At 49.9% G+C, this 245874-nt stretch overlaps 13 protein-coding genes, 1 long non-coding RNA gene and 1 pseudogene across 31 annotated transcripts; 6 read left to right on the forward strand and 9 right to left on the reverse strand.

Moving 5' to 3' along the window:
* Positions 1–630: 630 nt before the first annotated feature.
* On the reverse strand, positions 631–6612 carry LOC128124559 (uncharacterized). Of its 3 annotated transcripts, none has more exons than XR_008222901.1 (3): positions 5256–6612; positions 2271–3908; positions 631–1156 (listed from the first exon to the last, which is right to left on the reverse strand). It is a non-coding gene; the product is annotated as an uncharacterized LOC128124559 (long non-coding RNA). The 3 variants fall into 3 exon arrangements; XR_008222900.1 differs by having other exon boundaries at positions 5185–6612; XR_008222899.1 differs by lacking the exon at positions 5256–6612 and having other exon boundaries at positions 2271–5178.
* Positions 6613–7098: 486 nt separating this feature from the next.
* Positions 7099–26257, forward strand: Stx1b (syntaxin 1B). 2 transcript variants are annotated; one of them, XM_052760984.1, is made up of 10 exons: positions 7099–7401; positions 16388–16462; positions 16654–16753; positions 16828–16902; positions 19954–20027; positions 20241–20349; positions 20521–20594; positions 22130–22267; positions 22378–22488; positions 22732–26257. In XM_052760984.1, exons 1-10 carry the CDS (start codon positions 7372–7374, stop codon positions 22810–22812), a joined length of 867 nt encoding a protein of 288 aa, XP_052616944.1. In that variant the 5' UTR covers positions 7099–7371; the 3' UTR covers positions 22813–26257. The 2 variants fall into 2 exon arrangements, with proteins under 2 accessions (XP_052616944.1, XP_052616943.1); XM_052760983.1 differs by lacking the exon at positions 7099–7401 and adding an exon at positions 7587–7740.
* Positions 26258–26355: 98 nt separating this feature from the next.
* On the reverse strand, positions 26356–30216 carry Hsd3b7 (hydroxy-delta-5-steroid dehydrogenase, 3 beta- and steroid delta-isomerase 7). Its single transcript, XM_052760979.1, has 7 exons — positions 29650–30216; positions 29121–29292; positions 28740–28895; positions 28415–28523; positions 28245–28344; positions 27960–28122; positions 26356–27540 (listed from the first exon to the last, which is right to left on the reverse strand). The coding sequence occupies exons 2-7, from the start codon at positions 29284–29286 to the stop codon at positions 27125–27127; spliced, it is 1110 nt and encodes a 369-aa protein (XP_052616939.1). The 5' UTR covers positions 29287–29292; positions 29650–30216; the 3' UTR covers positions 26356–27124.
* A 411-nt stretch (positions 30217–30627) lies between these two features.
* On the reverse strand, positions 30628–54078 carry Setd1a (SET domain containing 1A, histone lysine methyltransferase). Of its 4 annotated transcripts, none has more exons than XM_052760952.1 (19): positions 53389–54078; positions 52467–52631; positions 52121–52216; positions 49841–50111; positions 46240–46361; positions 45800–46002; positions 44241–45129; positions 43298–44095; positions 42672–42848; positions 42403–42490; positions 41596–41753; positions 41352–41439; positions 37350–37691; positions 33579–34640; positions 33041–33213; positions 32851–32961; positions 32574–32693; positions 31133–31270; positions 30628–31056 (listed from the first exon to the last, which is right to left on the reverse strand). In XM_052760952.1, the coding sequence occupies exons 2-19, from the start codon at positions 52614–52616 to the stop codon at positions 30883–30885; spliced, it is 5160 nt and encodes a 1719-aa protein (XP_052616912.1). In that variant the 5' UTR covers positions 52617–52631; positions 53389–54078; the 3' UTR covers positions 30628–30882. The 4 variants fall into 4 exon arrangements, with proteins under 4 accessions (XP_052616912.1, XP_052616914.1, XP_052616911.1 ...); XM_052760954.1 differs by lacking the exon at positions 53389–54078 and adding an exon at positions 53222–53330 and having other exon boundaries at positions 44241–45126; XM_052760951.1 differs by lacking the exon at positions 53389–54078 and adding an exon at positions 53222–53330.
* A 1576-nt stretch (positions 54079–55654) lies between these two features.
* Orai3 (ORAI calcium release-activated calcium modulator 3) lies at positions 55655–61325 on the reverse strand. Its single transcript, XM_052760985.1, has 2 exons — positions 60973–61325; positions 55655–56986 (listed from the first exon to the last, which is right to left on the reverse strand). Exons 1-2 carry the CDS (start codon positions 61198–61200, stop codon positions 56342–56344), a joined length of 873 nt encoding a protein of 290 aa, XP_052616945.1. The 5' UTR covers positions 61201–61325; the 3' UTR covers positions 55655–56341.
* Positions 61326–62254: 929 nt separating this feature from the next.
* On the reverse strand, positions 62255–84781 carry Fbxl19 (F-box and leucine rich repeat protein 19). Of its 2 annotated transcripts, none has more exons than XM_052760963.1 (11): positions 84458–84781; positions 83124–83324; positions 81025–81168; positions 80812–80898; positions 80515–80733; positions 79981–80013; positions 78354–78865; positions 68950–69113; positions 68697–68858; positions 63538–63756; positions 62255–63429 (listed from the first exon to the last, which is right to left on the reverse strand). In XM_052760963.1, the coding sequence occupies exons 2-11, from the start codon at positions 83298–83300 to the stop codon at positions 63251–63253; spliced, it is 1896 nt and encodes a 631-aa protein (XP_052616923.1). In that variant the 5' UTR covers positions 83301–83324; positions 84458–84781; the 3' UTR covers positions 62255–63250. The 2 variants fall into 2 exon arrangements, with proteins under 2 accessions (XP_052616923.1, XP_052616922.1); XM_052760962.1 differs by having other exon boundaries at positions 79852–80013.
* Positions 84670–115818, reverse strand: Ctf1 (cardiotrophin 1). Of its 3 annotated transcripts, XR_008222898.1 has the most exons (6): positions 115733–115818; positions 114401–114519; positions 111867–112342; positions 106128–106258; positions 86791–86929; positions 84670–86458 (listed from the first exon to the last, which is right to left on the reverse strand). XR_008222898.1 is itself a non-coding variant. In XM_052760988.1 (3 exons), the coding sequence occupies exons 1-3, from the start codon at positions 115755–115757 to the stop codon at positions 111869–111871; spliced, it is 618 nt and encodes a 205-aa protein (XP_052616948.1). In that variant the 5' UTR covers positions 115758–115818; the 3' UTR covers positions 111671–111868. The 3 variants fall into 3 exon arrangements, 2 of the variants coding, with proteins under 2 accessions (XP_052616948.1, XP_052616949.1); XM_052760988.1 differs by lacking the exons at positions 84670–86458; positions 86791–86929; positions 106128–106258 and having other exon boundaries at positions 111671–112342; XM_052760989.1 differs by lacking the exons at positions 84670–86458; positions 86791–86929; positions 106128–106258 and having other exon boundaries at positions 111671–112342; positions 114401–114516; positions 115733–115810.
* On the forward strand, positions 106696–111665 carry LOC128124558 (cardiotrophin-2). Its single transcript, XM_052760991.1, has 2 exons — positions 106696–108815; positions 109878–111665. Exons 1-2 carry the CDS (start codon positions 108654–108656, stop codon positions 110334–110336), a joined length of 621 nt encoding a protein of 206 aa, XP_052616951.1. The 5' UTR covers positions 106696–108653; the 3' UTR covers positions 110337–111665.
* Positions 115819–120107: 4289 nt separating the features above from the next.
* Positions 120108–151953, forward strand: Bcl7c (BAF chromatin remodeling complex subunit BCL7C). 3 transcript variants are annotated; one of them, XM_052760971.1, is made up of 6 exons: positions 120108–120460; positions 120918–120996; positions 121358–121466; positions 121549–121713; positions 123139–123224; positions 123793–123990. In XM_052760971.1, the coding sequence occupies exons 1-6, from the start codon at positions 120369–120371 to the stop codon at positions 123916–123918; spliced, it is 657 nt and encodes a 218-aa protein (XP_052616931.1). In that variant the 5' UTR covers positions 120108–120368; the 3' UTR covers positions 123919–123990. The 3 variants fall into 3 exon arrangements, with proteins under 3 accessions (XP_052616931.1, XP_052616930.1, XP_052616932.1); XM_052760970.1 differs by lacking the exon at positions 123793–123990 and adding an exon at positions 146562–151953 and having other exon boundaries at positions 120110–120460; positions 121552–121713; XM_052760972.1 differs by having other exon boundaries at positions 120114–120460; positions 121552–121713.
* On the reverse strand, positions 143778–144867 carry LOC128094563 (proteasome subunit alpha type-3-like; annotated as a pseudogene).
* LOC128123837 (basic proline-rich protein-like) lies at positions 147047–192965 on the forward strand. Its single transcript, XM_052760130.1, has 3 exons — positions 147047–147165; positions 175747–176763; positions 192254–192965. The coding sequence occupies exons 1-3, from the start codon at positions 147047–147049 to the stop codon at positions 192963–192965; spliced, it is 1848 nt and encodes a 615-aa protein (XP_052616090.1).
* On the forward strand, positions 191799–200522 carry Znf629 (zinc finger protein 629). Of its 4 annotated transcripts, none has more exons than XM_052760958.1 (3): positions 191799–191893; positions 194763–194869; positions 195021–200522. In XM_052760958.1, the coding sequence occupies exons 2-3, from the start codon at positions 194797–194799 to the stop codon at positions 197552–197554; spliced, it is 2607 nt and encodes an 868-aa protein (XP_052616918.1). In that variant the 5' UTR covers positions 191799–191893; positions 194763–194796; the 3' UTR covers positions 197555–200522. The 4 variants fall into 4 exon arrangements, with proteins under 4 accessions (XP_052616918.1, XP_052616917.1, XP_052616920.1 ...); XM_052760957.1 differs by lacking the exon at positions 191799–191893 and adding an exon at positions 191973–192389; XM_052760960.1 differs by lacking the exon at positions 191799–191893 and adding an exon at positions 192457–192476.
* A 3138-nt stretch (positions 200523–203660) lies between these two features.
* Positions 203661–219966, reverse strand: Rnf40 (ring finger protein 40). The gene is made up of 20 exons (XM_052760955.1): positions 219857–219966; positions 219546–219749; positions 218987–219154; positions 218770–218911; positions 217438–217644; positions 216842–216963; positions 216592–216738; positions 216434–216508; positions 215547–215666; positions 215282–215461; positions 213328–213463; positions 212220–212341; positions 211704–212131; positions 211505–211622; positions 211208–211357; positions 210821–211033; positions 210618–210743; positions 206977–207117; positions 206794–206895; positions 203661–204805 (listed from the first exon to the last, which is right to left on the reverse strand). The coding sequence occupies exons 2-20, from the start codon at positions 219675–219677 to the stop codon at positions 204629–204631; spliced, it is 3006 nt and encodes a 1001-aa protein (XP_052616915.1). The 5' UTR covers positions 219678–219749; positions 219857–219966; the 3' UTR covers positions 203661–204628.
* A 9-nt stretch (positions 219967–219975) lies between these two features.
* Positions 219976–225941, forward strand: Cfap119 (cilia and flagella associated protein 119). 3 transcript variants are annotated; one of them, XM_052760974.1, is made up of 9 exons: positions 220111–220997; positions 221269–221300; positions 221826–221891; positions 222260–222429; positions 223329–223399; positions 223558–223674; positions 223766–223826; positions 223906–223995; positions 225392–225941. In XM_052760974.1, exons 1-9 carry the CDS (start codon positions 220557–220559, stop codon positions 225568–225570), a joined length of 1227 nt encoding a protein of 408 aa, XP_052616934.1. In that variant the 5' UTR covers positions 220111–220556; the 3' UTR covers positions 225571–225941. The 3 variants fall into 3 exon arrangements, with proteins under 3 accessions (XP_052616936.1, XP_052616934.1, XP_052616935.1); XM_052760975.1 differs by lacking the exon at positions 223558–223674; XM_052760976.1 differs by lacking the exons at positions 223558–223674; positions 225392–225941 and having other exon boundaries at positions 219976–220997; positions 223329–223451; positions 223906–223999.
* Positions 225681–239600, reverse strand: Phkg2 (phosphorylase kinase catalytic subunit gamma 2). 2 transcript variants are annotated; one of them, XM_052760978.1, is made up of 10 exons: positions 239389–239600; positions 238913–239134; positions 231729–231904; positions 231410–231464; positions 229906–229971; positions 229656–229819; positions 226790–226880; positions 226550–226703; positions 226346–226471; positions 225681–226253 (listed from the first exon to the last, which is right to left on the reverse strand). In XM_052760978.1, the coding sequence occupies exons 2-10, from the start codon at positions 239005–239007 to the stop codon at positions 225960–225962; spliced, it is 1221 nt and encodes a 406-aa protein (XP_052616938.1). In that variant the 5' UTR covers positions 239008–239134; positions 239389–239600; the 3' UTR covers positions 225681–225959. The 2 variants fall into 2 exon arrangements, with proteins under 2 accessions (XP_052616938.1, XP_052616937.1); XM_052760977.1 differs by having other exon boundaries at positions 238913–239025; positions 239389–239599.
* Positions 239601–245874: the final 6274 nt, after the last annotated feature.

The raw sequence follows: 245874 nt of genomic DNA on the forward strand, positions 1-245874 counted from the left end.
AGGGCTCCTTTGGAGGCAGAGACCGGGTGACTAAGGGGATATTTGGCTTTATCTGGATGGAATGTCAGCTCCTGCTGGAGCAAGCTGCCTCAGCCCTTGTACTTTCATTTCCCAATCTATAAATGGAGATAATAGAAGTAACCTCAGACAGTCATTGGAAGAGTAAATATGCCTACAACATATTTAAAACAGAGCTTGGGGGCTGGAAAGATGGCTCAGTGGTTAGGAGCATTAGCTGCTCTTCCAGAGGACCCGGGTTCAATTCCCAGCAACCCATGGCAGCTCATAACTGTCTGTAATTCCAGTTCCAGGGAACCTGACAAAACACTAATGCACATAAAATAAAAATAAGTAAATTTTAAAAAACCTACAATTAAAAAAAAAAAACAGCCGGGCGGTGGTGGCGCACGCCTTTAATCCCAGCACTCGGGAGGCAGAGCCAGGCAGATCTCTGTGAGTTCGAGGCCTGCCTGGGCTACCAAGTGAGTTCCAGGAAAGGCACAAAGCAACACAGTGAAACCCTGTCTCGAAAAACCAAAAAAAAAAAATAAATAAAAAAAATAAAAAAACAAACAAACAAAGCTCAGTACCTGATGAGCACTATGTAAGAATGATATGTCACCAGCATCGTTACTATTTTAATTAGTAAATATTCTTTATTAATGTTTATGTTGGCATAGAAAGATCATCACTATTACTAATAATATTATAGTCACATTCAGGTTCATAACAGTTTGATGAGGCAATAAATGTGATGAGGAGAGGGACATAAAACCAAATTCCAAGGTCTGATGGGATAAACCTGGAAACAGGCTGAAATGATGGAGGAACAGGAAGGGGACACACCAGAGTCCCAGGCTCTTTCATGGCTGCTTGAACTGAGATCCCCTGTTGCAAGTGACTTTCATGATAATTTTCTCAGTGAGTCCTGTCTCTGTGCCCAAACCAGAAGGTGTCAGAGTTGTTTTAGAGCCTTAGACACTGGGGTTCAGAAAAGGCAGGCGCTCACTCCACAAGGCAGACCTGATGTCCACTTCACTCACCGCGGAAGCATGATGAGCACGGAGCAGAGCTTCCTTAGACACTAGCAGATGGATGCTCTGGCCCCACGGCTGTTCACATGTGCCCAGACAGGCAAGCTGAGGCAGGTGCTGTGCTGTGGATGGGACAGAGATTTAACTGAAAGTTCACAGGTCGATCAGCTGTGCATATGTGCTCCACCTGAACCACTGAAGCTTCTTTTTTTTTTTTTTTTTTTTTTTTTTGGTTTTTTTTTCGAGACAGGGTTTCTCTGTGTAGCTTTGCGCCTGTCCTGGAACTCACTTGGTAGCCCAGGCTGGCCTCGAACTCACAGAGATCCGCCTGGCTCTGCCTCCCGAGTGCTGGGATTAAAGGCGTGCGCCACCACCGCCCGGCGACCACTGAAGCTTCTTTAAGAACACAATCTCAGCCAGGTGGCGGTGGCGCACGCCTTTAATGCCAGCACTGGGGAGACAGAGGCCAGCGTGGTCCACAAAGAGAGTTCCAGGACAGCCAGGGCTACACAGAGAAACCCTGTCTCGAAACCCACCCCCACAGAAAAAGAGAAAAGAGAGAGAGAGAGAGAGAGAGAGAGAGAGAGAGAGAGAGAGAGAGAGAGAGAGAGAGAGGAGAATCTCTAGAAAGTAACCAAATCTCACAGTCTGTTTGTCTCCAAGGTGGATTTCCCTGTGTGGCCTTGACTGTCCTTGGAACTCTGGAGGCCAGGCTAGCTTCAAACTCAGAGTGCTGGAATTAAAGGCATGCTCCACCACACCCAACCTACATCTCTATAGTCTTAAATCACTCAAGGTTGGAGGGCTCTTTGTTTGTTTTGTTTTTGAAACATAACCTGGCTAACCTAATATCCAACAATTCTCAAACTCAATTGCAAAGAAGTCCTCAGAGGTAACTGCTAAGAACTCGGGTTCCTTAGTCCCAGGCCACATCTATGGAATCAGAATTTCTAGGAAAGAGGCTAGACAATCTAATAGGCTTTCCCTCGAACTCCATAGGAGTTAAGAAAAACTGGAGAAGCTAAGCTGTGAAGGCTATGATAGAGAAGGGACCTCCAGGAGGCAGGGGCTTGAGGAAAGGCGTGTGGGAATGAATGGCTTAAGACAGGAGTCAGGGTGTTTAAGAAATGGCAGCATGTGAGCGATGGGGGACAGGGACAGTTCTGAGCAGGGGCTGTCTGGTACGGTCACTCAGGTAGAGACTGAGAAAGAAATTGATGCACGATGCAGACTCACCTCATAGTTATTCGGTAGATTTCAAGATCCTGGAGGTGTTGAATGGAAGTCATAAAGATCTGGCGAGATGATACAGTGTTTGCCTCGCCTATTCAGGGGCATGGATCAATCCTGAGCACCACAAGCAAATAACACAAAAAGCAGCAGAAGGTCAACGAACAAGCCGAGCGTGGTGGCCGACACCTCTAAGGGATTCGTTGTCGGATGGATGAGTGTGCGTGTACCCTAGGGCGAGTGGAGGCCAGAGGACCACCTGCAATAGTGGACTCTGTCCCTCCACCATGGGTTCCAGGGGGATCTGAGATGGCAGCGACTGTCTCTCCCTGAGCCACCTTGCTGGCTCTGGCACACACCTTTAAATACAGCTACTTGGGAGGCTACAGGAGAAGGATAGAAAGTTCAGAGTCCACCTCAGCAAATGAGCAGTTCTCTAGCTCCAAATAAAAAATTAAAAGGAGAGGCTGGAGAGCTGGCTCAGCAGGTAAGAGCACTGGCTGCTCTTGCAGAGGACCCAGGTTCAGTTTCCAGTATCCATATGGTGGCTACAACCATCTGTATGTAACTCCAGTTCCAAGGGGTCTGATGCTGTCTGCTGACCTCCGTGGGCACCAGGCACACACATGGTGCACATTCATACATGTGACTGAAACATATGTAAAATAGGTATTATTTAAAAAATTTAAAAAGGGGGACTAGAGAGACAGGTTAGCAGTTAAGAGAGCATGCTACTCTTGCAGAGGCTCTGAGTTTGGTTCCCAGCACCCACGTCGGGCAGCTCACAACTGCCTGTAACTGCAGCTCTAGAGGATTCAATACCTCTGGTCTCCATAGGCAACTGCACTCACGTGCATGAACAGATAGATATACACACATATTAAAATAATAATTTCAAGAAAAAAAATTTAAAAAAAATAATAAATCTTGGCCAGGTATGATGGCATATGCTTTTGGGCAAGTGGATATTTGTAAGATTGAGGCTAGCCTGGTTTACATAACAAGTTCCAGGCCAGCCAAGGCTACATAATGAGAGCCCGACTCAAATAATAATAATAATAATAATAATAATCTTTAAAAGTAAGGACTTCAAATGTAGCCCAATGCTGAAGTACTCGTTCATCACACCCAAGGTTCCAGGTTAAATAAATAAATTCTTGTACAATGACAGAAGTGTCCTCATATCTCGTGTGTGCCAGTGTCCATTCACTCTATTCACTCATTCATCGCCTTAACAAACACTGTGTACTCACTATGTTCAAGGACCCACAAAACCACAGGGAAATTAGCAATGAGCACAATAGACAAAATCTACCAACTTCGTTGGGCTTATTTTCTTTGCCTTTCTGCCTGGCCAAGATGTGAGTCAGCATGCCTCTTATTCAGATTTCCGGTCAGCATCTACTTTGTACTTGACCTGTGTCAGTTCCTGGGAAATGTAGACAGCAGTTAGGCCTGTGCTGTGCTGGTGGCAGGCTGGAATCTGGCCTCACAGGATGTGGTGGTTTGAACAGGAATGGCCCCCAGAGCCGCATGTGTTGAATACTTGGTCCAAAGGGTGTGGCACTGTTTGGAGGTGTGGCCTCGTTAGAGTAGGTGTGACGTTGTTGGAGGAAGTGTGTCACTGGTGAGGCCGTCTGCTGCCTGTTGATCAAGATACAGGACTCTTAGCTCCTTCTCCAGCACCATGTCTGCCTGCATGCTGTCCATGCTTCCCACCATGATGCTAATGAACTAAACCTCTGAACTGTAAGCCAGCCCCAATTAAATATTTTCCTTTATAAGAATTGCTATGGTCACAGTGTCTCTTCACAGCAATACAACCCTAACTAAGACATAGGGTGAGCCGGGCGGTGGTAACACATGCCTTTAATCCCAGCACTCAGGAGGCAGAGGCAGGAGGATCTCTGTGAGTTTGAGGTTAGCCTGGTCTACAAAGTGAGTTCCAGGACAGGCTCCAAAGCTACACAGAGGGACCCTGTCCTGAAAAAAACAAACAAACAAAAAGACATAGGATGAAAGTGTGACTGTCAGAGAAAGGACTCAGTACTATGCCACACACAGCAAGAGGCTCAAAGATGTGTGGAGGCTCTGATTTCTTGGCAGGAAGGGAGGTGATGGGAAAAGGAGGTAATGTTAATGTAACCAAATGGTTTGTTTTAGAGACTTATTTTTATTTTTTATCTATGCATATTTTGTTTGCATGTATGTACATGTACCACATGTGTACTTGGTGCCTGAGGAGGCCAGAAGAGGGCATCAACCCTTCTGGGACTAGAGTCACAGATGGTTGTGAGTGCCACATGGGTACTGGGAACTGAACCTGGGTCCTCAGCAAGAGCAGCAACTGCTTTTAACTGTTGATCCATCTTTCCAGCTCTTAAAGATTTGTATTTAAGTGTGAGTGTTTTGTCTGTGTGTGTGTGTGTGTAAATGCACCACCTGGGCGCAGTACCCGTGGAGGCCAGAAGAGGGCATTGTATCCACTGGGACAGGCGATACAGGCAGTTGTCAGTGCCATGGGGTTGCTGAGATCCGAAGCTTGTCCTGTGTAGGAACACCCAGCGCTCTTAACTGCTGAACTGTCTCGACAGCCCATTTGTCTTTTTGAATCAAAGTCCCACTATATATCCAGGCTGGCTTTCAATCTGGCATCTTCCTGTCTCTGCCTCCTGAGTGCTAGTGTGGGAGGCGGGGGTACAATCATTAGCATACCCAGACAGCTTGGAGACAATCATCCCAGAACCCAGGGAGGAAGAGGGATATAAAGGAAAGGGCCTTCAAGAGGGAGGGTCGTTGAGGAAGCGTCCCTGGTGGTCCAGGTGGGAGGAAGTTGCTGAGAGCCCAGACTGAGCTGAGGTCGTGAGGATGGGAGGAAGTTCAGGATGTGGCCAACCAGGGCTGAGTGTAGAGCATTTACCCGGCATGTGACAAGCCAACTCCCATCTCCAGCATTAGGAGGGAGGGAGAAGCTGCCAGAGAGAGCTCCACCTGTAACACCGGACACACTGCTTAATCCTTTGGAGCGGGTTTGCTGATCTGTACACTTGGGATAGCAGGAGTGGTTAGGAGGTTGATGAGTTTCTGTGTAGCACGTGGGACATGACGGATACCCATGGCAGCAGCGCGGTGGTGGGGAGCCAGGGACGGAGTCTGCCTCCATGGAGTAGCTGGGTGGACAGAGATGTCAACTTTGATGGAGAACGGGAAGAAGCACTTCTAGCAGCCAAGGCTGACCCTGTGGGGTCCCCTCACCACAGTGCTGCCTTGCTCTTTACAGGTGAGCCCGACACCTCCGACTCGTGACTCTGTGCTCCTGGCCTCAGGCTACAGTAGGGCCTTCCTCTGAGAAGGATCTAGTTAGTTCACAGGGACAGGTGGATGCTACAGACACGAAGGTACTGAAAGGTGTGGTAGAGCAAGATGAGACCCTGGACTCGGCAGGTGATGTGTCCCTGAGTTCAGATGCCCAGCATCCACGTAAAAGCTGTGCAACAGCAGCACACATCTGTAACCCGGGGGCACAGAAGCACGGGGGCTCCAGGGGCTCTTGGTTAATCATTATAGCTAAAATGGTAAGCTGCGGGATCAGTGCATGATCTTATCTCAAAAGCTAAAAGTAAGGCGGAGAGTCAGGAGCCACCCACCACTGACCTCTGACCTGCATGTGTGCACACGTACACGTGAGCACACCTGCATACACATGCGTAGATGAAGTCAAAGGATTCCAAAGGAAGATGGGAACCTAGGCTAGCACCCAGGAACCTTGACTGAGGGTCACAGGACAGAGGAGGAGCCTGGAAGGAGGTGGGAGACAGACCCCGGAGGTTGAGGTGATGGGACAGGAGGCAGGCAAGGATACGAGGAGGGGAGAGTTCTCACAAGCAGGCCACTGGGTTTAGGAGCCGTTGAAGGTCAAGGATGTTTGGCCCTGCTAGGACACAGACAAATGGTGTCTCAGGGGAGTTAGCGGGTATTTGGCAAAAACAAGGTCAAAGCCCACCCCACTGGGAGTCCCAAGCCCACTGCCGAGGAAAGGAAGAATGAATGTGTTCTTAAGTGATGAGACGGAGCGAGGAAGAGAGGAGGGCTCCCTGGAGCTTCTGAGGCGCTAGATTCAAGATTTCAAGACTCAGCAGAGATCTTCCTTCCTTCTACACCCCCCACCCCCATCCCCGGTGTTGGGGGCTGGAACCCAGGGCCTTGCTGGCATGCTAGGCGAGCATATACCACGGAGAATCATCCGAGGCCAGGGTAAGTGCCATTTTTATCAGAACCATCTAAAATGCCAGACCGGAAGGTCCCCGCAGGTAGTGACCACCCTGTTCTTGTGGGTAGGCAAGCTGAAACCCACCAGTGCCAGGGCACTCCCAGGTAGGGTGACGAAGGATGTACAGAACAAGCCCCATGTCCTTCTCAGTAAGCAATAGCCACACACAGGGTCAGGCTTGTGGTTTCTAGTCCAAAGAGCCTCCTGCAGAGCCGAAGGGACAGGATAAAAGTGGTCCTGTGTAGGCTCACAGAGACACCCGTCCATACACTCTACCGGTATCTCCCAGGTTATTCCCTTAATTCACTGCCTTAGACCTTCATTCGGCTGGTCCATGCCAGCCGCCCGTTCACCCAGCATCCCTGTCCCTGCCTCTGCATCTCTCCCTGCTTCTTGGGCTCTGCCCCCGCCCCCCACACTTCTGGGCCTCCCCTGTGCCCCTCCCGTGGGTGCCCCTCCCTGGACTACAACCCCCAGGCGCCCCCAGCCCGGGGCGCTGCGCATGCCCCCTGCTCCCCGCCCCCTCCTGTTCCCCCTCCCTCCCTTCCTCCTCACCTCCCTCCGCCCCCCTCCCCCGCGCCTCGGCTCCCGCATCCCTCCATCCAACCCTGTGCCGCAGCCGCATCGCCACCGCAGCCCAGGCAGAGCCCAGTCGGCCCAGGCCCCTGCCTCTGCCTGGCCTCAGCTCCCCGCCCCCCCCGCCGCGCACCTTACCCTCACGTCCCTCGGAGGTCTAGTCCGGTGCCCCCAGACCCCGGCCTCCAGCACAGAGGCAGGAGGCAGACAGAAGCAGCGGAGGCGGGAGGACGAAGAAGGGGAGGAGGAGCCCGTCGCAGGATGAAGGATCGGACTCAGGAGCTGCGGAGTGTGAGCTAGGGGGTGGGAGAGGTGGGGAGGCGGGACCCTGTATTTGGGGAGCGCGTGGGGATGGAGTGGGGGAGATTCTGGGGCATGGGGGGCAAACGATAAGACTAGAGGTTGGAAGCCGGGAACCCTAACATCTCCGGGCACCTGATATCTCCAGTGAACCTGCAATTGGAGGACAGTGGCTGGATGGAGTTGAAGGCCATTAAGACACAAGGGGGCAGGAGAGGTCTCAGGGGCCTGGGCAGCCCGTATGCCCAGGGGGGCCCTGGGATCTAACCTGGGGATGGGAGAGAGTGAATGTCAAGAGAGGAATGGGGGACACCATCATCCCTGGAGCAGGTTTGTCAAATTGGACGGATGGAGGTGGTTACTGGTCAGGCCGGGCCCGGTAGGACCCAGATTTGGGATGCTATGGAGGGCACAGGTTGGGACTAGATGCTAGCACCTAGCAGTGAATGAAGTGTGTGTGTGTGTGTGTGTGTGTGTGTGTGTGTGTGTGTGTGTGTGTGCACGCAAGCGCACTGGTGTGTTGCTCCGTGGGGAGAGGGCACTGCTTACAGGGGGGAGTGTGGGGGAGAACTGAGTTCCCCTGGGCCAGAGCGTCAGCTGAGGTGACCCCAAAGGTGGGAGAGGAGAGGAAGATCCACCCACCAGGTCACCGAATTGGGTTGTGTGACATAGACCACACAGTGCTTGGGGGAACTGGGGCATGGGAGCAGCCAGGGGCAGGCTGCTGGCGGCCGGCCGGGGCCCAGGCTCCAGGAGGCTGGCCAGCAGGGCTGGGGGAGGACAGGTGAGGAGGTTGCAGGGGAGGCTGTTCTTTGGAGGGACCGCCATGGCCTCATGAGAATGGTTTCGGGGCAGGGAGGGCGCTGAAACCGTTTGGAGAATGACATGGGTCCAAGGAGGTTGAGGGAGCAGTCTGCTGTGTGGTGGCGGCCACTGGGCACTGTGTCCCGATCGAGTGGGCTATGCCAGAATTCCGAGAGACTGTTATTCCATCTGACAGATGAGGAGACTGAGGTGCAGGAATGGGAAGGGACTGCCCCAAGGTCATCAAGCCAGTGTCTGTGTTGGGCAGGTCAAATGGCTCAGGGGCCTCCGGGCTGCCCAGCTGACCTGGGGCTACACCTTCGGCCTTTGAAACACAGGTTGAGAGCGGAGACAAAGGGCTGTGCTGTTCGAAAGCCTCTAAAGGCTGGACTTGGAGTTGGGGACCCCAGGTCACAGGAGCTACCGGGGAGGGACACAGAAGCAAGGCACTGCCTGTGGAGGCAGGTGGAAGTGGGGAGGAAGGGGGAGCTGGCAGTTGAGGGGGGAGGTAGGAAGGATTATTTACTGCGTGAGGAGAACAGTAGTAGCAATGGCAAGTCAACTCTGCGTGCTTTATGGGAAATCACCTCTGATTACTGACAGTCCTGTGAGGCTGGTGTTAGCGTGATCTCATCTCACAGGAAAGGCCACAGAGGAACTTGGCCAAAGTTACATAGCTCGAAAAAGGCAGGATTCAAACCCAGACCAGCAGCCCCAGCATCCCAGCTCCCCTCCAGGTGCCGTTTGCAGAGCAGGTTGTCATGGCAATCCCATTAAATCCCAACCAACTTCCTGGTAAGGTAGACAGAGAGTCTGCCTCATCTAATATTTGGGAAAACGAAAGCCCAGAGGGTTTAAAGGGCTTCCCCAGGCCACACAGCTAAGCAAGGGAGAAAACAGGATTCGAACTCAGATCCCCAGCAGCCAAGAACATTCCATGATTCCCAAACCTAGAGAAATGTGATAAAGTGGGGGTGGAACTGTGGTAAAATTGCAGGGAGAGGGAGCCAAGAGTGGGGAGTACTCCTCTGAGTCAGGGCTCCCTGCCCAGAGGTGAGGAAACCTGTGGCCAGAGCTGTTGGGAGCTGGGGGAGGGGGGTGCGGGAGGGGGGGAGCCAGGTGGCCGAGGCAGGAGGCAAATGGAGGGCTGGGGCTGAGGGGGCTGGGTGAACACTGAAGGCCTTGCTGTTAGTCACAGCTTAGGGAGAGTGAAGGTTTGGGAGGGTGCAGGCAGGGTGGGGTAGGTAGGAGCTCCAGATGTCTGGAGTGTAAGAGTCTGTGCCAGAGTTGAAAGCCAAGCTATGGGAAAGCAGGAGAGACTCAGCAGGCCGGAGGACGTGGTGAAGGGGCCTCAGGAATGCTAGCTGCCGGGCCTGGTTGTCTTGCCAGGGCTCTGTAGTCTTCCCAAGGAGTTTTCAGATATGTTTATCCTACAGAGGTTGAGGGCTCAGACACAGGAGTCAGGTTGTCTGTCTGGGCTTATGTCCTAACTCAGTTACTTCATGGGTGACCTTGGGCAAATTACTTAACCTGGCGTGTGTGTGTGTGTGTGTGTGTGTGTGTGTGTGTGTGTGTGTGTGTGTGTATGCATCTGTGTGTGTGTGTGTATGCATCTCTGTGTGTGTGTGTGTATCTCTGTGTGTGTGTGCATCTGTGTCTATGTGTATGTGTCTGTGTGTGTATCTGTGTGTCTGTGTGCATCTGCGTCTGTGTGCATCTGCGTCTGTGTGTATGTGTCTGTGTATATCTGTGTGTATGTGTCTGTGTAAATGTGTGTGCATCTCTATCTGTATGAATGTATGTGTCTGTGTGTATCTGTGTGTATGACTCTGTGTGTGTATCTGTGTGTAGGTTTGTGTGTGTGTGTATCTGTGTGTGTGCATCTCTATCTGTATGTATGTCTGTGTGTGTCTCTGTGTGTGTGTGTATGTCTCTGTGTGTGGTGCTGGCATGAACTGAGGGTTTTGAACACACCAGGCAGGTACTGTTATTGAGCTACATTCCAGCCTCAGTTTCGTCATATGTAATTTGAGTGTAGTGGTACTACCTGGTTGCACAGGGTTATTGGAGAATTCAGAGTTGATTCATACAGGGTACCTCAGACATCAGTGCTGTGTGGTTACTAGTCCCCGGTGACTTTTGACTCTCTCTGGAGCATCACAGAAGCCCACTTGGATGACACCTAATTGATTTTGGAATTACTCAAGGGCTACAGGGAAAAAGACAGACTTGCCAGAGGTGTCAGAGGTGCCACAGCTGGCAGAGCTGGTGTTGAACCAGGGCTTTCTGTCTCAGGTTGCCCAGACTTTTGGTTGGGAGCTAGGTGCTATTAGGCTGGACCTGGAACCTTGCCGTGGGGACGCCTCAGTTGAGTAGGTGTCTCGGGTCCAAGAAGAAAGCCAACCAAGACACAGAGCCATCAGAGGGTTGAGTGAGGGAAAACAGGAGGACATATGCCAGCTTGGGGTGGGAGGTCAGGGAGGAAGGAGGGAGGGGGAGGGGAGGCCAGGAAGCCTGCAGGATGGCCTCCTGGCTGGCAGGAGCAGGCAGAGACTAGAGTGAGCGGATCGTCCCCTCCAGGGCACTGGGCTTGTCTCTGCCTTGAGTTCTGTGTTTCTTCTGCCCAAGAATACTGTTCCCCTTGCCTTACGTCCAACTTCTCCCACATTGCAGCATGATCGGACTCAACTCCAATGTCACCTCCTCAGAAAGACCCTCCCTGGCCACCTGAATAAAGTGCCAGCATGCATGTTCCCATCACACACACACACACACACACACACACACACACACACACACACACACACATACACACACACACACACACACACACACACACACCCCGTTTATCTCCCTCTGTGACTCTCAGGCTTAGGCACCCTCTTACCCATTTTTCACTGTTTACCCCCACTCCACCCACCCCACACACACCTTCAGCTCCTTGGAGGCAAGCCCTTCCTGCCCAGGCTTGTTCACCCCTAGTGCCAATCATACGTATTTGTTAGATGAATGAGTGACTTGGGGAGGCGGGAAGAAGATCAGGAAGGGAGCAGGTGGGCTGTGTAGGCTAACAGAGGGAAAGGAGTGAGGTGCCAGGCTGGACCATGGGAGATGGGGAGGGGAGGCCCAAGCTAAGGGGGCAGATGGGCAGAATCGTCGGGGGTCAGGAGCCTGGTGGGCAGAATATGGTAGTGTGTGTGAGCGTGTGTGTATCTGATACCCTCGGTTCAGTCTCCAACACCACATACATGCGAACACACACCAGAACCCTCTTGTTGCTGGTGTGGAAAACTTGACGTTAAGGAGTCAGATGGAAGCTAGGGGATTGAATTGAATGCCCCACACAGCCAAGGAAGCTTCGGAAGGTGACAGGAGCTCTTATTAACCCCCTGGATCCTCCCAGGTGGTCAGCAGTTGGTGGACAGTGACAAGAAGTGCCCTGCCACCCACCAACACCTCATTGGCTGACCACCCTCGGGCAAGTTAGGTAATCTTTCTGTGCCTCAGTTTCTTTATCTGTCAGATAGGAATAAGAACATCTACTTCGTAGAGTGGCTGAGATTAAATGTGAGGAACTGCATGCTGGACATGGGCTCACACCTGTGATCCCAACACTTGAGAGGGTGAGGCAGGAGGATCGCTGCAAGTTGAAGGCTACCCTGGGCCACATAGTGAGACCCTGGAAAGAAGTGGGTGAAGGGACAGAGAAATAGAGGGGAAAAGAGTGAGCACAATAGCTCTCTCTGTGGCCAGGTAGGACTAGAGGGACTGCCACCGGTCAGTAGGATGGATGGGGAAAGCCTTGAGACTTGACGGGTCCCCGTTTCAAGCTCCACCTCTGGCTTCGTCTGCTGCGAAGTCTCAGGCAAGAGAGCATCCTGTCTGAGCTGTCTCCTCATCTGCCACACGGGAGGCACAGAGGCTCCCAGTCCACCCTCACCAGACACTCCCCCTGCCTGTCCGTCTCACTGCTTCCTGCTGCCCCTGTGGGAGGAGAATGCCATTGGAAGGCCTGGAAGGCGGAAGCCCGCGCGCCACTTCAGCAGCACATTCATTGACCTCTCTCTGCCTAAAGTTTTCCCACTTATGAAAGGGGTGTGTGATAATATCTGTCTCAGGAGGCTCTTGTAAGAATTAAATGAATAAGTCTGGTGGCCATGTGGTTTATAATCCCAGCACTCAGGAAGTAGAGGCAGGAGGATTCCAAGTTACAGGCTACCCTGAGTATAGTAAGACTCTCTCAGAAAACCAAGAGCTGGCATGGTCACTCAGTAATAGAGTGTTGCCTAGCTTGCATGAGGTTCTGGGGTTCCATCCCCACTCAACCCTCCATACACACACACACACACACACACACACACACACACACACACACACACACACACACACGAGAGAGAGAGAGACAGAGAGAGACAGAGAGAGAGTGAGAGAGAGACAGAGAGAGACAGAGAGACAGAGAGACAGAGAGGGAGAGAGAGAGGGAGAGAGACAGAGAGAGAGGAAGGCACACAGACACACACAGAGAGATCTATAATGAATTAAATGGATGAGCATGTGCAGAACATACAGACAAGCACCCAGAACTTTGTAAAACTGTTTAAATGTTTGTCTCAGTGGTCATTACAGAGTTTGTTTATATGTTTGTATGTTTTAGACAGTCTTACAATGTAGTCCCGTCTGGCTTGGAACTGACTGTGTAGACCAGCCTGGTCTTGAACTCACAGATTCACCTCTCTCTGCCTCTACTGTAATTAGAAGTATGAGCATGCCAGGTATATGTCTGTTCTCTAGGATCTTATTCTGTAGCTCAGGCTGAGCTGGAACTCAGTTGCTTCAAACTCATGGCAGTCCTCCTGCCTCGGCTTTCCATGCTGGGATTATAAGTATTTACCGCCATACCTGGCTCCTCACAGAGTCAGTTATTTATTCACTATGTATGAGGGTTTTGTCTGCATCTTCACCACAGGCATGCCTGGTGCCCCCAGAGGCCAGAAGAGGATGTCTGGACACCCTGGGGTTGGTGCTCCAGAGGGTTGTGAGCTGCCGTGTGGGTACTGGGGTGGAGGCCAGATCCCGTGGAGGGGCAGCCCGTGCTCCTCACCACTGGGCCATCTCTCCAGACCCTGTTTTGTTTTTTTTTAAAGATTTATTTGTTTATTATGTATACAATGTTCTGTCTGCATATATTCCTACACCCCAGAAGACGGCACCCAGATCTCATTATAGATGGTTGTGAGCCACCATGTGGGTGCTGGGAATTGAACTCAGGACCTCTGGAAGAGCTGCCAGTGCTCTTAACCTCTGAGCCATCTCTCCAACCCCAGGACCTGTTTTTATTTTGTTTTTAAGATTTAAAAATAGATTTTATTTTATTTTTGTTTTGTTTTTGAGACAGGGTTTCTCTGTGTGGCTTTGAAGCCTGTCCTGGAACTCACTCTGTAGCCCAGGCTGGCCTTGAACTCACAGAGATCCACCTGCCTCTGCCTCCCAAGTACTAAGGTGTGCATCACCACACCTGGCTCTAAAAAAGATTTTTTTTTAACTCTGTGTGTGTGTGTGTGTGTGTGTGTGTGTGTGTGTGTGTGTGTGTACAGTGCAGGAGCCTGCAGAGACCAGAAGAGGGTATCAGCTCCCCTGGAGTGGAGTTACATACAGGTGGTTGTGAGCTTCCCAACATGGGTGCTGAGGACCAAACTTGTGTTCTGTGCAAGATCAATACACACTTTTAACAGCTGAGCCATGGCTCCAGCCTCTCCTTACAGAGTTTTGAAGAAGATCAGAAAAGATAAGGGGAATAATGTCAGATGCCTTCGGGAGGCACCGGCAGATGGCACTGTGGCTGGGCTGTCAGGTCGAAGGGCTTGAGCAGGAGGTGGCCTGGGAGGGAAAAGAACCCATGGCAAAGAGTGCTTGGGGCACCAATTGCAACCAGAGCCTTGTGGGAAGCAGACCTAGTCCCTGGTCCTACTCTGCTTTGGGCAGATCACTGTCCTTTGCCCACCCTGGCTCTGCGATCCTTCATCTGTGAAATGGGAACAGTATTTGTTCGGCTTTTCCCACTGGGCTGTGGTGGTGAGGATCAAATAGTTTATGAATGTGAACGTGTTTGTACACACTGAGGAATTTCAGCTCTCTTTGTAACTGTTAGCCAAACCAAATCCTACTTATGCCCTTCTATCTTTTTTCCCTTCTCAAGGGCAAACAAATAGGTAGCTTGGATACTCTAAGGAAAGAGGCTTTGAAAACAGCAGGAGAAAGTGAAATCAGACTTTAGGACTTCCTCAAGCTGGCATGGGAAGGGAAAGAGACAGAGAAGAGGAAAGTTCCTAGGTACCTAGACCAGCAAAGGTTCTCCTGACCTGCATGAAGCTGGTCCAGGGTGGGAGGGTGACGGACGGGAGAGTCTGCAGGAAGCTGTGGCCCTGGAGGCTGAGAAGCTGGAAAGCACCGTGAGAAACTAGTACATCCTAAAGATGAGCCCTTCTCCTCCGGCTTGCAGGGCCAACATCTGCCGGGGGCCAACATCTGCCGGGGGCAGTCCGGGGGCAAGTTGAGGCTGGGGAAGCCAGGAGTCCTAGCAGGGTTTTTGAGACTATCAAGTTTGGTTTGAGCAAGACCTGGGCAGAATCAGGTGACTTTCTGGCCTGCAGCAGGAAGTCTCCTCTGGGTTGTGCTGGTCCCAGAGCCGCCTGGGCTCTACGGACCCTGGGTGATCTCGGCGTCTTGGTTGTATCTTCGTCCCATCTGGCTTTGTGCAGGTTCAGCCTGAACAGATACTTCTGAGCCAAGTGCGGTTCCTTAGTCTGTCTGTCGTCTGTGCCCTGCTACAGACTGGGCAGCTCTCCGCCTCAGGTCCCAGTGGCTCCACTTCCAGGCAGCGGCTGTTTGGCTTCTGTCTGGATCTCATGCAGGCTGTCTTGGCTACGTTCTGTCTGAATTCTGGCTCAACCTGCCTGGGGTTCAGACTGACCCCTTTAACTTTCCACTGGGGCTGATTAGGGCTCCAGACTTAATGTCTGTCGATGGCTGTGTTCAACTTTGCCCTGAGAGTTCTGTCCCAAGCAGAGATGAGTGGGGATCCCAGGGGAGCCCTTTTGTGCCTTCCGCCCAAGTGAGTGAGAATGCAGCCCTGGGGCTGTTGAGGTTGCGTGAGTAGGCAGCACCCTCTTCCATGTCCTGGGGACGTGGCTGCAGGTCTGTGTGTCCATGTGTCAGCAATGCAGCTCTGCCTGCGTCTGTGTGCAGTGAATGTCAACATGGCAGTGTGGCTCCGTGTGGGTGGGTGTCGGGGGCCTATTTCTGTGTGCCTGGGTGTCAGCGCTTCTGTCTGTGTCACTGGTCTGCCTGGAGATGGCAGTGTGGGTGGGTGAATCCCTTTGTGTCTCTGAGCCCCGAGGGTGGAGGGCTGAGCAGCTGCGGGTTGCAACTGGGAAATCCGAGTCAGAGAGAGTTGGTGGGTGTAGGGTTGGAAGGGACTGGAAGAAAGTGAGTGAAAAGCGTGGGGGGTGGGGGGGTGGGGTGGGGGAAGAAGGGTCTCCAATAGCAGAGAGCAGTGGGAAGAGGAGGAAGGTGTGGGAGGAAGCAGGTCAGAGTGCCGCCGACATGGCCCTTACTGGGCCTGGCTGTGCTTGCTCAACTTGGCATCAGCCACGGGCAGCTTGGCAGTGACGTGACCTTCTGTGAGGGAATGAATGGTCAGGTCGGGGCAGGGAAAAGGGGGATCCGAGCAGGTACTGCCAGGGCATGGTAGGAAGGCTCACAGCCTGGGAAACCATTCTAGAATCCTCCTTGGAGACCAGAGACAACCATCACAAGGACGACATTTAGTTGGCTGTTGAAATACTGAAGTTTGTCCATATCCAACAGTCAATAGCAACAGCTTTCTTTCCAGGGAGACTCTGAATGCATGAGGCTGTTCCTACCTCAGAGAGTGCCTCTAGCTGACTCCCTTTAAGGTACCTGGGCATCTAAAGACATTGTTCTTTAAGATATCCAGCCCTGGCTCTGACTGTGTCCTTGCCGTCTCTTCTGACTAGGACCCTTCCCTAGTATCTGAGCCTAGAACTGCGACCATCCATGTATGTGTGGCAGGTAGAGGACCAGAGAGCAAGAGCATCAGCCTTGGGGACAGGATAGGGATTGTTCATGGACTCGGCCTTGTTTTTCTCTCCAGGCAAAAGACAGTGATGATGAAGAGGAGGTGGTCCATGTGGATCGAGACCACTTTATGGACGAGTTCTTTGAACAGGTAGAGCCTCCAATAGCCCTGGCCCAGAATGCCCCTTCCCAACAACTTCCTTTGCCTTGTGCACCCCCCTCTTTCCTGCACACTCCTTGGCCTTCTGGGTTTGGCCCATTTCATGGAGCACTGGCTAGTTGTCCTGATTCCCTCATCTGGCCCACCAACCGGGCTGAGGGGTCACTGATTTCCTGTCCCAGGTGGAAGAGATCCGAGGCTGCATCGAGAAACTGTCTGAGGACGTGGAACAAGTGAAGAAACAGCACAGTGCCATCCTGGCCGCCCCCAACCCGGATGAGAGTGAGTACCGCTTCGGGGGACTTGAGTTGGGGCCCCATCCAGCTTCTCACCTCCCTCTTTGCCCTCCCCCCCAGAGACTAAACAGGAGCTGGAGGACCTCACAGCAGACATCAAAAAGACGGCGAACAAGGTCCGGTCCAAGTTGAAAGGTGAGAAATGCAATTCTGCAACTTCCGGGAGAGATCTCTGCCCTGCACTGGACCGAGCAGGCCTCTGGAAGCAGTGCTCACAGGCTTCTGGGGCCCAGATTCCTCATCAGTGAGAAACACACAAGCCCACTTTTGCCCACATTCTTTGGAGACACGTGACAGGGAAGTGAGCTGGGTAGGGTTTCCGCCTGGACTGCACCTGAGAGCCATCAATCAGAGAAATACAGATTTCCAGTCAGTCATGGTGGTGACGACCTATAATCCCGCACTCAGGTCACCGTAACAGGAAAGGGGACAGTTCCTGGTAAATGTGGGCTAGATAGCAAGACCCTATTTCAAAAAAAATCCAGGAAGGAAGGGAGGAGGAAATGAAAGAAACATACTCCTCCAAGAGGTTTAAATCTTGTTCAGTCCTCATTTGTCCTGAACAGGCTCTGAACACGACACTGAGCACCCAGTAGGGTGGCTCAGCAAATGCTTCTGTATTAGTATCCTCGGCTCAGGACAGATTGGACTGTGTGGCTGACATCAGGGGCTGGCATGCGTGCAGGCGGGCCTTGCCAAATGCTCATGGATTCACTCTAATTTAAGGACTTGGGTGCTGGTAATAATCACCTTCCCTCACAGCACTGTGGGCTGGGAACCTCCTTGTCTGCTGGTGCCAGGGGAATAGCAGTATCAAGGAGCGGCTACTTGTGTGCCACGGTAATTTAGCAGCATAAGACAGTTACTGAGGGTCTGCAGCACGGAGGCCGTTGCTGGGCTTTAGACAGGCTTTACTGAGGGCCTGTCCCCCAAACCACTGACCTTACCTGGGGGGATGAGGAAACAAGCGCCGTGTCCTTTTGGACTTAAGAGGAAGCCATGCGTGAGCCTTTGATGCTGACCTGTAAGGACAAGGTCTTTGTTCTCAGGGAGTTTGCTCTGGGGTCATGTTCATGCAATCTTCATGAGGAGTCCAGCCTCCAATGTTGACTCACTGTGGACAGTTCCTGTGCTCGGTTTGCTCGTCACTATGGTGGGGGAAACTGAAGCAATTATAAAAAAAAATTTTTCTTCTATTTTTGACAGCAAAATATTTTTCTCCAGATGAAGTCTTACCAAGAATCTCAAATATAACATCAAAGTTGCCAGACATGGTGGCCCACACATTTTGGCTCAGCACTAGGGAGACAGAGGCAGGTAGATCTCTACGAGTTTGAGGCCAGCCTGGTCTACATAGCCAGAGTTATAAGGTGACATTTTCAAAACAAACACCATAAAAGTCGGGTTGCAGGAGGCATAATGGTGTGCCCCTATAATTTTAGCACTTGGTAGGCTGAGATGAGCCGGAGGGTCACAGGTCCAGGACTCAGTGGTTTCTTCAGACCCATTGTGTCCTGATCTAGAACACTTTCTAGAAGACCATGAGGAAAACCTTGTGGTCAGGGGTTCAGGAATAGGTCCAGACAGAAGACAGGAAAAGTGAAGGTAGTTAAGAAACTGACCAGGAAACAAACAAACAAACCAATCATCTTTCCCATCTTTTTCCAATTGGTGGCATCAGGGTGACCTTGACAAGTGGTCTCAGGAATTTGAACCCCAGTTTCTAGTGTGAAATATCAACCCATACCACTGAGTTCCCGGAATTGTAAAAGACCCCTCTGTCCAGCTCTGGCCCTAGCCCCAGGTCTCATAATGCGGCCCAGCAGGACCAGCAGGTCCCTGGATCCCTAATCGTGTATCTGGTGTTTTCTGTGAACTGGCGCAGCCAGGGATCGTGCTCAGACATTGTTCCTGCCTTTGCTTGCAGGAGAGCCTGGAGGGGTCGTCTAGCTGCCTTCCTTCCCGACTGCCAGTCAGAGAGGTGGTACTCTGAGGACTGGTACTCTGAGGACTGGTACTCTGAGGACTGGCCCAGAGGCCCCGAGTCTAAGCAGCCTTGGTGATTCATCCTTGCTGCATTTTCTGATCTCACTTGTAGAAACTGTCACTGCAAGTTCTTCTTAGAAATCTGAGTGACAGAGTCAGGAATACATGATCCAAAAGCAGTATAATACATCCTTTAGAAGTGGGAACTCAGCCAGGCATGGTGGCGCACGCCTTTAATCCCAGCACTCAGGAGGCAGAGCCAGGTGGATCTCTGTGAGTTTGAGGCCAGCCTGGTCTATAGGGCGAGTTCCAGGCAGCCAGAGCTACACAGAGAAACCTTGTCTCGAAAAACCAAAAAATAAAATTAAAAAGAAGTGGGAACTCCCAGGACAAGCAGGGCAGCTAAGTTTTCTCTGTTAGAACATCCATCTATGAGCTATAGAATTCTCATGGAAAGAATGGCCACCGAAAAGTCAGAAGGTAGCGGGGTCTTGCCTGCAGGAGCAGCAGCTATTCAGAAAGTTGAGGCAGAAGGGTCTTTGAGTCCACAAGTTCTAGGCAATGTAACAACAACCTGTCTTTAAAAGCAAAAAAAAAAAAAAGAAGAAAGAAAAAAGAAAAAGGTTGGTAGGTCTTACTTCTTTTTTTTTTTTTTTTTTTTTTGGTTTTTCAAGACAGGGTTTCTTTGTGTAGCTTTGTGCCTTTCCTGGAACTTGCTTTGGAGACCAGGCTGGCCTTGAACTCAGAGATCCGCGTGCCTCTGCCTCCCGAGTGCTGGGATTAAAGGAGTGCGCCACCACAGCCCGGCGGGTTTTGCTTCTTGTTCAGAGATGAGAGGAACTGGAGGCTGCTTTGGGGTGGGGGGTGTCCCCTCTAGTGGACTGGCTATATTCATTCCCTCCTGGGTTTGGGCTCTTCCCAAAGCAAAATCCTTCCATCAGAACAAACTTGTCTGGTGACCTTTTGACTCTGTCTCTCTCCCTACCTGCCTTAGGAAACCCCCTCAGATCCCTACCCGTGTACTTGGCAGCCTGCAAAACTATACCTCACCATAGTCCCTTTGGTGGAGCATGGTGTCCCTTCCCCAAGCCTGGAACCTACCTCTTCCCACACCCCAGATCCCGTCCCCCCACCCCACCCCCGTCACGTCCCGCCACGTCCCCTGGTCTCCAGCCTGTCACTGTGCCTTCTTTCCCGCAGCGATCGAGCAGAGCATTGAGCAGGAAGAGGGGCTGAATCGTTCCTCCGCAGACTTGCGCATCCGCAAGACCCAGGTAGGCTCAGGGTGCGGAGGACCAGGCCGGGCAGGAGTGGTCTCTGTCGGGGGCTTTGGGCGGGGTTGTGGCAGAGAGCAGAGCTGCGCGGTACCTATTGTTGCCTGCGGGCTAAGGATGGGGATGCGGTTTTGAATTCGTGGGAGGCTGGTGCTGCAGCCTTCTCAGCCTTGTGGCCCTGACACCCTGCTGTGTCTTTCCCCAATTCTCTAGCACTCCACACTCTCGCGGAAGTTCGTGGAGGTAATGACCGAGTATAATGCAACCCAGTCCAAGTACCGGGACCGCTGCAAGGACCGCATCCAGCGGCAGCTGGAGATCAGTGCGTGTGCCCCTCCCCTCCCCAAACTCCCAGCACTGGACAGGCCCCCTCCAGGTGGTTCCTCCCTGGAGCCAGCACCTGGCCTGAGCCCGGCGGAAGGGTGGGTCCTGGGTGCCTGCTCCCTTCATCCCACCACCCCAGGTCCGCTTCCTGAGTCCTTTCTCTCCACAGCTGGCAGGACTACCACCAATGAAGAGCTGGAAGACATGTTGGAAAGCGGGAAGCTGGCCATCTTCACTGACGATGTGAGCCCCGGGGTCGGGTCAGGTTCTGTCAGGGAAACATTTGCCTCTCCACCACGTCCACCCTGGAATCCCAGACAATGGACAGTTTGGACCAAGAGCTGGGAGATTCCATGGGGGCAGGGCAGGAAGGCACCTCCTTAAAAAAAACGCTCAATAGCGCTGTGCCAGGCATTTCTACACTTGCAGGACTTTCTGTTTGTGTTTTGAGACGGGATCATGCTATGTGGCCCAGGCTTGTTTCAAACTCCCAATCCTCCAGCCTCAGCTGGAATTACATGGGCGAACCACTCTGTCTGGCTTCATTTCATCTTCCCTATGATCTCAGAAGTAGCCCATTTCACAGATGAGGAAAATTGAGCCAGAAAGTGAAATAATTTGTGAAGAACTTGACTCCACAGTCTAATTTCTGAGTCAGAGCTCTTCAGTATGGTGACTGACAGCATACTCCTGTCCCCAGACCCGCAGGAATCGACAGCCTACTCCCCCTCCTGAAGCATGCATTCTCTGTGATTCATTTTTGAAGGCTTTTCTTTTGGTTTGACTTACGTTTTCCACACGACCCTGTTCTGTTTATATGTGAGTGGATGGGTTTTCCCCAAACCCAGGTTCTCTTTCTCCTGTGGACATGTGCTTTGGCCTGCCCAGTCCTGTCTCCATTTCTGCCTCTGTGGCCAGATGGCTTTGGGAAATGGGTGTAGACCAGGTATAAAGTATTCACCGTGACTGTGTAACAGTTTGCAGTGAAGTGGTGTTTGAACAGTTGGGTTTTGTTGCATTAATTAATGGGCAGATAGGTTGTGGGCCAGTTACACAGTCCTCCTCCCGATACAGCTCTCCTAGGGCTGTCTGTCTTTCTGTGTGAGACTGGAGAGGTGCCTGGTGGGTGACTCCAAGAGGTCTCACTTTAGAGGGCACGAGTTGACCTCTGGCCAGGCATAGTGGCACATGGGAGGCAGAAACAGGAGGATCTCTGTGAGTTCAAGGCCAGTCTGGTCTACAGAGCTTCCAAGACAGCCAGGGCTACATGGAGAGACCGGCCTCGAAAAAAGAAGAAAACGAAAAGTTGACCTCTGCCCCCTGGCATTCCACTGTGTCATGGAAACCACCTTTATAGAACTCACTCAGTTTACAACAGTCTTTTGAGATAGGCACAATTATGATTCATACCTCTCTTCCTTTCTTTTCTTCCTTTCTTCTTTTCTTCCTTATTTCTTTCTTTCCTTCCTTCCTTTCTTTTTTTTTCCAGACAGGGTTTCTCTGTGTAACATCCCTGGCTGTCCTGGAACTCACTCTGTAGACCAGGCTGGCCTCGAACTCACAGAGATTCGCCCGCCTCTGCCTCCCGAGTGCTGGGATCAAAGGCACGCGCCACCACACCCAGCTTATGATCCATATTTTCTAGGTGGTGCTAACAAGGTCCAGGAGAGGATAAATAATTTGCCCAGGGATTTGAACCCAGCCCCTGTAACTGTTAGGTTGAAACCGTGACCTGGGCAAAGGATGGTCACAGCCCTCTCTTCCTCCCGTCCCCCTAGATCAAGATGGACTCACAGATGACAAAGCAGGCACTAAATGAGATCGAGACAAGGCACAACGAGATCATCAAACTGGAGACCAGCATCCGAGAGCTGCACGACATGTTTGTGGACATGGCCATGCTCGTGGAGAGCCAGGTACAGGCTGCACCAGTCTGGGACCCCCCCACCCCCTGCCCCCGAGCCCTGAGGTTGCCTTTTCCAACCTGACCCTCCTTCTTCCCTCGTCACATTCCCTCTGTCTGCAGGGCGAGATGATTGACCGCATCGAATACAATGTGGAACATTCCGTGGACTATGTGGAACGAGCTGTGTCTGACACCAAGAAAGCTGTGAAATATCAGAGCAAGGCGAGGAGGGTAAGCCAGTGGAGGGGCCCAATGGTGGGGTAGATCAGTGGGTGGGGTGTGGCAGTTATGAAATGGGTGAGAGGCCTTATCTCTGGCTCTGACCTCTTCCTGTTTCTCTTTTCTCTCCCTTCTCTTTCCTCATGCCCCACATCCCAACTCTTCCTTCATTTGTCTGTCTGTCTGTCTGTCTGTCTCTCTCTCTCTTTTTCTCTCTCTCTCTCCCTCTTCCCACACTCATCTTTCCACCTGCAGAAGAAAATCATGATCATCATTTGCTGTGTGGTGCTGGGGGTGGTCTTGGCGTCATCCATTGGGGGGACACTGGGCTTGTAGGCCCCCCCACCCTTCTCTTCCCTTGGTCCCTCCCCACACATCGGGAGCAATACCCCCACCACCCTTTCACTCTCCCCTGCTCCAAGCTCACTCCCAAAACAGACCCAGGCAGTTCCAGCTCCTCTCACCCTCATGCCAACCCTGGAGTCCCTGGCTCTCACCTTGCCATGGATCCCACCTCCACCTTGCCGCACATAGATAGCAGCAGGCGTGATCACACATGCACACCAACATGCATGCCGCGGGCACATGCTCAAGACGTGTGGACACCCCAGCGTGTGTGTACTTGTGTAGATGTATGTAGATCCCTTGAACCCCTTCTTCCTGCCACCTCTCTCCTGTGTGTGGTCTGATCTTCCCTCTATCCAGTTGCTGTGCAGACTGCGCCTGAGTATAACACAGCAGCCCACCATGCCCTAAACTGTCTTCTGTGAATAGACATATGTGTAGTACAGGTGTGCGTGTGCGTGTGTGCGTGTGTGTGTGTGTGTGTGTGTGTGTGTGTGCATAGATCTGTGGCCATATAATGTGTGTACATGGAGTTTTGTAAGTGTGAAAACCCAATGCAAAAGCAATTCCTCTACTGACCTTCTCTCCTGTCTGCTACCTTTGGAGTGGGAGGTGTGTGTGTGGATAATTCACGTCCTCAAAGGATCCAGGGAGGCCCAGAGACCATGGCACACGTCTCATGTAATGTAGGACAAACTCACAGAATCTCCTGGCTCCATTACTGCCAGGGGTTGTATCATGTCCTGGGGACTCACCGCCCCCACGTGTGTGTGTGTGTGTGTGTGTGTGTGTGTGTGTGTGTGTGTGTGTGTGTGTGTGTTGAGCCTTGGAGTTCAGGGGAGGCAAGTGGAAGCCTGTGTGTAAATGATAAACAACCTGGCTTAGTTTGTATGAATGTGTATTTTCCCTAACAGATGATGTAAAGGGCTTGTGCACAAGACACTCTCTTTCTCTCTCTCTCTCTCTCTCTCTCTCTCTCTCTCTCTCTCTCTCTCTCTCTCTCTCTGTCTCTTTCTCTGTCTCTCTCTCTGTCTCTGTCTCTCTCTGTCTCTCTGTCTCTCTCTCTCTCTCTGTCTCTGTGTGTGTGTGTGTGTGTGTGTGTGTGTGTGTGTGTGTGTGTGTGTATAGTGTTGATAGTTTTCTGTTTAGACAGAACTATTTACGCTCTAAATCAGACACTAGTTTTGGGTGGGTCTAGATACCTGTTTCTAAGCTACCTGGAATACCTGTGTGTGTGTGCACGTGTGCATCCTTAGGGACTTTCTGCTTCTGCTTCTCACATGCACACACTGTCTTTAAGGACATGCTCCCCGGGTTCCGGGTTTGTTTCTTCACACTTAGTTGCCCACTCCCTCTCCTCAGAACAGCAGCCACACACACTGCTCCGTCAGGAGTGTGCAAGTGATACTTCTTCCCTCACCAGACTGTCTGACAGGGGAACACACCAAGTCTCACCTTTCTGTTTCTGCCTGGTAGCAGTACTGAGCCTTGGGCAGCTAGCACAGCCTAGTGTGTTCACAAATGCCGAGGCTGAGAAAGTTCCAGAAAGGTGGCCACACATAGGTGCTGGGGCCTCACACATGAACAGCATGGTGCCCATCCTGGGCCACACCCATTTGCACATAAACTGTCTCCTGGGAGGAGTGTGGCGGGCCTAAGGAGGTAAGATGTCAAGGGCTGCTCCCGGCAGGCAGGCGGGAAACCATGGCACTCCCCCTTCTTGCCTCTCAATTCACCTCAGAAGCTATTGTTTGTCCCCACTGCCATAGCTGATGCTCTGGACTCTTCCCCAAGAGACTTGGGCGGCTTGGGCAACTGGATCTCACACATACCTGAGTGGCTACTTAGGGCCATCCTTGAATCTGTCCCTCGGACATGTATACTGCTGAAACATCAGCTGTGGCCACTACCACAGCTGGCTGACAGGGGGGGCCAGACGAAGTGACTGTTCTCTGGTGGTGAGGAATGGAGGAACCCCTCCCATTGTGTGGACGTTCTGTGGGTTCTCTGGGAGCAGGCAGGCGGTAAATGGGATAAAGGATAGTGCTAGAAGTCCTGTGAACATGTAGGTGGCACACAGAGGTGCGTGTGCCCTGCCCTGGAGTAGGGTAGCCATGTGAAGTGTATGTGTACACAAGTGCATGCAGGACTGGGAGAGACGGGAAAGGAAGAGACCCTGCAAATATGCCTTCCCCGATGAAAATCTTCTCAACAAGTCCTGACAGCTGATCTCTTTCCTGCCTGGATGTTTGAGCTCTGCCCACCTGACGTGCGTGTGTGTGTGTGTGTGTGTGTGTGTGTGTGTGTGTGTGTGTGTGTGTGTCCACATGTATGTAACCCCCAGGTTAGCTGTGCTGAGGAGGGAGCCTGCCTCTCCATTTCCGGAATACTCTTCGGCAGGACAGGAGTCCGCCCAGAGCCTCCTGCCCCCATCCTTGGCTTCTCTGGAGACGTCAGAGGAGGCCCCAGCATCCATCCCTTCTTCCTTCAGACCAGCCAGAACTCCTTTTAACCCAGGTGTTTCTAGCGGCCTCCCTGACACCCCAGTCATGGTGTTCACAAGGACAGGACTGTGGCTGGCATGCTGCTTCTGCCTCTTTGAATGGCACTGGGCCCAGGGCTGCCCACCACTGGGCCTCACGTGGATCAGCAGTCCCTGAGAGTCTGCTGTAACCCAGCTTTCTACAAGACCCACACATCCCACGATGGACGTGCTTATTGACCGCTGTCCATGTGTGTCCTGGATGACTGTCTGGGGGCTGGTGTCTCTTGCATGTTCTCAGATAAGTGTGTGCCGCCTGCCCTCCACATACCTACAACCGACATGCCCAAATGTGCCCCTTGGTGGTCCTAGGCCCACGCCAGGACTCAGTGCTTCCACCGTCCCTTCTTCGCCTCTCACAAAGCACACCGTGTGTCCGTCTCATGTGCCCGTGGGTCATCACGCTCTTGTCATGCCTTGGGCGTGTACACATGATGTGTTCTATGCACTCACCCTGCCCTACCCACCTCACAGAGAAGGAGATGGTTGGCCCCTCGCTCCTCCCCCACCAGCCTCTCCCGGTGCCCTGCTGTGCAGCTGTGCGCGTTGGTGTGTTTCTGTGTCGCTGGCGTGTCGTGTGATGTAGCCATGTTTGCTGACATGAGCCCCTGCCCCCTTCTCTTTTTCTCCATTGGTTTCTAGAACTCTCTCCCTCCCCTCCCCTGAGGGGACAGGACTCCTGGGGCCTGCTGGGGGCCCAGAGCCTGGCCACCCTCCTGTTAGCCTTCAGTCTTATTTCTCTCGATTGGTGACCAAGTTGCAAATGGATAAAATACAGGAAACTCTGACCCCTGCCCCAGACCTGCATGTCCTGTCCTCAGAGTCCCCGAACCCCATCCTGGGCCAGGTTGGGCCTGCTGGGACGGGAGAAATAGCAACTAATCCAACAGCGGGCTTGCCGTGTACTCACTTCCTTCTGTCCCCGCACGGGACGGGCGCCGTGACGAGGGGACACACTGGGGTGGGGGTGGGGGCAACAGGTAGATACAGACTTGGAAAAGGCTTTTTAATCCAGGCTTGGCCAGACACAGCACGGTTGGCCTCCTTGGCAGAAAGCTCACAATATCACAGGAGCTGAATTTGGTTGGAGAGGCAAGACATGGAAAATCATTGATTTCTTCAGTTTTCTTTAAAGCAAATTACAAGAAAATGTCTAAAAGAAATACACTTAAGAAAATGATGGCGCCGGGCGGTGGTGGCGCACGCCTTTAATCCCAGCACTCGGGAGGCAGAGCCAGGCGGATCTCTGTGAGTTCGAGGCCAGCCTGGTCTCCAAAGCGAGTTCCAGGAAAGGCACAAAGCTACACAGAGAAACCCTGTCTCGAAAAACCAAAAAAAAAAAAAAAAAAGAAAATGATGGACCTATAACCTCTTAAAGAGAGCCAGACGTGGCAGAAGGCAGGTCTGAAGACACCCAGAGTAAGCAGACCAGCAGGTCTCTGGGATCTTTGCCCCTTCCAGCTTGAGAAACCGGAAATGGGAAGGGGTAGTGGGACCATTAGGAATCAGTTTTGCCAACCAGCTGGCAGGCCTCAGTTGGGACCAAAGATAGGCCTGTCCCCAAACCCTGTCCTAGAACTTGGAGGCTGGGATACCACCCAGGCTCAAGATCTGTATAGTTAAAATGTGGCAGGGTCCATATCATCCATCCAGTCAGGCACCACAGCCCCCAGCTTCAGAAGGCAGCCGCTTCTCTCCATCCAGTTCTGAAGGCTCAGGATCTTGAGTAGGTACCACAGTGGCCTCCAGGCCCTGGCCACATCACCTGGCCGAAGCCTCCAAGGCCTGCACCCAGTGAATGGTGCGGGCCTTGCTCTCTTCCCATGAGAAGAGGGGCTTGTAGCCGAAATGGCGCTGTGCCTTGTTGGTGCTGACAGTGAAGGTGGTGTTGGCCATGGCCAGAGTATAGGGGTTCAGCAGGGGTGTGTACAGCACCAGTGGGCGGAGGAGCCACTGCAGGAGGGTGTTGAGGGTAGCCAGAAGCACCAGCAGCCAGTAGGGCAGAAGTGGGTGGGTGCCTATCAGCCGAAGTCCACAGGGACCCAGAAACTCCATGTTGAAGTCCTCGTAGCTCTTATACGGTGACTTATCGTAGCAGAAGTAGACCTGGCCACCCATGAGCGCCGCCCGCTGCTCCAGTTCCCGGGCCACCAGCACGTGCATCCAAGCCACGTTGCCTGCCAGTCGGGAGGGAGGGAGATGGGCCACCGACGGCCCTTGGTCCAGTCCCCTATTGGGCCCATTAGATGCCGTCCAGACCTCACTACTGGCTGGTCAAGGTTGCCTCTCCCCCAGCCCCTGAAGCCACCAGCCCTCCAGGCCGTCCTGCAGCCACTTGGCTCCTGTAGAGATGCTGCCCTTTTCTTTCTCTGGAGAACTGTCACTCACACTGCTTCAGGGCTCAGCAACACCCAGGACAGTTTTCCATCAGCCCTCCCAACTGGCATGGATCCTTTCTCTTTTGCAACCCATTTGGGAAGTGCCCACATGATCACAGAGCTGGGGATGGGGGGGCACGACACTCGTGGCTCTGAGACCTTCAAAGTCAGTCCTCTTACCCTGCCCTCGGCCTCCCTTTGCCTTGCCCTGTCCTTACCAACATAGACCCGACCGTGCTCCACAGAAGCCGGGATGGCCCGAAACAGCCGACCCCCAAAGCGCAGGCCCTGGTTGTAGAAGTCTCTCATGACCTGATGACCTTCACCATAGATGCCCGTGGGTCGAAGGGCACATGTCACCAGGGGTAGCCCTCCATTGACCTGGTGGCAAAGGGAGAATGTTGGGGCACAGCCCTCTACCCTGGCCACCATGGGGTGGCGATGAAGCCTAGGGTTCAGGCTCTGCCTCTGCCTTCACCCCAAGCCCTGTCCTGGCAGCGTACCTTCCTTCCATTGGCCTCCAGGACCAGTTGCTCAGCGAGGGCTTTGCTACAAGGGTAGGGGTGCCTGTGGACTGCCTCATACGGGGTGTCTTCATCGCCCCTAGAGGGAGAGAAGAAAGACTCAGTGCTGGAGGGAAATGGACTGTGAAGTAAAGTGGGGCTGAGCTTACCTGTAGAAGGGGTGGCCCTTGACATTAGGCCCCACAACTTCCATGCTGCTTGTGTAGACCAGGAACTGAGTTCCAGTCCGTATACAGGCCTCAATCACATTCTGTGTGCCTGTGAAGGAAGGGACAGATGCAAGCTGTGTCTTCCTGTCCCCATCTCTTTCTGCTCTACCCAGTGTCCAAGGAGAACCACCATAGGTCAGGAAAGGGTGGGGCAGCAGTGATGGGGCCAGTTATCAGCAGGACAGCCTCGACCGGATGCTAAGGTCAGGCCACACACTAAGGAAGGACAGGTGTCCCACAGAAGAACAGGTAGGTAGCACCTCACCCAGCACATTCACTTGGTGGATGGTCTTTGGACTGGCCTTCCCAAACACATCCACCAGCCCAGCTGTGTGGATGACCACATGAGATCCAGCCACGGCAGCTGCCACCTCGTGGGCCTGAGTCACATCCCCCTGGATGGCGGTCACCTGCACAGGCCCTGGTGAAGAGGCCCGAGGCGGTGTCAGAGCTGGGGCCTCAGCCAGCTGCTGAGTTCAGCCTGCATGCCCCCAGGGGCCCACGTGTTCCCAGTGACTCACCCATCCCATCTGTGTGAGCTGGGGAACAGACACAGGAATCATCTTTTCCACAAGTGGCGGTATCCCAGTTTGGGGCGGGATGGGGCACCACACCCTCCCATGCTACCACCCACTGCGGCAGTCACCTGTTTTCAGCTCCTCCAGCCAGGAACTCAGGTGCAGGTCAAAGACACGCAGCTCCCGGAGCCTGGGCTCGCGCTCCAGCAGCATCCGAACAATGTGCTCCCCCAGGAAGCCACAGCCACCTGTGACCAGGTACACCAGTGTGGGCACCTGTGCAGATCCTGCCATGCCCAGCTGTGGGAAGAGAATTTAGCTCACTAGAATTGCCTGATACACCTGCTCCAACTATGTGTTAGTCCTAGAAGGGATCCAGCAGGTGGGGCAGCGACAGGGTGGAGGAGACCGAGTAGTAGCTGTAGGTTGCTGTTGTGTGCTTTTAGCAATCAGGCTGCCTGCCCTCTTGACCCTAACTGCTGAGTCACTAGGATTGGAAGTAGAAAAGGGTTAGGGATGGAGATGGATGGAAAAACTGACTGGGGGATACTAAAGGAGGGGGAAAAGGCAGAGTTGGATAGAAAGGGTATAGGGAGGTGGTAAGGGTTGGGACTGTAAGAGAAGGGCCACCTGGGGCTCAGTATCATCTCTGCCTACCTGTAGCTAGTTCCAGGGAGTCCAAACTGGCCACTGGGAGAGCTTGTGTCCTGGGCTGATGGGCCAGCTAGCTGCACACAGGCTTCCTTCCTTCCGCTTGCTCCTCCCTCCTGGCCCATTCCAGGAAGGAGACCAGCCTAGCCTCCACCCCTAGGGGCGGGCAAGGGGGTTTGGAGGGAATTCTCTTGCCAGAGTGCCCCCTGGTGGCCAGTCCACTCTCCGTGGCTGGCGGAGGACAGAACCTGCCCACTTGGTGATGACGTGTTTGGGGATAATAGGGTCATCACTGCTACGTGACCTTGGCTCTTCCCTCCTGCTGGGCTTCCCAGTAGGCTGGAGGCCCAGCACCAGCTGTGGTTCTGGGGAGAGAGGAGGGAAGCCTGGTCTTGGTACAGCTCTGGCTAGCATCCGTGGGGAGATTGGCACGGCTGTTGCAGTCCGTTAGGTGGTTGGTCCACGGCAGTACTGCTGTGTCTGCAGGCCTATTCCCCCCCAAACTATAGGCCACCCATTTTCCCCCTCTTGCTTCAGCCACTGTGTCAACTCACATCCCAGCCTGCTCTTCCCAAAGATATTGACCAAGCATTTTTGTACAATAAAGTTTAATCACAATTATAAAAATGTGGCGTTGGGTTTTCACTATTAACATTATGTACAATCCAGCCCAACAAGAAGGGCCTGCCCCCCACCATCCTGGCCCACAAGCCAGAGCCCTGGGACACCAGGGTGGGAGGGTGACCCACAGGGTCTGGCAGGAACAGATGAGGCAGGGTTCCAGGCACAGAGTTCCCAGGACTAGGGGCCAAAGGCCCCCCCAGGGGGAGAACATGGCCACTGCCCCAGAGACCCCTAAACTGGGGAGGGGTGCACATAGGGCAGAAGGGGAAGTCCCCACTAACATGAAGCAGAGGGCTATTCAGCCCCCAAGAATAGCATCTATACAGGCTGGTACCCCAGGTTTCCACAGGAAACAGCTGCTGGCAGCTACAAAACATTTACAGCTTCTTCTCCGCAAAGAAAAAAAAAAATTAAGAGGGTGGTTGGGCATGGGGCACAGGGGAGTCAGAAGTTACCTCAAAGGACTGAGGCTCCCTTGCTGGGCTCAGGGCCCCTATCCCACATATGGAGATGGGGGCATGTGGGCCGTGCTGAGCCCACTAAGGCTGGGGGTGCTGGGAGCGTAGGGCACCAGAGGGGAATAAATAGGGGTGAGGGCACCAGTCCTGCCCCACCTCAGTTGAGGGAGCCGCGGCAGCTTTCAGTGCCGCACAGACACGGGATCTTGTTGTCCTCCAGTGGGAACTTGTAGTCGTAGGTGATCTCCTCATCCACGCCAATGGGCTGCTTGGAGTAGATCACAATCTTCTTCTGAGACTCGATGGTGATCACCTTAGCGTAGCAGTTGGGCTGCAGGAGGGGCAGTGTAAGCCGCAGCCCCACCTCACCCCTGCCCAGCCCAGCCCTGGCCCAGCCCTGAGCGCACCGTGCAGCAGTGGTTGATGAACCTGGCGAGGTTGCCACACTTGGTAGCATCAATGATGGTATCGTGGTCCACCCGGAAAAGGTAGCTGCTGCCAATGCCCTCCTGCACGTAGCGCTTCTCCCGCATGTCGGCTACCATCTGGGAAGATGAGATGCACACACACCATGGACATCAGCCACTGTATGGGCTAGACCTACTGCCAGCAGCCCCCTGGCCAAGCCAACAGCTCCTGGCGCCATGCTGATTGGATATGCATCTGGATCTACCTGCTCCTACCCATTCTGACCCAAAGTCAGCCACAGGCCTGGGGAAACTGGCACCGAAACTAGTTCTTCTGAGAACCCGTGTGACCACAGTGGAGCCCACAGTATGCTGTGGGCCTGGGGCGGCTTCTGAAATGGCAGTGGCCATGCCTCCAATTGAGTCCTTTCCTAGGACTACCCTTCCCAAACAGACACCTACTGCGCAGCTGGTGAGAGCAGATGGCAGATGGTCTGTGCGAGGACAAGGGCCTTTCAGCAAGGGGCAGCTATTCCCAGGAAACAGGCAATGTGTTTGCCACTCTCACTGGGGGACCTCACCCCTTTGCAGAGTTCTAACCACCAACTCTGTAGTGAGGACTCCTCCCAGGCTTCAATCTCCAGCCAAGTCCACCTCAGTAGGACTTGGGACTGTGGGATGTCATTCCTACAACCCTAGGACCCTGAGCCTCACATCTATCTGCACTGGGACAAATTCTGATCACATTTCTGTTCCTTCTGCTGCTCCCAACCACTTTCCTAGAAGCTAATGAAGATGCCTTGAGAAAGACCTCAACACTTTATTTTTACCTTCTACAGCCAACTACCTGGTTCTGTCAACCATTCTGGACCCACAGACTAGACTCCCGTCACCCTGTTGCCAGTATCTCATCCATACCTTGGCTTTGATCTCCATTAAGCCCCACTGAGGCCAGCCCACACAAGCTCTTTTCTACACAGCCAGAGGGCTCTTACTAGCTTCTCAAGTCCTTGCCTACACAGCTTCCAGGATATTCCCCATCCATAGGCCACACTTGACTGACAGGGTTCCAGCTCTGAGGAGTGGGCTCCACTTGCATTCCCAGACTCACATCCCCGTCACTGGCCCTGAACAGATGCAGCGGCCTCGTCCTCCTCAGAGGATCAGCTTCTGGCCTGTGCACACACTGTCCCCAGAACTGGGGCATATATATGCAGCTGCCCAGGAGTTCATTACCTTTAGCTTTCAGGTCTCTAGAAGGTTCTGGGTCCTCACAACACCTTCAACCAGGTGGACCACTAACGTCTAATTTACTGGGTAAGTCTCAAAGCTGGGCAGTGGCAGTAATGAGTGAGGCTTTGTACAAGAGATCAGACGGTGGCGTGAAATCCCATGCTGTAGTCCAGGCAGCAACGGGGCTGGTGCTGGAGTGGAACCTTACCTGGCGGATGTTCTGGCCAACATACTCTATCACCATCTCATCAGCTGCAATGGGTTCCATGGCAAACAGACCCCACTCATGGATTCGGCTCCGGCCAAATCGGAGTTTCTTCTTCCGGAACTAGGGGACAGAAGGTAGCTTTAACTGTTAGATGCTCCCACAAACTTGTCCCTTCCCTTCCCTTCCGCCTCCCCGACCACAGGACCCTGCTGGGGCAATCTCTTTGCTGTCGTTTGTTTCACTGGGTCCCCTCCCTCCTCCAGTTCCCCCTCCTGACCTTGAGCTGGTTTAGCTTTAGCAGATCACTATCCATGATGGCTGGGGTGCCAATGGCGCTCAGTAACCGCCGCTGCTCTGACCGTCGCTCAGAAAGCACCCGATTAGTCCCCTGTGAGCAAGACCAGGAGGTGGTGAGTACTTGAAGGACAGGAAGGAGGCAGCAAGCTAGGGCTGGGGTAGGGCTCTACCTGAGTGTCCACGCCTTCCAGCTGTCGGGCTGAGACAGGGCACACATCCAGGTACTTGTCCTTCTCTTTCTTGCTAATGGGGTAGTAACCTTCGCTGCGTGCAGAGCCTGTCTGGTGCTCCCGAGGCCCATCTTGGGGCCTTCGCTTGCGCTTTGGAGTGCTTAGGTTGGTGAGTGCAGGGTGTTAAGGAAGAGAACAGGTTCCCTACTGGCCAGTCCCTTGGGGCCCATACCTCCTGTCCACCCCAGACCCAGCCTACAGGGTAGCAGGTCCGATGGTGAGAATACTCAGGAGACAGACTGGAGAAGGCAAGTCTAGACCTTCCCTGTTCTGCCAGAAGAGACACAAGGCAAAGGGAAAAGACAGCTGGCAGCTAGAGGACAAAGCTAATCGAGGCAGTGAGTTAGACAGACAGGAGACCAGTGCAGTCCTGGGAGTGCCCTGAGGATGACATTTCTGCCCACATAGCCCCAGGGAAAACTCATCCCCGCCCTCTGTCCTGCTCGAGGGTGCAAGCAGGCTCTGTGGCTCAGGATATTTGTGTGATGGACCCAGTGGGTGTCATTAAGCCAGTCAGCCCCACTGGTCTGCTGCAGCAGTCGCTCATACGTCAGCCGCAAGTAGCTCATGTCTTCCAAGTCCAGGCCTGAGTTCCAGATGTCATACAGGATGGTCATCTGCTCAAATTCACTCCTTGGCTCAAAGGAAGGAGGCGGTGGGGGTGGGGGTGGGAGTGGTGGCCGTCTTCGTCGAGTGTGGGAGCGGAGGCTACGTCTCCTGATAGCCCCTTCCTCATCACTGCTGCTGCTGCTGCTGCTGCTTTCTGAAGACTCGGACTCCTCTTCCTCCTCCTCTTCCTCCTCCTCCCCTTCCTGCTCTGGACGCTGCTGCTGCTGCAGCTGTTGCTTTGGCTCTTCTGCCTCAGCCACCACCACCTCAGGGGCCTCCAAGACTTCATCAGCTGGGGAGCTGAAGAGTGCAGCAGGGGCAGGAGCTGGCTCTAGGGGCCGAGGTGCTGGTGTGGCAGGCGGGGGCTTGATGGCCAGGGCATAGTTGTGTTCCAAGAGGATGTGGCTGAGTAGAGGGCTTGGACGCTCAGCCTCGTCTGAGGTCTCTGTGGCCTCTGAGTCGTCACCAGTGGGGAGGGTAGCCAACCCACGCCGGGCTGGGGTCAGGGCTAGGTCAGCCAGCACTGCCAGATCCACTTCTGTCCCTGACTCAGTGGCCTCTTCTTCTTCAGTAGAGCGGACACGACCTCCAGACCGATTCCGACCTCCTCGGGCCACCTCCTCAGGCCAACTCTTAACCAGAGACGCATGGTCCAGGGGCAGGTTACGAATGGTCCGCTCCACAACCCGAGGGACTTTTCGAGAGACTGGGCCAGGAGACTTGGCCTGCAGTGGGGCAGCTGGGGGAGGCTCTGGGGCTGGTGCCTCCTCTGTGGCAGAGAAGGAGACAGTTTTCCGGCGTTTCTTGGGTGGGGGTAAGAGAGGGATAGGAGAAGAGGGGCGCTCATCCAGGCGGGGGGCAGGGTCTGGAGGTCCAGCTGGTGGCTCTGGAGGAGGCTGTGGTATATTAGGAGGTGGTTCCTCAGCAGTACCTGGGGATGGAAGCCCATGGGCAAAGGCCAACCTCATCAGACAAAACTGTCAGGGCTGTAGACCTGGGCTCAGCTATACTGGAATGAAGCAGCCTTATTTCATTTCTACCCCACTCTGCCTCAGCTTCCACCTAGTACACTCCTGCTGACCTATACACATACCTGCTTACACAGCGGACTCTGTCTTTCTCCTGCCCATATCATTCTCAGAACTGTGTGCTCCCTGAGCAGGATAGGGCTCTGTACCTGTCCATTATTCCAGCTGACAAGCATATACTGAGTCTGGTCATGTCAAGTATGGAGAAAACTCAGAGCAGACAGATAAGAGCAGGAAGCCTCCATTCAAATGGAATAACCAACCAAACCAAATGTCTAGCCAAACTAGGGAACTGGGGAGGGAAAGACTCCCACGAAATACTGGGCTTCTAGACTAGAAGAGAACACATTCCATGACTCGATAGTTGTGGGCTCAGAGCTTTTACATCTGGCTCTACCATTTTCAGAACTAAGTGGAAGCCAGTACCACGTCTGGCTGGGCAGGCAGTGATCAGCTGCACACACTGCCTTAAACTGAGTGTTCCTTACATGGGAGCACTGAGTAAGGTCCTAAATGTGTTGTGTCCTAAGGTGTGGATATCATGTAGGTCTCAGACACTGACAAAGTACACAACTTAAGCATCCAACTCAGCTTCTTCACACAGATCTGTGTGTGCTCCCTCACGTCCCCAGGCCTTCATTTAGGATACAATTTTTGGGTTACCTGCTCAGTCAGTACAACTACTTTTTTTCTGGGAATTGCTCTCCTATGTCCTCAAATTCTTAAAAACAAGGCCCTAGAAGTCAGTTCCCCAGCTTTCTCCCTCAGAGCCATCACTAACTGATACCACAAAGACTGTCACCTGATCCAAGCTGGCCCAATCAGAAACTTTCCTAAGAAGTTCTAAGATAGGTTGGTTGGCCTGTTGCTAGCCTGGTGGTTTGGTGGGTATTAACACTGCACTGGAATGAAGAAACAGAGGAAATCTATTTCCTGGGGAAAGCAAAAATAAACCAAACTAGACGAGAGAGGCAAGACCAAGGTTTGAACTCCCACCTTTCTAAAGCTCTGCTCTGCCTGATGAACACAATTTACCACTCTTTGGCTTTGACCTCTGTCCACGCTTTCTCATCCCATGTTTTCCAGGGTGGACAACTGAGTTCACATCAATGTTCTCATTGCTCTGGGGCAGACTGTTCTTCCCAAGCCTCAGCTCTATAATCCAATTGCCAATGTTTTTAACTCAAAGTACAGAGGTCATAACTCAAATTCAAGTCACCAGTGTCTGTAATCCTAGGTCACTTTATTGAACATCTTTTCGTGGCATGTAGTATCACCAAGTTATTTATCCTGTCTTCACCCCTATTTCTACTTATTGTCTCTTGTCTCTGAGCCTCAAGTGTAGTTCCTCAACTGCCCACCCTGTTTTTTGAGATATGGTCCTTCACTAGGACAGTCCCAGGGATCTGTCTCTGCTTCTCCAAACCTGGGGTCATAAGTGCAAGCCACCACACCTTTATGGTGCTCAGATCAAACCCAAAGGTTCTCAGGCTTATGTGACAAGCACTTTACCTACTGGGCTCTACCCCCAGTCCCTGATTGTATTTTTCCTGTATCCCCTCTAATGCTACCCTTCTATCTCCTTTCCCTTTTCCCAAATCTCTTTCCTGTCAGAACGGTCTTTTTGAAATGCAGATGAGGGGCCCAGAAAATGGAAGGAGAACAAAGCCCTCTAAGTGGCCTTTTGCTGCCAAGAGATTCAGAAGAGGCTGTGAGTGTATGAGGTGTCAGAAGAGGTCATCATCCTATGGATGCTGAAACCTTTTAAAATTTCATTTTAGAGGGACCTAAGTCCCAGTTTCCCACCCTCCATCCTTCGCTATCTTTCTAGCCTCTAACAGTCTCCCTGTGACACTCTGGTTCCTCTCCAACTCCTCTTTGCAACGCATCCTTTCAAATACTATTACCTAGTGACATGCTTCCTATGGCAAAGATAAACTTCTTTACATAGGCTCTGCATTTTGCATGGGCTGGTCCTCACCCACTTCTATAGTTCTAGCCACCCTCCACCCTAAATTTTCAACCTATCATAGGTGACCTTTCTTCCAGGTCTTCCAACTTGCATCCTGTGCCTTACGCAGAGCCTGTGTATCTGCTAAGTCCTCCTCACTGTCTGTTTTACCCAGACTTTAGCCCAACTGTGCTTCAGCAGGAGGATGTCTGTAGACCCATAGATGCCTTCAGGAGTCCGAAGTCCTTGCATTTTTCCTTCATAGTACTTATTGGTTTGAAATCATAGTTATTTTTATGCATTTACTGCTTAACTGGCCTGTATCTTCCTGTAGACTGAAAGCTTTAAGAGGAAGAGAACAGTTCCTGTGAGCAGACACCCCATCATAGCTTCAGCTACTGGTGGTAGTAGTGCTCAACAAACCTCTACTGTTACGAAGGAACAGTCCCTACAGTAGGGCCATCATATGCACGTGCTATAGACTAACAAGGACCGTACACATACAAAGGAAGGCCAAGGCAGTTTGAACTCAGTTATGAGTTAATGTTGCTAGGTTCCCATTTACCTGTCTCCACACATACATAACACTTCACGTACCGGGTGTGGGTAGACACCATCCTCTAAGACACTGACAACCATACATCTTAGTCATGGCACCTACCTGGAGGCCGTGTGGGAGACATCTCCTTTTCAGGGAGAGGCATGGCAGGGGAGTCTACACCTCTGTCCGTCTCAGGTTTCTCATCAGGTGCTGGAAGGGGTTCTGGGACTTCTCTGGAGGCTGGTGACACTGGGGGAATGACTGCTGACTGCTCCTCTTCTTCAGAGGAGGACTCTGATGAGGAAGATGAAGAGGAGGAGGAGGAGGAAGAGGAAGAGGAGGAAGAAGAGGAGGAGGAGGAAGAGGAGCTGCTACTCTCAGAGTCCGACGTGCTCCCATTCTCTCCATCTGAGTCAGCATACAGAGAGCACTGGGAGGATGAGTCGCTGTCCTCCTCCTCACCTGGAAATCCAGAGAAGACAATCAGTGGTCAAGCTGAGGGATCATTCCCTGAGTACTCTGGATGTGAGGCTCTAGGCCAGGTACTACGCGTCCAAGAAGTCAAGAGGTTAAATAAGCAAATGCCTGCTCACAGTGACAGCCGTTAGCATACGGGACTGAAGAACACAGGAAAAAAAGCCCTGGGTTCTGCTTAAAAGAACACGTCTGGGAAGGCCTCCCTAAGGAGACGTTAAAATCAAGGAGGAGGAGGAGATATCCCACCACAATGAAATGGAGAGAGAGCAACAAAACAGAGAGAGACCTGGAGACTGGCAAGCAGTCAGCTTGGACCACCAAAGTGAGTTCGGACAAAAAGAATTCTGGAATAAACAGTACATGCTTTGAAAATAGAAAGAACACTGAGTGTGGTGAGAGGTCTGAAAGAAGGGGGGGCCACAAACATATGTGGCATAAAAGCCAAAGGAGGGACAATTCAGGGGAGAGGGTATCAGCAAGGAGTGGGGAAGGAATGACTAGTGTATAGTCATAGAAATGTCGAGAGCCACAATGAAAATCCTACACTGTATACTAAAGAAATTCATTAAAATAAAAAGCTAGTCAGCGGGGCAGTGGTGGTACATGTCTTTAATCCTAGCACTTGGGAGGCAGAGGCAGGTGGATCTCTGGGAGATTGAGGCCAACTGGTCTACAGAATGAGTTCCAGGACAGCCAGGGCTACACAGAGAAACTCTGTCTTGAAATTAAAAATTAAAAAGTAAATCAAGGCCGGGCGGTGGTGGCGCACGCCTTTAATCCCAGCACTCGGGAGGCAGAGCCAGGCGGATCTCTGTGAGTTCGAGGCCAGCCTGGGCTACCAAGTGAGTCCCAGGAAAGGCGCAAAGCTGCACAGAGAAACCCTGTCTCGAAAAACCAAAAAAAAAAAAGTAAATCAAAAGCCAAATAAGCAGGGCGGTGGTGGCGCACGCCTTTAGTCCCAGCACTCGGGAGGCAGAGCCAGGTGGATCTCTGTGAGTTCAAGGCCAGCCTGGTCTCCAAAGTGAGTTCCAGGAAAGGCGCAAAACTACCCAGAGAAACCCTGTCTCGGAAAACCAAAAAAAAAAAAAAAAAAAAAAAAAAAAAAAAAGCCAAATAAATTAATGGGGGGTGAGTTGGGGGGAGGGCTGGGGGTGGGAAGAGGGAGGACAGGGGAATCTGTGGTTGATTATGTAAAATGAACAGAAAATCTCTCAATTAAAAAAAAAAATGGGGCTGGAGAGATGGCTCAGGGGTTAGGAGCACTGGCTATTCTTCCAGAGGACCTAGGTTCAATTCCCAGCATCCACATGGTGACTCACAACTGTCTGTTACTCCAGTTCCAGGAGATCTGACACATTCACACCAACACACATAAAATAAAGTTAAGCCGGATGGTGGTGCACACCTTTAATCCCAGCACTTGGGAGGCAGAGGCAGGTGGATCTCTGAGCTTGAGGCCAGCCTGGTCTACAGAGTTCCAGGAAAGGCACCAAAACTACATGGAGAAACCCTGTCTCAAAACAAAGTAAAAACAAAAACAAAAAAGCAAAATAAAGTTAAATAAACCTAAAAAGTAAGTAAATAAACAAATACATAAATGAACCCGTCATTGGCAGTCGGTACATTAATCTAGAGGTAGAGGCAGGATGATCAAAGTTTAAGGTCATGTTCATCTACAGAGCAAATTAGAGGCCTGCCTGGGCTATGTGAACTCTTCCTCAACAAAACAAAGGGCAGCAAAATGGCTTCAGCAGGCACCTGTTGCCAAACTGATGACCTGAGTCTGAACACTGAGAGTGACATGATGGAAGGAGAGAGCTGATGCACATACACATGCATATCATGGCACAGCTCTTACATATACCACACTTATGGAAGATCAGTACTGGATGAGAGGGCACTAAAATCCTGAAGGGGTATGGTGGAAAATGCCTGTAATCCCAGCACTTGAAAGACTAAGTAAGGCAGTGAGGCCAGGAGAGAGGGAGAGAGAAAGAGGGAGCGAGAGAACAGAAGCACCTATGAATTCCACAATGGAGTCAATTAGAAGGTGGTAGTGGTAGTGGTGGTGGGGACCTGGAACATGAAGAGACAAAGCGGAGACGAGCACATGAGCAGGGGCTGGACTGACTATACAAATGGCCTATAGTGCCACTCTGGCCGAAAATAGGGAGCTAGGCAAAGACCGTGTAGAGAAGAGAGTACATTTCCTAAAACGATGGCATGTTTGTAATTCTAGCACTCCCCTTAGGTAGAGGCAGAACTAGAAAAGGATTACAAAAGAAGGCCAGCCTGGGCTAAAGACCCTGTCCCTAAGAACTTAAAGGAGAAAAGCAGAGAAGACAATTCAAGATGCAAGTTAGAGGGACAGCTGCCGGGAAGGCGCCGAAGGACCGACAGGAGGGAGCTGTCTTCCTCTCAGCAGGGAGCCCAGCCCTCTGCGGCTTTTCTCCAGTGAGACCTCAGATCACCATTGCTACCAACCCTGGACGCTGCTGACACAGGATTTCAGAGAATTCCTGATCGCCATGCAGACAACAGGCCTAGCACATTATCAGACATAATTACCCTATTTCATCATCCTTAAAAAGTGACCTGTCTGCAGTAACTGGACCTGTCACCTGTCAAGTCTGTTCCCCTCCAACAAGCTCTTTTTTTCCCCCTTTGGTTTTCAAGACAGGGTTTCTTTGTGTACTGCTCTGGCTGTCCTGAACTCACTCTGTAGACCAAGCTGGCCTCAAAGGTCCTCCTGCCTCTGTCTCCTGAGTGCTGAGACCAACAAGTTCTTAAAAGCAGGAACCACATCTGTCTGAAGTTTGTAAAACAATAAGTGCACACAGGAGGGTTTTTTTTTGTTTTTTCAAGACAGGGTTTCTCTGTGTAGCTTTGGAGCCTGTCCTGGAACTCACTCTGTAGCTCAGGCTGGCCTCGAACTCACAGAGATCCACCTGCCTCTGCCTCCCAAGTGCTGGGATCAAAGGTGTGCGCCATCACTGCCGGGCGGGGTTTTTTTTTTTTTTTTTAAATGCATGTTTCTTAAAAAACCAAAAAAAAAAGTCTGTGAAGTTGAGGAGACGAATGCATTGGATCTCCTGGAACTAATGTTACATAGGTGCTGAGAACCAAACCTGGGACCTCTGTAAGAGCACTAAGTGCTACCTTTGTAGTTAGTCCCTCAACACACTTCTAAGGAATGGAGATCACTAAACCATGTACAAGCCACGGAAGGTGTGCGGGTGGGTGGAAGAGTGTCTGGTAACGGCAGAGGCAGGAACAGAAAGGAAGCCTGATGGCTAGGCTTCACAGGAAGAGCAGTGCTCTAAGATAAGAAGGTCTAGATTGGTAACATCAAGGTGTAAGAGGATAATGCATACCCTTCACCTCTAGGACCTGAGAAAAGAAACAGACTTTGCTGGACTGTCCACATGGAACGTATTTCAGAAGAGGGAGTACTCTGAATTAATGGGGTTAATGTTCCAAAGGGTCCCAGGATTCCAAAAATTGTCGTTAAAACAACTGTCTTTGCAAAGGGCAAGACTGACCAGAAGTCCAGCAGGAAAGATCTATGAATTCAGGAAAAGACAAACCAGATAGTATAATCCCTTCTTCCTCAGACCTGAACTCTATTCAACTGTCTAAACTTACCATCTGATGCCTCTGTCTCCTTCTTGGTGGCATCCACAGCTTCCTCCCGCTCTTCATCTTCCTCATCTTCCTCATCATCATCCTCATCCTTAAAGAAAAGGACAAACTGAGACTAACAGGAAAAAGACAAGTTTTCACCCACGAAGCCCTGCTGGCTGGCTGGATTCCAGCTCAGTGAGAAGCTGGCTGTGCAAACCAGTGTTCAGGAAAGGCTTCTGGCAGACACTGGGTGCTAGTATCTTACCTTCTCTGAGGAAGACTCCTGGGATGCCTCTTCCCCTTCACTGTCCAGAGCAAAGGATTTCCGGTGCTTGCCTTGGGTCTTCCCTCGTTCTTCATCTCGCTTCGGAGGCTTGGTCCCTGGACGTCCTGGCTCCCCGGCTTCCTTCTCTCGCTCAGGATCTGCAAGAGGAGGTCAGAGCAGTTGTGACTGATCAGTAATTACTGTTCTCCTATCCCAGATGCAAGGAACTTGACACAGACTATTGCCCACTTTACTGACAGGCTGAACTTACAGACAGGAAAAGTTGAAACTCAGCACAGAGACCAACATCCTAACATGTTATACAACTTAAACTACATCCGCACGTTTTCTTTCATCATTTTGTAAGCTGGTTGAAAGAGGATGCCAACTTGTTTTATCAGGCCCAAGAAAATACTACAAGGCAGAGTTCTCCAGGGAAGCAAATCAGACTCAATAAGAAGCCTCCAGTCACACAGCTACCAACCAACAGCCCAAACTTCAAGAGACTAGGACGGCTCGACCACAAAAGCATTAGATGGTGAACTCCAGATGTGAAATTTCTTCTTTGTAAGTGGAAAAACCAAAACACAGAACCGTTTAAACCAGCACAGAAGAGATAAGAACCATAACTAAAACCATAACTCAGGGAGAAGCCTATCTGATGCCTTCTGGAATTCCTTTCATTCACCAAGGTCTCCATTTGGTGCCTCCCCCTCAGAGATACCCTGACCCCTTCGTCTCTCCTCTTGCTTGCTATCATACTCTTAAGTAGACCACCCCTCCTCCTCTGCCCGATCTCTTACTTACCATCTTCATCTTCCTCGGCTGGAGTAGAAGGCCTGGGTCTCTTTTCCTCACTGGCCTCTGAAATTTCTGATGGCTCTTTCCTCTTTACCTGGCAGATGCAGAAAAACAGGGCCCACTTAGAATTCCATCAGGGAGGAGAATGAGGAGGGAGGGAAAATTAAAAACAACCCCTCAACTGCCATCACCCACAGCCTCACCCAACTCCCAACCACCATGTCCCCAAGGAAGGGAAGCCCACCAGCTTTCCCCACCACCACAATCCTGGATACCTTAAATGAAGGCAACCGCAGGGCCCCTCGTAGCCCTGACCCAAAGGCAAAGGCCTCAATGCCTGTGATACCGCCACTCTTGGCCCAGTCTACGAGGGACAGCATGCCTGGCTCTTTGAGCTTCATCTTTTCTTTATCCTCCTCCTTGGCTTGCTGCTTGGCTGCATTCTGGAATGGCTGCAGATAGTAGGGAGACTGAGCTGCAGAACCCAGAGCACAGGTATTCCCTCCTGCCCAAGAACCAACAATGCGCCTCAGGAACACAGACATCCATCAACTGACACTATTTGTGGTCAATTAAAGCAGATTCTCAAGTCTGATAATTTATGGCATCCACCCTTAGGAAACAGTTACTAATTTTTACCATGTGACAAATGGTAGAACTGAAGACAAGCACAGAAACACTTAAGAGTTCTGTCCACTGCAGGCAGCAAAGGAGCCAGGACAAAGCTCTTCTGACCCAGCCTGTGCTTACCTTTTGCTGGGTCTGACCCCCTGCCCATAATGCCCACATCCACTTCATTTTCTCCTACCCCTACTCTGAACTGGGCAGGTGACCTGGGACACTTCAAGGTCTATCTCCTTCAGCAAACACCCCAGTGTCCACTGTCCCCAGACCTCCTCACCTTGGCCTTTTCTTCCTTGCTCTCCCACCACTGGTCAAAGGCTCCAAAGGCCACATTCTCCACCATCTTGCGGTTGAGGTCTCGCTGCATAATGCTCTTCATCTCTTGGACAAGGGTGGCCAGCACACGACCCACAGTGCCTGCTGACGGTAGGGCCTTGCTTTCTGCCATCTCTGCTTCTTCCCTGTGAGGGAGCCGGGCCTCTTCTCCCGAGACTGAAGAAGAAAGCAGGGGCTCGGCTGCCATGGGCAAGGGCAGATGGTAGGCTTCCCGGGAGTATGCCCCACGACCTTCTTGCCCTTGTGTGTACAGAGCATAGGGCAAGCCATAGGCCGCCTCTTGTGGGGGTGGAAAAGGGAGGAAGGCCTCGCCAAAGGCCCCACCAGGAGGACCAGCTGAGGCAGCAGTCAATCCCTTGCCCTGCCGCAGCTGGTGGAGCCGAGTTAACATCTGGGTCTGCATCTGGAAGGACATGGGCATCCCTCCCCACTGTGCCCCAAGTCGATCCATAAGTTCCAGGGAGTTCACAAAGTCATAGATGTGGGGTGGTGGTGGTGGAGGCGGCGGCGGAGGGTACTCAGGGGGGGGTGGTCCATCTGGGTGGGGTGGGAGGAGGTAGGCAGGTTGATGGGGAGGATAACCCAAGGGAAGGGAAGAAAGGTAGGGAGGGGGAGGGGGAGGTGGTGGCGGTGGTGGCGGCGGCGGCGGCTGCTGGGGGGGCGTTGGGGCTGGAGGAGGTGAACCACCCCTGTCATCATCAGAGATCTCCATATCTTCTCCGGAAGAACATGGAGAAGCCTGTAGGGCACGGAGGAGAGTCACAGACAGCTCCTGTTAGAGCTCCCTGCGCTTACCCTCAAATTTGTTTTCTCATGTGAGCACCTTCCCTCTCCCCTAAGACATACACTTCCTTCCCAGATGCTATGGCTGGCTCCAGGCTCACCTGACTCTGTCCATTGGCCTTTGGTGACTCCCGGGCAGCCCCTGGCTCTCCACTCCCTGTAGGTGCTACATCTTCAAAATTAGCTGGGGCAGGAGGGGGTGTGCAGGGTCCGTGACCTGCCCCAGACGGCACCTCACCCCCTGCATCTCTAGCCCCAGGGCCTGCACTGCTGTTCTCTTCTTCTTCCTCTGTATCAGAGGCCAGGAAAGAAAATTTGGAGCGCTGTTCCTTCAGCAGCATTTCAATGCGGGAATCCAAGCTGCTGTGCTGGGCAAAGGGGACACTCTCATTGGTGGTCTCTGGGGCTGGGGAGCCAGAACGGGCAGGTGAAGGTGGGCGTGGGGAAGTCCGGGCTTCTTCTCTCTCAGGGCTGGGCGCCCCACCACCACCACTACCACCACTACCACCACCACTACCACCACCTCCACCACCAGGTTCTGGAGGCTCTGGAGGTGGGGCCTCTGAGGCAGGGGGCCGGTAGTCTTGGTCAGTGGATCGGTTGGGTTCAGGGGCCAAATAGGAGGTATAGGAAGGTGGGAAGCGCTCAGCCGTATTTTCAGCAAATGGGGCCCCAGGAGGGTCCTCTCTAGTTGCCCGGCGAGGTGGGTAGGAACTGTGACGCTGGTAGCGATTCCAGCTTTCATAATATGCTGGGTAGCTAGAGTCAGAACCACGAAACTGAGAAGCTGAGGAAGAAGATGAGGAGGAGGAGGAGGATGACGACGAAGAGGATGAAGATGTGGAAGAGGCGGCTGCAGTGGCTGCAGCAGTTGCTGAGGTGGCAGCAGAAGTGGTTGCAGGGGCTGAAGATGCAGAGAAGTGGCGGCGAGAAAACGCATCTTGATAGCTGTTCTCTGACCGCCGGGGTTTGAAGGAGGTGGAAGTGCTGCTGAGGAAGAAGTCGGGAGTTAGCTAGGCTCCTCCCTCCATGACCAAACCTGACAGTTTCCAGTGTCATGTCAAAGCCCCTCCTGGATGCAGATTTGATCCCATCATCCACACGGTGGCTCAACCTGTTCCAGGTGATCCACTGCACGGGCACCAAGAACACTGTGTGCACAGACATACATACAGGCAAAACACTCAGACACACGAAAATCTTTAAAAATCTAAAGATGAGCTGGAGGGGTGCTCACAGGTTAAGAGCACAGACTGCTCTTGCAGAAGATCCAGGTTCAATTCTCAACACCCCCATGATGGTGGATAACCATCTATAACTTCAGTTCCAATATACCTGTCCCCTCTAGCCTGCTTGGGTATTATGTGCATGTGATAAACATACGTACATGCAGTCACTCTCACACACACACACACACACACACACACACACACACACACACACACACACATCTAAATATACACAAATCAAAATTCTTCAACATCTGCTTCTATGTTGCTGATCAGGGCCCACCTTAGTATCCCCGAACAGCAACTTGTCAGTTGAAATTAGAGAGTAAAACAAAGTTTCCAACTCCTTCTCACAGAGACTTGGGGCTCGCTCTTCACAGCTGCAGCCCCCAGAGTCAAATGGCTCAGGCCAAGACGGATGTTTCCCATACCTGCTGGAGTAGGCAGAGTCCTGAGAGTAGGGGGTGCTACCCCGAGGTGTGTAGGGGGTTCCTTGGGAGGACTGAGGGGTGAACTGGCCAAAAGAAGACGGGGTATCTTGGGAGCAGGGAGTGCCATTGCCAGGGGTGCCCCCCACAGCAGTGCCTGCTGGGTAGGCAGCTGTGTCAGAGGAAGATCGACGGCGGGCTTCAGTCTGGAGAAAAAGTGAGGCAAGGAGAAAGGAAAAAAAGATCAGGAATAATTTAAAACTGTGTCCTACCCCAATCCAAGAGCCCCTGTGTTCTTTTGTTTCTGAGAGCACCTAGGCATCATTCCTTAGCTCTTCCTATACTTAACAGTAAAGTTTAGGACCTTCCCAGATGGCTCCTGCTCCTGGTGACCAAGTAATGAGTCCATGTGCCTAACGCCACGGCAGCCACAAGCTTCTCACCGTCTCAGTGGCTGCTCCAGAGCTCTGGAACTTCTCACTCAGGGCCTTGCCTCCAGTGGGCACAGTCTGAGGTGTGTAGGAGCCATTGACAATCAATTCATAGTACTTCATTCGTTGTTGTCCTAGATGGAGAGAAATGGAAATTAATGGTCAGAAGGAAAAACAACCTCCCTAATCTGGTAGTCTTGTTTCTTCCTCAGGCTCAAGTTTCCTACAGTTCCTTGAGTTGTATGTTTTAGAACATCAGTCTCATACTTAACTCAATCCTTGGAAACATCAACCTCATTTCTACCCCCTTGTTGTTTTGACTAGATCTAGCCTTTCTTTTTATTTTTTATTTATTTATTTTTTGGTTTTTCGAGACAGGGTCTTTTTATTTTTTTGAGACAAGGTCTCATATAGCCAAGCTGGTCAAACTTGCTATATAGAAAACTATGACCTTCAATTCTTGACACTATTGTCTCTACTTTTCAGGTTCAGGGATTACTAGGTATGTAGCACCATGTACTGCTCTTTTGCAGATTTATAAAACAAAGGGTGGCTCATCTCCACCTCTTAACTACAAAAGAAACAAACAAACAAACAAAACCATTAATATGGGTAGGCAACAGTGCTTGGCTTTTCATGAGAGAGGCCCTGGGTTCAATCCAACCACCCTATATTGTATACTCAGTTTACACACATACCTCAACTAGAGTATTTTGTAAACTTTAAGTGCTCTGCACAAAATGGAGAATGTCTATCTGCTGCTAAGCCCCTCATCCTTATGTTATAAAATAAGATTGCAAAACTGCAGTTGCAAGAGTCAATCTAACCCACAGGGGCATTTTATTTGCCTTGCACAATGACGTCAAAGCTCTTAGAAGGGGTGAGGTGGAGAGAGGGTTTGGTGGGTAAAGTGCCTGCCACCCAGCGTGACAAACTAATTTGGATCCCTGGGACCCACATGGTGGAAGGAGAAAATAAATTCCCACTTGTTGCCCTCTGACCCCCACGAGGCCATACATGCACAATGGACATGTGAACACACAACTACTAAATATAAGGAAATTTCAGAAGGATCCTGGGTAGTGGTGCACACCTTTAATCCCAGCACTGGAAAGGCAGAGGCAGGTGGATCTCTGTGAGTTCGAGGCCAGCCTGGACTACACAAAGAAATCCTAAACCCTGTCTTGAAAACGGAAAAAAAAATTTTTTTCAGAAGGATGTAATCCTTAAAAACAAAGAGGTGCCAGTATAGTGGTACACACCTATAGTCTTCATACTTGGGAGACTTGAGGCAAGGCCAAGGATCCCTCCAGCTGAATATGAACTAGCTACACAGTGAATACAAGTTAACCAGAGACAGACAGCAAGACTGACTCAAAAACATTAAACAGGGAATTGGAGTGTAGCTAAGTTGAAAGGGTATCTTCCTAGTATGCACAAAACTCTGGATTTCATCCCCAGCACCACATAAACAAAGCATGGTGGCACAAGTCTATGATCCAAGATGAAGGAGGATTGGAAGCCAAAGTCATCCTGGGCTACAAATGAAGTTCAAATCCAGGCTTGGCAACATGAGACCTTGTCTCAAAACAGAAAAACAGGGGTCAGGAGAGGCTCAGTGGTTAAGAGCACTGCGTACTCTTGTAAAGGACCTGGGTTTGGTTCCTACTACCCACATGATGGCTCATAACTATCCTTGACTCCAATTCCAGAGGATCCAACATCCTCTTCTGGCATCTGTGGGTGAGCACACTCTCTCGAGCACACATCACACACACACACACACACACACACACACACACACACACACACACACACAAATAAATCTTTAGAAACAAAACAAAAAGCACACCAAAAATAAACCCATGAGGTAAAGTGTAGGATCCAAGGGCAGCTATAGAGTGAGACCTATAAAACCAACAAAAAAGTCAATTAAACTACTAAAGGCTCTTTAATCCCAGCACTCAGCCCCAGCAGAGGCAGGCAGATCTCTGTGAGTCTCAGGCCAGCCAAAGCTATACAATGAGAGTCTATTTCAAAAACAAAACGAAAAAACCAAACATCAAAACCCTGAGATCACATATAAAAGTGTACAGTCAAGTTTGAGAACGTGAGTCTTTACTCCCACTTGCAAACACCAATTGGCAGCTGCTTCCCTTAGATGGCACTGTAACCTAGTTTGCCAGGAGTCTCATTTCTCCCCTGTAATTCCTTGAAAGCAGTTGAAACCAGCTCCATCTTTATTTTTGTTTACCTGTGTGTGTGATGAACTTGTAGCTATCCAAGTGCATATACATGGAGGCCACAGAGGACACTGGATATCTCCCATTATTGCATTCTATCTCACTCCTTCAAAACAGGGTCTCACTAAAACTGAAGCTTGCCATTTCTTAGGCTGGCTGATCAGGGAGTTTCTGGGATCTGCTTGTCTCTACACACCAACACTGAAGTTACAGGCACACATAACTATACCAGGAATTTTATGAGTGATGGAGATTCAAATTCAAGTCTTTATACATACATAGTAAGTATTCTTACCCGCTGAGTTATCTCCTGGTTCTTTTGGTTTTTTGAGACAGGATCTCATTACGTAGCCCCAGTTGGCCTGGAATCATCTCTGTAGACAGGCTAGCCTCAAACAGTCCTCCCATCTCTGTCTCCCAAAACTAGGGTTATAGGCACATGCTACCATGAAGCTCTGCTTTATTTATCTTTATCCTCATAGATTTGGTTTTTTGGGAGGCCAGGAGCATGCTAGGCATGTTCTCTACTACTGACCTAAAACTCCAGTTCCTCAATTACCTAAAATTTCAATCTTAGTGTATGTGCTACTGAAGCGAGCATAAAACATCTATAATTTCACAACAAACCAAAAAAGAAAAACCCTCACTGAGCCAAAGAGATGACTCAGCAGTTAAGTGCACTCGCTGTTCTTCCAGGGGACTGGAGTTCAGTTCTCAGCACCCATGTGGTGGCTCACAACCATAAAACTCCAGTTCCAGGGGAATCTGATGCCTTCTTCTGACTTCCATGGGCAGCAGGCATACATACTGTACACAGATATACATGCAGGCAAAAAAGTCATATACATAAAAATAAATTAGGGCTGGAGAGATGGCTCAGAGGTTAAGAGCACCGACTGCTCTTCCAGAGGTCCTGAGTTCAATTCCCAGCACCCACATGGTGGCTCACAACCATCTGTAATGAGATCTGGCACCCTCTTCTGTATACATAATAAATAAATAAATCTTTAAAAAAAATAAATAAATTAAAATCTCAGTACTTTGGAGAACCCAGTATTAGATTTACTACAGTTCAAATCTTACCCTAAGTACAATTTCTTATAAGCAGAAAAATGTGATTGACAATGGGTACTCTCATTATCATGTAATCAATAACGTTTAAAACAAAACAAAACAAAACCTAGCATGTACCTTAATTTTTCTCTAAAACTTGAAAAATATTAAGTTGAGAAACACACCTGGCCTCAAGAATTTGGGTAAAGAATCATGACCCCAATTACTTGGCTGAGCCCGATAGGTATTTGCCGATTATTTGCAGGTATTATCCCTGCTACAGACCAACCCTAAGCAACAGGCAGGGGAACCCTCACCTTTGATATCAAGCTGAGCATGGATGATATTGCCCATGACAGAGGTAAGGTGAAGGTTTTTGACCGTTTCCTTGGCACCCCGAGTGCTGGTGAAGAGCACACGGGCCAGGCCCAGGTGCTTGCGAGTGCGTGGATGAAGAAGGATCTCCACTTCTTCCACCTCACCATATTTCCGGCACATATCCTTCAGGAAGGTTTCCCGCACATTGTCATTGAGCCTTGCAAAAGTTACTTCCTTTAGTGGGATCTGTCCAATATAGAATTCATCCAGCTGTGGAAAGACAAGAGTTAGTCTGGGGTTTCCATAATGAGCATAGTTCCCTCACCATCTGGGAAACTTCAGAGATCATGACATCAAGACAGGTCTGGAAGACTGATGTGATAGGCAAGTGAAGCGGGGATCACAAGCCCTACATTAGAACTGACCTCTCTCTCTTTGAATTCCTCTTACCTCAAAACAAAAAATTGGGGGGAAAAATACACAAAAATGTAAGAATCAACACATACAAGAGAAAGTAGAAGAAGGAAATAATCTATTAGTTCAAGTCTACTGACTACCGTAGATTAGACACTAGAAACACAAAGGTAGGAAAAAAATTCCCCATTCAGAAAAGAAACAAGACAGTGCTGAGTGTAGTGTGCACTCCTATAACACTAGCACTTGGGAGGCTGATGCACAAGAATCCTCCACTCTGTCAGTTCAAGGCCACCCTAGGTTACTTAGGAAGACAATGCCTCAAAAAGAAAAAAAAAAAGATGAGACATACATATAATCTAAACATGACACAGTGGTAGCAGAGGTGTAGACAAGGTGTCTGGGAGCCAAGAAAAGGATCCTTCATACAGAGAAAAACCGGGAAAAGAGTCACAAAGATGCTACCGTTCTTATTGGGCTTTGTATATAACTCAAAGTTTACCAAAACAACAGATTTCCAAGACATGGAATTCTCCATCTTGATGATAGCCACTGAAGAGGGCCTGGTCTAGATATAACAGGGATGTGGTGTCAAGGAGGTGGTAAGGCCTCAGGACAGACAGCACACCAGCGAGACGGCTCAATAGATACAAGCACTTGACACCAAGCCTGGCAACCTTGAATTTGATCCCTGGATCCCACGGCGAAAACCAATTCCCACAAACTGTGCTCTGATTTCTACATGTGCACAATGGCATGAAAGCTTGTGTGTGAACACACACATGAAAAACAAACAAACAGACTTGTCCTGCAGTGGTGGCGCACGCCTTTGACCCCAGCACTCAGGAGGCAGAGGCAGGCGGATCTCTTGAGTTGTAGGCCAGCCTGGTCTACAGTGGGAGTTCCAGGATAGCCAAAGCTACACAGAGAAACCTTGTCTTGAAAAACCAAAGAGCAAAAAAAATAGAAAAGAAAAAGAAAAAAAAAACACACTTGGAAAATAAAAGCAAAATAACAACAGAAGCAGAGACAAATGATAGCAAGACAGAGTCTAAACTTGAGGAGGGAGGGAGCCACAGAAACCAAGTGAAATGAACGTGAGCCTCTGCACGAAGAAAACGGCGATAGAAAGAGAAAGATTGGATGGAAAGAAAGAACTACCAGGAGACTGCTAGGTTTCTAGCCTGCGCACCTGAGTATCTGCTGTTGCTATTTAGCAGTAGAGAGAAAATGAAAAGGACTGTGAGAATAAAGACAGTGTGTTTAAGTCTCTAGTTCTGGGTAGATGCTAGCTAGCTGGAAATAGGTGAAGTAAACATTCAGGCAATAGAGCTTAAGTGAGACTGCTCAGGGAAAGGGAAAGAGGGGTGAAGGCACCCCATAGATTAAGAATCAGTGAAAACAAACAAACAAAAAAATTGGAAGGAAATGAAGAATCACCAATTTTGTAAGCTCAGTCCGAAGCCTGAATATCCCACTGAAGTGGGACGTGGAGGCACTCTTACAAACCAGTTGGAGGAGCACAGACCCAATGACAGTGGGGACCAGAGGACTCCAAGTGGGCCGTGGCCTCAGTACCCTTCACTGCTGAGTAACTAGGCCGGCCCACCACCATGCTGTTTCCCACACCACCCATACTCACCCCTCAGACCCCTACACCCTTGTCACCAGCGATACACTAGACACCTCAGCTCTACAAATACACCTCCTGTCCCAAGCACCTCAGCCTCACAGGTCAACAGCAATGAGATCTGGTTGTCAGTGTTCCACTGAACAGCCACTTTGGTGTGCTATGTAAAGACCAGGGTGCTAGGATCCTTGACACTCTCCAAGAACCCACATGCTGGGTGATCAGCGACACTTACTTTAAACTTAGGAACTGGGAGGGAAAAGTCTCTGTTTTTGGACCTGACGTGGCAGCGGGGGTCTTGGAGGTCTTCCACTGGGGTATACTTTGAGTCCTAGTAAAGACAACAGAAGGAGATGAAACCAGGATGAAAACCGACCAGGCTATTGGCTCCACGAAGCCAATGTAGACACACACACACACACACACACACACACACACACAGAAGAGACGGCATAACTTGCTTGTTCTCAAAAAAACCAAGCTACAAGTACAGGAGGTCTAGGTGTTGACTCCCGAACAGGGGGGCGGGGGGCAGAGAGACTGGAGGTCCAAGAAGTCAAGAAGAGACGTAGGGCACTCACGCTGACACTGAAGTGGACTCCATCATAGCGGTACACCTTTTGAGAAGGCCTGCGCAAGGCAGGGTCCAGAGCAGGATCCACTATGAGCTTGTAGTTGCGCCACTGGAAGCTTGGGGCTTTCTGCCCGTCTCCCCCACCTTCCTGGTCCATCCTTGCTCATTTACACTGTCAGGAACAGAGGGGTACGCCACGGGGGTCCAAGACTTAGGCCTGACTCCCCTGCTGTCCCCTCCCCGGCTAGCCCGGCTTCCAGGCTCCCCCACCAGCCCCGTCTCCGCACCTCGGCGTGGCCCGGGGCTCCCCGTACCACTCCATTCCTCTCCACCCCCCAAGGCCACCCTCAGGGCCCAGGCCCGCCTCGCGCCCCCTTACCTTCCCGCTCTCCCCAGCGCGCCCCGCTCGGCCTCCACGCCAGACCCCTCCCCCGTCCCCTGGCAGGCCCCGCCCCCTCCCGCCCCCTCACCGGCCAGCGGCCCGGGCCGAGCCCCGCTCCCGCTCCCGCTCCGCCGCTCGCGTCCCCGCGCCCCGGTCCCCTGGACCAGAGGTGGCACCTCTTCGGGGCGTTGGAAACACCGCGAGACCAAGCCTGAGACCCAGCTTCGGTCCCTGGATCCGGGCGGGCGGGCGGGCGGGGGGGGGGGGTCGGGTAACGCGCGCCCGCTGCCCTCTCCTCCCGCCCGGGCGCGTTCGGTGCCCCCCCCCCCCCGCCCGCCCCCGGCCCCGTCTCCGCGCACGCGCGCCAAGGCCCTACTCACCCGCTCGTGGCGGGCGGCGCACCCTCCCCCCCACCGCGCGCAGCACCTCAGCGGCGTGAGGCGGCGGCGGCGGCGGCGGCAGCGCGAGACCCGGCCCCGCAGCGGTGGCGGCGGCGGCGCCCCCCCACCACCACCTCCCCGGCGCGCGCACCAAACACCACCGCCACCTGCACGAGGCCCAGCGGGCGCAGCGTCTGCATTCGCACTTTCGCCACAAGCGCGGCGGCGAGGTCCTCGGGGCCGAGCGTAGCGGCTTGGCCTCGGCCGGCGCCCAGTCAGGCTCGGGAGTTGCAGCCCAGGGAGCCTGAAGATGGGCCGCATCCCCCGGAGAGTGGACTGCACCACCCTGGTCCAGCGGCCCCGGCTTTGGGGTTCGTGACGAATCGGCGGCGACGAAAGCTGCGACAAGCCCCTGAGGGAAGGGGGGCGGAGCGAGGGGGAGGAGGCCAGCCGGAGCTCGGGAGATTTGAGTGGTGCGTCGAACGACGCAGATTCGCGAGGCGGGCGGGGCAAATGAGTGGACAGGATGCGCGCTCCTTTGCTCCTCTTCCCTGCCCCTTCCTTGCGCAGCTCAAATGCCTACGAGGCTGCAGTGCAGATTCGCCACCGTTCTGGGCTTTGGCCGTCACCTCCTCTCACCTGCGGTGGAGTCGAGAAAATGACGCCCGGTTAGCCCAGCCCTGTTGGCAGTGTCGACCGCTATTCCTGGGTCTCTCCTTCTAGCACAACTCAAGTAGCAGCGCGCTCCCGACTTAGGGCGAAATGGTTACAGGGCAAAAGTCTTCTCAGAGTTTCCTGAGACATTTCAGGCAAGGGACGGTGCCCAAGTAATCTTTTAAGGAGTCTGGTAGCGAATCTGCGGATCCTTGTGGGCGGGGCTAACGCGCCGCGCAGAGAGGCGTGGCCAGGCGTGCGGAGCACGGCGTAGCGGGCTGCTTCCCGTAGAATCCACCAAAACCTGGGCGGGCTGGGAGGTGGAAAAATACAACCAGGAGCGGTGACTCAGGCACTTTGCCTGCCCGCGCACATAACGAAGTGATCGCTTTCTTGCCGCTATTCTACTCAGGCCCCTGTTGTTTTTCGGACAGAGTAACATCGAACTTGCTATGCACCGGAGGATGGCCTCGAACTCCTGATCTTTTTGCCTCTCTCTCCTGAGGGCTGGGATTACAGGTGTGCGCCACCATAACCGGTGTATAGGATGCTGGGGATCTAACCTAGGGCTTCTTGCATGCTAGGCCAGCACCCTAGTCACATCTCCTTTGGGCCTGTTTTAAAATGTCCATTTGACAAACCGGGAGACTGAGCTATATCGAACAGGCCCCGGGAGGTGTAACTAGATTTAAAGCTGTCTCGGGGTTCACCAGATAAGTTTAAGAGAGGCCTAAAGACCCTTAAGTGGGTACTATGAAAGGAAAGGTCTGATAGTAACCCCGTTATCCATAGGCATTTCCTAGGCTAGGGCTTCACTCGGGAGCCGGCAGCTGAGACTGCTCCAGGGTTGAACACCCTTTTCATCCGGTGAACACGGGTATTCCCACCAGGTCTACTCCCTGAGCTGAGGATGCCCTAAGTGGCCCCTCTACCAGTCCCTCATTATATTGACCTCCCTCTAAGAATGGATGGCTATTGGTCACAAAAGACTGCAACCCTCAAAACAGTGTAGAAAAAACTATTGGTAGCCGGGCGGTGGTGGCGCACGCCTTTAATCCCAGCACTCGGGAGGCAGAGCCAGGCGGATCTCTGTGAGTTCGAGGCCAGCCTGGTCCACAGAGTGAGATCCAGGAGAGGCGCAAAGCTACACAGAGAAACCCTGTCTCGAAAAACCAAAAAAAAAAAAAAAAAAAAAACTATTGGAGCTTGGTTTTACATTTTAATTGACCAGATAATAAAATGAAAAGACTGTCCAAGGTCTCCCACCACAAGATTGACAGGAATTGTGCTCTAAAATTATGAGGCTGAGAAAAAAAAAATCTACATGAAGACACAGGAGATGATGTTCCTTTGTTTTGTCCCACTTGAAGGGTACCAGGTCTTTTGTTTCTTTCAGAAATCCCTATATAAGGGTAATCAAGGCACACACTGTGTAACTGTGGGCAAGATCATCGGCCTTCCTGGACTCAGCTGCCTCTCCGAAATGGAAAGATAGGCTTGTTTATTGAGATGGCTGCGAGGACTAAGTGAGCGAACTTATGACTAGTCCCATAGCACAAAGTGATCACCCAAGAAAGAGATTTACATGAAACCCTGAGTCTAGGAACAAGAGTTCAGAAGCCTTGGTCTCTGAATAACTGACCACATCCAGAAGTTCAGCCCTTGTCGGCACCTGATGGATTCATACCCCACATCAGGTACATTACCTCCACCTGACCCTTAGGAACGAGTAACCTTACCCAAGGTTTCCCCCTCACCCCATTCACAGCCACGGGAACATATGTGAGACACAATTTATTAACAAAACAAGGTGCATCAAAAATTCAGTGTCTGGAGAGCTCTGCTGTCTAGGGGCTGAATTTTCTCCCTTAAAAACTCATCCAACCCTTGTTAAGGAGTCAAGCTAGCAGCAGAATCCCTCAGTTCTCAGATTCCTCCTCCCCAGCTCTAGTCAAAGATGAGCCAGACGAGCCGAGGTCAGTGGGACAGGCACAAGCCACCAAGTGTGGAGTGGTTCATCCTAGGAACAAACACGCAGATCCTCTACAACAACCAGGAATGGGGCACCCATCAAACCGTGACAGGTAAAATCTCTCCTAGGATGCCAACTGTAAAGTAGATTGTACATAAGGGCTGACTGCCTTGGAGGACAGTTGTGCAGGCATGTCGCCTCTGCAGGGAAGCAAGTAGCTGCTCAGCACCACTCAAGACCCCAGGCGGGCCTGCTTAGACTGAGACCCTCCTACTTTCTCTCTTGTTCCTCCAGCCAATCAGCGGAGCTTACAAAACCCACTGGGACATAACAGGGGAGAGCCCTGGGAGTGTGCGACTCTGAGCAGGAATTCGGCCTCTACCTGAGAGTTTACAGGAGGTGGCTCCAGTCAGGGGCAAGGACTGAGGTCTATAGATCCCTGGGGTCTCTTGCAGACACAGGGAGGCAATGTTTGCAAGGGCTGAAAGCCAGGCTCACACAGCCTGCAGCTCCCCCTGCAGGCGACTGAGTTCCTCCAGCTCCTGCTTGTGGCGGTCTGTCTTGTGGGCCACCAAGGATCGGTAGAAATGTAGGGCAAAGGCCATAAACACAAGTCCCACAGGTACCATGATTGCTGTGGAGGCCATAGCTGCCTGCCAACCTGGCCCATGGGCAGCACCACACACTTGCCGGGGTGGGCAGGCTTTGGAAGGCTGCTGTGATGTGCCTACAGAAGCAGAGGATGGTGTGAGGTTGGAAGCTGAACTAAGGGAGACAGTCACCGGGGGCACCTGGGACATAGGTACCACAGGAGCTGGTTTGTCCACGGGTGCCCCAATAGGCACAAACTTGACCCAGCCGACCAGAACAACTTCGGCTAGGAAGAGAAAGGTGCCCAGGGCAGTGGAGAAGCCCCAGGCCAGCTCCACGTAGCGATGGAGTCGTTGGTGTGGCGACTGGTGGACAGAGTTGAGATTGTGGATGTTGCTCACGGCTTCGATGTGGGGTAGCAGACATGTGGAGACCATGAGTGCAAAGAGATGCACAGCCACTAGCACTGTGGTGCAGGCGCTGAAGGCCACCAGCAGGCCCGGTGGGTATTCGTGATCACTCTCCAGCTGCACCTCCACCATGGCCACCTGTGGGCACAAGAGGGGGACACTGAGTCCCTACAGCATCTTTACAGGCTGTTTTACCTGTGAAGCACCATCATTGCTACATCCCTAAAACTTAGAACAGTGCCTAGAAGATGATGCTCAGCTCCCCCTGCCCACCCCACCCCCTTTGTTTGGGTAGGGTCTTAGTGGTTTGGGTTTTTTGTTTGTTGTTTTTCGAGACAGGGATTTCTCTGTGTAGCCTTGGCTGTTCTGGAACTCGCTCTGTAGACCACGCTGGCCTCAAACTCAGAGATCTGCCTGCGTTTGCCTTCCAAGTGCTGGGATTAAAGGCGTGTGCCACCACCACCCAGCTGTGTCTTACTCTTATAATTTAGGCTAGTCTGGGATTTGCTAGGCAGCCCAGGTTGGGCTGAAACTTGTGATCCTCCTGTCTCAGCTTTCCCAAGTGCTGGAATAAGCCACCATGCCTTTCGGTTACTGAGTCTTAAAAGGCTTTCCTGTGTCCTGGACCTTGATTTCTCCACTTCGCTATCAAAGGGACTTGCTAACATTTTTCTGAATTTTTACCTGGTTATAACACACAGGTTAAAAAAGCACAGCCTTGGGCTGGAGAGATGGCTTACTGGCTAAGAACACTGGTTGTTCCTCTAGAGGACCTGGGTTCAAATCCCAGCATTGACATGGCAGCTCACAACTGTCTGTAGCTCCAGTTCCCCGAGATTCATGACACCAGGCATACACATGGTGAATGTAGACAAAACCACCATACACATGAAATAAATAAATCTTTAAAACAAACAATCAAACCATAGACTCAAGGGCTGGGGACGTAGTTCAGTGGTAGAACCTTGCCTAGCATTCACAAGACTCTAGGTTCAATTCCCAACCCCCACCCCCACCCCCACAAAAGCAGACTCAGGCTGGTGTGGTGACACACGCTTATTATCATGTGGGGAGCTGAAACAGGAGGACCTCACCTTTGAAAGCAGCCTATGCTACATAAGGAAACCTCATCTCAAAAGAACCCAAAAGTGACTTTAATCCCAGAACTAGGGAGTACCAGGGTTACACAGAGAGCATATATATATATGTATATATATATATATATATATATATATATATATATATATATATAAAATCAGCCGGAAGTGGTGGCACAGGCCTTTAATCCCAGCACTCAGGAAGCACAGCCAGGAGGACTGTGAGTTTCCGGGACAGCCCAGACTACACTGAGAAACACTGTCTCAAAAGCAAACAACCCTCTGGGCTTCGTGGGTCCATTCTTAGCTCTACAATCTGTAATTTCCCCCCAACAGTCCATTAGTCCAGACTTGCCTCAACTCCACTATCCTCCTGCTTCAATGTCCTGAGTAGGATTACAGTTATGTGCTGCTACCTTGGCCAGCTGTATAATCTGAGCAAGTGCCTCCCTCAATTTCCTACCTGGAAAAAAAAATGGGGATAATAGGCTTGTTGAGAACGTTAAACACACATTAACTGCTATGAATAGAGCCAGGCAGACTAATCACTATTAGAGCTGATGCTAACCTCCAAGACACTTAAAAAAAAAAAAAAAAAAAAGCAAACAACAACAAAAAAGTAGTCGCCAATTCTTAAAATTCAAGAAGCTTCGTTTGTTTCCAAATCAGTCTAAAACCTTGGCAAATCCAGTCACACAAGGTCTACATTCAAATATGGCAACTAGCCAAACTGAATCATAGCTGTTCATTTTTGACAGGTCAGGGAGTCTCTTGACTGTATGACTCCACCCAGCCAGCCTGGACTCTGCAAACATTTGAGTTGATGTACAAATTTGGGCTCTAAAGGCTGCTGAACTTAAAATCCTGCCACTAGCTTGCTGTACCTCAATATCTCAGACCTTGTTGTCTCGTCTGAAAAACTGACCATCTAGTCACACCTACTCCATGAGCACTGACTGTACCTGTACAGAGTTGAATGTTTGTTGAAACAGGACTTCATGGAGCCCAGGCTAGCCTAGGAACTCTCTATAGCCAAGGACAACCTTGGATTTTTACTTCTTTCTACCTTAAGTCCTGGCAATATAGGTAAGCTCTACCGTTTCTGGTTTATGTTGGAGGTTGAATCTAGGGTTTCCTGAATGGTAGGCAAACACTCTACCAACTAGGGTTCTATCCACAGCCTTTGAATATAATTTGTATGTTATTCTATCTCAGGCCACCTGGGTTTTTTGGTTTTTTTTTGGGGGGGGGGGGTGGCGGTTCAAGACAGGGTTTCTCTATGAGACAGCTCTGGCCGTCCTGGAACTCACTCTGTAGACCAGGCTGGCCTCAAACCCACAGAGATCCGCCTACCTCTGCCTCCTGAGTGCTGGGATTAAAGGCATGCAAAACCACGGCCCGGGCAAGCCACCTGGATTTAAGAGGACTTCTCCTCACTTCTGTTTCTCAAGGACCCTGGAGATCGTACTGGGGCTAGAAGGGAAGGTGCAGGGTGGCAGTGGTGGTGAGAAAATAGAGTATTTTGGGAAATTGGGCCATGGCAGATAGCAGATAGGTGTTTTTACAAACAGGGATCTGGGCCAGCCTTAGTTCTGGTTTCTCCCAGGATCTGACCCAGCCTTCTCTTGTAGGACTTGGGTAAGTCCCTGCTCCCAGAACCTACACACCCAGCCTGGTAATCCTCAGAGAAGGCCCTCACTCTGCTGCTGTCATCCCCGTGATCAGCAAGTTCTGCAGCTTGAACTGTTCTTTAGAAGCAGGCTGGGCCACAGGGCTGGGCTCCCTCAAGGGGGGTTACTGTGCCCTTCTCTTTTTGGTGATGATGGGACACGGATTCCTGGTGTCAAATGTCATCCTCATCAGGAATAGTGGGGTGCCCTGGGGAATCTGGGCCCCTCATAATCACCAAGAACAACCAAGACCAAGACCAACCTTTAGGGTTAGATTTTTCATTCAGTTATTGAGGCTGCAGAACAGAGGGGGACAGTAAGCCAAGTAACTTATGACCTCACCTTAGTTCCCTCCAATGTCTACTTACTCAAGGGTACATTCTGAAGGATGCCCTCCCTCCAGGCCTGTTTTCTCTTCCCCCCCTCCAATCCTGTGGAGAAATCCTAACCTAGCAGAGGTTCACTCCACACCCTTCCCCTGCTGAGTTCTCTCTCCAAAACATCAGTTTCCACCCAGGTCACTTAGCACATGACTCTGAAGCTCCTTTGGTAAGTGGAGCTTGTCTCGACACACCTAGTTCTAGGGGGTCTCCATAACACTCCCAGTTGCCCTGAGCAAAAGCTTGGCAAACCACCAAGACAGCACCTTCTATGATCTTACAACTTCCTACTGACGGCCACCGGGTGGAGATCGGCTCGGGGTCGCACGGCTGGCCATAAGTAGGGAGGACCCAGGGCACATCTGAGGACTGCACTCTGGAATCTTCTTCGGTCCCACTTCCTGAGGCCTCTGCTGGGACCGTTAGCTGATAATTATCCTCCCACACAGGCGGTTTATCAGACTCACTTATCAGCTCTCTCCCTGATCAGCTTCCTTCCTCAGCAGCTTCCTCGCCGGCGTCTTACTTTTCGGGTCACTTCTAGCATTCTTTGTGCCTTCGGAGAGGTGGGGGCATCTTCCCGAGGACTGGTCTTTCAGCTGGGTGACTTCCATACCTAGCCCCCTTTCCCTGACCCGGTTGATAGCGGCTCTCATTCAGCTTGACTGGCCCTTCAACTCCCGAGGACTTGGTAACTAAGTTACCGCTTCGGTGAGAGCACTTTTCCTACCAGTGTGCCCCTCCGGGACCGATCCTCTTCAAGTCTGTTTATATTCTTAGGGCCGGGTCTAATACAACCCTGTCCCCGACACAGAGGGCTTCTCCAGTCGCTTGAGATCTCCTGCCGCCCGTTACCCCTGAAGAAACCCTTGTATTTCGCCCTGCACTTCCTTGGGCCCCATCTTCTCCCCTGGCCTGCTCGCCCCGGAGCCCAGCACGTGCTTCCCCCACCCGGTGTGCCCCTTCCCGCCCCTCACCATGGCGAAGCCCGACAGCAGGGCAGACGTGCGGCTGGAGGCTTTGAGCTTCGCCCGGCTGAGGTAGAGGCGGCGCCAGCTGAGCGCCCGCAGGGAGTGCTGGCTGGCCCCCATGAGGTCCAGGTAGCCGCGGTGCACGAACTCCCGGTACGTGGCGGAGCCCGCGGGGCTGTCCACCTCCGGGTTCAACGGGGCCTGCTCGCCCGGGTCCCCCTCGCCGCCCTTCATCCTGAGCGCGGCCGCAGCACCGGCGCCGACGGTCACCGAGCGGCCGAGGCGCCTGGGGACCCCGGGAGGGGCTGGCCCAAGCGCGGGCTGGACCCCATCCCCGGCGGGCGGCGGCCAACGGGGCGTCTATAAGGCCCAGGGGCCGAAACAGGAACTGGGGCAGGGGCGGAGCCCAGAGACCACATGATTGGGTGGAGCTGAGACCGAACCCCAGCAGTCTGGCCCGTGAGCAGAGATCCCCAGGGAACCCCACGACCCGGGCCACCAAAAATATCCCAGCGCCTTCGAGCCACCGAGGTGAACGCCCACAGCTTGTCTGGGAATTCGCCGGCTTCAGACTTCCCGAAGTACACCTCGACATTCCAGGTGTCGGGAATTGCACACCCCTTGAACGGTGATCTCGGGGAAGGCGACCCCATTCTCCCCAAAGCAGCCCTAGGAGCCCCTTCCGCAATCCTTAGCCACCACTCAGACACCGCAGACAGACACAGGAAGTCAGCGGCCCCGGCTAGAAGATTCTGAGTTTTATAGCAAACCGTATTGTACAGACTTGGGGGTTCAGGGGATCCAGCCCGGCTGGGTACCCCACTTGCCCCTTGCCGGGGTGCCTCCTCCCATCCCTCAAGCTGCCCCATCATCAAGCCGTTCTCCAACCCCAGCCCCCCTCCCTCCTGCCTTTGGTCCGCCCGGCCCCGCCCCCAACCCGCGCACCTTCCTGTTACCTGAGGTATGTGGATAGATCCCCCCCCCCACCCCCATGTGGTACAATCCAGTTCCCCCTGGCCTAAGTTGAGTGGGACCAGGACCCGACTCCTCCCTCAGGCTCTTGAGACCCCACCCCCCACACTGGAAGAAGGGGAGGGGTGGGGAGAGGGGAGGCGCCAAGAGTCCGTTACTAAGTTCCCACAGCAACTAAGAGGGACCGTTTCCAGTCTTCACTGTTTTCCAGAGGTGTCCATTGGCTGCTATTTCCACGGCAACCAGGAGTGGCAGTTCCCTGGGCAAATGGGACACAAGTTTCCATGACGATGAAAGAACGGGAAGAGCCAAAGTAGAGAAGTCCCATCTTGCCCATCTTTAAGCTGACATCCCCCACCCTGAAATCAGGTCGGAGGGGTGGAGCTGTTCAAGACAGTAAAGCAGGAGAGCTGGGGGTGGGACAGTCCAAACCGGGCACCCACCAGCCCAGTATTGGTCAGCCGGTCCCCTCACATCACACTCCCCCAGGTCCGAGGTTCCCCCGGTTCAAGTAACACTTCAGTACAGATGAATGTTCAAGTATTGTGTGGACAGAGAGCCAGGCAGGGGTCTGGCCTACCCCTCAGCACTCCCCTGGGCCACGAGCTGAACAGGTAGACCCGTGGCCACTACTCCTTGCAATAGCTGCCATTTTCAGTGACGTTCAAGGAGTTGGTGCGGGAAAGAACTGAAATCTGGACGGGTGGAAACACAGGAGAGGGCTGACCCCACAGCGAGGGTACTATCCCCACATCAGCTCCTCTCCCAGCCCCCAGTCCTGGCGTTCCCTGGCTTCTAGAGCCCCTATCTGATAGGATACCTGGATCCCCAATTGCTCCTCCTGTTTCCCTTTTTGGCCCCCCATCCCACCCAACTGGTCTTTGTTCCCTGAACCCTTGTTGGTCTGCTTTCTGCCCGCCCACACCCATCCTTCACCTCCCCAGCCCCTGGCTCCCAGTATCCTGTGCAAGACACCATCCCCTCATTCTTCCTGACTCCACCTTCCCCGCCCTCCCACCATCCCTTTGGCTCAGCACCTCCCCGGTACCTCTTGACCCACTCCCCCGAGGAGACGGACAATGAAGCAGGTGAAAGGGAGAGATGGGACGCAAAGACCCCCAGAGATATCAGTGCAGGTGGGAGGGAGGGGAAGGCTGGCTCAAGTGTCTGCGCAGGGATCCCAAGTCATGAAACTTAGAGGAGTGCCAAGTCACGAAGAAAAACAACCCGGCCTCCCGACAGGGCGTGAAATGAAGGCGAGCGGTCCAGGGGCTCTCGGTGAGTCCTGGGGGAAGGGAGCATAGGCACCCAACTAGCTGTCCTTGAGAAGTAGTTTCTCTTCTGGGCAGCGAAAGGGGCCAGGCGGCCCAGCAGCTGCCAACCGGGCACAAGCTTCAGGTGAGAGCTGGCGGCAGGAGCGCAGGTCCAGGCGGCGAAGACGTGGGCAGCGGCGGAACAGTGGAAGGCAGTGGTCCGTGAGGCGGTGGCATCCTGGGGATGAGGCGGTACCAGCTGAGACTAGATAGGTGAGTAGGCAGTAGGCAACCGACAGGGAACCCACGTCGCCAGGCAAGCAAGGCGGACGAGGATCACACTTACCAGCAAGATTGAGGTGCACCAGTGTCTCTCGGAGAGGGGAAGTGGGAGCCGTGAGGAGGTGCACACTTGGGTCCCCGACATGGGCGCAGTGACTCAAGTCCAGGGCACTGAGCTGGGGAGCATGGCGCAGTAGGAGCCTCAGAGAGGCATCAGTGAGCTCCAGGCCTGCCAGGCGGAGCTCGGCCACCCCCTGCAGACGACCGCGGCTCTCTGTTTGCCCTGGACAGACAAAGCAGATTCAGCACTCGAGGCCCCTCCTACCTGGACCCTACCCCAGAGCTCTGCCACCACCCTCATGGCCCTCATGCTCGTCATTATCTGCCCCACACCTGCTCCCAACATAGAGAGCCTCCCCTGCTGCTCCACATGACTTGCTCTTCCAAACACCCACAGCACCCTGAGTCATCTTATCTGACCGTTGCTCCTATCCCCTCAGGGAGCCTCCCAGGAGAGCGAGCTCCAGGTCTCCATTCCTCCCCTACCTCCCACCCCCAGTATCTGACACACTGCATACATTTTCCTCCCTACATAAAAATGTCAGTTCCGAGATAGCAGGAACTTTTGTTGACTGCTCTGTCCCTACCAGGATGCTCAGTATTTTCCCCCATAACCCCATAAACAGCACTCCTCCACTCTCCCCATGACTATGAGTCTCGCTTGAACCCCTCTCGCTCCTTCTCTACCAAGAACCAGGTCTGACCGCAGACACCCTCCCACACCCATGCTATGGAACTCTGGCTGGCCGTAAATCCCTATGGACCTAGTTGGCCTCAAATTAGCAGCAATTCTCCCGCCTCTACCTCCTGAATGCTACTGTGCCTGATCTACTTTCTGGTATCAAGGAACCATTCTCAAACCCCAAAGGGCTAGTATCTCTCCTCGACTTGAAATCCTCTGGAGGTATGTGCTGGTTGTTTTTCTCGTTTTCATTTTTGTCAACTTGATACAAGCTAGAATCTTCTTCCAAGAGAGACTGTAAGAATGGCCTCCATCAGATTGGCATGCAGGCAAGTCTGTGGGGGCGTGTTCTTATAAATGATTGACGGAGGAGGGCCCAGCTGACTGTGGGCAATACCAACGGGGCAAGTAGACCTGGGTGCTGTAACAAATTCAAGCTGAGCAAGCCATGGAGAACAAGCCAGTCAGCAGTGTACGTTGGTGGTCTCTGCTTCAGTTCCCACCCTGACTTCATAATGAACTACAAGCTGCAAGATGAAATTAATCCTTTCCTCCCCAAGTTCCTTTGGTCAGGATGTTTTAGCACAGCAACAGAAAACTAAGGGCAGGGTGACTTCCCGATGAAACACTGATTCCTATCTCTGTTTCAGCTTTGACCCTAACTCCATCCCCACACACTGGGGCTAAGTTCACAAATGGCTCTGTCCACAACCCTGATGAGGTAGATGACCTATGCTCACGAGCTGCTGGCCACTGCAGAAGGAGAGCCCAGAGACCTCCTTCCCCATCTCTCCAGGGGAAAGGGTTCAGTGTCCTCCCACTCCACACCACTGGCTTGTTCCCTGAATGGTGGACGGCTGGCCCCACCCCAGAACTGCAAGCCCAAGATCTCAGGTGTACTTTTCTTCCAAATTCTCTTGTGGTAACATTGCTGGGCCTGAAACTACACTCGAAGAAGTCAAGCCCTAGCCAGGCAATGGTGGCACACGCCTTTAATCCCAGGGCATGGAAGGCAGAGGCAGGCAGATCTCTGTGAATCTGGTTCCAGGAAGCCAGGGATAGCTACACAAAGAAACTCTGCCTCAAAAAGAAAAAAAGAAAAAAGAAAAAAAGAGAGAGAAGCCAAGCCTTGGGGCTACAGAAATGGCTCAGTGGTTAGGCACTCATACCATGCTTCCAGAGGACCTAGCACCCATATCAGCTCTGAAGGCATCTGCACATATCCACACACAGACATATACATATGATTTTAAACAATAAAAATGAAAAAAAATTGGGTTTGAGGATTTAGCTCAGTGGTAGAGCACTTGCCTAGCAAGCGCAAGGCCCTGGGTTCAGTCCTTAGCTCTGAAAAAAAAAAAAAAAAAATGAAAAAAATTTAAAGAGGGAAGCCAAGCCTCTACTTTGATCACCTCTGTTCACAGATGAGAACACTGAAGTCACCTGTCTAAGAGCACATGCTTATGAAGTCAGCACCCTTAGGCCTGGAGACTGAATCAGACTTAACACAATGCTATCACCCACCAGGCACTAGCCCGGCTCTGAGAAACACATCACCAGATGTCACAGACTAACAAGACAAGTTTCCAAACATGTTCTGTGGCATCTGCACAGTACTGAAGAATGTGTATGTGTGTGTGGTAGTGGTAGGGCGTCTAAGTGTTGAACCTAGGGCCTTGTGCATGCCAGGTGAACAGCCACTCAGCTGTGTCCTCATTTACTTTCTGAGACCGAGTCTCCCTAAGTTGCCTAGGCTTGCCCTGAATTCCCGATACTCCTGCCTCAAATTCCTGAGGAGCTCAAATCACAGGAATGGACTACTAGGCTTCAGTTAGACTTACTCCTTATTTAAAATTTATTTTTGAGACAGAATCTTAAGCTCAAGCTGGCCTCAAATGTATATGAAGCCCTGCTTCTGCCTCAGAAGTGCTGGGACTCCAAGGTGAACCACCACACCCAGCCTCGCTTAAAACTTGTGAGTGAATGAGTAACAATACAAAAAGGGAATCTTGTTGTTGTTGTTTCAGATTTTCAAGACAGGGTTTCTCTGTGTAGCCCTGGCTGTCCTGGAACTCACTCTGTAGACCAGGCTGGCCTGTCTCTGCTTCCCAGTTGCTGGGATTAAAGGTATGCACCACCACTGCTCAGCTAAATGTTTTAAATGTATGGATATTTTGCTTGCATGTAATGTTATATGTGTGCAGCGCCAGAGGAGGTCAGAAAAAGGTACTGGATCCCCTGGGACTTGAGTTACAGATGGTTGGAAGCGATCATGTGGGTACTAGGATTCAAAGGTCCTGGGGAAGAGCAGACACTGAGCCATCTCTCCAGCCCTTAAAATGACATTTCAATATAGAAATCTGTATCAGAGGTTTTTCTTGAACCAACACTTCTTTACTCTGACAATGAACGGTAGCAGCAGGGCTGCTGGTGTCACCCCTAAGGCTGGCACCCACACATCGCTTCTGTGACTACCTCTGTGGGCATTCAGCTCTCAAGCCCCAGATTCCACCCCTTCACACAGCTCACAGCCTAGGGAAGCAGCACATTTACAGAGTGGCCACAGCCCAAGCCTACCAGAGGAAAGGTCACTTAGAACTTGTGGGGAAAAGGGCAGGGGACATTAGTGTATGTCACAGAAGTGAGATAGCTGAGCACATTAGATAATCTAAGAGCGGACACAGCTCCTGAAATGGAAGAAAACGAACCATCAGAAAAAGGAGGAGGACAAAGACGAAAGAGCTGGGCTTCCACTGAGCCCAGCCTACCCTGCTCGAGCCAGACATACTTGGTGAGAGCCAAGAGAAAAGGACTTGTGCACAGAAACCTCTTCCCCAGGAATTAATGGCTCCAGAGACGTACAAGGGAAAAAATACAAGTGTGGTGTCTGTTCCTCCAATGAATTTAGAATATTGGGGTTTTTTTGTTTTTGTTTTTTTTTTTGGTTTTTCGAGACAGGGTTTCTCTGTGTAGCTTTGCGCCTTTCCTGGAACTCACTCTGTAGACCAGGCTGGCCTCAAACTCACAGAGATCCACCTGCCTCTGTCTCCCGAGTGCTGGGATTAAAGGCGTGCGCCACCACCGCCCGGCTCTCCAATGAATTTAGAAAGGACAGCTGTTAAATCAGATGAGGATGGTACAGCATAAGAGGTGAAGAAGATGGGAAGAGGCCCCAGAATTGGAGAGAACTTGGCAAGAAGGCTAAGGTAGCTAAAATACAGGAAGGCAGCAGGAGGCCAGCTGAGGCAGCCTTCAGCCACCACAGTGAAGAACGGTGGTTTAATTCAAGGAGAGCGGTCCACACCTATAAACTCAGTACTCAGGAGGCAGAGCATCACAGGTTCCAGGCCGGTCTAGGCTACAGAACAAAACCTGTCTCAAGCTGGGCGGTGGTGGTGCACACCTTTGATCCCAGGCGGATTTCTGTGAGTTTGAGGCCAGCCTAGTCTACAGAGTGCGTTCCAGGACAGGCTCCAAAGCCACACAGAGAAATCCTGTCTCGAAAAAACAAAAAACAAAACAAAACCTGTTTCAAAAACAAAAACTAAGAACTGGTCAAGTGTGGTGGCTCACACTAATTCCGGCACATGGGAGACAGAGGCAAGCTGACCTCTTGAGTTTGAGGCCAGCCTGGTCTATATAATGAGACCCTGTGTAAAACCACACCAACTGCTGTGGGAGGTCTTCCTGTACACTGTGAATATATATTGTTCCCATTGGTTAATACATAAGCTGCTTTGGCCTAATTTGCTAAGGCAGCTTAGAGGCGGGCGGGCAGGAAATCCAAGCAGAGATAGAGGAAAGAGACAGGAGGGAAGAAGAGACACCAACCTGCTGCCCAAGGAGCAACAAGATGCCAGCAGACCAGAAACGCCACGGCCATGTGGCAACACATAGATTAAAATGAAAGAGCTTGCTAGCAAGAAGCCTGAGCTATAGGCCATACAGTTAGTTTGTAATTAATATAAGCCTCTGCGTGTTTACTTGGGACGGAGCAGCTGTGGGGCACAGGAAAACTTCCCGCCACAAACAACAAAAACCAGCCCTATGAGCTCAGCGGTAGAGGGCTGGCCTAACATGTATGGGGGCTGAGTTCCCTAGGCATGGAAAACAAAAAAATTGGTCTTTCTTCATAGTACTAGAGACAATGAGAGTTAGGGCATGGGGTGAGACAAACAGATGTGCCCTTTCGGGTGGCTTTCCTGGCTCTGGTATGAAGAGACTTGGGGCCAGAGAGGATGTCTGAACACCATTACTCCTCCCCAGGCCTTCCCTTCCCTTCCTAGGAACACTATCCTTTCAAGACTTAGCTCTAAGCACACAGTAGAAAAGTGAGTGAATGAAAAATGGCCACAACAGGTCTTCCTGTTCCAGTTCCTAGTTCCTTCCATCCCTACTTCAACGCCTGGCGCTTCAGAAGGGCCTTCGGAGCCACCTCCACTTCACCCAACCGTCCTTCACAGGTGACCCCGGTGTCAGACCTGGTTTAGTGTCGGGGGGAGGCAGCAGCAGCTCACGAAGCTGGGAGTCTTTGACATCTTCAATCCAGCGGAGGTCCAAGAGCCGCAGTGCGGGCAGTGGGGCTGAGCCCAGGGCAGAGACGGAGAGCCAGGAGCACCCGGAAAGCACCAGCTCCTGCAGGCCTAAAAGCAAGGTCAGGAAGCAGATGCTGGAACTTCATCTGGCGCCCACCTCTGTGTCACCCTCTCCTGACTCACCACCAGCCAGCCCTACCTTGCAGTCGGTTCAGAAGCCACATGAGCTGTTTTTTGGAAACACCTGTCCAGCTGAGGTCCAGAGCACGAGGCTGGCGGCGAACAACCCCGCTAAGCATAGGTGGGGTCAGTGACTTCCTCCTGCTTAGGTCCATCCTAGGCCACAGACGCTTGTCGTAGCACCTGCCAGCCACAGGGGGGAGACAGAGTCCTCAGATCCAACTCTCAAGGAACCCACAATCTCAACACTCACCCCAGCTCTCTGCTGTCCCAAAGATGGCAAGAATCTTCTGTCCTCCAGCCGAAAGGACTGGAGTTAGGACCTCACCCCACTGCTAAAGGGAAGCAAGACCCTGGGCAAGTCCATTCCTCTCCCTGAGTCAGAAGACTTCAGTTATAAACTGAAGATAATGATTCAGGCCGCCTGCAGGCCACTGTCGGATCAAATGAAGTAATTACAGTTCACGGACCTTACAACTTATAAAGTGCTTTGCCAGGTAGCTACACAAACACCATACACACCATCTGATGTGATTAATGCCAAAGAGATCTATCTGAGCAGCCCCCAGACTCTACCTCTGGGCTTCTTGATCTCTCTCCCTAAGTTAGGACAGGGAGCACAGGCACTTTTCAGCGTTACTCTGACATGTGGCTAGTCAACTCTGGATTTACAGCCCCGACACTTCCTGTCTGATTATGGAGTTTCCTCCACTAGGATGTAAGATCCACAGGGACAAATCTGGCCTTCATCACCTGTGGATCTCCAGCACCCAACACACTAAAGGCGGGTGCAAAGTACAGGTTAGTTACTGCACACTTGTTGACTGAATAAATGAATCAAGCCAGGCTTCCACTACGCACACTCCCCCAACCGTCCATTCACCATTTCTCATTCATTCATAAGTGTTTATGGAAGGCCGGCCGGGTGGGTCCCAGGCTCCAGAGAACAAATGCGAACACACAGACTCTGAAGCCAAGTCTGACTCCAGCATTCCAAGCTGCAACTGGCCCGACGAGCAGTGAGTGGGGGCTCCCAGACAGTTGATCAATTAGCCTCCACCAGCTCTCCTGAAAAGAAACTGCTGACATCTTGGGGTACGCTGAAGGTTTTGTACTTCAGTAATTTTCAAAAGCAAGCCAGGAAATTCTCACTGAACTAGATGGGCAAACTGGGGATGCGACCTGGGAAGCCGTAGGATGAAGGAGGAATTACTGTCTTCTATCTGTCTTTCTATCTATCTATTTCTCTGTATAACATGGGTTTATCTCTTTTGGTTTGTTTGAGAAAGGACCTCACACTGTAGCCCAGGCTAGTTTGAAACTCACTTTGTAGTCCAAACTGGTTTGGAACTCACTATTTAGGCTACTCTAGAACTTGAGGTGGGCCAGGCATGACGGTGCATGCCTTTAATCCCAGCACTCAGGAGGCACAGGCAGGTGGATCTCTGTGAATTCAAGGCCAGCCTGGTCTACAGAGCAAGATCCAGGACAGCCAGGACTATACAGAAAAACCCAGTCTCAGGAAAAAAAAAAAAGGAAGCCCTTGAGGTATTGTCCCTACCTCAACGAGGATTGCAGGTGTGCGCCACCACATTTGGCCTGAGTTCACCTTTAAATCAGTGTCCAGCTGCACTTAAAGCCAGTGCTGTCTGGGAGTAGTAGCACACAGGCCTGCAATTCTAGCACGTGAGAGGTTCAAGGCTGGCCTCAGCCACATGAGAGCCTCTATCTTAAAGAAACAAAACACAAAAAAATGAGCAGCAGATAACAGAGGTTCCCAGAAATGTGTAACTTAAAACAAACAAGGGCTACAGATGCTTGGTCAGTAAAATGCTGGCCATACAAGCCTGACGACCCCTGCCTGAGCGCTATCCCCAGAACCCACGTGAAGGTGGAGAGAGCCCGGATCCAGGTATCTTCTTAAACCACACCTCCTCCCAAATAAGACAAAGTTTAAAGGCCAGTCCACACTGCACAGTGGGACACTGTGGCTGAAAGGCTCAGCGGGAACAGGTGCCAGCCCAGGCCTGGTGACAGTTTGATTCCCAGGATGACACCTCACCCCACCCCACCCTCAGCCCCTCGACAGACAGAGACAGAGACACACACACACACACACACACACACACACACACACACACACACACACAGAGGAACAGATAACTATAATGAAAAAGCCAGTTAAGAAATGAAATTTGGCCGGGCGGTGGTGGCGCACGCCTTTAGTCCCAGCACTCGGGAGGCAGAGGCAGGTGGCAGGTGGATCTCTGTGAGTTCGAGGCCAGCCTGGACTACGAAGTGAGTTCCAGGAAAGGCGCAAAGCTACACAGAGAAACCCTGTCTTGAAAAACCAAAAAAAAAAAAAAAAAAAAATTGAAATTTAAATAAATACAATGAAAACTATTACACTCCAGTCAGGAGTTGCCACGGCTGTAGTCTACCTAAAAACTACAGCCAGTTAAGCAGGTAATATGGATTAGAAAGAGGTTAAAGCCGGGCAGTGGTGGGACACACCTTTAATCCCAGCACTCGGAAGGCAGAGGCAGGCGGATCTCTGTGAGTTCGAGGCCAGCCTGGGCTACAGAGTGAGATCCAGGAAAGGCACCAAAACCACATAGAGAAACCCTGTCTCAAAAAACCAAAAAAAAAAAAAAAAAAAAAAAAAAAAAGAAAAGAAAGGAAAAAAGGGGTTAAAGATGCAGTGGCTCCCAACAGACTTCCTTGTGAAACCAACAGACTTGGTTTTGACTGACTGTCACCCACAGACTGACTGTCACCCACAGACTGACTGTCACTCACAGACTGACTGTCACTCACAGACTGACTGTCACTCACAGACTGACTGTCACTCACAGACTGACTGTCACCCACAGACTGACTGTCACCCACAGACTGACTGTCACTCACAGACTGACTGTCACTCACAGACTGACTGTCACTTACAGACTGACTGTCAAGTGACTGGGCACAAAGCACATGCTGGCAGCCTTAGTTCCTCAGGAGGCTGAGGCAGGAGCATCACTGGGCAAAGGAGTTTGAGGTCACATTGGGCAGTGGAGCCAGAGCTTGGCTCAAAACACCAACAAACTAGGTGTGGAAGTGTACCCCTGCAATCCCAGCACATGGGAGGCCAAGAAGAGGAATGTCACAAGTTTAAGACCCTGCTGAGAGAGACAGAGAGAGAGAGAGAGAGAGAGAGAGAGAGAGAGAGAGAGAGAGAAGAGAGAAACACCAACAAACAAAACCCAAACAACAAAAACAGAAACAGAAACCTTGCCACCACTCCACAGCTGGAATGCATTTCAGCCAAGGTTAGGCTACGCAAGTCAGCTTCAAGGGCAACCAAATCCTCTTCCCTTCTTTCTGCGGTTCCAGTCTCTCCTTCTCCACTCAACCCATAAACACCTCTCCAATTCTTTTTTTTTTTTTTTTTTTGGTTTTTTCGAGACAGGGTTTCTCTGTGTAGCTTTGCGCCTTTCCTGGAACTCCCTCTGTAGACCAGGCTGGCCTCGAACTCACAGAGATCTGCCTGCCTCTGCCTCCCAAGTGCTGGGATTAAAGACGTGCGCCACCATCGCCCGGCCCCACCTCTCCAGTTCTAAGAAGAAAAAACACAGAGCCAGATCCATCTGTCTGGCCAGCTTCTTCCCTTGCTACTCTGACCTCCTGCTACATCCAAAGCCTTCTCTGGCCACCCTTGAGTCCTAGCCCCTTTCCTTGAAGGCCTCCTGGATTGACCACACTTGGAAAGAAAATCCTAATTTGAAGGTACCCACAGGTTCCCAACTGTGGTTCTGTACCATATTCCACAAAAGCTGGGTCAGAATACCTATCTGCCTGCCTATATAGGCATGCAACGCTATCTAGTGCCAACATAATCTGGCACATTCTTTGTTGCCAGGAAGGCTAACTCCCCCAGGCCCTTCACGGCTCAACTCTACACGTTCACATTCAGGAAGTCTCTCTGATCATCTCTTGGCTGGAGCCCACTCATCCCACGGCAGTCAGTGTCAGGACAGCGGGGTTAAACCTCAGTGTGGTGGCCAGCAACTGTGGAGGGCCGACGGACAGGAGGACCCAGCTCCCTCTGGGCATGAGGAACAAAGAAACCACTGGGGAAGACCAAGATGCTGAGGACATGGCTCCTCAACCCCGAGCCCGGGAGAAGGGAACGTCCTGTAAAGATAACAGAAAGGGGGAGGTGGACAAGGGCAGAGTCTGTCTACACCCAGGAGCAGGACAACATGGCAGCTCTGGAAAACTCAGGTGGCAAGAATGAGGCCAAGTCACCTTAACAGAATGGTGTTGATGACCACAGGACAGATGGCGTGTGTTGAGTTACCGGGGACTGAGTTCTGCTCTTTGCACTAAGCACTTAAGTCCACACCATCCCTGGGAGATGCTTATCAGGTGCTTTGTTCAGCTAAGAAAAATAAAGCCCAGAGAGGTTAAAAAGTGTCTCAAGAGCCAGAGAGAGGGCTTAGCAGTAAAGAGCACTTACTGCTCTTGCAAGGGGACCCGGGTTTGGTTCTTGGAGGCCACATGGCAGCTCACAACTGCCTGAAGCTCTGGTTCCAGGGCCTCCAACACGCTTATGCATGCCTGTGGTGCACATAAACTCACACAAGCACACGCACATATATAAATTAGAATGAAAAACAAAAACAAAACCCTGTTCGAGGACCCATAGGTATTAAGTGGATGGAGCCTGAATCCTGAATCCTACGAGGTTCCCAAGGAAGCCAAGCCGTATACTGTCACAGGCACAGGACCAGAAGGGAAGTGCACAAGCTGGGGTGCTCTAACCCTAGTTCTTCCACCTCCACACTTGGGGAGACCTCTCTGGGCCTCTATTTCCCAAGCCATAAAATGGGGTGAGAGTTCTGACTTCAAAGACTTGTTACAGCAACAAAGGGACAGCCCAGGAGGGTTCACTGGGGTGCAGCAATGTCCACTGGGACTGCAGACTGGCTGAGGGACAGGGAGCCATTGATGTCTTTCAAGCTGAGGAGGTGCCACTAAGAAAAGTGGCACTTCAAAGACAAGGCACACAAGAGTTCTTTCCTTTTTCCGCCCCCACATCAAGACAGATTTCTCTGTGTAGTCCTGGCTGTCCTGGAACTCACTTTGTAGACCAGGCTGGCTTCGAACTCATAGAGCTCTGCCTGCCTCTGCCTCCCAAGAGCTGGGATTAAAGGCGTCTGCCACCACTGCCCGGCTGAGGATTCTTGAATAGGCTGCCTATTTGAGTCCAGCTTAGCCCATATCCTCCTGTCTCCCACTGCAGTTCCAAACCTCATCTTGCAGAAGCCCCTGGGGACAGAGCTGGGCCAGCACTAAGTGCTCTCTGCAAGCTCTGCACCACTATGGACACAGGCCACAGCTAGTTCTTCCTTCTAAGAGCCTTCTGGGATTCCTAAACCACCACTGTCCTCCAGTTTCCCACCAGCTAGCCTTGACCACATGCCAGTCCTTCCTTACTTCCTTCTCTGCCCACGTCCTTGAAAACTGCAATGTCTACCTAGTACATCAACACCTCCTCCACAACCCCCTGCCCGCCCTTTGCCTCCCAGTTCTAAATAATCAAAGCCACCAGACAGGAAAGCCTGCAACTGCCTGCTCTCCCACTTACAATGCTCTCCAGCTACACCCTCTTCTACTTCTTTCCACACCCCATTTCTTCATTCATGTTCATTCACTCTGTTGCCTTCATAGTTAGTGAATGCTGGATGCCTTCTCAGACACCAGGGGTACAGCAGATCACCAGCCCAAGCCCCTGAACTGGAGTAGATGTCTGACTCTAGCTTTGGCTCTCCCTCTAAGCACAGCCAAGAATGGCAAGGTTTTGTATGTGTGTATGGCTGGAGATGGAACCCAGATCTTCTGCATATTAGGCAAGCACTCCACCACTAGCCTTCTGATAGCAAAGCCAATTGTCACCTTTGGTCACTGCTCTCCTGTGACCTTCCATCAACACCCACCACTGCTCATCACTCCTTCCTTCCTCAGACCCTCTTTCTGTAGGACCCACCTTCATCTCCCAAATTCTTGGGTTGCTTTCTCCAGCTCATACTCATATTCCATCTCTGCTCTCTATCCCAACAGCTCTCAACCTGTGGGGCAAGACCCCTTTGGGGAGCAGAATGACCCCAAGACCATCAGAAAACACAGATATTTAGGGTCACAGCATCAGAAGGTTGAGAACCACTGCTTTATCAAATCTGCTACCTACAGGATGAAAACTTTCAAGTCAGCATCAGACCTTACTTTCTCAGGAGTGGTATCTGACTGGTTCACAAGCTTTTCAGACCAAAGAGATCAAATCTGAGTTCTCTCTGCACTGAAACTATCTGTTCCTTCTCTGTGACCCCAAGCTTCAAGAACATCACTATCTCCCGAGTCACATTTAGCTGACATTCACAAGACAATCTTCACAACCAGTGAGCCAGCAAGTCCACCACGCCGTTCCTCTGCAGTACAAAGGCTTGAACCTAGGACCATGATAAGCAACTGCTCTAGCATTAAGTCACATTTCCAACACCTGTCCTCTGCAAGAGCAGTGCACGCTCTTAACTGATGAACCATCTCTCTAACTGCTCCCCCTCCCCCCTTGTTTTTTGGAAACAGGGTCTCTAACCAGACCAGAGCTTGTCGATCAGGTTAGGCTGGCTGGCCAGCAAGCCCAGGAATTCTGTCTCCTGTTGGCCTTTTACATGGGTTCTGGAGATGGAACTTTGGTCTTCACAACAAATACTTTACTGACTGAACTATCTCCCCAGCCCCCACCCTTTCCTTTTTCTTTTTTTGTTAATGTAGGCTGTCCTGGAACTAGCTCTGTAAACCAGGCTCGCCTCAACTTACAGAGATCCACCTGCCTCTGCCTCCCAAGAACTGGGATTGAAGGTGTGCACCACCACACTCAGCTCTCCCAGTCTTTTTATCTTGAGAAGTGTCTAATAAAAATTACCAAGGCGAGCCTGGAAGTTGCAATCTTTCTGCCTCACTCTTCCACGCAGTGGCATTACAGAGCTGCACCCCGAAGCCCGGGTTCCATTCCCCTTCTCACTTAAGGTCTTGAGTCAGGCATGTTGGTGCAAGACTGAGGCAGGAGGGTTCTGAAAGGCAGCGAGCCTCGGTCTCCTCTCCTCTTTCCCAAAGTCTCTCTGTAGCCCTCCCTACTGCTCCTGCTTCCTGACATGTCCTCCACTGTGGTCCCCACAGGCCTCTGCTCAGTCCTGGCTGGTTCTTCTCACCTGAAGGCACCATTTCCTGAGGGCTCAGTACCCTCAGGCTCTTTGCTGAGTGCTCTGCAGGAACTGCCTCATTAAATCCCACAAGGTAAATAGGACTTGGCTTCTGTATCTGAGGTTCCGCATCTAAGGAGTCAACCACCCACGGGTGGGAAACATTCTTAACAAAAATTGCTTATGTACTGAAGGAGACATGTTTTGTTATTCCCTGAACAATACAGTATAGTAACTATTTCTATATTCTTCGCATTGTATTAGATATTAAAAGTCATGTAGAGATTGAGCAGATTATATACAAACACTGTGTTGTTTGAATTTTGGTATCCTGAAGTGCAAGGGCATCTTAGAGCTAATCCTTCTTAGGAGCTAAGCTCCAACTACATTAATATACATCTCAGAGTCCACGTGAGAAGAGAGGCCATCACCTCTGGCTAAAGCAGGGCCCAAGCTGGGAAACATTATTCACTCGCTGGCCTCTCTCCTTTTGTCCACTTCCAGCTACAGGTCTCTTCATGGATCCCATGTGTCAAGCATAGAGCTAGCCTAAAAGGCTTGGACAGACATCTCCCCAGTGACTACATCCCAGATGGTGTGGTTACCCTCAGCAATTTCTGTGACTGCATCTATGCTGCAGTCTATGAAATATTCCAAAGCGCTGTTGTTTTTTGTTGAGGGGGAGGAGGGAGACTGAGACAGGGTTTCTCTGTGTAACAGCCCTGGCTGTCCTGGAACTCACTCTGTAGACCAGGCTGGCCTCAAACTCAGAGAGATCTGCCTGCCTCTGCCTCCTGAATGCTGGGATCAAAGGCGTGTGCTACCGTCACCTAGCTATCCTGGTTTTCTATGAAGAAATGAAGAAAACGAGACCAGGCCTGGTGGTGCAGACCTGTAATTCTAGCTACTTAGAGTAAAAGGATCACAAGACTAGCCTATGCAGCTTCGAGAGCCTGTCTCAAAAACAAAAAGAGGACGGCCCAGGGTATACTTCAGTGGTGGAGAACTGTTCTATGCACCAGTCCCTGGGCTCAATCCCTGTACTGGGAAAGAAGGAGGGAGGGTAAAAAAAGAAAGAAAGTAAGTAAGGCAGGCAGGCATGAGGAAGTTACAAAACTAGCCGAAGGGCATGAACTCACTGGAGCAAGCAGTCTAGCAGAGCCATTGGCCTCCGGCTCCCGCATACCAGCCTCCCTGGCTCTACGGAAGCCCCAAGGCAAAGTACTAGCTCTCCAGATCCTGTCCCAAAGGAAGAGGGCGGGAGTTTCATGTAGCCCCTAACTTAAGCTTCAAGTGTGCCTCAACCCTCCTGGTGCTGCTGCTTTTACAAACATAACCACCCCTCCTTTTTTTTTTTTTAATTTTAAATTCAAAGTATCATTAATGTAGCCAAGACTGGCCTCCAACTCAGGCTCCTCCTGCCTCAGGCTCCTCCTGCCTCAGCCTCCTGAGGGCAGGAGATGCAACATTGTTGAAGCCCTGACAGCTCTGAGTCCTGGGAAAAAGCTTGTATTTACTCAGTAAAACATTTCTTGAACATCAATCTATTACAGCCTTTGTACTATGCTGGGGATATGAAGATAAAAATCGATACACACTATGTGTCCCCAACCCCAGAAACTGATGGGAACACGAAAATAAAAAGAATGAAAGCTTGTCCACATGCCAAAGGCCTCTTTGTGCTCCATTAGGGGAACAGCACGCTGTGGGAGCATGCGGGAGGAGGAAGCTTGTTGGGAGAGGATCAGAGGGAAGGACAGGCTTTGGAGGATGACCCTGGGGAGGGGGAGGGGGAGGGGGCCAAGGACGGCCGCTTTAGAGGGCAAGGGCTACCTTAGTAAAGCTGGGCTCAAATTAGATTGTTCTCAGAAGATGGCCCTCAAAACGTGAGAGCCGTGGACACCACTTGACACTCTGCTTGGCATATACTAACAACATACATACAAACCAAAAGGAAACAGTGGGAGCCACAGGGTTCAGATTCAAACTCCTGATTCTACTGTCTCTTCTTCAGAGCCACTGGGAGGGTTAAGTGAGCTTGGAGTAACCATGAAAGATCACATTACAACAGACACACCAAGGAAGGCCAAGATTCAGAGAGAAGCAGAGACCTATTATAGGTCACCCACCAAGCCAGAACCATGGCAGCAACAGAACTCAGGCCTGTCTGGCCACTCACCAGCGGCTCCAAGTCCGGCAGACTCGCATGCAGACACACAGCTCTCGGGGTCCGAGGTGCTGGAAGACACGAAGCCAGGCAGCCCGAGGCAGGGGGTGGTCGGATCCAGCAGCCAAAGGCAGAGTGTCAGGCTCGGGGCTTCGAGGAGGGGGCCGTACCACGTGCCGCTCCAACTGTGGAGGCCGTGGGGGGGGGGCAGGACCCAGAGGCCAGCTGAGCAGTGGTCCCCCACTGCCAGGGCGTATAGCCCGCCGCCCCCCACGGTTCTCCTTCTCGCCAGAGCTGCCGCGGGCTGGCCGCCGCCCATTGCGGGCCTCCCCAGGAGCTTCATCCTCGCTAAGCGAAGTGCCAGATGAGTCTGAGTCAGAGTCTGAGTCCGAGGAGGAAGAGGAGGTATCAGGCACCCGCTCCAGCAGCTGGCACATACGCTTAAAACGCTCCAATTTCTCCCTCTGTGGTGATGGGGATGGCACTGCTGGTCCCTCAGCAGAGGCCATAGGTGGCTTTGGTTTCTGCAGAGAGACAGGTGAGGCTGTACAAGGGCCTAGAAAAACTCTCCCAACCACTCACCCAGAAGGGGTCACCAGAGGATAAAGAGCCCAGCAGCCACAGTCCTGAGTTCCTAATTCCCCACAGTCCATCTCTGGACTTCAGTTTCCTTATCTACAGTGTGGATTCAAAGTCCAGACAGCCTGGTGGATCAGTCAATGGCTCATGAACCTCCCAGAGACCTTGTGTGGAGTGCTGCCTTGTCTTCAATTCTGGGACGTGCAAAGTCTTGCTCACCATCTACAACATGGAACAGCTAGACTAGACAAGTCCCCAATGTGGAAACAGCAATAATTTGTCTGTCTTGGTATAGAGTATCCTTGCTCTGACTCAGGTCCTCATAGTGACCTAATATAGAGACAACTTAGGTACTCCTTTTAGATACTGAGGGAGCCTCAAAAAGACTAAGGGACTTGTCCAAGGTTACAAACTGGTATTTGGTGGAGGATTTGGACAGTCAGGCAGGGCCGTGTTTAGATTGCCAATGCAGAGGCATATCAGAATTCTAGCTTTGCCATGGGATCTTGAGCCTATCTTTTAACTTCTCTGGGTCCTATTACTTATATTTGGATTTATCTAGTGCTGTGGGACGAAAGAAGAGGTAAGGTAAGTGGCTGTTTTCCTCTCACAATTTAGATAACCCACTTGTCAGCCCACAGCAGCTAACAAACTGCCAAGACCACATAAACAATCAGTGATCTGGCAGAAATTTCAATTCAGTTCTTTACACTTTGGCTTAGAAAAACGGCCAGACGACAGCCCAGTGGCCGCTGGAAATCAGGGGTTCCTACAACCAGGACCCAGTCTGTTATCCCACCCAACTCTTTCCAGGAGTCCTCAGGGGCCATGTGGGGTTAGGGTAAGACAAAGTGAGCAGGAAGGGGGCAGATCTTAGTCTCCACACAGAGGGTGGGGCAAGGAAGGATGGAGGGGGAGGTCCCCGGCACACCTCCCAGCTCTCGGGAGGGAGCCCAGGGTGGCAGGATGAGAAGGCCTGGCTCGGATTCAGAACCCTGGGGGGCAGAAGGCCGGGGCTGCCCGGGTCCGCTCCTCGGAGGAGGCAGGCGTCTCCACCCACCTTCTTCAGGTGCCTCTCTCGGCCTCCTTTCACCTACAGGGCAAGAAGGAGATACGGGGAAGGAGAGAGACCCCATTAGAGGCCCTTACTGACTACCAAACTAAGGTCCAAGTCCTCTTCTTGGACCACAAATCCCAGAAGCCCCCATCCCAGGAAGACTGTTCAGCCAGCTAACCTTGTAATCAGTGTGTTGGCTTACTGAGCATGCTCCTCAGCTCCTTTCTTCCCCCTCAGGCTCTTTTGAGCCCTTCCCTCCGCCTCTGTAGTAGTTTGAGCATGCTCTGTAGCTCCTCCCTAATTCTCCAGGTCTCTCAGATTCCTGGCCTGTACCAGTTACCTCACACTTGTATTTCTTCTTCAGTGAGCATGCTCCATCCACAGCCCGGATACAACTCCCAAACACCTCTCGGGGAACCCACATTACCTCCGCTCCCCAGGTCAAGCAGGACCTGGCTCCAGAACCAACGCACCCACCAGCTAAGACTACAGCTCCCAGAATCCCATGGGCTAGACCAGCCTCACCCTTCCGCTCACCTTTTTCCTTGGGGTGGGGGGCTCATTCCCCGCCTCCCTCTCCTTCCGTTTGGGGGGCCCAGGCACATCATCAGGGGGAGGGCCAGCAGGTAAGGGTCCCTTTCTTCTGGGCAGGGGTGGTGGCGGTGGCGGCTCCTCTGTCAGCTTCCATCCACCCCCTAGGTTAGCGCCTTCCTCACCATTGTCAGCCCTACGGCGCCCTGCACCCTCACCTGCATCCTGGAAAGTGTAAGCTGGGGATGAGGCCCCAGCTAGCTCGCGATCCCCAGCCCTGCCCCTATCCCGGCCCTGCCTTACCTTGCTTGTCCGCCCTTCCTGGGTACATCGGGGGCACTCCCAGCAGTTGGGAATCTCGGAATTGATAACACCCTCAGCCTTTCCCATCTATAGGCAAGAAACCAGAGAATGAACAGAAGAAGGTGCCAGTATATGCCCAGAATATACTGGCCTACTTTCTTGCTCCCTGATAGTCTAGCCCACCCGAGACTGCAGGGTCCCCAGAGTTATCACCTTCAGGCAGCCAGGGTGGACGATCTCGTTGCAAATTGTACACTCCATGAGGCTCAAACCAAATTTCTCTTCCTCTCCCTCCACTGTATCCTCCTTCCCTGCCTCCCCACACAAGAGGCATACAGCTGTGTGTGGGAGCACGGGCTGTTGGGAAAGAGGAGGCATCAGAGACCCCAAAACCAAGCTACAGAGTAGACTTTCTTCAGTGTGAGCTGTAGGATGAGGTAGGTTGAGATCCCACAGGCCAAATCCTTAATTTGGTCCTTTTGCCAGGATGCCCTTCAGCAACTGATTTTTTGCATCTTTAAAATGGGGTGAGGGGTCTTTCCTTTGCAGGACCATTGTCAAGAACAAGACAAAGCATGTGGGGGTTGGAGACACAGCTACGGTCATTAATGGATTGTCACACAAGGCTCGTGTGCTCCTGAAATTATGATTGGCTTCGAGTGTAAAGAGAGGACAGGCAAGTGGCAATGCTCAGAATGGGTAAGACCGAAGAGCAGCTGGGGTAATTCTAAGGTTGTTCAGTGGGCAGTCCAAAGAGTGAACCTGAAGCCCACAGTTAGGGAACTGAAGACCAGTTAGGGAAAGATCCTGGGAATATGTAAAGTCACAGCTGCTTAGTCTTAAGGGGAAAAGGCAGCAGTCTCCAGACAATGTGACTTTAGGGAGGACAATGGTAACACTGAATCGTATCTGGGATGCTGAAGGCCATGGATCTAGATCAAGGAGCAGGATCAGAAAGTAAGGCAAGGGGTTGGGGACAAAGGAAGAAAAGGCCATGAGGGTGAAGTGCAAGCAGGAATGAGTGGCTGGAGGACGAGGAGGAGGCAGTGATCTGTGTGCAGGATAAAGCCGCTTCCTTGTGGCTACTGGGGAATGGCCATTCTGGTGTCCAGGGCTGCTCAAAGGATGAGGGAGGCATGGAAGAAACCACGTTTCCCCGATAACTACTGTGTGCTGGGCCTTTCAAAGGGGCATTCATAGCATACTCCCGTCTAATCTCTGAAACTCAGCAAAGGAAACATTTCACAGAGAAGGTTCTTGAAGTTCAGTGATTTGCTCAAGGTTACAAGAAGGGGGTCCGGGCCTCAAGTTCAAGATACCCAAAGATGTGTGAAAGAGGCCAGACAAAGGCAAGAGCTATTCTCCATTGTAGAGATGGGTTCTTCTTACACACACACTCGGGCCGGGGCATACAGCTGGTGCTGAGCTCTCTACAAACCTGCGGGAGATTCTTCTGTGTGTGCGCCCCCCACCCCATTTTGTGACAAAGACAAAATCAGACATTTAAACAAATCAGTGAAGGAAGACAGGAAGTGAATGAACAAACAGCACCTCTAAGGGACATTCCGGGAAGCAGCCACTAGACACCCCGAGAGCGCTCAGGCCAGTACTACTAACATTAATGGTGTTGAGGATTCCAATGTACCCGCATGGGGGACAAGACACACCATGTGCACCGGACATTCCGGAAGGCAGCCATTAGACACCCAGAGAGTGCTCAGGCCAGTACTACTAACATTAATGGTGCTGAGGGTTCCAAGGTACCCGCATGGGGGACAAGACTCACCACGTGCACCGGACTTTCCGGGAAGCAGCCATTAGACACCCAGAGAGTGCTCAGGCCAGGACTACTAATGTAATGGTGCTCTGTGGAAGTACGCCTGGGGTTCCAAGGTACCCGCCATGGCGGGCAAGACTCACTGCGTGCACCAGACTTTCAGGAGGTAGCCATTAGACACCCAGAGAGTGCTCAGGCCAGGACTACTAATGTAATGGTGCTCTGTGGAAGTACGCCTAGGGTTCCAAGGTACCCGCCATGGCGGGGCAAGACTCACCGCCGAGCCGGACATTCCGGGAGGCAGCCATTACACACCCAGAGAGTGCTCAGGCCAGTACTTCTAAGGGTGCTCTGGGGAAATACACCTGGGGTTCCAAGGTACCCGCCATGGCGGGGCAAGACTCACCTCCGAGCCGGACATTCCGGGAGGCAGCCATTAGACACCCAGAGAGTGCTCAGGCCAGGACTACTAAGGGTGCTCTGGGGAAATATGCCTGGGGTTCCAAGGTACCCGCCATGGCGGGGCAAGACTCACCGCAGTGCACTGCCGGAGCAGGCACGACTGCTTCATGCGCCCGGGCCCCCCAAACTTCTTCATGTCTCGGCAGAAGTGGCAGTCCCCGCACTCAGTTCGCACACAGGCCCGGCAGCGGCGGCAGCGGGTTCGGCGTCGGCGCGCTCCGGCCCCCGGCCCCCGGCTGCTCGACGACATTGGGGGCGTCAGCAACGCCGAGGGCTGTGGGCAGATGGAGGTAAGGTCAGAGAGGCCTGCTGAAAGCTGGCCTCCGAGAATCCTGGCCGCAAGCTCTCGGACCTCTGGTGGGGCAGAGCTATTTCTACCCTCGAGACAAGAAGGTCAGCCCTCCAGTGTGTCCTGCGTAGAGGGCCACTCCCTCTCCAAGACCTCCCTCCTCTAACATTCCCTCCTGCTTATTATTCCCAACCCCTGGAAGGAGGGACACTGGAGCCCCTCCTCTAACATCCCAAGCCAAGGTTCCTGGAAAGGGCTTCAAGTCTGCAGCATTACCTCAGGGAGCTCCCAACTCATACCTGTTACCCCAACATCCCATGCTCACAGATTTGCCTCCGACTGCAGGGTCTTCCTCCCTCTCTCCTTTCTCTTTCTCATGGGTACTAGTCATTCAAACCTTTCAAATCTGGATACTCTAACGAGATCCACACTCCATTTCTAATGACCCACTGTGCTCTCAATTTCCCAGGGCTGACACCCCTGAGATGCTTAAGTGCCCCTTCTCAGCCCACACAGAAGTCGTCTGCTCCAAGAGATCCAACAGGATCCCTCAGGCAGCCTGGGTAATCTCCCGGGTTCCCTGGGATTCTTCTACAAGCCAGCCTAACATCTCAACAAAATTCAAGATGGGCTCGGTTTTAGATCTCCCCCCACTACCCCACATCTTACCAGGCTGCTTTTCATCCCTAATTGTCTGGAATCCCTGGGGCTCTCCTGCCCATGGAAACCAGATCCTCTCAAATCCCACATGGACTCTGCAAGCCTGGAGGGGTCTCTCCCCAGCCGGTCTTAGACCTGCCGCCCCCTGGCTTCTCCCTTTCCAAGGACTTCCAGACCATCCACAGGGTATGGGGCCCTCCAGCACTCCAGGGGAGGGGCCTAGAGGGCGGCGACTGGAGGCGGGGGATGGAGGGGGAGGTCTGCAAGGGGCAGCAGGGTCGGGGAAGGAAGGCCAGTTCCCTAGGGTTGGGAGGTTAGAGGAAAGAAGGTCGGAGAAGAGTTTGGAGCAGAGGGAGGGTGAGGCTGGGGGCGGGGAAGGCAGGGAGAGGCCAGGCTGAGGATGAATGGGAGTGGGAGCTGCCCAGGTCTGGGGGTGAGGAGGAGCCGCATGAACCCACCTCACACGTGTCCCGGGAGCCATCTCTCCCTTCTCGGCAGCTCCCGGCGGGTCGGCGGCCATCGGCGGCGGGGGGGCCGGGCGGCGCGGGGCGCGGAACGCTCAGAACGCCGGGGTCCACGGCCCCCCGAGGGCGCTCGGCCCCTCCCTCCGGCGGAGGCCGGGACAGCAGCGAGTGGAGATGGGGAGCGCCGGGGGCGAGGCCCTCCCACGGGCTGCGGCGCGGCCCTTCCAGGGGGAGGTCCTGCTCTGGGGGGCTCAGTCCCTCAGCCCCCCCAGGCCAACGGGGGCTCCTCGGGCGCAGGGTGCTCAGCTTCTGCCCGGGCCCCACTCAGTCCCGGGTACGAGTCTCAGCTCCCCACCCCCACCTCTCCCCAAAGCCCCCGACCCTTAACTGGCCCCTTCCCAGCTCCAACTGCCCAGGGGTCCAGGGACAGACCCGGGGGCCCCCCACCGTTTCCGGGGTTCAAACCCCGCCCACCGCCGGTTCCCGGGGAGGGGGGGGTCACTGCAACCTGCCCCCCTCCCCTGGGCCCGCCCCTGTACTGCGGCCCCCTGACCTACAGAGACAGGGCGCGCAGAGGGGGGTGAAGGAAGCTGCTCCGGCCCCGCCCCCCCCAGCTTGCGCGCGCGCCCCCGCCCTCCCCCCTTCAAACGCGCGACCCTCCAGATATGGGGATTTAAATAAAATTTGAATAAATCCTCTCCTAAAATGGGAGGGTGTAAGGAAAGGATGGGGCAGAGGCAGGAAGGGGGTGGGGGCAGTTGGGGTGTCTCAGCACCCCTAGACCCCTAGCCTCGCGCTGCTTCGGCCCCGGGCCCTGGTCGCCGCTCTCATCCCTCCTCAGCTCCTTCCTCCTTCCTCCTCTCCTCCCTCTCCCCTCCCTCCTTCCCACCTCCTCCTCCTTTTTACTCCCTCCTTCTCCCAGAGGAACCCCGCCCCCTTCTCCCTCCTTCTTCCACCACCTCTACTTTCCAGGACGAGCGCGTGCAAAGCACGACGGGAGATGTAGTCCTGCAAATTCTGGCGCTAGCGTGGGAAAAATGGGATGCTGGGGCCAGCCGGCACTACAAATAAGATGGCGAAAAGCATGCCACGCTGGGAGCCGAGCATGGCGGGAATTATAGTCCAGTTGACCCGAGATTCCCCGTAGCAGGACATAGAGAAGGAGCGGGAACGATGACTACAAACAAGATGGCCTTTTCCCCCGACCCGACCTCCTTTCCAGGCACTCACACGCCCTCTGGTCCACAACCCTCCGCGTGTGTGGTACCTGACGGGAGTCGCAGTCCATCTGCTGCCTTCCCGCTGCCATTTCTACTCGTCAGGAACAATGGAAAGGTGAAAAGGAACGAGGACTACAAGCAAGATGGCGAACGAGGGGCGTATACCTAATAAGTCGAGCTTATGAAGTGGGATGGGAATAGTAGTTTTCTAGCTTTCCTGTGTTCCTTAAGAATGCCAGAACCAGGAGCATAAAGAGACTACCATAAAGATGGCAGGCTACCTAACCTTGCCTGGTCGCTTCATTCTAGCACTTGGAGCGCCTCGCCCGCCTGAACTATCAAAATCCCGCACTCAGTGGTGCAGAGCCGGCCGGGAATTGTAGTCTTCCCCGCTCCCCTCTTTTATCTTCTGTGGAGACAATGGAAGTGAGAGGGGCGGGGACTACCGCCAAGATGGCGGGTGAAAGAGCAGACGATGCTATGGGATTTGTAGTCCAACGGCTAAGACTATTCTCTGAGGATAAGTAGGAAAGGACTGCTGTCGAGATGGCAACCTAGTCGCTTGCCCTCGGTGCCAGTACCTTCTGGGGTATGTAGTGTCTTCTTTAGCTGTACAGAGAAAGGATGCTAGTGTTGAAATATGTATCACCGCGAACACGCCAAATTGCAAGCGAACGGAAACGGAAAGTCTATTTCCTCCTGGCCTTCTTTTCTAAAGGGCTTGCAGGGAAATGTAGTCTCAGGCTTTCATTCTCCAGTGGAGAACGGATGTCACCTGTGGGAATCAGTGCGGGTGAGAGAGAAACATCGGGGTGATCAGGGAGTATAGGATGTCCGCTTTCTCGGATAGTGACGATTTCATGTTTTAAAAGAAAGCAACCATAACCAACATTGTCGCGACAAGGGAGGCGTGGTCACGCTCTTGTCCCTTAGAAAGCCTGGGCACATAATACACGATGCTCCTTCCCCAAACCTTAGCAAATCGATACCTTACACGTCAGGCAGACCAAAGGAAGAAGACTTTGAAATATACAAAATCTCCTTCCTGCCTTAGGAAGTCATCAAACCTCAGTTTCTTACCCGAAAAGGGGGGGTGATAATACTCACCTCCCAGCAGTTAGCGTTAAGTGTTCAAGAAAGTAACCAGTTCTGGTACGGGGCATGTGACGGCAGTTATTTTTTCGAGGTCCCCTCCAGCCCCATCGTTTTGGAAGCCCAGGAATCCATCATGCCGGACAGTGAGTTTCTGTGAGAAGAAAACTGACAAGTAGATTACCCCCATCTTAACTCCCACCCCTCTTCCAACCATCTCTACCCAGCACAGTTCCCAGGGGGCGCCATCTCTCCTTTTAACAGAGGCCGAGCACACTGACCAAATTTCCTCAACCCGAACTTGTAGCATGTGTGTGCTGTGAAGGCTCGTGCCTTGTCTTTTCAGCTTTGGAGGGTTCCTCTAAACTCTCAGCTGCCAATGGCCTGCTTTATGCCGTTTTGATCCTTCCTCCTGAGCCCTGGAAAACCCGCTGACTCCTACCCCAAGCAGTCCCACTGCTTCCTTGTCTTCTCTGAGTCTCCAGCCCTGCTGGAGACTTGGTGGGTGTGGCTTTTCTGCCTGGGAAGTTAACTCAGACCAAAAACTGTGTGAAGTCACAGTTTGCTAGGACTACTAGCCTTAAGGTAAATAGAGGCGCCTTGAAGCTCACACATCAGTCATGTTTCCCAGGGATGTGTCTGTCCATTTTAAATCCACTCTGCTTTTACGTCAGCCGGCAAGGACTGCTTTCTGGCCTTTTTCTAGCACTGTCCACACATGGACCAAAGTTGCACTTTTCACCCATCCCACATCTCCACCCAGCTTTACTACGAGCTACATCTCAGTCCTACCTCAAATACTACCAAATGCTTTCAGCTTCTCACTTGATCCTCCTAAGAATCCTGGAAGAGTTGAGTCTGGTGGCTCATGTCTTTAATCCCAGAACTTGGGAGGCAGAGGCAGGCAGATTTCTGAGTATGAGTCCAACCTAGCCTACAGAGTGAGTTCCAGGACAGCCAGGACTACACAGAGAAACCCTGTCTCGAAAAAAAAACGAGAAAAAAAAAAAACCCTATAAGAACTCTTATGAGCCGGGAGGTGGAATGCCTTTAATCCCAGCACTTGGGAGGCAGAGGCCTGTGGATCTCTGTGAGTTGGAGGCCAGCCTGGGCTACAGAGTGAGTTCCAGAAAAGGCACAAAGTTACACAGAGAAACCCTGTCTCAAAAAAAAAAAAAAAAAAAAACCAACTCTTATGGGTGTGGTAGTGGAAACCTGTTATCCCAGTATTTGGGAGACTGAAATAGGAGGATTCAAAGCCAACCCATGCTACATGGGAAGACATTTGTCTCAAAAACAAATGAACAATGTGGGGAGTGGGGCTTAAACCTGTAATTCCAGCACTTGGGAAATAGAAGGAGGAGGATCAGAAGTTCAAGGCCATCCTAAGCAGCATAAGACTCTGTCTTTTTTTTTTTTTAAAGATTTATTCATTTATTATGTATACAGCATGTATGACTGCAGGCCAGAAGAGGGCACCAGATCTCATTACAGATGGTTGTGAGCCACCATGTGGTTGCTGGGAATTGAACTCAGGACCTCTGGAAGAGCAGTCAGTGCTCTTAACCTCTGAGCCATCTCTCCAGCCCCAAGACTCTGTCTTAAAACAAACAAAACCAGCAAGGACTAAACAGAGAAAACCCTGTTTAAAAAAAAAAAAACTTGCCGGGCGGTGGTGGCGCACGCCTTTAATCCCAGCACTCGGGAGGCAGAGCCAGGCGGATCTCTGCGAGTTGGAGGCCAGCCTGGGCTACCAAGTGAGTTCCAGGACAGGTGCAAAGTTACACAGAGAAACCCTGTCTCGAAAAACCAAAAAAAAAAAAAAAAACTTAAGTTAGAATCCCTTCTTTTTTTTTTTTCCTTGGTTTTTCAAGACAGGGTTTCTCTGTAGCTTTGGAACTCGCTCTATAGACTAGGCTGGCCTCAAACTCACAGAGATCCATCTGCTTCTGCCTCCATAGAGCTGAGATTTAAGGCATGCGCTACCACCTGGCTTAGAATCCCATTTTATAGATGGAAGAAGCTGGGCTCCTCAATGTTAGAAATAAGCTCAGGATCACAAAGAAAGGCAAACCTTATTGTTGGTTGTTTTTACTCTTTACACTTTTGGGGGGGGCCACCATCCAGCTCTCAAATAAACCATATAGAGACTTATTATTACTTATAAATGCCTGGCCTTAGCTTGGCTTGTTTCTTGCCAGCTTTCCTTAAATTATCCCATCTACTTTTTGCTTCTGGGCGTTTTCCTTTTCTTAGGTCTGTAATCTTACTTTTACTGTTTTTGTTGTTGTTGTTGTTGTTGTTTTTGGTTTTTCGAGACAGGGTTTCTCTGTGTAGCTTTGTGCCTTTCCTGGGACTCACTTGGTAGCCCAGGCTGGCCTCGAACTCACAGAGATCCGCCTGCCTCTGCCTCCCGAGTGCTGGCATTAAAGGCGTGCGCCACCACCGCCGCCGCCGCCGCCACCACCACCGCCACCGCCACCACCACCCGGCCTTACTTTTACTCTTACCCCATGGCTAGCTGTGTGACTGACCCCTTTTTTCCTCACTTCTTGATCTCTCTTGCTTCCTCTATCCCTCTTTTTCTTCTCCTATTTATTTATTCTCTCTGCCTGGCAGCCCCGCCTATCCCTCTCTCCTGCCTAGCTATTGGCCTTTCAGCTCTTTATTAAACCAATCAAGTGTTTTAGACAAAGTAACACAGCTTCACAGAATTAAACAAATGCAACATGCTGGATGGCGGTGGTGCACACCTTTAATCCCAGCACTCGGGAGCCAGAGCCAGGCGGATCTCTGTGAGTTGGAGGCCAGCCTGGTCTACAGAGTGAGATCCAGGACAGGCACCAAAACTACACAGAGAAACCCTGTTTCAAAAAACAAACAAACAAACAAAAAAGAATGCAACACATTTTTGCAGCATTAAACAAATGCTCCACAGCATAAACAAATGCTCCACAGCATAAACAAATGTAGCACATCTTAAAATAATATTCTACAACAGCGCAGGCTTTTAATTCTAGCACTCAGGAGGCAAAGGCAGGTAGATCTCTGAGTTGAAGGCCAGCCTGGTCTACAGAACAATTTCCAGAACAGCTAGGGCTACACAGAGAAACCCTGTCTCTAAGAAGAAGAAAAAAAAGGACTTGAAAGAGCGAATCCACAAAGAAATGTTTTAGTTTTTGTTCTAGTGCATATGGTGACTATGTCTTTTCCCGTTGGCTGGGGTCTGACCTCACAGTCTTATTTAATCTTACTCAGTCTGAAAAGAATTGGTGCACAGGAAATGGAGGGGGGAGGGGAAGGCGTCACTGCTCCAAGCACTGGTCACTGCTCCAGGCCATCGAATTCCTAGACTAGAGGAGTGGACCTTTGTGTCAAAAAGGTTTACAGGGTAGGGAGGAAAAAAAAAACAAAAACCTTGCATAAAAGTCTTATGTGGAGCCGGTGGTGGTACATGCCTTTAATCCCAGCACTCGGACGGAAGGCAGAGCCAGGCAGATCTCTGTGAGTTTGAGGCCAGCCTGGTCCACAGAGCAAAATCCAGGACAAGAACCAAAACTACACAGAGAAACCCTATCTTGAAAAAAGTCTTACATGGATGGAGAAATTAAAAATATTTTAAGGCAGGCAGTGGCGGCACACAACTTTAATCCCAGCCTCGGGAAGCAGAGGCAGGCGGATCTCTGTGAGTTCGAGGCCAGCTTGGTCTTTCCAGCACCTACATGAGGCAGCTCATAACTGTCTGTAAATTCAACTCCAGTGGATCTGACATTTCTTCTGGCCTGAGGGCACCTATACGGGCGTGCACACAGCAACACAGAGATGCAGAAGGAAAGAGAGAGAGAGATCTCAAATACTAGAATTTAGGTTTCAAAAACAAAGAGCACTCTACCCCCCTCATTTACCACAGTCTTTACATGTAAGCACTGTAGGCCTCGTTCTATTAGCTCTGACAACTAGAACAAGATTGTGAGGAGAAGAGCCACTTCTCCCCCTCCCCTCTCTCTTCTTTTTCTTTTTGATGGAGTCTCAGTATGTAGCTTCAGGTGACCTAGAACTTGCCTGTAGACCAAGCTGGCCTCAGAGCCATAGAGATCCTTCTGCCTCTGCCTCCCGAGCGCCGGAACGTGAAGGTATACGCCATCACACCCCGCTACCACTCTTATATAGTCCCTCAGTGCTGAGCAGTGTTTCTGCACCCTAACCAACAGGCAGACAGGAGATTGCAAAGGAAAACCCAGGGAAAGTCGGGTGTGGCTCAGCCTTAGCCGTGCTGGACTACCCTGAGCTCCACCCCCACCACGGAAAAGGGAAAAGGGAAGGAAAGAAGGAAGAAAAAAAAAAAAACACTTACCTTTTCACTTCATAAGTGAAAATTTTACCACCAGTAGATACCACTTGTATAGTTAAAACCTGAGTTAAGAGCTAGAGAGATGGCTCAGAGGTTAAGAGCACTGGCTGCTCTTCCAGAGGTCCTGAGTTCAATCCCAGCAACCACGTGGTGGCTCACAACCATCTGTAGTGAGATCTGGTGCCCTCTTCTGGCCTGCAGGCATACATGCAGACAGAACACTGTATATATAATAAATAAATCTTTAAAAAAAATAAACAAAACAAAAACAAAAAAATCCATGAGTTAAGTCAAGGAGGCTGAGGTAGAAGCACTCCCTGAGCTCAAAAATTTAAAACCAGCCTGAGTAACACAGCAAAGACCCCATCTCAAAATAAACAAAATGAAGAAGAAGAAGAAAAAAAACGTGATTTAACAGCAATTTGCCTAGACTGATCTGGAATCTGTTCTAACTGGCCAGTGATTTAAAGATTTCAATGAGAATGGTCCCAGTTTTAGAATGTGTGGACATGTTGAAGACGGTGACTCACTGGGGAAGAGATGTGTCATTGGGAGCAAGCTTGAGGTTTCAAGACTCCCACCATCCCCAGTGTTTGCTCTTAGCCTCCTGCTTGTGGATCAAGATGTGAACTCTCCTGCTGCCCTGCCTCGGCTCAGCTACCATGGACTCTAGCCCTCTGAAACCATAAACTCTCTCTTTTGTAAGTTGCGTTGGTCACAGTGTTTTATCACAACAATAGCAAAGTAACTAAGACACCCAGGCTGACAAATGAATGTTCTCTCTGGGCAGCTGATGGGATTACAAGCACGTTTCCTGCTATCATGGCCTGTGATGCAGTAAATCTTCTCTCTTCCTCTTTTCTTTGAGACAGAGTTTCACAATGAAGCCCAGACTGGCTTCAAACTCATGATCCTCCTGCCTCAGCCTCCTGAATGCTGGCAATACAGGCATGCGGTACCAAGTTGTTGTTTTTTTTTCCAGTCCTGGGGATAAAACCCAGAGCTCCTTCACATGTGCCTTCAAGCTTTCTGCCAAGAAGCTATCTCCTGAGCCCTTTTAAAAGTCTGTTTGTCGGGCTGGAGAGATAGCTCAGAGGTTAAGAGCACTGGCTGCTCTTCCAGAGGTCCTGAGTTCAATTCCCAGCAACCACATGGTGGCTCACAACCATCGGTAATGAGATCTGGTGCCCTCTTCTGGCCTCCAGACATACATGCAGGCAGAACACTATATACATAATAAATAAATAAATTTTAAAAAAAAGTCTGTTTGTCATGCTGGAGATCAAACCCAGGGAGTTAAATAAGCATCCCATCATCAAACTCCATCCCAGCTCCTTTCTACTTCTCTGTAAGATATGTTGTAGCACGAATCTTAAAAGTTCTTATTAATAAAAACAAACCTGGAGCCAGGTATTGGAGTGAATACTGGAAGATCAGAGAAGCAGAACAAACCATAGCTTCCTCACCTCGCCAATTCCTCAGCTCATCCTGTTTCCTCAGACTGGAAACCTCTGAGTCCTCATCCAGAATGAATCTCAGCTGAACTGTTGCTCAGAAGCCTAAAAGCTTAACCAACCCTAGTTCCTGGTCCTCACGCCTTATATACCTTTCTGCTTTCTGCCATTACTTCCTGGGATTAAAGGCATGAGTTACCATGCCTGGCTGTTTCCAGTGTGGCTTTAAACTCACAGAGATCCAGATGGATCTCTGCCTCCCAAGTGATAGAATTAAGTGTGTGTGCCACCATTTTCTGGCCTCTGTATCTAGTGGTTGTTCTGTTCTCTGACCCAAGATAAGTTTATTAGGGTGTACAATATTTTGGGTAACACAGTATCACCGCAATATGTGACAATAATTATAGTTGGCAAACTAGTGTGGGATGATTTTGAGCAAAAAGGTTGAGTGAAAAAATAAAATAATGTAGCCAGGCAGTGGTGGCGCATGCCTTTAATCCCAGCACTCGGGAGGTAGAGGCAGGCGGATATCTGTGAGTTCAAAGCCAGCCTGGGCTACAGAGTGAGTTCCAGGAAAGGCTCCAAAGCTACACAGAGAAACCTTGTCTCAAAAAACCAAAATAGTAATAATAATAATAATAATAATAATAATGTACAGAACAATGTAGATGGTCTTCTATCATGTGTTTCAAAATGATAAAAAAAAAAACTATACCCAAGTAATCAAATATACAGAAAATCTCCCAGAAGTATCGGGAAACAAGCAAGCATTGAGGCCAGCTTGAGCTGCACAGTTAGACCTTGTCCTCAAAAAACAACAACAACAAAAAAAAAAACTAGAAAAGAGAGAGACCAGATATCAGACAAACACACACACACACACACACACACACACACACACACACACACACACACACACACACACACACACGGAAGTACAGGCTGGCAGTGTGGCTTTGTGACAGAATTTTTTTTTTTTTGAACAGTATTTCTCTGTGTAGCCCTGGCTGTCCTGGAACTCACTTTGTAGACCATGTTGGCCTTGAACTCACAGAGATTTGCCTGCCTCTGCCTCCTAAGTGGGAGTGCTGGGTTTAAAGGCATGTGCCACCATGCCTGGCTCTTATTCCTTTTCATGGAGATGGGGGTCTTCTGTTTTTTAGGCTTGCCTTGAATTCATTAAGTAGTTGAGGACGACTTTGATCTTCTGATCTTCTCCTGCTGGGATGACAGGTGAGTGCCACCATGCCAGATTTTATACAGTGCTGGGAATCAAATCCAGGATTGTGTGTGTGCTTGATAAGCATTTTATCAGCTGGGCTACTGCCCAAGCCCTGATTCTCTGAAGTGTGTAGTGTGTAGTGTGTGTGTGTGTGTGTGGTTACTGGGGATTGAATTTGAGGATTCATACCTGCTGGGCAAATGCTTTACTTCTGAGCTACCTACAGTCCTGTTTTAAGAACAGAATTTTAAATGTATGTGTATCTGTGTGTGTTGGTGTGAATTTATGTGCGTGCAGCTGCCCACAGACGGCAGAGAGCATCAGATCCCATGGAACTGGGATTATGCTGAGCCACCTGATGTGAGTCCTGGGAACTGAACCCTGGTCCATGTGTCTACAGCCTGTGCATGCACCCCTCCCTTCTCCAGTCATCTGTGTTGCTGGTAATATCTGACAGAGTGTAAATTTTACGTAAATAGTCGCTGCACAATGTCACCTATGAATGACAGGAAATGTCTATGCGTATTTGGTACAGCTGCAGTGTAATTTTGTTGTTTTTGCTTCTATTCCAGTATATGACGTTTTATTTAAATTTTTAAATTTTTTGAGACTTTCATATATAAGCACTACCGATACAGTGTTTTTATTCTGATTTTTTTTTTTTATCTAAAGTCATGGATGTAGAACCCACAAAGATGAAGGGCTAGTTGCACTTACCACTCACAAATAAAACTCAGCCTGGATATTTGGAATTGCCCCAATGGCTTGCTTACCTGGGTGCTAAACGTAGTCCCGTCACTGGTGATGCCCAGGGCCTATCACCCTTGCCAGTATATGTAAGATCTTTCTTTGTATGGTGCTCATGAGGCCACCAAGGTGACTAGGAAGCAACTGCACCTGAAAATCTAGTGGAGACAACCACTATGAGTTTCTATATACTCAAAAGAATAAAACTTTTAACTTTTTCTTCTTTTCTGTCCTTTTATATTTCTTTTTTCTTTTGGTTTTATAAGACAGGGTCTCCCTATTCTGTAACTCTGGCTGTCCTAGAATTCACTATGTTGCCAGGCTGTCCTCAAACTCACAGAAACCTGCCTCTGCCTCCCCAGTGCTGGGATTAAAGTGTCAGTTTTATCCCATCTCAAGTGTTTTTGTACCTGAGTCTGTTCCTGGCCTTTGTGTTCTTCCATTGACTTAGTTAATATTTATCAAACAGTCCTCTGCTTTGTGTGTGTTGTGTTTTTTGGAACCCAGGGCCCTGTAAGCATTCTCTCTCCCTGGACATCTAACTTGGTCCTCATGCTGGGGTCCTTTCACATACTTTGAGGGCAACGTCTGTTGGTCTGTTGCTTGTTAAATCTACCCATTTGATCGGATTCTGGTCGTATGTCACCGCCTTGGGATGTGCAGGTCACATAATGGCCATTCAGTTTGTGACTGACGACTGTGAGACGATGCTAACGTGTCTAACTCAACCATCTCCAAATTTTCAAACCAACATAGCCTTGTCTCCCGTTCATCTCCGTCCTCCTAACATAGGGCTTATCATGCCCAGGGCTGTTCACGAAGCAGAGGCAAAGCTTGGTCAGGTCCCAAAGTTTTCCACAGGCTGTGCTGGGGCTAGGTTAGGAAATGTGCTACCCACTGCCAGATCCGCGGCCCCCATTTCCTCACCATATTATTTGTCATGTGTCCCCAGCCTGGGGACAGATCCTGATGCAAATAACGGGACGGCAAAGATCTACATCTCAAAATAATGGGGTGTAGCGACATCCCTGGAGTCAGTTCTTCATTCAAGTTCTCTGAAACTCGTCCTCCAAGCGATTGAGGCAAATCATCGAATTCTCTGAACCTCGTCTCTAAGAGGGGGAAAATGCTTAGAGGTGTTCAACAGCACACTTACCTGGAATCCAACAGTGAAGAGCTTTGGTGAGGCTCAGCCCGGAAACTCTCGCCAAGCATGCACAGGGCCCCCGGTTCCATGCCTCGTACTACATTAAACATGTAGTGGCACCTTTAATGCCAGAAATTGGGAGGCAGAGGCAGGTGGATCTCTGTGAGTTTGAGGCCAGCCTGGTCTAGAGATCAAGTTCCAGGAGAGCCAAGGCTATACAGAGAAATCCTTTCTCAAAAAAAAAACAAAAATAAAAAAAAAGTGTACAGGCATCTGTACTTCCTGTAATTCTGGCATCCAGGATAGTAAAGTGAGGCAGAAGGATCACAAATTTGAGGCTAGCCTGAGCTGCATAGCAAGACTGTGTCTCAAACAAGAGTGGGAACATAGCTTTAAGGTAAAGGATTTGCCTAGCATGACCAAGGTCCTGGGTTCAAATCCCAGTTTAACGTTCCTCCCCACCAAAAGCAGTTAACAAGCAAAAATTGTTTGGGATTAAAGACACAAATCTCAGCTGGGCATGGTGGTGCAAACTTTTATCCCAGCACCCCGGAGGCAGAGTCAGGCAAATCTCTGAGTTCGAGACCCACTTTGTCTACATAGTGAGTTCCAGAACAGCCAGGGCTATGTAGAGAGACACTGTCTCAATAAAAATAAAATAAAAAGAGAAGACACAAATTTCCTCAGGATTGTCCCGCAGTTGAATGATTATAGCTGTATATAAAGCAACTGGCAATCACAAAGGCTAAAATACAGAAATTTCCTTCTGTGTCTTTTCTGAGAAGTAGGGGTGAAGGCTTGGTCTCGGATACCCTAAATCAGGGTTACCCAGGGCAACAAAGGCTGTGGAAAGGCCTAGAGACAGTGGTAATGGTACAGAGATTCAGCTCTAGAGCCTGGGTTCAAATCCTAACACGGTTCCCAGCTAGCTGTGTGACGCTGAACTAATTGCTTTACCTTGCTGTGCCTCGATTCCCTATCTGACCAAGAAACATACTTATTACCCTGCTCAAGTTTTTTTTTTTAAAGATTTTTGCCGGGCGGGGTTGGCACATGCCTTTAATCCCAGCACTTGGGAGGCAGAGCCAGATGGATCTCTGTGAGTTTGAGGCCAGCCTGGTCTTCAGAGTGAGATCCAGGACAGGCACCAAAACTACACAGAGAAACTCTGTCTCAAAAAAAAAAAGTTTTTTTTATTTTATAAGTATGAATGTTTTGCGTCCATGTATGTCTGTGTACCACGTATGTGCCCTGTGCCCTCAAAGAGCAGAAGAGGGCACGGAATAGGCTAGAACTGGTGTTACAGACAGTCATAAGCCACCATGTGGTGCTGGGACCTGAATCCTGGTTTTCTCCAGCCCTCAAGGGATTTTATAAAGAAAACAGAAGTCAATATACAGGAAGAACTTGGGACAATTCTGGGCCTTCTGTGCAAACTCAGGCAATGTTAGTGAATGACAAGATGGTGGGAAGAGGAGGAAAGCAACGTCGTGCACCCAGGAGAGCGCGGGGTCTTCTGGACTTACTCACCACCATTTCCCAACATCTCCAAAGGTGCTGTAAATGATCATGGAATTCATGAACGGAGTGATGGAGCAGGCTTTCTCTTGGGCCACCAACCAGCTCCCAAATCATGACACAGAGACTTACTATTAGTTGTGAATGCTTGGCCTTGTCTTATACTTGTCCCATTAGCTCTTACTGTAGGCAGACTTTTCTGTCCCACCAGCTGCTCCCCAAATAACCACACAGAGACTTAATATTAACTATAAATGCTCAGCCGATAGCTGAGGCTTGTTTTTAGCTAGCCCTTTTAACTTAAATTAACCCATTTCTATTAATCTATGTGCTGTCCTGAGGCTCATTTACGTCATCTATGGACTTCCCATGGCCCTTCTTCCTGGCCAAGCTCGAGGTTCCTTCTACTTCCTGACTCTGCCCCTCCTTCTTCCCAGCATTCCCTCTGCCTTGAAAATCCAGCTTAGCTATCGGCCAATCAACTTTTTATGAACAAGGAGAGCAACACATCTTCACAGTGTACAGCAGGATTATTCCACTGCACTTGTAACTTTTATTAACTTGCTTTTCCTCATCTACGTTTTGCCTCAGGGCCTTTTACCTTTCTTTCCTTCTGTATGTCCTATATTCCTGCTTCTTGTGTCTGGCTGGCTCCGGGTGTCTCCCTGTCTTTCTCACTCAATCTCTCCTTGTTCTCTCCTCTCCCGTTCTCTCCTCTCAAGCCTAGACTTCTCCTCTTGTTTATTCTCTCTGCCTGCCAGCCCCACTTGTCCCTCTGCTGCCTAGCTATTGACCATTCAGCTTTTTATTAGACCAATCAGGTGCCTTTGGCAGGAAAAGCAACGCATCTTTACATCATTAAACAAAATGCAGCATAAACAAATGTACAGCAGAGGATAAGGACTGAGAGACATGAAGATGAAGAAGGGTGATCAATAGACCAGGGGCCACAAGGACCCGAAAGTCCAAAATCTACAGAATCTAGCCAGGTTAAAGTTTGGAAAGCTCCTCAGAAGAGGCAGAACTCAAGAGGAGGTTCGGGTGTGAGAAAGGCTGAATCAGAAGGATGTGCTGGAGGGCAAGGGTGTGGTGTCCTCTGAAACCATGAAGGTGTGTGGCAGGGGGACAGGTGGGGAGATTGAAAGGCAAAGCTGGGGACTTAGAGACAGGAGGTCTTGAAAGCCAGGCTAAAGGATGGAGACATGTTCTGGGGACACTGGGGGTCATGGAAAGAAAGGTACAGGGTAGTAGGAGGAGACAAAAGACCCTCGGTGTCCCCTAAGCTGTAGTGTGTCAGCAGCCACCAATATCCTTGCTTTTTCTACGGCCTTGCTCATTTCTGAAACCTGTCATCAGGCTCCCATCTTAGCCAGGAACGAAGAGTTAGTTATAGTCAGGAACAGGATTGGAACTCACAATGCGGTTTCTGGATGATACTAGGATTGGGCTTGGGTGTCTTGGGGGATGAGTGGCCATCAGATCTCTGAGGAACACATCTGTGATTGGGACAGTGACTAGGTTCAGAAGTAAGGTATGGTGGGACATTAAGTCTTCATCACTAGGGGAACTGAGGAGATAGCTCATTTGGTAAAATGTTTTCCACACCAGCACAAGGACCTGAGTCTGATCTCCAACACCCACCTAAAAGTCTGGGTGGAGCTGGGTGGTGGCTGCACATGCTTTTTGCTGTGGAATAATCCTTCTGTACACTGTGTGACTATATGTTGCTATGATTGGTTTAATAAACAAGTTGACTGGCCAATAGCTGAACAGGATAAAGTTAGGCAGGAAAGGCAAACTGAGAATGATGGGATGAGGAAGGACGGAGTCAGAGGAGTCCAGCCAGATGGAGAACAAGTTGGAACACAAAATGGGATAGAGGTAAAAGCCACGAGCCTTGGGCAGCACATAAATTAATGGAAGTGGGCTAAGTTGTAAGAACTAGTTAGTAACAAGTCTGAGATACTGGCCGAGCATTCATAATTAATATAAGCCTCTGTGTGGTAATTTGGAAGCAGCTACAGGGACTTGAGAACTTCTGCCAACAGTCTTTAATCCCAGCACTCAGGAGGCAGAGGCAGGTGGATTTCTGTGAGTTCCAGGCCAGCCTGGTCTACAGTGTGAGTTCCAGGACAGACAGGGCTACCCTGTCTCAAAAAACAAACAAACAAAAATTCTAGATGTAGGGTTTGGGATTTAGTTTGGTTTCAGTTCAATGGTAGAACACTTGTCTAATAAGCCCTAGGTTCAAGTCAAGAACTGGTGAGAAAAAAATAAAAATCAAGTTACTAACATAGTTAACTTCAGGGGCTAGAGATGGCTCAATAGTTAAGTGTAACATGAGTTTTGAATGGTCTTATTAGTAAAAAAAAAACTCAGGGACAGATATCGGGGTGAATGCTGAAAGATCAGAGAAGCAGAACAAGCCACAGCTTCCTCACCTTACCAACTTCTCAGCCAATCCTGTTTCCTCAAACTGGGAGCCTCTGAGTCCTCATCCAAATGGATCTCAGCTGAACTGCTGCTAAAAGCTTTAAAAGCCTCTAGTTCCTGGTCCTCACACCTTATATACTTTTCTGCTTCCTGCCATCACTTCCTGGGATTAAAGGTGTGTGCCACCACTCCTGGCTCAGTTTCTAGCGTGGCCTTGAACTCACAGAGATCTGGATGGATCTCTGCCTCTGGAATGCTAGGATTAAAGGCATGTGCTACCACTGCCTAACCTCTATGTTTAATATAGTGGCTGTTCTGTTCTCTGATCCCCAGATAAGCTTATTGGGGTGCACAATATATTAACCACAGTTAAGAGCAATGGTTGGTCTTATGGAGGACCCAGGTTAGCTCCTAGCACCCATATGTTGACTTACAACTGTCTGTAATTCCAGTTCCAGGGAATTTGACACCGTGTGTGTGTGTGTGTGTGTGTGTGTGTGTGTGTGTGTGTGTGTGATGGAATTTTATTCAGCCATAAAGAAGGATGAAATTATGTTGTTTGAAAGAAGTGGATGCATTGGAGATTATCATTTAAAAACATTTAATTTGTTTAGTACAGCGGGTAGTGTTGAAGGTGAAGTAGGACATGCCCCCATTAGGGGGCTTTGGGTCCCTTTGACTGTAAGAGGAACCTGCCCCACCTGCTCCTGCTGGGGACTGTTGGGCTACAGCGTGTTCGCTGTGGGCATCAGGGCTTTGCTCTTTGGCTACTGGAGCATAATGAAGTGGAACTGTGAGCACAGATGCCTACAGATTGAGGATTTGGAGACCCAATCACCCTCATGTAGCAGGAATCTTAAATGGTCTTACTAATAAAATCAAACCTGAGCCAGGTATTAGGGTGAACACTGGAAGACCAGAGAGACAGAACAAGCCACAGCCACCTCACCTCGTCGGATCCTCAGCTGGTCTTGTTTCCTCAGACTGGAGGCCTCTGAGTCCTCATCCAGAATGGGTCTCAGCTGAACTACTGCCTGAAGCTTAACCAGCTAAAAGCTTAACCAGCCAAATGCTTAACCAGCCAAATGCTTATAGTTTCTGGTCCTCACGCCTTATATACCTTTCTGCTTTCTACCACCACTCCCTGGGATTAAAGGCTTGCTTTCTGGGATTAAAGGTGTGATGAGTCACCATGCCTGTCTGTTTCCTTGAACACATGGATCTCTGCCTCTGGAATGCTAGGATTAAAGGTGTGTGCTACCACTGCCTATTTTCATGTTTAATATTGTGGCTGCTCTGTCTCTGACCCCAGGTAAGTTTATTAGCATGCACAATATTTGGGGAAATACAATACCACACCCTCATGCCACTTTTCCAGGCCCAAAAGGACGGAAGGCTCCTGCAGATTCTTAGGAAGGATGTGGAGGAGAAGGCCATCCATCATCATGAAAGATGTGATGTGCCTGACTGGAAGATGAGTGAGTCTGTGCTCCGCACCTTGTGCTGAATGCTGCCTCGGTGAACTGAACGGGCTGCTCTCTCAGGAGGAGATGCACAATGCCAACTTTGGCTTCACCTAGTATATGTAGGGCCCAAGCCAATGTCCACATTAAAGAATAGCTGTGGTGGTGCACACCTTTAATTCCAGCACGCAGGCAGAGGCAGGCGGATCTCTGGAGTTCTAGGCCAACCTGATCTACAAAGCAAGTTCCAGGACAGCCACAGCTACACAGAGAAATGCTGTTTCGAAGGGGGAAAAAAGAAAAAGAAAAAGTCAAATAACCACCAGAATTAATTCTCTGTCTCTCTCTGTCTGTCTCTCTCTCTGTCTCTCTCTCTCTGTCTGTCTGTCTCTCTCTGTCTCTCTGTCTGTCTGTCTGTCTGTCTGTCTCTCTCTCTCTCTCTCTCTCTCTCTCTCTCTCTCTCTCTGTGGTCTATGCTTGAATGCACATGCAAGTGGAAGTCAGAGGACAACTTTCATGAGATGCTGGGGTGTTACACAATTTGTAGAGTGTCTGTCTAGTGTTCGAAAAGGTCTGGGTTCAATCTGTTGCACTGCATAAACCACACCTGTAACCCAGCCCTGTAGAGTCTATGGCAGAGAATTGTTGAGTTGGAGACTGAGACTAGTCTAAACTATAGAATGAGTCCCTGTCTTTAAAAACAAAACAAAACACAAAAAACTAAGTAAGGCTGGAGAGCCAGCTCACAACCACCTGCAACTTTAGCTACAGGAGGACTTACGCCATCTGCTGGCCTCCACAGGCACCTACACCAATGTGTGCACATACGTACTTGTACACAAACAATAAAAATAAGTCGTCTTTTTTTCAAAATTTATTTATTATGTATACAGTGTTCTGTCTGCATGTATGCCAGAAGAAGGCACCAGATCTCACTACAGATGGTTGTGAGCCACCATGTGGTTGCTGGGAATTGAACACAGGACCTCTGGAAGACCAGCCAGTGCTCTTAACCTCTGAGCCATCTCTCTAGCCCAGGTCTTTAAAAATAAAACAAACCAAGTGGAGTGCCAGGAATGTAACTCGTGAAGGAGCATTTGACTAGCACAGGAAAGGGCCTGGATTCAACTCTTTCCTCTCTCTCTTTTGGGCAGTGTCTTTCTGTGTTGCAAATAAAACTCACTATCAAGACCAGGCTGCGGGCGGTGGTGGCGCATGCCTTTAATCCCAGCACTCGGGAGGCAGAGGCAGGTGGATCTCTGTGAGTTTGAGGTCAGCCTGGTCTACACAGCGAGATCCAGGAAAGGCGCAAAGCTACACAGAGGAGAAAGCCTGTCTCGAAAAACAAAACAAAACAAAACAAACAAAAAAAAAAAGACCAGGCTGGCCTCTAACTCACAGAGATCCTCCTACCTCTACCTCCCTAGTGCTGGGATTAAAGGCGTGTGCCACCAAGCCTGGCGTGAGTTCTGTTCTTAATACCACAAACGAGGAAGAAAGGAAAGACCAAATCTCAGAGAGATTATCTCTCTCAAGCCAGTGATGAACACAGGCAGGACTTTTGAACATACTGACTTCTGAACTGCTAGGATCACCAAGGGACTGGCTTCTGGTGAGCCCAGAACTGCAGCAGAGACAGTGAGACCACGGGGCAGGGTGGGACAGGGTGGGACAGGGTGGCAGGGCTGCTGATCTTCCCCAACACCAAGACAGTCACTTCGGACAAAAAGAGCTGGCCCTGAGGTGGGAGTTACACCCTCCAGCTCTGAGGGGAAAATGAGCCCTTTGATGGGGCAGTGGTGAGGCTGGTGGGGGCCGGCCTTCCCTCCTGGGTGAGGCCCACGTACACCTTCACCTGTGAGTAGTGCAGATCGTGTATCTGTTTCCCTCCCGCTCCCGCTCTATTCCTCCGCTGGCCCTGGCCCACGCCTCAGTGCACCCACTCAATGGGCCTTCCTTAATCCCCTGACATCATCGCCTACCTATCACTGGCCCTACTTGCCAATTTGGCGGCCCCCATCCTTGGAGATACTGTTTAGAAACCCCCTACTCAGAACTGTCTGTGTCCTCAACCTCCTTCCTAGCTCAGTCTACAGTTCAGATCTGGGATACCTACTCCCACCCCAAGCTGGGGACAGGCTCTAGGATTTGCCTGGCTTTGCTGTGTGATTCCAGGTAAGCAACTACCCCTCTCTGGACCTTGGGCTCCTTAGTTGATTTTGCCCTACTCCCCACCCCAGCTAATCACTCTGAATCCTTTTGGCTTCTCGGCCACTTGTCACTTGAGGAAACCTTGGATTGTTTTATTTTACTCAATTTCATTTTGCGACAGTCCAGACTAGCCTCAAAATCAAGATTTTTTCCCCCCTTCCTTAGCTTCCTTAGTCCTGGGATTATAAATATGTGCTATCATACCTGTGTGAAACATCAGGTCCTGTCAGCTTGTTACTGCGGTAGCTCTCACAGTAGGTGCTGTACTGTATCCGCTGGGAATGAATTTGACTTCCTGTCCACATTGCTCTCTACCAGGGGAGGTGGGGTGAACTGTCCTCCCACCCTAAAGGGAGTGAGGACGAGCATCTGGCTGACACACTCTGACAGAGTGAAACGGCATCAGTCCATGGTGGACAAGCCCCTAAATCTCGGGGGAGGAGCCCTCCCCCACATCTCCAGGGAGGGGGAGGGTCTCAGGAGAATGCAGTGAGGTCACCTGTACATGTGTCTGTGTATACTGGGTAGAGGGACAGGCATTCCTAAGAGACTGAGGTGTGGCTGGATGGGGATCCCGGACAGCGGTACATGAGATGTGGGACATCTATCTGCACTATGTAGGTGCTCCAGCTGGGTGGGATTCCAGGTGTTGGGGATGTGTTTGTGTATCGATCGCTGTGCATCTGCGCAGATGAGTCCTTGTCTATCTAGGACTCTGGGTATGTGATATGTGCATATAGACATGCCTGTGAGGGATTTTGGCCTATCTGTCCCACGTTCTGTGCCAAGCACCTGGAATAGGGACGGCATTCGGTCCACGAGTACTTGAGCAAATGAACATGTGAAGTTGCCGGCCCAGGGCAAGCTGCTGTATTCGGGGGCACACCTGGGTGTGGGTCATGGGGTTCCCAAACCACTCCTCCTGCTCCTTTCCAAACTCCTTGAAAGCCAGGGCCCAATGCCTGGGTCCCCATGGGCGGAGCAGGGGGCGGCCTCCTCCTGGGAAATTGGATCCCAAGACGTGCAGAGCAGCAGGGAGCAGGGCTGCCCCTTTGTCCCCCATAATCCTCTCCCCGCCCTTGCCCCCTCCTTTCCAACCACCAGGGTTTAAGGTCAAGTTTGGGGGCTGTGGGGGTCTAGGTTGTCACCTTGGTGTCCCCTTCACTGACTATTCCTCGCCCTGGGGCTTCTGGTTGGCCTGGAATATATACCCTTACCTTGGTCTCTCTCAAAACTCTCTATTCTGTGCCCTGGCTGGGTCTGTCTCATTCTCTGCCAGGGCCCTGTCTGCTGCCTGCCCTCCTTGCCTAGGGGAGTAGCTCCCCTCCCTCCTGGGCGGCTCTAGGGCTCAGTCCCAGGTATAAAGCTACCCAAGGTACAGGAGGACAGGTGCCCTGGAAAGACCCAGAGACTGCAGAGGAAGCAGCCAAAGAGGGAACATGTACTGCCTGCTGGGTGAGTGAGGGTACAGGGCACCAGGGTCCAGAAAGCAGGTCGGAAGGAGGCTCCACCAGCTGCCTCCTGCTGCTCAGTCTCAGTGCCCCATGCATCTGCTGGGAACTTGCACATCCTTACACATAGAAGGATTTACTCGGGGTTGGGGATTTAGCTCAGTGGGGATTTTGCCTAGCAAGCACAAGGCTCTAGGTTCGGTCCTCAGCTCCGAATTAAAAAAAAAAAAAAGAAGGATTTACTCACCAGCCATTCGAGGAGTAGTTATTGAAGCCCCACTATGTGCTGGTACAGTTGTCTTTTGGTATCCACAGAGGATTGATTCCAGGACTTCCTCAGTGGAGACCAAACTCCAATGATGCTTCAGTCCCTTATATAAAATGTGATATTCTATCTATCTATCTATCTATCTATCTATCTATCTATCTATCTATCATCTATCCATCTATCTATTATCTATCTATCTATCTACCGCCTATGCACATCTTTCTGTATACTTTAGAGCCCCCTCTAGATTATTATAACAGTTGATGCAATGTCAATACTGTCTAAGTAGCTGGTATGTTGTATTGTTCAGGAAATAAGGCAAGGAAAACAATCTTTGTATGTCCAGGAATTTTCCACCTGCAGTTGCATGGATACATGGGTACAGATACAGAGGGCTAACTGTACTGTTTGGAGACTTGGGATAGACGGAAGGGAACTGACATCCACAGTGTGATGGTGACCACCTTGTCAGAGTTGTGCCACAAGCAACACAGAAATCAATCACCCTGGGGGGTTGGTACATGCCTGTAATCCCAGCACTTGGGAGGCTGAGGCCGGAGGATGGTGAGTTTGAGGCTAGCTTAGAGTACACAACAAATTCCATCCTAGGCTACATAACAAGATCCAGTCTACAAACAAACAAGTAAATTATAATGGTAGGTGAGAAGAAATGAACTCATTCACACTTGTTGAATTAATGACAAAAGCATCTCTACTCTCAGTCTTCTTCTTTTTTTTTTTTGGTTTTGGTTTTGGTTTTTCGAGACAAGGTTTCTCTGTAGCTTTGCGTCTTTCCTGGAACTTGCTTTGTAGACCAGGCTGGCCTCGAACTCACAGAGATCCGCCTGCCTCTGCCTCCAGAGTGCTGGGATTAAAGGCGTGCGCCAGAACCGCCCGGCTTTCTTCCTTTTTTAAATGAGACAGGTCTCACTCACTATGTATCCAGACTGATCTAGAACTCAGAGACCTGTCTGCTTCCCTAAGGCTGGGATTAAAGGCGTACACTGTGCCCTGCTTACTTTCAGTTCTCTCCTAATTGGTTCTGAATTTAGGGATGTGAATAACTAAGGGGACCATCTGTACTCACCTTCCTCCTGCCCAGGTGGGTGAGCCTCACTCTGCTGATGGGAGCGAGAGCTGCATCAGGGATTGGAGAGGATAATTTGTCAGCACATATTCAGATGGAAAACAATCAACACGATCCCATTACTCAGGAGGCTGAAGCAGGAGGACAGAAAGAAAATTTAGGTCCAGCCTGAGCATTTAGTGAGACCCTCTGTGAAAACAAAACATGAAAAGCTAGGGCCTGGGCTGCCGGGCTCAGTTGGGAGAATACTTGTATTGCATGGGGTTATCTCCAGCACCGCATAAACTAGGTCTGGTGCTGCGTGGCTGGACCCTATCTCAAAAAACAAGAAGGTGGTGGGTGGTGGCGCACGCCTTTAATACCCAGCAATCGAGAGGCATCCCAGCACTGGAGAGACAGAGGCAGGCGGATCTCTGTAAGTTTGAGACCAGCCTGGTCTACAAAGTGAGTTCCAGGACAGCCAGGGCTGTTACACAGAGAAACTCTGTCTTAAAAAAAAAAAAAAAAAAAAAAAAACACCAAAAAAAACAAACAAACAAAACAACAACAACAAAAACCCACCAAAAAACAAGCCAAACAAACAAAAACCAAGAAGGCTGGGGTACTGCAGAGGTCTGCACATTCATCTTGCAGGACTAATCACAACAGCCAGGAGATCTGGAACCAGCTTAGGTGTCCATCAACAGATGAATGACAAAAAAATATGTGATACTTACACACAATGAAATTTTATTCAGCTGTAGAAGAATGAAATCATAATATTTTCAGGCAAAATGAAGGGAACCGAGATCATGATGTTAAGCAAAATAATCCAGATTCAGACAAATATTGCATGTTTTCTCTCATATGAGGAAGCTGAGTTTAAATTTGTATGTCCAGGACGCGAACGTAGAAGAGGGGGGTTATGAGAGGAGGGAAGAGGGCTGCGGGGAGGGGACAAGAGAAGGTCGTGGGATGTGTGTGATAGGAAAACAGAGGGGGCTTTTCTGGGGGAAGAAACCTTGAAAAGGGGGGAAAGGAGAGGAGAGGGTGACTAAGAATAAAGTGTATGTGTGTGTGTGTGTGTGTGTGTGTGTGTGTGTGTGTGTTACAATGAAACCCTTTGGTCTGCTAGCCAAGATATTAAATAAATACTGATTATATAGCTCAATGGAGAGAGAGAGAGCCTGGAAATAAGATTGTTGCTACATTCACCCAACAAATACTTAATGTATGGGGGCAGCAATGAACCAGGTAAGGGTTCCCTTCCCTGGGGAGACAGTAGGGAGAGATAGCAACAAGTCAATAAATAAACAAATAAGCAATTGTAGGCAACAGGTCTCTAGAGACGATAAATCAGGAGAGGGACATTGGTTTCTAATATTGTACTTATTAGTGTTGTGTGAGCCGTGTGTGATGTGTGTGCAGATATGAAGAGGCCAGAGGAGGGCTCTCAGGACACTGTCCTCTCCTTCCACCATGGCTTCTGAGGATGGAATTCAGCTTGCCAGCCTTCTTTGGCAGGTGACTTTAGTCGCTAAGCCTGACTTTTGTTATGAGGGTCAGGCTTTGCTGAGCTGAGGCCTGAAGAGCAGGCATGAAACAGCCTTGGAAATGTTTTGGGGGTTCCTGTGGGGCAAAGCAAGGGTGAGGTCCTGAGGGAGGAATGTGGGCAGAACATAGAGAGAAGATGCTGAGGGAACAGAACATTTGAAGTCCACCTGGGGACTTCCATTTACACTGAACCAGGAGGGAGCCATGGGGATGTTTGAAGAGTAGAGGGACATGCTCGGATGGGAGGAACTATACAAGGGGGCTACCAGGTGGGAACAGAGACCAGGGGAGAGAGGAGGTGACATGGCTCAGCCTGAGGAGTTACAGGTGGTAAGGACAGAAGTGATTAGATTCTGGGAACATCTTTTGTTTTGTTTTGTTTTGTTTTTTTCAAAGTTTGTTGTTGTTGTTGTTTTTAATTTTATTGTTTTTGGAGTCTGAGGAAGCCAAAGAGCACATCAGATCTCCTGGAACTGGAGTGAAGGAAAGTTGGAAGCCCTCATGCGGGTGCTGGGAATTGAACCTGGGTCTTTTGGAAGAGCAGCCAGTGCTCTTAAGTGCTGAGCCATCTCTCCGGATGTTTCAAAATTTTTACTGAAAGTAACAAATGTACTGGAAGGTACACATTATACTTGTAGGTAGTCTGGTACAGCTGGATGGGTTTTCATAAAGGGAACATTTCTAATGACTATTCAGATAAAAAACACTCCCACAACTGCATAAGGTGGCATAGGCCTGCAATCCCAGCACTCAGGAAGCAGAGGCAGGTGGATTTCTGTGAGTTCGAGGTCAGCCTGGTCTACATCGTGAGCTCCAGGACAGCCAGGGCTATGCAGTGAGACCTTGTCTCAAAGGGGAGTTCTGGGCGTGAAACTATCCGCCAACCAGGTCATTTTGCTCTGACTTGAACAGACAAGACATCACAGGCCACAAACGTGGTCCTCTTTGAAGGCCTTGTTGGAATGAGTGAATGATGAGAGGGCCAGGGACTTAATGCTGACCCTCTTATGTCCTGTGCCAGCTCCCCTCGGCCTACTGACCCTGCTGCCACCCCTCAGGCCTGCGGCCCCCATCTCCCCATCAGAGCCCATCAGTCAAGCCTATAGCCTGGCTCTCTACATGCAGAAGAACACGTCGACGCTGCTGCAGACCTACGTGAGTGGGCAAGAGCAGGGCTCTGGGGGAGGGGGCCGGCCCGCATATGGCAAGCAGAGCCGTCCAAGAGACCCCCCCTTGTGAGCATGGGGGTGCGGTGGCTCTTAGCCAAGACACACTCACTTGTATTGTCACTAACTAGAACTTCAGGTAGTCATTCTTCTGGAACCACCCTTCAAACTTCTCCGAGAGGGTGGGACTAGAGTCCATTTTACAGTGAGAACATGGAGTTGTAGACAGGTAGGTAATTTGCCTTGGGGCACTTGCTAGTGAGTGCAATGCCAGTGTCTGGAAGCAGGTCTGTGAACTCCGTTCTAGAAGCTCCCACCCCCACCCACACTTACTCATTGTCTAGAGGTAAAACTGGCAGCTTGCTTTCTGAGTCTTGGATGTTTGTTTGCTTGACCTATGTGGGGCTGGTTTCCATTTCCAGTAGCAGGGACAGGGACCCCATTGGCCGAAACTTGACCTCCTCTTAGCCCTGTCCCTTCCTAAATCACATACCTGCCTGGTCCTGAGACCCTGGAGTTTACAACTCTTCCACTGCATAGTGGTCCTTTACGCCACTATGATTACAAAATCCAGGCTCTAGGTTGGGCGTGTTGGCTCACACCTTTAATGCTAGCAACAGGGGAAGAGAGGCAGACGGATCTCTGTGAGTTTGAGGCTAGGCTATATACAGATAGAGAGTGAGGGATACACAGAGAGACCCTGTTTAAAAAAATAAAGAGAAACATCAGCTGTTACATTTTAGTAATGTACTCGGACTGAACACAGTCATGTTGCTCATTGATATTCATACATGATAGATATTCTCACCTTATTGCATGTCAGATACTCTTCATTTTACAACACTGCCATGCAGAGCTGTGGGTTCTTGCGATTCATGGAGGCCCAGCTGGTGCAAAGGACAAAAGGGAGGCTGTAGTACACTTGCTTATTCCTGCAGCTCCCAAAGGGTGAATGGTGACTTCCTCTGGGAAAATGCCAGTCTCAGAGGGAAGATGTGCACCCAGAAACTCCTTCAGCCACTTTACTTCTATTTATCTGTCCTTCATGCAGCTCCAGTACCAGGGTAGCCCCTTCAGTGACCCTGGTTTCTCAGCTCCTGAACTCCAGCTCAGCAGCCTGCCTCCTGCTGCGGTCCCCTTCAAGACCTGGCATGCGATGGATGATGCAGAGAGGCTAAGCCGAGCCCAGGGAGGCTTCCTGGCCCTGACCCAGCACCTTCAGCTTGTGGGGGACGACCAGAGTGATCTGAATCCTGGCAGTTCCATTCTGCTGGCCCAGCTAGGAGCGGCGAGACTCAGGGCCCAAGGCTTACTGGGCAACATGGCTGCTATCATGACTGCTCTAGGGCTGCCCATCCCTCCAGAAGAGGATACTCTGGGGCTTGTCCCTTTTGGGGCCTCAGCCTTTGAAAGGAAATGTCGAGGCTACATAGTGACCCGGGAATATGGTCACTGGACAGACCGGGCCGTGAGAGACTTGGCTCTACTCAAGGCCAAGTACCCAGCATAAAAGGTCGTCCTTCCGTCAGAAGTCCCAGGGCTTTTCTTTAGAGGACTCATTCCCGCCTTACTTCTGAGATGGAGAATGCCTCACGCGTCACTAAGGAGTCAGGACTCCTGTGACAAGTGTTTGGGACTATTTCCTGGAAGCCAAGCCTCCACTCCTGATTGCCTGGGTCTTCCTGCCAGGTCCTAGAGACTAGACTCGCTTTCAGATCTAGGCAGGACTCCATGGACCCGTTTGATGGATCAACAAACCAGTGGTGTGTTGATATTTCTGCTTCCTGGTTGGAAAGAAGAGCCCTTATGAAGAGGCTTTACTTCCCACCCTAGGGAGAGGACAGCTGGTCTACCTCCTGAGCTTGTCCTGACTCTCCTCTTCCTGTATTTGAGAAAGACCAGGGGCTGGCTTCCTGTCTCTGTCTACCTCAATTCCTAGGTGAAGACGTGACCTTTCTGGACACAGGCCTCTTTTGGCTGAAGTTCTTACCCTCAGTCTACCTCTTCATCGACAGTTCCTATTGAACTCCCCAGTGGACAGAGGTTCAGTGTCCAGTCACAGCCACCAGGACTCATGTCTCCTCTGTTTCCTGCTGAGGAGATCCATTTTGTGTTCAGGACTGACAAATGGTAGCCCTGGCCTGGGCTCTTCATGAATTTATTTGTACTGTGCCTTTGTGGGTAAGGGGGAGGGACCTCCTGTACAGTAAAGATCCTATTCTCCTCAGATCCCTCTCCCCATGTGCAACAACTGTGTTTCATTAAACTGTGGTTTTATTGTTAAACATTTATTTACAAAAATTAATTTATTCTCAAATAAAACTAATCTCTTAAGATGTTTTTCTGCCTTTCCCTCTCCATAGACCAGGCTAGGGCTGGGGTCACTGGGAATAGGGTACGGAGGGAAGAAAGGGAAGGACAGGGCTCCAAAAGAACCTGTGGAAGGAGGGAGGACACCAGGGAGATGGTCCTGGAGATGGGTGGCCTTGCCACCACAGGACCAGCAGGCACTTTTCTAGTTAGGAAAGGACAAAGGAACTGAAGGGAGAGAAAGTGTCACCTCCATGAGATGAAACTCAGGGTTACACATAGTCATATGGACCATGGGGAGACAGATGTGAAAACTGGGCGTCAGAGGCAGGGGGAGCTCTGCGAGTTCAAGGCCAACCTGGTCTACATAGTGAGCTCCAGGCCACCCAGGGCTATAGAGTGAGACCTTGTCTCAAAAACAAACAAGCAAGCAAAGAAAGAAAGAGCAAGCGACAAGGAACGAGAGAGAGAGAGAGAGAGAGAGAGAGAGAGAGAGAGAGAGAGAGAGAGAGAGAGAGAGAGAGAGAGAGAGAGAGAGAAACCTCTCAGAGACAAAAGAATTCGAGACAGAGGAAAAGACGAGAAACTGGTAGGCACACGAAGCTCCCTGAGGAGACAAGATCCAAAGAGACAGACAGAGACCATACAACGCAGAAAGATGGGGACAGTCCAAGAACACACAGATGGAGCGACAGAATCGGAAGCCACAGAGGTGGGACAGAGTACCGACCCTCAGGAGACGCCCCCGGGCACCAGCTGGCTCAGGTCGCCCTCGGTGCGGCTCACCCACTCGCCATAGAGGCCGCACACGTGGAGCCCCAGCACCTTGGCCGAGAAGACGCCCGCAGCGCTGTTGGCCGGGGAGAGGGCGGCGGCGGCGGCGGCGGCGGGCTCCGACCCCGGCCCGCGGGCGGCTGCGCCCAGAGCGGCCAGCACCGTCTCCACCGCGGCTCCCAGAGCCCGAGCCTGGCGGGCCGCGTCCTCCAGGCTCCGCAGCAGGCGCGGGGCGCGCGGGTTCAGCTCCGCCTGGCGGCGGCGCACAGCATCCAACAGCGCGGGCAGCGCACCCAGGGCAGCCGCGTCCAGACGCAGCCGCTCGGACAGCGGTAGCCCCGCGTGGCTCGGGGCCGGGCCACTCAGGCCGGCCAGTGCCAGCCGCGGTGGTGAGAAGCCCGGCAGCCCGAAGGGGTCTCCCTGCTGCTGCACCTGTGGGGATACATGGTCACCAGTCAGCCGGGCTCCTGGGATCTTGATCGGGGCTCGTCCACTCTTAACAGCCCTCCCTCCTCCCTTCTCCTGGGGCCTTAGTTTCCTCATCTTGCAAATAACAGATCCTACTGTGTTTGAGATTAAACCAAAAATTGACATGGGCTTTGCACACAACTGTCTTGGTTTCTCTAACGGCTAATAAGAGTATCAATTTCATAAGGTAGTTAGGAGCATGCAGGGTCCGACGGACAAACTCTAGAACCCAGGAAAAGCTCAATAAATATTGGCTATTTTTTAATTACTTTTTTTGGGGTATTTTGTTGTTGTTGTTTTGTTTTGATTTTCGAGACAGGGTTTCTCCATGTAGTTTTGGTGCCTGGCCTGGAACTCACTCTGAAAACCAGGCTGGCCTCGAACTCACTGAGATCTGCCTGGCTCTGCCCCCCGAGTGCTGGGATTAAAGTCGTGTGCCACCATACCCAACCTTACTTGTTTACTTTGAGACAGGGTCTCACTAGCTTTTGCTGACCTGGAACTCACTCTGTAGACCAGGCTGGCCTCAAATTCACAGAGATCCGCCTGGCTCTGCCTTCCAAGGGCTGGTGTGTGCCCTACCATTTTCTTTTAAAAGCGTGTGTGTACGATGTGTCGGGGAGGAGTGTGCCACATTGCACACGTGACAGTCAAAGGTTGACTTATAGAGTCAGTTTTCTTCCACCTCTATGTTGGGTCTGGAAATCAAACTCTGGACACCAAATTGCCTGGCAAGCCCCTTTACCAGTTAAGGCACCTCTTCAGTCCCAGACCTAGGTTAACGCCTATTGGCACTTACTAGCTGTGACTTCTTGCAAGACCATTCCCTTCTTTTGGCTTGAGCCTACTTTCTCATCTGTGAAAGTAAGGGATGTCCCCGGTTCTGTCTTTCTACCAGAGGTCTCTTGAGGATCACAGAAACCGTGCAGGGACCCCACCAGATTCCCTGCCTCTTCCCCTACTTGACAGCCACCATATGAAGGAACAAGTAGAAGTCAAAGGTGACTTGTGATTCGTCAAATGCCCCGATATTAATGTTTATCCTCTGCAAATATCTTGCCTCTGGTGCAGGTCTTGTGGTTGCTGCTTTGAATGCAGTGTCTTCCTAAAAACGGGGACGACAATGGTGAGGTCGACTTTGTACAAAAGGAAGTCATGGCCCATTGAGAGGCTGCCAGCCTGCCAGCCTGAGTTTGATCCTGGGATCCACATGTTTAGAAGAGAGAACCAAGTCCCTCAATTGTCTCCTGACTTTCACACACCATGGTACTTGTGTGCCCACATAAAATAAATGAATATAATTTAAAAAAAGAAAAGAAATGGGCTGAATACAGTGATCGGCAGTAGGTCCCTCACCGGGGAAGCAGAGCTGGGATTTGGACCAAAGGTGGTAGGTCTACAAAGCTGGCTCTGTCACCTGCTGCCACTGTTGGCATCGTCAAAGTCTTTCTTGATGTCGCATCCCAAGGTCTTAAGTTAGCAGCCCTAGTCTGTCTGAACCAAAGCACCAGCCTTTCCCCATGACACCTTGGTAATCTGGAGGAGTTTTTTTTTTTTTTTTAATGTGGCCAGGACAGGACGGTTGGCAGGTTCCTTTACTCTGTAAAAGTCCCCTCATGAGTAGTAGAATTTTTACCCCTGATTGAAACCTCTTCTTGGCTTCTCTAAATGTCCAGGTAGAAGTGGTCATAGTTCATATTGTTCAGCTGTTTCATTTTACAGCCCTAAGAGTTGAGACCTCAAGATCACACTGAGCCCAAATCTAGGTTTCCTGACTCCCAGAATTCCCTTTGTTTCCTCAGACCAGCTCTGATTTCCAGCACCGAGGACAGAGCCTCCAAACTGAGGCACAGTATCACATGGCCACTGGTAGGGTCCTCTGCTTTACTGTGTGGCCAGAAGAAAGTTAACAGTCCCCTCAGAAACTCCGATTTCCACTGATGGGGATGAAGGGAAGAAAAGGTGAAGACATTTGTGATGTGTGCTTCCGCGTCCCACAGCCCAGCCCTCTCCCCTACTCACATACTCCTCTAGCAGCTGCTCTGCATATTTGGCCAGGAGGCGTGCAAGGTTGTGTGTCTGGCGGATCTTGGCCTCCAAATGCGGAAGGAATGAGATTGAGAAGTCAGCCTGGGGGTCTTCTGGTGGGAAAGAGGAGGGAGTGAGGGGTTATGAGGGCAACCCAAACCTAGTCCTTAACCATCTTTCCTAAGCTGGCTCTTTCTGAACCCCGAGGTTCTGCTCTGGATGGTAACATTCAAGCTAGGAAGAATCCCAGTGGAGGGAAAACCAGGTTCCAAGCAGTTTCTCTGCGTGAAATGTCTCTCCTGTCCCCAGATCACTGTTGAAATCCTATTAAGACCAAATTCATAAGCTGCCTCCATAGTGGCTGCCTCCAGCTTCTCACTCCCCTCAAATCAGCTTCTGCCTTCCGCTTTAGACAATTGTTCATACATACTTCCAAGGTAGCTTCTTTTATCCTTGTGAATCTGTTTTATCAGGAGACTTCTTCGAAGGCAGCTATGCTCACCCTATACCACCAACGCTAACCCGAGACCCTTTAAGGACAAAGTTCCCATATCTTTGGATTTCTCCAACTGTTGGTTGAATTCAGTCAGCATCGCTGAAGCACAGAACCTCATATTGGAACGCGCTTTCCCGGCCTGTTCTACAGATAGAGAAAGCGAAGGCCTATTCCCTTCCTGATGCTTCTAGGTGAGATGTTAGGCTCAACAGCATCAAAGTATCAATGACAGGCGGGCCTTCCCTGGTACAAACCAGAGGGTGGTGCCAAAGGAAGACTACATTTCCCAAGATGCACACCGTGGGCATCCCAATGCATGCTGGGGAATGTAGTCCCGACCCGACAACCCCTTTCGTCTGAGTTTCCCACCGCCAGCCAAGATCTCAGAAGCTGTACTTTGGCCTCTTGTCACTCGTAGCTCCTTCGTAGACCAAAGATTCCTTAACTCGGCCTCTCCTTCCAGTCCTTCAGCTTTGATTCTTTCCTAATACTTTGAGAGGCACTGTTATCCTGCCCCAGCCCGACCCCAGCCCTTCTTCAGGGTGTACTCACCCATATATTCGGTGCTCTAACCCCCGAACCCAAGCCCCTGAAGCCTCAACTCCAGGCCTCCTCTAAACCCTTGCGCCTGCCCTTTCTCCCAGTCAACCGCTGGTTACCTGACACCGGCGTCTCCTCCCTCCCCCGACACCCCCCCCCCCCCCCCCCGCCCAGGTCTTTCCCCTCCCAGACTCCGGGGTAGGGTGGTGTTGACAGAGATCCAAATCCCAGCTTTCGACCTCACTCCTATTCCCGTGAGGGACCCAGGATCCAGTCACTCAGTCCCTTACCCAGACTTCCCTCCCTTTGGTTCATGTTGGCCCCAGGCCGATCCCGGTCTCCCTCAACACACCCCTACCGGAGGGGAGGAGGGGAGGGGGAAAAAGGGGGAAAGGGTTAGGGGCGTGGCTCGGGCTCGGCCAATCATAGCTCAGACCCCAAACATTTCCTTCCCACCACTACTTTCAGGCAAGATTCCTTGGCCCTGAGCTCAGGAACTCGCTTGTGAGGCTTAGCCTGGGAAGGGGCCAGAGTGGGGAGGCAGGTGTTGGCGCAGTGAATGGACACTTGGGCCTTTAAGGCAGCTCTTGTGTCTTGCTGGGAGGAGGAGACTCAGGCTCCGACCTGAGGTAGAGCTTGACAATAAGGGCTGCTTTGAGAGGAAAGCTGGGAAACCCGAGAGGAACGCTTCAGGTCCTCCCTCTGGGTCAGGACAAAGAGAGAAGCCAGGGCAGGCCTTTCGAGATCAGGGTGCACCTAAGGCATGCACCCCCAGCCTCGCTTCTTGTCTTAGATGCCTTCTACTTTCTCTGTCACTCTGATCAGGAGTGAGACAGCCCTTCCCCTCACCTTACCGTTACAGACCCCCACCCCTCAACACACACACACACACACACACTCTCTCTCTCTCTCTCTCTCTCTCTCTCTCTCTCTCTCTCTCTCTCTCTCTCTCTCTCTCGCACGCATGTGTGTTTAGGCATCCGGACGCAGACTCTCACACAGGTGAGCACAGGCTTCAGCCAGGTCACACCCAAACAGCAGCTCATTAGCCCCAGGGAGACACTGGAAGCACTGTACACACTTGTCTCTACTATTGGTCCCAACCACCTACTCTGTCTTGGGCTCTGGCTTCAGATAATGGAGTTTGTGAGCACATGGACTGAAAGGCCTGTGTGAGGATGTTAACATGAGCAAACGATCAGAACAAAGGAATTCATTACCGGAGCACATTACAGGTGCATTTGAAGCCAGACTGTCAGCAGTGGCCACAACCACACACTAACCAGCAGTGTTCATTGAGCATTCACTGTGTGCCAGACACTATCCTAAATGCTATATATATATATATATAAACTTATTTCCATGTTATAGATGAGGCCATAAAGACAAATGACTTGCCCAAAGTCATGCAGGTGGGTGAGACAGAGCTGAGATTTTGGCACTTACAGTTTGGTTCCAGCAATGCTGTCCGACATGGCGGACATGAGCACACCAAAACTCTGCAGGCACCCCTCACACACACAGCACAGAAGACATGCCCTAGCTGTTGATGGGTTGACTTCAAATAAAATCAGCCAAGAGGCACTCATTGCTGTTTCATGTATGTGTGTGTGTCGGGGGATCATATGTGCATCTGAGTGCAGTTGCTGGAAGGCCAGAAGAGGGCATTGAATCCCCGGGAGCTAGATCTACAGGCAGTGCAACATGGGGTGCTGGGAACTAAAGTAGGATGTTGTAGAGTATTATTTTAAGATGTGCTACATTGTTCATGCTGTGGAACATTTGTTTCATGATGTAAAGAGGTGTTGTATTCTTTTATGTTGCATTTATTTAACTCTGTGAAGCTTTGTTACTTTCCTGTCTAAAACACCTGATGGTCAGCCAGGCGGTGGTGGTGCAGGCCTTTAATCCCAGCACTTGGAAGGCAGAAGAGGCAGGTGGATCTCAGTGAGTTCGAGGCCAGCCTGGTCTACAGAGCTAGGTCCAGGACATCCAGGACTATTACACAGAGAAACCTTGTCTCGGAAAACCAAACAAAAAGAAAAACACCTGATGGTCTAATCAAGAGCTGAATGGCCAATAGTGAGGCAGGAGAAAGGATAGGCGGGGCTGGCAGGCAGAGAGAATAAATAGGAGAAAAAGAAGGAACAAGAGGATCAGGGAGGGAGATCAGAAGGGACCAGCCACCCAGCTACACAGCCAGACACAGAGTAAGAAGGAAAGAACGGTATATAGAAACAGAGAAAGGGAAAAGCCCAGAGGCAAAGGATAGATGGGTAATGTGAGAAAAGCTGGCTGGAAACAAGCCAAGCTAAGGCCGGGCACTCCTAAGAAAGAATAAGACTTTATTTGGGAGGTGGGTGGTGGGCCCCCCAAAGAGTACAGAGTAGTCTATACTCGGGTCCTCTGGAAAACCAATAAGTGCTCTAACCACCGAGTCTTCTCTCCAGCCCCTATTTTCTTTCTTTTAGTTCTTTTGAGACAGGCTTTCACGGCTTTAACCCTGGCTGTCCTGGATGGACCTCACTCTGTAGAGGCCAGCCTTGAACTCACAGGGATCCGCCTGCCTCTGCCTCCTGTGTGCTAGGATTAAAGGTGTGCGCCACCACCCAGTCCTTTCTTTCTTTTTTTGAGACAGGGTCTTACTATGTATTCTTGGCTGGGCTGGAACTCAATATGTAGACCAGGCTGGCCTCTAACATGTAGAGATTTGTCCGTCTCTGCCTCCTGAGTGTTGGGATTAAAGGTGTGAGCCAGCACACTTGGTTGGTCTTACCTTTTTAAAGAAAAAAACAAGCCGGGCGGTGGTGGCGCACGCCTTTAATCCCAGCACTCGGGAGGCAGAGCCAGGCGGATCTCTGTGAGTTCGAGGCCAGCCTGGGCTACCAAGTGAGTCCCAGGAAAGGCGCAAAGCTACACAGAGAAACCCTGTCTCGAAAAACCAAAAAAAAAAAAAAAAAAGAAAGAAAAAAACAAAAAAAAGTCTACATTTATTTTGCATATGTACGATGTTTAAGGTGTCTGGAAATGAGAGATCTGTCAGGGTTCTCTTCTACCACGTGGGGTTTGAGTTATTGAACTCGGGTCATCAGGTTGGGGGTGGCAAGTGCCTTTCCCACTAAGCCATCTTGCCAGCCTTCATTTTTTTAAAAATTATTTTATTTATTTATTTATTATATATACAGTATTCTACCTGCATGTGTCCTTGCAGGCCAGAAGAGGGCACCAGATCTCATTACAGATAATTGTGAGCCACCATGTGGTTGCTGGGAATTGAACTCAGGACCTCTAAGAAGAGCAGTCGGTGCTCTTAACCACTGAGCCATCTCTCCAGCCCCCGCCAGCCTTCATTTTAAGTAAACTTTTAGCGAACTATAATATACAAAAGAAACATTACACTTGCAATGCATGTACATCTGGACAGACTAAAGAACGGAGTGTGACAAGCTCCCAGAAACCCCTTCTTCTCCCCGGCAGCCCCAAGGGTGCTCACAGTCCTGACCTCCCACACCCTCAGGATGTTTGTTTCCTGAACTGACATGGTAGAATTATCTAATGCATGCTGTCACAACTGCTTTCTTGTATTCAAGACGTATCCCCACTGTTGGGCATAGCAGGACTTTGGTCATTTTGGTTGATGTGTCTGTGTCCATGGCATAAACAGGTTGTAACTGGTTTTTCACTACATTCTGTTGTGGCGTTGCTCCCAGGTTGTGCTATCCTGAAAAAAAGCTACAAACTTTCCAGTACTCCAGTACACGTCTTGGTGTTCACACAGAAGCATTTTGTCCTGATGAGGTTTCTACTGCTGTGGTAAGCACCATGATCAAAAGCAAGGTAGGGAGGAGAGAGTTTATTTCGGTTCACAGTTACAGTCCATCATGAAGGGAAGTCAGGGCAGGAACTCAAGACAGGAACCTGGAGGAAGAGTACCCAGGACCCATCTGCTCAGGGGTGGCACTGCCCACAGTGGTCTGGGCTCTCCCACATCAATTATTAATCAAGAATATGCCCCACAAACGTACCTACAGGGCAACGTGATAGAGTCATTTTCTCAATCAAGGTTCCCTCATCCCAGACGACCCTAGCTTGTGTCGAGTAGACAAAAAAAACAGACAGCACACATTTCTTCGGTTGGGCGTTGACAGCTTGGGACTGGAATAGCTGGGAAACCGGGTTGGCATTACATTTAGCTTCACTGGAAAAGTGCCAGTTTTCCAAAGTATCTCCACCAGTTACACACTCCCTGATTCAAGCAATGCCAAGTTGTTCTGCTACTTCATCTACATGGTCTGTCTTTTTCACTTCCGCCGTCCTGGCTGAGGAGGCCCGCTCCCCACTCGAAAGTCTGGCACGCACTTGGCACTGTTAATGAGACTTGAATGGATGGATGGACAAGTTAAGTTGTGCAGCAGCGTAGAATCAAAACAGCCTGGAGAGGGCAGACGCGCGCACACACAGCATTTCAGGGACGCCCACCCGCCGCGGACGCACACCAGGACAGTCCCTCTCGCGCACCCCTGTGCCCACGTGGCCGGAACGCACCGCCTCGCTCGCTCGGGCCGCGCGCGTCCAGCCGCACAGCTGCCCCCCAGCTCTCCCTCTCCGCGGCGGGCAGAGGGCGCTGTGCGTCCGTGCGCCCCGAGGGGCGGGCCCGGGCCGGGGCGGGGCTGGCCGGGCTTCCAGGCCGGGGCTCTAGCCGCCCGCGCCGCCCGGGCCGCTCCGGGGACGGGCCGGGGCGGGGCGCGGTCGCAGGAAGCCAGGCGGGGACTCGCGGAGGCGTTGGGGAGCGAGGGAGGGCGCGGCCAACTCCCGGAGGGACGGCGGGCCGAAAGAGCGGCGCCGGGGCCTGGCGCGCAGCCTGAGATCGCCGGACCGCAGGCCGTCCCACCACGGGCTCTGTCCCGGCCCCAGCCCCCCGCCAGCATGGCCGGCCGGACCGTGCGGGCCGAGACCCGGAGCCGGGCCAAAGATGACATCAAGAAGGTGATGGCGACCATCGAGAAGGTCCGGAGATGGTGAGCGCTGCCCCTGGGCCAGGGACACAGCCAAGCCACCTCCTCCTAACGCGTCCGCCCTTTCCTGGCCCGCTGCCCCCGCCCACCAGCTGTGCTCTGAATCGACTGGGCTCCCCCTTTCCCTGGCAATTCCCAGAGGTCTACAAAGCGTGGTCCGGAGTGGTGCTTTCCCAGAGCGGGAGCTCATCTATGCCCCGCCCCCTGAAGCTTTGACACTCCTGCAAGCTCGGCCCCGGGTCTTCGTCGCCAGAGTCCCTGGCCAGGCCTTGGTGGCGCCCTGCTGTGTGCCCCAGGTGTCTGCAGAACCGCAGCTCCAAGTTAAATCCGTCCATGCCCTAGGCTTTGCAGGTCTCTTTCTGGTTCCATGCCCTGTTAGCGAAGCTTCCCTTACCCTCGCACATCTCCCCGACCCCCTGCTCTATGGGGCCTCTCTGACCAGTCTCCTGCCCTCCCACAGGGAGAAGCGCTGGGTGACTGTGGGTGACACTTCCCTTCGAATCTTCAAGTGGGTGCCTGTGGTGGATCCCCAGGAGGAGGTGAGCAAGCCCAACCCCCAGCAAGCCTTGCATCTGGGCAACCTCAGGCAGTTCCCTCCCTACCTTGGCTTCCACCTTCAGTCGGCTTGGAGACTCCAGTGTGGAGCTCAGGCAGATGGTAACGATTATTAGCCCTCGCACACATACACACACACACACACACACACACACACACACACACACACACACACACCCCTCACATGCCCCCCTCCCTTCTCTGAGTTCAAGACCTAAAACTCAGCCTCCACAACCTGAGACTACACCTCTTGCTTCTCTGAGCCCAGGTTTTCTTATTTGTATTGAGGGGATTTGTACGTGCTCACCAGACCCCTGGCTCTGACCTTACCCCTCTCGCTCTCAGGAGAGGCGGCGGGCAGGAGGCGGGGCAGAGAGATCCCGAGGCCGGGAGAGACGCGGCAGGGGCACCAGTCCCAGAGGGGGTGGCCCCCTCATCCTGCTGGATCTCAATGGTATGTACAGATCCTGGAATGGGGAGGGAGGGAAGGAAGCTGCTAGGGGCCCCCTGGCCGACCAGCTTGGCTCTTGCTTCAGCAGATGAGAGCAGCAACCAGAGTTTCCACTCAGAAGGTTCACTGCAAAAGGGCACTGAGCCCAGCCCTGGGGGGACTCCCCAGCCCAGCCGCCCTGGATCGCCTACTGGACCCCCAGAAGCGGTTTCGGAGGATACTCAGCCTCCACAGCTGGGCCAAGAGAGAGGTAGGCCCTGGTGGCTCTCAGGAGCCCTCTCTTCTCCAAAGTTGACCCCAGCTTGTCCTTGTACCTATGCCATGTCCTCTCTCCCCGTCCTGCCCTGGAGGAGAACCTTCCCTGACCCTGGCAGAAATTACATCCAGCTGCTGCCTCAGTCTTTGTAGGAAGCATATCACCGTCTGAAAAGTTTATGCGAATTTTCTTTTTGCTTGCTTATTGTCTCTTCCTGTTACCACCTCGTGTCAGCCGTCCCGATCTTGTTCATTCGCACTGTGGGATACATAATAGATGTTCAGTAAACACCTGTTCAGGGCATAAATAATTCTGATAATCAGCGTGGTTACTCGCGGCAGAGTACCGGCTAGCATGGTCCCTTCCCTGCTGAGGGTTCTGAGCACATCAACGTTTGCTGTTTGTTTTCTCATTCAATCTCCACTGTCACTTTATGGGAGCGATGATCCTATTTTGATTCCTCTTTATACACGAGGAGCCTGTCATCCAGAGAAAGATGGCCAGACTTACAGAGCCAGTGAGCCAACACCTTGGGCCTGATCCCCCTTCAGCTCCTCTGCCTTCATATAGTCGGTCCCCTGTCTGGTCAGTACGACTTCCCAAGTGTGGCTGATTTCTGTGCCTCTGGCCCTGCCTTCTCGGTTCTCACTTGTACCTGCTCTAGCCTCGCCTCCCGTCCCTAATGGCCTTCACACAGCTGCAGAACAGCCTTTCCTCAAGCGCAGATTCCAAGGCATTGTTTTCCTGTTTCATATCCTTCAGTGGCTCCGCACGGCCTTTGGCTCTTTCCTTTGGCACTGGGGCCGCTGAAATTGTCCCCCCCGCCAAGAACACCGAGACATGGGGGGCCTCAGGACCATGTCTAGATTGTTCCGGACACTTTTGTCAATGGTAGGACAGGGGGTGCAGCTCAGTGGTAGAATGCTTGTCTGACATGCCCGAGGCCCTGTGCCCCATTTCTAATACCACAAAAAGGAATGAATGAGTGAATGAAAATGCTAGCTAGCGCTCACTGAGCCCCTCCTGTGTGCTAAGGGCTTTCCCGGTATTGCTTCACTTGGTCCTCATGGCAGTCTCTTGTGGTATTACTGTCACTGTTCCCATTCTGCAGATGATTAAACCGAGACTCAGAGAAATAGCTTGCCTAAGGTCAGGATTTGGATTTAGTACAACACAGAATCTGTGGTCACTAAGCAGATATTTCCCTCTGCCTAAACTCTGCGCTACCTTAGTTTGTCTCGTGGCTCACTCCCTACTAACAAAATCCGACGTGAGTCTCCCTCCCTTGGCATCTTGGTGCCCTCCTCTGGTTCCCGCAGTGTTGGCTTGTGTGGTCGGTGCCTGCCCGTTTCTTTTGCCCCCGACCTGTTCTCCTGGCACAGAGTGGCTGCTCAGGTACCTGTTCATTTGGCCTTCCAGACCCAGGGGGCACACCCGCAGGCGGTACTGAGGACCCCCCGAAGCTGACCAAGGAGGAACCTGTTCCAGAATTGCTGGAAGCTGAGGTGAGAGAGCCCAGAGGCTGGACTCTGGCCTTGTGGGGAATGGGGCTTTGGGGGCACAGGGAGATTGCATTCTAGGGTCCAGGAGGGAGATGTGGACCTAGAACCCACCGAAAGGCTTAAGTGAGGTTGGACTCTTGGGTGAAGAGGATTGTTTTAGAGACACTATCCTGAGGGCTGGATCACGGCTGATTTAAGAGCATTGGAAGCCTGAAATGATCTTGGTGTTCCTCTAAGGATAAAAAACAAAAACCTAGGCTCAGAGTGCAGCTTGGTGCTGCTTCCCTTCCTCAGTGTGCTCAAGAGCCTGGGCCCTGCCTCACACAGACACACATCCTGAGCTGTCAAGTTAGCGTAAGACGTTGCCATGCCTCCCCCTGCAAGGACTACCTTGATTCACTTTCCCGAAAAATCCAATTCTTTCCCCCAAACAGCGTTGCCGTTGTTGTTGGTCACTTGGTCCTGGGCCAGACTCTGGGTCCCCAGGGGAATAGAGTGGAAAAGGCAGAGGCTAGGAGGCTATACTCCTGGGTTAGAGTGGAGCTCACACCTGTCCGCCCTTCCTCTTCAGGCCCCTGAAGCTTACCCTGTCTTTGAGCCAGTGCCACCTGTCCCTGAGGCAGCCCAGGGTGACACAGAGGACTCGGAGGGCGCCCCCCCACTCAAGCGCATCTGTCCAAATGCCCCTGACCCCTGAGAAGCTGCCTGCCTCCTGTCCTGTCGCTCCAAGGGCCCCCTTGGCTTTTTATAAATAAAGACCCTTTTGTAATTTTGTGTCATGTGATTTCCCTGTCAAGGCTGGGGAGGGTCTTTGGAGACAGTTTTGGCTCATGCTCTGGTCCTCAGACGGGGTCCCCAAGGCTCTGAGATGACCTGTATTCACACCATGATTAGGTGAGCGGTGAGGGCTTGAGCCAGGACCTCACCTCCCTTCCACTCCCACCTTGCCTTTCTTCACCAACTTTGACCCTCCCCGGGACCCAGCAGATATCGCAGCAGCTCCCATTTCACTCACAGGAACAGAGGCCCAGAGGGGTAGAGAGGCCTGGAAGGACCCAACTCCTTCCCTGCCCTCAGGACGCGGCAGCGCTGTGTCTCCGTCCCTTCCGTGTGGGGCTCTAGGCCCACACTTCTGTGCTGAGTCCTCTCGTCTCCTGCGCAACTGCCACCTCCTCCTAGATGCCTTCCCTGATTCTAGGCTCCATCAACATCATCTCCTTTGAGTTCCCACAGTCCTTTACACGTCCTTCCCTTTGTCTTAGCATTTGTCAGGCTGTTTTGGACCACGGGTCTGGATTTCTGTCTTTTAGGCTGTAGGCATCTCCAGGACTTAACACTGGGAACACACTAAGCCATGAATGAGTAAACAAGTAGGGCTGGGCATGGTGCTGAGGCAGGAGGATTGTGAGCTCCTCTGTCACTCTCTGTGTGGCTCTAGGCAGGCTGTTTGTGCTCTCTGACTTGTTTGTTCACTGGGGTGGTAACTAGGCCTCACCCCGCCTCACCCCTGCTCTACCCCATCCCACCCCCACTCCCGGCCAGTGCCCAGTGAGAAACTTCAACCATACAAGCACTTCTCAGGCCATACTTGTCAGAGAAGCAGGTCAGATGAGGTAGCCCTGTGTTAATTCTTATCAAAAGGAGAGTGAGGTTTAGGGAAGAACCATTTAAAATGTCAGCGTGTCCGCTGTAGTAGTAGTGGGGCCAGGGCTGGCTGGGAAGGCCACTGCAGGCATGTGGTCGGATGCGCTCCTGTTGTTGTGGAAACAAATGACCTCCACAGACTCATAATGCCATCATTCTGAAGGTTAGAAGTCCAGACTTGGTGTCACTGGGCCAGCGTCAGGGTGCCTGCAGGGCTGGTTCCTGCGGTAGGCTGTCAAGGAAAATCCCTTTCCTTGGCTTTTTCAGCTTCTAGAAGCTACGTGGACTCAGGAATGGATTCAACCTGTGACTTGTCCTCTCCTCAACCCCAGCTAACCTTTCTACCTCTCTGCTTGTACCATTGCATCTCTTTACCTAGACCTCCTGCTGCTCATGTGGGCTTCCTAGGTATACAGGGTCATCCTCCCCCCATCTCAGAATTCAGTCCATCTGAAAATCCCATTGACATGTAAAGTAGCATGCTCATATGCTGGGGCTTAGGATGTGGACATCTCTGGAGGGCCAATAACCAGTCTGACCACGTGTGGTAACCTCAGCAATTTTCTGGGTGTGTGTTGTTTCATTATTCCCCTCAGTGACACTGTGAAGTAATGTAAATGCTCTACAAACTGTAAAGTGCCTTGTATGGCTTCGCAGCATGATGTTAAGGCCAAGAGTTCAAGTTCTGGGTTTGAATTTCACCGTCTGCATTCAGTTTCTTATTTTCAATTTTATGTGTATGGGTGTTTTGCCTGGGAGTATACCTATCACCATGTGTGCAGTGCCTGAGGTGACCAGAAGAGGGTGACAGATCTCCTGAAACTGGAGTTACAGATTTTAGATGGTGTGTGGGTACTGGGAATGGAACTTGGGTCCTCTGGAAGAGCAACCAGTGTTCTTAACCACTAAGCCATCTTGCCAGCCCCGTTTTAAAAAATTATTATTTTTAATTATATGTAGATGTGTGTGTGTGTGTGTGTGTGTGTGTGTGTGTGTGTGCCTACATGTGGATATGTGCACATGAGTGCAGATGGCCTCGGAAGCCAGAGGTGTCAGATCCCCTGGAGCTGAAGTTACAGACACTTGTGAGCCACTGTGTGGGTACTGGGAGCCTGAGGCCTCTGCAAGAGCAGCAAGCTCTTGACTGCTGAGCTGTCTCTCCAGCTCCTGCTGTCATTCTCAGTGTGATGTACTTCTTTGTTCTCATCTGCTTTGTTTTGTGATCTGTAAAATGGGGACAATAATAATGTGAGCCAGGTGAAACCATTCTAAGAATTAAACGAGGAAATCCATGGGGAGAGAGCCCTTGACTCAGTGCACAGTAAGAGCTCAATAAATGTAAATGACGGCTTTTTTCCTCGGCTTCCCATATTACAGATAAGGATGTACCACGGTGTAGGGCAGGTACCAGGGACCAGCCCATCATTGAAGCTGGGCAGGTTCTGGCTCTGTAGCAGGTATCCATTTCTGAGTAGCCTTAAATGATTCAAGTTCAGTCTTCCCTGTTCCTGTCCTGGTCACAGGCCTTGGCTACTGTCCCAAGCCTATTGGATACTTTCTCTGTGGCCAGCACCCCCAGCCCTGTCTTGGTCTGTGGGCTGCTCCTTTTCTAGTCACATTCTGCTGCATACATGCTGTGCCTTCCCGTCCCTCCCCAAGTGCACTCTTTGTGGGGACTCTTACCCTGCAGGCTCCCCCTTCTTCCCCACTTACCCCTGGCCCATGTCACCTGGGTGCTCTTGGCCCTGTCCTAATTTTTTCTTTATGAACATTCTACCTTCCTGCCTCACACCTATTCTCAAGTTAATTTCCTTTCTCCAAATTGTGTTCTGAGCTTGCAGACTCAGTGGCCAAAAGGTGACAGAACCCCCGGGCTGTCCTGTGGGTCCCAGCTTCATTTCCTTATCTCTCCATCCTTCCCATTGCCCGTGCCCATCCGTGTCTCCATCCCCAGTCCCCATTCCTGAGCTGGCATGTCCTGAGTCTCCATCCTGTTATGTAGCTTTAGTCAGGGTTCTCTAAAGGAACAGAACTGGTAGAGTGAATATATGTAAAGGTAATGTAGACACTGTTCCATTGCTGTGAAGGGACACCGTGACCAAGGCAGCTCTTATAAAAGGAAGCATTTACTGTTTCAGAGGGTGAGTCCATTATCATCATGGCAGGGAGCATGATGCTGGAGAAGTAACTGAGAGCTACTTCATCCTTATCCACAGGCAGGTGGGGGAGCGCAAAGAGGGATAGAATATGACATGCTGGCCTGACTTAGGCTTTTGAAACCTCCAAGCCCTCCCCCAGTGACACATCTCCTCCAACAAGGCCACACCTCCTAATCCTTCTCAGACAGTTTACCAACCGGGGGCTACGCATTCAAATATATGAGCCCATGGAGGCCATCCTTATTTAAACTACCAAAACACCTTGTTTTGTTTTGTTTCTTGAGACAGTGTTTCTCTGTGTAGCCCTGGCTGTCCTGGAACTCACTCTGTAGGCTAGACTGGCCTCAAATTCAAGCGATCTGCCTGCCTCTGCCTCCTGAGTGCTGGGATTAAAGGTGTGTGCTATCAATGCCTGCTGTAACTGTGCAGGCTTCCATATTAAACCTAGAATCTCCACTCAGAAGTCCCACATCAATAAACTCAGCCTGATCCAGTTTTTTAAAAATTTATTTTATGTATATTGGTGTTTTGTTTTGCCTGTATATGTGTGTGTGTGTGTGTGTGTGTGTGTGTGTGTGTGTGTGTGTGTACCACATGTGTGAGTTACAGTTGTAAGCTGCCATGTGGATTCTGGGATCCTCTGGAAGAGCAGTCAGTGCTCTATACTCCTAAGCCATTTCTCCACCTACTCACCCCCAAAATCCAGTTTTATGTTCCTTCCACTAATATCCCACACCCTTATAATCCATTCCCACACATAGTCCCCAGATCTCTGCTTGACTGAATTAGCAGACTCATCAAGCTCTTTAGTAGCATAGCACACCTCCCCATGGACTACATTTCTATCTCCCATCTAGGAGCCTGCCTGCCTTAAGTCTGGTTATAGGTCTAGAGCAACTGTTGGTGGCCCCTGGGGGACGTTAGTATTCTCTTGTCTGGCATTTCTTTCAGGGAAAGTCATGGATGGTTTAGCTGACAGTGAAGAATTGATTTCCTCAGGCAAAGGCAGAAAAGGCAGTGTTTCCAGAAAGGAGTTGGGGTAGGGATGCATCTTTTGCTGAGGGTAGAGAAACTTCTTCCTCAGATGAGATAAACGTTGAGAATCTGAAGGTTCAGTGTTTTCAGACTCAGTAGGGTCCTGTCACACATCTCCATCCAAGTTATAGGGTTCCATTCTTTACCAACTAACGCCCTTACTTTGACCGCTGACACCTTCCGAGGCCTGGACTTGGATTTCCGTTGAAATTCACCTAATCTTACAATGAGGGCTTTGTTGTACTTTTCTGCAACTTGAGCTCTGTGGCCGTTGGAGAGAAGATTCCCTTCCAGGGCACACTTAGAAACCTTTAGACTGTTTGTGGGCATCTAGAGCAGGTCAGTTTATCACTGAGTTCACTGTTTTCCTTCAGCACAGTATCCTGAGAAGTTGGTCAGTTTTATCATGGGGCTCATTCTTTTCCTTTGTTAGTTTATCCAGAGATGCTAGGAACAACCAAACAGCATGAGTATTTTCCACCAAATTTTCAAAGTTTTGTTTGTTTGTTTGGGTTTTGTTTTGTTTTTGAGACAGGGTTTCTCTGTATAGTTTTGGTGCCTGTCCTGGATCTCACTCTGTAGATCAGGCTGGCCTCGAACTCACAGAGATCCGCCTGGCTCTGCCTCCCAGTGCTGGCATTAAAGGCGTGCACCACCACCGCCCGGCTCAAAGTTTTATATATAGAGTCATTAAATTCCTTCTTTTCACAATTAGGTGTGTCAGGATAATCAAATGCATCTGACGTTTGTCAGATAGTTCATAATTGGGTTTTTACCGCTCTCCATGCTTCTAGGAGAGTCTTCAGTAACTCAGCAAATTGGAAAGCTTGTTCCAGATACTTAAAGAATTCATCCTTGCCGGGCGGTGGTGGTGCACACCTTTAATCCCAGCACTCAGGAGGCAGAGGCAGGCGGATCTCTGTGAGTTCGAGGCTAGCCTGGGCTACAACGTGAGTTCCAGGACAGCTAGAGATACACAGAGAAACCCTGTCTCAAAAGAACAAAAACCAACCAACAAACAAAATTTATCCTTATACCTCCATTGCTCTAGAACCAACTGCTCCTGGTACCACAATCTGTATTAGTCGGGGTTCTCTGGAGGATTGAACTTACAGAAAGGACCAATCTATATAAAGGGATTTACTACAATGCCTTCCAGGGTGTGGTCTGGCTAGTCCAACAATGGCTGTCTCCTGACAGAAAAGTCCAAGAATCCAGTAGTTGGCCACCCATGAAGCTGGATGTCTCAACTGGTCTTCAGTATAATCCCAAAGATGTAGGCTCTAATACCAGCGAAGGCATGAACTTGCTAGGGACAGTGAGGGCGAGAAGCAAAAGTTGCCTTCTTCGGTGTCCTTCATTAGGCTGCCACCAGAAGGTGTGACCTGGATATGGGGTAGGTCTTCCCACTTCAATGAGCCAATGAAGAAGACTCTGTCATAAGTGTCCCTGCATGGGTATTGTTAATTCCAGTTGTAGTCAGTTTAGTAGAAGTAGCCATCACAGTGGTCTAGGATGTAGACCTCCAGTCTCCCGCCTCCATCTTCCCAGTGCTTGGGTTCCAGGCCTGCACCACCATGCATGGTTTCCTGCAGTGCTGAGGGTTGAACCCAGGGCTTTTTGCATGCTGAGAAAGTACTCTACTGCCGAGCCATGTCCTCAACCTTGCTCTCCTTTCTTCAAGTGCCAAGAAAAATGCTGCAACAGCTTCCTGGCGGTTTCTTACCTCCCTCTTACCCCTTTGGCCTGGGGTCTTCTGCTGTGCAGTGGGCAACCCTTCACAAGCCCACATCTGCCCATGGTGCCACCCCGCCAAGCCTTCTTGTCTGGCTCCTTCTGCAGGATGTGGCCTCTGCCGCTGCACCTTCAACTGCCTACCCTGCATCATGGTCCCACCTTCTGCTGTCTGCTGGGCTATGACCCCTTCCTCTCCTCTCCCCTGTCAGGTTCCTCTTGTCTTTCAGAATCTCGGAATTGAGAAAGAGCTATCAATCTGTCAATCCTGTCCGTGTCCGGGCCGGGTGAGGTTTCCCGTGTAGTGGTATCATCTTACCTCTTTGTCCTTCCATGGTGGGACCTTCCCTGGCTCTGAGGGCCTTGCAGTGGTATGGTCAGCCTGAGACTCAGCATCAGTCTGATGCCCCATGAGGGCAGATGGATTCTCTGAATTGGTGACACGGAGTTATGATGTACTTCCTGTTTGCTGGGTACCTTTCTGGGCTCTGGGGATGTAACACTAACAAAAAAAAAAAAAGAAAAGAACCCTGCATTCAGGAAGCCTGCCTTCAGGAAGTCAGAAAGACACTCAGAGTCCCGTGAGGAAGAGGAGATGTCTGGACCAATGCATGTGGGGGCATTTTCATTGCTGTGTGACATTGTAGAGTAAGTGAACACAAAGTGAGAAAACTATAATGTCCCCCAAGTGGTGCAGGCTTTTAAACGGTCATATGCTGCTTTGTTGCTGACTGGAGCGTTGTTGTGGGGCTTGTCATGCAGAAAAAGAGAGATGGGAGAAAGAACCAGTTGCAGATTTAAATAGAGAGGTCAGAAGAGGCACCACTGCAGCAATGTTTGAAGAAAACCTTGAAGCGATGAGTCTGTAAAGCACGTGAAGGTCTGTGTGAAGAGCATTGCAGGCAGAGGGAATGGCCAGTGTGACAGCCCCGAGCGAGGATGTGCCTGGCAACAAAGTCAGTGTTGCCGGAACTGAAGGGAGGAGAAGGGAACGCGGGAAGTGAGTTTGCGTGGGGACAGCCTCACGGGCAGGGCGGACATAGGCTCTAGCACTCAGACTGGGGGGGGACTTCAGCAAACTGTCATTACATTTAATGTTTGATCTTCTTTTGCATTTATTTCTTGTGCATGTAAGCTCACATGCACATGTGCTGCCTACCCCAGTGGAGGTCAGAGGACAGCTTGAAGGGGTTGGTTTTCTCCTGCCACCCCGTGGGATGCGGGACAGAACTCAGGCCATCAGGTTTGGTGGCCAGCACCATCACCTACATTTAATAGTGTGTGTGTATGTGTGTGTGTGTGTGTGTGTGTCTGTGTGTGTGTCTGTGTGTCCATGTGTGTATGCAGTGCAAGTGGAGGTCAGAGGACAGTTTTTGGGAGTGTCCTTCCACCAGAGGGGTCCTGGGGATAGAACTCAGGTCCTTAGGCTTAGAGCAGTGGTTCTCAACCTTCCTAATGCTGCCACCCCTTAACGCAGTTCCTCATGGTGTGATGACCCCCAACCATAACATTATTTTTGTTGTTACTTCATAATTGTAATTTTACTACTGTTATGAATCATAATATGAATATCTGGGTTTTCTGATGATTTTAGGTGACCTGTGAAAGGGTTGTTCAGCCCCCTAAAGGAGTCATGACCCATAGGTTGCAAAATGCTGGCTTAGAGGCGGGTGCCTGTATCTACTGAGCCATCTTGCCAGCCTAATCAATTTTTATTAAACCCCAAAGTGGTCTACCACTACCCTGCATAGAAACCTTCATGGCGCCCCTTGGACTCGAATTTTGAAAGCTCCCCAAGCAATACTAAAAGTGCTTCGACTTTTAGGCCTATGAACATCATTTGCTTGGTTTACATAATCTTGACAGGGTTGACAACATTTCAAAGTCTGGACTCCTGGCTGTCCTTGAAAGTAGAAATTCTGAAACATTGAGTGTGCCTCCCAGAGTGCTTATCACTGGGAGCTTAGGGATACTGGCTACTCCTTTGTGGGTGAAGTTTGGACTTAATTCTTCCTCTTCTAGTGTTGGCCCTTGTGTGGCTGCAGACTGCTGGCCCATCTGCCGTGCCCCTCACTTAGTTCTAATAACCTCTCACTGTCCTCCAGTCACCGAGACACAGGCTGCCACTGTCCTCCAGTCACCGAGACACAGGCTGCCACTGTCCTCCAGTCACCGAGACACAGGCTGCCACTGTCCTCCAGTCACCGAGACACAGGCTGCCACTGTCCTCCAGTCACTGAGACACAGGCTGCCACGGTCCTCCAGTCACCGAGACACAGGCTGCCACTGTCCTCCAGTCACCGAGACACAGGCTGCCACGGTCCTCCAGTCACTGAGACACAGGCTGCCACGGTCCTCCAGTCACTGAGACACAGGCTGCCACGGTCCTCCAGTCACTGAGACACAGGCTGCCATTTCACACTTGTCTTTACCTATAGAGCTCACCAACCAAATTCTTCAGCATGGCAGATAGGACCTGTCCACGTGGCTCCTGCCCACTTCTCTTGCCCCCTCCCTGGAATGTTATCTACGTTTTGTTTTGTTTTATTCGTGTTTTCGAGACAGAGTTTCTCTGTGTAACCCTGGCTCTCCTGGAACTAACTATGTAGACCAGGCTGGCCTCAAACTCACAGAGATCCACCTGCCTCTGGCTCCTGACTTTTAACACTGAAGCTGAGCTATAATCTTAATGGAAAGGTCAGGTGTTAAGGGTCATCCTCAGTTATACAGTGAGTTTGAGGCCAGCATGGGGTGCATGAAACACCATCTCAGGAAAAAAAAAAAAAAAAGATTAAAAAAAACCAAAACATTAAAGCTTCCTGGGCTTATGTCACTTAGCACCTGCTGTTCCTCTGGCTGGAAAGCTCTTCCAATCCCCTCTCATTCCAGCAAACACTTACCTCTCAGGCCTCGGGGGTCACCTTACCTCCTACCTGAAGGTTCCTTGACCTTCCAACTAAGTCAGATCCTGAGCATGCTGCTTCTTCCCGTGTTGCTGGGTCTCTTCCTTCCTCTGTCAGCAGAAGGCCACACCTGTCCTTCCAGGGCAAAGTGTGTGTGACAGTCATTTTCATCAAAGGAAAATGCAGATAATATACGTGTCAAGGATAAACAGACAGGACTGAGCACATCTTCTTCACTGGTGAAGTCCTGCTTGTTTTCAGGTTACATTTCCGATACGACGTCAGGCTTAGAGATGTAGCTCAGCTGATAGAGTGCTTGCCAAGCATGCGTGAAGTCCTGGGTTCAATCCCCAGCATCATGTAAACCAGGCGGGGGGTCATTCTTGGCTAATAGCAAGTTTTAGGCCTCAGATATGTGGCAGTCCCTCACCTGGAGTCCAGGCGAGTCCTCTCTACATATGCATGCTCAAGCTTTTACTGTTGTGTCTGCCTCTGCCCTCTGAGAGACTCTCTGTAGAGATCAGGTGATCTCGGAGTGTTAGGCGAGGACAGTCTCATCATGGCTTCAGTGGTTCTTCATCGTGTGCTTACTTGGCCAGGTCAGATGTGTTCTTTTTTTTTTTTTTAGATTTATTTATTTATTATATATACACAGTGTTGTTTGCATGTATCCCTGCAGGCCAGAAGGGGGAGCCAGATCTCATTACAGATGGTTGTGAGCCACCATGTGGGTGCTGGGAATTGAACTCAGGACCTCTGGAAGAACAGCCAGTGCTCTTAACCTCTGAGCCATCTCTCCAACCCCAGATGTGTTCTTAAAACATACACTCTTCAACTTGCAGAAGCTTGTCGTCAGTTAGCAGGGTGCCTGTCAGGCTGTGCAGTCAGGGGTGTTACCTGGCTGGTGACCCCTAAGACTCCACAGAACAGAGGGACAGGACAGCACAATAACCTTTCTGTCCCTTCAAACTTGGCTGTGGATTTTCAGGTTGTCGTGTGTGCCTGGCCTGTGTTCCTGTCAGTAGAACAGACCCAAGTGGTCTAGGATGGAGATGCAGGACAGGGATGAGGTCATTCCTAGATTCAAACTGACTTGTGCTTATTGTCTTTTTGGACAAGTCACATTGCCTGTCTAGATCTTAGTTACTCCAAGAAAATGTGGACACAATAAGCCAATGATCCTTTCCTCAAGTTTGGGGTCATCTGCATGAATTTTGTCAGGAATACTGTGAGCCAGGTTCCAGGCCTGAGGATCTGTGACTCGGTGGTTGTTGTGAGGCAGGCTCTTGCTGTGTAGCACAGGCTGCCCTGGACTCACCATCCTCTTGACCTAGCCTCCCACAGCTCTGGGATCCCAGTCCAGTTCCTCACTGTGTTCAGCATCATTACGTTCACCGCTGTATTTGAATTTCTTGCAATGTTTTTCCCACTCGAGGGTGGTTAGGAAATGCAGTGGCAAAGTCCGATGTGCTGTAAAATCTGTGATGAGCGTGGTTGAGGTTTTCATGTCTTCAAGAACCTGGAAAGAAGTGGGTACGGGTAGATTCATCAACCATCAACCGCCTTGCCTCGGAGGGGCTGAGCCGGTAGAGGGAGGGACTGGCTCCTGCCTCCTGCTCAGCCTTTGTGGAGCCAGAAAACACAGACAGATGAGGCCCGGCTGCTGGAGCAGAGGGTGAGGCAGCCACTCTTGAAGAGCACACTCTGGCCTCAGTTTCCCCACAGCACGGCTGGTGCAGATTAGGCCGCCCAGTAGCGGCTCCCTAAACCATCACCGTGACCCTGGGCAGCATCTGAGTCCCTTCTGGGTTCTAGTTTTCTGGGCTGTGATGGATGAGGACAGCTGGTGTTTTCAATTCACCAGCTTAATCTCCTAACACCCCTTCTGTAGTCAAGGAAGAGGGGCTGAGAAAGTTAGTTTGGAATGTGGAATGGTTTCTCACTCCTTGCCCAGTGGACTGAGGTAGAGGTTGGAAGCACAGCCCTGGTTTTGCTCTGGAGGCTAGGTCGGCTCCTTCCCTCCTCCACTTCCATTTCCCACTTCCTTCTCACAGGGTCTTTATGTGGTCCTTAACTTCTGATCTTCCTCCCTCCTTCCAAGTGATGGAATTGCAGGAGTGTCTCATGACACCTGGTTTCATGTGGTGCTGGAGATGGAACCCAGGGCCAGCTGAGCTACATCCCCTGCCCCAGCTGCTCTCCACCCTCAATGCTGAGGATGGAACCCAGGACCTCAAACATGCTACACGAACGAGCACTCTGCTTGTGAACGACACCCATAATAGTAGCTACTGTTATCCAGTCTCTCTCTCTCTCTCTCTCTCTCTCTCTCTCTCTCTCTCTCTCTCTCTCTCTCTCTCTCTCACACACACACACACACACACACACACACACACACACACACTTTAAAAATCTTTAAACCTCAGTGCCGGAGAGATAGCTTAGAGGCTAAGAGCACTGGCTGCTCTTCCAGAGGACCTGGGTTTGATTCCCAGCACCCACATGGTGGCTCACAACTGTCTGTAACTCCAGTTCCAGGAGATCTGACACCCTCACAACCAACACCCTCACAACCAATGCACATAAATCAATTATTAAAAAACTTTAAATCTCCAAAAAGCGCTAGAGGTGTACTTCAGCTGGTAGACTGCTTGCCCAGCATGCCCAGAGTCCTGGGTGTGATTCCTAGTACCACACAGAACTGGATGTGATTCCTAGTATCACACAGAACTGGGTGTGATTCCTAGTACCACACAGGACTGGGTGTGATGGTCTAGACCTGCAACCCTAGTGAAGATAGTCAGCCCTAGGCTTACACAGTGTGTGTGTGTGTGTGTGTGTGTGTGTGTGTGTGTGTGTGTGTGTGTGTGTGGTGTGAGAGAGAGAGAGAGGAGAGAGAGAGAGAGAGAGAGAGAGAGAGAGAGAGAGAGAGAGAGAACTAGCTACTGTCTGAGAATTGCATGTGCACACACCAGTAGGTGATATTTGAGCACTGTGCCCATTATGATCTCACAAATCATTCGAACTTGATCAGGTAAGTACTATTGTTTTCGTTTTGCAGATGGGGAAGCTGAGACAGAGAAGTTAATTCACTGTGCTTAGTGAATCATGGAGGCAGACTGGAGACTGCTTTTCTTTTTTTTTTTTTTTAAAGATTGATTTATTTATTATATATGCAGTGTTCTGTCTGCATGTATGCCTGCAGGTCAGAAGAGGGCACCGAATCTCATTATAGATGGTTGTGAGCCACCATGTGGTTGCTGGGAATTGAACTCAGGACCTCTGCAAGAGTAGACAGGGCTCTGAGCCATCTCTCCAGCTTGAGACTGTGCATTCTTTTACTCAAAGTTTGAAGAAGGGCAGGTCATTTTTCCCCCTGTCCTTGGCAGCAGTACTTTAGGGTTCCCTGTATGCTGGGGTCCTCTGAGGCAGTCTGTAGCTGCTTGAGAAGTGGAGTTAAAGATGACCCTTCTTCCCAGAGAGGAGTTAGAGCACCCCAAGACTTGACTTTGCTCCCCAGGACCTTTATCCTGCACAGTTCTGCCTCTCTCAGGATGAGTTAACTGCTGTCCTCATCTAGGACCAGCACCCAGGTGCTGCATGCCAATCTTATGCTGAGTCCATTACAATTTTTCTTTGCAGATATCCAGTGAGGACAGATTATCCCCCATTTTACAGACAAGTAAATCGAGTTTTAGAACAGTGGAGGGAATTACCTTGGCCATAGAGCTAGGGCTTCCACCAAGGAGCCTGGAGGCCACCCAAGAGTCCACTGTTCTGTGAGCTCCCTAGGGACCTTCTAGATTTGGAAGCTGCATATATGAAGTAGGTAGTGATGGGCACTGTTTCCTAGCAAGTCCCACACTCTCACTGGCTCCAGTTTTGAATCTGCAAACCATCTCCCAACATTCTACTAAAAGTAGGCTTTTCTTATTTTTCTCTTTCCTTCCTTTTTTTTTTTTTGGAGACAGAGTTTCTCTTGTGTAGCTTTGGAGCCTGTCCTGAAACTCACTCTGTAGCCCAGGCTGGCCTTGAACTCACAGAGATCCGCCTGCCTCTGCCTCCCAAGTGCTGGGATTAAAGGCATGCACCACCAACGCCTGGCTTCTTTCCTTCCTTTTTTCCTTCCTTCCTTTCTTTTTTTTTTTTTCTTGAGATAGGGTTTCATGTAGCCCAGGGTATCCTCACGTTCACTATGTAGCTGAATATGACACCGAACTTTCGATCTTCCTATTTCAATTTCCCAAGTGCCAGTATTTATGGTGCTGTTTCATGCAGTACTGAGGGTCAAACCCAAGGTTTCGTGCATGCTAGGCAAGAACTTGACCAATTGAGCTCTATCTCCAAACCTCAGGTTTTTTCCTTCAAATTCAAAATATGAACTCAAGGGTCTTTGTGAAGAGGGGACTCTTATGAATGTGGGTCATAAGGTAGGCTCAGAGGAACATTCTTCCTCTAGGTTCTAGAAGAGCACTATGTGTCATGGAATCTGGGGAAAGAACATGGCCACTTTTGAACTTGGGGATGTAAGTGTGACAGGAACAATGGTTCCTATTTAGTGTGCAGGGTCCTGGGCATTATCAGAGATTTTTTTTTTGTTGGTGTTTTGAGACAGGGTTTCTCTATGTGGTTTTCGAGCCTGTCCTGAATCTCGCTCTGTAGACCAGGCTGGCCTCGAACTCACAGAGATCCGCCTGGCTCTGCCTCCCAAGTGCTGGGATTAAAGGCGTGCGCCACCAACACCCGGCAATCAGAGTTATTTTTGCATGTGCATAAGCACACAGCACACACACAATGTCCAGCCATGCACCTACTGCCTCACTCCAGTTCTCTAGTCTGTGAGAAGGGAGTCTTCTTAGAGATCACGTCATTCTGACCTCTAATTTCTGTTTATTCCTCCTGTCGTCTGTGCAAGTCCATGCTTCACTCTTAAAAAGGATAACAGGCTGGGGTGGTGACACACGACTTTAATCCCATCACTCAGGAGACAGAGACAGATGGATCTCTGTGAGTTCGAGGCCAGGCTGGTCTACAGAGCTAGTTCCAGGACAGGCTCCCAAGTTACACAGAGAAACCCTGTCTCCAAAACCAAAACCAAACAAAGGGCAGCAAACACTGGGTGTTACCAGCAGGGATCTGTGGTTGACAGGAATGGCTGCTCCCTGCTCTGGCCCCTTTCTCTTGGTCTTGTTACCAAGGATGGCCTCAGAGTCCTGCACAGTGACCCTCCAGTGTCGGCCTCCCTAATGCTGTGACACAGGTGTGCACTGTGTCCACTAGAACACTACATTTAGACAGGGTGGGCTACATAAGACCCTGTCTTAAAACCAACTAAACAGACAAACCCCAGAACGGTAACGGGCTGGGGAGCCAGCGCCAGGTCACTGCAGAGGTTGGGTTCTCAGCTACAGCTCTGCCCCCGTCAGGCCCAGCTCATGTCCCTCCTACTTTTCCCTGTGATGGTCAACTGCCGCAGCCAGTGAAAAACTGTCATGATTACAAAGCAAGGTGTGGCGGGGGTCTGGAGAGATGGCTCAGTGTTTCAGGGCTCTTGCTCTTCTTGCTGAGGACCTGGGTTCGCTTCCCAGGCTCACATGGAGGCTCACAACCATCTGTAACTCAAGTCCCAGGGGATCTGGCCTCTAAGGGCATGGAGTACACATGTGGTGCTTATACATACATGTAGGGGAAACAGTCATACGTGTAAAATAATATCTAAGACATTTTTAAAAGTGAGACCTGGAAGCTGAGAAAAAAAGGAAAGTGAGATAGAGGCTATAAGAAAGAGAGCTGGGTGGTCATGCTGCCTTTATTTCCAGCACTTGAGGAAGAGGCAGGTGGATCTCTGAGTTCGAGGCCAACCTGGTCTACAAAGTGAGTTCCAGGGCTACACAAAGAAACCCTGTCTCAAAAACAAAGCAACCAAACATCTTTTCTGGTTATCTTATTTTTGTATTGATGTAATAAGCTGTCATACATTTAGTGACTTAAGACAACACCAATGGCTGCTGGTGCCCATTGCTTGTAATCAGTCACAACACTTACTCTGGACGGTGAGATTAGAGGATCACAAGTTCTCGTCTCAAACAAATAAAACCAGATTTATTATGTTACAGTTCTGTAAGTCAGATGTCCACCATTGGTCTCTGTTGGTGTGGTCCTGCCTGTGTGTTCCTCTCTGGAGGCCACAAGGGGAAATCTGTGTCGCTGCTCTTTCTGGCTTGTGTAGACTCCCTACACTCCTTGGCTCATGGCCTCGTCACCATTTGAATTTGCCTTTCCAAAGTCATATGTCCTCTGATCTCAACCAGAACTAATTCTCTGTTTTCAGAGACCCTTGGGTTTACACGGGGTCCACCTGGACAGTCTGGGATAATCTCGCTAACACAGTATCCTTCATCACAGGCAAAATTCCAAGCTCCAGCTGGGACTTGAAGGTCATGGAGGTCCCAGTTTGAACAGTTGTGATCCTTTGGCATATCAGCACTTCACTTTCTATTGGCAAAGAGTTCAGCAAGCCCAAGTGTGACCAAACCGATCCCCTAGCTCTTCTTTTCAGGTCTGTTTCTTGTGACCATTGCCAGTACCAGTTAGAATACTCAGGGTTCAATCAGTGTGGTAACTTGAGTATAATTGGCCCCCATAATCTCATACAGAGTGGCACTCTTAGGAGGTATGGCCTTGCTGGAGGAAGTGTGTCACTATGGGGGTGGGCTTTGAGGTTTCCTATGCTCAGGATACCACCCAGTGTCTCAGTTGACTTCCTGTTGCCTGCAAGATGTAAGACTCTCAGCTACTCCAGCACCACATCTGCCCACACGCTGCCATGCTCCCTGTCATGATGATAATGGACTGAACCTCTGAACTGTAAGTGAGCCCCACCAATGAAATGTTTTCCTTTATAAAAGTTGCCGTGGTCGTGGTGTCTCTTCACAGCAATAGAAACCCTAAGACAGTCAAGAAGCAGAACTACAACAGGAAAGTTTAGCACACAGAATTATTTTAGGGTGTCATGGCACACGCTTGTAATCTCAGTACTTGGAAGGCTGAGGCAGGAAGCTCACAAGTTCAAGGCCAATCTGGGCTGTAATTTTGAGACCTTGTCTCAAACAAACAAAAGAATTATTAATAAATGAATTGAATGTAGGGACTGGGCTGCAAAGAGCCAAAATAATTCTAAAGAATACATAAGTTGCAGATAACAGGATTGACCACTGTCCCCAAAGCTGAATGTTAAGGAAGAGTCCTTACCAGGGCTAAGAGTCGCTTGAAAGAACGTGACAGGTAAGTCACTCAACAGTGGAACGTCCTAAGAGCCTGTCATCTTTAGTGTCACTGCCTGGAACCAAGGACCGTGACAAGTGTGCTTGGCAGGGACCAGCACTGGAGAGCTTTGCTGGCACTCTAGCAGAGCTAGACTGACATTCCCCGGGTGATCTGCTTGGGGAATGCATGCATGTCTTTCCCAGCCCTGCTGGAAGGGATCAGACACTTTGGAAAGACATGTCAGGACAGGACTCAAGCACTGGCCACACATACTCAGTGAGAGTGTAGGCTGGAAGGAGCTGCCAGACACAGGTATTCCCGTGCTTCTAAGACAGTTGCTATAGAAACCAAGCTCTGGGGGAAGACTGCTGTGCCACCGTTCTGCATAGAGAAAGCAGCATCAAGATCAAGGTGTAGTGTGTGTGCAAAGATGTCCAAGTGTCAGAAATCTGTGCTTGCAAATGCAGTATATGGTCTGGATTTTGGATGTTGGGAGAGGAAGCATGGTAAGGGAGCTGCAGCCTCCCTGGGGCTCTTTGTTCCAGATGTCCGTGTAAGGCAGAGGACCGCCAGGATGTCCCCATCTACTGGCCCAGCAAAACTGCCACCAGAGACAAGAGAAATGAAAGTCAGCAGGACTAGAACCAAGCAGAACAGCTACTTCCTCTTGCAATGTTCTTCCAGCGCCCTCTGCTGACACACTTAATGTCATGCTCTGTGAACCATCTAGTTGTGCCCATGATCAGTCTTAAAGAAGGTACTAGAAGAACTTGGAAAAGTAATAAACTGAATCCCTACTGCGGCCCTGTGACCCACAGACTGAGAGTCAATATGGGGGCAGAATAAAAGGCTTGGAAGATTCTCTCTAGAAGACCCATGAAAGACCACATCCCTGAGGAAAACACAGAGATTAATGTAAGCGCAGTGACTTCTATATCTATCAGTCTGGCCTGGACAGAAATGATTCGGATTCTGGAGAATGGTCGAAGATGACTGTAGACCCTATCAGGTGATGACCCCGATTGCAGCTACCACATCAAGTACATCTGTCTCAGCAAATCAATATGGCTCTTGGCGTTTGGTATGAAGCCAGCATCCTGGCCTTTTCTCCACACAGAGTATATCCACAGAAGGGCCATCCTTGGCAACCAAGGAAGAACATGTGTCCCCCTAAATTCCAGGGCTCGTACCCCAGTGGAAAGTTTTGTGGATTAGGCAGTTTAAGATTTGTAAACATGAGCCGGGCGATGGTGGCGCACGCCTTTAATCCCAGCACTCGGGAGGCAGAGCCAGGCGGATCTCTGTGAGTTCGAGGCCAGCCTGGTCTACAAAGTGAGTTCCAGGAAAGGCGCAAAACTACAGAGAAACCCTGTCTTGAAAAAAACCAAAAAAAAAAAAAAAAAGATTTGTAAACATGTGTCCTCCAATGTAAGCGTCAAGCTGCACCTCACAGTTTACCCCCCAAAAAAGACCTGATGCTTGGAGGCCTATTTGTACATCAGAAGCAATATGCTGGAGATCAACAGTGGACTTACCCACAGGGACCAGAGCATGACAAGGCTCCCAAGCAAAACCAGGCTGCAGTCCATGCTGTTCTGTGCTTGGCACTTATGACCCGGCCAGTCGGGACTCAGTGTCTGTGCAGATGACAGTGCTTGCCTCTAGCCAGTGCCAATGGAAAGACTCATCTCAGATTCAAAGGATTTATTCATTTACTTCTTTATTTTTGAGACAGAGTCTCACTGTGTAGACCAGGCTGGACTTGAACTCATAGAGATCTTCCTGCCTCTGCCTCCCAGTGCTGGGATTGAAGGTGTGTCGCCAATGCAAGAGTTGTTAAAATCATAATTTAATTTTATGTATATGACTGTTGTGCCTGCATGTAGGTCCGTCCATGCACCACTTTCTTGCCTGGTGCCTGTGGAGATGAGAAGGTGCCAGGTTCCCCGGAGTCAGTGTTTCAGGTGATTGTGAGTGACCATGTGGGTGTTGGGAATGGAACTCAGTAGCAGCCAGTGGTTTTGTTTGTTTGTTTGTTTGTTTTTGTTTCTGTTTTTTGAGACAGGGTTTCTGTGTGTAACAGTCCTGGCTGTCCTGGAACTCGCTTTGTAGACCAGGCTGGCCTCGAACTCGCTGTGAGATCTGCCTGCCTCTGTCTCCCGAGTGCTGGGATTAAAGGCGTGCGCCACCACCAGGCTTAACCGCTGAGCCGTCTCTCCTGTGCGCTCTCTCTTTTTAAAAAAGTCATTTATTTTATTTTATGTATGTCTGTGAACTTTTTGTCTTCATGTGTGTGCCTAGTGCCTTTGGCGGCCAGAAGAGGGCCTTGGGTCCCTTGGAATGATATTTGCAGGCAGGTGTGAGCTGCTCTGTAGGTGCGGGGAACCAAACCCTGGTCCTCTGCAAGAGCAGTAAGCACTGTTAACTGCTGAGCCGTCTCTGCAGCGCCCACCCCAAGCCCTTTTTACGATGATCACCCTTTGTCATCCTGAGACTGACTTGGTCTCTTGCTGCTTTCCTGGTTGCTGAAACAGCGCCCGGCAGAAGCAGCTCCCGGGCCGTTGTTTCGGCTCGCAGCTTCAGTGGGGGGTGCAGCCAGGCTGATGGCAGCAAAGGCTTTTCGTGTCTCAGTGGATCAAGAAAGCAGAGCCAGACTGGAACTGGAGGCTGGATATCCTTGAAGACCTGTCTTTGGAGGCCTGTGTTAGCCAGGCAGACCTCATGTCCCAAAGGATCCACAGCCTCCCAAAACAGTGCCACTGGCTGGGGACCAGGTGCTTACACCATGTGCTGTGAGGGACATTCTACAACCCAACCACAGCGGCGCTCACTGTGCACCACAGCCTCTGTCCTTGACAGGTGAAGTGTCCAGGCTGTGTGGTCAAGCCTGGCCCAGGAGATGCTGTGCTGCTCGGGAGAGGCTTGGGAGGGGTCCAGCTGGAGGCCTGGGTCCCTGACTGTCAAACGCTGTCTTTTCTCATGAGATGAAGGAGCAGGTCTGTTCCTCCATGCACTTCTATGTCACTCTGCCTTAAGACAAGTCCAGAAACAATAATGACAGCTGAGAGCTGGCCGTGGGCTGGAACTTCTGAGACTGTGAGATAGAATAAGTGTTTCTTCTTCTTTTCCCCCTCCCCCCTCATCCCTCCTCCTCCTCCTCCTCCTCCTCCTCCTCCTCCTCATTTTTTGAGACAGCGTTTCTCTGTGTAGCACTGACTGTCCTGGAATTAGCTCTGTAGACCAGGCGGCCTCGAAATCAGAGCTCCGCCTGCCTCTGCCTCCTGAGTGCTGGGACTAAAGGCGTGCGCCACCACCGTCCAGCTAAACCTTTCTTCTTTTATTTTTCTCAGGAATTTTGTCACAGCAACAAAAACCCAACCACTACAGTCTGTTGATTTTTCTTTTTAAAATTACAACTTTTTGTGTGTGTTTACCGCCCTGTTGTATGAAGATCAGAGGACCAACTTATGGGAGGCGGTTCTCTCCATCCGCTGTGTGGCCCCCAGGGATTGAACTCAGGTCCTCAGGCTTGGAGGCAAGCACCTTTACCCACTGAGCCCTCTCTCTGGCCTTGACTTGTCTTTTTTCCTCATTTTTATTGCTTCTTAGTAGCCGGAAGAGGAGATGAGGTTCTTTCAACCCAGGCAAGTGGCTCAGGACAGTTTTGTCATCTCCAGTGGAGTCCCCTGTCTCTGCTAGGACCGTGAGGACAAAGCCCCTCAGTGGCTTATACGTCAGACAGTTATTTTTGTGGTTTATCAGACAAACGTTGAATGAAAGCTGGTCAGTGGGTATGTATAATCCATGGTGCGAAACAGTTATGTGGGACTGTCACAGAGTAGGAGATTTTGAAAATGTTCCATATTATCACCTCCTTCGTCTTCTTCAGTCAAAGATTCCTCAACACGTTTCTCTGCCTCCTTCCTTATATCTTTAGAAACAACTTATGTCTTCCTTTGTTGTCAGACTTTCTTTTGGGACCACCAGCTCCCGAATAATGACACAGAGAGTTTTTACTGATTATGAAAGCGTGGCCTTTAGTTTAGCCTTGTCCTCAACTAGCTCTTATAACTTCAATTAACTTGTTTCTATTAATCTACATTCTGCCACGTGGCTCTTTACCTCTCCATACTGTACATCCTACTTCCTTAGTGTCTCCTTGGTGTCTCTGCCTCTCTTCATCCCAGAGTTCCTATCACTGCCCAGAAGTCCCGCCTCTTCTTTCCTGCCTAGCTATTGGCTCTTCAGCTCTTTATTAAACCAATCAGGTACCTTAGGCAGGCAAGATGAAACAGCAACACATCTTTACACAGTGTGATACAATATCCCACAACATTCCTTTAGTTAATTTACCAGTCCAGCTGAGCGCTAGTTCAAGAGCTTGACCTTTAACCTTATCACATGATGTCAGTTATCCTTTAACTCCATCGTGGCAGGTTGTTTCTTTGGTCTGAAGCCATTCTACTCTGTCTTTGCCGATGGCACAGCCCCGATAACCATATGAAATACTGGATGGGTCAGCCATATAGTGCTGTGTACCATCATTCACGCTGAAAGGCCCCCAACATGGAATTTGTCCAAAGGTCTAAGAACACTGTAGTGTGTACACGCATGTATATGCTGGCTGTTCTGTCTGTGAGATGTTCTAGAGGATTCTTACAGCCAGAGTTAGATCTAAAGTTGGCAGTATCTTCACTTGTTATGTCTGCTAATGAATGAATATCTGCCAACAAACCTACATTATATATGAGTCCAGCATGTTGGTTAACAGTAAAAGTCATTTGTTGGAGCCTTTTCCATGAAGTTTAGAAAGGACTAGCTTTTCTACGTTTAAGTTTTTCTACGTTTCTAAGTTTAGAAAGGACTCTCTTTACATCTGCTCCTAATAGCTGTACTGTTTCCCATGGCCTTCACGGCATACTCAACTTGAAACGTCTTCCATCAGGAGAGTGTAGAGGCCAGCCGACTGCACCCGCTACCATTGGAGTTCACAGTGCTGACTCACAGGCCTCAGAGGGCTTCCAGGTCTCAAGTGCCCTTCACAGTTCTGCGGACTAGACATCTAAGAAAAAGTCTTAGCAGGTTGGTCTCTTCAGAGGCCTCTCTCCTTAGTCATTTTCTCCATGTCTTCACATGGTCTTCCTGGACTTGCTCTGTATCCAAATTTCCTCAGCAATCATATGGGATTAGAGCTGACTCTAATGACTTTTTAATTCAGTTATCAATTATTAAAGACCCTATATCCAAATGTAGCCATTTTCTGAAATACTAGAAGTTAGGACGTCAACATATGAGTCTGAGGGGAAGATTCCATTCAATCTCTGACAGCCAGGATTGAACAGATTTGCAGACATTATTCTATTACTGCAGGACCAAGAGCAGCCTCACCCACAGGGCTTTGGGGGCAAGGAGCACTTTCTGTAAGTCAGCAGCTCCCTTCCCGAACCCAGGGAAAGTGAGCAACTTAGATGGCTCCCCCAGGACTGCTTGTGTTAAGAGTGTTAGTGTTGGGTTGGGGATTTAACTCAGTGGTACCCTGGGTTTGATCCTCAGCTCAAAAAAAAAAAAAAAGTGTTAGTGTTGCTAGGCGGTGGTGGCGCACGCCTTTAATCCCAGCACTCGGGAAGCAGAGCCAGGTGGATCTCTGTGAGTTCAAGGCCACACTGGTCTACAGAGCGAGTTCCAGGACAGGCACTAAAACTACATAGAGAAACCCTGTCTCGAAAAACCAAAAGTGGCTTGTTTGGGGGGGGAGGGTAATAGGAGTCCATTAATCACCCTTTTCCTGAGCCCTCAACCCTGTTACAGAGTTAATCACTTAACTGTCTATTTCTCTGAGACCACATAGGTCCCGCTAGCAAAGCTTGGAACCTGGGAAATAGGTCAGAATGTAAGTAGGCTCCCCTTTAGGGGAAAAGCAGGAAAGGTAGATATGTAGATGCATCATTTCTCCTTCCTAGCCGCTATTGTTTCCTAAGTCAGTCAGGAAGAGGCCAGGGGTGTACTACACTTTTTATTTATTTTTATGTGCATGGGTGTTTTGCCTTCATGTATGTATGGGTGAGGATGTTGAGTCCCCTGGAATTGGAGTTACAGACAGCAGTGAGCTGCTATGTGGGTGCTAAGAATTGAACCCGGGTCCTCTGGAAGAGTAGTCAGTGCTTTTTTTTTAGATTACAGGTGTGCACCACCATGCCTAGCTTTTTTTTTTTTTTAAGCCAGACTGGTGGTGCAAATTTGTAATATCAGTGCTGATGAGGTGGAGACAAGTGGAACCGTAGGACTTACCCAACAACCAGCCGAGGCCAGTCTGAGCGCCAGGTTCAGCGAGAGAGCCTGTTTTAAAAAATAACATGTCATGTGATTGAGGAAGACACCCAAGGGTCCCCTTTGGCCTCCTCGTGTGCCTACACACACACACACACACACACACACACACACACACACACACACACACACGAACATGCACACACAAAGAAACACAGAATCTAGCCGTTTGTAATATTCTCTCCATGCTGTCTCTGTTAGGACTCCTGTCCTTCTGACTTTGTGTAGGTAAGGAGAAGAGCAACTCTCCATGTTTTCTTTTCTCCTTACAGGATTCTGGAGTGAGAATGACAAGGAGAGCCCTCCAAGAGAAAGGCTTGAAAACAGAGCCCCTCAGGAGGCTTCTTCCCAGGAGAGGCCTCCGGACAAATGCTCGCTCTACTTCCTCGGTGCCAGACACCAGAGCTCCGGGAGGTGGGAGCAAGGCCCAGAGGGCACCCAGGACGATACCACAGGGGAAGGGGAGGTGAGCGGGCCCATCCCACAAGGTGAGGCCCTTAGGTCTTCTTTAGCTGCCCCAAGATCCAGTCACCTACTCGCACCACGTAAGGGTGGAGAGAGCTTCGGAGCTGGACGCCTACTGCGTGTACTTGGAGGTAGGCGGCCAGCTCTCCACTTGTCCCTGACCCTAAATCATGGATCCATCTTGCTTGTTGTGGGTCCAAAACTGTGGTGCTTGGGGCAGGTCACAGACAAGGAGCGTCTGAGGACGCTGCTGGGTGATGCCTAGAAGCAACTTGAATATACGAAAGAACGGATGCCGGGCCGACTTGGCCACCTCTTCCTGCACCAGGGCAGCTACTCACCAAAGGCCAGGCATGGCCCCCAGGGAGGCACCTTCGACCTTCGGAACCACAGGATCTACCCTGGTGAGCAGTGAGCAGTGTCTGAAGCATCGGGCAACAGGTGCTAGGTGCTCCCTTGCGGAGTCTGTGATTGGTGTCATAATTCATGCTTGTGTAGGAGTATGCCCGTGTGTAGAGATACCACTCCAACAAACACCTGAGCTACCCTCCCTCCACAGGCCTCTGGACACTAGGCCTGCCAATTAACCTTTGGCTGGAGAAGACACATGCCAACCTTGCCTGTCAAGCGAGGGGCACACATGGTCTAATGACCTTTCAGATCAGGCTCTGCCTCCTGCTGTAGGACCCAAGTCCAGGAATGGATGGAGACTTGTGGTCCAGTCCCAAGCCTGGAAACTACCCATTTGAGTGGTTCCAAGGGCTTTCATCAACCTCTTGCCTCCTGACTTAACGGTGTGCTGGGCCTGCCATGCCGGGAAATGTCTCCCACTTTTGAGGGCTTACTAACTACATACTGCAATTTTGTGGGAGTTGTTTAATACACCATTCCTGTGTCATAGATCCTGTTACTTTTACATTTTACAGATATGGAAACTAAATAGCCAAGCGGTTGAAGAGCTTACCCTAAGTCATGCAGCCTGCCTGTGGCAGAACCAGCTACCTGCCTGACCCCACAGTTCCTGCTAGTATACCACTTCTTGTGCTGGGCATGCTGCTGGGGCTGAAGCTGTGACTTGTTAAAGCATTCATTTAAGGAACATCCATTTTTCTCAGTGGAAAACTATATAGGACTTTAAAATTTTTTAATATTTTTTATTTATTTATTTTTTGTCTCACTATGCAGCCTTTGCTGGCCTGGAACTCACTTGCCCAGGCTGGCCTCGAACTCACAGAGATCCGCCTGCCTCTGCCTCCCGAGTGCTGGGGTTAAAGGTGTGCCATCACCACCACCCAGCTCAGGACATTTTTTTCTAATATAATAAAATGAGCAGATGCTCTGTGGGAGGAAAGTGAACTTTGTGTCCATAACGGAGATGACGTTGAAGTTCTGTTGTAAGGCTAGTAATTCCAGCTCGGCCCCTGGATCCCTGAGTGACCTCTCTAGAATGCTACTGATGCAGGAAGAGTATTCCAGGCCCACATGCTATCCTCTTGAGTGACTGAAGAGCTTCAAGTGACAAAGGTTATTAATTAAGACTTCTGAATTTCCAGTGGGGCAGAAGTTTTCAAATTTCCAACAGATACTAATTTTCAGGATTTGAAAATGAAAAATAGGAGTTCTAGGGAGGTCTAGAAAATCATGCTTTATATTTTTCATAACTCTGTGTACTTTAAAAACTAAGAAACTCATTTAGTAGTAGTTTAAAAGAGCTTGTGGACGATAGCGGTGCTTGACTTTAATCCCGGCACTTGGGGCAGAGGCAGGAGGATCTCTGTGAGTTCTAGGACAGTCAAGGCTACACATAGAAACCCTGTCTCAAAAAACAAAAACAAACAGAAAGAACTCTAAGCCTTAAATACTCAAAAGGTAGAAACCGCCAGTGTGTGTCACTGGGTAGTATTTGAATAACAAAATGTTTACAGATACAATTCGATTTATAGTACTCCACAATCATGAGTTGAAATTGCTGATGTAAAAACTAGGTTACAAATATATAATTTCTCCAAACATCCTGGGATTTCTATAAAATATACTATGCATGAGGCACATTCATGTTTATCTTATTTGTAAGAATCACTCAACAGGAGAAGGAGCACCAATGCATTTTAATGTCGGGGACCACAGGAGAGCGAGTGGACTGGACCGTGACACTCCCTTCCAGTTACGGGCTCCCAAATCCCAAGGGTAGCTACCTTGACTTGCTGTTAGTTTTCCGGTCCCTGCTCTGTGAGCTGACACAGTGGCTCCTCCGAGCCAGGACTCTGCTCTTGAACCTCAGTTATTAGAGGGCCGTTAGTTAGGTATGTTCCCTCTTTTCCCAGTTTATTTCCTGATTGTTTTTGAGATTAAAACAAAACCCCTCAGGTTTCCCAGTGAGCGTCATCAAGGATTTTGAATAGAAACACCCCTGTGGGCTGAGCAGGAATGATGTATGCGAGTGCTTATGAAGCCCAGGCATCGGAACTGTGTGGAGTCGAACGCTCCAGCTCTGCCCATGCCTGCCTGTGAGGCCTTGGCTGAACCTCTTACCTCTTTGAGCTTCAATTTAGTGGGTAGAATCATATCTAGGAAGCAATATTGTTGCTTCATAAGGTAATATTGTAGAAAGGTTACCAGCACGGCTTTGGAGTCAGGCAGGCTGCGGTTCAGATCCTAGCTTCATGATTTCCTACCTCTTTGATTTGGGGCAAGTTCTAACCACTGGATTTTTCTCTTCTGTAAAATAGGGACCCGGGATCTATTTCACAGGGCTTTGGTAAGTTTAAGTGAGATCACATATGAACTGCTTTACTCAGAGCAGGGTACACTGTACATGCTTGATCCATGTGGGCCAGTATAGTCGTTATTACCCACTGTATCTACCTCACAGGGCCAGTTGTGAGGGTGAAGGGTGGAGGAGAAGGCTGCGGGTACTTACTAAGCTGTGAAGTGCTATTAACTTGCCAGTCTTTCCTCTGGAGACGGGAGATAGGAAGTTACCATCAGACATTAATAGAATGCCCAGGAAGAGGGACTGGTATGCTTCTGGCCATGCAGTGTGGCTAGGCTTAAGGGGTGGTGCCACTATGGGTAAGTGGAGAACTGGGTGCAGCATGCCCTCACGTGAGGGTTACTGCAGTCAAGTGGGGACATTCAATGCGTATGACTTTTACCCTTGGGAACAGGGAGAAAACAGGTTCGGTTTTAAGGATGCTAGCAGAGGGAAATAGAGTGTTTGCCTAGCGTGAGCAAGGGCCATGGGTTTCATATCTAGCACCTCAGGAAAACACAAACAAAATACCCTCTTCTTGGTTAAAGGTTTTGGATAAAGAACAGTGCTAAATGGATGTATCCACAGTGTTTTTAAGTAGGACTGGAATTGCAGGAAGGACCATGTGAGAAAGTGCTGAGAGGTGATTGGAGTGCACATTTAGGAAATGTTTCCACGGGCTGGAAGCCATGCACCCTCCTACCATGAGTGCACATGTCATTGGGCAGAGTGCCGTTCTGAGGGCCCTCCAAAGACGACATCACGCGATCCTGCCCTCCCAAGACGATGTCACATGATCCTGGCCATAGCCCCACAAAGTAAACCCTCAGATCAGAGCTGGGAGTCTGGGAAAGTTAAGTCCAATGCCCATGCTCGCACAGGTTCTGTCTGCACAGGATCCAAGCCTTTCTCCTGCACTGAGCTCCTCCACCCTCAGCATCAGACTGCTGATCCTGAACAAGGATGGAGTGCGGAAGAGTAAGGTCCCTCCCCTCGGTCCCTCCCCTCCTGGCTTCAGCAGCAACTCTTGCTCCTGATCTCACTCCTCCATCTCCAGACTTGGCTTCCCTATTCATTCCTTATTCAGGGTCTTCTGGGCACCATCCTTAGACTTCCTCTAACCCAGGGAAGGAGCTCTCATTCTAACCAGACTGCCTCTCCGAACTGAGCTCCTTGCCTGTTTGGTGTCTAGGTTCCCAGCTCATTCAGCAGCATTCCCTCAATGCGTCTCTGCTGAGTTCCCATTCCTAACCACGGCCCTTCAGTTTCAAACTGATGTGGCAAGTGGGCAGTCTAGGGCTCCTTTACAGTCAGTGCCTCTTGGGTAAACTCTTGGGACTAAAGGTTAACTGCAGGCTGTGTTTTCTGAGAGTTGCCAACCGGTTGGAGATGAACTTAGAGAGTGGGATTCACCTTCTCCCCAGCCAGCTGGTCACTGAGGGCCCAGTGCTTGCCAGATTCAGTAACCGGAGCAGGTGACACATTCATGAGCAGAACAGACCCAAGCCCTGGCTTCAGGAAGCCTCCGGGCAACTAGGGAAGATAGACTGGCATTCAGTTCTCCCTGAATACCAACTCTTAGCCTGGTGTGGTGGCACATACCTGTAATGCCAGCCCTTGGGAGGTGGAGTAGGAGGATCAGGAGTTCAAGGTTATGTTTGGCTACTTATCAAATTAGAGGCCAACCTGGGCTACATAAGACCCTGTCTCCAAAACAAACAAAATACACACTATGAAACTGTGACAAATACTGTGAAGAAAAAGTTGAGAGTTCTGTGAAAGAACATAGTGAATAAGTTAAGACAATGACAGTATGGGCCCACAGCATGGAGAAGAGAATTCTGTGGAAAGGCAATAACAGACCCTCAAAGGGAGAAAGCGCTTGCTGTGTTGGGGAGTGGCAATGCAGTCCGTGTCGCCGCCGGACCGACCCTGCCGGCTTCTGGGTGGGGATGGTGTCATAGACCTTGCAGACCATTTTGGTGTTTAGCTTTTGATTTGGAAACAGTTTTGAAGTTACAGAAAAGTTATGAGGATGACACAAAAGATGTCTGCATACTTTGACTGCACACTCCCCATTGTAAACGTCTCGTTCCGCCTGACCTATTGCCGGTGTCCACCTGTAATGTGTCCTCACATCTTGTAGTCTGAACTCTGAGAAGAAGTCGTGTACATCATGTCTGTCTACACTGAAAATACAGCGGCCGTGTCCTGCAGCAGTGCTGTCCTCGCTTCACTGAACGTCGTATCTCTGAGCAGACGCGGCGTCTCAAGGTCTCCCTGTCTGTCACTGGCTGTGTCTAATCACCTTCAGCAGCTCTTCCCCTTAGGACAGAATCAAGTCTACGAATGATGTGGCGCACACGTGGTGGTTTCTTGCTTGTATCTTTTATTGTGGCATAGACTTTCTTTCCTTTGTTCGAATAGACAGTTTCTCCTTTTGGGTCCGTCTGCTCTTTCTGTTATTGTGTGTGTGCTGTGTATTCAGGGTTGGAAGAATGTGTAAGTGATCCTCCTCAGTGTCACAATGAAGGCACACAGGATCTCTTCCTCTGAGGATATTAAAAAAAAAATGGTTTTTGAGACAGTGTCTCTCAATGTAGCCCTGGATGTCCTTGAGCTCCTTCTATAGACTCAAACTAAGCTGCCTCTGCGGCCTCCCAAGTGCTGGGATTAGAGGCGTGCAATCTACACTTTTTTTTTTTTTTTTTTTTTTTGAGACAGGGTCTCACTACATAGCTCTGGCTGACCTGGAACTCACTCTGCAGGCCAGGCTGGCCTCAAACTCACAAAGATCCACCTGCCTCTGCCTCCAGAGTGCTGGGATCAAAAGCATGCAGCACTACGCCCAGCTAGCAATATAAAGTTTTTTGTTTTTTTTTTGTTTTTCGAGACAGGGTTTCTGTGTAGCTTTGCGCCGTTCCTGGATCTGGCTCTGTAGACCAGGCTGGCCTTGAACTCACAAAGATCCGCCTGGCTCTGCCTCCCGAGTGCTGGGATTAAAGGCGTGCGCCACCACCGCCTGGCATAAAGTTTTTTAAAATTTGTTTTTAGGGCTGAAGAGTTGGCTCAATGGTTAGGAGCACTGGCTTCTCTTCCTGGGGTCCCAGGTCCATTTTCGGAATTTACATGGCATCTTGCAACCCCCTGTAACTCCAGTCCCGGGAGATCTGATGCCCTCTTCTGGCCTCGGAGGGAACAGCATCCACTGCTGCACAGACATACATGAAGGGAAAACACCTATACACATAAAACAAAACAAAAAACGAAAACCTGGAATTTCATTCCAACTTCATTGCAGTAATGAAGTGGCATGATTCAGTTTGTGTATCAGACCATCCTGAATGCTATGGGAAAATGATCTGGAGCCAAGGCAATAAGAATCCAAAGGGGGTGGACTGGGACTTTTGAGGCGTTCCCTCAGTGAGGTGTACGGAGGAGTGGGGCAGGAGATGGCAATAGGTCTGTGGAGACAGATCACAGGGGCCTTGACTACCAGGCCACTGAGGCATGATCAGCAGGCCACTGGGTGGCAGGGTGATCTGAGTTTTAGAGGGATTGTTCTGCCAACCCGGAAATATGATTTGGAAGGCCTCAGTGCTGTTTCAACCTTTCTAAAGCAGCTGTTTGTTACCACTGAGGATTCCGGTATGGTTCCCATGCCTGACCATCTCCTTGTGCATGAGTGTACAATGGTAATCCTAACACCTGTCTCACCTGTGCTTGACCAGGCAATATGTTAGCAAACACCTCTCTCCTGGCCTCATTTGGGCCAACACCATGCCACACAATCTCCCCTCACACTGTGGGAAATGAGTCCAAGTCTGCCTGGAACATCTTCTTAGAAGCTGGTGCATAGGGAAGTCACAGTCTTGCCTGTGGAGTGGTCACAGCCATGGCAGAAATTTTGAGAGACTAGAGAAAGCCAGACGCTGTGAAATCTGAGCAAGGCAAGGTTGCTTCAAGTGGGAAAAATCTGGGCAGGTCTACAGAGAAGGTGGCCAGCGACCTGAGCCTTGAGTGCAGAGAACACGATTATCTGTCTCACAAAAGAAGTATTTAATCATTCAGTAAATAAGAGGAAAAATTTTAAAAGCTAAGCCCAAATCTTCATATGTCATTGACATTTTCAAACATGACTGTTGGTGGTTTCATGATACTCCATATAATAATCCATACTTAACTCCCATTGTTGAAATAATTCATTCTGGGCAGCATGACCTTGTCTAGGCACCAAGGACAGAAACAACTTTGGGAACCAGATGCAATTTAAGAATCAGAGCTCAAGGGGCCGGAGAGATGGGTTAGCAGTTAAGAGTACTGACTGCGCTTCCCAAGGATTCAGCTTCAATTCCCGGTGCCCACACGGTGGGTCACAACTGTCTGTAACTCACGAATGTGGTACATGGGCATACATGCAGGCAAAACACCAATACACATAAAATAAATAAAAGTTAAAAAAAAAAAAGAACCAGAGCTTGTTTGAGCTTGAGTTCAAATTCTAGGGAGAACAGGATATGTACCAGGCCCTGGGGTGTGCTGGGTATTGGGGTGTAGTCCCTGTCCTGTGAGTCTAGTGGGACTCATAAATGGAAAGACAGAGTTATACAGCATCATGGAGAGGACCACCACGGAGGCCATCAGAGGACCAGCCCCATGTGCACATGGCTAAACGTATCTCTGTCCGAAGACAGAAAACACGCCCATCTACTTCTAGGTTGCTGGTTATTTGTTTTCTATTTCAGTATCCTTTTCTCCCATTTTGGGGGAACTATTGATATATTCCAAAATCTCAACACCATTCTTACTTAATTCCTTAAAAATTTACTTTTATGGTTGTGCTGTTGTTATTGTTGTTTTGTTTTTCAACAGGGTTTCTCTATGTAACTCCTGCTGTCCTGGAACTCTCTGTGTAGCCCAGGCTGGCCTCGAACTCAAGAGATCTGCCTGCCTCTGCCTCCTGAGTGCTGGGATCAAAGGTGTGTGCCGCCTGGCTAAGATTTATCCTTATAGGGCTGGAGAAATGACTCAGCAGTTAAAAGCACTTTCTGCTCTTCCAGAGGACTCATGTTGGGTTCCTAGCACCCACATCAGGCAATTTGCAAACACCTGTAACACCTCAAAGGGACTCAGCACCCTCTCTGGCCTCTGAAAGTCACCTGTGCAACACATATGGCATACACACACATACACACACACACATACACACACACACACACACACACACACACACACACACACACACAAAGAAAAGTAATAAATCTTTACAAAATAATTTTTTAAATAACTTGTTTCTTGACTTACTTATGTTCTAAGGATCTCTCTATATCTATATCTCTATATCTATCTATGTATCTATCTATCTATATCTATCTATCTATCTATCTATCATCTATCTATCTATCTATCTATATATATATATATATATATATATATATATATATATATACAGAGAGAGAGGTACATGCCTTAAACAAGGTGGAAGCTGAGTGATTCTGAGGTTGTTCTTTGCCCTCTCCATGCCCACAACAGCATAGGAATGCCCACACTTGCCCACACAGCCATTAATTAACTAGTTAAAAAAGCTAAACTCCTTCAAGCTAATTACATGTATGAATTGGTTACAACCTAAGGCTCTAAAGACAAAGAGCATGGAGATTTAAATCCAAGCTCCACTATTTATTAACTTAGATGCTTTTCCATGAAAAGGAAACATTGACATTTTAACTAATTTAATTTAATTTTATCTGCATTGCTGTTTTGCCTGTATGTATATCTGTGTAAGGGTGGTGGATCCTGGAGGTACAGACAGCTATGTGGGTCCTGGCAATTGAACCCAGGTCCTCTGGAAGAGCAGTTAGTGCTCTTAACCACTGAGCCATCGCTCCAGCCCTGACATTGACATTTTAATTGAATGATACAGTGGATGTAAATCCTTACAGTACTTCCTGGTGAGTGCTCAATTAGGCTAAAATTTGCCACTGTGGTCATTGTTATGTTGCCTGGTTGACCTGTATTGACACCGAGGCCTCTGGAACAGAAGAAGAAAATGTCTTTAGCCCACCTACCCCCTTTTTGAGACAGGGTCTCTCTGTGTAGCTCTGGTTGTTCTGGAACACTCTATGTAGACCAGGCTGACCTGAAACTCACTGAGATACACTTGTCTCTGCCTCATGAGTTCTGGGATTAAAAGGTGTGCACCACCACACCTGGCTCAAAGATTGTGGCTGGTCACTCAGAGCAGCCAAAAGGAGAAAACCATAACATGTCTATCAGCAGGTATGTTAACTGACATAATAAGGAATGTGCATATAATGGGATATTTTTTCAGTCTTAAAAGAGAACAAAATTCTGGTATAAGATGGATGAACTCTGAAAACATTATGTGACATGAAATAGGTCAGACAAAAGATTGCAGAGATGACTCAGTGCGAGCACTGGGTGCTCTTCCAGAGACGCGGGGGGTTTTGTTTGTTTGTTTTGTTTTGTTTTTTTCCAGACAGGGTTTCTCTGTGTAGCCCCCTGGCTGTCCTGGATCTCACTTTGTAGACCAGGCTGGCCTCAAACTCACTTAGATCCACCTCCTCTGTCTCCCAAGTGCTGGGATTAAAGGCATGCACCACCACCACCCCAGTAAGATAAACTAAAAAAGACAAATATAACTCCACTTATATTAGACACCTAGAATAAGCAAGTTCAGAGACATAAACTAGAACAAAGGTAACCAGAAAAGAGTAGGAAGCGTAACCGGGAGTTATGTTTTAATTACTGTGGATTGAGTTTATTTGTAAAGCTCCTGAATGGACAGTGAGGACAGTACAACATTGTAAGTATATGTAGCATATATCACATATACCTTACATTTAACGTGTGCCTGTGCCTGCTGTGGCGCACGTGTGGAGGTCAGAGGACAACTTTCAGGAGTCAGTTCTCACCTTCTACAATGTGGGTCTTGGGGATCAAACTCAGACCCTCAGACTTGGCAGCCAGTGCCTTTCCCCCCTGAGCCACTATGCCACCCGGTAAATATGTATGTTTATTTACAGTGTTTGTTTTGGGACCGGTTCTTCCTACGTAGCTCTAGCTGGGCTTGAATTTTGGCCCTCCCTCCTGGGATTACAAGTGTGAGCCCCTATATCTGACTTATAAATGCATTTAGTACCATGGAATTTTGCATTTAAAAGGATTTGGTAAATTTCTCTTTTAAAAAAAATTCCAAGCTGGGGGAGGCAGAGGCAGGTGGATCTCTGTGAGCTCCAGAACAGCCTGGTCTACACGGTGAGTTCCAGGACAGACTCCAAAGCTACATAGAGAAACCCTGTCTCGGAAAAAAAAAAAAAAATCAAGCTGGCTATAGTGGTGGATGGCATTAATTCCAGCCCTCCAGAGACAGAGGGAGGGGGAGGGGGATCTCTGTGAATTAAAGACTAGACTGGTCCACATAATGACTTCCAGACCAGCCAGGACTACATAGAGAAACCTTGTCTTGGAAAAGAAAATAATTAAGAAATGCATCACAGGCCTCTGACCTCTGTGGGTACCAGACAAGTAGGTGATACACACATGTGCAGGCAAAACACTCATACACATAGAATAAATACATCTAAGAAAAGACTCAACCTTTTCCCAGTAATAGGACTGCATCATAAATTAAACACAAGATTTGTATGAACAAGAGGTCCTATAAAGGATGGGTTCAACAGGTAAAGACACTCGATACCCAGGCTGACAAACAGCTCAGTCTCTGTAACCCACGTGATAGAAGGAGAGACCCGACTCCCAGAAGTCCCCTGACCTCCACATTCATGCCATGGAGTGCATGTGTGCACATGTGCGTGCACACACACACACACACACACACACACACACACACACACACACACACAAATAAATGCAATAATAATAATAATAATAAAGATGATATCCAGGCTGGGTATGGTGGCATGAGTCTATAATCTAATCCCAGCACTGAGAAGGCTGAGGTACAAGGACAGAGAATTTGGAACCAGCCTGCGCTACAGTATGAACTATGAAGTTTAAAGAAAAAGAAAGAAAGAAAGGAGGAAAAAAGTAAGAGAAATAGCCTCAATAACCAGAGAGGTAGAGGTAATAATGCCCGAGCTGGGGATATGGTCCATTCGGTGAAGCATTTGCTACAGGCGGGTAAGGACAATCAGCCTCCAGCCCATTCGGTCTGAGATTCATAGAGACAGGATGCCCATTCAGTCTGAGGATTCGCAGAGACAGGACCTCCCCCCCGCCCCCCGGGCCTTTGGTCTGAGATTTCTTAGAGGTAAGAAGTTTCTAGTACCCACTGTGCTCTGCTTCTCTGATCTTTCAGCTTTCACCCTCGATATCTGACTCCGGGTTTTTATTTAATAAGACGAATTAGAATCACAATTCATATAAGCCTAGCTTTTATGAGATGGGAAGAAACATTAAGAATTCAAGGCCAGTGGTGGCACACATTTTTAATCCCAGCATTAGGGAAGCAGAGGCAGGGGGATCTCTAAATTCAAGGCCAGCCTGGTCTACAGAGCGAGTTCTAGGACAGCCAAGGCTGCACAGAGAAACCCTGTCTAAAAACAACAGCAGCAGCCACAGCAAAAAGACAGGGTCTCTCTGTTATTTAGCCCTGGTACTACTCCCTGTGTAGACCAGGCCAACCTGAAACTCATAGAGATCCCCTGCCTCACCCTGCCAAGTGCTGGGATTAAAGATGTGTGCTCCCTGCATTAGGTCTTGAAAACTCTGAGGTCCTCCCTGGCTTCTGCTGGTTAAGTGAAGGCAGCCAGTCCCACACGCTTCTGGTTGATGACGTCACTGGTCCTCTGCAGGCCCTCTCTGCTGGCGGAGTGCGCTGTCAGCCCCCTTCAGTTTTTGTTTTGTAGTTTTGTTGTAGCTGCCTCTGCCTTTGTTTTCCTCGTCCTTCGTTTGTTTGGAGACTGGGCGTTCTGCAGTCCAGGCCACCCTTGAATTTGCTAAGTAGTCCAAGCAGGTTTTGAACTCACAATCCTGTCTCCACCCTGGGGGATTACAGGACCTCCCTGTCGTTTCTGTATGGACCTTGACTTCTCGAAGTAGCGAATCACAAGAGATGGGTTAGAGCCAAGTTGCCTGGGAAGGCAGGTTAAATCATGCACAGCTGGAGCCTGCCAGAGATCAGAGAGGAGGGGCGAGAAGGCGCCGATCCGCCCCACCTAACGCCGGGTGGCCTGTGCTTGGCTAGCTGCTTTAAAACCACACCCCCAAATCGGACAGGGGCAGGTTTCCCAGGACTGGGCACAGAGGAGGACCGCGAGAGGGCTAACTAAGGTCCCTGACTTGGGAGGCGACCTCCACAATCCGAACATCTGAATCTCATCTCCAGCGACGCCACCACAAGTCTGGCTAGCCCAGGCTAACGTGGAAGAGCAAGGTCGAGAACCAGAGCCCGCAAATTACAAGGAACCACCATCTTCCGGATCCTGGTAGTAGAGGAATTGGACCCCCTGGGTGATGTGGAAGGAGCCTGCCCTCCAACAGACCTTATTCTTGGTGGAAGTCTCTAAGCCCCAGTGCTTAGGTTCATGGAAGTATAACAAATAAGCAGGCGTAGGGAAGCGCTCCACCCTCGTTTGCTCTGTGGCCACGAGCAAGCCGCATCGTCTGATTTCTTGCTGTGGTGGGTTTGTCTAGATGTCCTCTATGGCCCTTTTAAGTTCTTCCTTGTCACGAGGCAGCCTTGATGGGATGTGTGAAGGTTCTTTGTAAATGTCTGGCAAATACAACGCCCTCAGCAATCAATGCACACACATCTCTAGCTCAGCTCAGTCTTCAAGTACCTAGAACTTGCCGGGAAGGCGGAGAAAGTCTAGGTTGGTAACTAAAATTAAATCGGGGGTGTCAGCGCACACCTGAAAGACCTGCAGCCCAGGAGATGAGCCAGTGATGTCAGTGGAGTGGCTGCCCTGCTTCACTTCTCCACAGGAGAGAGCACTTGACGTCCGCCAAATCAGGAGGAAAAGGAGTTTGGCAGTCAGTTCCTTTTCCCAGCCTGTGCAGAGAGAGGGCAGAGTGTGCGGAAACGGAAAGAAAGCCGGTCCACAGCAGCTGGAAGCAACTACTCCGCAGTACCACATTTACTTGGGGTTCCCACCCTGCCCACATGTAGGGAGCCTTACAAAACACAAGTAAAATGCAAAACAGAGCCAGGCATGGTGGTACAGGCTCCCCTGTCCCCCCGCCTCTTTTTTTGTTTTTTTGAGACAGGGTTTCTCAGTGTAGTTTTGGTGCCTGTCCTGGATCTCGCTCTGTAGCCCAGGCTGGCCTCGAACTCACAGAGATCTGCCTGGCTCTGCCTCCCAAGTGCTGGGATTAAAGGCGTGCGCCACCGCTGCCTGGCTAGGCCCCCCCCCACCTTTTTTTTTTCCCCAGAGCTGAGGACCGAACCCGAACCCAGGGCCTTGTGTTTGCTAGTCAAGTGCTCTCCCACGGAGCTCAATCCCCAACCCCTCCCTTTTTTTTTATTATGCTTCAAACTGAACTTGCAGACCCTTTCCTTGGTCCCCCGCCTACCTTCCAAAAACGCCCCGGTGACTTCAGGCAGGTTGACGATCGCAGACTTTGTCCTTCATCCCATCATTGCAGCAGCCTGGAGTGCGGGTTCACAACTCTCTTGACCAGGTAGTCCTATGTCAGCGGGGACACCTAAAGTGGTGAACTAGATAATGAATCCGTTGGCCCAGGGTTTGAAGATCAGGACTTGGGGGCAGCACGACCCTCCTGTGAGTCCTGGTACAGGCTTTGAAACTCAGTCTCCAGAAGCAGGTTCTGAGCATTAAAATGACCAGGTGGGTTTTAGCATACATCCATGGATGAGCTATTAAAGCTATCTACAGGACCAGAAATGTGGTGGTTTGTAGGGTGTAGGACAACTGTTGGCAGAGTGATGCTTAGAGGCAGGAATCAATTTCCTGGTCTACCAACCAAGTCCTGGGAGGCAGCCTCAGCCCACAGAGTGCCATGACAGAAAGTATGTGGTGCTGTAGGAGCCTTGGAGAACCCATGAATAAAATAGTATTAATTGCTTTGAGATGTAAATACAAAACAATAACGATTGAAAGGCAGCACCCAGAAGGCTGGAGAGAGGGCTCGGTGCTTAAGAGAGCTCACTGCTCTCGTACAGGACCCAGATTCAGCTCTCAGAAGCCACATGGCAGCTCACAACTGTGTGTAATACCAGTTCCATGGGCTCCCAACACTCTGGCCTCCAAGGGCACCAGGCATGCACAGGGTGCACAGATATACATGGAGGCAAACATATACATTAACTAAAAATAAAACAAAGCATTTGGAAGAGCGGCCAGATTGGAAGCTTTGTAGCAACAATGAAGCAGGGGATTGTCTGTAGTTCAACTGCTATGGACTGCAGGAATATATCATAAGAACTCAGCTGGTTATGGCAAAGTCACTACCTGAAGGGATCAAGGAATTCCTTCAGAAGAAGCCAAATTCCTAGGAGCTTTTGGTGTTATTTGGCTTGTTATATATCAGCTGTCTTCTGTTATGAAAATCATGTGTGCCTTCATAGTTTTCCCAATTGATTTTTCCCTAAGAATTGCTAACAGTGTGGACTGATCACTCTGGACATACACATCCCAGGTGTTTGGAGAACAGCTTCAGGAAAGGCGTCCTTACCCCCAGCCCATCCATTTCTCCGCTTTCAGCACTGGAATCAGATCTCTCCCTTAGCCACTTTCAAGGACTAACAGAAATAACAGTACAGACCACCACATGCTAGTCTCCTGACTTAAGGTAAATTCCACAAGGAGACACCGCCTAGGTCGGGTGGATGTTAAGCAATAGCTTTACACAGTTTAGCTTGGACTCTCCTTTCTTACAGCCTTACTAACTTTATAGACCTCTAACTCCTTTCCTAACCACTTCTAGGAATATTTAGATAACCTTATGCACTGACAGCTATGCTCAGCCCGAACCCCAGTTCAAGCCTCCCCGTAATTATCATCATTGGCAGCATCTGGCCAGGTCCATCCCCAGACAGAGGAAAGTACCTTATCAGAGATACATCTGTACTCTCTAAGAACAGACTTAAGAGTCCAGACTACCCGTTTGAGAAGGCCTGGCGGATGTGCCAATTAAGCTTTACTTCCTCCTCTCCCAAATCTTAACTCTAGTTCCAGATCTCCCTTTAACTATTACCAGAGGCATCAAGCAGTACACAGGTTGCCTAGCGACTGAGCACACCTTCCCCCACCCTGCAGAAAAACAGCAAATAGCTTGTTTGAACAGATAGGAGCCACAGGAAAAAAGAAGACAGTTTTATTTTCTCCTATTGACCTAGCAACTTATAGATTCTTAACATTTTCTACCAATCGTGTTTAAGACTATGGTGGAGCACAGAAGATCCTTCTTAGATATTACCCGAATTTAGCCTTTAGTTAATTCATTTCCCCATTAGTCACTTCCCTTTTGGGTTGCAAATGATAATTAACAGTTACTGCCCCTCTATGTGATTCTTATCACTTCTCCGTTTGACCCTGGAAGCCTGGCTTTGCACTGCCAAGCGATTACTGCTTGTAAGTGTATATATACCAGGACTCCCAGGGCATAGGAGGATGAAGAAGATTTGGAAGAATAAATGACTGGACTAAGAGCTCGGTGTGCTGAGATTCTATTTCCCGAAAATAGTCCTCGCCGTTCATAGTTCTCTCCCCTGAGCCCCTGGGATGTAGAATGTTAAGGCTGGTCCCTCTAATATTATACAAGACTCAACTATCCCCTCCCTCTTGGAGTGGTTTTAACTGGTGGCATTTAATCAAGGGCTATGTTCGTCCCCTTTTTTTGGACATGCGACATACTAAGGAAAGTAATCACCAGTTATAAACATTTGAAGGGTAAATTAAAATTGTAAGATATAAAATAAAAACATACTGTGAGTGCTTTTTTAAAGAGTAAAGAGGTGCTGGAGAGGCGGCTTAGTGGTTAAGAGCACTTGCTGCTCTTCCAAAAGACCCAAGTTCAGTTCCCAGTGCCCACATCAGGAGGCTCCCAATGGCATATAACTAACTGCAGCTAGCACACACACACACACACACACACACACACACACACACACACACACACACACACACACACAGAGAGAGAATTCAAAATAATTTTTTTTTTTAGTAGGGAAAAGTACAAAAAGCCTCAGCAAAAGCTGTCACTTATGTGAAGTGGCCGGAATAAGCAGGGGCGCAGAGGGGCTACCAGTGCTGTCACGGAGGAAGAATGATGGCGAGCAAGACAGCTAACAGACGCACAAGTTCACTTCAGGTTGATGACAACATTCTGAAGTGGATCACGGTGCATCACCCATCTAACATGTATGATTTGAGCCGATGACATGTATGAGACAGGACAGAGGGAGAAATGTAGGAGACATAAAAAGAGAGAGGAGCCCCTCACCCGGGAATCTAGCTGAAGCCTCTCACCCTCGGGAGAAGGAGAATTTCACACAACCAACAACTGGGAGGTCTTTCTCCCCTCAGAATCGCTGCTTACAGGAAAGGGACATGTGCCCAACAACCTGGGCAGCCACGTGTGCAGCCCTCCTGGCTCCTGGTTCACGTTATCAGATTAAAATGCCATCCATGGCTTCTCCAGAGCCACCTCTAACCTCATTAAAAGAAAATAGCAGCTTCCTGAGCCACCAAAACTGGATACGAGGCTAGGGCAGGAAGCAACTGCAGCTTTCCCTGGAGGAGTCGGACTGAGCTGGGACTTGCCACGTTCCTCCCACCCTCAGACGAGAAACATCCAAACCCTTGCTTTCTTTACGGCTACGCATCTCTTTTCTCCTTAGGCATAGTGATTAACCCATACTAACATATCTTCAGTAAAATGTCCAGGCGTGTCCAGACCAGCTGGGCCTTGCAGAGGCTGGTTCCCATTGCTGTTTTCACTGTTGGTTTCAATGGGTGTAAAATAATTTTCTTCACCTGCTAAAAAACAGCAGAGCCTCCATTCCTCTTACTCTTCAGCCCCAGACCTGTTTCTGGAATCTTGATGCTTGTGCTTGTATTTCTTAGGTGAAATCAGACTCATGTTCCTATTGTGTAGACTGTTTTTTCAACCAACAGACCACACAAACCTTCTGAAAAACGGATTTACTGAGGCTTCCTGACACTGGCCAATCAGAATGACTTCCAAAACTTTGACAGCGTGTTTGTGCTAAATGCTAACAGCAGAAAGTTCTGCTTTTGCTTAAGTTTTGCTTGCTTGCAAAGGTCATGAAAGACCTCCATAAGGTTCTCTCTGCTGCAGCAGAAGGCCGTTTTCATTCCCTGCTCCCGAGGAGGGGACTGTAATTAGGCCTAGCTGTGAATAAATCTTTTTTGTTTTTGTTTTTGTTTTTGAATTTTCCAGAGCTGAGGACCAAACCCAGGGCCTTGTGCTTGCTAGGCAAGCACTCTACCACTGAGCTAAATCCCCAACCCCATCTGTGAATAAATCTTACCCTGCAATATATTAGTGTTTAGCTCCTGGTGTTTTGACACCATAACAGCCTGAAATTCTTTCCCAAGTCAAAGCTGTGAATCTGGATTTTTTTCTGATTCAAAGTCTGGAAAAGGCAGAGAGGTGGTGGCCCATGTCTTTAATCCCAGCACTTGGGAGGCAGAGGCAGGTGGATCTCTGAGTTCGAGGCCAGCCTGGTCTACAGAACTAGTTCCAGGACAGCTAGGGCTACAGTGAGAAACCCTTTCTTGAAAAACCAAAAAAAGAAAAGAAAGTTGGAAAAGACTTCCTCGAGCTGCTGAGAGTGACCCTGTGGAGCTCTCCCTGCCCTGTCCCACGCTGGCTTTGCCTGGCTCTCAGTGGCCTTGGGCCAGATACCAGGCGTGAGAACTCCAGGCTTCTCCTCTGCAGTGTTGGCCGGCCGCATGGTGGAGACCTCACTGACGCCCTGGCAAGTGCTTGGAGCAGAGCAGTGTCTGTCAACTCCTGCCATTCTAGAGTTTGGAATTCAGAATCGGTGTCAGGCTGGGATTTTGCTCACTAGGTCTGGATACGGCTGGATCCGGGCAGAACCTCCTGGGTGCTGAAGTGCTCCGACTTCCAAGAGTGGGTAAGGCTAGATCTCCGTTTTTCTGGGGCTGCTTCTTAAGCACTCTGAACTGCTAAGGCTTCATGGAGGTGCCTCCAGCCATGGCCTGGCCAGAAACTCAGTGTCTGTGACTTGTTTGGGGCACCTCTTCACGGCACATGCTACCTCAGCCCATACCTCACGTCTGCCAGGCACTGTACTAGTTAGTGGCTAGGGAGGCTAGACACAGACCCTCCAGTGTAACTACTGTTTAACATGCACAGGATTATGTCATTTACCTGGATAATTGTTTTTATTATTATTAATATTAAATTATTATATCCAGGCTATTACATTTTATATTAATTGGGCTTCAAATATATTTGTTTGTTTTTTGAGCAGGGCCTCTCTACATAGCCTTGGCTGTCCTGGAGTTCACTGTGTAGAACCAGGCTGGCCTTGAACTTGCAGAGATATTTTCTTAGGTTTTTTTTTTTGTTTTTTTGTTTTTTTTTTTTTTTTGGTTTTTCGAGACAGGGTTTCTCTGTGTAGCTTTGCGCCTTTCCTGGAACTCACTTGGTAGCCCAGGCTGGCCTCGAACTCACAGAGATCCGCCTGGCTCTGCCTCCTGAGTGCTGGGATTAAAGGCGTGCGCCACCACTGCCCGGCTGTATTTTCTTAGTTTTAAATGATGTATATGCATGGTGGTGGGTAGAGGAGGTCAGAAGAGGGCATTGATTTCCTGGAGCTGAAGCTCCAGGCAGTTAGTTGTAAGCGTTACAATTTCCAGCTCCTATATGGGGCTTCTGAGACACAGCCACACTATGCAGCCCAGGCTAGCCTTGAACTCATGATTCACTTGCATCTGTCCCCAGGAGTGCACATTAGAGAAGTGAGCCCCTATGCCTTGTCTGTGTTTATTTGCAAGACTCCGACTTAGGCTCGAACATAGAAAGCTGGAGTAAACAAAGGTGCTGGCGTCTTGGCCACACTGGCTTAGCCAGCACCTCCACACTGATGGTGGTAGTTTGGCTGGCAGGAAAGTCTTCAGAGTAGAAGTAGCCTTGGACTTGCTGAACAGGATCTGCCATTTGGGGAAGACAGTGCCATGGTCCGGTCATGCGGTTCCCAGGTTCAGTGAGTGTTGTGAGGCACCTGATCTAGATGTGTGTGGTGGTGCCCTAGGCTCTGAGTGGCCAAGGAAAATGGTGCTGGGTCCCAAGAATGAAGTGAAGTAGAGACCAGGGCGCATCCTCCCGATTGTCTTTTGCATACAGAGTCCTCCTAGTCTGCCTTCCAGGTGTGCACCTTTGGTAAAGACAACAGCCCCAGAGAGACATCTCCTATATGAAATCCGAGGGCTGGACGTGGAGTCATGCCTGTAATCCACAGAACCGCAAGTTCAAAACCAGATGAAACTGCTATACATAGAGGGTTTAGGGCCCACCTGCACTATGTATGGAGACTCTGTCTCAAAAAAAAAAAAATGAAAGCACACCCGTCACTCAAGTGGTGGACACTGACAAGCAGCTGAAGCTGTGTCTAAAGTGGGCAGCCTCGGTCAGTGCTGAGCGCACCAACATGAAACCACTGTGCTTGTAGCTCTGATGCCTCAAAGGAACTGGGAAACGGGAGTACTTTGGTTTTGTAATGAAATTTCCCATTTTAACACAAGTCCAAGTATAGCAAGAATTCTGGGGCCAGCAAGCTGTCTCAGCAGGTAAAGGTGCTGGCTGCCAAGCCTGACAATTTGAGATCCGTCCATGGAACCCATATGGCAGAAGAAGAGAACTGACTCACACGCAACAAAGGAAACTGTGTGTGGTGGCATACATATTTAATTCCAGTATTAGGGAGGCAGGCAGATCTCTGTGAGTTCGAGGCCAGCCTGGTCTACGTAGTGAGTTCCAGGCCAGCCAGGGCTACACAGTGAGACCCTATTTAAATAAATAAATAAATAAATAAATAAATAAATAAATAAATAAATAAATAAATAAATAAATGAATGAATGAATGAATGAATGAATGAATGAATGAATGAATAAATAAACAAACAAATAAATAAATAAATGTAATAAGTAACAAAACTGGAGACCAGGGGGTGGCTTGGGAGTGGACAGCACTGGCTGCACAAGTGTGAGGACTTGAGCTTAGATCCTGGCAGTCAGCGTCCACATAAAGAGAGGGTGTGGTATCAACCTCCGCCCCCCCAATCCCGATATTGGAGTAGATGGGCAGACCCCAGCCATTCTAGTTTCAGGTTCTGTGAAAGATCCTGCCTCAAAAGTGAAAGGTAGGGGCTTGGCTTAGTTAGGGATACTATTGCTGTGATGAAAAACTATGACCAAAAGCAACTTGGGAAAGGGAAGGGTTTATTTGGCTTATGCACCCACATCACTGCTCATCATTGAAGGAAGTCAGGACAGGAACTCAAGCAGGGCAGGAGCTGATGCAGAGGCCATGGAGGGGCGCTGCTTACTGGCTTGCTCCTCATGACTTGCTTAGCCTGCTTTCTTATAGAACCCAGGACCACCAGAACAGGGTGGGCTGGGCCCCTCCCCCATCGATTGCTAATTAAGAAAATGCCCTACAGATTTACCTACTGCCAGATCTTATGGAGGTATTTTCTCAATTGAGGCTCCCTCCTCTCAGATGACTCTAGATTGTGTCAAGTTGGCATAAACTAGCCAGCACAGGGCTGGAGAGATGGTGGCTCAGTGACTAAGAGCATTTGCTGCTCTTCTTGAAGACCTGAGTTCATTTTACAGTACCAGTGAGAGGCGGCTCACAGCCACCTGCGACGCCTCTGGCCCCCACAGGCATCCATACACTTGTGACAGACACATATACATAAAATAACAGTAACTGAAAACATAAGGTGGAGAGGCAACTGTGGAAGACACATGATCTCCACCTCTGGCCTGCATGTGTGCCAGAATGGACAAACATCAGCACACATGCATGCAGACACATGTACAATATACACATTCATACACATCACAGAAATAAAAAGGAAGTTCTGCTGGCCAGTTGAAACCCAGTTTGTCTGTTTGATTGGTTGGTTTTTTGTTTTGGTTTTTTGAGACAGGTTTCTCTATGTAGCCCTGGCTATCCTGGACCTTACTCTGTAGACCAAGCTGGTCTCAAAATCAGGTCAGCCTGCATCTGCCTCCTGAGTGCTGGGATTAAAGTTGTACACCACTATACCTGGCTCACTATAGTTCCAATTCATGTTTCTCTGATGGATAAATGTTTCCTTATGTTTAGAGAACACTTGCATGTAAATGGACATTTCCTGTCCTGACCACCTCATCCCAAATAACCAACTCAGAGGCTGAATATGAATTATAAATGCTCAGCCAATAGCTCAGGCTTGTTACTAGCTAACTCTTACATTTAAATTAACCCATTTCTATTAATCTATGTATTGCCTTGTGGCTTGTGACCTCATTTCTACATGTCCTGCTTTCTTGGCAACTGACTGGCACCTCCTCTGACTCTGCCCTCCCTCTTCCCATCATTCTCAGTTTGGCTTTCCTGCCTAAATTCCTGCCCAGCTACTGGCCTGTCAGCTTTTTATTAACCAACGAGAGTAATACATATTCATAGTGTAGAAAAGGATTGTTCCACAGCACTTGCATTTCCCCTTTTGAAAAATGTGTTCATTTTGTTAGTCCAATTATTGACTGGGGTTGCTTTCTTTTTGAAAAAAAAAATTTTTATTTTATGTGTATGGGTGTTTTGTCTGAGTATATGTGCAGCTACTGTGTGCTCTCTGGGGATGTGCAGGAGCCAGAGAAGGGCACCAAATCCCTGGAACTTGAGTTACTGATAGTTGTGAGCCACCATGTGAATGTTGAGAACCAAACCCAGATCTTGTGCTGAGCCATCCTTTGATTTCATGTTGTTCAGTAGTTGTTTTTTGTTTTGTTGTTTTTGAAATTGTTGTATATCCTAAAATTGAATCCTGTATCAAATGCATAGCTAACAAAATTATTTCCCGTTTTACAGTCTGTCTCCTTAATTAACTGCTTCCTTGTAATTAACTGCTTCCTTTGCTATATAAAAGCTTGTTAATTTCATGAGTCTGTGCTATTTTAAAGATTTTATTTATATATTTTTTTCAAATTTTCTTTGTTTTGTTTTTTGGGTTTGTTTGTTTTTGTTTTTGTTTTGATACAGGGTTTCTCTGTGTAGCCCTGTCTGTCCTGGGACTCACCCTGTAGACCAGGCTGGCCTCGAATTCATAGAGTTCTGCCTGCCTGTGCCTCCCGAGTGTTAGGACTAAAGGCATACCCCACCACTGCCTGGTTTATTTTTTATTTTAATTATTTTATTTGATTCTTTATGTGCATTGATGTTTTGCCTGCATGTATATCTGTGTGAGGATGTCAGATCCTGGAACTAGAGTTACATACAGTTGTGGTTGTCATGTGAGTGCTGGGAATAGCACCCAGGTCCTCTGGAAGAGAAGTCCTTGCCCTTAACCACCAGCTTGCCATTTCTCCAGCCCCAGTTTTTATTGTCAACTTGATACAAGAGAGAGTAACCTGGGAAGAGGAGCCCTGACTGAGGGACTGCTCAGATCAGACGGCCTGAGGGCATATTTGTGGGGTATTGTCTTGACTTGGTTTGTGAGGGCCCACTGAACTGTGGGTGGTCCTGGGCTAGATAAGAAAACTGAAGAGGAGCAGCCAGGAGATCAGGGTGGTAAGCAGCCTCCTCCATGGTTTCTGCTTCAGAGCTCCATGGCAGACTGCGACCTGAAAGTAAGCATTTAAAGAAACCCTTCCCGGAGCTGGAGAGATGGCTCAGTGGTTAAGAGCACTGGCTGCTCTTCCTAAAGGACCCGGGTTCAATTCCCAGCACCCACATGGCAGCTCTAACTGTGGGTAACTCCAGTTCCAGGAAATCTGACACCTTCACACAGACATGCATGCAGGCAAAACATGAATGCACATGAAATAAAAATAAATTAAAAAAAAAGAAAAAAGAAATCCTTCCCCCTCCCCACTAGTTGCTTTTGGTCAGCACGTTTATCAGAGCAACAGAAAGCAGAGTGGATCTAACTTGTCGGTTGCTTGCCTTTCCTCCTGGGCACTGGGGTCGTCTTCAGCGTCTTCTCTGTGTCCAGATCTTGACATGTCTTCCCCACTCTAACAGTTTCAGAGGCTCCTGTCTTTTGTTAAGGTCTTTGATCTGTTTGGGGCTAATTTTTGTCCTGGGGTGAGAGATGAGATCTAGTCTCACTCTTCTCCGCGTATATGCCCAATCATTTCTCCAACGTTTATGTTGGTATCATTGTCAAACCTTAGGTGATTGTGGTTGAGTGACTTTATCTGGATCTTGTGTTCTGTCCCATCGTTCTGCGCATCTGTGTTTGAGCTGGCACCACACTCCTTTTTATTACCATGATTCTCTATTCTTCCAACTCATGAGCATCTGGAGTGGTGTTTCTAGAGGCTAGTGTTTTCTAAATTTGTAGGTCCTCAAAAAGCAGTAAGTCTCCTTTAACTGCTAAGACATCTCCCCTGCTTCGTCCCTGATCTCCTCCTCAGCATGTTTGTTATTGGTATACAGAAAGGATACTGATTTTTGTGTTAATTTTGTATCCTGCCACTTTGCTGAAAGTGCTTATCAATTCTAAGAGTTTTCTGATGGAGTCTGTAGGGTCTAATGTGTAGAATCATATTAATTGCCAATAGGGATGCTTCTTTCTTTCCCACTTATTTCTCTTTTATTTGTTTTTTCTTGTCTTACTGATTTAGTTAAAACTTACAGCGGTATAATGAGTGGAGAGGAGAAAGAGCCAGCAGCAATGCTCTCCGTGTTAACCTGTTTAGTATAATGTTGGCTACACATTTGTTTTCAGAGTCTCACTATGTTGCCCTGGTTGGCCTGGAACTCACAGGGATCCACCTGCCTCCAACTCTGAGCTCTGGGAAAAAAGGTGTGTGCCACCCCTCCTGGCCCTCAAGTTATTATGTTGAGATATGTACTTTCTAGTCCTAGTTCTTCGGGCCTTTCATCAAGGAGGGACACTGGATGTTGTCAAAGGCCTTTTCTAAATCTGTTCAGATAATCGTGTGATTTCTGTCCTTGAGTCCAGTTATATATTACATTTATAGACGTATATATGTTGAAACATCCTGCTATTTTGAAAGAAAGAAAGCTTTATAGTATCAAATGATTTTTTTAAAGATTTTTATTTTATTTACATGTATGTGTATGTCTGTGTGAATGTATGCCAGATGTGTGCACAGGTGTCCACAGAGGCCATGAGGAGTTGGATCTCTTGAAATTGAAGTTACAGGTGGTGGTATGCTTCCCAAAAACGGGTTCTAGGAACCAAATACTGGAAGAGCAGCAAGCACTCTTAACTGCTAAGCCATCCCTCCAGCCCCAAGAATGGTTTTTTTAAAAATACGTTCTTAAACTTGGTTTGCAAGTATTTTATTAACAATTTTTGTATCAGTGTTCATCAGGAAGATTGGTCTATAATTTCTGTTGTGTTTTTGTCTGGTTTGGGCATGGGGTAATATTGGCTTTATAAAGAATTTGTTAGCTGGGCCGGAGAGATGGCTTATCAGTTAAGAGCACTGGCTGCTGGTCCAGAGAACCTGGTTTCAATTCCCAGCACCCACATGGTGGCTCACAACTGTCTGTAACTCCAGTTCCAGGGGAATGGATGCCCTCTCCTGGCCACCACACAGACATTGCACGTGTGTGATGCACAGACACACAGGCAGGCAAACACACATTTCTTTTTTTCTTTCTTAAGTTTGGTAAGTAGTTGTCCTTTCTTTCCTATTGATGTTCATTTTTTTTTTTTTTTTTTCGAGACAGGGTTTCTCTGTGTAGCTTTGCGCCTTTCCTGGGACTTACATGGTAGCCCAGGCTGGCCTCGAACTCACAGAGATCCGCCTGGCTCTGCCTCCCGAGTGCTGGGATTAAAGGCGTGTGCCACCACCGCCCGGCTGATGTTCATATTTTTAAAGGTCTTGGGAATTCAGTAATAAATTCACTTGGGCCTGTGCCCTCAGCAGCTCAGACACTGGAGAGGAGAGGTGGAGTCATCGGCTCCCACACAACAGGCTTTTTTCTCTGAGGGACCAAAACTTAATTCTTTGGAGCCTGCAAGTGGGGCAAAACTTAATTCTCTAGGGCTGGCAAAGAAAGGGGAAAACACACACACACACACACACACACACACACACACACACACACACACACACACACACCTTCAACATGTCAGGGTCTCTCTTGCTTTATTTTTTCCCCTACAGCTTATATACCCCATCCCAATCTTTCAAGCAATATAAAAATTATAATGCCTGGTTACATTCTATTTTTAAGTGAATGATTACAATGAATACAAGTAAAAAATAGCATGTTTCTCATTTCCCTTACATGATTAAACATTTTACGAATTACAGGTTGTAGTGCAAATTCTAATTGGTCTTAATAATAAAAACCAGGAGTCAGATATTGGGATAAGTGCTAAAAGACAGAGAGACAAAGGAACAAGGCACTGCCACATTTCACCTCACCAGTTCCACAAATCCTCTGTTTGAATGTCTCTGAGTTCTCAGCCGAAAGGGATCCTCTCAGCCAAAAGGTTTCAGCTGAACGAGCCTAGCCAAAAGGCCTCTAGCCAAAGGTCTTCCTCAGTCAAAAGGTCTTTAATTCCTGTCTCCTCACGCCTTATATACCTTTCTCTGCTCAGCCATTAAAGGCGTGTGTGCTTCCCAGTACTGGGATTAAAGGCATATGACTCCTAAGTACTGGGATTAAAGGTGTGTGCCACCACTACCTGGCTCTCTTTCTCTTCTAGACTGAATCTCAAGTAGTCCAGGATAGCTTTGAACTCAGAGATCCAGATGGATCTCTGCCTCCTAAGTGCTAAGATTAAAGGTGTGTGCCACCACTGCCTGGCCTCTATGTTTAATCTAGTGGCTTGTTCTGTTCTCTGATCTTCAGGCAAATTTTATTAGGGTACACAATATATCACTACAACAGGTGAAAATTTATCTCCAAGGCTAACATACATTCATGTCTAGGGAATTTGTTATAACAAAGTATAAGCAAGCAAGGTATTTTTCTCAGCCAGTTCCTTTACTGGCAGGCTGCATTTTGCATTTACAAAGAAAAGATCAATCATTTTATTATTTATTTCAAAAGGTGATTTTATAAAAGATCTTAAATAATCACAAATCTAAATTTTTATATATAAAAAAACAACCAGTCATTTCTACTTTAAGTCCCAGAGTGCACACCTACTCATCAACAACTTTTTATTAAATCATATCAGGAAGCTGAGGACAAAAGTGGGTAGAAGGAATTAATCATCGCCTTTGATCACCAACCCATCCTAGCAAGAAAGGCACATAAGCCAGTAATAGCCAGGCCGCCATTGTTCCTGTTCCCTGACCTCAGTGAGTCCCTCGCTCAACTAACAAAGGTGTGCCTTTCTAGACTTTAAATTGCTGCCCAAGAGTTTCTACTTCAAAGCCACTAACAACAACATCTTAACCTGTTTACTAACAATCTACATCTCTGAATTCTTTCTAAGGGTGGTGGTTGAATCATTAATCTGCTCCAGCAGCAATGATTAGAAAAAGTCAATCACTGTTATTGTAAGTACCAGTAACACTGGCCAGTGAGGACTAGAAACCCCTTTAGAATTTTCAGCCGGGCGGTGGTGGCGCACGCCTTTAATCCCAGCACTCGGGAGGCAGAGCCAGGCGGATCTCTGTGAGTTCGAGGCCAGCCTGGGCTACCAAGTGAGTCCCAGGAAAGGCGCAAAGCTACACAGAGAAACCCTGTCTCGAAAAACCAAAAAAAAAAAAAAAAAAAAGAATTTTCATAGGACTTAAAGATTATGAGGGACGTGGTGACCTTGAGAGCAATAAACAGAGCTGTGCTCAATAACAGCATGGGGTCCTCAGGAAATGTAGTCCTCCAGGCTCTGCCTCTCCAAGGCCCACCCATTGTGATTGTGCTAACTGAGCTGTTTTCCATGAGTTCCAAAGCTGCTTGCTGTTACTCTTGCTTGGCCTGGACTTTTTTGTTTTTTGTTTTTCGAGACAGGGTTTCTCTGTGTAGCCCTGACTGTCCTGGAACTCGACCTGTAGACCAGGCTGGCCTTGAACTCACAGAGATCTGCCTGCCTCTGCCTCCCGAGTGCTGGGATTAAAGGCATGTGCCGCCACCACCTGGCTGGCCTGGACTTTTTTATTTGCGAGTTTTTTAATTATTGCTTTAGTTTCATTACTTGTTATAGATGTATTTAAATTGTTTGTCTTTGGGGCGGGAGAGATGGCTCAGCAGTTGAGAGCATCTGCTGCACATCATGATGCCTAGAATTCAGGTCCCTGGACCTGTGTACAAATCTGGCATCCAGCACACATCTGTAACCCTAGTTTTTAGAACAGAGACAGGAGGGTCTGTGGGGCTGCCTAACTTCCTGTTTATCTGAGAAAAATGCAAGCCCTGCATTGAGGGAACAACCCCACCTCAAAACAATGGGTGGAGGGTGACAAAGGTAGACGCCCCACACCCTCTTTTGGCCTCTACAAATACACTTAGACATATGTGTATATACACTCACACATACACATATATAGACACATATCTAAATAAATAAATCAACATTCTTCATTTTAATATTATATTTGTGTGTGTGTGAGCGGATGCATGCATGTCGGAGCTTGCATGTGGAGTTCTGGTGACAATTTGTGAAAATTGGTTCTTTTTTTTTTTTTTTTTTAATTTTTCAAGATAAGGTCTCTCTGTGTAGCCCTGGCTGTTCTGGAACTTGCTCTGGAGATCAGGCTGGCCTTAACTCAGAGATACACCTGCCTCTGCTTCCCTAGTGTCAGAATTAAAGGTCTGTGCCACAACTGCCCAGCCACCATGCTTATTTTTTTTCTAAGAAGAAACTCTTTCATTCTTTATATTTTTTTTCATTCATCATATTATTCAAACATCATTAATTTCTCCCCTGATCTTAATTATTTCTTTCTACCTACTGAGCCTCAGTTTGGCTTGTTTCCAAAGCCCTACGGTATGTATCATTATTTATTTGAGTTATCCGTTAATTCCTTAAACAACTACTACCACAGATGCCCCTCTTCCCGCCACTTTCACTGTGACTCACGGGATCTACTGTGTTTTCATTTTCATTCATTTCTAGAATCCCTTCCTGACTTTTTGAAGAAGCCATGCTCACTCGGTATTGCGCTGTTTAACCTCATGAGGCTTATATTGTAGGGTCTTTAGTTGGTTTGATGTCTATGATGATCAGGTAGAATGCAAGCAATTATTTCAATTTTCCCATCCTTGTAAGGCTTACTTGTGTCCTAACAGTAATTTATTTTAGAGGAAGTTCTAAGGGCAGCTGAGAAGAACACATATTCTGCAGAATTTGGAACCAGCCAAATGGAGAATGCAGATGTCTGTCAGGTCACTCTCAGTTGTCTGTTCTTGGTTGCGATGGCGACAAATGTTGAGGCCACTTCCCTCTATAACTGTCCTGGGGTGAAACCCATTTCTGAATTGCACTGAGCAACCTGTGGCTGGAGCCACATCTCAAACTGCAGTTGAATGCCAAGCTGAAGGGCTTGGGTCTGAATTCAGACAGTGACCACACAGTGGTCCCAAAGTTCTGTGGACAGGCCGAAGAGTCCGTCTGGAGTCTCTATGAGGTAACGGTAGAAACAGCCAAGACCGCAAGTGGCACTGGTTTGTCAAGAGCTGATGAAGGGGAGGCCTGGGAAGTTGGATGAAGGCGATGATTGTATAGTGGAAACCCAGAAGTGGCTGACTGGCAGGCGGGTAAGACAGCTTAAATTTGGATATGAATGAACAGGAATCTCTAAGTCCAGCACGTGGGAATCTGTGGTAGAAGCCTTGGCTACATAGCAAGTAGTGCCTGTCTTACAAACAAAAACAAACAAACAAAGCTATCTCTTCTGAGAAGAAGGGCCACCAGCCTCCTTAGAAAAAGTGACCACACTAACTCCCCACGATGCGGAGAGATAATGAGACCCTGAGCTAAATGTCCGGACCCGGGCTTGGCTCCTCCACTTTCTGGATGAGTGACCTCAGCCATGCCAAGAATCAAACCTTACAGCCACCAGGCCGGGACCACCTCCGTCTCTGGCTGACCCAGGAAAGGCCCCAGGGAGCGGCTCCCAAAGCTCAGAGATGGCAGCAAGGGTGAGCAGAGGACTGGAGCGCCCGGCCCTCCCTCCGGAACCGGCCCGAGGCCTCCCGTCTGGAGCCCCGCGGTCCCTCGCTGTGGCGGTCGGAACCCAAGATCCCGCCCCGGGAAGCCGCGCTCCTCCCGCCCGCCCGGCTGGTCCCGGGAAGCCGCGCTCCTCCCGCCCGCCCGCCCGGCTGGCCCCGGGAAGCCGCGCTCCTCCCGCCCGCCCGGCTGGCCCCGGGAAGCCGCGCTCCTCCCGCCCGCCCGGCCCCGGGAAGCCGCGCTCCTCCCGCCCGCCCGGCTGGCCCCGGGAAGCCGCGCTCCTCCCGCCCGGCTGGCCCGGGAAGCCGCGCTCCTCCCGCCCGCCCGGCTGGCCCGGGGAAGCCGCGCTCCTCCCGCCCGCCCGGCCCCGGGAAGCCGCGCTCCTCCCGCCCGCCCGGCTGGCCCCGGGAAGCCGCGCTCCTCCCGCCCGCCCGCCCGCCCGGCTGGCCCGGGGAAGCCGCGCTCCTCCCGCCCGCCCGGTCCCGGGAAGCCGCGCTCCTCCCGCCCGCCCGGCTGGCCCGGGGAAGCCGCGCTCCTCCCGCCCGCCCGGCTGGCCCCGGGAAGCCGCGCTCCTCCCGCCCGGCCGCCCGGCAGGCCCCGGGAAGCCGCGCTCCTCCCGCCCGGCCGCCCGGCAGGCCCCGGGAAGCCGCGCTCCTCCCGCCCGGCCGGCCCGGGGAGGCCGCGCTCCTCCCGCCCGCCCGCCCGGCCCCGGGAAGCCGCGCTCCTCCCGCCCGCCCGGCCCCGGGAAGCCGCGCTCCTCCCGCCCGCCCGGCCCCGGGAAGCCGCGCTCCTCCCGCCCGCCCGGCCGGCCCCGGGAAGCCGCGCTCCTCCCGCCCGCCCGCCCGGCCCCGGGAAGCCGCGCTCCTCCCGCCCGCCCGGCCCCGGGAAGCCGCGCTCCTCCCGCCCGGCTGGCCGCTCTAGGAGCCGAGCGCCCGCGTCTCAGTGGGAATAACCCCTTCTGCTCCGCAGCCTGGCGCTCTCACTTTCTTCCAAGGAAGAAACAAGGTATTCTCTCGATGATGCTGGGGCTACCTGTCTGCCTTATATCCCTGAATAGTCTCTGTTGAATTCTTCGGGCAAATTAATGAATCACAGGGCTGGAGAGATGGCTCAGAGGTTAAGAGCACCGACTGCTCTTCCAGAGGTCCTGAGTTCAATTCCCAGCACCCACATGGTGGCTCACAACCCTCTGTAATGAGATCTGGTGCCCTCTTCCATATACATAATAAATAAATAAATCTCTAAAAAAAAATTAATGAATCACCTCGCTTTTGAGACAGGTACCGCAGGCCAGTCCGGAACTGAACTTCGGATCTTTCTTTCTCCATCTCCTGCGGTTTATGCGGTTGCTGGAGGATGGAATCCCCGGGCTTCATGCATCCTAGGCAAGCACCCTACCCACTGAGCTACAGCCCGGGGTCCGACCCTCCCTGCTTTCTTCACTGTAAAAGAATCACAGCTGCCTTGAGGACTGATTTTAAGATTAGGCTAATTAGACCACTTGCTACAAGAGCATAAGGCGTGCTGTGGGTGCTTTACAAATACCAGAGCATGGTGGAGGACACCCTTGAGCTCAGCGCAGCTGATCTCAAGTTCACAGCCGCCCTGATACTTTCACCATTTTTACGACTTCAAAAGGACCGTTATGAAGAGTCAGCTTTGTGACATGATGAGAGTTTCTTGCTGACAGCTTCCTGTGTGCCAAGGTCCTTATATATGTGACCCCTGTGATCTCCTGGGGCTCTGTGAAGTGTTGTTATTACTCGTACCTCATAGAAGAAGAATCTAGGGTCAACAACCCACTGTCAGTCTGATTCCAACACAGCTTCTTCTTTCTGAACTGCATGCCTGATGTTGTACACGGAAGCATCCACCCTATGAGGTGGTCAGCATGGCCGTCTGTCTAGCCAGAGAAAAGGAAACTGGAGTCACCTTATTCCTACAGCAGGATAAAAAGTCTATGGGGGTGGGGGGACTGGAGAGGTGACCCAGAGCTCAGCACAGGCTTCTCTTCCAAAAGACCAGAGTTCATTTCCCAGCATCCACATGATGGCTTACAGAACTCCCTTCTGACTTTTGAGGCACCAGGCATGCACATGGTGCACACACATACCTACAAGCAAAGCACTCATATACATAAAATAAATCTTAAAGAAACAACATTTGGAAAACTGAGTGTGGTGTTCCATACTGTAATCCCGGCCCTGGAGAGCTTAAGGCAGGATAGTCACAAGTTCCAGGGCAGCCCAGACTGCATAGCAAGACCCAGTCTCAAAAAACAAAAATAATGAAATACATAAATAAACTAAAAGGTCAGCAAGATGGCTCAGTGGCCCTGCTGCTAAGCGAATGAATAAGTTCAATCCCTGGAACCCACATAGTAGACGATGAAACCCCCCCTCCATGTTCTCTGACATATACAAGCTTGTGTGTGCACATGCATGCATGTGTGTGTAACTAACAGAATTTTGTTAAAAACTTAGGGGCTGCCCAGGTGTGGTGGTGCACACCTTAAATCCCAGTACTCGGGAGGCAGAGGCAGGCGGAGCTCTGTGAGTTCGAGGCCAGCCTGGTCTACAAAGGGAGTCCAGGATAGCCAGGGCTCTGTTACACAGAGAAACCCTGTCTCAAAAAACCAAACCAAAGCAAACAAAACACTCAGGAGCTAAGCTGGGCATGGTGGCACATGCCTTTAGTTACAGCACTCAGGAGGTGAGTCTCTGAGTTCAAGGCCAGCCCAGTCTACAAATAGAGTTCTATAACAACCAGGGCTACGCAGAGACACCCTGTTTCGGAAAAAAAAAAACCCAACCAACCAATCAATCAAGAAAGAGCTGGAGAGATGGCTCAGAGCTTAAGAGCGCTGTCTGCTCTTTCAGAGGACCCCAGTTCAATTTCCAGAACCCACATGGCAACTCACAAGAGTCTGTAACTCCAGTTCCTGGGAATTTGACACCCTCACACAGACATACATACATGCAGGCAAAACAGCAATGCATATAAATAAATAAATCATTTTAAAAATAAAATAAAATAAACTCCAGGGCTAACTGGTTAAAAACACTTCCTCCACAATCATGAAGACTAGAATTGGGATCCCAGCACCCATGTGACAAGTCAGATGTCCCCAAATGCCTGCAACTCCAGCACTGATAAAGGACCACTGGGCTTGCTGACTCCCAAGCTCTAGATCAGTTAGAGCCCTGCCTTGAAGAGCTAGGCAGGCTAGAGGCCGACACCCAATGCCCTGCCACACAGAGGCACATACATGCACACACACACACACAGACACACAGACACACACACACACACACACACACACACACACACACACACACACACAACTTGGGGAGGGGTGAGACAGGGTTTCACTGTCTAACAATCATAGCTGTCCTGGAACTCACTCTGTAGACCAGACTGGCCTCGAACTCACAGAGATCCACCTGCCTCTGTCTCCCGAGTGATGGAATTAAAGGCATGTGTGCCACCATGCCCAGCAATAAATAAGTATTTTTGAAATAAATGGCGCCTGCTCCAGTATGTCACTACCCCACACAGAGGAAATTCTGTGACCCTGAAAGGTGTTTTCAGAACGCAGTGAAGCGGGGCTTCTGTTCTGGTTATTGTTTTGTTTGAGAAAAGCCATGTCGTCATGACCAGTCTGGAAGTTGTAGACCAAACTGGCTTCAAACTTGAGGTGATCCTCCTTCCTCTGCTGCCAAGCAGCTTCATAGCATCGTGGTCACATGTTCATCACAGTGTGTTCGGCCATGCCTGGAGCTACGCTTAAACTCTTTGATCTGTTTAGAGACTGGTCAGTGTTGCCACAGTTTCCTCAAAGAGGTGATGCTGAGGCACTCAACTAATGTTTGAGGGTTTGTTTTATATGCTAATATACTAGTACTGTTCAGGATTGGACATTTCGTGGTTATTTTTAATTCTTTTAATTTTTAATCGAATGAGTATGAGTATTTTGCCGACATGTACAGATGTGCACCAGGTGCACCTCCTCCTGCCAAAATACAAGCTATAGCACAGTTTGCCTGCTCATCCCTTGGTGGGCATCTGACTTCTTTCCACGGTGGGGCTGTAAGCAGAGTAGTCCTGAGCCTTCACAAGCATGTAATTGTGTGGGCATGTTTTCATTTCTCTTGGGTGGATAGCTAGAAGCAGAAATGCTGAGTCCTCTTCCTCCTCCTCTTCCTGTTTGTACCTTTTCAATTCATTTTTTATTTTCTGTGCACTTGTGCTTTGCTTGCAAGTATATCTGTGGACCATTTGTGAGTTTAGTGCCTGAGGAAGCCAAAGAGGGTATGGGATGCCCTGGAACTGGAGTAACAGACATGTGTAAGCTACCATGTCCCCGCTGGGAACCGAACAGAACCTAGTTCCTCTGCAATAATAGTAAGGGATTTGTTTGTTTGTTTGTTTCTCGTGTAGCTTTGGTGCCTTTCCTGGAGCTCACTCTGTAGACCAGGCTGGCCTTGAACTCACAGAGATCCACCTGGCTCTGCCTCCCGAGTGCTGGGATTAAAGGCGTGTGCTACCAGCGCCAGGCTGGGCCACCACCGCCCGGCGGGATCTTAACCGCTAACAGCAAGTGCTCTTAACCACTGAACCATCTCTCCAGCTGTGCCCCACTTCTTTTGAGGGAGTCTCAACTTAAAAGTTCCTAAGACACTGGGCATGATGATGCACCCCTTTAATCCCAGCACTGGGGAGTCAGAGGCAGGCCGATCTCTGAGTTTGAGGTCAGCCTGGTCTATATAGAGATCCTGTCTCAAAAAAACAAAACAAAAAATAAAAAAACAAAAAACAACTTCCTAAGAAGGTTACAGAATCACTATAGGACTCAGCATTTCCTCTTCTAGCTATCTGCCCAAGAGAAATGAAATGAAAACATGCCTCCACACACAATTACAGGATTGTCAAGGCTCAGGACAGCTCTATTCTCAGCCCAAAGGTGGAAATAAGTCAGATGCCCACCAAGGAATGAGCAGGTGAGCAGGCAAATTGTGTTATAGCTTGTATTTGGGTGGTGGTGGGGTGTCTTTTTTCTTTCTTTCTTAAAAAGATTTATTCATTTATTTAGTGCACTGGTGTTTTGCCTGCATATATTCTGTGAGACGGTGTTGGATCACCTAGAATTAGTGTTACAGACAGTTGTGAGCTGCCATGTGGGTGCTGGGAATTGAACCTGGGTCCTCTGGAAGGGCAGTCAGTGCTCTTAACTGCTGAGCCATCTCTCCAACCCCTCCCTCCCCCTCTCTTTCTTTTTCTTTCTTTCTTTCTTTCTTTCTTTCTTTCTTTCTTTCTTTCTTTCTTTCTTTCTTTCTTTCTTCCCTCCTCCTCCTCCTGTTTGTACCCCTTGCTGGCCTTAAATTCACTATAGCCAAGGATGTTTCAAGTTTTGCGGGGTTTTTTGTTGTTGTTTTGTTTTTAGACAGGGTCTCACTATGTAGCCCTGGCTAATCTGGAACCTGCTATGTAGACCAGGCTATCCTGGAACTCATTTCTAGAAGTCTGCATGCCTCTGCCTCTCAGGTGCTGGGAATAAAGATGTGCATCACCACATCCAGCCTTATAGTCAAAGATGACTTTGAACTTCTGATCCTCCTGCCTCCACCTTCTGAGTACCTGGATTACAGGTGTGTAACACACACCCATTTTACAAAATGCTGAGATTCAAACCCAGTGTCTCCTGCATGCTAGGCAAATACCCTACCAACTCAGCTCCAACTCCAGCCAGTGGTCAGGATCAGGCATTTGCAGGTTCTTGACCTCTTAGCCCTAAAACTGAAAATAAGGATCATAGATGTGCAAAGTAGCAGGGTAGCTTTATTGAGAGCAAAGTGACGGGACAGCTCAGAGAGGGATTTGGCAAGGCTGGTAGCAGACAAGGGGACACCCATGGCTCCTTGTTACTGTTCAGGGTTTCCTCTTATGGGGTTCAAGAGAAGGAGGAGTTTGCTCCCTAGGGGCATAGTTATGGTGGCTCTCTGTTTTGGTTGATAGATTAGGTTATAGATAGTTGGTTTTGTTTTTTTTTTTTTTTTTTTTTTTATAGCAGCCTGAGAGACCAGCTCCCAGGACTGCACCCAGGGAAATAAGAAGAATGCCTTCAGAGTAGCCGGACTTAGGAATAGTTCTTATTTATCTGAGGGAATAAGACTCACACACGCACTGACCAGACCAGTTGCTTTATTTTCTTTCAAGTTCTTCTTTTCCTTTCTTTGTTCTGTCTCCCCTTATAGCCATCCCATCCAAAGAAAAAAAGTTACATCTGAGGGAGTGAGTAACCATGACAACAAGTTGCTGAGGAATTTTTGTAGGGAGTAGGTCTTTAACAGCCAGACTTAGCAAGCAGGGAATTGGCACCAAAGTTGCTTTGTGTCTGACCTTGGTTCCACAGTTGGACATCTGGGAATTTGTCCTTGTGTATTATCTGTGAAGGTTTAACTTGTGAGGCATTTAGTCTAGTTTGAATTTGTTTTGAGGCCTAAAATCAGCTAATTGTATATATCTTGTCTAGACCTGAGAAGAAATTGCTGTTTTCTTTATGTCAGTCTGAGCTAGTGATAAAAAACAGGGCCTAACTGTCTTACAGTCCTTGTGGAATAATAGATCTAATTAGACGCATATCCTAGTATATTTTTATTCATCAAAATTATACAGCTTAAGAAGAAATCATCTTTCCGACCATCCACAGATACATGTACCCAAAAAGTACAAACCACACCACAAATGGGCTGTGGAAAGAACCCCACAGCTGTTTGTAGGGAATAAATGTAGTGGCACAAGAGAAAAACTGGTTACAGACAGAAGCAACCAATTTTCAGAGACTGTGGTGCCATAAGCCTTGTTTAACGAGATTCCTTCATCAGAGAGTTACTCATCTGGTGGGTAGCTATCTGAACTATCAATTGTCATCTACTGTGTATTCTTGTGGTCTCTGGTAAAGCTGTTGCTACCAGCAGCTTTCAGCATTTTCTACTGCACAAAGTCCCATCCCATAACACATCTGATTTAATCATATGAATGCCCAATTATGCATGGGCCTAAGAGGGTAAGTTGGGGATTCCCTGTAGAAATTTACCTAAGGATACAGTTTGCCTTACTGGGTATGCTCCCAAAACCAGCTCAGGCCAATGGGCCCTTGAATTCTTCATGCTCGGATATGTTGGGAATATACTGTCTAAAATTTGATTGTTAATATGGTCGGAGAAACTTATACTATTGTTCAGAGAGGGGTGTATAGGTAACCTGATTCAGGTGGGATCCAGGGAGTACGGCAGTTTCTAGGGATGCTGTATGGAGAGGGATCTGTGTGTAGTTCCTGTAGGTGAAGGCTGTAGGCTGCCAAGCGCATTATTGGAAGAAGAGGGAGGATGTGTAAGTACACACCAAATGAAGTCCCAAGATGCTAAATTATTCCTATGCTTGACCACCTTGCCGACATTTGACTGATGGTAGTTTATAGAAATTTTCTATTTATCGCACTAACATTGAGTTTTCTTCTCAGATTTGTAAACCTCCCCTTCTCCTCCTCCTCCTCTTCTTCTTTTTTCAAAGGCAGGGTTTTTCTGTGTAGCCCTGACTGTCCTTAGAACTCACTTTGTACACCAGGCTGGCCTTAAGATTCACCTGCCTCCGCCTCTGGAGTGCTGGGATTAAAGGTGTGCTCCACCATCGCCAGGCTCTTTTAATTTTTAAATGGGGTCTTAATGCACGTGGTCCTGAGTGTCAGGATTAGAGGCATGCATCACTATGTCCAGCTTCAGAAACATCTCCTTCAAGAAAATTAGTTGCTGGGTGGAGATGGTGCATGTCTTTAGTCCCAGCACTTGAGAGGCAGAGGCAGGCAAATCTCTGTGAGTTCAAGGCCAGCCTGGTCTACAAATCGAGTTCCAGGACAGCCAGGGCTGTTCCATAGAGAAACCTGTCTCAGAAAACTGCAAAAAGAAAGAAAAGGAAAATCAGTGAAATAAAGAAAAATGTGATTAATAGTGCAGCTGTGTAACCAGATGTGGCACTATGCAGAAACCCAGTAGTCCGACGAGGCCAAAGGAGGCAAGGTTCAACTGTTCTATAAAGGTGGGAGCTGGGTGTGATGGTGCACACCTGTGTAATCCTAGCCCGGGAGGTAGGAGCAACAGGACCAGGGGTCCAGCTCACTCTTGGCTATAGAGTGAGTTTCAGACCAGCTGGGATGCCCCAGACCCTGTCTCAAAAGACAAGACAAACAAACAAAATGTGGAAGCCCTGGGTTTGGAGTTAACAACCAGAACATCCGAGACCTGAAGAGGCTAAGGTCTTACAGGGGTCTATCTACAGAGCCGAGCGAGCTCTTACCTCCGTCTGGAGAGGTGGCTCAGTGGTTAAGAGCACTGGCTGCTCTTCTAGAGGATTCAGGTTCAATTCCCAGCACCGGCATAGCAGCTCACAACTGTCTATGACTTCGATTCTAGGAGATCCAATGCTCTCACACAGACATGCATGTGGACGAAACACCAAGGCAAATAAAATAAGTTTTAAAAAAATTTCTGCTTTGCAATACTTTCTCAGAAACAACTATTATTCACAAGCACCTAGGTGCCCCTTCAGGAATCAGGTCCTACAAATTGTTCCAAGTCAAGGCTCTTAGTCATTTTGCAGATGACTAAGTCTCAAAATGGTGACATGAATTGTTTCAGATCGTACTTTAATGCAAACATTTGATTGAAAAATAATATATACAAGTTTTATTTTGCTTATATTTGTTTTTATTTAATACTATACTCACATTTATTTTATTTGGTCAATATGGTTTTTCTACAGCTCAAAATTATTTTGACTTTTAAAATTTGTGCTGTGTAGAGTCTCTCACACCTGTATCCTGGCCCTGGCAAGGCTGGGGCAATGTCATCCGTTAAAGGTCACCATGGCCAGCCTGAGCATTGTGACCCTGCTTCAAACAAATAAAACAAAAGAAGTAGCTGGAGGTGGTGGTACACGCCTTTAATCCCAGCACTCGGGAGGCAGATGCATGCGGATCTCTGAGTTTGAGGCTAGCCTGGGCTCTGTAGATAGACCTTGTCTCAAAAAATTAAAATAAATAAATGTTCTATAGCCACCTCCACCCCCGCTGACTGCTGAAAGGCCAGCTTTCAGCAGCTCAGGAATTGAAGAGGTCTGGCAGTCAGTGGTTATCATACAATAGACCTTTTTCTCTGAGGGAGCAAAACTTAATTTTCTGGGGCCGGGGAACACACACACACACACACACACACACACACACACACACACACACACACACGCGCGCGCGGCGCGCGCGCTTGTGCATGCGTCGGGATCTTTATTCTCCCTTACCTCCTTCCTGATGTCCCTTTGACATCTTTCCTTCTACAGTTTTCCTGGTGTTTTCCTCCTACCCTTCTTTTTCTTTTACAGTTTATGCACCCCAGCAAAACACTTCAAGCAAAATAAAAATTACAAGGTGGTTACATTCTATTTTTTTAGGTGAATGATTACAATGAATACAAGTAAATAACAGCATTTTCTCATTTCCCATTCATGATTAAACATTTTACATATCCCAGGTGAAAAACAAATTATTCCCAAGGACCCACATACATTCATGTCTAAGCTACTTGTTACAGATTTTCGAAGTGCAAGGAACTTTTCTCAGCCAGTTCTTCTATTAGCAGGCTGTATTTTGTGATTACAAAGAAAGGAACAATCATTTTATTTATCTCAAAAGGTAATCTTACAAAAATTCTTAAGAGATCTAAACTTTTAAACAAATTTTTTAATTTAAACAAATTAAACTTTTATACATATAAAACAATCAGTCATTTTTTTTTCACCATGAGTCATTTCTACCTTAAGACCTCAGAGTGCATATTCACTCAATAATTTTTTATTAAATCATATCAGGAAGCTGAGGACAAAAGTGGGTAGAAGGAATTAATCATCGCCTTTGATCACCAACCCATCATTGCAAGAAAGGCACATCAGCAAGTAATAGCCAGGCCGCCATTGTTCCTGTTCCCTGACCTCAGTGAGTCCCTCGCTCAACTAACAAAGGTGTGCCTTTCTAGACTTTAAATTGTTCCCCAAGAGTTTCTACTTCAAAGCCACTAACAACAACATCTTAACCTGTTTACTAACAATCTACATCTCTGAATTCTTTCTAAGGGTGGTGGTTGAATCATTAATCTGCTCCAGCAGCAATGATTAGAAAAAGTCAATCACTGTTATTGTAAGTACCAGTAACACTGGCCAGTGAGGACTAGAAACCCCCTTAGAATTTTCATAGGACTTAAAGATTATGAGGGACGTGGTGACCTCGAGGGCAATAAACAGAGCTTATTGGGGTCCTCAGGAAACTGCCTCTCCAAGGCCCGTGCACCGTGTTTGTGCTGACTGCTAGCTAGCTCTGCCATATTCCATGAGTTCCAAAGCTGCTCGATGTTAATTTTGCATGGCTCCCAACACTCCCCCACCCGAATTTTCCTCTGTTGATAATTATGGAGCACGGGGGTGTCCAGAGGGAGCTTCAGTGGCCTGGGGCAAGGGCGGGAAGAGGGGTGCAGGTGGAGGCACCCGGGCCTGGGGCAGCAGAAGGACTGGCTTTAGTGTGGGAGATAGAGCCGAGGATTCTGAAATGTGTTGCCAGTGGAGAAGAGGGCAAGTCTGGGGGATGGCAGGGGTTGTGTAGCTGGTGTTGATTTTGGAATGGACCACATGGAACAGGAGGTTTCTGAGGCAGAGTACACAAGGAAAAGCCTTGGCGATGTAGAGAGGAGTATAGAGGCCAGGAGCCACTACAGGCTTCTTTTTTTGTCTTGTTTTGTTTGTTTGTTGTCGAGACAGAGTTTCTCCATGTAGTTTTGGTGCCTGTCCTGGAGCTCACTCTGTAGATCAGGCTGGCCTTGAACTCACAGAGATCCGACAGGCTCCTGTTTTGAGACAGTCTTTCTGTGCAGCCCTGGCTGACCTGGAGCTCACTATATAGACCAGGCTAAACTCAGACTTCCCAGGATCATTCTGTCTCTGCCTCCAAGGTTGGGATCGAAGCCTGAGCCACTATACCCAGCTCCACTGTAGGTTCCTATTTTTGTTGTTGTTTGTTTTTCGAGACAGGGTTTCTCTGTGTAGTTTTGGTGACTGTCCTGGAACTCACTCTGTAAACCAGGCTGGTCTCGAACTCACAGAGATCCACCTGGCTCTGCCTCCCGAGTACTGGGATTAAAAGCGTGTGCCACCATGCCCGGGCAGGTTCCTGATTTTTTTTTTTTTTTTTTTTTGTTTTTTTTGTGTAGCTTTGCACCTTTCCCTGGAACTCACTTGGTAGCCCAGGCTGGCCTCGAACTCACAGAGATCCGCCTGGCTCTGCCTCCCGAGTGCTGGGATTAAAGGTGTGCGCCACCACCGCCCGGCTAGGGTTCCTGATTTTTAAAAGTGCTTGGTTCTGGAAGACCTTCCTTGGGCATAGAAGCTCCTTTATTTGAGCCTCATACACTGAAAAGAAGCCCCTTGCGCACCTCATTGAGCACGCACATCTCCAGGAAGGGAGGCTCCACCCTTCCCTGGTGAGGACCCCAGGAAACCACTCACTTGCAATGAGGCAGCAATCTTGGGGCTAATGGCATGAGTCTCCTTCAGCTTGAACTCTTGGCCTTTCCATCCTGCCCTCTATGGTGCTGCTTCTGTGGAGCAGAGGGCTTGAGCATATGATTGTAGGCCCCCAAGTCCTCCAGACATGGTTTTGAGGCTCCCTGCTCTCCTGCCCACGGGCCAAGGGTTGTGACCTCTAACTGCATAATGTTAACTGATGCCCTCTTCTGGGAAAGGAAACTAATTCTTGCCACATGCTCAGAGGAGCACTATCTCATTGGGCTGCATACCCCCTGACTACTAAGGCTCATCCTCCCATGGGAGAACAGGCAGCAGTATCTGTGGCCTGGGGGCACAGGACATGGACCAGGTTCAGTCCAGTACCTCTGTGCCCTCACAGCAACCTTGCTCTTGGGGTGTGAGGTCAGTGTTTACCATCCCCTGTGGGAGGATGGTAAATCATTTCTGAAATACGGCCAGTGGTTTGTCCGTAAAAGGCCTAGGGAAGGGTCCCCTTTATCCTTCCCAAAGTTCCCCAGCCACTCATTCACATGAATACCATTCCAGCTGCCCACTGGCAAGAAGACAACCCCAGTTTTGCATATGACCAGAGCATCCCCTGCTTCCCTAGGGGTAGGACCACCCATTCCTCACTATCCTTGGAGAAAGGTTTGACCTGATGGAGTTTTCCTGCCCTCTCTAGTGCCTTGCTCTGACTTCTAGAGTAGGAGAGAACGGAGGGGCCATTAGGCCTCTGTGTTCAGATACACTTGAATTTATCCAAGAATAATGGTTAAGAGCCACGGTGGCACCTGGGTTTCAGTCTAACTGCACTGTGTGTCAGTGACTTTCTCGTCAGTATGATGATAAGGTTGGCATCATATGTTGGGGAGGTCCAAGAAGCCACTGTGCAAACACTGGAAAGAATGTCAACACACACTGAGTACTCAGCAAATGTAAATGGGACCAGGCAGTGGCGAGCGCCTTTAATCCCAGCACTTGGCAGGCAGAGGCAGGTGGGTCTCCGTGATTTTGAGGCCAGCCTGGTCTACACAGTGAAATCCTATTTCAGAAGCCTAAATAAATAAAACATGATGTGTCAGAAGATGCCAATTCACACCCCTTGTATTTCTTACTCTGAACGTAGGGAACATAGACAAAGGGATGAAAGAAGCCACCTCTATAGTTAAGTCAATAGGGAGGGCGTTTATGACTGAAACTGTCTCTCAGCTTGAGAGCCGAGGACACAGGAGTGGCGCTGGGACACCTGAGGAAGGAAGCTTCTGCCTGACTACAGCCAGTTTGTGACAAGTGAGCATATTGAATATATTCTTATTGTCAGGCCCCAAAGAAACCCAGGACAAAAGGCTGAGGTGCCTGGCAGCATACCAAAGAGCACACTGGCTGCCAGGCTCACTCAGCCCCTGTGGCCCTGGCTGCTCTTCTCACCCACCTCCTACCCTCCACCTTCCCGGGCAAGGAAGGGCCTCCCTTCCCCTGGCTTCTCTTTCCTCTACAACCCTGCATTTCGGCCACATGCTCTCTCTGCCCTCTTGAATCTCTGTGATCTTGTCTCTCTCTCTCTCTCTCTCTCTCTCTCTCTCTCTCTCTCTCTCTCTCTCCACCCCGCTCTTATCCATCATGACCTGGTTCAGTCTACTGGCCATATTTAGTCTACTTCTTTCTTTCTCTGCTCTGGACTCTCTGTGCTGCCTCTGGCTGTACCCTCCCTCGTATCTACAATAAAATCCTTCTCCTCAACCATAACTTGGAGTGGGCATGTCCTCGCTTTCACTCCGTTACGTCTTTGGATTTTCCAGAGAAGCAGGGAATTCAGATGTGAACCTTGTGAGATTGTCTAACTGTGTTGTCCAAACTGGTCTCAAACTTCTAGACTCAAGTGGTCGTCCTGCCTCAGTTTCCCAATTTGGCTGAGACTACAGGTGCAAACACTACATGTGGCTTTTATGTACTGATTATTAAATGTAGCAATTAACCTAGCTAAAACAGAAAGCAAACAAACAAAGCTTCTGCTGGACTAATTAACCTCTTCCCTGCACCTCCAGCCAGCAGCTCTCGGGTTTCTCCCCGCCCCAGGGCTGGGCCCAGCTTTTGCAGTCTGTTCAACAAATTGAGCACACGCTACAAAAGTTGTGGGCCCTGGGGACACAGCAGTAAACACAAAGGCAAAGCCCTGCCCAAGTAAAGCTGACAATAGCATGTATGTAGAGTGACAGGTAAAAAGAATGTTTGAGTTCCCTGTCACAGGATATGAGGGACAGGGGAGGTCGGGAACCAAGGTGAGCAAAGGTCTGATTGTGTGGGAGGAGTTAAGGAGACTAGAACCAGAGACAAGCTAGAGAAGTGCCCGGTGGAAAAGTGAGTTAAGGGAGCTGGCGCTGGGAAGCCTGAAGCCACATCTAAACCCTAGATACCAAGAGAACTGCATCCCTTTGCCATTTCTGACACTTGGGTTGTTAGATACTCAGCTCTCCTATTACCACCCTGGTCTGATGCTTCTTTCCACATTCTCTTATGATTTCTTTATGCATTGCGCACATGTGTGTACACCATACACACACACACACACACACACACGTCTGTTATGGGTCTGGGGTCTTTCAGAGATTCACCAGTCTGACTATTAGTGTTTTGTTGTTGTGGGTTTTTTGTTGTTTTTGTTTTTTAAGACAGAGTTTCTCGTGTAACAGCCCTAGCTGTCCTGGAACTCGATTTGTACATCAGGGTAGCCTTGAACTCACAGAGATCCACCTGCTTCTGCCTCCCGAGTGCTGGGATTAAAGGTGTTCACCCTCATACTCGGCTGTTTTTTTTTTTTTTTAATAAATAAGAGGCTTTATTAAAAATTACTGGCCAGGACCACAGCAGAGACTTGGAATTTTCTGCCTATGGTCTGAATCCGATGTTAGTACAGTTTATAAAGGAAACACACACACACACAGTTACAGTGTTTTTTCTCGGGCAGGGGAGTCAGGGTTAGGGCATAAGCTCACATCCTGCCTTTGTGTAAGCAGTGCCTAATTTTATAACGGACATCCCGAAGGTGTCTTGGTTCTCCAGCAAGCAAAGCAGTTTTTAACACCAAAGCTAGCAGTTAGCTACCAGGACCCATTGTCTTGCAAGAACAATAGAGGCAGTTTCTCAATATTAGCTCAACTAGTCTGGGAAGTCATCTATCTTGGGCAAGATTGCTGACAGGGGGTACATTTCCCAAACTAGCAGCTTATAAACTGAAGCAATTTTCTCATGGATTCTTTAAGTAGAGCAGTCTTTAAATTTTGAACATGTTAGTCAGGCAGTGGTGGCACTCACCTTTAATCCCAGCACTTGGGAGGCAGAGGCAGGTGGATCTCTGTGAGTTCGAGGCCAGCCTGGTCTACAGAGTGAGATCCAGGACAGCCAGGGCTACACAGAGAAACCCTGTCTCGAAAAACAAAGGAAAAAAAACTTGAACATGTTATTCACTATCATAAGTCAGTATTTATTTATTGGTATTCCAACATAGGGCTCTCACTATGTAGCCTAGGTTGGCCTTAAATTTACGGTGATCCTCCTGTCTCAGCCTCAGAATGCTAGCATCACAGCTATGCACTCCCACACAGGGCCTGGAACTTTTTTATTTAGTTTATGGTCCTGTTGTGTAGCCCAGGCTGACCTTGAACCCCAGCTCTTGATTCTCCTGCTTCAGCCTGCTAATGGTTGAGGATTACAGGTATGTGTCACCAAGCCTGACTACTGTTAAACTTTTTGAGGGTAGAAAGCTCAACTCCTGTTCCACTCGGGTCTCCTCGCTCCTGAGTTCACTTAAAAATGTGGACTTACACATTCTCCCTCACACCTCATGTCTTGATCGCCTTCTCTGTAAAACGGATGATTCAGAGTTCTCTCTCAGGATTGTGGTGAGGAGAAAATGAGACACAAGGTGGAAAATTTTGGGAATCCAGTTACCTGGGTCCTGGGAGGTCGTTGTGTTGTTTTGAAACAGGGTTTCACTATGTAGCCCTGACTGGCCTGGAACTATGTGTACCAGGCGGACTTTGAATTTGCTGATCCTCCTGCTTCTGCCTCCAGAGCAATAGAATTACAGGCATTCATCACAACTTCTGGCTTCCTAGGTTTTTGGAAGGATTGTCCTGCTGTGAATTGGATACCTTACCCTGGGATGCAGGGAATAATGCTTGCCCACCGTTGCCAGGGACCCTACACTGGCTTTTCTGCTGCCACCCAGGGTCTCAGTTTCCTCCTCTAAGGAGACAGGACGGGAGGAGGTGGGGGGGGGGATGGCAGGACTAGGGGGGTAGTTGGACAAAGGGGGTGGGGGGCGGGGCCACGTAGCCCAGGCTAGTCTTGCCTGGCCTTTCAGCTTCTGCTCTTATGCTGGACCGGGTCTGGACCACCTAACCTTTGCTCCCACTCCTAGTCACTAGCTCAGGCATACCAGCCCCCTCCCAGGGTGAGTCCAAACAAAGGCCGGTCTCAGGGGACCCACCGCGGCCGAATCTGCGATCAGCTTAACTGGGCGGCTGGCCGAGCCGTTAGAGAGAGAGCACGGCCAGAAATCCAGAGACCCTCGCCGGCCTCTGAGCTCCCCCAAAAGCTGATCTTGCGCGACCCCGCTAGACCCCGGGAGAGGGGCGTCATCAGCCGCCTCGTTGCTCCCGCACTCCCCTCCCCATTCTTTTCCCATGCTGCGGGAGGCAAAGGGTTAAATCCCATAGAGCTGATGTTCTGACTCCAGGCTAGAGGGGCCCGGGAAGCTGGGGTCACTTCCTGCTCCGTCCCAGTCACCCTGAACTGGTCCCCGGGTCCTCAGCCTGGAATCACCCCTGGAGAAGGACCCTGGCGTTCTCGGCATCCAGCCCGTCCCCCGAGGCAGGGCACTTCAGGGGTTAAGTCCCCTGGGGCTGGCCTCTGTCTTCCGGCTTTTCCCAGACCCCCCCCCCCCAGCCGTGAGTCGGGGCCGCCTGGGTTCCCGGGGTGGCCTGGAGGCCCGGGACAGCCGCCGGGGAACAATAGGGCCAAGGCGGCGGCGACGGGTGCGGGGCGCAGGCCGGGCCCGGGGCGGCGGGGGCGGCGGCCGGGGGATTGTGGGAACCGCGCGAGGGCCGCCGTGGGGGAGGGGAGGCGCGCGCGCCGGGAGAGCGGGTCCGGCCGGGGGCGGCGAGGCGGCCGCCGCTCGCCGGGGCCCGGGGAGCCTGGGCGTCCGCGGCGGGGAGGGGACGCTGGCGGCTCGGCCGGCCTTTCGGAGCCGGGAACGGGGTCGGCGCTGCGGGCCGGGAGCGCTGGAGCCCGGGTCCGCCTGGGTGCGGGGGGCGGCGTCGAGGGCGGTCCCGCCGCCTCCTTGTCAGGGTCACCCTGGGCCGCGCGCACCTCCGCGGGAAGGCAGCCGCCCCGGGCCGTCCTTCCCGCCTCGGCCCTCCGGGGGCCCGCCGCGGCCGGAGGCTGGCGCTGCCCGGCCTGGGCTGCTTCCCAGTACTTCTCGCCTCCCTGTCTTCGCTACTTCTTGCCTGTGGCCTTGTCATTAACCCTTTCCCATCTAAGGTAGGCCCCGGAGTTGAAGTTTCTCACTCAGTCCAAGTACCCGAGCTCCTACCTGTCCTCGGTCTGCTCAGCAGAGTGCCTTTCCCCCATCCGGGGAGGCGCCTCCAGTGGTCTCCGTCTCCCCTAAAGACGCAGGTCGGGGGAGACTGTGGAGATGAAATTCATTTTCTTCCATCAACTTCTGTTTCTGCTGCTGCTCCTTTGCACTGGTCAGCTAGCTGTCTGTTGCTTCAATGGCTTCACCTACCAGCTGCCTCCTGGAGAGCTTTTGTGCACAAAGTACCTATCCACACTGTCACCCCAAGTCTAGGCCAGGGATCTGTTACATGTGTAAATGTGAGCGCCCTCCTGCAGTTTGCTCCTGTGGCCCTGTTCTCTCTCCTGGGAAGCATCCCTGATTTTGAGCCCCAGGGGGCTCACTCTGAACTTGCTTTCCTTTTCGGACGTCCCTTTGCAAACCGAGATCATCAAAGACATTGAACCAAATAGGTTTTCCGGGAGCAAGGGGTGTCTATGTCTAGTTCATTCAGTCATCCAGCGAAGTTTTTACTGGTCACCTGTCCTAGGCATGTGATAAAAAGCATCGACCAATAGAACGGGGCAGAAGGTTGGGTCCCCGGGCGGGTCTGGTAATGGATGACTTTGAGGACAGCATTACCTAGAGCTCAAGAGACCCATTTTCTCCCACCTCATCACTGGATCCAGCTCCTCCCCGGAATTTCTCCAGCCCATTCTCACAGTCAGGGCTCATTCTGAGCCTTACTCCTCATTCTCCTGCCAGTAGCCCACAAGTTTGAGTTTCATGTGACTGTCAAGGTCACTCGGTGCTTTCGGGCATAGGGGCAAGCCAGACACAGAGCACTGCATTTGTGGTCTTAGCTCTGTTATTTTCCAGGTTGGGGCCGTGGAGTTATCTCCCCCAGTGTTGCTGTATTAATCTCTAAAATGGACAAATGATTGCTGAGTCTCCCAAGGCAAGGCAGTGAGAGAAAGAGCGACCCCTGATAGTCACCGTGCCCTCCCGGTGGATACTTGCTCACCAGCCCGCCACCTTTCCTCCTTCCTTCCCCTTCTCCTTCATTTTTGTTTGAGACAAGATCTCATGTAGCTGAGACTGACCTTGAACTTCTGATCTTCCTGTTTCCCCCAAGCATGCCACCAAGCCAGGCATCCCTTTTCCTCTCCCTTTCCCTTTCCCAAGTCTTCTGTAGGAGCCCCCGACTTCAGACCTCACCTTCCCACCCCGAGGCTGACCCCCTTTCTGTGCTTAGATGGTGACAAAGTGCTCCGGTCCTGTGAGTCTCGGTCCCTTCAGGGAAACTTTTTTTTTAACCCTTTAAAAACTCTCAGTCTCAGTTCTCTCTGGGGCTCATAAAGGAAAAGTTTATTGGTCTCAATTAGCAGTCCCATAAAGGAAGAAAATTGGAGTCTTAATGAGCTTTGTCTGATTTGCAAAATAACACATTTCCAGGCCTCTGGGCATGGGATGTGTGGGGTGAAAGTCTGCCTCCCCTGTGAATGTTGGATAGCGCTCCAGCCTTCAATCTAGGTACAAAGGGTTATGACTGACGAGTTTTTAATTGACGACTCTTTCCATTTACTGGGTTGCTTCATTGCGATCTTAAGATCTACAGTGTTTGGAACCAGGCCTCTGGGGCCACGGGGCTCAGGGAGAGATGGTGCCAGAAAAAAGAGCAGCAGGCCACTGAGAGTCACATCAGTGGACGCACAAAGAGAAGCACAAAACCAAGTGGAATTGTGTGCCCATCTCTCCCCACCAGAGTCCCTGGAACCTTCGCAGTCGGGAGCTCTGGGATGGAGCCGGAGACAGTGCTGTGGGGCCCAGATCTGCAGGGTCCTGAAGAGATCCGGAACAATGCTCACCGAGGTGAGGGGCACAAGGGACTGTGGCTCTGATGAGACAGTGGCCCTGGCTCAGGGAGGGGCCCAAACTCTGGGCAATCACAGGGGAGGGAAGAGAGACCAGATCCCATGTTCTGAAAGAAGATGAGGGCTGGAGACCCCCTTTCTGTCTGTAGGTGCTGAAAGTGGGAATGAAGAGGAGAGCCCTCATCAGGAAAGTTCTGGGGAGGAGATCATCTTGGGAGATCCAGCTCAGAGTCCAGAATCCAAGGACCCACCAGAGATGCCCCTGGAGAGCCCCTCCCAGGATGCCTCAGCCCCTCAGGATTCCCCAGCCCCACTGGGTTCTTCCAACCCCTTAGACCACCAGACCCCTATGGACCCATCAGCCTCTGAGGTAGTCCCTTCCCCATCTGAGTGGACCAAGGCCTGTGAGACCAATTGGCAGTGGGGAACCCTGACCACCTGGAACAGCACCCCAGTAGTCACTGCCAGTGAACCCAGCCTGCGGGAGCTGGTGCAGGGCCGCCCTTCTGGGGCTGAGAAGCCATACATCTGTAATGAGTGTGGCAAGAGCTTTAGCCAGTGGTCCAAACTGCTCCGGCACCAGCGCATCCACACCGGGGAGCGGCCCAACACATGCTCCGAGTGTGGCAAGAGCTTCACGCAGAGCTCGCACCTAGTGCAGCACCAGCGCACACACACGGGGGAGAAGCCCTACAAGTGCCCCGACTGCGGCAAGTGCTTCAGCTGGAGCTCCAATCTGGTCCAGCACCAGCGCACACACACGGGGGAGAAACCCTACAAGTGCACGGAGTGCGAGAAAGCCTTCACACAAAGCACCAACCTCATCAAACACCAGCGGTCGCACACTGGCGAGAAGCCCTACAAGTGTGGTGAGTGCCGGCGTGCTTTCTACCGCAGCTCGGACCTCATCCAGCACCAGGCCACACACACAGGCGAAAAGCCCTACAAGTGCCCCGAGTGTGGCAAGCGCTTTGGTCAGAACCACAACCTGCTCAAGCACCAGAAGATCCATGCAGGGGAGAAGCCATATCGCTGCACCGAGTGCGGCAAGAGCTTCATCCAGAGCTCAGAGCTGACGCAGCACCAGCGCACTCACACTGGGGAGAAGCCCTATGAGTGCCTGGAGTGTGGCAAGAGCTTTGGCCACAGCTCCACGCTCATCAAGCACCAGCGGACGCACCTCCGGGAGGACCCCTTCAAGTGCCCCGTCTGTGGCAAGACCTTCACGCTGAGTGCCACGCTGCTGCGCCATCAGCGCACACACACAGGTGAGCGGCCCTACAAGTGCCCCGAGTGCGGCAAGAGCTTCAGCGTCAGCTCCAACCTCATCAACCACCAGCGCATCCACCGTGGGGAGCGGCCGTACATCTGCGCCGACTGCGGCAAAAGCTTCATCATGAGCTCCACGCTCATCCGCCATCAGCGGATCCACACCGGCGAGAAGCCCTATAAGTGCTCTGACTGTGGCAAGAGCTTCATTCGCAGCTCACACCTCATCCAACACCGCCGCACGCACACGGGCGAGAAGCCCTACAAGTGTCCCGAGTGCGGCAAGAGCTTCAGCCAGAGCTCGAACCTCATCACGCACGTCCGCACACACATGGACGAGAACCTCTTCGTGTGCTCCGACTGCGGCAAGGCCTTCCTGGAGGCTCAGGAGCTGGAGCAGCACCGCGTGATCCATGAGAGAGGCAAGACGCCTGCCCGGAGAGCTCAGAGTGACAGCTTGCTAGGGCTTGGGGATCCTGCCCTGCTGACCCCGCCACCAGGAGCCAAACCCCACAAGTGTCTGGTCTGTGGGAAGGGCTTCAATGATGAGGGCATCTTCATGCAGCACCAGCGGGTTCATATTGGAGAAAACCCCTACAAAAATGCAGACGGTCTCATAGCACACCCGGCCCCCAAGCCTCTGCAGTTCCGCCCCCCCAGGTTCCCCTTTGGAGGCAATTCACACCCAGGTGCTTCGGAGGGCAGAGCTGACCCCTCAGGACAGTCCTTGAAAGTGCCAGAGGGTCAGGAGGGCTTCAGCCAAAGGCTGGGTCCACTGTCCTCCAAGTGCTATGTCTGTTCCCACTGTGGAGAAAGCTTCCTAGACAGGGCCGTGCTCCTGCAACATCAGCTCACCCACGGCAATGAAAAGCCCTTTCTCTTTCCCGAGTGTAGGACTGGCCTTGGGGAAGGGGCAGAGCCCAGTCCCTTCCTAAGTGGAAAGCCCTTTAAATGCCCAGAATGCAAAAAAAGCTTTGGCCTGAGCTCTGAGCTGCTGCAGCACCAGAAAGTCCATGCGGGTGGCAAGTCCCAGAAGAGCTCGGAGCTGGGGAAGAGCTCCTCAGTGCTGCTGGAGCACCTCAGGAGCCCCTTGGGGGCCAGACCCTACAGCTGTTCTGATTGTGGGGCCTCCTTCCTCGATCGACTAGCTCTTACCCGCCACCAGGAAACCCACACTCAAGAAAGGGCCCCCACTCCTGAGGACCCCCCTTCAGAGCCAGCTACCTTGTCCACAAACCAGGAAGATGAGGGAGAGGCCTCTACCCCCCCAAAGAGCAGCAGCCACAGGCAAGAGGAAAGTCGTAAAACTCTCTCAGAGGAAAAGCCTTATCTGTGCCCTGAGTGTGGAGACGGCTTCACAGAAGTTGCAGCTCTCCTCCTGCATAGGAGCTGTCACCCAGGTGTCTCCCTGTGAAGTAGGTTTGGAGACCAGGGTCCTCTCTCTCTTCTGAGAAATTGTGGGGAAAGGGGGCCGACCTCATCAGATCATAGAAAAGTGGAGGGTCAAGAACCCTGGGAAGAAATAGTGCATTTGCATCAGCAAAGAGAAGCCTATGAGATTGTGGGTGGGAACCACTTATAAGCCGTAGAGAAAAACTGCTGGATTAGAAGCCCTATAAATATGTAGGAAACAAAGCCCTTTAAGTCTGTAGCAGAGAAATCCTATAAACCATAGTGGGTAAAAGCCCTATTAATTGTAGGAAGAGGTTCTAACACGTCTCTAGACAAACCCATAAAACTGTATCAAAATCCTTATCAGAATCCTCGGGTGGGAGAGGTATAGGGAATACAGTCGGCACTGACTTGTGAGGTACCCTGGATGATGGAGGAAACACCTGAACTCTTCCTGGTATTTATTCTCTCCTGGCAACCTTGGACAGAGGAAAGTGCTCAGCAGGGAAGTTGTGGGGAAACTCAGTTGAGCTAGAAGAGAAATGGGGAGGAAATGACTAGGTGCTTCCAGACACACAGGTGGGACAAGACTTCCATTGCACTGGGGGATTTTGGTAAATCGTATGTACTAAGGGAAGGAAGACTGAGGGGGTTCCTTATAAGTAAGAGCCCCCCTAAAATGACAAGCCATTTTAAGGGCTGGAGTTTGGGGTGCATAACACACCTTAAGTGTAAGAATATTGAGAAAATGTTGAGAAACCACCTCAGCTATTAGGGGAAAGTTATGTTTGTTTGAAGGGAAGCAAAGCATGGTGGAGAAACTGCAGATGGAATCTGGCCAGTTCCTCCTCCTCCCGGGAGCTTGTTAAACTTCAGTTGCAAGCAGATCCCAGTTCAGGTCGTCAGGGTTCTCCTCAGACAGGCAGGACCAGCCTCTCCCCAGCCCAGCTGGAGATGTCTACTCTGAGAGGCCTCTGGGCTTTCAAGGGGCCTCTGCCACATTCTCAGGTCTCACAGGTTTTACCTGAAATCTAACTGCCACAAGTCTTACTGCAGTGGCGTCCCGTTTCCTCGAACCCTGTCCTCAGGGGAGAGCCACATGCTGCTAGTCAACCTCCAAAGAACAAATTCCTTCAGAGACTCCAGGCTTGTATGTACCTGTCCTCCCTGGACTTCTCCAAGTGCATGAAAGCCACTTGTGGGTTCTCTGTGGTGACCAGGGATGGCAAGACGACACAGTAGACAGCTTTGGTTCACCAGCAACATGATTCAAACCTCAGCCTTTTGTGTGAACTCCATGTAAGGCTGCCTGCAGGACGAGCCAGGCTGCCCAGGCTGGATGTCCTCACACGGCACAGACTGGACCAGAGTCCCTGAAGAGACAATGGAAACTTGACCACCTTCCTCATCCTCAGTACTTGGATGCCCTTGAGATGGGGTGATCAGATTTGATCCTGGCACTGGGAAGGGACAGACTCCACCTGATTCTTTTGGCGTTTCTCTCCTTAGCCAGAATCCAGTGGAGGACATGAAAGGATGAGAACTGCTCCCCTACCACACCCATCTCCTCCTCAGACACCACGGGCAAGACACTTCATTAATCCAGCCAAACCTGCTCACATGAGCTCTGTGACGGAGCAGAGACAGTTGTCCTATAAAGTGGTTGAAGAAAAACTTTGGCAAGAAACATCTGTAACAAAGACCCTTAAAGATGGGAAGGACTCTCCCCCATATTTGGGTTGCAAGGGAGTGTCCTTAGCCCACTGCTGGCGTTAGTGACATACTGTCCAGTGTAGGAGGACTAAGACACCAAGTGATAGGATCTTTAGGAGTCCTGTGCCCAGAAGAGTGACCTGGATCCCCACAAAGCTGTGGAAAAGACCTCTAATTCCATTACCTAAAAGTTTAAAAGGTAGAGACCCATCATCCTTCATCTCTCCTGTCCCCAAGTGGATGACCCTCAAAATTTAAAGGACCAAAATTGAGAATACTGGGAGAAAAATGCTGGTTCTCCTGGGGAGAGGGAAGAGGCAGGCCTTATCCAGTTACAGAGAGAGCCTTGCTAGAGACCCCAGTACCAGCGAGGGGGAGCATCATGGAGCCAGGGAGGAGCCTGCTGTATATTGACAGAAATGCTGGTAAAGGGAGTATCCCTATAAAATGGAGTAGATACTCTGCTAAGTATAAGCTGATTCGTCTCCTTCTAAGGTGGTAGCAGAAACTAGAGAGAGAGGTATCCTTTGTAAAACTAGGAGCAGATTCCCTCAGGTCTGAAAGTCTGTCATCAGAAGACTGCTGGGGGGGAGGCAGTCAGTGTAACATGGCTGACTGTAATCTATTGAGGACGAAGATGCAGCATATGGAGCAGGATGCTCACATGTCCTGGAGACGAGTGAGGGCTATGGTCTTGACTTCAGTTCTAATGGACCATGTGGATAGGTGGTGGACTGGGTTTCCTAGTAGGGAAAGGGCACAGCAGAGACCTCGTGGTGAGGCCTGTTCTCTTGACCACCTCCCTCTCAGACCTAGCTACACCATAGAAGGAATCTGTTGCAGGACCCAGAGTCCTTGTAACTGGCTCAGGAAAAGGTCCACCAGAGTTAAGTCTGGAAGGCATAGTGGAGCCAACTCCACACTGGGCCGGGGCCCTTGGAAGTGCCCCAGCAACATGGGCAAAGGGGTACAAGCATCAGAGAGGGTGGGGCTGCTCTACCCCAAGGGGAAACGTAGAGCTCTTGTTGAGTATGGAGGTCAGATGGAGCTCATAAAGGAACCATGAATCGGGGAGAGGACTTGAAACCATTATGACCCCCCCAGTCCGGGGGAGTGGCTCCCAGAATCCTTTTCCCTCACAGAGGAAGCCCCGCTCACTTGACTTCTCCCTGTGGAGCGAAGGGAAGTCCTGTTTTTGAGTGTCGTGTGTCAGTAACAGTGGTGTGTCCCCAGTGTCATGTTGAATAGTTGAAGAGAATAAAGGGAGTCAGATTTCCCGAGTGTCTTCTTCCTACTTGTTCAGCCAACAGTGAGCTCAGAAGATGTGTCCTCTCCCAGAACTAGGGCCCATGCGGACCCTGAAACTCAGTATTGTCCCAAGCTTGCCCCTTTCGCAGGGCCCTATGCTCCCTGGCCAGTGTTTGCTCGTGGAAGGTTGACAGGTTTATGGAATTTTAAAAAAATCCATGGCCTCGTGAGAGATAGAGAAACCTTCGGTAAGCTGTATGGCTGCCTAGTGGCTCTGGTACTGGTTATTTTGGACCCAGCACTGCAGCCTCCCCAGTACCTCAGGGAAAAGCTCCCAGGACCTAGCTCTCAGAGCTGCCAGCTGCCTCTCTAGGGTCCCTTGGGCCCTGGGCCTAGCTCAGCCCTCCTGTGGCCTGCCCTCTTTGAGAGGTCAGTGGTGCCCTGGCTTCTGTCCCATCCCCAGGATAGCCTAGAGATTCTCCCCACGGAAGGGGCTGAGGCTCTAGAAGTGCAGCCACTTACCCCGGGCCCACAGTAAGTCGTGTGGGAAGTCAGAGTGGCCTGGAGGCCACCTCCACACCAGCCATTGTTTTCTCCTTGTGGTTGGGCCTGTTGAGAACTAGGTTTCGTCTAAGGCAGGTGGGATGACTCCAAGGAAGTCCTCATGCCAGGCTGGCGTCTACTGTCTGTCCTACTAAGTCTGGTCACTGGCCCCGAAGGGCTGCCTGTGACCAACACTCGCCATAGCCCGTCTCTGTCCGTCTGTTACGGACTCTTGCTGAAGACACAAAGGCCTATCCCTGACCTTTCTCTTTTTAATTTAAAAACATTTTTGATGTGTATGGGGTTTTTATTTGCATGTGTCTGAGCATCCATGTACATGCAGTGCCTGCCAGTGGAGTTACAGATGGCTGTGAGCCGCCATGTGGGTGCTGGGAATTGAACCCAAGTCCTCTGGAAGAACAGCCAGGGCTCTTCACCCCTGAGACATTTCTCTAGCCTTGTCTTGAACATTATTGTACCTCTAGCCCACATCCCAGAATAAGCTCTCTTCCTTTCTGTTCCTGAAATGGGTAGGTGGGCTGGCGGGGAGGGGGGGAGACTTGCCTTTTCATGTCCCTGGAAGAAATAGACTAGTCTCTGTCCTGGAAGAGTTCAGATGGGCAAGGGACTCCAAAGGGAAGGGGACCAGAGCAGTAACTGATTTAAAGATCATGCCTGCCACAGTCGAGTGGATGGCATTTGGAGTAAGTAACTCCAGGGGCTAGGGGGTCTTAGGAACAGGGGATTCTTTGTATAGACGTTAGGAGTGGGGTGGGATAGAGGAGGCAAACAGTTGGGCATTGACTTAGAGCAGCAGGTCTCAACATGTGGGTCATGACTATTTTGGGGGTGGAAAAACCTAAGACCATTGAAAAATAGATATTTACATCATGACTCATAACAGCAAAATTACAGTTATGAAATAGCAGTGAACATAATTTTATGTTTGGTGTCACTACAACATGAGGAACTGTGTTAAAGGGTCAGCATAGAGGGTTGAGAAGCACTGCTCCAGAGTATAAGGGAGCGATGGAGGTGCAGCCAGGGTGGGGAGGGGCCTTCAAAGTCTAAGTGTTGTGGGAGACTGAGTCACTCCCTAAACATCGATTTTCAGGGCTGGACCTTGGGGAAGAACTGCAGGAGTTGGGTTTCAGTAGCTGTAGACTGGGCCCTGGATAAACTCCTCAGAGAAAGAAAGGCTAAGTGCAAAGGGAAGTCTGGCTATGGGTGAAAGAAGAGATCAGAAGGCAGTGACCATGAGGCAAGCCGGCGAATGTAGCAGCCAAAGCGTGAGGTGAGTTCTGGGAGTCGTCTCCATCAAATGCTGAGGCAGCTTTAACTCCAGCTTGCCCGGAGTTGGCCAAGGGAGAGTTCTGACTAGCAGAGAAAGCTTATTGGCCATTTAAGACAGATCCTGCACCCATGTGACAGACCGATGGTTTATTGTTTTCACTGCCCTAAGGTGGCAATACTTCTCCAGGCACTGGGATCCTGAGTCTGATATAAGGAAGTGGTATGCTCTACTTTATACAGTTAGGTGTTACCACCTCACATGGAGGTTTGAGTACCCCCAACCCATGAGGACTTGCCTCTAAGGGAATGGTGTGCACTGACTTGAGGAGCCATGTGGCCATGACTTGGGAGATCATGCTGGAAGAGAGCTGGTGACCAGCTGGCGCACAAGCCTCTCGGACGCTCCTACTAGCTGTGTCTCTATGATGCAATACTTTGCGTTTCTCCCACCTTAACCACTCCAGTCGGGGTGGCTTTCTTGGTGGCCCAATGTCATCTCCTGGGGCGACCCGTGCTTCCGCGAGCGTCCCCATCACTGTCAGCTCCACGCCCGAGGTCACAGTAGCCCACATTTCTGTGTCCAGCCCACCTTGGTTCAGCCACTGCGACCCCACTGAAACCAGGCGGGGTCAGAAAGCAGAAAGGGCTGGGAGTCTTCACGAAGGTAAGATGGCAGAAAAGGCCGAAGAGCCCCAAGAAGGCACTGCTGTTACCAAGCCTGAGACCACTACCATGGTTACGACCGCCGCTTCCACACCCACCCCAACCCCGCTCAGCACCGGCCATGGCTCTAGTCCCAGGGTGACTTCCACGAAAGCGCCAGCGCCACCGGAATAGCAGACAGCACTCTGAATCCAGAAACAACACTCCACGTTTGGGCAAACGGTTTCCAAGGGCCCAGAAAGTGGCCAGAGCAGATTACAATGAAAAATCACCATGCTGAGGTGTCGTGGTTTGTGCGTTCGCAGAGTAGGGGTGGGTAAAATTAAAGATTTGCCCGCCTTTGGCCAGCACAACAGGGAAACCTCGCCCTGCGAGGTAATGGACTACATCTCCCAGGATGCAACCCAAAAGCTGTTATCTGAATGGCCAATGACCGCCAAGGGCGTGGCCAACCCTTAACCAAAGGCTTCTCCAGTGTGAGCTGGGTTGGGTCGCTCCTTGAAACAGGTCTCTGCAGATATGCTCGCCATTGTTCACCGGGGCCCACAGTTGTTGGGTGGACTGAAGCGGGTTCTCAAATGTGCCCAGTTCCCAACCCCAGATCCACACCAACCCAGGTATAGCACCTAGACTTGTGTTTAGACCAAGTGGACTGGGTACTCTGCAGCCTAGGGTTGGGTATTTATTCATAACAATTAGCAGCCCATACACAACACCTCTAGAGTAGAGGCTGTGAGTCCAAAAGATCCTGTAGCTGTCTGCAGGGCCATCTCCCAGCTCCACTGGGTCCTGTCTTCACTGTTGAGTCTGTTCAGGCAGGTACTGCAGGGAGTATCTGAGCACAGGCTAGCCGCAGGACAGCAGGCAAAGCTCTCTACCTGGAATGACTGCAAGTGCTAGACTGTCCCTTCCCTCCTGGCAGGCAAGCTGCACCGCCACAATTGAGACCACCAAGTGAAAGCAGGGCTAGGACCAGGTGCTCAAGGGAGCAGCAGGAGGTGCGAAGAAGGAGGGCCAAGAGGGCTCGGGAAGAGCGTCTGGCTAAAAGCAATCGATGACCCTGAATCAGCACTATGAGGAGGCAGTGTCCATACCTGCAGAGCTTCCCTGAACAGGGCAGACACCCAAGGCTGCACCTTCTTCAGCACAAAAGCTACACCAGGGTACAGGAAACTCCACAGGAGGGCTAAAGCCCTGCCCAGGCCTGGAGCCAAGTAGGTGAAGAAAGGCTCCCTGGGCCCAGGACCCAGTGCCAAGCAAAGGGCCCCTGGTCATCACTGAGGTCATGTAGGCAGGTGGTAAGCCCTTTCCTGGTGGAGGAATTCCCCTTTAGGGGTAAGGATGGATCTGTCTCCCCAGTAGAAACAGAGTTAGGCCAGCTCCTAAGGCTCCAGTTGGATGTTGTGAACCTGGGGAGTGCCCTAGGCTGCAGACCTGACATTCAGGAAAAGATGGTACTCAGCTTGGTTAATTCCACCTCTCCTGCATGCACCAGTAGCCCCAAACCATCTAGGTACATAGGGGCTGGGTTCGTGGAGTCTGGAAAGGAGGCTGGGGCCATTGCCCCTGGGGGATGGGGCGCTGGGGGCATTGCCCCAGGGTCTATGGGTGTTTCAGAGTCCCCCGAGTTTCAGGTTCAGCTGATGTACACGCGGTGGAAGTCATGGGCACCAAAGGCCGCGTTGCACTTGGGGCACTTCCTCTGGCGGGCCTCGTAGCGGCCGCGCACACACTCAAAGCAGAAAACGTGGAAGCACTTGGTGAGCACGGCGTCTTTCTTGCGAGTGTTACAGCAGGGGCAGGTCAGCCGCGCCTGGACCAGACAGACAGACAGACAGACACCATGTTTAGAGCAACCCTGACAGTGCCCACACTCCAAGCTAACCCCAGGAGTTCCAGGCTAGGCCCACCCAATGGCAGATGCTTCTAACTCTGACCAAACTTCTGAAAGCGGGAACCCACCCAGCATGAATGAGGAGACAGGCTCAGAGACCAAGTTGTCAGTCGGAAGGAGCCAAGAACGGTGGCTCACAACTGTGGTCCCCAGGACTTGGGAGACGGAGGCTGGAGCAGTGCTATAGTTTCAAGGTCAGCCTGGGCCACACAGTAAGACCCTGCTTCAAAAACAAGACAAAACCAACCAACCAAACACAAAAAAGCAAACCCAAACAAAATAAACAAAACGACAAAGCAGCAAGCAGCTGGGTCTCCTAAGGACAGGGATCCAGCCTGAACTCTTCATCTCTTGCCTTGTTCGCTTTTTTGGCCAAAAGCCCCAACTGGTCCCCCCTCTTCTCTTTGTACCTGCTAAGTCACTGCTGAACATGGTAGTCATGAGAAACATGCTGCCTCTACACTCAATTAGACCCACCCGGGTGTGACCCCCAAGATCCTGCTGTGGACCTCCTCTTAGCCTAACGCCTACCTCCCAACTGCCATTAGGAGGCCCTTCCTTCAGCTCCAGTCAGCCACTACCTGTGTCAGCCCTGCATGGCATGTGCCTGACCTATCTGGAGGCCCAGCCAGCTAGCCCAGCTTCCTCAGATCAGTGTCTCTCACTCTCTCAGGACTCTGCCATGAGCACTGGAAAGCCTTTTCAAGCTGTCCATGTCTGCCTCTTCCTCCTGAAGGCCCAACTGCCACAAAGGGATACCCCACATTACTGACCGTCACCTCCTCACTACAGTGGCCCAGGTGATCTGACCACCCTTGTTCCACCTCAGTTCACCAAGTCCTAGGAGCCCTGCACAGGGCTCAGGTCACTCTCCTTCCTCATCTACTTCCCATCACCACTCTGTCCCAACCCTTGGGTGTCACTGCTGCCTGCCACTGATGTTGAGATTCCTAAGGGGAGACGACTAGCCCTGCTCTTCTTGAAACTGCTGCTCTCAAGCCCAGCCTTCGGCGCTGAGTGCTTTCCCAGCCTCGCACGTGGGCTCGGAGGCAGGGTGTTCTCATCACCCTGGAAACCATCCCACAACCTGTTCCTAATCCACTCGTGAGGGTCGTCTACCTAGTCTTGCCATCCGGAACCCGAGCCTCCCTGGTGTCCCTCTTCCTTCATTCTGGCCAGGTGACCTATCCCCGAGTCCGGCAGTCCCACCTCCTAAGCACCGCCTTAGCCGATCTTCTGTGTCGGTGCCTTCACTTAGCTAAGTGTTCATTTCTGACTCAGTGAACGCACTGCTCTAACGACTCCCCTGGCAGCCCCCCCCCCTCCCCACTGCAGCTGCTGTTAGCCCCACATCTGACCTTTGACGGAGCTGAGGGTACAGCTTAGTGGAGAAGCATGCGCTCAGCTTGGAGAAGGTCCTAGGGGTAATCCCCAGCGTCACACGCCCTCTACCTCCCCAAACCTGACAAATAAAAACCTCTTCTCCGCTTACAGGCTACAAAGCCTGCCCCACACCTTTCAGGTTCTGCTGAGGCTCACCCATCTCTCCTCCAACCCCAGGGCTCTTCTTGGGGCCTTTCCCTTCTCATGAGCTCTCTCATCCCTATTCTTCAAGCTTTGGGTGACAACTCCTTCTAGGAAGCCTATTGCATTCCAGGGCTACTCTGGAGACTGCCCTTGGGTTCTTACCTGTCTCTGACGTCTGCCATCACATTACTTATCACTGAGATGGCAGCATTACTATAAATTAACTGCTGGGGACAGGGTGCAATCCCTCCCCTGCCACATGGCATATATACAACCAATGCTTGGCCAGTCTGACTCCACAATCAGGGTCTTCTGCTATCCTATCTGATTTTTGAGCCCCAGAGACTAGCCAACTCTCACCAGCAGTCACCACATCCCACCTTGTACTCCTTGATCTCCTCCTGCAGGATCTCATCAGCATCTGCATAAACCTCCACCTTCCTCTGTTTCTCTAGTTTGCGCCGCAGCCGGGAAATGTCCTCCTGCAGCAGAAGCCAGGCTAAGAAACTGCATGCCTGCATGCCTCCCACACTGTAACCCATGGGCCCTCCCCAGGCACATACCTGAGCCCTCTTGAGATTGAAGCTCTCTTTCTCCCGGGCAGCCCGGCTCTCTGCCAGGCATGGCTGGATCTCTCGAAGTCGAGTCTGCACATGCTCCAACTGCACCTTCAGGTCCTCAGCCAACTGGGCTGCTTCTACAGCCTGAGGTGGGTGGGAACAGGAAGGAGAGGTCTGTATGCCCAAGCTTGGGGACCACAGTCCACAGATGACCCTGCCCTGTGGTCCTCAGCCTCACTTCTTCCTACTCTTTTCAACACAGCATCTTACTATGGGAGAGTGCTCCCTCTGGTCTTTGAGCCTCCTCCAGGCTCTTGGCTCTGTTACTATCAACAACTCTGACAGCCTCACTGTCCCTTGGGACTCAGCTCTGAAATCATGTCCCCAAGGAGCACTATTATTCTTTCACACAGTCTTAGTTTCCTTCCTCAAACTGTCTGAACCAAGTGTAGTGGCATGTAGTTGTTACTCCAGCAGTTTGGAGGTTGAGGCAGGAGGATCACTGAGAGCTCAAGGCCAGCCTGGAATACATTAAGACCTTGTTTTAAAAAGAAAATGAGGGGCTGGAGAGATGGCTCAGAGGTTAAGAGCACTGACTGCTCTTCCAGAGGTCCTGAGTTCAATTCCCAGCAACCACATGGTGGCTCACAGTCATCTGTAATGAGATCTGGCGCCCTCTTCTGGCCTGCAGTCATATATGCTGTATACATAATAAAGAAATAAATCTTTAAAAAAAATAAAATAAAAAAAGAAAAAGAAAACGAGCCTGGTGTGGTGGTGCACGCCTTTAATGCCAGCACTTGGGAGGCAGAGGCAGGTTCTCTGAATTCAAGGCCAGCCTGGTCTCCAGAGTGAGCTCCACAAGAGCCAGGACTAACTACATAGAGAGATTATGTCTCAAAATCAAATGAACAAACAAACAAAAACAAAGAAAGACAAAGGAAAATGTGAGGGATGGGCAGCATTACTTCTTTGTGGGATTACTGGTGGGGAGGCAGGGCTCACCCAGTGTTGGTCAGCACAAAGCCTGACATGTAACAGGGACATGAAAATCCTGTTTTACACAAATGAATTCACCAGAAGACAATACCCCACTAGTTATGAAATCAGTATTAATCTTGTCTTTTTTTAAATTCTCTTTTTAGTAATTTATTTCTATTTTATGTGCATTGGTGTTTTGCCTGCATTCATATCTGTGTAAGGGTGGTGGACTCCCTCACAAACAGGTGTGAGATGCCATATGGGTGCTGACAATTGAACCCAGAGCCTCTGGAAGAGCAGCCATCTTAACTCTGAGCCATCTCTCCAGTTAAACCTCTATCTCAATCCACCTTTCAAACAAGGTCTCTAAATATCACAGCCCAAGCTGGCCTCAGACTTGCTGTGTAGCTGAGGATGACCTTGACTTCTTGATCCTCCCGCTGACCTTTCCAGTGCTGAGTTTATAGGCCAGTTTATACAGTACTAGAAACTGAACCCAGAATCTGATGTCTGCTAGGAAAGCAGTCTACTCACTGAGCTGCACCATCAGCCCATTTTTCTTATGTTTAATGTAAACCCTGTACTCTCAGCACCTGGGAGCCTGAGGCAAAAGAATCAAGAGTTCAAGCTGGGCTGGAGATGGCTCAGTGGCTAAGAACACTTGCAGTTCCAGCAGAGGATCTGGTTTCAGTTCCCAGCACCCACATGGTACTTACAGCCACCTATAACTCCAGTTCAAGGGTATCTGGTGCCGTCTTCTGGCCTCTTAAGGGCACCAGGCAAGCTTGTGGTACAAAGACATACAAGCAGGCAAAAACACCCATGTGCATAAATTAAAACCAGTAAATCTAAAAAGTGGTTGTGGTGGTGCATGTCTTTGACCTCAGTACTCGGGAGGCTGATCTCTGAGTCTGAGGCCAAAGGCCACAGGCCAGCTTGATCTACATAATACTTCCAGGACAACAGAGCTAAATAGAGAGACCGTGTCACTAGACAAATAAACACACACACAAAGAGTTCAAATCTATCATGATCCACACAGTGAGAAAACAAAAGCAAGCAAACTCTTAAGAAAACACTATAGGGCTGAAGGGACGCCTTAGCTGGTGAAGTACTCGTAAGTACGAGGACCCCGAGTTTGAGTCCCAGAACCCACATTAAAAAAAGAAAGAAAAGGACCACATAGTAGCAACCACCATATCTATTTGAAGTTACCCAATGACTTTTAATTATTATTTATTTATTTGATTTTTCGAGATGAGTTTTTCTGTGTAACAGCCCTGGCTGTCTTGGAACTCACTTTTGTAGACCAGGCTGGCCTCAACCTCAAAAAAAAATTTTTTAAATGACTTTATTGGGTGTATGTGTGTGGGTATACATGGCATGCCACACCCATGGAAGTCACAGGGCAACTACTGAGAGTTAGTTCTCTCCTTCTTCCAAATAGATCCCAGGGATCGAACTTGGGTCATCAGGGTTAGAGGCAAGTGCCTCTACTCAACTGAGCCATTTTGCATGCCCAAATGAGTGGTTCTAGCCCAGTATTCAGGAACTTGACATGGATCTCAATCCCAGCTTTATTTGTTCCTGAACAAGTCAACTGACATTCCCTAAGCTTCAGATCCCTCAGTTATGAAACAGGGTGGGCCAAAGAGACTCACTGCTTAAGAGCACTTGCTGCTCTTACAGAGGACCCGAGTTTGGTTCCCAGCACCCAACATGGCAGCTTACACTTGTCTATAACCAGCTCTAGCAGATCCAACACCATCTTCTGGTCTCCTGAACACACATGCACACAGACATACACATAAATTAAAAACAAAAAATTCGCCGGGCGGTGGTGGCGCACGCCTTTAATCCCAGCACTCGGGAGGCAGAGCCAGGCGGATCTCTGTGAGTTTGAGGCCAGCCTGGTCTCCAAAGCGAGTTCCAGGAAAGGCGCAAAGCTATACAGAGAGACCCTGTCTCGAAAAACCAAAAAAAAAAAAAAAAAAAAAAAAAAATTCCCACAAACAAAAACACTCTGGTAGGATTACTGTTGAGTTTAAAACAGTGCCAAAAGAAGCTGGGAGTTGGCTTAGCGGGTGAAGGGCAGGTAATGTGAACATGAGGACCTGTTCTTGATCCCACATGACCCATGTAAAAACCGAGGATTAGCAGTGCATGTCTGTAACCCAGTGGAGACGGGCAAAGCCCAGGGATTTACTCACTAGCCAGCTTGCCTAGCTAGAATGGAAAGTTCAACGAGAGACCCTGTTTCAAAACTAAGGCAGAGAACCAACTAAGAATGACATCCTGATTACAATCCCTGTTCTTCTTCAATCCTACCCTCATGGGAGAGCGAAAGAGAGGGGGAGGGGGGGACGGAGGGAGAGAGGGAGAGAGAGAGAGGTGGGGGGGAGCGCGCGAGCGTGCATACACACGCGCACGCACGCGCGCACACACACGCACACACACACACACACACACACACACACACACACACAAATAAAATGGGATTAATCGTGCCAAGTACTGAGTACAAGGCCTGATAAATAGTAAACATATACTTGTGAGCTATCCAGGAAGCAGAGCCAAGCTTCACTTCAGGACTGCCAAGCAGAGCTAGCGGGAAATACATGAACCAATCATACAAGTTGCCATGCCCAAAGGCCCAGCCTTACCTTCCTCTTATTAAGCTCCAGGGCCTGGCTTCGCAGTGTCAACTCCTTCTCTACACCCCCAAGGCTGCCCTGCAGAGCACGCTCCTTTTCCTCAAGCTTCTGCACTGTCAACAGCTGGGCATCCACCTGAGGATGGGAGGCCTCAGTACTGGGGTGCAACCTCTGCAGCTTCATCCACAAGCATCACACCACAGCTGCCATACCTGAGACTTGAGGCCAAGAACCTGCTCGCCCAGTTCATCCTTCTCCTCTCGGAGCAGCTTGTGAATCTGGTTGGCTTTGATCCGCTCCGACATGAGCTTAAAGTTGGCATCGTCCTTTTCCCGCAACTGCTGCAGCAGCCGCCCATTTTGCTCCTGCATGTCTTCAAAAGCCTGACCTGTCACATCCATCTCTGACAGCAGGGCCTCCTCCTCCTGCAGGTGGGAAGGAAAGATGGGAAGCGGTAGGTTAACAAGATCGTTACGGTTGGGGAACTCCAAGAAAACAGTATGTACCCACACCATCAAAATGTCCCGTGCTAAAGGCACGGAACAGAGGGCGAAGGGAACCCCAGCATTCAGAAGCAAGGAGACCACAGGGCATCCCACCTGCTTGGTGGCACCCAGTTTGCGCTGCAGGTGTTCAATCTGCTCCTCTGCCTGCCGGATTCGTCGCAGGGCATCTTCATCAGCAATCTTCTTGCTTTCTCTCCGATCTCTTTCCTCCAGCTCTCGGATGCGGCTCCGAAGCTCATCCACCTGCATCCACGGGAGGGAAGCCCTCAAACACTGGTCCACACAGCAACACCACTACTAGCTTGCTTCGCATAGTGAGAGAATAAGAAGAGAAGCTGACCCACGGCTCGGAAGCCCTGGGCGAGCCTCTGCATGCCCACCTCCCCTCACCTCAGCCTTGGCCTTCCGTTCAGCTGCCATGAGCTGCACCTTATCCCGCTGCTCCTTGGGTGCTGACTTGTACATGTCCAGCAGCAGCTTCATCTCCTTCTGGCTCTCCTGGGCCTTCCTAGAGAAGGGTACAGGAGGGGCTCTTAGTGAGAAGAGCTGAACGCTACTTGACGGGGAGGGGACAGCAACGGGGCCTCACTTGAGCTCTGCTCGGAGACCCTTGAGCAGCTCTGACTCCTTCCTCTTGGCTTCCTCCACCTTGGCCTTTTCTCGATCAGTCCTTGAGAGAGCTGAGGCTGCGGGTGGAGGCCCCAGGCTAGGCCCTTCCCGTTCCCGAAGTTCTCGCTTGGGTCTGGCCTCAGGTTCTCGGCCCCGAGGGGGCAAGCCCTGGGTCCCAGGGGTTAGGGCCTGGGCATCATCTTCAGAGGAGACCAGCTCCTCCTTCTTTACTGAAGACGCAGCAGAGATGGTTCCAGGCACTGAAGCCATCTCCTTTTTGCTGTCGGGGGTACCTCCAGGGCCTGGCCCACCATCTTCTTTCCCTGGGGCTAGGGCATTGAGGCCAGAGTCGTCTGGGTGGTTCAGGCTGGGAATGCAGTGGGAAGAGCCACTGGCTTGGGCCCGGAGCTGTAAAGATGGAGGAAAACAGGAATGAGGTGAGCCATTGCTCACTAAGATCTATCGAAGGCTTTTCCCAGGCAGCCCCTCTCCTCACTTTGCCAATCTCAGCCTGTACTTCTCGAAGTTTCCGTTTATATCGCTGGGCATCCCCTTTTAGCTGGTGATTATGATTCTGGAGACTGCTAATCAGGTGGCGCATCTCACGGTTGATAGGCCCTGGGGAAAGGCAGAAAGTGGGTACATAGGACTGTCTCTTTCCAACTCTCCTACTCCCCAGAGGGGAGAGAAGCTGAACAGAGCCAGCACTCCCATTATACAGAAGGGGAAATAAAGCCTCAGAGAGGTTGGACGGCCCAGGGGTTAAGAGCATTAGTTGCTCTTGCAGAGGACTTAGGATCAATTCCCAGCACCCACATGGTAGCTCACAACTGTCTGTAACTCCAGTTCCAGGGGATCCAGTGCCTTCTGGCCTCTGTGAGCACCAGGCACACATGCATGAGGTGCACAGACATATAGGCATACAAGCAAAATATTTCTACGCATAAACATCAGTCTTTGTAATTGGTAAAGTTTATGTGTGTTTTACTTACATGTATGTCTGTGTAGTATAGTGTCCCCACAGGCCAGAAAAGGGTCTTGGATCACTGAGAATTGTGGGTACTGGAATCAAATCTGAGTCCTCTGGAAGAGCAGTGGGTGTTCTCCCCCCCCCCCCCCCCCAGGGTTTCTCTGTGTAGCCCTGGCTGTCCTGGAACTTGCTCTGTAGACTGGGCTCAAACTCAGAGATCTGCCTGCCTCTGCCTCCCGAGTGCTGGGATTGAAGGCGTGGGCGTCATGCTCGGTTCCTGCTTCACTTATTTATTTTTCCTTCATTGTCTACCACCCTCTACTAGACTCACTCCACAGTAGCAGAGATTCTTTGTTTATTGGCAAAACCCTAAAACCTAGAACTGAGTGTGGCTCATGGGGAGTACTCAATAAAACTTTGTGAGACAAATCTCGGAGAGAGAGGTCAGAAGAGCTCACAGTCAGGCGTCACCGGCTCAGCGACCCATCCCGGCTGCTAACAGCACTGTGAGTGGTACAGGTAGTGTACTGCCCTTTTTCTGTGGGGACTGAGGCTCTGAGAAACGCTCAAGTTATTGGCTCTAGACAGGCAGCCGAAAGGTTCAGGCTTCCCTCCACCCAAGCCCACCACGTACCAGCCTGCTCGTTGGCCGCAAGGTTCTGTTCAAACTCAATGCGCAGCATCTCATACTCCTTGCGTACCTGGGCCAGGGTATCCTCCAACTGGATAACTTCTGTGCGCAATTTCTTCTGCAGCCCCAATTCATCACTCTGTGGGTTGAGGCATTAAAAACATGCAGCCTATGAAAATCCTACCCTCATACTAATGAAAAGACCTAGTTTTTGCTTATAAAGAAATAAAGCTGTCAGATGGTGGTGGCACATGCCTTCAATCCCAGCACTTGGGAGGCAGAGACAGGCAGATCTCTGAGTTCAAGGCCAGCCTGGTGTACAGAGTTCCAGGACAGTCAGGGATACACAGAGAAATTCTGTCTCAAAAAGAAAAAAGAAATAAAGCCAGCACTGGTGACTTAATCTCATGTCTCTCAGAAAAAAAAGGACTCCAGTGAATGAATGTAAGATAGATAAATACACCAAACATTATGGTGTATGCCTTTCATCCCAGCACTCAGGAAGTAACGGCTTGTTGATGTCTTGCGTGGGAAGCCAGCCTGATCTATATAGTGAGTCCCAGTCACCCAAGGCTACATATTGACACCTTGATAAAGAGATGGCTCAGCAGTTAAGAGCGCTGGTTGCTCTTCCAAAAGACCTGTGTTTGGTTTCCAATCCACACTTGACAGCTCACAACCCTCTATAACTCTAGTCCCAGGGGATGCAATACCCTCTTCTGGTCTCTGCAGGCACTAGGCAAACTGTGCTGCACATACATATATGCAAGCAAAACACTTATACCTAAAAATAAAACTGTAAAAAAGGAGGAGGCATTGGAGAGATTGCTCAGTTGTTAAGAGCACTAGCTGCTCTTACAGAGGACCCAGGATCAATTCCTGGGATCTACATGGTGGTTTACAACCATCTGTTAACTCCAGTTCCAGGGGATCTGATGCCCTTTTCTGGCTTCAGAGGGCACCAGGCACCCATGTGGTGCACAGATCAACATGCAGGCAAACATCCATATATGTAAAAACTTTAAATGATACATACACACATACATATGTAATGTGGTTGGTTCGTTTTGTTTTTTAAATAAGAACTAAGACATGTATGCAATCCTTATTTCACATCCTGAAATATTCGGCACTAATATTTCTTTTTGGATATCCAGCTCTATTTCTTCTAATGTTAACATGATTAAAAACTAATAGGAATAAACTGAAATTCATTCCCATTGCCATGCAGAGTTGCTGTTTTGCTCCCCAGAAAATGTGGGTAGAAACTGGACTCTGGAGGCTTTCCTTGTATTTTCACTGCTTCACTTAGAGAAAATGTAAAATTTGGCTGGAGACAAGTAATTGTAAATGCCATTACCAGAAAACATTCGAGTCATTAACATTGTGACTTCTGGGAGAGGAGCTCTATGTGTGGTCTTGGACCCAATTAATATGCACAAGCAGAAAACTAAGTTTCCAGGGTACACACTGCCCTAGTGCAAACTACTTTCTACCAGAACCAGATGCATGAGAAACAGAAAACAAAGCCAGCTCCTTCCTGCAGCCATTAGGGCAGTTTGTGTTTAAATGGGCTTGTATTTTACTGTGTTACTTTACATCTGATTATTGCGGTGGTAGTGGTGGTGGTTCATGCTTTTCATCGTACATAATTGTACACTCAGGAGGCAGAGGCAGGCGGATCTCTTGTGAGTTTGTTCTCTGAGCCCAGGTCTTACAGAACATTTATGGTTATTATAATAGTACTTTTAAAAAAATATTTTGTAAAATAACGGAGTTAATGACTAAAATTGGAAGAAAAACAAAGATATACATCCCCGAGTCTCACCTCTGGCCAAGGAAGATTCTAGGCCCAAAGGACTCTTAGCACATTCATAAGGACCCATGGGAGCTCAGGAATGTCCCAACCCTACAGGTCTAGTGCTCACCCCAGACCCAACTCATTCCAAGACCATACCTCCATATGCTCAATGTGTCTCAAGTGGGAGTTCTTGGAGGCCAGCAGCAGCCCCCGGGCCTCATCCAGCTGGGTCTTCACTTGCAAAGACTCATTGTAGAGCAGGGAAAACTGAGCCTGTAGCATGCGGTACTCCCCTGTCTCACGAACCACCTCCTCAGGAAGGCTCCGCAGGGCCACCTGGGGAGGAAGGCGTCCAGAAGGGTCCGATTAGTGCCAGGATTTGCGGATCAGTCCAGGCCTCTCAGTCTCAGCCACAGCCTACCTTGAGACGTTCGTTGGTCCGGACAGCCCCCTGAAGCTCGGCCTGAAGCTTCTCTAGTTCCGCCATGCGGCTATTGGCCAGTTCCTGATTTTCTTCCAGCTCTGCATTCAACATCTCAAACTAAGGAGTGGAAGGGGCTGTGGTAGGCAAGACCAGGACGGGCAGTATGTCCCCCAACAATCCTCCATGCATTCCTCCCAGGCTCCCCTGTGCTGAGCACTGACAAAGGCAAACCAAGGGTTTGCCTAAGGCTCTAGGGAAATGGGAGAAAATCAGCCCTGCACGGGAACATCTTTCTTGTACTTTTTCTTTATGCTCCTCATTACCAACTTATGTACTATTTATTACTGGTACGTTCCCCCAATAGAATCTAACTTCCATGGGAGCTTTATTGTTCTCTCATTCGAAACAGTTGGAGTTCATTAAGAAACTGATTTGAAGTATGGTAGTTCAAAGCCTATAATCTCAGCACTTGGGAGACAAAAGCAAAAGGATCAGTCACCCTCAGCTACACACAGCAAGTTCCAGGCCAGCCTGGCCTATATCATGAGACCCTGCCTCAAAACCAAAGAAGCAAAACATAAAGTCTGTGCAAACACAGACTGAAGTCCGGCGTCAAGGCGGAGGGAGGTGCTCAAGAGGACCGAGCATGCTCAAATATGCGCATCGGCTTCTCAAGACAAAGTCAAGTAAAGCTCCAGCTGTCACCGGTACTCTCCAGTCGCCTAGATCCTAGCACTTAACTTCTGAAATTGTTTAATAACTAAGTATACAAGTGAATGAAAGAAAAAGGTGCGGCAGGAAACAGTCTCGGATACAGATGTTTGCCCTCCGAGAATGTCAAAGGCTGGGCTGGGGTAAAGGACTGGAGGGGTGCTGCTGCTCACCTTCTGCATGCTAAGTGTGATCTGGCCTCCCTGAAAGCCCGAGGAACTCCCAGACACATAGTAGCCAGAGTTGAGCTGCAGAGAAAACAGACACAAAGGATGTGAGGGGCAGAAGCTAGAGTCCCAGGTACTCAATTTGGCTCCATCCGCTCCCGCACCTGCTCCAAGGCCTCTGCCAAGTGCTTATTGAGCTTCTGTTCTCGCTTGCGCAACTTCTCAATGTCCCACTGGAGGTCCTCCACTGTCGTCTCCATCTCCAGGACCTTGGTCTCTGTTGATGTCACTTTATCTTGGAGCTCAGAGTACTGCAGGCAATGGAAAGTGGCTTGGTTTCCTAAGAAAGACCCTTAGGTGGCAAACCAAACCCTGCCCTGGTTCTAACTGCATCCAGAAGCCCCTGATCCCCACCTCCAGTGAGATGCGGTGATGCTTCTCCTGCAGCTGGGTGGCCAAGTCCTGGAGTCGACGGTTCTCTCTGCCCAGCTCCCGGGTGCGCACCCGAGCCACCTCCCCAGGGGCTTCACTGTCCCCTAGGAATGCAGAGCCCAGGTTGAGAGTCAAGCCCTGGATAATCCCGGAGTTTCCGTGCTGAGTGTGATGCACCAGCTGTCTCAGCGAAGCTAGCTCAGGAATAACCGTTTGGCTGACACTAGGTAGGGGACTGACGATAGAAGAAAGAAGCCTGCTGTCACAAAAAGCTGGGGTACCTGCCTCTCGGGACAGTGGGATAACAGGCACCTTAGGGGTTTGTACAGTGTTCCAGAGAGCCCTCTCACTGGAGGGTCTGACCCTACCAGAGACAACAGTTCCTCCAGTCATCTCTCTGGGGTCCCACTTCAGGAATCAAAGGCGAAATCCCCATCTGGAACTCAGTGGTTCCAACAAGAACAAGGCTAACTGTTCATTGGGAACTCTGTCCTCAAGGAATTACTGAGATTAGGGAGGAGACGCCTAAGGATGCAGGTGGGGACGGACTTCTCTAGGACAGTGTCTAAAGAACTAACCCCGGCTATAGACTCGCTGACAGAGTTCTTCCACCTGCCGCTGGAGGCGGTCCGAGGCCTCTACCACCCGAGACACAGCAGCCTTGGAGAACTCCATCCGTCCCTGCAGCTGCAGCTCCACCTCCTCGCTGCTGCTGGCACCCAGCGCCACCACAAAAGCCAAGGCTGGCTCACTGAGAGGGGTTCGAAACTGCATTGGCATGGGTTCTGGAAGGGACAGATAACCCCCATAATAAAGGGAATAAAAGCAGCAGTGACCATCAAACTATACCATGTTCCAAAATGAGCTCTTCAATCTCAAGAGCTAATTAATACAGCCTGCAGTGTACTCTTGCCCTATCTAAACAGGGAGATACCTAAAATTTAAATAACTAATCTCCTTTTCTTTTGTGAGACAGAACGGGATATTATTTGGCCTCACTCAAACACACAGAAATCCACCTGCTTTTGAGCCCCCAGGGCTGGGATTAAAGGCATGTACCACCATGTCTAACAATGGTTAATTTTCTTAAGGAGCGGCAGCATCACATCCTCAGAGAAGGCTCCTCTGCCTTCCCAATCTGAAGTAGAACCCAGCCTCCCACCGCATTTATTCCTTTCAGCGGTCCCAATTCTTTTCACTTACTATGGTTATATAGTTTCCTTTATGGCAAGAATATATTTCTTTCTGTTTACCTTTGATCCCTCTATGTCTAGAATAAACCCATAATTACTATTGAGTATTCCTTTTCTTTCTTTTTTTCTTTTTAATTTTCACACCTGTGATCTGTTTAAGATTGCCAAAGACTCAAGGCCAGTTCAGTTTTGTTTTGTTTTTTAACAACAGAGGCTGGGCAGTGGTGGTGCACGCCTTTAATTCTAGCACTCAGGAGGCAGGAGCATCTCTGAGTTTGAGGCCAGCCTGGTCTATAGATGGAATGCCAGGACAGCCAGGGTGACATAGGCCTTGCTTCAAAAGACCATAACTGAATAAATAATAAATTAGAAAAAAAAATAGGGATCCACTTGCTTCTACTTCTCGAGTGCTGGGATTATGAAGATCCAATCAGATTCTAAAACTTTGTTATAACTCACCATTTAATTTTTTAAATTGTTTTTGAGACACAGTCTCTCCATGTAGCTAAGTAGCCATGGCTGGCCTAGAACTCTAGAAGAGAACCACCAGCTTCTGCCAACCGAGTGCTGGGATTAAAGGTGTGCTCCACCACAGCTGGCATGAAATCAACTTTAAACAGCTGTGGGTGGGGTGGGCATTTCAGCAGATCAACATCAAAGCCACCTCCTTCTCCAGACTTTTCTCAGAATTTAAGGTCCCCAGGGCTCTGGTCCTACCCCTCAGATCTGATGTCCCTGGGTCTGTTCGAGGGATAACATCACGGGTTAGCCCCTCCTGGAACCCAGGTGCCTCTGTTCCCGAAGACAGCTCTCTCTGGCGCTCGTGGCATCGGAGAAGGGCTTCTACGGTTTCATCCAGCTGAAAGAAGAAAGAACCAAAGAGGTTATGAATGCCTCAGTGCCTTTTCCAGCAGGGCAGTCTTCGGGCATCCACCTGGGCCCAGTAGCGGTTGACAATGAGGAGCGTGGCGTCATCAGTGGCCTGCCTCTTTTCCAGTTTCTCAATCCTCTCCCGGAGCTCATCCTCACAAGCTTGCCGCTGCTCCAGTCGCTCCGCCAGCTTCTTGTTCTTGAACTGCAGTACCTTGGAATCCATCTCCTCCTACCAGGGGGAAGAGACGGCAGAGGAGTGTCAGGCAGGGTCTTGAGCCATCACAGAGACAAGGGAGGGCGACTAGATTAAAGGGGAGCAGTATACTAAGGCTAGCTACCAGTGAAATCTAAAGACTCAGACATATACAGAGAGCTTCACATTCTGTTTCTACCACTATCTTTTTCTAACAAGTTTTTAACAAATCGCACGACTTACGGGAACATATTTATGTGTGAGTAGGAGAGAACGACTCTACAAAGTTCTTCTCTGATCACACGCGTGCCATGCCCCCCTCCGCCCCCGTTGTGTGTATATATACACACACACACACACGTGCACACACAAGATTCTGAACGCTTTGGGCTGAGGCCAAACATGACTTTAGCAAAAGCCCACCAACCGTGGAAGAGATGCCCCCAAGACGGATGGGCTCGATTAGAGTGGTCGTGGTCTTCTCCTCGCGGTTCAGCTTCTTCTCTGGGGGTCCTGAGCCCCCGTCGCCGGCGGCGCGCTTATTGCTGAGGCCAGACATAGCGGCGGCGGCGGCGGGGCAGCTCAGGGCTCTCCGGGGCCGTCAGGCGGGCGGAGGCGGCACTTCCGTCACCTGCCGAGAACAGAGGGCAGAGCTACGGACGCGTCCGGGGCTCCGGAGCCCCGAGCGTCCCGGGGGCACCCCAGCCGGACCCCGCCCCCGCTGGCCAGGGTCCGCACCCACGGCAGGGTCAGCCGAGCGCCACCATCTTGGACTTCACCGGACGTCACCGGCCGCCAGACGCACAGCGCAGGCGTCAGAGCAGCTCCGGATGTGGCGAAACTTATTTCCTGTTTCTATTGGTGGCTTTAGGTTCCGCCTCTTGAGTCTTTTAGTTTTTTTTCGCGATCGACTGTATGTCTCTCCATGATTGGCCAGCAGGCTGTTCCCATAGTTACTGACACCTCAGTTGCACTTTGCAGCCCAGGAGATGAAGAGGTGGACCTGCAGTTGGAGACTTTACTGCTATTGAGAGACCCGGTTCACGACCACCTGTACCTCCGATCCAGGTGATCGAGGTGATCCAGGTGATGCGTCGCCGTCTTCTGGCCTCCGTGGACACCCGCGAACGCACACGCACGCACACACACACACACACACACACACACACACACACACACACACACACACACACACACAGAGTTTTCTTTCCTTTTTTTCGAGACAGGGTTTCTCTGTGTAGCTTTGCGCCTTTCCTGGAACTCGCTCTGTAGACCAGACTGGCCTCGAACTCACAGAGATCCACCTGCCTCTGCCTCCCGAGTGCTGGGATTAAAGGCGTGAGCCACCACCGCCCGGCCACAATTTCTTTTTAATTAAATCTTTAAAAAGAGTGACCCCTACAAGCAACTTTGAAGAGGCACGTGCAACTTGTTACGCATGCGCTCTATCTTCTCAATGATTGGCGTGCGCTTGTATTTTCTACTTTCCTTAACAACGGTCACCGGGGAGACTAGATCGGGAAGACGCCCCCTGTGGATTGGCTGCCACTCGCTTCACCGCCTGTGGAGAACCACTAGAAGGGGCAGGTCCGGGCATTGCAGTGGGAGAGCCGGCTGTCCCAGATCCCAGGCAGGAGAGCGCCTGGCTGCGGCTCAGAAGGACGCAGAGATGATCGACCCCACATCCAGCCAGATCATGGGTGTTAAGGTGCAGTCGGAATTTGAACAGCTCCCCAAACTGCAGCAGGATCTGGAGAGGTGTCCCAGCTCGGTGGGTGGATTGGCTATGAGGACTGGAACAGACGTGCCGACCGAGTCCGCCGCATCGGCCACTACCTCTATGGACATGGCTGAAGATCCTGGAGCCAACTTATTCCCGGTGAGGGCCGGACCGAGTTGTCCACTAGTGAATATTTATAACAGGCTTCCCGGTAAGGCGCCGCCGGCCACTACATTTACTAACTTTTGAGACATTTCTGGAGTTAATAGGCTGCTAAATAGTATTAAGCCCACCAAAACCAAGCCTCGCCCCCTTTACTACACATGAAATCATAGCATTCTCAGACCCGCTAGACGTTCACGACGGGCCATGGACTAGGGGCCGCGTACTGTAATAGCTCTTCTTTCTATAATCTGTTTTCTCTCCACAGCCACCGCTACCCCAGCCCCGGATCTGTATGTGGTGAGTGTGGAGAGCCCGGGGGGAAAAATCACACTTCTCATTTTTATTATTCCTTTAAGGTCTCCCCAACAGTCTTATCCAGCAGCCAGGGTACCCCAATTTTACAGATGAAGAGACTGAGCTGAGAGATGCTCAAGGTGACCAAGTCACCAGTGTTCCAGGCTCCTCAGTCCAAGGTGGCAGTGTGAGAAGACAGACAAGTACCAAGCATGTAAACATGATGGAGCACTGTGCAGATTGATACCAAGACCCTGGGGGACTTCACCATGGTCACATATAGCAAGACAAGAACTCAGATTTTCTAATCATTGGATTTATAGATAAAAGGTCTCCTAAGGGTTCATCTAGAGTCTAGATCCTAGACCATAATGTTCTTCACTTACAGTGGAGGTGAGGTCCACAAAAATGACTTAGCAAGTTAGCCAAGCCTCAACTCCTGATCCCCAGTCCAGTGCTCCAGAAGTCATGGCCCCGTTGGGGAAGTTATATCAGCCATCAATCATTTGTCTCATCTTTTCCTGACAGGAAATACCTGGACATCCATTCTATGCACAGACTGGAGAAGGCAGCCACTGTGGAAGAGATGAGAGAGTATGGGTTTGAGTTGGGAGAGACAGAGCTGGTGGGGGCACTAGGAATGGAGGGCTAAAGCATAGAGTGTCAGGTGATGGGGATGAGGAGAGGCTTGTGTCTAGGGCTGCAGAAGCAGCTCAGCGGTTAAGAGCACTGGCCGTTCTTCCAGAGGACCCAGCTTTGGTTCCCAGCACCCACATGGTCTGTAATTCCAGTTCCCAAGGATCCAACACCCTCTTCTGGCCTCCCTGGGTACCAGACAAACACATGGTACACATACACACATGCAGGCAGAATACCCATACCCACATAATAAAACTAAATCCTGAGGTGAGGGCGGGTGGGGGAACCTGTCTAGTCACTCATTCCTTCCTCTCCCTCCCAAGGGTTCTGGCTGAGCTCTTGGAGCTTGGCTGTCCTGAACAGAGCCTACGGGATGCCATTATCTTGGACCTCTTTTCCCATGTGCTCATCTTCTGCCGCCAGCAGGGCTTTTCACTAGAGCAGACATCAGCAGCTTGTGCCTTGCTCCAAGATCTTCACAAGGCCTGTGTTGGTGAGAGGGAGGCAGCCACCAAAAGCGTTGAGCCCCAGGAGAGGAGGCTGGGCTAGCACAGTGACTGTGGGAAGCAGAAGTAGGGAGACTGCCATCTGGGGCTTTTGTTCCACTATAACTAGTATTATTGCACCACATTTTTTATCACCTTTGAGGTCTGTTTCCTTATTGATAAATGAAACATATGGTAATAGTGTTATGGGTCTGTTCTGAGAAATATATAAATTGGGGGCTGGGGATGTAGCCCAGTTAGTAGAGTGCTTGCCTAGCATCTGCAAAACCCTGGGTTCAATTTCAGCACTGTGTAAATCAGGTGGGGTGGCACACACCTGTGAGAATCAGAAGTTCAAGGTCATCCTCAATTATGAAGTGAGTTCAAGGCTATCCTAGGCAACAGGCGACCCTCTCTCAAAAACAAAGTACCACCGAGGCAGTGGGGGCGCACGCCTTTAATCCCAGCACTTGGGAGGCAGAGGCTGGCTGATATCTGTGAGTTTGAGGCCAGCCTGGTCTACTGAGTGAGTTCCAGGACAGCCAAGGCTGCATAGAGAAACCCTGTCTTAAAAAACCAAAAAAAAAAAAAAAAAAAAAAGAACAAAGTAGCTTCCTGATGCCAGGTCTGGTGGGCTCAAGCCTGAAACCCCTGTGCTTAGGAGGCTGAGGCAGGAGCAATGCCATCAGTTTGAGGTCAACTTGAGTTACACAGTGAACTCCACACTAGCCCGAAGTACAGAATGAAGCGCTGCCTCTGAAACCCCCTAGGAAAGTCTATAGTGAGAACTTGGTATTTGTTGAGTGAATGAATGAAACCTGTCCACTTCCGAATCCCCTGCTCTGCAGCAGTGGGGTGTAAGGGCGCAGGGTAGGAGGGCTGACCGATTCACCTGGCTTTCTTCCAGCTACCCCTTTGGGCAATGTGGAGGAGTGCTACCGTTACTTTACGAGCAGTCTCTTCTGCCATGGAGTCAGGGTAAGATCTAGCCCAAATTCCCGTTTGCTCCCACCACCCTCTTCCTCTGAAGGTGCCCTGGGGTCCTCCCCTGCTCTTAGACAGCTGTGCTTTCGGAGGACGAGCCAGGTGGGCTTCTGCAGGCTGTCATGGCACTTAACTCCTAATTGCCATCGCAGCGGCCCCCTTTTAGCATCGACCTCTTTAAAGAGGAACAGCTGCTGGCGTTGGCAGACTATGTGGTCAACACCTACTTCCGCCACTTCAAGCTCTACAAATATGTCTTCACACCCCAGGTACTGTGTACAGGCAGCGAGTGGTCCCGTCTCCCCTTCCGCTTCCGGCAGGTGCTGTCCTCTCAGCCTCCCTCTTCCCTTGTTTCACCAGGTTCGGCTGGACCTGTCTTTGACTTACATGGGGCTACAGCTACCCAAGTCCTGGCCGGAGGGTAAGATGGGTACAGGTGGACCAGGCTGGGACTGTGCCAAGGCTGGGGACTAAGACCTCTTCCTGCTTCTGTCGTGCAGAAAAAGAAGATGGCGAGGCCACAGCAGAACAAGGAGCTTCTCCACAGGAGGAAGAACCAGAAACTGTGACCCAGCCAGAGCAACAGCCAAGTGAGCACTTTAGGGGGTTAAGGTGCCACGGGACTCTGTGTCAAGGTCAAATGAAGGGTTTGGGTCAATTTGAGTTCATTGTCCCTACAGACACCATTTTGTTTTCTGATACGGGGGAATGAAGCTAGAGCCGTTTGCATAAGCATTTTACCACCAAACTGCACATCCTCAGCCTACCCCCACCCTCTTTTTTGGGACAGGGTCTATTTAGTCCTGCCTGTTCTGGAACTATGTAGATCATGCTGGCCTCAAACTCCTAGAGACCCTCCTGCCTCTCCTTCTTAACTGCTGAGCCATCTTTCCAGTCCCTTGTTTTTTTTTTTTTTTTGGTTTTTCGAGACAGGGTTTCTCTGTGTAGTTTTGCGCCTTTCCTGGAACTCACTTTGTAGACCAGGCTGGCCTCGAACTCACAGAGATCCTCCTGCCTCTGCCTCCCGAGTGCTGGGATTAAAGGCGTGCGCCATCACCGCCCGGCTCAGTCCCTTGTTTTATTAGAGACAGAATGAGAATGTGTGGAGACCAGAGGGCTTTGGGGGTCAGCCCTCCTTCCACCTCTGTGGGTTCTGAGGATTGAACTCAGGTTTCAGGCTTGTACAGCAAGCTCTTTACCCACTGAACCATCCCGCTAGCTCTTGTTTTATCTTTTTGAAACAAGGTCTTGCTGTGTAGCCCAGGCAGCTTTGAACTCAAGATCCCCTTGTTCAAGCTCCTGGGTGATGGGGTGGTTGAAGTGCTCCACTATACCCAGCTAGGAACATAGTTTTAGTTCTGGTGTCCCCTAAAATTTCTTGAGATTTGTGTCTTTTGATTTTATGTGTCTGGCAGTTTTGCTTACATGTACATCTGTGTACCACATGTGTGCAGAACCCACAGAAGAGAGAAAGGGTCTGAATGCCCTTGGAACTGGAGTTGCTGATGGTTGTGAGTGCCATGTGGGTGCTGAGAACTGAACCTAGATCCTCTGGAAGAGCAGTCAGTCCCTTTAATCACTGAGCCATTTCTCCAGCCCCATGTCCCCTCTAGAAATAATTCCTTGTGCCAAAGTCCAGATAATAGTGTAACTCCTCGGGTGTTGCTATGCGTAGAAAAGGTGACCCCAGAGAGAGAATGACAGGAGAGTGCCTGACAATAGCAAGTACAGACCTGTAATGCTAGGTTCCCGAGTGCCCGCTTCTAAACATGCCGTGCATATTAACTCAATCCTGTGGTCAAAGAATTGTTACCATCCATGTTTTTCATGAAGAGGCTGCCTGACGTCAGACTCACGTACAGTCAGAATCTGAATCCAGAGAGTGTAGTTTGGCCACTCTGCCCAGCGGACAGTTCCTGAACTGAAGCAGCACTCCGCATGGCTCATCCCCAGGTTAACACCCCCTTCCTGCTCCTCTCCCTGTAGGTGAGGTGTGCATCCTCCAAACCTATATCAAGACCCAGCTGAGCAAGGAGCTGAGGCAGCTGCAGCAGCTGGTGGAGGGACGGCTCAAGGAGAGCGAGGAAAGGATGAGCAGCAAACTGGCTGCCCTGGAGCGGCCCTATCAGCCCCCGCCCAGCAAAGGCAAGGCCAAGACCAAGTGATCCCCAGCATCCTCTCCAATAAAGACCTGACCAGAGCAGCCCATCCCCCACCTTCATGAGCACCCTCGTGCTTCCCTGTGCAGCCGGACAGCAGGCATGGGCGCTGGCTGTCCCAGGCTCGTAGCAGTTTTATTTCAGATGCATCACAGACAGCGATGACAAGGCCAGGCACGACATGGGAAGAGGTTCCCCTCCACCTCAGCCCTGACCTCCAAGTCCAGGATGGGTGGAGGTAGAGGGCTGGTTTCTGCGATGAGTACCATTATCAGTGGTAGACTTGGCAAGGCAGGGCTAAGGTCAGAGACCCAACAGGCTGGAATGATAAAAAAAAAAAAAAAAAAAATCTCCTCCTGGAGAGTCCTGCTTTTTGGCTTGTCAGAGATGAGGTCCTAGCCCAGCACCAGTGCAGCCTCATCCTCTGTGATGGCGTTGGAGTCCCCTTCTTCTTCAGTGGCCACAACAAAGAAAGGCCTAGGAGGCTGGTGCTGGAAGAGGGCGGCCCGGTTCTGCTGCTCGCCCTTCTTCACCCAGTGCCCGTAGAGCCGGAAGGCACAGTTGTCGATGAGGCGCCGGACTGGCCGCAGTGCATAGGGGTCTCTCAACAGTGCATTCTTGGTTAGCGGTCGTAAACGGTGAGTGCTTAACGCCACTCGTCCAGCAGCCAGTATTGTCCACACTGCCACCTGGGAAAAGGGACAGTATTTGCCCCACTAAAGCACCCAGCACAGGGAACAGGGCAAGGCCCAGGTGTAGACCCTGCCACTCTCAGGCTTACCCGGAACTTCTGTCGTGGTGTGAGGTTCCAGGATTGGCTGCCTTCACAGCGCTCAAAGAAGGGGTGCTGCAGGGCCTGCTCGGCAGTCAAGCGCTCCTCAGGATCCACCTGCAGCAGCCTTGAGATCTAGAGAAACCTTAGAGCATGAGAGTCGGATCTTGGGTCTTCCCTAGTGTCCTCTCATGGCCCCTCCCCGCTACTCACCAGATCTTTGACGGTGTTTGAACGATCATCCCACTCGGGTGAACTAAACTGGTATTGACCTTCCATGATCATGCGCAGCATTAGGATTTGGCGCCGGTGCCAGAATGGTGGCGAGCCAGCCAGAAGTGTGAACAGGATCACCCCACAGGCCCAGCTGAGAAGGAGACCATGGTTAGGCTGGCCTGGGTAACAAGCAAGGACATGACACACAGAAGGGGAAGGAAGGACGGCACAACTCACAGGTCGACTTCCTTGCCGTAGCCTGGGTGGGTTTCATCCATGGAGCATCTAAGGATCTCTGGTGCTAGATACCCTGGAGTCCCACACAACTCTGGGGAGAGAGGGCAGAAGACTGAGGGAATGCCACTAGCCCTGCAGAGCACTAAACACAGAGCCTTCTCAGTTCTGCCAGAGCACTAGTGTCCCTTTCTGCTGAGCCTCAGAGCAAGGCCATGTCCCTGGCTAGCCAACTACATTCCTGCCACAGCTGACCGTGGCCTTCTTAGGAATGCCCACACAGTTTGTGAAGGACTTCAAGGCCTTCCTCAACCACATCTTTTCCCTCCTCCACCTTCAAGCCAAGTCAAGCTGCACACTCCTCAATACATCTTGTTACCACATTATTAGATACATAATACATTGAAAAGCAAAATTCAAAGTTTGGCTGCGTTACTTTCCGCCAAGTCTATTCTCCCTTTCATAGGTTCCACTCTGAGTGGCACCCCCACCCAACCAACAGAGAACAAACAGAAATATGGGTTCTTTTAGATTCTCTTTAATTTGAAAGACAGGATTTTTTTTTCTTCTAGTACCTGGGGTTGTACCGAGGGTTTCATACATACTAATCAAGTATTCTATCACTGAGCTACATCCCCAGCCTGGGATTTTTTTTTTTTTTTCAGACAGGATCTCACTGTGTAGCCTTGGCTGGCTTGGAACTGACTCATTATGTGGAGCAGGCTGCCCTCGGAATCAGATCTGCCTGCCTCTACTTCCTGAATGCTGGGATTAAAAGAGCGTGCCACTACACCCAGCACAAGCCTGGAACGTCTTAAAGCACATGGGGGAGGCGGGAGGTAGTCTCTATTTAAAACCCTTCCTTGAGCTGCATATGGTCTACATGAACTATGCTGGTCTACATAGCTCGTTCCAGGACAGACAGGGCTACATAGAGAGTCCCTGTCTCAAAACAAAAAAACCCACAAAACCCTAAAACCCTTCCTTGGTGCTCTACCATGGCATCAGGATTGGATCTAGGTTCCTCCATCACTTACACAAATCTGTATTTTTAGTTTCTTTTTACCACTCAAAGGTACCAATTCTTTGATTTCAGAAATTCCAAACTATTCCATGTTGTACTTCTAAGAGAATTAAATAAGCCTAAATGGAAAAAGACTGGGAACAAGTATTTGACTATGTAGCACGTACTAAGAGCTCTATTAGACGGTCTTGAGGTAGAAGTACCTCTCCCAAGCCCACTGTCTTCCAGGAAGCAAGTAAGAAGTAGCAGAGTGTAAGCCATGTGATAAAGAAAATACAAAAACGGGGGAACTTCCTGAGTGGAGGTTTAAAGTGAAACCTGAATCAAGCCAAGAAAGAGGGTGAAGCAGATGGGCAAAGGATTCCAAAGAGAGGTATGTGGAGACCCAAAGGGAAAAGAAGTACAGCGTCCCCAAGTCACAGTCAGGCTGCAAAAGTGCAAAGCCTGGGTGAGCGACTTGGGCAGGTCACGTCTTCACGCCTAGTTATAGAAAGGAGACTCTGTTTATCTCCCGCTACTGTTGAGAAGATCAGGGAAGTAAGCCACAGCACAGAGATGTGGTGTGGTGCCTGCCCATGGTAAATGCCCGTTATTTCATAGCTGTTAGCACGTGAAGTGCAAACCAACAAGGGCAAGATAGCTCATGAGCAGCCCATCTTGGAATTCTTACACTTGAATGTGCTTGAAGTTTTCCACCTGCATTGAAATACTGTGTGTGTGTGTGTGTGTGTGTGTGTGTGTGTGTGTGTGTGTGTGACATGTTAGGCCAATGCTGACATTGGCCGTCTTCCTCAATTATCTTCTACTTTATATATTTAGGCAAGATCTCTCACTTGAGCCCAAAGCTCCACTCATTCAGATAGTCCAATTAGCCAGTTTACTCCAAGGATCCTGTCTCCTTGCCTCGTACATGCTGGTATTTCCGTGGCTGCTGCCGTCTAAACTCTGGTCCTCAAACTGACAGGGCAAATGCTTTATCTGCTGGGCCATCTTCCCAGACCCAGAAATTTTCTTTTTTTCTAAAGATTTATTTATTGTGTATACAGTATTCTGCCTGCATGTATGCCTGCAGGCCAGAAGAGGGCATCAGATCTCATTACAGATAGTTGTGAGCCACCATGTAGTTGCTGGGAATTGAACTCAGGACCTCTGGAGGAGCAGCCAATGCTCTTAACCTCTGCGCCATCTCTCCAGCCCCGCAGAAATATTTATCACACTGACTGCATAACATCGTGCAAGCTCTGGCTCCCAGGGCCCAGGTGAGCTGCTCTACAAGGCTGGCTGGACAAACCAGGCCCCTCACAGCAGTGAAGCACCAGAGGTCTTGTTTTATCTACACCTCAAACAAACTACTGGGTCCTTCTAGCCCCACTCTTTCTTTCTTCCTAGGACAAAGTCCAGCTCGGGAGGCCCCTCCTCTGTGGATCCCTCAGGTTGAACAGTGTTCCTTTCTTCTAGCTTCCTTGGCATAGTCCTCTGCTTATCTATCTCCAATCTCCCAGGTAAAGAAGGCCACTGAGTTGCACAAAGCCTTTGCATCAAGAGGGTACTCAGCACCGGGCGGTGGTGGTGCACGCCTTTAATCCCAGCACTCGAGAGGCAGAGCCAGGTGGATCGCTGTGAGTTAGAGGCCAGCCTGGTCTACAGAGCGAGATCCAGGACAGCCAAAGCTACACAGAGAAACCCTGTCTCAACCCCCTCCCCCCCCCCCCAAAAAAAAGGATACTCAGTATGTATTCACTTTATTTTCCTTGGCATCTGGGACTCAGTTCTCAACCTGGCCAGCCAACCTCAAGCATTGGTCTCCTTCCCTCCCAAGTCTCATAAGGCACCTGGTCCCCTCACCTCGAAGCTTTTCACCAGGTTCCAAATGGCAGGAGAACCCAAAATCTGAAAGGCGGATCTGCATATTGTCGTCTAGGAGAATATTCTCAGGCTTCAGGTCTCGGTGTACAATGTTGTTGGCATGGAGAAAGCTCACTGCTTCCAGCAGAGACCTCATGATGGACCTGGGTGAGGCACAGACTAAGTCCTCTTCTGCTTCTCCCTGTACCACTCCCCTGTACATCCCAGGGGCATTAGGCCCTACCGGTACCTGGTTTCCTTTTCTGAGAGGGCCACCTTCTCCGTGAGATAGTCAAATAACTCTCCTTTCCGCATCCTAAGGGAGTGGGGGAGGGGAGAAGAGGCAGATGCACCCTATTGAGAAGAGGTCAAGGCTAGTGAAGAGAGAAACCTCTGTGGCCAGCAGAAGCATGGGAGAGAACATTCCAGGAGTGAGCTGCATTCCAGGGCAGTTTTGACACAGTGGGTCAGTGGCTGAAATGTCCTTAATGTGCCATGAAGGGACACTTTTAGTAAGAAGAGTGATTTCTTGTGACAGTAATTCACAGGAGGTCTTTCTTATCTGAGAGGAACTATAGCTGTAAGAGACCTCTTAAAGTTAATATTTAGAACATGGGCCAAAAGTTCAATTAACACTTACCAAAAGGTAGAAAGAGACTATTTTGGAATTTGCTATTTTATCATCCTTTAAAATTGAGGTCACAGCCAAGTGTGGTGACACACACCTTTATCCCAGCATTTGGGAGGCAAAGGCAGAAGGATTTTTGTGAGTTAAACACCAGGCTAGCCAGGGCTACAAAGTGAGATCCTGTTTCTAAAAAACAAAACAAAACAAAACAAAAAAACAAAACCAACCCTCCCCCCCAAATACATACAAAAATAAGCATAATAAAATTGAGGTTATAGGGCTGGAGAGATGGCTCAGAGGTCAAGAGCACTGCTTGCTCTTCCAAAGGTCCTGAGTTCAATTCCCAGCAACCACATGGTGGCTCACAACCATCTGTAATGAGATCTGGTGCCCTCTTCTGGCCGGCGGGGATATGTGCAGACAGAACACTGTATACATAATAAATAAACAAAACTTTAAACAAAATTGAGGTTATAATTACAATTCTGATCAACACTCAAAACAGATTGTCATTGACCTGCAACATTTCCTATTTTCCCTGAGATTTTTGCAGAGGGCCATTTGACAGCTTCATGAATGTTTTTCTGAAGGTCCTGTTAATCTTTGGTATTTAGATTACTCCCTCCTCTTCCAGATACAGGATCTTGGTACGGAGCCCATGCTAGCCTTGAATCTGCAATCCTCTTGCCTCAGCCTCTGGAGTACTGGGATTACAGGCATGATGCCTGGCTAAATAATACTCCTGAAATCCGTTGCACTCTATCATATAACAGAACATCAGATTCAGATAAACCAAAGCAAAAGAACCCACAGGCAGAGGTGGACAGCAGTGCCATATGGTAAGTGAGGAAAGACTGCTGAGTGAGGAACTTTAAGGAATTGGTTCATTGGTGAATACTTGGTGCCAAGTCTTTTCCATCCCAGTCATTTTATAACCATGAGGGGCTGGGACAGGGACCATTTTGATTGATCACTCTTGAAATATTTGCCTCCATCATGGCACATAGAAGAAGGCCTGAGCCTTGAGCTTTCAGGGAGGCAGAGCAAGACATAAACAGAGTGGTCCCTGCCCATGGAGCTGTAACACTGGGGCCACACATTCTCGGATGGGCGGGGTGATACTCACAGGTCAAACACCAGGAACATGAAGCTAGAAGACTCGTAGGAATCGATGAGAGTGACTGGGGAAAGAGGCAGAAAGGCAGAGAGAGATGGAAAGGATACACATCACAGGCGCTTTTCCACCCAAAGGTAGCACTAGACTATTATACTGGGAAGGAAGGAGTACCAAGGAGGCCACAGGGACCCCAAGACTGGCCGTTCTTGGAGGCAGAGAGTGAGGGGAAGAGCAGAGAGACCTACAGGCAATTCTAGGGTGTGGGTTAGGAACAGGGCTAGCAGACATGGCGGGTGTCAACCAGCAGGAACAGAGAATGCAGCCTCACTGATATGGGGGTGGCCAGCGACCTGGCGAAGGATGTTCATCTCTCGCTGTGTGGCTTCCCGGACCTCCTCCAGCTGCTCAGGACTCAGCCGCTCAGCTGTCACCTCCATGATCTTCACTGCAAACTCATCACCAGTAGCCCGATGGACACAGCGGCGGACCACAGAGCTTACGCCTCTAGCAGAATCAAATGATTGTCAAGTCAGGTCCCCACTCTCTTCAACTTCCTCATCCTTTTTCTTTTCCTCCCTCTCTTCCTCTCTTATTTAATTTTAATTAATTAATTAATTAATTAATTAATTAATTGCGGCAGGGTCTCACTATATAGTTCTGGCTGTCCTGGAACTAACTATGTAGAACAGGGTGGCCTCGAACTCACAGAGATCTGACTGCTTTTGCCTTCCAAGTGCTGGGATTAAAGATGTGTGTCACTATTATCCACAAGACTGAGTCTTGTTATGTTGCTATGTAGCCCCGCCTGGCCCTGAACTCAGTCCTCTTGCCTCAGCTGTTTAAATTCTGAGATTACAAGCACGCACCACATCTGGCTTTTCCAGTCTTACTTCCATATATAATAGAGCCTTTGGACCATTATACTTACTATACCAGACTCTCAAGACCCATTTGACAACAGCACAAGTACCAGAGGAACAAACCCTGGCCTATAATAGCTCCACAGTGTCCTCAGGCATGTTTGTACCAACCAGCAAGTTGCCACACAAAGCCCACAGGAACTCCGGCAGATAACTTGGGTGAAACACAGACTAGATCAGGGCTTACACACTGAGCAAGGCTTTTCACAGTCCCAGAGTTTGCCCCTGGCAGGAAGTGGCAAGAAACTATCTCCAGTCTCCATCCAAACCCCAAACCTCCTTGTACCCTGTCACACTCTACGTGTAAGAAAAGATCTGTTAAGACTAAGACCTCAGTGTAGGCCCCAAATCTGCCACCAGCTGATCCAGAAATGACCCAATGACTCATCTGGACTTAACCTTCTTGTTCTTTTTTTTGTTTTTGTTTTGTTTTTCAAGACAGGGTTTCTCTGTGTAGCATTGGAACCTGTCCTGGATCTCACTCTGTAGACCAGGCTGGCCTTGAACCCACAGAGATCCGCCTGGCTCTGCCTCCCAAGTGCTGGGATTAAAGGCATGCGCCACCACCGCCTGGCTGGACTTTATCTTCTACAACTCTGAAACGTGGACAAAACTATCTCAACGGGATGTTGGAAATGTTAGTAAGACAGGGGCAGAAAAGTCCACTTGGCTTTTGTAAGAGGCACATGGATTTCCATGCGTGGGCTCTGTCATCAAAACATATTTCTTATGCTGATTTCCTGGTTGTCCTTTACATGACCTTACCTCTGTGTTCTCTTTTGCATCCATTGCCTCATACACATAAGTCCCTTTGTTTAGAATTTTGTCATCCATATCACAGTAAATGGCACATACAAACTTACTGTCAGGTCAAATGTAGTGTAGCCACGGGTGGTTATGTCACCTTCGGCCATATCTTAACTGGACTGTTGACACTTTCACCTCTTCCTACTGTCTTATTCTCAGTCACTTTAAGCTTATGGTCTAATTGGCATGTATGTATGTATGTATGTATGTATGTAGTGGAACTCAGGACCTCACACACGCTAGGGAAGCATTCTACAATTAAGCTACATTTTCAGTCTCTAGTCAGCTCATCTTTAATAAACTTCATTTAAGAATCTTGTAATTTCAGGAAGTTCAAAGGCTCAAGTCATCTAGACCAGACTAATTGCTACCTCCACCAATTCTATGTCTGTTCTCTGGTAGAAAGGAACAACGCCCTCCTCGAGCATCCCATAAGCCTTTTATTTTAATGTCACTTAGTCTTTAGTAAGTAAGCCTTTCCAGTAAGAGTCTAGTTCATTTCAAGGGGAAAGCCAAGTCTTAAGACTCAAAGCCCAATCTTTTTTCTGCCTTGTTCTTTGCCCACTCCTTAGAGGTCAGCCTTAGGCTAGGAGAAGAGTGTAGGGGTGGTGTGCTTGCTGAGCATGGAACAACAATGCCAGAATAGAGGGCTGGGCTGTAGCTCAATGGTAGGGTACTTACTTAGCATGTGAAAGTCGCTGAGCTCAAACCCAGCCCCTCAGCTCCCCCTCCAAAAACCTGCCAAAACAAATCAATAGCGCTGAGTATGTCTGCCCATGCCTGTCACTATAGCACTCAGAAGGCTGAGGCAGAAGAATGTTGAGTTCCAGGCCAACCGTGGTGACACAGAGGCTGTCTCAAAAATAACAAATATAAATAAAGCAAATAAGTAAGTCGAGCTTGCCCAGGGCTCCATCTTTAGCCCTGAACATTCGCCCTGAGTATCTTCTGCACCTCTGTGACCTCAACCTCTAAGCCCAGCTATTTCCCTTGTCAGAACATGTCTTCCTGGACATCTTTCCTTGTGGATCATAAAGACATTTCATATCTCTTGTGATTACTGCACCTTCTCCCAAAACTAACTTCTCTCTCCATATTTCTGATCTGTTAATGCTGTTGCTGTTCACACTCCATACTAAACTGTCCCCCTCTCTCATCCCATCCAACCACTCTGTCTAATCCACGCCCTAGGCTTCACCTCAGTGCATTTGTTGCCTCCACTGAGGTTCTCAGAACTCATCCCATACACTGCTTCCCAATCAGCTTCCTAAACACAGCTTCAATCGGGTTTCTGTTTGAAAACTTCCCAGTTTATCAGTTAACACGAGTAACAGTCTCCTCTCCTCTCCCCCACTAAAATGCTGGGGATTGAACCCAGGGCTTCATATATGCTAAGCAAGTGCTCTATCTACCAGCTGTCTGCCCCCTTTTTAGTGATACTTAGCTTGCACGCGCGCGCGCGCGCGCGTGTGCGCGCGCGCACACACACACACACACACACACACACACACACACACACACACACACACCCAAGTCTCACTGTAAGTCTGGCTGGCTTAGGAACTTGCTACACAGACCAAGCTGACCTCAAACTCAGAGTTCCACCTGCCTCTTCCTCCCTAAGTGCTAGAATTAAAAGCATGTGCCATGTGGTATTTGTTCAAGCTTACAATTAACTGTGGGATTCATTCAAAATTATTTATCGCCGGGCGGTGGTGGCGCACACCTTTAATCCCAGCACTCAGGAGGCAGAGCCAGGCGGATCTCTGTGAGTTCGAGGCCAGCCTGGTCTACAGAGCGAGATCCAGGACAGGCACCAAAACTACACAGAGAAACCCTGACTCGAAACAAACAAAAAAACAAAAACAAAAAAAAAAAAAAACAAAAAACAAAAAAAAAACCCAATGCACATAAAAAAAAATGATTAAAAAAATTACTTATCACCCTATTACCTGAAAGATAAAAATAAAATCCTAATAGACTTCCTGGTATTCTAGCTCTTACAATATTTCTGCTCCTCTTCTACAATGCACATACATACATACATAGCAATAATAATCAAAGAAAAAGAGGCTATCAACTTGAAAGTTGGGGGCATGAGAAATGTTTGAGGGAGGGTAGTGGATAGAGGAAAGGGAGGGAGAAATGATATAATTCTATTTCAATTAAAAACATATTTTAGGGGGCTGGAGAGATGACTCAGAGGTTAAGAGCACTGGCTGTTCTTCCAAAGGTCCTGAGTTCAATTCCCAGCAACCACATGGTGGCTGAAAACCATCTGTAATGAGATCTGGTGCCCTCTTTGGGCCTGCAGGGATGTGTGCAGGCAGAACACTGTATACATAATAAATAAATAAATCTTTAAAACAAAACAAAAAAAACCCATATTTTAAAAAAGAAAAAAAGGAGCCAGGAGGTGGTAGTATACATCTTTAATCCCAGCACTCAGGAGGCAGAGGCAGGCGGAGCTCTGTGAGTTTGAGGCCAGCCTGGTCTACAAGTGAGTTCCAGGACAGCTGGGTCTATACAGAGAAACCCTGTCTTGAAAAAACAAAAATATAAAAAACAAAAGAAGGGAAAAACAACATCCAATTCCAATTTCTTCACCAGCCACCTAAGAACTATCCACCAAATGTCCTCAGTCTTTCTTTAGTCTGTGCTTCAACTCAATTGTTGGCTATTTCCAGACTCCTTTATTACTTATTACTGCGTGTGTGTGTGTGTGTGTGTGTGTGTGTGTGTGTGTGTGTGTGTGCATGTATGGAGGCCAGAGGACACTTTTATGGAGTTGGTTCTTGCCTTCCTTATGTGGGTTCTAGGGATCAAACTAAGGTCAGCAGACTTGCAGACTTGGACCTCAAGCATGATACCAGCTGAACCCTCTCACTGCCCCACCAGGTTTTTGTTTTGTTTTCTTTTTCGAGACAGGGTTTCTCTGTGTAGTTTTGGTGCTTGTCCTTGATCTTGCTCTGTAGATCAGGCTGGCCTCGAACTCACAGACAGAGATCCGCCTGGCTCTGCCTCCCGAATGCTGGGATTGAAGGCGTGTGCCACCACTGTCCAGTTTCCACCAAGTTCTTTTAACACTGTAGACTTTCATCCATGAGCAATCTGATACACTTGGAAAAGTGATTTATTAATAGTATCCAAGCTGGGTATGGTGGTGGCCCACGCCTTTACTCCCAGTGCTTGGGAGGCAGAAGCAAGAGGACCTCTGAGTTCAAGCCCCGCCTGGTCTACAGAGTTCCAGGGCTACACAGAGAAACCCTGTCTCAAACAAGACAAAACAAAAAAAGAGAATGCAATTAATTTACTTGTAAGAAAGGCAAGATGTAAAAGAGGAGGAGAAAGACAAGTGGTGATGCCTCTACAGTAATCTGGGGGTGCCACCTCTGATCTGCCTCATCCCAAACCACTTTCTGTTTCCCTTGGAAGTGGAGTCAAGATTTGATTCTTCCCCACAGCTCTTATGCTTTCTGCATCCTCCTTACCTTGTCCCAAATCCTGTGACACCTCAGGATATGGATGTGGGCTCTTTTCCTTAATACACTCTGTGGTGGTTTGAATGAGGACAACCCCCACAGGCACATATGTTGGAATGCATGCTCCCTAGGAAGTGGAACTGTTTGGGAAGGATTAGGAGGTGTGTCACTGGGGATGAGCTTTGTGGATTCAAAAGTCCAAGGCAGGCCAAGTTTTGCTGTATTTGCCAGCTGCGTGTAGCTAAGATGTAAGCTGTCAGGTACCGCTCCAGCACCTGCCTGCCTGCCGCCACGCTCCCTGCCAAGACGATAATGGACCAACACTGTGAAACTGTAAGCAAGCCCCCAATTCAATGCTTTCTTTTATAAGTTGCCTTGGTCATGGTGTTTCCTCACAGCAATAGAACAGTGACTAAGACACAGTCTGTCCCCTGGTGACCTGCATTGAGTCCTAGAAGCTTTAAATATTTATGTGCAACTCACACACTATATTGTCTTTGATCCTTAATTTCTCTTTAGAATCCTGGTTCCAACTACTTAATGACATCTCCATGTGATATCGAAATGTGTCTGCCAAGTCTAATGCCACACCCCTGTCTCTCCCAGGCTTCTGAGCATTTCACATAGCAGACCCTGCCAAGCTTCTAAGAGTGCACTCTTGGGTTTTTCTCTCTAGCTCATAGGTATCTCCCCAAGTTCATTGGTAGCTTCTTCGTAAGTGACTGCTAAATGGTGACATGACCCAGGACCTGAGCCTTGGCCCCTTTCAACCTCTCCCTATTCTCCCTCCTCACAGCTGTTTTTTACATGTTGATGCCTCCCAAATTTATGGTTGTCATCTAGATTTCCTTGAGTTCCAGACTCAAACCCATTTGAAAATGCCATCCACTGGAGCATCTCAAACTTAGTATTTCCAAAATGAAACTCCTGATTTGTTCACTCCATTTCCCAATCTAATCCTTTCTCAGTCTTCATTTCAGTAAACAGTACTCAAGTGCTCAAATAAAAACCTTAAAGTCACCCGTTTTCTCTCCTTCCTTCATGATCTGTACCCAGTCTCCTTTGAAACCATTACCTGAACCTGCCCCTTCTCTCCATCTCTGCAATCACCACTAAACTGCCACCATCACTAGCCCCTTTCCTATCCAATCTCTACATAAAAGCCAGAAAGAGCTTTTTAAAAATCTAAGTGTTTTAAGTGCCACCATATGCTAAAAAGTCTCCTAACACAATTATCCAACTCATGCCAAACAGCAGTAAAATAGAAGGTGGATTCTGCTTTTGTTCTCAGTTAACGGAGGTGCAGGAAGAACACAGTCCCTGCTCACAAGCATCCTCACATCATGTCACACAATGTGAAAGCAGGCAGTTGCACTACAGGAAAATTGAAGTTCCTTATTGTGGCCTAAAGCCCTGCGATACTCACTTCTCCAACTTCATTTCTTCTGTCTTTCCCGACTCTTACTACAGTCTAGCCCCTGCCTCGAGCACTGCACTAAGTGCCTCTCTAAATGAGAAGCCTCCCGCCTCAGCTTGTGACTTACCTGTTCTCATAATTCCGGTGTCAGCTCAAAACTCAGTTCCTTGGGGCTGAGAAAGCAGCTCTGTGGTAAAGCACTTGTCTACCACGAATGAAACACTAACTTTGACCCCCACGAACAACCAATGCCTCCCAAACCCCCCCCCCCATCATTTTCTCAGAAGTCTCCTAAAGCTCCCTGTCTGTGGAGGCTTCATTGTTTTAATCCCTACTGACGTTTGTTTTTCCCTAACCCTCGCATTAACCTTTATCTTGCTCTCATTATCTGTCTCTACTGTTAGAATGTAAACTCGACGACAAAAACTTTATGGGTTGCTCCTGTCCCCCCTCACCTGGTATCATTAGTGTCTAACACAACATAACCAGTATACTATGCTTCTGAAACTAAAACCCATAGAGCATCTGGAGTGATGGCGACCACAGGAGCTTATATACAGACCCCTACCTAGCTAGCTGGATACCTGCGAAACACCCACGTGCTCCTTTGAACCACTTTTAACTGAAATACAGAGTATAGGCATTATCTACCCTCTCAGTGTTCAGCTTTGTGTCTGGCGCACAATCAAGTTTGGTGCTTCATTACGTTTGTTGACTATATAAATGAATGGATTAGAGAAAGCGGGGGAAAGTGTTAACCCAGAATACTAGTTTAGTCGCTGTTTTCCACTGACCACTTCCCAACTAGCCAGGCTTCAGAATGAATCGTTTATTCCTGGCTGGGATCCGACTTCTCTGAACCTCTGTATTCCCGGCCATGGCTCACCTGCCAATGACGTCCTTAGGGTCGTACTTCTGGTAAAACTCTTTGGCCGCAGCCCAGTCGGGCAGCTCATCCTCCGGCCCCACGTCCAACGTCATTCTGAAGGATGTGGGGGCCTGCGTGGAGGAAACGGAGGGCAGTGAGGGCAGTGAGGTCCACAGGTTCTGAGACGACGCACATCGTGGCTCCCGGGGGCGCAGCACCTGCGGCTGGGGCGCCAGGGTCCTGGGGGGTGGGGGTGGGGTAGGGGAAGGATCAGGACCGGGAAGACCGCACCGAAGGGCCTAGGGGGAAGGGAGGGTGGCAGGGCAGGGAAGGGGGCAGGGAAGGGAGGGGGGAAAGGTGATTCGGAAGAAGGGGGGGGGGAATGGCACAAGTGCGGGCGGCTGTTACCGCGCAAGCGCACTTGGAGACCACTGGGAGGAGGCGCGGGGTCTCGAGCGGAGTGACTCGTGCGGGCAGGGGGAAGGCAATCTAACCTGGGCAAAGACCCTCAGCTGGCTGGCTCCCTCGCGTTTATTCCTCTGCTTTTAACCCGGAGGGCTCCCACAAAGACTTAAGGCTCCGACCCCGTCATTGCAGCCAATGGGCCCCCGCTGCTTGAGGACTAAGGCTCAGAAACCCTGCCGATTGGAAAGTGACAGTCCAATAGAAAGCCGGGAGTCCAGGGCAGGCGAGGACGCTGGAGCGAGAAGTTCCCTAAAGGTCTCCACCATAAGGAGGAGCCTCAGAAACAGCCAATCAATGTATGGCATTTGCTTTTATCCAGTGGTGCTGCAGGTCTGGAAGAGGACACGGAAGTTAGGTTACCGGAAGTGTGACATCTCTGCAGTGGCTCACGGTCTTCCACTTCTTAGCTTGGGACAGGGCCCTCTCAGTTCCCTCCAGGAATCCTCATCGCTTTGTTTTCGAGACAGGGTTTCTCTGTGTAGTCCTGGCTGTTCTGGAATTCGCTCTGTAGACCAGGCTGGCCTTGAACTCAGGCACCTGCTTCTGCCTCCCAAGTGCAAGGATTAAAGGCTTGTCCCACCACTACCCGGCTGGATCATCATCTTAATTCGGCTCTTTATTATAATAAGAGCCTGTTCCAAGATTCTTTTATTGTGGAAACTTTAAAATGCGTGTAGCCAGATGTGGTTGCTCACGACTTCAATCCCAACATTTAGGAGGCAGTAGTAGGTGGATTTCTGTTGAGTTTGTGGCCAGCTTTGTCTATAAAGTGAGTTCTAAGTTACAACCAGCCCTGTTATACAGAGAATCCCTGTCTGGAAAAGCAAAATGAAACAATATGTATACATAGGCAGCTTTGCCATTTTGTGCCAACTAGGACGTCATCCCGGGCAGCTGACTCCTCCAAGGCTACTGGTCTTGTTCCCAGAAACCTTCTGCTTTAAGTACACTAGGTTGTAGGGTTCTGCCTGGAATCAGTCCTAAAACCCAGGCTCTGGACTAACAGCAATGAAAAAGGTAAAATCCTGATGTTACATTCCAGCAAAAGAGAGATGATAATCTTTTCTTTATTTTTAGATAGTGTCTCACTATGTAGCCCTGGTTAGCCTGGAGTTTGCTGTGCAGACCAGGCTGGGCTGGACCTCAGCCACTGTCTCCTGAGTGTTGGGATTAAATGTGTGCAAGACCTCTAGACTTCAGAATGATCTCTCAACAGCTTGTTCTGTAATGAAAACAAGGACTTAGAGAGTGCTTTGGTTATCATTCTGAAGCACTGATCTGTCATCAGGTTTAGCTTTAACAACTTGGGAAAAATTTTTCAACTTTCCTAAGTAGGTTTGTTGTTGGTATATAGTGGATAATTATCCTGAAATTAGTCAAATTAAAAGTATTCATATCATTAAGAAGCAAGATTCTTCCTGTTGAGAATATGGAATCTGGAACTAGAGGAAGAGACCTATGGGGAGAATTTAGAGCAACGATGAAAAATAATTAAAAATATAATTTCATATTTTCTAGATTTGGTCTCTGAAAGGACCCTGAAACAGAACCTAGTAAAGACACAGTCTAAATGCTGGTTTCTGTTAACTGCCAATAAAGGAACCAGAGATCTTTGGGAAAAGTGACCAAAGACAAGAAAAATGAGATATGGACCACAATATGGGCCTACTGATGTTCCACTTACCACCACCACCCCCCACTTAAAATCTGTGGGTTTTACTACATGTACATTATACTTTAAAAGAACATATTTTAAGGATGACAGTAAGACTTGGTATAGCTAACTTAGTTGCTGAATTCCAAGCACTAAATAAAAAAAAATAGTAAGTAAAAGCCAGAGATGGGTATAAAAATCAAAAGCAAGCATATAGATCATTAACGCTGTGGATAAAGGAGAAAAGGTGAGCTTTCTGGTGATGCAGCTGCCTTTGAGACACCATGCTTCTGTGTAAAACCCAGAGAAGCTCACTGGTTAGTGCATTGCTTTGATCTGTGGCCAGTGCCCTATCTGGGGTGAACCGACCCTTGTTCACATTTCTTGAGGAAATCACACAAAGCAACTGGCATCTACAGGGACCCACAGAACACAGAACCACAGGTAAGTTGAGAGGTGCAGGTCCATGGCCCTGCTATGGAGACCAGACAGGTATCAGCAATGGGTCTGAGACTGCAGAATCTGTGGGGGTAATGCTGAGGTCCCTGTGTGGTAGGGAATCATGTGCCACCTAACTGTGGTGGCAGATGCATATTCCCTGCAATGAATAAGACATGCTCAGAATTCTGAAAGGGCATCTTTGGGAGGAAATCCCAGGGTGATCATCTCCTATCTCATTTGTTACAGGCTGGCATGTCTTCTTGATCAATGGGGTTGCTACAAGTATGGGGACACCTCAAAATGTTACAACCCTAAAAGTATCTTGTTTGGTGGGATGGATGGTAAGCAGGCTGTGGTGGCAGTTCTGTTGGCAATAAGACACAGCCAGAGCTCAGAAGAACTTGCTCATGTAAGGAGGTATTTATTACAAGGAGGCAAAGGCAGACGACTGTTTCCTTCCACACCAGCTTCTGACTTGACAGGAAAAGTGAGAAACAGGGAGGAAGATGTACATATTGGCTTCTTTTCTCTCACAGCAAGGAAGATGGAAAAGAAAAGAGTACCAACTAGTGCTTTATATTCTTCTTGAGTTCCAAAATCCTGGAACTCACAGGAGAAACTAGAAAGTAAAGACACAGAGAGGCAGAAGTAACAGAAGATATTTCCCTGGATCTGACCTTTAATACACAGGAAGGGGAAAACCCATTAATTCAGCTACAGAAGGGGGCACTCAGTAACAGTCCAGTCCAGGCAACCACGATAACCAGAGAAAACGACATCTGATCTGCCTGAACCGGAAATGACTATTTTTAAATTAAATTTTATCTGTATGCGTGCCGTGTGTGGACATGCACATGCTACTGAGTGTGTGTGGTCATCAGACATGTCACAGGAGTTGGTTCTCTCCTTCCACAATGTGGGTCCCAAGGATCAAACTTAGGTTGTCAGGTTTGGTGTTTGGAATTTTCACTCCCTGAGCTATCTTGTTGGCCCTGGAAAAGATTTTTTTTAAACAAGAAATGATTATCACAATGGCCTGTTTCATAATGCTGTGAGACATGGGGATGGATGGAATCTGAGTGTGTGGGAGTAGAGAAATTTGTAACGTAAATTTGCATAATTTGAAGAGATAAAAGGGAAAAGAATCCCTAGTGGACTAGGTCATATGAAACACCAGCTTGGTTATCATTGGCTAAAGCTCCTAATATCAGGTTCTGGAAGACCACAGAAAAATGACTATGGCATTACTATGGAAATTGGGCATTCAAGAGTCAGTGCTTAGTGCCAAGTACACTGGGCCTGACAGGACTATTTTCACAGGAGACCAGAGAGAGAAGCAAGTTAATTCAGCAGAGACCTCATGGTTGGTCTGGAGCTTTAACAGCTTTCACAAAGCCCCATGGTGAGACATGTAAATCAAGTTTATAAGGTGTGGAAACAGTCAAAGGGAATAAAAAAAGGGCAAAGGGGTCTGTTTGGATCACTTAAAGACAAGTACACCTGGGCTTGGTGACATGTCTGTCAGCACACAGGAAGTGGCGGCAGGAGCTCAAGGCCAGCCTGGAATACACAAGCCCATCTTAAAAAATAAGAGGAGCCTGTGAGACAGTCCAGTGGGTAAAAGTACTTGTCACCAACCCTGACGAGGAGGAGTCAGTTCCTAGCCGGGTGGTGGTGGCGCACACCTTTAGTCCCAGCACTCGGGAGGCAGAGGCAGGCGGATCTCTGTGAGTTCGAGGCCAGCCTGGTCTACAGAGTGAGTTCCAGGACAGGCACCAAAACTACACAGAGAAACCCTGTCTCAAAAAGACAAAACAGGCCGGGCGGTGGTGGCGCACGCCTTTAATCCCAGCACTTGGGAGGCAGAGCCAGGCGGATCTCTGTGAGTTCGAGGCTAGCCTGGGCTACCAAGTGAGTTCCAGGACAGGCGCAAAGCTACACAGAGAAACCCTGTCTCGAAAAACCAAAAAAAAAAAAAAAAAGACAAAACAAAACAAACAACACGCCCCCCAAGCAAAACAACCCCCCCCAAAAAAACCAAAACAAAATAAAAAAGAAAACTAATTTCTGAACATTGTCTCCTTATTTCTATACGCATGCTGGAGCCCTCCCCTCCACAGCACATAAAACCAATAAAAATGGGATAGGAGAGATGGATCAGTAGTTAAGAGCACTGGCTGCTCTTGCAGGTGACATAGGGTTGGTTCTCAGCACCCATACAGTGGCTCACAACAATCCCTAACTTCAGTTCCAGGAGATCTAATGCCCTCTCTTTCTGACCTCCTTGGGCATTAGGCAAGCATATGGCACAGATATCTACAGGCAGGTAAAACACCCAGATATAAAATAAAATTTAAAAACCCAGCTGTAATTAAAAAATAGAACAAAAAAGAAACTGAGACAAATGTAGCAAGACAGATATAAAGCCAGTATTCATATGTAATTAAAACAAAAAGGCCTTACCAAAGTTTTTCCTAGAGGTGGGCAGGTATCCTCCCCGGAGCATATTACTCCCATATGAAAAAGGAAACAGAAGGTGGAGTTTATTTGCAGTTAGGTGTGGTTAATGGAGAGTGGTGGCCACAGCCTAAGTTTAGAGACTGTCAGACCCTGGAAGCCGGCTCCAGTGGCAGGTGTAGCAGGCTAAGACATGAATCACTGGCCTTACTCCACTTGGCTTTGGGCCAGGCCAAACAACACAAGTTAGTTCTGAGATCATTCAGGATGCAGGGGATGACATATATCAGCCCAAAGGAAGTGTCCTAGGAATGAGACCAGATGGCTCTAGGATGTGAATTCTGGAAGGGTACTGTCCCCCCACTGTGCTACTGTACCCAACATTACTCTCTCAACGAATTGATTCAAATGTATTACATATTGCTAATGTTTTCAGACTATCCTCTGCTGGGGTGGACTTCAGAGAGCCCACCTGTCCTCTGTGATAAAGTTACCCTTATATAATGCTAACCCCTGAATGTCTCACAGACTTGGAAAACACCTGGAGGAACAGTAACAACCACAACGGAATAATTTCAACAGGGGCGCCCAGAGTGGTTAGAAAAAGACACTCTTAGAAGCCATAAAGCTTGTTAGATGAAAATCCTGGGGGCTGGAGAGGTTAAGAGCACTGGCTGCTCTTCCAAAGGTTCTGAGTTCAATTCCCAGCAACCACATGGTGGCTCACAACCATCTATAATGATATCTGGTGCCCTCTTCTGGCATAAAGGTTTACATGCAGGCATACATGCAGGCAGAACATTGTATACATAATAAAAAAATCTTTAAAAAAACAAAATCCTGCTGCCAAGAATGGACTGAATTCTCAGAGCTATTGCCAGGAAGGCCTCTGGAGCCCTGCAAACCATGAAGGCCATTGTCACTGCTGTTGGTTGCATCTCAAAACTAGATGGTAAATCTGTCGTTGAAACATCACATTGGTTGTAGGATATGGAGAAATCGGGCTGGACTGAGCCATGACCCCCATTCCTGCTAGTTTTAAACAAACAAAAACACCAGGAGGTACAATGTGGGTGACAATTATTTTTGCTTACACCCATAGGTTACTGCTGTTGTCAGCCTCAGTTATAACAGGATACTAAAAAAAATTTACTTTAAATTATGTGTATGCTCATGTGTGTGCATGTATGAAGCTGCCTGTGGAGGCGAGAGAACATCAGATTCCCTAGGGCTGGTTGTAAGCTGGCTAATGTGAATGCTAGGGACTCAACACAGAATCTCTGCAAGGGTACTATGGCTCTTACCTGCAAAGTCATCTGCCTAGCCCAGGAAACATTTTGCAGCAGGTGGTACTCAGCCAGTCAAGCTCCTGAAAATAAGTGACTGTTGCTGACAATTCTCAGCCACAAATGGAAGACAAATGACCAGACATTGCTATCATCCACGCCACTCCCTCAAAAAACAAAAAACCCAGAGAATGTTCTCAAAGAGGTGAAAAGAATGTATCAAAAGAACTAAAGGGGTGGAATGTTGTGCAGCTGTTTCAGCCTAACTGAAAAATGTTCCCCTCAAGAGAATGGAGGCCCTTAAGAACGAGGAAGCTCAAAAAGGTGTTAAGACTCATGAAGTCTTTAAGTTATACAATCAGTAAACAAGTGCTGAGGAGGAAACCTCTTGGTCAAGGAGCTCCAGGGATGCAGCTTTCATGAGCTATTGTCCATGGTAAGGTGGGCTTTCCAATGATCTAGCTGCCCCCATGTTCCTGTCAATAACCCAGTAAACTCACCGGTTCATCATACTAGCCCTGGACTGTTTCCTTGGTCTGTTGTTGGTGTCCTATCCATGGTGAACATATCTGTTCCTATCCCCAGGAGAAGTAAGACAGCACTGTGGAACACTGAAGACCACCATGTGCCTCTCTCTCATCAGTGCATGCATCTCTAATTTGTTTAGCTCTGCTTTT

Source organism: Peromyscus californicus, unplaced genomic scaffold (assembly GCF_007827085.1).
Source record: "Peromyscus californicus insignis strain IS unplaced genomic scaffold, ASM782708v3 Scaffold_4__1_contigs__length_199733344, whole genome shotgun sequence".
NCBI lineage: Eukaryota > Metazoa > Chordata > Mammalia > Rodentia > Cricetidae > Peromyscus > Peromyscus californicus.

Excerpts from the sequence above, each read along its gene's own strand:
- LOC128123837 (XM_052760130.1), top strand. The coding sequence starts at position 147,047 with ATGCCGGGCCGACTTGGCCACCTCTTCCTGCACCAGGGCAGCTACTCA. Across the intron at positions 147,166-175,746 it reads AGGATCTACCCTGGTGAGCA|GAAAGGCCCCAGGGAGCGGC; the intron begins GTGAGCAGTGTC and ends TGGCTGACCCAG. Across the intron at positions 176,764-192,253 it reads AGCCGAGCGCCCGCGTCTCA|CCTGGAATCACCCCTGGAGA; the intron begins GTGGGAATAACC and ends CCGGGTCCTCAG.
- Ctf1 (XM_052760988.1), bottom strand. The coding sequence starts at position 115,757 with ATGAACCAAAGGGAGGGAAGTCTGG. Across the intron at positions 114,520-115,732 it reads CCAAAGGGAGGGAAGTCTGG|AAGACCCCCAGGCTGACTTC; the intron begins GTAAGGGACTGA and ends CTTTCCCACCAG. Across the intron at positions 112,343-114,400 it reads AGCAGCTGCTAGAGGAGTAT|GTGCAGCAGCAGGGAGACCC; the intron begins GTGAGTAGGGGA and ends GTATCCCCACAG.
- Fbxl19 (XM_052760962.1), bottom strand. The coding sequence starts at position 83,300 with ATGTCGTCGAGCAGCCGGGGGCCGGGGGCCGGAGCGCGCCGACGCCGA. Across the intron at positions 80,734-80,811 it reads AGGAAGGGCGGACAAGCAAG|GATGCAGGTGAGGGTGCAGG; the intron begins GTAAGGCAGGGC and ends TACACTTTCCAG. Across the intron at positions 68,859-68,949 it reads GCTTCTGAACCGACTGCAAG|GCCTGCAGGAGCTGGTGCTT; the intron begins GTAGGGCTGGCT and ends CCTTGCTTTTAG.
- Orai3 (XM_052760985.1), bottom strand. The coding sequence starts at position 61,200 with ATGAAGGGCGGCGAGGGGGACCCGGGCGAGCAGGCCCCGTTGAACCCG. Across the intron at positions 56,987-60,972 it reads TGCTGTCGGGCTTCGCCATG|GTGGCCATGGTGGAGGTGCA; the intron begins GTGAGGGGCGGG and ends TTGTGCCCACAG.
- Hsd3b7 (XM_052760979.1), bottom strand. The coding sequence starts at position 29,286 with ATGGCAGGATCTGCACAGGTGCCCACACTGGTGTACCTGGTCACAGGT. Across the intron at positions 28,345-28,414 it reads AAGGGCCACCCCTTCTACAG|GGGCGATGAAGACACCCCGT; the intron begins GTAAGCTCAGCC and ends CTCTCCCTCTAG. Across the intron at positions 28,123-28,244 it reads TGGAGGCCAATGGAAGGAAG|GTCAATGGAGGGCTACCCCT; the intron begins GTACGCTGCCAG and ends CTTTGCCACCAG.
- Znf629 (XM_052760958.1), top strand. The coding sequence starts at position 194,797 with ATGGAGCCGGAGACAGTGCTGTGGGGCCCAGATCTGCAGGGTCCTGAA. Across the intron at positions 194,870-195,020 it reads CCGGAACAATGCTCACCGAG|GTGCTGAAAGTGGGAATGAA; the intron begins GTGAGGGGCACA and ends TTCTGTCTGTAG.
- Rnf40 (XM_052760955.1), bottom strand. The coding sequence starts at position 219,677 with ATGTCTGGCCTCAGCAATAAGCGCGCCGCCGGCGACGGGGGCTCAGGA. Across the intron at positions 217,645-218,769 it reads AGGGACATCAGATCTGAGGG|AACCCATGCCAATGCAGTTT; the intron begins GTAGGACCAGAG and ends TGTCCCTTCCAG. Across the intron at positions 210,744-210,820 it reads TTCTTGGCCTCAAGTCTCAG|GTGGATGCCCAGCTGTTGAC; the intron begins GTATGGCAGCTG and ends TCCCATCCTCAG.
- Cfap119 (XM_052760974.1), top strand. The coding sequence starts at position 220,557 with ATGCGCTCTATCTTCTCAATGATTGGCGTGCGCTTGTATTTTCTACTT. Across the intron at positions 223,675-223,765 it reads AATATGTCTTCACACCCCAG|GTTCGGCTGGACCTGTCTTT; the intron begins GTACTGTGTACA and ends TTGTTTCACCAG. Across the intron at positions 223,996-225,391 it reads CCAGCCAGAGCAACAGCCAA|GTGAGGTGTGCATCCTCCAA; the intron begins GTGAGCACTTTA and ends CTCTCCCTGTAG.
- Stx1b (XM_052760983.1), top strand. The coding sequence starts at position 7,699 with ATGTCAAGAGAGGAATGGGGGACACCATCATCCCTGGAGCAG. Across the intron at positions 16,754-16,827 it reads CGCCCCCAACCCGGATGAGA|AGACTAAACAGGAGCTGGAG; the intron begins GTGAGTACCGCT and ends CCTCCCCCCCAG. Across the intron at positions 22,268-22,377 it reads CCATGCTCGTGGAGAGCCAG|GGCGAGATGATTGACCGCAT; the intron begins GTACAGGCTGCA and ends CTCTGTCTGCAG.
- Phkg2 (XM_052760978.1), bottom strand. The coding sequence starts at position 239,007 with ATGACGTTGGACGTGGGGCCGGAGGATGAGCTGCCCGACTGGGCTGCG. Across the intron at positions 229,820-229,905 it reads CTCTCAGAAAAGGAAACCAG|GTCCATCATGAGGTCTCTGC; the intron begins GTACCGGTAGGG and ends TGCCTCACCCAG. Across the intron at positions 226,881-229,655 it reads ACCTGGTGAAAAGCTTCGAG|AGTTGTGTGGGACTCCAGGG; the intron begins GTGAGGGGACCA and ends CTCTCTCCCCAG.
- Bcl7c (XM_052760970.1), top strand. The coding sequence starts at position 120,369 with ATGGCCGGCCGGACCGTGCGGGCCGAGACCCGGAGCCGGGCCAAAGAT. Across the intron at positions 120,461-120,917 it reads ATCGAGAAGGTCCGGAGATG|GGAGAAGCGCTGGGTGACTG; the intron begins GTGAGCGCTGCC and ends GCCCTCCCACAG. Across the intron at positions 123,225-146,561 it reads CAGAATTGCTGGAAGCTGAG|GATTCTGGAGTGAGAATGAC; the intron begins GTGAGAGAGCCC and ends TTCTCCTTACAG.
- Setd1a (XM_052760952.1), bottom strand. The coding sequence starts at position 52,616 with ATGGACCAGGAAGGTGGGGGAGACGGGCAGAAAGCCCCAAGCTTCCAG. Across the intron at positions 41,440-41,595 it reads AGGAGTCTTCCTCAGAGAAG|GATGAGGATGATGATGAGGA; the intron begins GTAAGATACTAG and ends CTTTTCTTTAAG. Across the intron at positions 32,962-33,040 it reads TGGAAGGCGTGGACACTCAG|GGGACTAATCGGGTGCTTTC; the intron begins GTAGAGCCCTAC and ends TCTTGCTCACAG.
- LOC128124558 (XM_052760991.1), top strand. The coding sequence starts at position 108,654 with ATGCTGACCCTCTTATGTCCTGTGCCAGCTCCCCTCGGCCTACTGACC. Across the intron at positions 108,816-109,877 it reads CGACGCTGCTGCAGACCTAC|CTCCAGTACCAGGGTAGCCC; the intron begins GTGAGTGGGCAA and ends TCCTTCATGCAG.